Source organism: Erythrolamprus reginae, chromosome 2 (genome assembly GCF_031021105.1).
Source record: "Erythrolamprus reginae isolate rEryReg1 chromosome 2, rEryReg1.hap1, whole genome shotgun sequence".
Taxonomy (NCBI): Eukaryota; Metazoa; Chordata; class Lepidosauria; order Squamata; family Dipsadidae; genus Erythrolamprus; species Erythrolamprus reginae.
The window spans coordinates 99,194,135-99,431,036 of record NC_091951.1 but is presented as its reverse complement, the minus strand read 5'-3'; the positions used below and the strand labels follow the sequence as shown (position 1 = coordinate 99,431,036).

General features: G+C 43.8%; 3 protein-coding genes across 11 annotated transcripts; 2 read left to right on the top strand and 1 right to left on the bottom strand.

Annotated features, from left to right (window-relative positions):
• The first annotated feature begins 15,563 nt into the window (after positions 1-15,563).
• On the top strand, positions 15,564-109,876 carry PDLIM7 (PDZ and LIM domain 7). Of its 4 annotated transcripts, XR_011557991.1 has the most exons (12): positions 15,564-15,745; positions 25,387-25,493; positions 63,249-63,400; positions 77,793-77,823; positions 80,290-80,462; positions 102,151-102,209; positions 103,508-103,748; positions 104,267-104,447; positions 106,006-106,126; positions 107,369-107,484; positions 108,519-108,917; positions 108,970-109,876. XR_011557991.1 is itself a non-coding variant. In XM_070738828.1 (11 exons), the coding sequence occupies exons 2-11, from the start codon at positions 25,389-25,391 to the stop codon at positions 108,603-108,605; spliced, it is 1,266 nt and encodes a 421-aa protein (XP_070594929.1). In that variant the 5' UTR covers positions 15,599-15,745; positions 25,387-25,388; the 3' UTR covers positions 108,606-109,876. The 4 variants fall into 4 exon arrangements, 2 of the variants coding, with proteins under 2 accessions (XP_070594930.1, XP_070594929.1); XM_070738828.1 differs by having other exon boundaries at positions 15,599-15,745; positions 108,519-109,876; XR_011557992.1 differs by lacking the exon at positions 80,290-80,462 and having other exon boundaries at positions 15,654-15,745; positions 102,155-102,209.
• Positions 109,877-113,204: 3,328 nt separating this feature from the next.
• On the top strand, positions 113,205-177,023 carry DBN1 (drebrin 1). Of its 4 annotated transcripts, XM_070738820.1 has the most exons (14): positions 113,205-113,557; positions 146,760-146,815; positions 147,961-148,073; positions 151,684-151,758; positions 153,300-153,446; positions 156,266-156,343; positions 158,845-158,996; positions 164,899-164,962; positions 165,211-165,270; positions 165,812-165,923; positions 170,631-170,765; positions 170,924-171,666; positions 174,292-174,394; positions 176,024-177,023. In XM_070738820.1, exons 1-14 carry the CDS (start codon positions 113,472-113,474, stop codon positions 176,092-176,094), a joined length of 1,995 nt encoding a protein of 664 aa, XP_070594921.1. In that variant the 5' UTR covers positions 113,205-113,471; the 3' UTR covers positions 176,095-177,023. The 4 variants fall into 4 exon arrangements, with proteins under 4 accessions (XP_070594921.1, XP_070594922.1, XP_070594923.1 ...); XM_070738821.1 differs by lacking the exon at positions 165,211-165,270; XM_070738822.1 differs by lacking the exon at positions 170,631-170,765.
• Positions 177,024-177,573: 550 nt separating this feature from the next.
• PRR7 (proline rich 7, synaptic) lies at positions 177,574-190,274 on the bottom strand. Of its 3 annotated transcripts, none has more exons than XM_070738825.1 (3): positions 189,682-190,274; positions 178,852-179,868; positions 177,574-178,304 (listed from the first exon to the last, which is right to left on the bottom strand). In XM_070738825.1, the coding sequence occupies exons 2-3, from the start codon at positions 179,183-179,185 to the stop codon at positions 177,916-177,918; spliced, it is 723 nt and encodes a 240-aa protein (XP_070594926.1). In that variant the 5' UTR covers positions 179,186-179,868; positions 189,682-190,274; the 3' UTR covers positions 177,574-177,915. The 3 variants fall into 3 exon arrangements, with proteins under 3 accessions (XP_070594926.1, XP_070594927.1, XP_070594928.1); XM_070738826.1 differs by having other exon boundaries at positions 189,639-190,195; XM_070738827.1 differs by lacking the exon at positions 189,682-190,274 and having other exon boundaries at positions 178,852-180,045.
• Between the last annotated feature and the right edge of the window lie 46,628 nt (positions 190,275-236,902).

Sequence of the window (236,902 nt, the reverse complement as noted above, 5' to 3'; positions counted from 1 at the left end):
AGTTTGACACCCCGGCTATAGAGTGTTAGAACGCAGACAATAGAATCTGCATATGAAGCTGTTTCCCTTCTGTTGTTCCTTAATTACTGGAATGGCATTTACTCTGAAAATTGAGCTTCAGACATTTTAAGGCAAGAGTATTATGCATTAGGGAAAACCAAAGCAATAGCTGCAGCTACATCATTCAGGTGTGCAATTTAATTTCATATGCGACTTAAAGCTACCATGCGATTTGCTTGGTAGCTTTTCACGATTTCTGAGATAACGTGATACATGGAAATTATACAAATGCCCTTGACCTGCTCTAAATAATTGCAATTTAATTAGTGTATTAAGTCATTAATATAACCACTGCAAATAATTATACGTAATAAACAAAAGCAAGGCAAAATTGCCAAACAATCCCAGCAGTAATTATCAAGATTAACAGTTGCATCTAGAAAGCTTAATGGCAATAGTAATAACAAGGTCTCTAAACCAACTTTCTCCTTATATAAAATTTTTATTGAAAGTTTTAACAGCAGTAATAATAACTAATGCAAACTAAAATAGAACAGAGTATATGAAAAGGAAAGAAAATTAAAAGAAAAAGCTAAAAGTAGAAGAAAAAAATTAGGGGGAAAAAGCTTCTAATATTCTTCATAGAAATTTAAGTACAATTATACTTTGACTCCTGTTTTTAAATCGCAACCTTCTTTCTATAATCCTGTCTAATCATCAAAGCGTAAATCACTTTCATTTTTATTCAAAAAGTCCATAAGAAGTTACCAGTCATTAATAAATGTAAATATTGTCTTTTCTGTAATGGAAGAAATCAGTTTATCCCTCCCAGCAAGTTCTGTCCATTTCACCAATCATTCCTCCATGGTGGATAATGCCAAATCTTGCCATCTTTGTGCATATTTATCATATATTGAAATAATCTTCCATCTAAACCAGTTTTCTCCACATGCCTAGGAGAGAAAAACATCCAAGAATGGAGAACTCTAAGAGAAATGGTATTTATGAATTTGATTTTGAAATTGAAATTCAAAATATGAATGTATTTCTTTCTTTTATCTTTGGATGAAAACATCCCAATTTTTTATATTTAGAAAAATAATAGTTTTACAGTGTCCTTTAATTAATTAGTTGGAAAGCTAGCACTTCACTTTGACAGTACAAAAGATCAGATAGAGAAGAGGCAACTATTGTGAAGCATTGGGAGAGAGATGCCATATAGATGTTTGGTTCTGTGAAAAGCACTAAATAAGACCATCAGTCTTACACCTAAAAGAAATCTTGGCTTTTAGATTTATGAATTTGCCGTTTTTTCTTAATGGAACTCTAATGGAGAGTCTAGTGGTTAAGGCCCCAAGTTGCCAGAGACCATAAGCCAACTGGGTGACTTTGGGCCTGTCACTATCAACCCAACTCATTTCAGAGATTTGTTATGGGGGAGAGGAGGAAGGTGTGTTGAATATGTTTACTGCCTTGAATTATTTATAAGAATAATAAAGGCAGAATGCAAATAAATAAATATCCATCAACCTGAGCCTAGTAAATATAGCCAAAAGAAAGGATTTGAGCCTATGAATTAGATACAGTGGTTCTCAACCTTTCTAATACCATGACCCTTTAATATAGTTCTTCATCTTGTGGTGACCCCCAACCATAAGTCTAGTGCCAATTCTCCCAACAGAGCTTTAAACTGATTGGCAGGAAGGTCAGAGGGACATCCTCACTATAAATGCCTGATTGGTCGAATTGTAAAAATATATTCCAAGGCATCAGAATGGAAGCTTTAGTTCCTAACACCATGGGAAAATTGTATTTTTCCATGGTCCTAGGCGACCCCTGTGAAACAGTCCGACCCTCAAAAGGGCCCTGACCCCCAGGTTGAGAAACACTGATATTAGAGCATCAACTCCAATTAAAACCATAGTTTAATTAACAGACCACAGGGAGTTTATTGCAGCATAAACTTAGAGTGCATTCTGATATGCAAACCATACACGGTTTATGTGCTAACCACAGAAATATAAAATACTGTAAGTGTTGCCACAGTGGGTCAAAGCCACAAATCCACAGAACGGCAGTATCTCACACTTTCTACGCATACCCACACACACACATATATATATAGACACACACACACAAATACATGGATATGTGTGTATATGTATAGACCTGTATAGACAAATATTAATATTACAATACAGTATGCTCCGATTTGTTTTGGATCGTTTCAAAAGAAAGAGTACAAAAATAAACGCCAGAGCTGTAGTGCTTTGAAAAATAGACCAGTCTTAAAATATAGGCCATCTGTCAGCTCTGTTTAGAAAAATGAGGGAGGTTCTCTCCCCCCCCTCCCAAAAGAGCTCAGTTTACAGGCTGCAGCAAACGCATGGAGTGGATAGAAGGAAGATTTCCTGTTGCCACCATCTGAAGACAATAATGCAGCCACTTCCTGCTTTGCTTGACTAAGCAAATCCAGATGTGCTCCCTGAATAGAAGAAGCAGGCAAACTTGCTGTAAACAACTCCAGGCCTCAGTAAGAGAAGGACGAAGGGCCCTTCTCTGCCTGCCAGTGCAGTAGCTTAAATGATAGCTCAGGAATCAGTCACAAATCAATAAATCAGGAGGGGTAAGGCTGTGAGTCAGCACAATTTATTCCTCCATTATTTCAAATGAGCAGGATAAAGGGAGAGCCCAGGTGCATCAGCCTCCGTAGGCTTAGAGCTAACATTTCTGTTCGGCCAACACAAATTTATATTAGGATGGTTTCCATTTGGCTGGATCTAACACATAAGAACTGTAGTATCCTGGCTGCTGCACTATCAGCTTTATCCAGCAGAGGGGGTGAGCTGATCACCTCATTCAGTTAGTAATTCTGTACTGTAAGGCAGTGTTTCCCAACCTTGGCAACTTGAAGATATCTGGACTCCAACTCCCAGAATTCCCTAGCCAGCAAATGCTGGCTGGAGAATTCTGGGAGTTGAAGTCCAAATACCTTCAAGTTGCCAAGGTTGGGAAACATTGCTGTAAGGCTACACCATCCTCAAATATTCCCATTTACTGTAAACTCAGAATGGCCAGAATAACAGAGTTAGAAGGGATCTTGGAGCTCTTCAGTTCCAGACAAGTGGCTCTTTTTAAAAGCCTCCACCCACAATGCCTGAAGGCAATCCATTAATTCACCGGTTGTTTCCACTGTTATGAAATTTCTCATTAACTCTTGGTTGTTTCTCTCCTTGATTTATTAATTAATTAGATTTCTATGCCGCTCTATTCCCCAGACTCAGGGCGGTTTATTATTTATTAATTAGATTTTCATCCATTGCTTCTTGTCCTGCTTTCCAGTGCTTTGGAGAATAGCTTGCCTCCCTCTTCCTTGTGGCAGCCTCTGACATATTTGAACACTGCTATCATGTCTCCCCTGGTCCTTCTTTTCATCACTAGACTAGTCAAATCCAAATCCTCCAATTGTTCTTCATACGTTTAGCCTCCAGCCCCCTAATAATTTTTGTTGCTCTTTTCTGCAGTTTTTCCAGAGTCTCTGCATGTTTTTATAATACGGTGATCAAAACTGCGTGCAGTATGCCAAGTGTGATCTTACTAAGGCTTTATAATACTATTATTTCACATGATCTTGATTCTGTCCCCCTATTAATGCAATCTAGGAGTGTATTGGCTTTTTTGGCTTCTGCTAAATTTGTATTTGTATTTATTAGATTTGTATGCCGCCCCTCTCCGTAGACTCGGGGTGGCTCACAACAGTGATAAAAACGGTACATAGTGACAAATCTAATAATTAAAATCTAAAACAGCAATTATACATATAAAAAATCTAAAAAAAAACCCCAGTAAATAAAAACATACATACAGTCATGTTGTGCACAGAAACTACGTAGGCAAGGGGAAGATGTCTCAGTTCCCCCAAGCTTGACGACAAAGATGGGTTTTGAGGAGTTTACAAAAGGCAAGGAGGGTGGGGGCAATCCTAATCTCTGGGGGAGCTGATTCCAGAGGGTCGGGGCTGCCACAGAGAAGGCTCTCCCCCTGGGTCCCGCCAGACGGCATTGTTTAGTTGACTTGAACCCCAACATCCCTCTCACTTCTCTTAGGGTTCACCCAATCTGCACATGTACATTTGGGTTTTATTGCCTAAGGGTAAAATCTTACTTTTCTCTACATTTTGTTAGATAGGACCCATCTGGATCTTGAGCCAGGACAAAGCTTGCTAGTAATTTAACAACTTAAGTGCCAGAATGTAGCCAGCGATGATTCCGCATCCATTAACGTTGGGGATACTGGAGTGAATACCAGGGAATATATATGTCTGGCTAGGGTTAATGAGAATTATTGCCCAACATCTGTAGGATCATGTATATAGTACGCTTCCCCCTTCTGCACCAATTGCTTGAGTGCAATTTAAGAAGGATGTAACAGAAATGAAACCAGCCAATATCTTAAAAATGAGTTGTTACTGGCATCTGAGTTGCTGAAGAACATTGTAAAGTTATTTCCACTTCAGAGCTCCAGTTTCTTTTATTTTTACTGACTCTTCTAGAAGACTACGAACAGAGGATAATTAAGCTTAAAATGGTGGATATTAAAGGAATTGGCTTCAGGATTGTGTTAGACCACCCAGTTTCTTTAGTTATTGTAAACTTTGCTTCTCCTTTCCCAACTCTGTAGCTTTTCAGTTTTGGTTTTGCATTCTTTCGTGGCCTTTTCCTCCCCTGGAAGCAGTTTTATAATCATTCTGAATTCAGATCTTAATGTTGGGCAGGTACATAGCTGCAACTGAATAAATTGTGAGTACATATACAGACTTCAGAATCACCTTTTAATAAGCCCACACTGGGAGAAAGGAGGCTGCACCTTTTTGATGCTAGACGCTAGTTTTCTCCCTCTCTCTCAAGGGCAATTACCTAACATTTTCCCTACAGGTACAACAGTAAATGAGTTAAAGATACTGTACTACACATGTAGTCATTATGTTCTCTTAGTCTATTAAGGTTAATGGAGGACTATAAAGGACTATACCTATGGATGTCAACAGATTCAAACTTAATATTAACCGCTCCAAACTTGACTGTAAAAAATATGACTTTAACAACCGAGTTGTCGAAGCGTGGAACTCATTACCGGACTCAATAGTGTCAACTCCCAACCCCCAACACTTCTCCCTTAGACTCTCCACGATTGACCTCTCCAGGTTCCTAAGACGCCAGTAAGGGGCGTATATAAGTGCACTGATGTGCCTATCGTCCCCTGTCCAATTGTCTTTCCTTATCTCATATGTCATATATATTCTCTCCTTATCTATCTATCTATCTATCTATCTATCTATCTATCTATCTATCTATCTATCTATCTATCTATCTATCTATCTATATCTATATATATCTATATATCTATATCTATATCTATATATCTATACCTATCTATATCTATATCTATATCTATCTATATCTATATCTATCTATATCTATCTATCTATCTATCTATCTATCTATCTATCTATCTATCTATCTATCTATCTATATATATAATATATATATATATTCTCTCCTTATCTCTTATATCATATATATCCTTTCCCTCCCATCCACTTCTCTTCTTTTTTACTTTCTATCTTCATATATATTACTTAATGTCTATTCTCTTCCATATGTATTGTATATTGGACAAAGAATAAATAATAAATAATAATAATTTCATAATTAGAACAGTATAACAGCATGGATTCATGCATAGCTCTAAATCATAGTTTGCTTAATCATGTTTCATTCAACATACTGCCATAAATTAGTGTAAATGTCCAGTAATTAGTTTTACTGAACATGCTATAAACTTAATACAGGTGGTCCTCAAGTTATGGCCACAACTGAGCCCAACATTTAGGTTGCTAAGTGAAACATTTGTTAAGTGAGTGTTGTCGCGTTTTATGACTTTTCTTGCCACAGTTGTTAAGTGAATCACTGCATTTGTTAAGTTAGTAGCACAGTTGTTAAGCGAGTCTGGATCCCCCGTTGACTTTGCTCGAGATCACAAAAGGGGACTCTGCAACCGTCTTAAATACAAGCCAGTTGCTAAGCAACTGAATTTTGATCATGTGATCATTGAGATGTTGCTATGGTCATAAGTGCGAAAAAGTCGTCACTTATTTTCAGAGCTGTTGTTTTTGAATGGTCACTAAATGAACTGTTGTAAGTTGAGGACTTCCTGTACTTTAGTATCTAGCAGAGACAGATGTCCTTTCAAACCATGTTAAGGAATTACAGTACAGTATATACTGCTCAAAAAAATAAAGGGAACACATATAACACATCCTAGATCTGAATGAATGAAATATTCTCATTGAATACTTTGTTCTGTAGAAAGTTGAATGTTCACAACAGCCTGTGAAATTGATTGTCAATCAGTGTTGCTTCCTAAGTGGACAGTTTCATTTCACAAAAGTTTGATTTACTTGGAGTTACATTGTGTTGTTTAAGTGTTCCCTTTATTTTTTTGAGCAGTGTATGAAGAATCATTTCATCATCCCTGGATTTCATCAAACATCAGCAGTGGAAAGAATCCATCTGGAAGTGAGGGCCATTCTGTCTGACCCTAGCACCCCCTCCCATTCACCATCACGTCTGCTGTGTTTGACTCTCCAATTCCTGGCAAATGACAAATATCTTTTGATAGGTAGACTGAATGTTATCTTCTGTCCTTTGAAGCTAATAGTCAAACAGCTTGAATGCCAGCGAAGAATGCCAGATATCTGGGATAGTTTGCAGAGAGTAGAACTTTTGATATTTTTTTTTAAATCAAAGCAGTTTACTTGACACATGGGAATCGAACTAGTTAGGAAGGACTGTTGCAAAAGTGCAGTATATAGTGTGCAGGGTTGCCACAAATTGTACAGTGAATGCAAGAATACAGGGAGGAGCTAAACAGATGTCAGCACAATTTTATTGTTGCTGTAAAACCAATGGCTTCTTGATAAATGAAGCCATTCCTTTCCAATGAAGACAATGGAAAAAATACTATAATTCCCTTTATAATTTAGAAGCCCATGTTCTCCATCCATACTGGCTAGCCTCTGACTTCTGTTGTGAAAGTAGACCTTATTTGACTAGTTTAGGTATAAATATTTTAATTTCCTACATTTCATTTCAATCCCTACATTTTTATTTTCAGGAAAAGCACCCAGTTAAACTGAGCTATAAGCATTACTACTTCTCTTCTGCTTTTTAACATACGCACGAGCCTAATTTAGCAGCTCTATTCTTTTCAAAATGTACTTCATTAAAACAAAAGTGCTACTGTTTAAAGAAAATTATATTCTATGAAGATTGTACATGCTCAAAAAGAGAGGATTCCAGCAGGTTTATGAGAAACCAGTCCTTTGCAAATAAATAAACAAAACAATCGAGAGAACATCCTTAAAAACATAACCAAATGGGGATTGAGCTTATTAAACTACAGTATTATATAATGCAGAGAGACTATTAGACTAGAAACTGGTGCATTTGAGCTATTGGCCAATATCTGAATTCTACATTTCCTTCTTTCTGCATGTAGACTTGCAAAAACAGCCTGACGCTGAGCCTTTCCTTTGTGGTAGCACTGAGATTTACTTTTAAAACCATCAATTTTCACATAATTCTACTATAAAAATAAATTGCCCATCATAATAGGTCTCACAAGTCACTAATTTACTATTACAGTGGACATGCAGGTCCAATTAATTTGATATTTACCCTGTGGTAAGATGGGCTACCAATAAATAAATACACTGCTCAAAAAATAAAGCGAACGCTCAAATAACACATCCTAGATCTGAATGAATGAAATATTCTCATTGAATACTTTGTTCTTTACAAAGTTGAATGTGCACAACAGCATGTGAAATTGATTGTCAATCAGTGTTGCTTCCTAAGTGGACGGTTTGATTTCACAGAAGTTTGATTTACTTGGAGTTATATTGTGTTGTTTAAGTGTTCCCTTTATTTTTTTGAGCAGTGGAAATATATATATGTATGTAGATTGTTCTGAGTTCGGGTTTTGCCCTGTGTAATATTTTGCATGTCTATGCGACGTTTTGGTGAAATCACATTCACCATCATCAGGCTGAAGTTCCAAGCTTCGTGTTGTTGTAAAATGGAATGTTTGCAACTGTCATTTCTTCCTAGTGTATAGTGTGGGGGTGGAGATTTGGTTTGAATGTAGCAAATAGATTGGGTGATTATGTTTTAGTGATCTGATTGGTTGGTGTAATCATAATTATTAGAAGGATTGACATGGTGATAATTATGATTACACCAACCAATCAGATCACTAAAACATAATCACCCAATCTATTTGCTACATTCAAACCAAATCTATAAATATATATATAATGATGGTCTTGGTATTTTTTTATTTATTTTATTTATTTATTATTTAGATTTGTATGCCGCCCCTCTCCGCAGACTCGGGGCGGCTCACAGCAGGTATATTCGGGTTTCTTCCCATGTAGGATTTGGAAATTTCTGGCGACGTTTCGACGAGGTCCCACTCATCATCTTCAGGCTGGTGTTTCTGTCCTTGTTCTAAGGCGAACACTTTGAGACCTGAGCTGCCTTCCTTCTATAAATACTGGTGGCTGGGTGTGGTTTGATGGCTCAGCAATTGCCTGCTGTGTAGAAACTTCCTGGTGAGTCAGTGGGGTAACATCTGGGGTCGTTGATGTAGCTGAAGTATGCTGATTAGTTAATGGTTGTTGATTAGGCGTGATATCCTGAGTAGTTGGAGCTTGCAGGCTACTTGATTGTTTTGCAATGTGTGTTCTGAGTCTAGTTTCAGTTTTTATGGCTGGGTTACTTTTGAGGGCTGGTTTCCAGATGTCTGGTAGGCGGGAGGTATCATCCCGCTTGTTCATATTTTGGGGATGTTTTTCTATCTCGATGGCTTCCATGATTATTCTTTTGTTGTAGTGTTCTGTTTTGGAAATTAATTTAGTACTGTCAAAATCAATTTCATGTCCTGTAGTTTTGAAGTGTTGGAAAAGGGAGGAGGTTTTTTCTTTTTTCCTTAATGTATTCTTATGTTCTGCAACACGTGCATTTATTCTCATAAGAATACATACATACATACATACATACATACATACATATACATACATACATACAAACATACATATATACATGTATTTGATTAATAAATATTTATAGGAGCAGCATTCAGGATTTCAGAGCTTGAAATCTAGTATGGTGGAAGCTGGAGTGTCCCTTACACATCTCCTTTAGAAAGAAAACCTGGCCTGTTTTGAACAGACCTGAAAAGGGGTTTCCACACTTTTGTTCTTTTGGCAAGATGAGTGCTCTCTTTGGCAGTTGGGAGAATGGAAAGCTCATTGCTAGACGTTTGACAGAAATATTAAATTAATAATAAATCAAGATTTAGACCACTTAGAATTGGATTCAATTGTTAACTCCTCTGTCTTATTAGCCAAGTTTACACATTGCACTATAAACTAGTTAGTCAAATTCACGCAGCATGCAACTAGGTTTGCTTGCTTCAGATTGTATGACCCTTGCTATTCTGCTGTATTGTACAAACCCAGATAATTGTGGTTAATCCAGTAAACCCAAACTGTATAACATGAGTCACAGAATACTAAATCAGAAACCATGATTTATAATACCTAACAGCTAAATTACACATTGTATTAAGGCAAAATGGAAAAAAATCACAGTGTGACTTAACCATGCTATGCAGATCAGGATAATGATTTACTTTGGAACAGACTAAACTGCTTCACAAGGCTTGGGGGAGGATATCATTGGAAGAAAAAATATATCACAATCCCTTTAGAAGAATGGTAGGATTAAAAAATGAATAAATTTAGCAGTTCACTCCCACACATTTGGCAGCATTCCCCGCTTGAAAAATCAAAGATAAACACGGTTCTCAGGCATCTTGGTCTTGCCTTTTTGTGTTTGTTTAGTTAGACTGAAGCAAATGCCATGCGATCATAGATTTTTACCTACTACAAAAACCTATGGATATTTAATAAAGGCAGCATTAGACAATATTTTGGAGATCTTCCTTGGAAGGAACAAGCTTCTCAACAAACAATGTTATTGTTTACAAGAAAAGAAATCTGAGCTTTGTCATCTTCTAACATGACAGTTCATTCTGGGAATTGTGAATCACAGCAATTTGCCTTAAATAGAAAAGAAAGCAACTGGAGATTTATTTGCCTTATTCAGTGGTGCAGTTCTATTGGCCCAGTAATTTTTCCTGGCTCTGCACTGGCCTTTAACTCCTCTGTAAGGTGTCCTCTGATGAGCTTCATATAATATTGATGGAAGTGGTATGGATATAAACCCATATGTATTGATTCCATAGGCAGGACTATAGATAATGTTATATGATTTATAGTTTTATACACTACTTTCAAGTTTTTGCTATTTTATTTGGACAGTTACATCTCTAAAGTACTTTTTCCCCATAATCTTTCAAGATTTGCGAAAATAAGAAATGAAATACTGTACTATAAAGTGTTCTGCCGGGCTCTCTGGTAGGAGCCTCCTGAAAATTCAAGGGTACAAATTGCAGACACACACACATTTGAAAATTCAAAACAATGTTCTTTATCACAAAATTCAAAATAAATTAAGCACTCTTTTTGTATTGCAAAGAGCACTCGTCCCAAAACAACTGGGTAGTCTGTACAATTTCCCTTAAGCAGTCATTAAGTACTTAGCTAGCAGCTGTGAAGAAACTTTACACCCTTCTTCTTCCAACAAAGTGAGACACACACACACACACACACACACATTACTCTGCTTTGGTTTCAAAGGCGTGAAAAATCAACAAAGTCCAGAAAACAGCAACACACGATTCCTGAAGAACTGCGATCAGATACTCTTTCACAATGGCCAAACCCACATGCTGCTATTTATAGCAGCAGCCCTAATTACTGGAGCCCCACCCAACCACAGGTGGCCTCATTTTCTCTTGTAATAATCCTTCAGTTGTTGTCTCCTATGCATCACATGCATGGATGTGTCATTAATTCTTGTTCAGAATCCAAGGATGATACAGATGATTGATCTCCTCCTGGGTGGTCTGCCAAACTCCCCTCTTCCCTGTCACTCATGCTTCCTTGGTCAGAGGAGGCTTCATTGGCAGATTCCGGGAGCAAAACAGGCCTGCGGCATGTGGATGTCTCCCCCACATCCACCTGCACATTCCTTGGGGCAGGAGCTGGGCCAGAGCTAACCACAACATCAAGGAATCTTCAAAGATTTTCCTCAGAAAACCACACCTAAGGTCACCTTTACAGACATAATAGCCTAATCCTTTTACAGAAAAGTATAATCATTTTCTTGTACTTTTAGGTACCAGTATTATTCATCTTGGGAGAAAATTTTGAGAGGGTAATTGAAAATGGCTGCAGAAGGTCCTTAATTTATTGTGTGAACAGGAGTAAGTGGAAGAAATAATTATGGGCACACAAATTGAACACTGCAAATAAATGAAAATATGGAATCTCTAATGAACTACTTTTTCTCTTCAAAAAAAGGACTATGGCAAATTGTCTGGGGCCTAGGAATTATAAACATTGAAAACTAAACCCCAGAATCACTAGAACCTGTAGCCAAAGCAACAGACACAGAAAAGGCAGTTATTCCTCATGTGACCAAAATTTGTGCCATGGTCCATCAAATGATTCCCAAAATTGGAATAGTGCCAACTAGTTACATAGTTCCTGAGCTATGAGTTGGATCTTACCAACATGCTCTTCCTGCTAATGTTTTGTTTGCTTTGTTACATTCTTACTTTACTTTGGTCAATGATCATAACAAAGATATAATTTGGAAACAAAGCAGTATATAGCTTCAACAAGTTAAAACACAAAAGATCCACCCTCATCACAATTGTCTGAATATAACTGTTGTGGCTCCTGGAAGAAGCTCAGGCATTATAATTTTCAGAGGTGTTGAAAATTCATTAGAAAGCTTTGGAGTCCTTCCAAACTGAGTGTCTCTACTGCTAATAACAATTTTGAGATTACTATCCAGGGGTTTTGTCTTTCCTAAGTTTTCTTTGGTAAGAAAAAAATGCGAAGAAAACTCTGGGAAGAATGGGTGGGTTGCAAAAATGATATTTCCATCCCTCTCAGTAAATTCAGCGCAATTAGGGTAATTGGCCAATAAAAAGCTCATTTGTTAATACCTCTACTTTCTGTATGGAAATTCCTGCCTTAGAGCCTTGAGAAGTTACACAAAATTGAATCCCACTTGTAAAGAATAGATGTACGATACCCTTTATAAAACCAACACCAGCTTAATTGTTGTCTACTTCATCATACTCAGGCAGAGAGAACAGTCTTGCTTTTTGGACAAAGCTAAATTCCTGTGCGAACTGCAAAAAGTTCCTCAGAGGTTTTATCCCAAAAATGGTGATGTATCATATCAGTTTTTGCTCACGCAAGGAACTAGTCCAGTCTTGCTCATTGTTTTCAACATGGAAATGTCCCTTAAATTGCACCACTTAGAAGTAATTGCCTTACATGCTATAAACCTGAGCTGGCTTTGTGCATGTACAACTCTGTCAGAGCCATTGTGTACGCTTTTTCTGTACACAAAAGCCCATACATTTAGGGGAGACAGCTTACTCCACCTAATTATGAACCTTTTTAAATTTGACACAGGGTCAACAGATAAAAAATAGTTTAGTTGGCACCTTTATCAACCTTGATAACAATTAGATCCATTTTTATGATGCGGAACAGTGCACACGTAGGAAATAAAGAATCAAATAGGAAAAAGGGATTTCACCATATTCAGGAGAGGTTGAGAGTTTGGCCTGATCGGAAATGGCCAACAATGGCTTTGCAGAAGGCTGTGTTCTCATTGCTGGGAGTCCCTTTAGAAGAGGATTCTGTTGTGTGCCTGATTTTGTGCAGTGAAATACCCTGGCATCTATTATTTGCCTCCTCTGGGGAAAGTACTGCAAACAGAAGGGTCATTACTTTATATGGCATGTTTCCTGACTTTGGAATGCTCTGCTGTACCATGGTCTTAATTCCATCTGGGCCACTTCCAGGGTGCCCCCACCATCCGATTAAGCTCTTCTGCCCAGGGAAGGAATAAGATGGACTGTGGAAATGACCCTCCCCCCTATTTCAAATCCTTCCCCCCTTGAGTATTACTGTACAATTTCGTCTTTTTCAAAAAACAGAAAGCTTATACAGATGGCTTAAGTCAGCTAATGCAGAAATTTTCACTCCTCAGTTGTGTGAAGCAACAAGTATCCCCTGAGCACATGTAAAGTTCATGTTTCCCTCCAGAAAGAGCCCCCCCCCACATTTCCAGGTGTTAAAGCAGCTCTCTATTTTCCTGTGTTCAAATACAGTTTAATTTGCTTTAAACTGTTTTAAGGGGTTTAATATTACATTGCATGTGTTATTTTTTCATTGTGAGCCACCCAGAGTCCTTTGGGAGTTGGGAGGCATATCCGAAAAAATAAATAAATAAAGCTGCTGATACAGTTCTACAGAGGAATCATTGAGTCTGTCATCTGCACCCCTATAACTTTCTGATTCGGTTCTGCAACACAACAAAACCGACAGTCTTCAAAGGATAATCAGAACTGCAGAAAAAACAATTCCGGCCAACCTGCCTTCCCTTGAGGACCTATATACTGCACAAGTCAAAAAGAGGGCAATGAAAATATTTACTGACCCCTCGCATCCTGGACATAAACTGTTTCAACTCCTACCCTGAAAATATCACTACAGAGCACTACCGTGTTTCCCCGATAGTAAGACCCCCCCGATTGTAAGACATATGGGGGGTTTCAGGGGGGTTGGCTAATATAAGCCATACCCCGAAAGTAAGACATATGTCTTACTTTCAGGGAAACACGGGGGTATTGCCGGGGGGGAGCCTGATGACCAGCGCCGTCCTTCGCCTCGCATTTCCGGGTTGGCGAGCCTGGATTGTTTTTCCTGCGAGCGAGAATTCTCCATCTTCCGCTGAAGGGGTTGTGGCGTTTCGGACCAGCGCCATCCTTCGCTTTGCCAAGCCGAGGAAGAGGCGGTGGCGGCGAGGCGAAGGACGGCGCTCCCCTCCGCTCGGCTCGCTTCGGACCAGCGCCGTCAAAGCGAAGGACGGATAAATGCCTCCCGGGCGGATAAATGCCTCCCGGGCGCTCCGCATCCACTTGCGCTTCTCCTTCTTCCCTCTCGCCTCGCCGAGTCAGGCGCAGAAGGCTTAGCGGGGCTCCCCGGGCAAAGGCCGGGGCGCGGTGGCGGGCAAGGCGCGTAAAAAAACCCCGGGCAAGAAGAGCCCTCCGTGAACGGCTACCTTCACCCTGTCAATTTGGTGAGTGGAGGCGGGAAATGGCGGGGGGGGGTGTCTGAAAGGACACGCACGCCGCGATGCTCGCACCTGGCTCCACGCCTTCCCGGCGCCCGTAGTTCCCTTCACTTCCTTTGCCTCGCATCCCCCCCGCCCCCCCAATCGTCCGGCCTGTAAAGCGGTACGGGGCTGGGGGTGGGTGGACGCTTAACGCCGCCCGCCCGGAGGAGAAGAGGCCTCGCCCGGGCCAAAGCCCGAAGACGAGCCGGCCCCGGTGCCCAGGACAATATAAGACATACCCCCAAAGTAAGACACAGTGGGGCTTTTGGAGGTAAAAAGATAGTAAGACACTGCCTTACTATCGGGGAAACACGGTAGACACAAGAACAGTTTTTTTCCTAACGCCATCACTCTGCTAAACAAATAATTCCCTCACCACTGTCAAACTATTCACTAAGGCTGCGCTACTATTACTACTAGTTTTTTCTCATCATTGCTATCACCCATTTCCTCCCACTTATGACTATGATGACTGTAACTTGTTACTTGTATCCTTAAACTTTTTATTAATATTGTTTCTTCATTGCTTATTTGACTCCTATGACAATCACCTCATGATTCTTGACAAAGGAGGACCTGGATTGTGGGGGCAATATGCTGGCTCTGTTAAAATATGCTATTGCTAACATGTTGTAAGCCACCCTGAGTCTAAGGAGAAGGGTGGCATAAAAAAAATCGAATTCAATCAATCAATCAATCAATCAATCAATCAATCAATCAATCAATGAATGTATCTTTTCTTTTATGTGCACTGAGAGCATAGGCACCAAAGACAAATTCCTTGTGTGTCCAATCACACTTGGCCAATAAATAATTCTATTCTATTCTATTCTATTCTAATAATACACAAACAAATAAACAAACCCTAAGCATCCCAACAACTTGGAAAGGGAGCAGCCACAACGGGCTCTTTTCTTGACAAGAAAAGTTTTCAAGACCCGGCTTAGGGCAGCCCAATGTCAAAAAGGGGCGCGTCCCTCCTCCCCACCAAACGGGATCGCCTTTCTTGCTTATCCGGTCCCATAGTCGCCAAGTCTTGGAAGTCCCCCGCGGCCGCGCCCTCCCCGGCGACATCACCCCCAGCGGCGACTCCAGGGGGAGCCTTCGGGCCGAGGAGGCGCTGGCTCCCCCCCCCGCCGCGCATGCGCCCTCCTTCCCCAAAGACGCTTTGCTGAAACGCGGCGAGAGGCGGGGCTCTTCTTATCCCGGCCGGAGAGGAGCGCGAGGTATATGTATATATAAAGGCTCGCTCGCGTCTGCGCGGCGGCGGCGAGCGCGCCGGAGCGTGTGGTGGGTGAACCCCCTCCGTGTGTGAGGCCAGGCGGGAGAGTGCCGCGCGCGGGCCCTGCAAGGTAGGTAGCCCCGTTGAACGGGGGAGGGAAGGCGGTACATTTTGGCCTTTTCTCGCGGGGGGGGGGAGGAAAGAGACCCGCCGCTGAACTAAGTGCCTAGGCGTGACTTGTGTATCTCCGTCGTAAGTCCGTGGCGGTGTAAAGCGACCGTCCTTGAGCAAAACGGCGGTGGGTCCTGGGCTTTCTCGCGCCTCCTTTCCCCACCCCGCGTGTCCCGGAGGTGGAAAGAGCCGGGACGCCGAGTAACGCCCCGCCAGCCCCGTTTCTCTCTTAGCCGCCGAGGGCCGGAGCTGATTGCAAAGCGCGCGTAAAGCCTCCAGGTTGCTGCGACGACTCCGTCCGGGGGTGGGTTGTGGTGTGTGGGGTTTTGTTTTTTGCGCGGCCCGTGTGGCGCCTGCAGCGACGGGCAGGAGCCTTTTTAAAGCTCCTTGGATGTTACCGGCTTTCCCCGGCTTCCTGTGTCAGATCGGAACGCCCCGTTTTCTGGGGAGTCGAACGGACTGCCGACAACGGAAAGCTCTTCCTCTCAACGGGGGCTTGTGGGGTTTCCGCTGCGGCCGAAGGAGAAAAGTGGGATCGGGCTTTTCACATTGAACGTTAACCGTCCCTGGATTTTGCTATTCCGGTCTGTTTGGACTGCATCCCTCGCCCCAGCGAAAGATACCATTGGGTGTGGATGATGGGAGTTTAGTTACCCATTTTGCATCCGGGCTGTCCCAAGGTGGGGAAATCTCTGTGCAGTAGTATCCTGTCACAGGTTGCCTCCTATAGCAAATGGACTTTTCAGTGTTATCATTTATAGATAGCTGCCCGAGTCTTTGGAGAGGGGCGGCATACAAGTCTAATAAATTATTATTATTTTATTATTATTTTTATTATCATTATCATTATCATCATCATCAATAATAATTATATGGTATTTTCGAGCTCAACTTAATATGGTAGTATATTTATTAATTTATATGCTGGCCAACTCCCAAAGGATTCAATGATCAACTGCTCAGAAAAGTAAAGGGAACACTCAAATAACACATCCTAGATCTGAATGAATGAAATATTCTGATTGAATATTTCATTTGCACAACTATTCCATTTGCAGAACAGCATGTGAAATTGGTTGTCAATCAGTGTTGCTTCCTAAGTGGACAGTTTGATTTCACAGAAGTTTGATTTACTCGGAGTTATATTGTGTTGCTTAAGCAGTCCCTTTATTTTTTTGAGCAGCATATTTAGGAGAACCCAGGTGAGCTGTGAATAGTGTGGCTTTTTTGTAGTGGGTCTGAGACTGGGTGGCTATTAAGATGGTGAAGCATTGCACTTCTCTGACATTTTAACTCTGGGACTTTAAAAAATAAAACCTGATTGTGAATAGATTTGGAAGGGATCTTGTGATGTGGAGCTTCCTCCATACAAACATGTGGAGGGGGCTCTATTACAAGACAGTTATAGAGACTTACTGTCTTGTTTTCAAAACTGTCTTGAAAACAAGACAGTGGGAGAGAGAATCCTAGTTGTTCTTTAATGGAGTTTTAGAAACATTTGCCCAGGATGGAGAAAACGGGATTCTTAAAAAAATGATATTTTGTTCTTATTTAGTGGAGTTCTTGTTGGATAGCTTAAAGAAAATATTCTGTTCAATGAAACAACGAAGCTCAGATGTTATCATATCATATATGTGTGTTTCTTACTCTCTGACATCAGCTTGTGATGTGAAGGGATGTCCCACCAAAAGAAAGTTTAGTTCCTATGTGTCAAAATTACTTAATTTTAAGGAAAGGATGGTTGATCAGGACTATTGCGCAAGTCATTTATCTCAAACAGCAAGAATAGTGAGGAAAAAGATACCCAAAGGGGGATGGGGTTGGGATTAATACTCCCTGGCTATTGCTCATCTACTTTTTTTCCAATTTGGGAGAATTGCCAGCTGAATCCACATAACGAATAAACTCTTTCTGGAGAAGAAGTGCAGGGTGAAAGAAGGAGAAATCCTTGTCATTCTCCATGTCTTCCATTGCCCTCCATTCCAAAGTGACCTAACTCTGAAAAGTTGAAAGTCCTGAGTTTGCCAGCATTAGGGATTTTAAACATGCGGTCTCCTGGGACAGAACTTGCCCCCTTGAAGTTGAGAGATTTATGTGCGAAACAAACAAAAATCCATTGGGTCACTCTCAGCTAGGCAATGAAATAAGATATGTTTTCATTTCCCAAGTGAAGGGTGAAAGTAGGAAGGGATATTTCTTTTCTACTTCTAAACGTTTTATTACAATGGAGTGTTTTTATATTAAACTTTGCAAGGGGTATTTATTAAAAACTAAAATTCAATAGACTTTTCCTAGAGTGCTGGTAAATATCTGGAAAAGTATCTGCCTTTTTTTTTACAAGCACACGACTGCAGCATTGCTGAGTGATTTTACTTTCAAAACAATACAGTAGTGCTTGAGTAATTTTATCATTCTCTTCTGCTTCAAGGCATAGAAACATAGAAACATAGAAGACTGATGGCAGAAAAAGACCTCATGGTCCATCTAGTCTGCCCTTCTACTAGTGTATTTCCTGTATTTTATCTTAGGGTGGATATATGTTTATCCCAGGCATGTTTAAATTCAGTTACTGTGGATTTACCAACCACGTCTGCTGGAAGTTTGTTCCAAGGATCTACTACTCTTTCAGTAAAATAATATTTTCTCATGTTGCTTTTGATCTTTCCCCCAACTAACTTCAGATTGGCAGAAGCCTCTCCTTATTCCCTGCTTTTTAGTTAATGCCTGTCTGTGGTTTGATTTGCTTTCCAGTTTTAGATTTGTATTCTGCTTTAGGATCCTTTGATCTATTAAGGGTTCTAATGGGGATCGAGAAGGGGAAGCGAAGCAAGTGATGTAATGTGCGACTGACCTCATGAAATGAACTCTCTGACTTATTTATGTACTATATGTCTGATGGGACAGAGTTTATCTCATGATGTTGGTATGTGTGTTACCATTTCCTTGTCAGAGTGGTTACCCGTAGATGCTATGCTAATGGTCAACTTCCTTGGTGGAGCTCGTGGTGCTCTTTCAGCGTGGTTGTTTGCTTTTAGATGTTTTATTACCTAACTAGGTAACATCATCAATGCAAGTCATATTTGGGCAATGAAATATTTGTTCAATGAAACAACCAAGCTCAGAGACCACTAAAAATTCCACAGTCCAGTCCACAGTAACCAGATATTTTCTTATATTGGAAAATCCTTCATGCCTGTCAGTTACTCTGCTTTGCCCGACTTTAAGTTTTCGAAAGATTCTAGATTTAAATCTGCACAGGAATGGGCAACCTTTCGATGGCTTAGGACATTTGGGAAGGTTATAGGGGGACACAGCTTGAAGTTCAGTCCTGACTGGTTGAAGATTGACCGGGTCTTCCATCCCCCTGAGGTCAGTAAAATGAGGATCCAGATTGTTGGGAGCAAAACGCTGACATTGTGAACTTCTCAGTGAATTCTGTAAAGCAGTGTTTCCCAACCTTGGTAACTTGAAGATATTTGGACTTCAACTCCCAGAATTCCCCAGCCAGCGAATGCTGGCTGGGGAATTCTGGGAGTTGAAGTCCAGATATCTTCAAGTTACCAAGGTTGGGAAACACTGCTGTAAAACACTATGGAGCACTATTGCTGTTCAGCCATAGTGAAGTAGTGTACCAGCATGTATTATGGCCATCCATTCCAAGTGGCTGACAATATCAAGATATATAATTAAAATTAAACGTATCTATTGTAAGCCACTGTGACGCCAAAATGTTAACCTGTGTCAAAATAATATCGCAGACAAAATTCTGTGCTTGCATCATGAGGTCTTGTGAGGTGTATCAATCGTATAATTTGCATGATGATACGACACCTCTCTCACAATTTGTTCTCCCATAGATTCTTGTGTCTATAGCACGTCCATAATTGCTTTAGCATTACTGTATTTTTGCTTACTAAAGACCACATAGATAGAAAATAAAAATGGTGGCTGGTTACAGCCCCTTCTTCTTTATAATAAGTAGCTCAAAAAAAAGGTCAAAAATAAATTGGTTTGTGGGAAGCATCCATTTGAGGATGAGATTGTGGAAGTAAAATTGTCACTTTACTTTTTGATAAATGAATTGTTTTATGGTTGGATATGCATATCAGGGCAGCCATCTTGGGAAAACACTAGTAACGTACACAAAATTTCAAATGTGCCTATCAGCTCCTAAGAAATTGTTAAGACTGCTTGAATATAATTTCTTCATTTCAACCTTAATGCTAATCTAATTACTTCACACCTTCCTCCCAGCTAGGATGGATACCTATGCCTGTTTAGAATAACACAATGAAGTGATTTCTGATTTATGTAAACAAATACATTTGTTATTCTTAAAAAATGCCAGAGTGCTTTAAGGGAAGGCGGGTTTGTGATTCCTATCTCCTTTTCAGCAGGCAAATCCTAGTAGTGACTGTTGGTGTGTGTAGGTATGTTACCCTATCCAACTGACACATTGCCTTCGGTCACTGCCGAGAAAATCATAGAGATTATGGTAATATGGCAGAAATTTGACTATGAAAACCTGTCTCTGCAGACTAGTGTTCCCCCGCATTTAGAGAGAGTGTTTCTTTTTTCTGAAGATTCACCTTGCTAACATGTTGTAAGCCGCCCTGAGTCTAAGGAGAAGGGTGGCATAAAAATCAATCAATCAAACAAACAAATAAACAAACAAACTACAAAAGCAAACAATACTCCTTTAAAAAAACTACCAACTCAGACAAACAAGCTATCAATAAACAAAATATGAGAATATGAAATATTCCCTTCCCCTAGGCTTATAAGATTTATGTATGGTATGACTGTATGTATGACTGATCTCTTAAATTGGGTTTTTTAGTTTTTTTAATATTAGATTTGTTTACGTTGTCTTTTTATTGTTGTTAGCCGCCCCGAGTCTGCGGAGAGGGGTGGCATACAAATCTAATAAATAAACTAATAAATAAATAATAATAATAAAAGTCCAATCAAGGAACCACCAAGTCCACTCCCACAAACAGTGACAGGACAAGCCCCTAGCATATAAAATTAGAGCAAACCCCACTCCCTTATTTGAACTGATGATGTTACTTAGTTGGCAATGAAACATCTGCAAGAAAACAGTCAAATTCAGAGAGCACCAAGGACCCAATACCTAAAAAGGGCTAGTTTGTATACTTCAGTGTTTCGCAACTTTAAGGTAGCTGGATTTCCACGCCCAGGCAACATACTGTCTGGGGAATTCTGGGACTTGAAGTCCAGACATCTTAAAGCTGCCAAGGTTGAGCAACGCAGACGTAGCCTGAGACTGCAAATGCTGAGTAACACAGGATGCTACCACTCTTCACCCTGGTCCTCTTGGCTGTGGATGCTCTGGTGAGTCTGAGGATGCTGTAGAAACCTTCCACCAGGCAGTGAAATAGCTGATGAGTGAGCTCTTGTTCTGAGGCATAAGGCATTCCTCCTGCTCGCCCAGGCATGTTTTGCCGACTCAGGTTTGGGAGGAGGTGGGAGAAACGTAGGCTCTCAGATTCTTCCAGCAAAGGGTGTTTCCTCTGCGATTCCCAAGGAGAGAAGGCATTACGTTCTTGGAAATGTTCCAAGCTGAAGCACCCCAAGGCTGCAAAGGGAAGGATGGTTCAAGATTGAATGCTGCTGCCACTAGAGGTTTTTTTTTCTCAGGGAGTGGTGGGTGGGGGGTCAGTATACTGCCCCCCTCCGAAATTTGTCTTCACCATATGCTGCCTGCATTAAAAGAAAGAAAATGTTTTGAGTGGTAAGGAGTACATTTTTCATTTTTCCTTCTGATTTGTCCCGACTTCTGTTAGATCAAGTAAGAATGAAGTTGACACTTGGAAGCGTTCCCAGTGAGTGCTCGCGATGAGCAAGCCTTGGAACATGACAGTAATGCTTGCCTTATATAGACAACGCACCGCCTGTGGGAAACGGAGGAGGCGAAGGAAGGGCTTTTGTGTGCAGAGGAAACCTTTCCTGCTTACTGTACAGGGAGGGGATTTTAATCATCTTATATTGTAAGGCAGGGGTAGGGAACGTTGGCTCTTCTATGACTTGTGGACTTCAACTCCCAGAATTCCTGAGCCAATCATGCTAGCTCAGGAATTCTGGGAGTTGAAGTCCACAAGTCACAGAAGAGCCAACGTTCCCTACCCCTGTTGTAAGGAGATAGGGGACAGCCATGTCTGAGAGAAGATGTCTCTTCCTCAACATCTAGGAATTGCCAATTGCTGACTTTATTTGCCACCCAGCAGCTTGCTAAATTGAGGAATCTGTGGTCCTCCAGTCATCATTTGAACAAAAGCTCTTAGCATTACCATGCTACATAGGGGTACAGGGGTTCAGGAGTGTCTGGAACTTCCCAACTCTGGCCAGTTGTCTTACCCATAGCAGGAGAACACTCCCCCCCCCCCCTGTTTCCTATCTTGCTAGAATAGTATTTGTATCAGGTATTTCCTTTCCAGTTATAGAACATAAGAAGAGCCATGCTGAATCACGCCAAAGCCCATCGAGTCCAGCATTCTGTGTCACACGGTGGTCCACCAATTGTCCATGGGGATCTTGAGCAGAAAGAGAAGGCGGGACCCTCCCTTTCCCTTGACCTCCAACAAATGGGACCCAAAGGAATCCTGCCTGCCTCAACCAACACAGAGGCGGCACATGGACATCCGTTTCAATAACCACTTGGCATCCATGAATCTGTCTAATCCTGCCTTGAAGCTATCCAGGTTGACAGCTGTCACAACCTCTTCTGGAAGTGAATTCCATAAACCAACGACCCTCTGGTTGAAGAAATATTTCCCTTGATTTGTCCTCACTTTCTTACCTATGAGCTTTAGGGAGGGCCCCCTTGTCCTAGTATTGTGTGATGGAGAAAAGAATTTTTCTCTATCCACCTTTTCTATCACATGCAGGATTTTATACACTTCGATCAAGTCACCCCTTAAAAGCCGTCTTTCAAGGCTGAAGAGACCAAGGCGTTGCAACCTGGTTTCATAGGAGTGCAGAACGTGATTAAGGACGGTTTTTGGATCTTAGTACTAGTTTGTATCAATTGGAATAGAGCTGGAAGAGACTTAGGAGGCCTTCTAGTCCAACCTCCTGGCTCAGGTGGGAGACCCTATACCTGTGAGAGTGAACTTATGGCATGCGGGCCACCAGTGGCACGCCAGCCGTTGCTCTAGCTCAGCTCCAGTGCTTGATTTTGGGTTTGCACAGAGGCTCTGGGAGGGCCTTTTTGGCTCCTAGGAGGCCTCTGGGGGGGCCACGGAGGCTGTTTTCACTCTCCCCAGGCTCCAGGGAAGCCTATGAAGCTGAGGAGGGTGAAAAACAGTCCTAATGGGCCCACTGTAAGTCAGGAAATGTACCATATCTTAGTGTTTCCCAACCTTGGCAACTTGAAGATATCTGGACTTCAACTCCCAGAATTCCCCAGCCAGCCTTCGCTGGCTGGGGAATTCTGGGAGTTAAAATCCAAATATCTTCAAGTTGCCTAGGTTGGGAAACACTGCCATATCTGACTTCTTGGTTGGGGGTGGGGGCAGAGAAGGCCATTTTTGCCCTCCCCAGGGGCCTACAGGGCCCCTCTGAAGTCGGGAACTGGGGAGGTTTGGATGCATGAACAGGAGGTGTTGTGGGCACAGGTGCAGAGGGCAGGGCATGTGGGGGGCATTGGATTATGGGTGTGGGCATGCTTTTGGCACTCGAGAAAAAGTTTGCCATGACTGCCCTATACAATTTCAAGGCAAGGAGGGTGGGGGCAGTAAGAATCTCTAGGGGGAGCTGATTCCAGAGCCCCCCCCCCCCCCGAGAAGGCTCTTCCCCTAGGCCATGCCAATTGACATTGTCTAGTTGACGGGACCTGGAGAAGGCTGACTCTGGGACCTAACCGGTCGCTGGGATTCATGTGGCAGAAGGCGGTCCCACAAGTAATCTGGCCTAATACCATGTAGGGCTTTATAGGTCATTACCAACACTTTGCATTGCATTTGGAAACCAATCGGCAGCCAATGTAGTCCGCGGAGTGCTGGAGAAACATGGGCATGACGAGGAAGGCCCATGAGCGCTTGCGTGGCTGCATTTTGCACAATTTGTAGTTTCCAAACGTTTTTCAAAGGTAGCCCTATGTAGAGAGCATTGCAATAGTCCAATATCCAGGTGATAAAGGCATGAGTGACTGCAGGTAGAGACTCCCTGTCCCAAAAGGGCTGCAACTGGTGCACCGGGTGAACCTGGGCAAACACCCCCCCTCACCACAGCCAAAAGATGATGTTCTAAAGTCAGCTGTGGATTGAGGAGGACACCCAAGTTGTGAACCCTCTCTGAGGGGGCCAAAAGTCACCCCCCCCTCCGAGTGATGGATGGACAGATGGAATTGTCCTTGGGAGGCAGAACCCACAGCCACTCCTTCTTGTTGGGGTTGAACTTGAGCCTGTTGACACCCATCCAGACCGTAACAGCCTCCAGACACTGGCACATTACTTCCACTGCATATTTATTGAAAATTTCAGTAGATCTTAGATCATTCACCCTGATTGGGCCCCATTACAAAGGAATAGTGTTGTTTGTTTATTTATTTATTTATTTATTAGATTTGTATGCCGCCCCTCTTTGTAGAGAAAGTTGGAGAAAATAGATTTTTTCCCTCTATTTTTCTATCCTAAAATTGCTATGTATGTGGAAAGTATCATTCCACATACTAAGTTGACTTTGAGACAGGTTAAGACAGGTTGAAATAGTTTGGTCATCATCAGTACTCTTTTGAACTATATACTTATCTCATAGAAGTGGTGGGTGAGGAACAAAAATGGATTTTCTGTAGCTTTCTGATTTCTAAAAGTCTTGCCTTTTCACATGTTGAAGCAATCATTTATGGCCCCAATCCCTGAATGAATTGAAGACATGATGTCACTTGGAATTATGAAGTTGCATAGATATAGTTCTAATGAAATATGATAATCATGTATATAATCACCTGAATGCATGTATGAGAAGTCCTTGAATATATTTATTGCAATGTTGTTGTTTTGTTTTTTATTGTTTTCCTTCTCTGTTTAATTAAATAAATGCATGTGAACCTGCTTTTAAAAAAGAAAAAAAAGTCTAGTCTCCCATTTATTCTTGTCCAGGAGTAAATTTAGTACCTAGGTATGTAGAAGTCTTGTTTATACAACTGCTCTGGGTACTCAATAAAACCTGGGCAAAATTGATGGGGATTATAAAACAAGCACATCAAAACACAATGTAAATTGGCCCCAAATATCTGAACCTCCGATGCATCAAGGCTATTGGAAATACAACTCGATAGAAAAGTACCTTGACTCCTGTTAACAGGCTTCCAATATGTTTTTGGATGAACAAAGCTTGGGGGCGTTTTCTGTAAAGAAGTGGGTGGGGAGTGAATCTAGCTCTGCAGCAAATGGAAGAAGTTTAATAGTGCAGCAATTGGGCAATGCTGTTTGCATAAAATAGCAAAATTCTAAGATCTTGCTCTGCAACATGCCATCATTCGCTCACCTTTTGGCACCACCCCTCTCCTGCAGGCCTGATGTTTCTTGTTTCTAATGTTTTGGGTAACTATTAAGTTAGTATTTTCTAACCCCTTAGAAATGAGTGACATGGACTCATACAAGGTTCTTCTGGATGGACCAGCACCATGGGGGTTCAGGCTGCAAGGTGGCAAGGACTTCAATATGCCACTCTCCATTTCCAGGGTAAGTAGCATCATGTAAAGCCATGGTTCTCAATCTGGAGGTCTTTGCGTTGATGTAACTTCTTATAGTAAGATGGAGAGGAAGAATTTTTATTTAGATTTTTAAGAATTGACAATGTTGTATAAAATTAATAGAAATTTTTAGATGAGGAGAGATAAGAGCCTCCATTGAGTGAGTAATAAGAAAAGTTTATATATGATTGCTTTTAAGCATTGTTGTTGTGTTTATAACTATATATTGTTTTATTTTATGGTGGAGAAAATAAAATTTTATACCCGGAACATGGGGGTTGGGACCCCTTTGGGGGTCAAACAACCATTTCATGGGGGTCACCTAAGACCACGGAAAAAGACAAATTTCCCATGGGGTTAGGAACTAAAGCTTCTATTCTGGCGCTTTGGAACATAATATTACAATCCGACCAATCAGATGTTTACAGTGGGGGTGTCCCTCTGACCTTCTTACCAATCAGCTTAAAGCTCTGTTGGGAGAATTGACGCTAGACTTATGGTTGGGGGTCACCGCAACACAAGGAAATTGTATTAAGGGGTCAGGCATTAGAAAGGTTGAGAACCACTGATAAAGCCTTGTTAACGGAACTTCCTTCATTTCTCTCTCTCTCTCTCTCTGCCATGCACACTAGAGGATATTGAGACATTGCGATTGCTGCGTTACTTCATTTTGGTTGCAAACATTTAAGCTGAAATGTTCACAGCAAGTTGTGGGCTTGTGTTTTGTTGGCCAAGCCGAGCAAGGCCCTTCCCTCAGGAAACTGCCAGTTTGGATTGCTCCCATGATGTAATGAGAAGGAACTCAGCGTTTAGGCTGTTACTTGATACCAGGGTCTTGGAACTCCCCCACACTATTTTTGAGTCTGTGGCAGTAGCTCTTGCCATGTGGCCAGGTGGAGATAGCAGTACAGGAAGGGATTGTGGTAATATGAATACACACATGCCTGCGGTTCCAAATGTGTTGGCAAGATGTGTAATTTAGTTGATCCAGAGGGCAGCAGTTTCGGTTTGACACATTACTGGCAGCTGATATTTGTTGGTACCTAATCAATCTTGTTTCTTTCCAGCTGTTGGGTTTGGGCTTTTTTTAGGTCCTCTTTTGCAAATTCAGGACTTCCCACTTAGGCAAAATAAGACTGAGTTTCGTAGCAGGATAAGAATAAGATGCACAGATCTTTTTGGAGATTACTCACTCTGAGCTCAGTCTCTGCATCTCCAAAGTGAAATATATCAGAGCCGCCTTCACTTTCCCTGTTCATTTTCTTTTTTGACACATTCTACAAGAAAGCTTAGAGATTAACTCTCCTGCAAGAGAGTCTGTGGGCAGAAAAGCCACAAGGCAGTACAAATAAGGTCTTACTAACCTGGCACCCTCCGGCGTTTATTTTATTGGTTATTTATACTAATCCTTTCTGTTTATATAAGCTCCCAAGCAGATAGACTGGGACTGGTATTACCGATCATCATGGAAACATTTCTGAGCTGCAAGTGGAATTTGAGATTGCAAAGAACCATGTTTTGGAATTGTTCAATTCAAATACCGATACAGCTGTAATTCGGCAAAACAGCTTTAAGCTATATATTTTTATTTATTTATTAATCAAATTTGTATGCCGCCCCTCTGTGCAGACTTGGGGCGGCTAACAACTAATAAAACAATATAAACAAATCTGATATTTAAGTTAATTTTAAAAAGAAACCCCAATTTAAGAGACCAATCATACATACTAGCATACCATGCATAAATTCTATAAGCCTAGGGGGAGGGGGAAATGTCAATTCCCCCATGCCTGACGACAGAGGTGGGTTTTAAGGAGCTTACGAAAGGCAAGGAGGGTGGGGGCAAATCTGATATCTGGGGGAAGTTGGTTCCAGAGGGCCACAGAGAAGGCCCTTCCCCTGGGTCCCGCCAAATGACATTGTTTAGTCGACGGGACCTGGAGAAGGCCAAATCTATGGGAACTAACTGGTCGCTGGGATTCGTGCGGCAGAAGGTGGTCCCGGAGATATTCTAGTCCGATGCCATGAAGGGCTTTATAGTTAATAACCAACACTTTGAATTGTGACCGGAAACCAATTGGCAACCAATGCAGACTGCGGAGTGTTGCTGTGACATGGGCATATTTAGGAAGGCCCATGATAGCTCTTGCAGCTGCATTCTGCACGATCTGAAGTTTCCAAACACTTTTTAAATGCCTCAGCTTCTCAAGCCTAATGCAGGAATCACAATTGTCTCTTTATAAGGCAATAGTGGATGCATGAAGGGCCAGATTGGTATTGGGACGCTGAGTTCTAATCCTGCCTTAGACATAAAGCCAGTGGGGTAACTTTGGGCAAATCAGTGTCTTTGTTTACTGAGAAGAGAGCAAAGATGAGCCATTCATGATATATTTAGAAACATAGAAACATAGAAACATAGAAGACTGACGGCAGAAAAAGACCCCATGGTCCATCTAGTCTGCCCTTTTACTATTTCCTGTATTTTATCTTACAATGGATATATGTTTATCCCAGGCATGTTTAAATTCGGTTACTGTGGATTTACCAACCACGTCTGCTGGAAGTTTGTTCCAAGGATCTACTACTCTTTCAGTAAAATAATATTTTCTCATGTTGCCTTTGATCTTTCCCCCAACTAACTTCAGATTGTGTCCCCTTGTTCTTGTGTTCACTTTCCTGTTAAAAACACTTCCCTCCTGAACCCTATTTAACCCTTTAACATATTTAAATGTTTCGATCATGTCCCCCCTTTTCCTTCTGTCTTCCAGACTATACAGATTGAGTTCATTAAGTCTTTCCTGATACGTTTTATACTTAAGACCTTCCACCATTCTTGTAGCCCGTCTTTGGACCCGTTCAATTTTGTCAATATCTTTTTGTAGGTGAGGTCTCCAGAACTGAACACAGTATTCCAAATGTGGTCTCACCAGCGCTCTATATAAGGGGATCACAATCTCCCTCTTCCTGCTTGTTATGCCTCTAGCTATGCAGCCAAGCATCCTGCTTGCCTTTCCTACCGCCCGACCACACTGCTCACCCATTTTGAGACTGTCAGAAATCACTACCCCTAAATCCTTCTCTTCTGAAGTTTTTGCTATCACAGAACTGCCAATGCAATACTCAGATTTAGGATTCCTTTTCCCCAAGTGCATTATTTTACATTTGGAAACATTAAACTGCAGTTTCCATTGCTTTGACCATTTATCTAGTAACGCTAAATCATTTACCATATTACAGACCCCTCCAGGAATATCAACCCTATTGCACACTTTAGAGTCATCAGCAAATAGGTAAACCTTCCCTACCAAACCTTCTCCTATGTCACTCACAAACATATTAAAAAGAATAGGACCCAGAACAGACCCTTGTGGCACACCGCTTGTAACCTGTCTCTGCTCAGAATACTCGCCATTAACAATAACTCTCTGATGTCTATGCTTCAGCCAGCTTGAAATCCACTGAACTATCCAGGGATTAATTCCAATCTTCACTAATTTATCTATCAGCTCTTTATGTGGAACCGTATCAAAGGCTTTGCTGAAGTCCAGATAGGCAATATCCACGGCACCACCTTGATCCAACACCTTTGTGACATAGTCAAAGAACTCAATGAGATTAGTCTGACACGATTTGCCTTCAGTAAAGCCATGCTGATTTGGGTCCAATAAGTTATTGTTTTTTAGATGCTGATTTATCCTCTTTTTGAGTAGCGTCTCCATCATTTTAACTACAACTGATGTCAAGCTAACTGGCCTGTAGTTACCAGCTTCTTCTCTACTGCCCTTCTTGTGGATAGGCACAACACTGGCCATTCTCCAATCCTCAGGAACATCTCCTGTTAACAGGGATTGGTTAAACAAATCAGTCAGGGGGGTAGCAATGACAGATCTGAGTTCTTTAAGAACTCTGGGGTGGATGCCAATTTTACTAAGAAAATTTATCTGTGTACTTAACAATAGCATTTAGACTTCTATGCCTCTTCATAATGCTTTTACAGCCTTCTAAGTGTTTACAGAATCAGCATATGCCCCCCAACAATCTGGGTCCTCACTTTACCCACCTCGGAAGGATGGAAGATCTGAGTCAATCTTGAGTCAGTGGTGAGATCTGAACTGCTGAACTACAGCTAGCAGTTAGCTGAAGCAGCCTGCAGTGCTGCACTCTAACCACTGCTCCACCCTGGCTCTGTACTTTCTCGGACTGACATCGTCCCCCCACCCCTAAAATAACAAAGTGCCACGAAACCTGCCTTATTGCTAAGATTAATAAACAACCACCCCCTAGGATCCACAGGCCTTTTCTCAGTATTTTCCTATTGTTCATTATTAAGTGCACCTTGGGCATTCTTTCTGGGCTTGGAGGGCCATGGTAGCTGTCGCCCAGCGTGGATCATTCTTGACCTGAAAGTGCCTCTCGGGGTTGATTTGGCTGCTTACAAAGCTGTCACTGGATGGCTTGCAGACAATTCCCCTCCTCTCCTTTGAATTGCCTTATAAGCCTAGGAATGCTGAATGCAGCCACTGCTGACGCCTGCAGCCCTTTGGCAAAGCAGAAGGTTTCTTTATGAGCTAGAAGCCCTCAGGGCTGGAGAAGGGCACCACTAAGTCTCCCAGAGCTAGGCACCACCTCCCCGTGCAAACCCGCTCTTAAACTCTGTTTTTGTACCTCTTGCCTGCCCTCCGGAGCCCCACTCTCTTTCTGGGGTAGTCCTGTTTTTACTCTTCCGCTTGGCTTATTCCTGCAAAAAGTGTTGTTCTAGCCCATCTCGAGGGAATGAAGCTCTGCTTTCCTGCTAAGGAGGGTTTTCTGCTTGGATAAAAGGGAGTGGGAATAGCTCTCTCCTTTTGGAAAAAGGTTTCTCTTGGCTCACCGCCATCTCTTAACAAAGCCCCAGCCTAGACAGAGTAGAGCCTTTTTGTGGCGAGACCCCAGTTAGTGCCTCCCACAAACATACCAGACAAGAATTGCAGCCCCCACTCTTTGGCCCTAGCATGCCACAACGGCCCATCCCTTTCGCAAGCAGGGTGGGCCCTTCCTTAGTGGTCAGGCCTTGGGGAAACGTTCCTTCCTACGCTGTTGTGGCTCGCGGCATTTGCCAGCAGGCATCACGGCTAAGAATAGCCTTCCTTCCTTCCTTCCTTCCTTCCTTCCTTCCTTCCTTCCTTCCTTCCTTCCTTCCTTCCTTCCTTCCTTCCTTCCTTCCTTCCACCCACCCTTCCTTCCACCCCCCTCCCTCCCCCCTTCTTTCTTCCTCCCTCCCTCCTTCCTCCCTCCCTTCTTCCTCCCTCCCTCCCTTCCTTCCACCCTCCCTCCCTCCTCCCTCCCTCCTCCCTCCCTCCCTTCTTCCTTCCTTCCTTCCTCCCTCCCTCCCTTCTTCCTCCCTCCCTCCCTTCTTCCTCCCTCCCTCCCTCCCTCCCTCCCTTCCTTCCTTCCTCAAGGGCAGATGGCTACCACTGACCTGTACTCTGGCAGAGCTATACTGTCTATTTTGGCAAGCTTCAGGGGGAAATATGGTACAAAGATTCGTTGCTGATTCTGGCACTATTAACGTATTTCCACTAGTGTTGCCTCACTTTACTTTTGTCCTTCCAAAAATGATGTGCTCATTTTTCAATACTTCCTCTTTTTAAAAAAATGTTAATTTCCTTTTCTGCTTAATAAATACAGGGAAATTTGTGCAACTACCGGAAGGAGGTGGGCAGATATGTCCATTGTGACGTATCAGGAATGATTAAGCTAGGATTTGTTTCTGTTAAAAATTAATAAGGTGTTTGGGTGAAAAAATGCCGAAAGATGACCTTTCAGTCAAGCTGGATACCCTATGACTACATGGACCAGGTTGAGGAAAGGGGCAGTGGAGCTGTTCAAAGATTAGAGGGGAAACTTGTTGCTTTCAAAAGAAAACTGAATTGCCGGTGTGATCTTAGTGAGGAGTTTGATTGTAGTTCAGTAAAACCTTTGTTCCATAAAATTCGGAAAGTATGTGTTCTGTCTGGGTTCCCCCAGACGCCAACACCAACTAAAAAGAGTATCCAGACACGCTGGTAAAAAGCAAAGTCATTTTATATCTTTGAAAACAAACACAGATAACAAAAACTGTTCTTACAAACTGGAATGCTGTGAAGCTTCACAGAAGAGTCACGACGGCCAGACAATACAACAGGCTTCTTGCTGGCACACACACCACTGTAGATAATAAAACCCACGCCTCCCCCAAGTTTTCAGCCTTCGAGGCCACAAGCCAGAATCAGAGACGCCAAGGATCGAAGCAAGGTCACAGGACTCCCAAAAGATAACTCTCCACAATACAGGAAGGGCGGGCCTGCCTTTTCAACCTTTCCGAGGAGAACCACACCCAAACCCAGCTGTTGCCTATTAGGAATGGAAATACCTGGCTAATTGTCCCCTTCTTTGTGCAGCCCTTCTCTGCCTCATATCTATGATGGCTTGTGCGTTCTCATCTAATGACTCCAGGCTACTCGCTGGGGAGAGCTCCCCCCCGGGGGTCTCAGGCTGTTCCCCCTCCTCCTCGTCCTGACATTCCTCCTCCCCGTCTGCCTGGTCCTCCTCCTCCTCCTGTTCCTTGTCCTCCCCCTCTGAGCATGGAGCTGGCAGAGTTCCAGCCGTTCCCTGAGGAGCCTCAGACTGAATCACAAAAAGTATGTGAGAAGGATTTTGTGAGACTAAGGACAAAATAACATGCTCCCTTACCACTATTCTATCACTTTTGTGATATAATTTGTTTTAAAGGGTCATGTCCTCCATGTTAATTGTCCCTATATCATTACAATTTTAGTATATCTGCTCCTGAAGCAAGCACACTACAGCTTTACCTCTTGATTAGAGATGCCTGAAAAATATATCTTTAACCAGCTTCTGGGGCTAAAACAGTTTTAAAACCCCTGATCTTAATAGCTGTAGTATACCCGAACTATGATAACATTTAAAACATAGGGCAGAGGACAATGTAAAAACCTCTGGGTACAAAATGCAGAAACTTCTGGCATGGGAAATAAATAGTGGAATACAAATAGATATTGCATTTGCATCTCCCATTCAAATACTAGTAAAAGATTTGTGACATATTGAAGATATCCGTGGTCACATGTGCAGGAATGCCTGATTGCCATATTTAGAATTTTCAGTAGACGTGGTCACTTACAAGTTTCTAGAGTCTAAATCTAGAGAATAGCAGCTTTATTATTGTAAAATGAAGCAGAATGGCAACATCTAAATTGTATATTATATAGATGGCAGATGGGGAAATATCTGTAACCTAAAGATGGCTATTCCAGGATGTGGTTCATATATTGTTCGGCTTGATGGATGTCATTCTTTTCGTTTGGAAGAAATGAGATTTAGCTTTCCTGAATTCTGAGCATTCTTCTAATCTAAGAACCAAATTGTGAAGAGGAATTGACACTTTGTAGCTTCATACCACTGTTTATGATTTTATTCCCCCTGTAACATTTTAGAAATATTGTAGCTTCTTTTTGTTTCTGGTTTGCTTTTTTTACAAATGCTAGTTTGGTAGACACAATGTTGTTCCTATGGCTCACAGGATATGGGAATTTGGGAGAGGAATTAAAGATGGAAATGTACAGAAAACTGTTCTATCAGGAGCCCTCTTTTGGGACTGCTCTCTAAGCTTATGGTTTCTGTAGTGCTTCTTGGGCAGCATGTCCTATTCCAAGACCAGATGTTCATTCAGGGTTAGATTTTTTCCAGATTGAATAGGTGTTTCCAATCAGTATAAAGTGGGGAAGGATTGTGCATACCTTTCACATGTTTTTGTCCTTTGCACTCTGAAGAATGATCCTTGAAGATCAGAAAGATGGTTCAAGTTTAATGTGGGAATAATTATCTTTCAAATAAGCCATATCCAGTTCTTAGTACTGTATTTACCCAGAATAGAATAGAATAGAATAGAATAGAATAGAATGGCAGTCAGTTACTACTGTCTGAAAATGAAGTGAGTTCCCAGAAGACTGTTTTCCCTTTCGGAATCCTGCTTCTAAGGAATTCTTGGCTCAGGACGACAGAAATGGATTTCTAGAGCCCATCTGTTCTGAGATGGCTTTGTGGAAGAGCAGAGCCTTTACTAACGCATTATGCTTGGGGAACTTCCTTCCCCTTAGTTCTTAGTTCCCCCTGTCCTGTCCATTAAGTGGTTAATGGCACCAGGATGAGAAAGAGTAGATTAATTAAGGCCACTGTGTCAGGGTGGGTAAAAATTGTTGATTTAAAAAAAAATAAATTAAAAACCAGATTTTTAAATTTTAAATTGGGTTTTTAAACTTAAATCAGATTTTTTTTTTAAAAAAATCACATTTGTTCTAATAAAATCCTTTTGAAATAAGAATCTAAAGATAGTTTCCTATTCTACGGAGAGGGGCGACCTACAAATCTAATAAATAATAATAATAATAATAATAATTTAAGATACATTAATAATTTAGTTTATTCAGCATGAAATGGAGCTTGGTTATGTAGCATGAAGCTGTGTATTCTGCAATATTGGGACTGTCAGTGAGTCAACGGTGGGTCAGAGGTGCTGTGGAGGATAGGGATGACAGTTGCTCTTTAAAAACTATGGTTTAAATTGAGTTGATTTAAATGATAACCTTTTTACTAGTGAATTAAATCATGATTTAAATCTACTTGGTTTAAATCAAATCCACCTGTGGCAGTATAGCTAGTATCTTGAATATCAATGCATCCAAAAGCAGAAGCAGTTCTCTAATATTTTAGTGAGTGATTTTGCAAAGATGAATGTGGGTCTTTCTTGGAAGAGATAGTTATGTGCATCTCCACCCAATTGTGCTATGTGCGTGGGCTTCTTTTCCACAAATATTGGTAAAAGTAATAGAGAAAGAAGTGAGAGGTGGTGGGACATGCTATTGGAGCAGGCATTCTGTTTCAAATATTATGAGTGGATTTGTATTACCACATTTTTCAGAGTAATAAGACGCACCTTAGTTTTTGGGGAGGAAGACAGGGAAAATAATCTGCCTACCAGGTATTCATCTGGCTAGCGTCCTTAGCCTGGTCAGCTTCAGCACATTATTCTATCCCCTGGTTAGGGCTTAAAAAGAAAAATTTCATTTGGAGAGAGTAACAATGAAAGAGCTTGCAAGCTGGTAAGAGCTGGGAATATCGTTAGGCCTTGTTAGGGCTAGAAAGAAACATTGGGAGCAAGTAGTAGAGGAATGAAAAAAAAGTCTTTGCAGACTTAGGGATTGGAAAACATTCTTCACAGAGAGTAACTGTGGTAACACTGCAAGCTAAGAGCTGGGAAGATCATTAGAACCTAGTTAGAGCTGGAAAAAAAAAGCTTTGTAAAAAGCTACATTCAGAGTATAAAACCCAAATTTTCAGCCTTTTTTTAAGGAAGGAAAAATGTGTATCTTATACTCAGAAAAATACGGTATGTAAGCCACTTCGGCTAACTTTTTGTGTAGGCTCCTAAGTAGGGATGGGTTCTATTTACCTTTCCCACTGGTTCACATCACGACTGAAGTGCATGTTTTGTGCAAACGTCATTTCCCAGAAATGATGCTCTGCGCATGCGCAGAAGCAAAAAAGCAAGATGGCACTGCTGAGAGAACCAGCTCGGGAGCGTGGCAGGCCTGCGTTGCTTCCGGTTCCAGCAACCAAGGCCAAGTTACTAACGGTTCTATAGAACCAGTCCAAACTGGGAGGAAACCACCTCTTCTCCCAAGTATAGACCAGTTTGACTGAAATTAAGTTTTACATTATACTTTAGCTAAATTCATCCTTTCTACGTGAATTATGTGGTGTCTGATGGGAACTAGAACTGGGTGGTTTGTTCTCTTAACTTGTTCTTTACTTCTAACTCAGACAAAGTCATGTAACTGAATCAGCCCCAGGTCTGGTGTTTAGATAGGAGTGAGGAGGAATACACAATGAATTTTTTTTAAAAGAAAAACTTTCCTGTTGTAATACACAAGGTTTCTTCTGTGACTCTCTGACATTTAGACAATTGTAGACTAGTTTGTAAACCTCTTGACCTGTCAAAAGCCTATTAGAGAATAATACTGGTTTGTATTCCTTTAGCTTTGATTTATAAGCAAACTACAATGCTCAGAGCATGATATCTTTACATTTAAAAAAAATAAATCAGTAATTAAACTATAAAACCTTAAAACAGTAAACAAACATAACTTTTAAAATTTAGTTACATTTTACTTGAAAACTACCAATATATACATGGGGATGCTGCCTCTGATCAGTTTCATACTGGTTTATGTGGTTATATGCAACAACACCTTAGAAATATAGGCTAGTTTTATTTCTTATTCTGTCTCAAAGTGCCTTTTGAGGCCTGTAATTATATGATGATTTAAGTTTGGGCTTCCTCGTTGCTCCCTTCTTGTTTAAAAACTGGGTTCCATGTCCTAAGAATCAAATGGTTCTATTACCTATAGATCATCTAATGTCTTTCTGGATGTCATAACAAGATCAACTGATCTTGATTGCCAGATCAGATCTATTCCCATTAATACTATCCTTAGCTACTGCAGTTATCAAGGAAGAAATAGAGAAACCTACAGCAGCTATATGACTTGCCATAGAGCCTTCTATAAATACAGAACAAAGGCATTCACTCATTCATCCATTCATTCATTGGGGGGGGGGGGGACAAAAGTCTCTTAAAAGGATGAAAAGAAAAGACATGATTGACCAATATAGAGGGAGCTGTTATTTGTTGGATAGATTTCTCTACAGTTTGGCTGAGCATTCAGAGATGCCCTTTTATTCTAGATAGTAGAACACCGAATAATCAAGACGTCTTCTAGCTCATTTTGTCTATGTGGTTAGAACATCCTACTGAACTTGAAAGATGGAAGAAACTATCTCCCAGGAATATAGAGTTTATCATCTGTCTGGTTTCTGCACTGTGGGGTAGATACTAAATAAACATTAACTAGTTGTAGTACAGCAGAATCTATTCATGGAATGTATGACTGTTCTGTGCTACCTGCTTGCTTTAGGTCATTATGAGCTTGCAACTTTTGCATAGTTTCAAGTGTGCAAGTAGAAAGATGTGTGAGTCACTCACCGGGCAAGTAAATGAAATATTTTGGTTTCTTTATTGCAGCAAGGTGTCAGAGTGGTCTTGCAACTCATGTACAGCAGGGGAAGGCCAAGATTTTTATGTTTGCTCTGATATTTCTAGCTTGGTACAACTTGCCAAGGAGTATGAAGCTGGAGGAATTCCATTCCTCAAGTTCCTGACTCTGTTCATCATACCCAGCGGTCTGCTTTTTCTTGTGCCTCTCGCCTAGCAGGGAAAATGTGCTGTAGTAAGGTTATTTGAAGAATCACCTAAACCATGGTGATATTGCATGGGGCATAGATGTCAGATCCCTGCCCTTCCAGGAGAATGAGGGAATGACCGATGACAGGAAAAAAGCAGATGGAATGATTTATGCCCATCTTGTTCAGCTGTCCCAAAGCTGAGTTCTGAAAACCAGGGAGGACTGCTGAGGTCAGATGGAAAAACAGGACAAAAATACACCCCTTGCTGTTAAATAAGACTGGAGCAAGGTGGGCATTTTCCAATGAAGTTCATTGGCCAGATGGAAGAGGTGTCTCCCCCAGGTGCTGTACCCAGCCTTATATGGGACATTTTCCCAGTTTGTCTGGTTAGCTTGGTAGCTGGGTGCAGAAGTGCTGTTTATGAGGGTGGGGTTTCTGAAAACCCTGGTTAGATACATAAAAAACTTGTTGAAGTTTGATTCTACCAGAACTGTACAGGGGAAAGTTTGCAAGCTTAGAGTTTGGTTCTATTAAGCAGAGATAATCTATTCCAGGGTTGGATATCTAGGTTTGAAATCCATGTCAGATGCTGTGAACTCTCTAAGTCAGTGATTTTCAACCTTTTTTGAGCTGCGGCACATTTTTTACATATACAAAATTATGGGGCACATTGAGCGGGGGGAGGGGAGAGGGGGAGCTAAAAAAAGTTTGGATAAAAAAATTCTCTCTCTCTCTCTCTTCCTCCTATTCGCTCTATTTCTCTTCCTCTTTCTCTTCCTTCCTTCCTCTCAATCTCCATCCCTCTTTCTTTCTCTCTTCCTTCCTCTCTTTTTTGCTCTTTCTATCTCTCCCTCCTTCCCTGCCTCTCTTTCTCTCTCTCTCTCTTTCTTTCTTTCTCTCTTTCTCTCTCTTGCTGAGCTTCGCGGCACACCTGACCAAGCCTCGTGGCACACTTGTTGAAAAACACTGCTCCAAGTCATAAAAGTGACATGTAAATGTAATGGGGGGGGGTGGATCAGTTTTTTGATCAAGATGAAAGAGAGACAGAACATGAGGTGCTGAAAGACAATAGAGCAGTGGTTCTCAACCTGGTGGCCCGGACCCCTTTGGGGGTCCAATGATCGTTTCACAGGGTTCGCCTAACACCATGGGAAAAGACAAATTTTCTCATGGTGTTAGGAACTAAAGCTTCTATTCTGGCACCTTGGAAAATATTTTTACAATCTGACCAATCAGGCGTTTACAGTGAAAGTATCTCTTTGACCCTCCAGCCAATCAGCTTAAAGCTTTGTTGGGACAATTGGTGCTAGACTTATGGTTGGGGGTCGCCACAACATGAGGAATTGTATTAAGGGATTGCAGCATTAGATGAGACCACTGCAGTAGAATCACCCTCTGCCTATCAGCTTTCTGCCAGATATTTTTGTTGTCATCGAGGGCCTGGTTCCTCTTCCCCAAACTTCCCATCTATATCATTTTGATTACTGAATATATAATTTTGGGCCAGATTGAACTTGATGGATGATTCTGTTCAGTTGAGGAAGACTGGCCTACTTTCCCAAATGCATGTCCAACAAGTACACACGCACACACAAGCATGTTAAACTGGAAAAGGCTCCAGTAGTAATATTCCTGGAATGCTTGTGAATGCCTATATCTGTAAAATGCAAATGCCAGTGCCTGAAAGCAGCGCTAAATAAGAGCAGTAAAGATTTAATATAAATTAATTTATTTGATTTATAAGCCGCCCTTCTCTGAGCTTCAATACACGTGTGCAATTCTTAAAAAGCAAATGTATCATATTAACCGTCCCTGCTTAAACTTTAGTAATAGGAGGATAGCAGAGGGCTCCACATCAGTTCATCAGGAGAGCTAAATATTTGAATGCCGAGCCAGTTTTAGTGTCTTGGCTCTTGTTTCAAGGCCAGTTGCAGCAAGCAGGCGTGGGACCCCCCAATGGGAAGGTCATCCCTGTTTGGGAAGGTCAAGGATCGAAGAAGCCTGAAATGCAGAAAGTTGCCAAAGGAAAGGCCAGAGGGTGGAGAGGGAAGGAAGGAAGCCGAAAGCCAGGTGTTGTCTGATGCAGCTGGCTTTAGGACCAGAATCTCAACCTAGGCAGGAAACAGGGAAGTTCTGGCTTATAAAAAGAACATGACCTGCCTGCTTGCTCTGGAGTGGAGATTGTGGGGCCTCAACGATGATGTATGCCTGGGAATAGACTGCCTGTCCATAGGGCAGACCCTGGAGCCTTGAACTTCCTGCCCAGCCTGATTGAGTATACAGCCAAGAGAGGGCAGTTCGTAGACTTATTTGGTCTGTAAAGAAGGAAGGAAGTGGGGAGGAGGGAGGGAATTCAACTGTGCCAGAAAATGGAAGGTTAGTGCGTTCTTGATAAGCTCTGGTTGCCTGGCTTCAGGTCTTTGATGATCATGGTTCTTGCTTTGAGCACTGCAGGCTCTTTCTTTGCCCTTTAACACCTGGGGTAGTGGGCCTATACACCCTCCATGTCCTTTGAATAGAAATAGAAATAGAATAGAAATAGAATAGAAATAGAATAGAAATAGAATAGAAATAGAATAGAAATAGAATAGAAATAGAATAGAAATAGAATAGAAATAGAATAGAAATAGAATAGAAATAGAATAGAAATAGAATAGAAATAGAATAGAAATAGAATAGAAATAGAATAGAAATAGAATAGAAATAGAATAGAAATAGAATAGAAATAGAATAGAAATAGAATAGAAATAGAATAGAAATAGAATAGAAATAGAATAGAAATAGAATAGAAATAGAATAGAAATAGAATAGAAATAGAATAGAAATAGAATAGAAATAGAATAGAAATAGAATAGAAATAGAATAGAAATAGAATAGAAATAGAATAGAAATAGAATAGAAATAGAATAGAAATAGAATAGAAATAGAATAGAAATAGAATAGAAATAGAATAGAAATAGAATAGAAATAGAATAGAAATAGAATAGAAATAGAATAGAAATAGAATAGAAATAGAATAGAAATAGAATAGAAATAGAATAGAAATAGAATAGAAATAGAATAGAAATAGAATAGAAATAGAATAGAAATAGAATAGAAATAGAATAGAAATAGAATAGAAATAGAATAGAAATAGAATAGAAATAGAATAGAAATAGAATAGAAATAGAATAGAAATAGAATAGAAATAGAATAGAAATAGAATAGAAATAGAATAGAAATAGAATAGAAATAGAATAGAAATAGAATAGAAATAGAATAGAAATAGAATAGAAATAGAATAGAAATAGAATAGAAATAGAATAGAAATAGAATAGAAATAGAATAGAAATAGAATAGAAATAGAATAGAAATAGAATAGAAATAGAATAGAAATAGAATAGAAATAGAATAGAAATAGAATAGAAATAGAATAGAAATAGAATAGAAATAGAATAGAAATAGAATAGAAATAGAATAGAAATAGAATAGAAATAGAATAGAAATAGAATAGAAATAGAATAGAAATAGAATAGAAATAGAATAGAAATAGAATAGAAATAGAATAGAAATAGAATAGAAATAGAATAGAAATAGAATAGAAATAGAATAGAAATAGAATAGAAATAGAATAGAAATAGAATAGAAATAGAATAGAAATAGAATAGAAATAGAATAGAAATAGAATAGAAATAGAATAGAAATAGAATAGAAATAGAATAGAAATAGAATAGAAATAGAATAGAAATAGAATAGAAATAGAATAGAAATAGAATAGAAATAGAATAGAAATAGAATAGAAATAGAATAGAAATAGAATAGAAATAGAATAGAAATAGAATAGAAATAGAATAGAAATAGAATAGAAATAGAATAGAAATAGAATAGAAATAGAATAGAAATAGAATAGAAATAGAATAGAAATAGAATAGAAATAGAATAGAAATAGAATAGAAATAGAATAGAAATAGAATAGAAATAGAATAGAAATAGAATAGAAATAGAATAGAAATAGAATAGAAATAGAATAGAAATAGAATAGAAATAGAATAGAAATAGAATAGAAATAGAATAGAAATAGAATAGAAATAGAATAGAAATAGAATAGAAATAGAATAGAAATAGAATAGAAATAGAATAGAAATAGAATAGAAATAGAATAGAAATAGAATAGAAATAGAATAGAAATAGAATAGAAATAGAATAGAAATAGAATAGAAATAGAATAGAAATAGAATAGAAATAGAATAGAAATAGAATAGAAATAGAATAGAAATAGAATAGAAATAGAATAGAAATAGAATAGAAATAGAATAGAAATAGAATAGAAATAGAATAGAAATAGAATAGAAATAGAATAGAAATAGAATAGAAATAGAATAGAAATAGAATAGAAATAGAATAGAAATAGAATAGAAATAGAATAGAAATAGAATAGAAATAGAATAGAAATAGAATAGAAATAGAATAGAAATAGAATAGAAATAGAATAGAAATAGAATAGAAATAGAATAGAAATAGAATAGAAATAGAATAGAAATAGAATAGAAATAGAATAGAAATAGAATAGAAATAGAATAGAAATAGAATAGAAATAGAATAGAAATAGAATAGAAATAGAATAGAAATAGAATAGAAATAGAATAGAAATAGAATAGAAATAGAATAGAAATAGAATAGAAATAGAATAGAAATAGAATAGAAATAGAATAGAAATAGAATAGAAATAGAATAGAAATAGAATAGAAATAGAATAGAAATAGAATAGAAATAGAATAGAAATAGAATAGAAATAGAATAGAAATAGAATAGAAATAGAATAGAAATAGAATAGAAATAGAATAGAAATAGAATAGAAATAGAATAGAAATAGAATAGAAATAGAATAGAAATAGAATAGAAATAGAATAGAAATAGAATAGAAATAGAATAGAAATAGAATAGAAATAGAATAGAAATAGAATAGAAATAGAATAGAAATAGAATAGAAATAGAATAGAAATAGAATAGAAATAGAATAGAAATAGAATAGAAATAGAATAGAAATAGAATAGAAATAGAATAGAAATAGAATAGAAATAGAATAGAAATAGAATAGAAATAGAATAGAAATAGAATAGAAATAGAATAGAAATAGAATAGAAATAGAATAGAAATAGAATAGAAATAGAATAGAAATAGAATAGAAATAGAATAGAAATAGAATAGAAATAGAATAGAAATAGAATAGAAATAGAATAGAAATAGAATAGAAATAGAATAGAAATAGAATAGAAATAGAATAGAATAGAAGAAATAGAATAGAAGAAATAGAATAGAAGAAATAGAATAGTAGAAATAGAATAGAAGAAATAGAATAGAAGAAATAGAATAGAAGAAATAGAATAGAAGAAATAGAATAGAAGAAATAGAATAGAAATAGAATAGAAGAAATAGAATAGAAATAGAATAGAAATAGAATAGAAATAGAATAGAAATAGAATAGAAATAGAATAGAAATAGAATAGAAATAGAATAGAAATAGAATAGAAATAGAATAGAAATAGAATAGAAATAGAATAGAAATAGAATAGAAATAGAATAGAAATAGAATAGAAATAGAATAGAAATAGAATAGAAATAGAATAGAAATAGAATAGAAATAGAATAGAAATAGAATAGAAATAGAATAGAAATAGAATAGAAATAGAATAGAATAGAAGAAATAGAATAGAAGAAATAGAATAGAAGAAATAGAATAGTAGAAATAGAATAGAAGAAATAGAATAGAAGAAATAGAATAGAAGAAATAGAATAGAAGAAATAGAATAGAAGAAATAGAATAGAAATAGAATAGAAGAAATAGAATAGAAATAGAATAGAAATAGAATAGAAATAGAATAGAAATAGAATAGAAATAGAATAGAAATAGAATAGAAATAGAATAGAAATAGAATAGAAATAGAATAGAAATAGAATAGAAATAGAATAGAAATAGAATAGAAATAGAATACTTTATTGGCCACGTGTGATTGGACACACAAGGAATTTGTCTTTGGTACCTATGTTCTCAGTGTACATAAAAGAAAATATACATTTGTCAAAAATCATGAGGTACTGCACTTAATGATTGTCATAGGGGTCAAATTAGCAGTGAGGAAACAATCAATATTAATAAAAATCTTAAGGATACAAGCAACAAGTTACAGTCATACAGTCCTAAGTGGGAGGAAAAGGATTACAGGAATGATGAAAAAAAAACTAGTAGTAGTGCAGACTTAGTAAATAGTTTGACGAGAGAATTATTTGTTTAGCAGAGTGATGGCGTTCAGGAAAAAACTGTTCTTGGATCTAGGTGTCTTGGTGTGCAGTTCTCTGTAATGATGTTTTGAGGGTAGGAGTTGAAACAGTTTTATGTCCAGGATGTGAGGGGTCAGTAAATGTTTTCACGTCCCTCTTTTTGACTTGTGCAGTATACAGGTCCTCAATGGAAGGCAGGTTGGCATCAATTGTTTTTTCTTTAAAAAAAATCCTTTGTTAAAGGTTTTTTTTCACTGTGCATATTATGCTGTATAGTACTATACTGAGAGTGGGGGTCCATTGTTATTTTTCAAAGCTCATTTTCTCTTCTTTTCTAGGAAGCCATTTGCATTCTTCATCCTGAAGAATGAATTGGTTGTTTTAATGTCTAAACTATCTTATGACTGAAGACTTCCCTCATAAGGCCTAGAAAAAGGCTGTATTATGTTCATATTAGTCACATTAGGCCAAAGGATACGTTCCAAAATGATGGTCCATGTTGTGGCTTGAGCTTCTCAGTATTGCAGAAACCGTTATGGGTCTCATAGAAGTAGCACTTAGACTTATATACCGCTTCATAGTGCTTTACAGCCCTCCCTAAGCGGTTTACAGAGTCAGCATATTGCCCCCAACAATCTGACTCCTCATTTTACTGATCTTGGAAGGATGGAAGGCAGAGTCAACCTTGAGCTGGTGAGAATCAAACTGCTGAACTGCTGGCAGCTTGCAGTCAACAGACGTAGCCTGCAGTACTACATTCTAATCACTGTGCCACCACAGTTCTCGTCCAATATTGCTCACATGTAAAAGGATTAAGTTGATCTGATTTGATTATCCCATTCCTCAAAAGCCCACAAGTTTCACTTTTCTCCTATTCTTTTCCTCTCCATGTCTGCCGCACTAAGTACACCAGACAAAGAGGCTTCTCCTCATCGCCCTGCGGAGAGGGGCGGCATACAAATCCAATAAATAATAATAATAATAATAGATCTTATAGGTCTCCATCAAGGTTGCCTTCCTTACTCTTTGCTTCTCCGTGTTTTCTGAATACAGTATTAATACTTATGACATTGTTTCTTCGAAGTTTACCGATATATGGCTTTATAGAGCATTCTTTCCTAGTATATCTCTTAAAAATTAAAACATTTTTAAGAGAAGATTAAACTGCCACTTGACTGGTGTACTATAGGGTTCCTGCTTGGGCAGGGGGTTGAACTTGATGGCCTTCATGGTCCCTTTCAACTCTAACAATAAATAAATAAAAAACAAACAAACAAACAAATAAATAAATAAATAAATGGCATTCTGTGGGTTGTGTTGGTTTTCCAACATTTGTAGAATTTGTCTCAAAACTCCTGGAGTTGTTCAAACATACAGTATCTATTTCTATGTTGGAAAAGGCTGGTGTGGAATAACTCTTGGAACATAAAACTTTGGTTCAGCCTCTTCTGGTCTTGCTTCTCATATTATGGAAATTTATAGCAGTGTATATTTCTTGCAGTAGTTTTCCTCTTTTGAAAATATGAATGGATGAAGCACCTGTTTACCTGGAGAAAAGGTTTAGCTGTGAAGGAGGACTTCACTGAGAAATATCAGGACTTAATTCCTTTATAGCTCTCTACCTAAGAGGTCTGTAAAGGGTGTGCATAAGCAGTACCATCCCTGTCCTAATGTCCCCATGTATTCATAAACATGTTTATACATTCATGTATTCACAATCATGTTCATACTTTCTCTGTAATCTTATATATGCTTTAATAATAATAATAATAATAATAATAATAATAATAATAATAGTAATAATAATAATAATAATAATAATAATAATACTACATTCTCACTTTTCCAGCCCTACTATAGCATTCTATCCATGGTATTGTTTGCAAGTCTCTTAGGGTTTGTTGTTACACTGTTAAGTGTGATATTTGCAAGCCCAAGGACAGTTTGAATCTGCGTCAAGAAAGCAGGGCTTTACTGCTGGGCTTCCACAGAGATTTGTCAGCAAGCACTCGGTCCTTTTATGTTCATGTCGAACTGGACTTACTCGAATACTTAATTTTTTTCCCAAGTACTAGGAAATCTCCATTCCAAAACTGCAGGACTCACTAGCATCTCTAAAATGCATATTTTATCCTATTTTTTCTGCTGTTCCAAACTTTTATTTTTGAAAGGAACAGTTTTGTGGAGGTAAAGAAAAACAAATCTGTGAGGGAGATAGGAAGCCCAATGGTTGGTTGGACTCCTTATTTCTGTGTTCGTACCAGGTGACTGTAGTAGTTATTGAGCCCCATCTAGAAGAGTTGCTGAGCAACTTTGATTCTTTAGAGTAACTATCCATGGAAATATTTATGATGGCATTAAACTTTCTGGGATATATCTGGGATATATGAGGCAAAGCAAGCTTCTTCCAGAAAAAGCTGTACCAGAATTTGTGTGAAGGAGATTGGGGAATAGCTTGCGAGGAAAGTCCATTTGTATTCATATTATCACAATCCATCTTTTCCTATAATCTCTATTGCTGTAGCCTGAGCTGAATGCAGGAACTGTTACTGGCTTGAACCCCAGGAGAATGGACGTTTGCATTCTTTTCAATCCATCCAGCAGTGGATGCTCTTAGCACTAATATGAATAGAGCACCCGCCTCCCCAAATGCACATCATGTATTCTGTTTCTAGATGACCCTCCCCCTAGTCTTGCTTTAAAGGTGTATGGGGGACCCTTCTTCTTCCTCGTGGAAAGCTATGGAAGAAGGAAGAGTATGAGTAACTTTTATGTGCCAACTGATGTACTCCTTTCCAATTTTATTGGTATCAGGGAGGTGGGCCTCAGCACTTACAAGGTCATGTTGATTCTAGGACTATTTTGGGGAACTACGTGATTTCCAGACAAAGCCTCCTTGCTATAGACCAGGGGTAGGAAAAGTTGGTTCCTCTATGACTTGTGGACTTCAACTCCCACAATTCCTGAGCCAATGATGCTAGCTCAGGAATTCTGGGAGTTGAAGTCCACATGTCATAGAAGAGCCAACTTGGCCTACCCCTGCTATAGACCAAGGGTGGGGAACAATGACCCTTTTATGATTCATGGGCTCAGTTGGCTCAGGAATTCTGGGAGTTGAAGTCCACGACTCATTAAAGGGGCCATCGTTCCCCACCTTTGCTGTAGACATATAGACACTGGAAACAAGGAGTTTCCAATGAAACTCTTTTCCTACAGTCTGTGCAGATGACTGTATCTATGTTCTCCAGCTAGGCTTCCCGCTTATCACTGATATATATTCCATTGGCGACTGTCACGTCTCAGACCTAGCAAAGTGGTACAAGGGCAGTCCTCCTTTCCTCTGCTTTGGCTGCTGCTTGGGGCCCCTGTAGCAAGGCAGCTCTAATGGTTAATGGTTCCCAACCCCCAGGGTAGGTATTGCATTGCTGCTGATGAGCTAATGTCTCTGTTTGCTGACAGAGGGAGATAAATTAGTTGCTGGGAGAGGTGAGCCCCGTGGAGAGGTGGGCTGATTGCATCCCCCCTCCTGTTTCACAGAGCAGATGTAAAAGCTTTAGGAATTCTTGTGGCTTGGTAGCTCTGAGAAGCATGAGTGTGCGACCACATGGATTGTGTTACGAGAAAGGTGTTGATTCACTCCAGTGCCCGGTTCTCTCCACAGGTCTGGTGATGGTTTGAAGGGTGCTGGGAGTCCATCACCCCCTCCTTTTCTGAATGAATCAGGCTGGAAGAACAGTTCAGTGGGTTCAGTGGGTTCCTCCAAATTGCACACTAGTTTTGTACGCATGAGAACTTCCTTTGTAGGGTATAGAATGGGATTTGGGTAAGAGTGGAGGACACAAAGAAGTATTTATTTATTTATTTATTCATTTGTCCAATACACAATACATATGGAAGAGAATAGACATGAAGTAATATATATAAAGATAATATGTAAAAATAGAGGAGAAGATATATGAAAGGAAGAAAATATATATGATATATGAGATAAAGGAAAGACAATTGGACAGGGGACGAAAGGCACACCGGTGCACTTATCTACGCCCCTTAACTTATGAAGTTAATCAACTCACTGCATGTCTGAATTGGCCCATGAGGAAGAACTAAGGAAAAAAATTCCTGACAGTTAAACAAATAATCAGTGGAACAGCTTGCCTTCAGAAGCTGTGAATGCTCCAACACTGGAAGTTTTAAAGATGTTGGAAAATCATTTGTCTGGAGTGTAGGGTTTCCTGCCTTAAGCAGGGGGTTGAACTAGAACAGTGTTTCCCAACCTTGGCCACTTGAAGATATTTGGACTTCAACTCCTGAACTTCCTGGCTGGGGAATTCTGGGAGTTGAAGTCTCCAGATACCTTCAAGTGGCCAAGGTTGGGAAACACTGGACTAGAAGACCTCCAAGGTCCCTTCCAACTCTGTTATTCCTCCTTTTCAGTTCCATAAAAAAGAAGACGTGCCTTTTATATTTTTTAAGAGGTATGTATATTTGTGTGAGGTGTTGGCAGGAAACTATGAGTTCCAGCACTGGAAAAAGTTAGCATGCACCACACTTGGACAACCTTGTTCCCTCCATGTACAGTATGCTAAACTTTATTTCCATAATTCCTAGCCATGTTTCCTGGGAATTATTGGTGTCTGGCAATCTGGAAAGCATTTGGAAGGAAAGCTGGTGCCATAAAAGATAAAAAGTCAGTTTTCATGACTGAGAGTTGCTCACAAATAGCAATGCTCGGGAGCTCCTACAATATATTCCATACAATACCCACAGTAATTTGGGTCAGCTTCCTTGAGGGAAATGTAAACATCCCAGAGCCTGTTTGGTGTAGAAGTGAAGGTGCTGGCGAGGAACCTCGAGACTGTGGATTCTAGTCCATCTTTAGACATGAAAGCTGGCTGGGTGACTTTGGACCAATCTCTTTCTCTCTCACCTCACCTATTCTGAGGAGATGACAGTTACCTAACTAGAGGGACTGAAGTTATTTTAGAAATTTTTAAAAGAGAATGTCAGCCAACATAAAGTAGGAGGCATTTAGATTTGCGTACCAGGTTATCCAACCCAAGTGTGAATTTCCCTTTCAAAGATAACCGTTAAGTATCTTTGAACTTTGAACAGAAGATGTTTGTTTTAAAACAATAGAAAACCAAACTCCTAGAAAGACCTATTATTAGCCCTTCAGACTAGAGTCACCCTTCAAAGAGCTTATATCAAACAAATACAAATTACATGTCAGAAAATTAAAATATATTCCCAGCCTCTTTGGGGTTGTCTGAAAAATAAAAGGCTTCTGAGCCTACAGAGAAATGTCATCCAAACTAAACTATATTTTTTTTAAAAATCTAGAAATTGTCTTCTGAATATTTTGCCAGTAGATGCATCTGATTCTCCTCGGATGATTTGCAGTTATATAAATTATAGTCTTTTACGTTCTTGGCTTGAATTTTCAGAAATACCAGGTTATAACTGTTTCTAAAGTGAAAAAAAAAATCATTTCCCTACCAGTCTCTCTGCTCTGTGAAGCAAATTAAAATATTTACCCGATCTGCAAAGTCTTTTATGCTTTAAGGCTGTAAATATTTGAACCGACCTTGATATATTTCTGAAAGTTCCTGTTTAGTAGCTAATCCACAATTGCCCTATTGTGAGGAAGAATGGCGATTACTCAGAGGTTAGTTATCAGGTTAGTTATCATTCGCACCAACAATCTTCCCCATTAGTCATTAAATGCTGCTTATCTTCCCCATTCCTCACCCCCTTTTCTTTCTCAATAAGGCACAACATTTTTTTTCTTCTTAAACTGTGTTAGGTTAGTCCATTTAGAAACCTATTGCATCATGATATTTGAAATACTTAGTGCAGCAAGAACTTTGGTAAACTAGAGCTTGCTTCCCTAGATTCACAGATACCACAATCCAGTACAGACATGCAATCTGGATTTAAATGATGGTCAAACTGCAGAATTATACCACTTGCATAACTGCAGTAGACCGCCAATAGCTCTATGTTAAAACTATCTTGGGGATGCAATTTGGTGTGATTTCTTTTGCAAAAATAAAATAAAATAAAATCCAAATTTGTCATGAAAAAGGATCGTTCTGAAGGCATGTGGCTTACAGTATCTCAAATTTTAAAACTTTATGCATTTTAAGAAAGTCATTAAAATAACAGTGATGGGAGTGTGTGGCCATTCACAAATATCCTATTAGACAGAAGAAAAGGCGAGTGATTTCTCCAAACACCTGGGTGAAAGGTGTAAGTAGAATAGCATACACACACACAAAACCCTCTCATTCCTCGTATTTTTTATTTTTTAAATTTTTATTTATTAGATTTGTATGCCGCCCCTCTCCGTAGACGTAGGAGGAGGATGTTATTGTGTTATATCTCCAATTTTTGCTTTGGCAGGCAACCATTCCATAAACAAGTATTTCTCCCAGTCCCTTCAAATTAATTCATTATTCTGCTTTTTAAACTCCTATGAACATGAACTGCTCCACTCCCAAAGCACTCCCAAAACACATCCCATCCTGTGGTGCACGAGAACTGTGCTGAAGACACAATGCCTATGGTTTTGCCTTCTTGGCACACACAGATCTGCTTGTGCAGACCTGGATACACCACCAAATGGTGTGTTTCCTTCCCACAAGTTGTAATATTTAGACCATGTTATGAACAATATCAGAGGAGGGACTGGTCAAAATCAGTTGGAAGGCAAATAAGAGTAGGAGAATGTTATTGTGTTTTCCGGAAGTGCCACATTTGCTGTGGTCAGAAGTGTGCCATTTGCCTAATTCAGGAGGCTGTGGCAATACTCAGAAAGCAGAGGGAAAAGTATTCCAAATCCTTATGTGACCATTTAGGGTGGATGTACAGTATCCTACTTGCTCTCTTGACACGATCAAAACTGTAGTTGTTGGTACAGGGTTGCCAGTTTTTTTCCTGCTAATTTTCAAATCTTAAAACAACTTTTGTAAACGGACGTTTTGTAATCACAGGAATGTTTACTTATTACAATACGTGTGCACATGCTTTATTTCTGCTTTTTTTTAGTTTTAAGATGTTTTGACGGGGAAGGAAAAATGAACCAGCAAACAAGCCAGTTCTAATTTTGTATGTTTTCATTTGGGCTTCCAGATTTACACAGAGGACTCCAATCTTGCAGGAAAAGAGGAAAGAGATTTTATTCTTCTGTTAGAGCTTTAAACTGCAGATCCTGCAAGCAATATTGCTCTTCAGAGCATCGTGTGAAGGCCACACTTTAAATTGCTTACAATAATGTGACTTAGGTGTACATATATATGATTATTGTTTGCATTGCTAAGAAGGTAATGTGTAAATGCATTTAATTAAGGCAGAAAGAATAAAGAGGAGGAGGAGCCAGTCAGAGAATGGAAGAAATATTTTTATTTTTTTCTCCTCCTGTTTTCAAATAACCTTTAATGTACCAATGTTTTTTTAAAAAAAAAATCAGTATCCTTTGTGGAATTTAGACTCTCATATTCCAGTGTTCAGAAGGTGAGGAGTTTTGTCAGCTTGTTCAGATAGTTTTAATTGGGCTGTCCTCAAAGGACCGTTTGTGTATGTGAGCACACAACTGCTAAATTTGGGGATGATGCAAATAGAAGCAACGGGAACATGAAGCCAAATATTTTACAGGGAGGCGTGTTGCTAGTTGGCAAAGACTTTCTGACTTACCTGGCTTTAACAGCTGAATGTCACAAATAACAGCAGGTGCACCATCTCTGCCACTTGGCTGACAATTGACATGCTCCAGTTCAAAGGCGCTAAGGAGAGCCCTTTGGATCAGCAGCTGGCACCTACTCAGCTCTGCTGAGGTTGTTCTGTCTCATTTGCTGCATTCATTAGCAAGTCTAAACTCTCCCACAGGCCTTGAGGTCTTCCGAAGAATGTGCTTTATTGCTCAAGCACTGTGCATTGGTTGCTCAATTTAAAAAAAAAAAATTATTTTGCAATGGTTCTGCTAGATAACCTGACTACTGCAAAGGGTGATGGAGAACCTGCTGCAGTTGCCAGCAATCATTGGAGGCATTTCTGCAGATTTCAGCTTTCCAAATGTAAAATAATGCACTTGGGGAAAAGGAATCCTCAATCTGAGTATTGCTTTGGCAGTTCTGTGTTAGCAAAAACTTCAGAAGAGAAGGATTTAGGGGTAGTGATTTCTGACCGTCTCAAAATGGGTGAGCAGTGTGGTCGGGTGGTAGGAAAAGCAAGTAGGATGCTTGGCTGCATAGCTAGAGGTATAACAAGCAGGAAGAGGGAGATTGTGATCCCCTTATATAGAGCGCTGGTGAGACCACATTTGGAATACTGTGTTCAGTTCTGGAGACCTCACCTACAAAAAGATATTGACAAAATTGAATGGGCCCAAAGACGGGCTACAAGAATGGTGGAAGGTCTTAAGCATAAAACGTATCAGGAAAGACTTTTAATGTGTATAGTCTGGAGGACAGAAGGAAAAGGGGGGACATGATCAAAACATTTAAATATGTTAAAGGGTTAAATAAGGTCCAGGAGGGAAGTGTTTTTAATAGGAAAGTGAACACAAGAACAAGGGGACACAATCTGAAGTTAGTTGGGGGAAAGAAAGATCAAAAGCAACATGAGAAAATATTATTTTACTGAAAGAGTAGTAGATCCTTGGAACAAACTTCCAGCAGACGTGGTTGGTAAATCAGCAGTAACTGAATTTAAACATGCCTGGGATAAATATATATCCATTGTAAGATAAAATACAGGAAATAGTATAAGGGCAGACTAGATGGACCATGAGGTCTTTTTCTGCCATCAGTCTTCTATGTTTCTATGTTTCTATGATGCAGGAGTTAAAAATATGGCAGCTACCAAAATCTCTACATCTGTACAGATGTTACAGTGGTAGTAGTCTGGCTCCCCCAGTTTACCTCTTTTAGCTCTCATCTCGTACAGATTCATTTTTAATCCATCAGTATGCTGCTTTGGTTGCTTACAGTGTGTTTCCCTTTGAAAATAAGACTCCGTATTATATTTTTTGAACCCTGAGATAAGCCTTTGGCCTTATTGCTATGCACTCAAAAGCCCAGTTGGGCTTATTATTAGGGGATGTCTTATTTGGGGGAAAACAGGGTATATTGACTTTTTTGGTCTTTATAAATAACAGCTTGATAACAAAGTGTAAAACTTCCCTGAAAAAAATCTACAAAAACTAATGTGATGAAACCATGACTACAACTCCCACTTATGGTATAGATTAAGATATGATGTGAATAGTGTTTTTCCTTTTCTTATTCTTTTCCGCTCTTCTTTTTTCTTTCCTTTTCTCTTTTATTCTTTCTTTCTTTTTTTTTCTTTCCTTCTTGGGCTTTTAAAGAGACGTAAATTTGGATATTCTCCGTACTGAAGGAGCGGGTCCAGCAGTCACATGGGTTGCTCATGTCCAATCCGGTGGAACTGAGCCTAGTGTTAAAAAAGCTTGCTGGATCCGCCCCTTCCCCAGAATTCGCTCAGTTCTCGCATCCAGCGGAGTATATGTGAATAGCTCGTTCATCACTAACACCTTCCCTTCGATTCTATCCTTCCAAACAGTAAGAAATCCTTTCTATTGAATTTCGAGACTTGCTAATTAACGCCAGCCATCGGCGGCTCGGCTTTTCTCTCAGGGGAGAAAAGCTCTCCCCTGAGAGAGAGAGCTTTTCTCCTCTCGCCGCTGGCTATTCCTGCTGCCGTTTTGGGTTATTTACAATCCTTCGGCCTGGAGGTCATTAGGCAAGTCTATTTATTATCTTTTAAGGGCTTTACCTCCCGCGGTGTGAGACGCTTCCCTCTCAGTCTCCTGGACTTAGCCGGCCGTTTCTTTTAAAACTTTTACGGAACGGTTTTGTTTTTGGCGCGAAGGCCTTCGCGCCCTGTAATTTAGTACCTCGTGTTGGCCTCCTGCCGGCCGTTGGTGCTTCAGTCCACCGCCCGGATCTTTGGAGTGGGCTTTGAGACGCTCAGGCTTAATTCTCCACCGGCCAGTCCTCCAACCAGGGTGCCTTGGTTACTTTAATTGAAGTTTAGGGAGGCTGGCCACGCTGTATTTGGGAACACGAACTCTGGGTTTGCCCAGATTGCTCTCAAGTCGCAGCAGCTCCGAGGCCTAGGAGCAAGATCCCACTCCTCTTGGGAAAGCTTGGAATTCTTCTCCCCCTTATAAATCAGATTTCTTTTGGCTCTAGCCTTGTCTTCTGTAAATTGTCAGACTATGGCTTCCTTTCCCAAGAGAGGCACCACTCAGGGTCCCAGAGAGGCCAGGCCTACAGGTGATGAGATAACCAGTATCCCCCAGGCCTCAGCCCCCTCTTCTGCCATAGCCCGTCCCTTGACCAGAACCACCAAGGCTGAGAAGAGAAGGGACCAAGCCCTACAAAAAATTCATGATAAATCTGCTAAACGCTTGAAAGTGCAGGCCCAAGTGCTCAGCAGTCTTGACCCCCCAGAGGCTCCTATCCTGCCTCTCTCTGGTGTCACTGTGTTGTCTCTGGATGAGCCAAACCTAGACAGACCCCAACCTAATCTATGGGGCTTAGGTCCAGAGGAACCAGATATCGTTGAAGAATCTTCCCAGCCAGGATCCTCTCAGGCCATCAGAGATTCTTCTGTCACTCCTGCTGATATTTCTAGCCTCCCTCCAGAGTTCCAATCCATTTTCTCTGTGTTGTCCAAAGCCATTGATGCCAAGCTCTCTGCCATCAATGTGCCCTCTTTACCTCTTCCTCCTCCTCGTCCCCTCCGTCCCTTGAATTCTCCTTCAACAGTCAGAGCTCCTATTCAGGAAGAATCAGATTCTTCTCAGGATGATTATGATCAGGATATGGAAGAGGATGAGGATCCATGTCAAGGCCTCTCGGACGATGAGGAATCCCAAATCAAGGTTCCTTCTCCAGTTACTATTTTTCCCTCTCAATTGTTCAAATCTCTCCTTCTCAAGGCTAGAGTTTCCACAGGGCTAGCGGCACAAGAGAAGCAGGCCACTACCTCCACTGACCCTCCGGAGGAGAACTTACCCTACTTCACAGAGGAACAAGAGGATAACGAGGTAATCCCTATGCCAAAATTGTTTAAAGATGCTTTGCTTAAACAGTGGGAGTTTCCAGCATCAGGGCTTAACCCCACCACCAAAGACAAAAGATTGTATAAATTATCCCCCTCTTATGAGGATCTCTTATCCTGCCCTAAGCCTGATGAACCGGTAAAAACCCTACACTCTGCGGCTGCAGTTCCAGGCGAAGCAGAAGAGGTTCTTCGTCCAGAGGACAAGAGGATTGAACAGATGCTCAAGAGAGGGTTCACCGCAGATTCCTGGGCTATTAAAAGCTCCGCATCTGCTTCCTTTTTTTCTAGAGCCATGCTCCTATGGCTTCGTCAACTTCAACAACATATTCCTCCCGATGACTTAAGAGGTCAACAGGACTTCAACAAGGTATTTGCGGCCGCCCAATACGTGGCTGATGCCACACTGCAATCCACCAGATTCGCAGCCAAGTCCATTGCGGCCTCCACAACGGCCAGAAGACTCCTATGGCTTCGCCCATGGCAGGCAGGAGTACGTCAGAAGTGGCAGTTAGCCTTAGGTCCATTAAAACGCGACCTCCTATTTGGAGATCTCCTAGACCCACTCCTAACTGAAACCACGGACAAGAAAAAAGTATTGGGCCCGACTACCAAAAAGACCACCAAAACGCAGTCCTTTCGTCGTCCGGGGCGCCAACAAGATCAGGCGCCCACTTACCAGAGGAATCCAGGTCAGTACTCCCCTCGTTTTCGTTCCCAAGGTAGGAACCCCAGGGGTAAGGGATACCGCTACCAGAGAGGAGCGTCCTCTAACAGGGCTTCTAAAAAGCCCAGATGGTAATTCCCCTTCGGTCCCCATAGGGGGGCGCCTGGCCTACTTCTCCTCTAGCTGGCGCCAATCTTCCAAGGACCCCTGGGTCATTGATACAGTTCAAAAAGGTCTCCTTTTAGAGTTTATTTCTCCCCCCCCCAAACGTTTTATTTCCTGCCCTTCTCCCAGTTCTCCCTCTGCTCATTCCCGGATGGAGGAAGCCATCTCCCATTTATTATCCATTAGAGCCATCCAGCCGGTCCCCTCCGGTCAGAGAGGCCGGGGTTTTTACTCCATCCTCTTTATGGTCCCTAAGACCTCCGGAGGTTGGAGAGCTATCTTGGACCTCAAAAGGCTGAATTTATTCATCAAATACAGAAAGTTCAAGATGCATTCCCTTTCATCTATTTTAGCAGCTATTCATCCGGGGGACTTCATGGCTTCCTTAGACCTCACTGAGGCCTACCTCCATATCCCCATTGCCAAATGCCACAGAAAATTCTTACGTTTCTCTTTCCAGGGCAGACATTTCCAGTATAGGGCTATGCCATTTGGTCTCTCCTCGGCCCCTAGAGTCTTCACAAAGCTTTTGGGGTCCTTGGCGGCCTATATCCGGGCCAAGCCCATCCACATTTTATGTTATTTAGATGACATTTTAGTTCATGGAAATTCTCTAGAGGAAGTAAAGGTAAACCTTTCTGTCACCATGTCAGTTTTACAGACCCATGGCTTTTCTATTAACTTTGATAAAAGCCACCTTCAGCCTTCTACTTCCATATTGCATCTGGGATCTATCATTAATTCAGAATCATCCCAAGTTTTCCTTTCTCCTGAGAGGAAACATAATATAGGGGAGTTGATTTCTCACATTTTACCCCTGCAATCAGTCTCCATAGTCACCTTGTCCTCCCTTCTGGGTAAAATGGTGTCGTGCATAGGCATCATTCCCTGGGCTCGTCTCCATGCCAGGGAACTACAGTGGCTTCTATTACCCTTTCAGAGATCGGGGCTCAGCAACTCAAGTCGTCGCATTGCCATTCCATCGATGGTTCGCAGATCTCTCAGGTGGTGGATGTCTCCGGCCATGGACAAAGGATCCCCTTTCAGGTCCCCGGACCAATTCGTCATTACCACAGATGCCAGTCTATCAGGATGGGGCGCCCATGCCCAGGGGATGATAGCCCAGGGCACGTGGTCACCGGAGGAAGCTTCCAGGCCAATCAATTGGCTAGAGTTAAGAGCCGTCTCCCTGGCTCTAAAACAGTTCAAGCCTCGCATCCCCAACCGGCACATTCTCATACTCACCGACAACATAGCCACAAAAAGCCACATCTGCAGACAGGGGGGCACGAGATCCAAGGCTCTCATGAGGGAGGCCCTCAAGTTAGGCCTTTGGGCAGAAAAACACCTTCAGTCGCTCCTAGCCGATCACATCTCGGGGAGCCTCAACGTCCAGGCGGATTGGCTCTCTCGAGCAACGATAGATCCAGGAGAGTGGAATCTACATCAAGACCTGTTCCATCAAATCAGCCTCAGATTCGGCCTTCCAGTGCTGGATCTCTTTGCGACCGAAGCGAATGCCCAACTCCCTCGATTCTTCTCCAGGTTCCCATCCCCGGGAGCAGAAGCAACCAATGCCCTCAGGAGCCCCTGGCCCCCAGGACTCCTGTATGCATTCCCTCCAATTCCAATTCTCCCGGACGTGATTCACAAGGTCCTCACCGAGAGGGCCCGAGTAATCCTAATCGCCCCTCATTGGCCCCGCCGGCCCTGGTTCGCGGATCTCCAACAGCTGTCCGTCCAGGACCCCTGGCGACTCCCCGTTTCGGGGGATATGCTACGGCAGGGGGCCTCATTCCATCCAGACCCGGAGTGGTTCCACCTCACCGCCTGGCTGTTATCAGGAGAGACTTAGAACTGCATGGCCACGACCCCGACACAGTGGAGGTCATCTTAAAGGCCAGAAGAGGTTCGACCAATCGAATCTACGACCATACATGGTCCAAGTTTCACCAGTGGTGTCTACAGGAGGGTCTCTCTCCCCTGTGCATTCCCATACACAGGATCATTTCCTTCCTTATGCAAGGTTTCCATCAAGGCCTTTCCACCAGTACTCTCCGTCGTCATCTGGCGGCCATTTCATCTGTCCTAGCAGGGCCCCGCAGACAGCCTCTCCGTTCCTTTCCAGAAGTTCAGGAATTCCTCAAGGGTATAGCCAACCTCAGACCTTCTAAGGTCCACAGATATCCATCCTGGGATTTGCCACGGGTTCTCCATTCCCTCACGCAGGCACCCTACGAACCCCTAAAATCTGCGTCCCTCAGGTACCTATCCTTTAAGGTAGCATTCCTGGTGGCAATTACCTCTGCCCGACGCATTTCGGAGTTGGCTGCCCTTTCAATCAGGCAGGACCTCTGCCAATTTCATCAGGACAAGGTAGTCTTACGACTGGACCCCACCTTCTTACCCAAGGTCAGTTCCATGTTCCACAGAACCCAGGATATTGTCTTACCTTCCTTCTGCCTCCAACGGGACCATCCCTTGGCAATTAAATGGCACACCCTGGACCTCATTAGAGCGCTGAGGATCTATATCCAACGCACAGGACCCTTTCGGAGGTCGGAAGCACTTTTTATAGCCTATCACCCCAGAGTCATGGGTGCCAAAGTGTCTTCAACAGTGATAGGCCGTTGGATCAGAGGGACTATCTCTAAGGCCTACGAGTCGGCCTCCCTCTCAGTTCCAAAGAACATCACAGCGCATTCCACCAGGAGCGCAGCCACCTCGGCCGCTTGGGCGACTCAAGCCCCGTTGGAGGAGGTCTGCAAAGCAGCCACTTGGGCCTCGCCAAATTCCTTCATCAGGCACTACAAGATTGACTCTTACGCCTCAGCGGACGCTGCCTTCGGCAGAAGGGTACTCCAATCCATTATCTCTCACGATAGCAATCTAATCCCACCCTAGGGACCATCTATTGGGTATGTCCCATGTGACTGCTGGACCCGCTCCTTCAGTACGGAGAATAGGCGTTGATTGCTTACCTGAACGCCTCTTCTCGTACGGTGAGCGGGTACAGCAGTCACTTCCCGCCCTTGTATGTGTCTTCTATACCTTTCTATAACCTTTCTTTCCTCTAACAATGAGAGTTGAACACTAAAGAGCTTCACATCTGAGCCTAGTCTACGGATTCGCGAATTCTGGGGAAGGGGCGGATCCAGCAAGCTTTTTTAACACTAGGCTCAGTTCCACCGGATTGGACATGAGCAACCCATGTGACTGCTGTACCCGCTCACCGTACGAGAAGAGGCGTTCAGGTAAGCAATCAACGCCTATTTTCTATTGTTAAGGGCAGTTATGATAAAATGAGGGTTTAAAAAAAAAAAGTAGGAATGTGTTTTCTAAGAACGCTAGAAAGGGACTGAAACACGGTGGCATCGTTAGGAAAAACAGCAAATAGCCAAGAGAAATTTAGATAGTTATAGCACTTTAAATATAAATGGAAGCGAAGAACGTTATCTAAAATGATAGCATTTGGAAAGGAGGTAACACAGGATGAATGATATATACCAGAAATAATTGGATAAATAATTATAAAAATTTTATTAATTTGACTAAGAAATTGGCATTTGATATATTGTATTATATTTTAATTTGAGGTATGTAAATTGGAATCTCTGGAAGGTGTGAAAAACAATTAAAAATTTATACACCCCCCATCCCCCCCCAAAAAAGTTACACATTACACATTAATGTAACGCTGCAACCTCCCTTTCTCTTTTTATCCTGGCCTAAGGTCCAGAATCATTTTCTTCTTAGGATTGTTAGTAAGTATAGTACTATAGTTAGAACTCTCTCTTCGTTGTGGACAAAGCCAGCTTGCTTTTCCTATGCCCACTAGGCATGCCAGGGTAACATACCAGTAGTAGAGGCTTGCCACAGACTCGCCAGTGTACAATTTAGCTTAAGATCCAGTTAAAAATACTTTCCTAAAAATAAAAGAAACGGGCAAAGGGAGAAAAAGAAAGAATAGAGGAAAATAAAGCGGTAAGATGTTTGTTATCCTTTACTAAGTCGCTTGGAAACGAAGCTGCATAATTGCACATTTGGCCGAAAAAGGTTTAGTATGGAACGTACTCAGATATCAAAGAATGGAGTGCCGAAAGAAAAGGAAATTTATTCCGTATTTATTATGATTAGGCAGGATAGACCAACACCCTCTTGAATAAGCTGCAGGCAGGAAGGCAATCTTCACACCCTTTACAGCTTAGAATATTGTGGTAGGAAGATTTTAATGGGAAAAAGAAGAAGATTGCTTTCTGAGCTGCCTGAATCCTCAAAGGCATCAAAGGATTTATTAGATTCCATGTCTGAAACTGTTTTTATTTCAATGCCTTGAGCAGAATGAGACTAGCTATGAGGACTGTATTGTTTGTGTGTTTGTTTTTATTGTTATTTTTTTAGTAAAAGAAAAAATACTAGGCAAAAATACTAGTCAAAGACATTATAAAGTCCTCGGAGAGGGGTGGCATATAAATCCAATGAATGAATGAATGAATGAAACATGATGGACAATACTTTTAGTCCAATTACACTTATTTTTCCTCAGCATGGACACATCCGCTACAATATATAGAGATAGCTCAATCGGGCACTAGCAGTACTGTACTATAATACAGTGGTACCTCTACTTAAGAATGCCTCTACTTAAGAACTTTTCTAGATAAGAACCAGGTGTTCAAGATTTTTTTGCTGAGCCCGGCAAAAATTTGAGAGAGGTACAAAGGCCTGGAGAGTTTCCCGCCATTCCCCCTGGGTTTCTCTCTCTGGCGCAGTGCATGTGAGGCAGCCTCGCGCCGGGTGTATAGAAGGCGTATGCTCCTCCTCGCCGCCTCAGAGTCCCTCTTTTTTTAAAAAGCCTTAAAGTTTTGGATTTTTTTTGATTCCCCTCACCTCACCTTCTTCCTTCAGCAGCGACTGTCTTCCTCCTCTTCTTCCTCCTCCCACCAAAATTCCAAGCTTTTATTTCTTTCCTAATGGGTTTGAATGCATTATTTGCTTTTACATTGATTCCTATGGGAAAAATTGTTTCTACTTAAGAACGTTTCTACTTAAGAACCTGGTCACGGAAGTTCTTAAGTAGAGGTACCACTGTATTTACGTCTACAAAATAACAGCGTTGGAAGGAACTTTGGGTGTTTCTAGTCCAATCCCCTGCTTGAGGAGGTGACCATATACCTGCACCTCTACTTACACCTTTAGGAGTAGGACATCCGTATTCCTTCCCTTCACTGACCCCCTCTTCTCTGTGACAGACCTTCAAATGCTAGAAGACTGCTATTATGACATCCCTACTCTTTCCTTTCATTAGACTAGACTAGGGGTCTCCAAAGTTTTCAGTTCAAGGGCCACATTGGGCTTTTTGCAAAAGTTCAACTGTTGGGGGAGGTGGGGAAAATCAATTTTACAAATGAATGAATAAAATTTAATTGAATAAATGTGTTTTATTTTGCTCAATATAATAACCCCCCCCCCCCTTCTTCCATCAGAGAAATGCATGGAATCCTACCTTTCTTTCCAAACAGAGGAGAATACTGCCTTGCTTTCTCTCCTTGTGCTGTTTGGGAAAGATCAGAGCAGAGCACCTGGGTGGAGGCGAGTGGGCCAGAAGGAGCCTTCTGGAACAGGGGTCTCCAACCTTGGCAACTTTAAGACTTGTGGACTTCAACTCCCACGAGTTCCTCAGCCAGCAAAGAATTCTGGGAGTTGAAGTCCACAAGTATTAAAGTTGCCAAGGTTTAGAGAACCTTGTTCTGGAGGACCGGATGTAGCCTGCAGGCCGTACATTGGAGACCTCTGGAAGAACCTTACCAGTTTCCACAACCGTTCATCATATGGTTTAGCCTTTGGTCCCCATCTTGGTTGCTCTTCTCCGTACTGTTTCTAGAGTCTCGACATCTTTTTTGTATCGTGGTGACCACGTGTGGTCTTCCCAGTGCAGTATAAAACACATTTGAAAGTTTTGGAGACATAACTTGATGATATCGGACTATTTGAGTTGTAAAACTAATTGAGTTGTATGATTTATGTATGGTCTATTTGGGTTGTATGTATGATAGTTTTTTACTGTAAGGGTTTTAAATACTGTTTTTAATATTGGATTTGTACTCTGTATATTGTCTGTTGTGAGTCGCTCTGAGTCTTCGGAGAGGGGCAGCATACAAATCTAATAAATAATAATAAAAAAATATTTGCTTTTTTGGTATTAGGGGTTTGCCTTTTTGCTGAAAGATAGCATCAATCCGGCTTGCTTGTAAACATTGAAGGAATAGCTCTAGACTAGAGTTTAATGAGCAGGAAGAGAGGGCCAATAGCAGAAGCATCTCTGGTTTAGCACATTACAAAATCACCTGTTTATTGAAACTTTGAAAGGATCTGCTTCAAAATAGAAATCAGACTTTTGACAATAAAGGAAATGGGTGTTCTGTGCATATTTTGCTTGACCACTCTGGGATTGAGAAGACTGTGAGAAATATGACATAACAACAACAACAACAACAATAATAGAGTTGGAAGGGACCTTGGAGGTCTTCTAGTCCAACCCCCTGCTTAGGCAGGAAAATCCTACACTACTTCAGACAAATGGTTATCCAACATCTGCTTAAAAACTTCCATTGTTGGGGCATTCATAACTTCTGGAGGCAAGCTGTTCCACTGGTCAACCATTCTGACTGTCAGGGAATTTCTCCTTAGTTCTAAGTTACTTCTCTCCTTGTTTAGTTTCCACCCAATGCTTCTTGTTCTACCCTCAGGTGCTCTGGAGAATAGCTTGACTCCTTCTTCTCTGTGGCAACCCCTGAGATACTGGAAGACTGCTATCATGTCTCCCCTGGTCTTTCTTTTCATCAAACTAGCCATGCCCAGTTCCTGCGACTGTTCTTCATATGTTTTAGCCTCCAATCCCCTAATCACCTTTGTCACTCTTTTTTGCACTTTTTCTAGATATCCTTTTTGCATTGTGGCGACCAAAACCGAATGCAGTATTCCTAGTGTGTCCTTACCAAGGCCTTATAAAGTAGCATTAACACTTCACGTGATCTTAGCAGAGTGGACACCATTTGTCCCTTCACTTGCTATAGGACACTGCTTTCACGCGCTATTCTCTTTTAAGAAACTTCTTTGGGAATAAATAATTTTAATCTGCATGTTATTTAGCAAGAAAAGTATAAGGTCACAATTCAAAGTGTTGGTTATGACCTATAAAACCCTTCATGGCAACGGGCTAGGATATCTGTGAGACCGCCTTTTGCCACACGAATCCCAGCGGCCGGTTAGGTCCCACAGAGTTGGCCTTCTCCGGGTCCCGTCGATTAAACAATGTAGTCTGGTGGGACCCAGGGGAAGAGCCTTCTCTGTGGCAGCCCTGACCCTCTGGAACCAGCTCCCCCCAGAGATTAGGACTGCCCCCACCCTCCTTGCCTTTCGTAAACTCCTTAAAACCCACCTCTGCCGTCAGGCATGGGGGAACTGAGACATCTCCCCCTTGCCCATGTAGTTTTTGTGTATGATATGATTATGTGTATGTTTTTATATATTGGGGTTTTTTAGACTTTTTAATGTAAAATTGTTATTTTTAGATTTTAAATATTAGATTTGTTACCATGTATTGTTTTTTATCACTGTTGTTAGCCGCCCCCGAGTCTACGGAGAGGGGCGGCATACAAATCTAATTAATAATAATAATAATAACAACAACAACAACAACAAGAAGAATATCTCCGAGACCGCCTACTGCCGCACGAATCCCAGCGACCGATTAGGTCCCACAGAGTGGGCCTTCTCCGGGTCCCGTCAACTAAACAATGTCGGTTGGCGGGCCCCAGGGGAAGAGCCTTCTCTGTGGCGGCACCGGCCCTATGGAACCAACTCCCCCTGGAGATTAGGATTGCCCCTACTCTTCCTGCCTTCCGTAAACTCCTTAAAACCCACCTTTGTCGTCAGGCATGGGGGAATTGAAACATCTCCCCCTGGGCATGTTTAATTTATATATGGTATGCGTGTGTGTATGTCTGTTAGTATATGGGGTCTTTTAAATCTTTAAACATTTTAAAAACTGTTGGATTATTTATAATTTGTTGTTACATGTTGTGAGCCGCCCCGAGTCTTCGGAGAGGGGCGGCATACAAATCGAATAAATAATAATAATAATAATAATAACAATGGCATAGAGAAAAACAAGAGCTGTGACCACTTCCATTTCTCCCTTGTTTATTAGCATTGGAAAGATTTTTGTGATAGGTGCCCTTAATGATGTCTTCATGTTGGGAATAACTTTTTCTTTCCTCACAGCTCACCCCCGGGGGCAAGGCAGCCCAGGCAGGGGTTGGAGTTGGGGACTGGGTGCTCAGCATTGACGGAGAGAGTACTAGCACCATGACCCACATTGAAGCCCAGAACAAGATCCGTGCCTGTGGAGACAAACTCTCCCTCAGCTTAAGCAAGTAAGTAGCTCTTACGCTGAGGCTGCGGTTTTTTCCTTTTAGGAACATAATGTACATGTTGGAATAATGATGGCTTGGTTTCATCCAGAGGTTTATATCATTCTGACTCAGTTCTTTGGGATAGCAGCTGCTTGCCAAGTTCCATTTTGGTATTTAATAAAACAAACAGCCACCTGCCTGAATTTTACATCCTGAAGGTAAAGGCTCTGGAGTCACACCAAACTGATAGGAAATATAAGCTGCAGGTTCTCCCACCGTTTCCTGTAAGCTGCGCACGCGCGCGCGCACTCCAAAATACCCCCGCGCGCACCTTTTTCCTCGGGCGCGCAGTCCCCATCCCCCTGCCAGCCCGCGGGGGTGGGCAGGGGTGGTGGGCGGGGAGGCGCGGGCAGTAGAAGGGAGCCGCGGCCACACCTGCCTCTCCATGGTGCCTCCGGCCCCCTCGTGCTCCTGGCCTCTCGGCCCTGCCCCCCACCCGCCCCGCCTCTCTTTCTCCTCCGCTGCAAGAGAGGGGGGAGGGGCAGGCGTTCTCTGGAGGTTGGCGCGCGCGCGGGCTGGCGCGCGCTCTTCCCATCTCCCTGCCTGCGCGCCCGCCCGGAACATTCAAAGTAAGAGTGAAGGGTTTTCTTATTTTGAATGTTCCGGGCGGGTGGGCTGGCAGGGAGATTTGGGGAGCGCGCGCCGGCTGCCCCCCGAACACCTGGCCGCCCGCCCACCCGCCCGCCCGCCGCCCGCTCCGCCTCTCTTTCTCCTCCACTGCAACATGGCGCCCGGCCACGCTCCTCCTCCCGGGAGCCCAGCTGAAAACAAAACGGCTCCAAAAGTCGGCTGGGCTCCCGGGAGGCGGAGCTTGGCCACGCGCCGTGTCTTCGCCTCTGCGCGCGGCCACCGCCCGGCCGAAAACAAAACGGCTCCAAAAGTCGGCCAGGCTCCCGGGAGGCGGTGCGCGGCTACTTCCTCTTCGCTGCAGAGCCGCATGGAGGCGAAGACACGACGCCCGGCCGACTTTTGGAGCTGTTTTGTTTTCGGCCGGGCGGAGGCGGCGCGCGGAGGCAAAGACACGGTGCCCGGCCACGCTCCGCCTCCCGGGAGCCCAGCTGAAAACAAAACGGCTCCAAAAGTCGGCTGGGCTCCCGGGAGGCGGAGCTTGGCCACGCGCCGTGTCTTCGCCTCCGCGCGCCGCCTCCGCCCGGCCGAAAACAAAACGGCTCCAAAAGTCGGCCGGGCTCCCGGGAGGCGGTGCGCGACTGCTTCCTCTTCACTGCACAGCCGCCGGGCAGAGGCGAAGACAACGGCGCCCTCCACTCTCTCTCCATCTCTCTCTCTCTCTCTTTTTCTCTCTGTTGCCGGCGTGGTGAACGAGAGAGAAAGAGAGAGAGAAAGGAGGGGAGAGAGAATGAGAAAGAAAGCGAGAAAGCAAGCAAGAGAGAAAGACAGGGAAAGAAAGCAAGAGAGAGAGAAAGAGAGGGGGGAAGGAGGGGGAGGGAAAGACATAGAGGGAGGGAAGGAGGGAGAGAGAAAGAACAAAAAAGAGAGGAAGGAAGGAAGAGAGAAAGGAAGAGGGATGGAGAGAGAGGGAATGAAAGATGAAGGAAGGGAGAGAGAAAGGGGGAGGGAGAGATAGAAAGGAGGGAGAAGGGGGTAGTTAGGGAGAGGGAAAAGGAAGGGCTTGGAGAAAGGGGGAAAGAAAGATAGAAAGGAAAGAGGGAGGGAGAGATAGAAAGGAAAGGGAGGGAAAGATAGAAAGGAAAGAGGGAGGGAGAGATAGAAAGGATAGAATTATGGATGCAAGAACTTGCTCGTGTGATAGCGCACGCCCACACTTACTTACTTACTTACTTACTTACTTACTTACTTACTTACTTACTTACTTTATTTATTTATTCTTATATGCCGCCCAGTGCCAAAGGGACTGCCGCTCAGACACTATACTTTTCCGCTCACCCTGAAAAAAAATTAGAGGGAACACTGGGTTCTCCCCACTCCACATAGGGCATACCAACCATCACATTCCCTGTTTAAAAGCTTAAACCAAAGTATTAAGCAGCGTAGAAAGTTTTAGGTTGTAGCACCTGGATTTTTAAACTAGGACTCCAGTTGTTCCTGAAATAAAGGTTCACAAGATCTAAGTATTGCCCACAAGATCATATGCTGAAACGTCCTGCCTGTCGGCGACTACTTCAGCTTCAACCACAACAACACAAGAGCACACAACAGATTTAAACTTAATATTAACCGCTGCAAACTTGACTGTAAAAAATATGACTTCAGTAACCGAGTTGTCGAAGTGTGGAACTCATTACTGTACTCCATAGTGTCATCCCCAAACCCCCAACACTTTACCCTTGGATTATCCACAGTTGACCTATCCAGATTCCTAAGAGGTCAGTAAGGGGCGAGTACAAGTGCACTAGAGTGCCTTCCGTCCCCTGTCCTATTGCTCTCCTATATCTCCTATACCAGAGGTCTCCAAACTTGGCCACTTTAAGAGTTGTATTTGATTTCACTGTGGGAAGTTCGGGGAGGTTGGGGGGGGGAAAGAGATTAGTGTAATTGTTATGGGGGAAAACTTTTATACATATCTTTTTGACTTATTTTATGTTTCTTATATAACCTTGAGTGGTCGTGGTTTGTAATATGAGAAATAATGTTTGAAAAGTTTCCCATTATTTCAGTTTGTATAACTTTGATAAAAACTAATAAAACTTTAAAAAAAAAAAAGAGTTGTGGACTTCAAGTTCCAGAATTCTCCAGCCAGCTTTGCTCCCAGAATTCTGGGAGTTGAAGTCCACAACTCTTAAAGTGGCCAAGTTTGGGGACCCTTGTCCTATACCTTTCTTCTATTCCTATATCTCTTCTTCTATTCTTTCATTGATATGTTCTATTCCTATAACTTCTCTTCTATTCTTTCTTAGATATATTTTACTATGAGTATCTCCTCTATAACCTTCATCATGTATTTTACTATGTGTATACCCACTAAAATCCTCATTGTGTATTGGACAAAATCAATAAAATCAATCAATCAATAAATAAATAAGGATTAACAGGAGAGAAATCTATCTATCTGGCCGCTTAAGTTAATCTGTGTATTGCATTTTACCCTTTTAAGCCCCTGAGAATCTGAATGATAAAACAATGTACAAATTTAATATTAATAACAATAATAGCCCAAACAAAGTGGCTGCTCAGTATCCAGAATTGTTAAGCGTACTATTGAGTTTCTAGACAGCTTCCTGCATAACCACTGTGCCTCTGATTCCAGATGTGCATTTTCTCCTTCAGAAAAGGGCTTAGACTGTCTTGCAATAGCGTGACTTCACATGGATTTCGGCCAATGTCTCCAAGCTGATTTCAGTCTACACAAAAGGGATTCCTAGGTGAAAACAGGTGTGGATTTAAAATAATAAACAATTAACAGGCAAGGTGGTGCTGGTTGGTATTTCCTGAAAGTTAAGAGGCAGAGAAAATGCCTGCCAAAACTGCCTTGCTTGTTAATTGTTTATTATTTCAGTTCCACGCCTGTGAAACAGATAGCATGAAAAACGTTATAGCCTAAAATTAATGTGGATTGGCCAAAGCATGGCAAATAAAATTATTTTTGGATGAACAGTGTTTGTTGTTGGATTTCCTTATAAGGAAAGCTTGGAAGCTGCAATTGGTACAGAATGTAGTTAGTAGGATTGTCCTGTTATTTGCTATGAATTCTAAAACCCTGAACAGTCAAACATTCACAATTGTGGTTTTCTCTATGATAGGTGCTGGAAATTCTGTTCTTATCACTGACGGACTTCTTAAATGTGATGCCAAAATTATGAAATGCTATAAGGAAAGCAGTTTAGCTGTCTTTAGTAGAGTGACTTTTACAGTTTAATTTTTCTTCTGTTTTATAACATAAATTTGATTGAAGTTTATGTTAATATAAAATACAAGTGAAAATTAAGACAATAGGGAAAGTGGGGAAGGGAGAAGAAAAAGTGGAAAAAGTGAGAGAAAGAAAGAAAGAAAGAAAAACTTTTTGGGTTCATTTAAGATACAATGTAAAGTTACAATCTCAGCTTTTTACTTTTATATAATTAGTAATTAGTAAGTATCAATTCTATAACAATAAACTAATCTAAGCATCAAAACTTTCCTCCCGTTTTGAGCACAAAATCCAGAAGTGGTCTCCAGGTAGAAACAAAATTGGAAACATTTCCCCCCTTAAGTAGGACAGTTAATTTTGCTATCTATGCCACTTCCATCACTTTGTCTATCTATTCTTTTATTGTGGAAATTGACATATGTTTCTATTTTTTGCATATATTATAAAATTCTAGCTGCAATCAACATATATAACAACAAAGCTCTTTTTTTCAAGATCTTTATCCAATAATCCTAAAAGAAATCTTTTGAATTAAAACATATAAACATGGCCTCAAAATTAATTTTTGCTATCTTAATTCTGCAATTCTGCAATTGATTCTCTTACCAATTGGTGTGATATTTGCTTGTTGTTGTGATTTTCTCCTGCATAAAAATCTAGATAACATAGAATTAATAAAATATGCACTATATGTTTATGCCATAGTACATTATGTGTTCTTGATAAAAACCATTTTTGTCATCTGGAAAAAGGAAGAGGATAACACAAACTCAAACAATCCTTAATTGCAATACAAAAATGGCAATAACTTTGGGGTGGGGTGGAGGGACAATAAAAATTTTATTCCATGTTAAAATTTAAGGGACAATTGACATTAAATGTTTTACAGATGGTTTATTATTCCATCAATAATTTTCAAGTTGGATAAATCAATGTTGGAAATATCACAACAAAAAAGAACATTTTATCACATGTGGTGGTTAGGCCAAAAACTCAAATGTATTGGAAAGCAATACATCAAAACATTCTAAAAATCCTAAAAATAAAACTTAAACTGAAACCACAAACATTTTTATTGGGTACAATCCCAGAAAAAAAAAATAAACAAAAATCTTACAATTTGCTAAGATATGTGCTGACTGCAGCAAGAACAAATTTGGCACAACATTAGAAAAGGGGGCCTTTGCTGACGGTATCAGATTGGGAGGCCATAATTGGAGAATGTGCAGCAATGGCAAAATTGACAATGGATATTCATAATGGAAGTCTGACCAAATGTATACAGTAATGACTTCCATATATACTGCGCGTTACATAGCAGGGCAAATTTAGACATTTGGAATATGGTTTTTAGGAAGGAGGTTATGAGATTAATGAAAAAAACATACATGAAAGAATTGGATCTAGGTACTAGCAAAAGCCTTATATATTTAATGTAAAGCATGTATATTGTATCTAGGTTGCGGTCAGTAGTTGGGAAAATATCTGAAAAGAGAGTGGAGAATATATTATTAGAAAGTTAACCATAATGCTTTTCATGTTTTATTCAAGTAAAATCATTGTTCTCCATAGAGGTTGGAGCTACAATCCAGGCATGGGTTGTCCTCATACATTCATCCAATAGGACTGAGTCTTTCAAGCTGTTTAGCCCAGCCACTGTGCAAGGATTCCCAACTTTATTCAGTCCTCAGACAAGGACCGACATGTGGTGCTAGCTCTACTGTCCATAGATACAGTGGAACCTCGACATACGAGCAGCTCTACTTACGAGCTACTCGAGATAAGAGCTGGGAGGGGAGCGACATTTTTGTTCGCCTCCTGAGCTCACATTCAGGATACGAGCGCCAAGGAGCTGTCTCCTGAAGCCGAACGCTAACTTCCGCGTTCGGCTTCAGGAGACAGCTCCTTGGCGCTCGTATCCCGCGTGTTTTAAAAGGTTGCAGCCGGCCTGGGGGGCTCGGGGGGGTGCTGGCAAGCCCCCCAGGCCGGCTGCAACCTTTTAAAACACGCGCGCCGCTTCGCAGCTGTCTCCTGAAGCCAAACGCTAACTTCCGCGTTCGGTTTCAGGAGACAGCTGCGAAGCGGCGCGGGTGTTTTAAAACATCGCAGCCAGCCTGGGGGGTTTGGGGGCTTCCCCTCGAGCCCCCCAGGCCGGCTGCCACGTTTTAAAACACGTGCGCCGCTTCGCAGCTGTCTCCTGAAGCCGAACGCGGAAGTTAGCGTTCGGCTTCAGGAGACAGCTGCAAAGCGGCGCGCGTGTGGGGGGGTCCGCGCACATCGAAGAGGCACCTCTCGCCTTCTGCCGCTGGCCGCCCGCCGTGCCGCTTTCCTTCTTCCCGTCGCGCCTTCCAAAGCAGCGCTGGGCGAAAGAGAGAGGGCGGCCAGCGGCAGAAGGCGAGAGATGCCTCTTTGTGCGCTGGATCTCGGGGGCGAGCTTGCCACCAGGCTCGGCTGGGGGGGGCTTGGCTTCTGCTGGGGGGGGCGGCGGCCGGGTCTGGCTCCCGCCGAGCGGGGGCGGGAGGAAGCAGCGCCGCACCGGACCCCTCAGGCCGCTCCGCCCGGGTCGAGCCCCATCCCGGGCGGAGCGGCCTGAGGGGTCCGATGTGGCACTGCCTCCTCCCGCGCCCCGCCCCTGCTCAGGAAGAAGGGAAGAAGGAAAGCGGCACGGGGGCTTGGCTTCTGCTGGGGGGGGGGGGCGGCGGCGGCCGGGTCCGGCTCACGCTGAGCGGGGGCAGGAGGAGGCAGCACCGCACCGGACCCCTCAGGCCGCTCCGCCCGGGTCGAGCCCCATCCCGGGCGGAGCGGTCTGAGGAGTCCGGTGTGGCGCTGCCTCCTCCCGCGCCCCGCCCCTGCTCGGGAAGAAGGAAAGCGGCACGGGGGCTTGGCTTCTGCTGGGGGGGGCGGCGGCGGCCGGGTCCGGCTCCCGCCGAGCGGGGGCGGGAGGAGGCAGCGCCGCACCGGACCCTTCAGGCCGCTCCGCCCGGGTCGAGCCCCATCCCGGGCGGAGCGGCCTGAGGGGTCCGGTGCGGCGCTGCCTCCTCCCGCGCCCCGCCCCCGCTCGGGAAGAAGGGAAGAAGGAAAGTGGCACGGGGGCTTGGCTTCTGCTGGGGGGGGGGGCGGCGGCGGCGGGCCGGGTCCGGCTCCCGCCGAGCGGGGGTGGGAGGAGGCAGCGCCGCACCGGACCCCTCAGGCCGCTCTGCCCGGGTCGAGCCCCATCCCGGGCGGAGCGGCCTGAGGGGTCCGGTGCGGCGCTGCCTCCTCCCGCGCCCCGCCCCCGCTCGGGAAGAAGGGAAGAAGGAAAGCGGCACGGGGGCTTGGCTTCTGCTGGGGGTGGGGGGGTCCGCGCACATCGAAGAGGCACCTCTCGCCTTCTGCTGCTGGCCGCCCGCCCGCCGTGCCGCTTTCCTTCTTCCCGTCGCGCCTTCCAAAGCAGCGCTGGGCAAAAGAGAGCGGGCGGCCAGCGGCAGAAGGCGAGAGATGCCTCTTTGTACGCTCGATCTCGGGGGTTGGGGGTGAGCTTGCCACCAGGCTTGGCTGGGGGGGGGCTTGGCTTCTGCTGGGGGGGCGGCGGCCGGGTCCGGCTCCTGCCGCTGATGCGCCCCTCTGACGGTGTTCGGCGGCTTCCCTTTCCCCCAGCGCTGCTTTGGAAGGCGCAACGGGAAGAAGGAAAGCGGCACGGGGGCTTGGCTTCTGCTGGGGGGGGGGCGGTGGCCAGGGGCGGGAGGAGGCAGCGCCGCACCGGACCCCTCAGGCCGCTCCGCTTGGAAGCTGGGAGGGGGGCGGAATATGGGAGGAGAGAGGCAGCCTCCACGCTTTCCTTTCGGAGGAAGAGCTAAGTGGCCAAAGACGTTCCGCCGCCCCCCGCCCCCCCCGCTTCCAAGCCGCATTCGCCTTCCTCAGCCTCCGCCCGGCTGTCATTTTGTAGAGAAGCGGGAAGCGGAGGAAGAGCTGGATGCTGGCGGCGGCGGAGGAAGGCGCCACACGATTTAGCGGCGAAGTAGTTAGGAAGGTGCTACTTCTCCCCCCCAGCCAAACCCCCAAAGCATGTTTGCTCCCACGGGGAAGGGAAAAGGCGGCGGCTTAAGCCCTTCCCTGTGCTTCGGAAGCCGCTGACGCGCCCCTCTGACGGCGTTCGGTGGCTTCCGAAGCACAGGGAAGGGCAGTGAAAAGGCGCGATGCTTTTCCGGGCAGCCGGCTTGCTGGCCGGAGAAGCGAGCGATCCGGGAGTCCAGGAGGGGGAGAGAAAGAGAAAGAGAGAGGGGGGAGAGAGAGAAAGAGAGGGATAGAAAGAGAGAGAGAGTGAGAGATGCTCAGTGAGCCTTTCTTTGAAGTTGCCTTTCTTTCTTTCTTTCTTTCTTTCTTTCTTTCTTGCTCTTTTTCTTTCTCTCTTTTACCTTCCTCTATTTCTTCTTTTCTTTCTCCTTCCCACCTTCTTCCCTCCCTCCCTCCCTTCACTCATTCCTCTCTTACTCTCCCCTTTCATAAGTTTCCTTGCTTCCTTCCTCTGTTCCTGTCCCTTCCCCCTTTCTTTCTTTCTTTCTTTCTTTTTCTTTCTTTCTTTCTTTCTTGCTCTTTTTCTTTCTCTCTTTTACCTTCCTCTATTTCTTCTTTTCTTTCTCCTTCCCACCTTCTTCCCTCCCTCCCTCCCTTCACTCATTCCTCTCTTACTCTCCCCTTTCATAAGTTTCCTTGCTTCCTTCCTCTGTTCCTGTCCCTTCCCCCTTTCTTTCTTTCTTTCTTGCTTTCTTTCTTGCTTTCTTGCTCTTTTTCTTTCTCTCTTTTACCTTCCCTTTCTCTATTTCTTCTTTTCTTTCTCCTTCCCACATTCTTCCCTCCCTCCCTCCCTTCACTCATTCCTCTCTTACTCTCCCCTTTCATAAGTTTCCTTGCTTCCTTCCTCCGTTCCTGTCCCTTCCCTCTTTCCTTCCTTCCTACCCTCCGTCCATTCATTCACCCATTCATTATTCATTTATATGTACATGTACATTTCTTCATTAAAAACATGTCTTTCTGCATAATTTAGACTAACTTTGTGAGTTTTTTGAGGGCTGGAACCAATTAAAATTATTTACATTAATTCCTGTGGGGAAAAGTCGTTCGAGATAAGAGCTGCTCGACTTAAGAGCCCAGGTCCGGAACGAATTAAACTCGTATTTCGAGGTACCACTGTAATTTGTTTAGATCCATCATGTCTCTTTTAAAACAACTGACTGAGAGTTTCCCAGCTGATCACCTTTCCATTGGGATCACTGAATCACTAGCAGCTCAGAGCTCCTGCTCGAGCCAACTGTAAGCCGATTTTGCCTCCTTGCCTGTGGGCGGCCTCTTTCAAGCCAATATGGCTTTTGCCTCCTGAGCTGCCGCTAGAGCTTTCACGCTCCACCTTCCAGCTGATTTATTGTAACAGGCTTATCAGTGGGGCTTCGTGCCTTCCATACCCGGAGGCAGACAGTGTGGCTGGAGTGTGGCTCCCTATTCCCATAACGGAGTGTGTGAGCAGCATTATTTGCAGGACTGGGCAAAAAGTGACCATTGCCCAGCCTAAGACAGCCATGGTCTTTAGAAGACCACTCAGCCACTGGGGCCTCATGCTCCACCCATGCATCGGCCGGGGAGCAGGTAGAACCCTTAATTAGGCTGGAGTTGGACATCGCTCCTTTGCCTTGCTCCCAGGCAGTGTGACACCATTTTGATTGACTGCCTTGCTGTGTTTCCTGCCTTGTGCAGAATGCTTGATTGACTGCCAGTCACCTGCCTAGCAGTGTATTTTACCGCCTGAAGGGTCCCAGCTTCTGGGTGCCTTGCTTGACTGCCGCTGTTGCCTAACTTTAATATCACCGTTCTGTACGGTTTGCTCTGGATTGCAGAATGCTGTTTCTAGTAGGGGCAGGAGACACCCAGCACCATTTTGAGAGCTCTCCCATCAGCTACCAATTAGAAGGAGGAACCAGGTGCCATTTTGTTTGCTGCTGTTACTGACTGTGGGGCACTTAGTGTCTTCTGGCTGCCATTTTGTACTGCCCTCATGGCAATAGGACATTCCTTTCCCTGGGATCCATTCTTGCTGGCAGATCCACTCAGAGCCTGATTCTTCAATCACTTTCTCTTGCTACCTGAACCTAGGATCTAATTCACAGGCAGATGGTGCTTGGCCTTGACTCCATTCAAGGGTCAACACTTCTTTGCAGAGTCCTTGGATCCAATCCTCATAAAATCCAGGGACAAAAGGAAGATTTTGCCCTCATTCTCCAGCAGGGGGTGCTTCTGTTATTTATTTGTTTATTTGTTTGTTTGATTTTTATGCCACCCTTCTCCTTAGACTCATGGCGGCTTACAACATGTTAGCAATAGCACTTACCAACACCTGTGCTTTCAGGGTTTTCTCCCAGACCTCAATGTCAATATGGGGGCAGGCAGTGCCAAGGCCCAGACAGATCAGGTAGGGGAAGACCATTCAAGCGGCCATTTTGTGGTGGTGGCGGCGGCGGCGGCGCACCATAGATATTCCAAATGAGACTCCATCTGATCCTCCCATCAGGAGAAGTCTGGCCCTATACACTGAGAGATGGGAGGAGATTACATCAGATGTGTGGATCTGGGAGACCATTCGATCTCTATAGAGTTCCTTTCCACACCCACACCCCCGAGGATTTTTATTCATTGCCCTGGTCAAATAACACCGCCAAGCGGACCCTCATGAATTTGGCCATTCAACACCTTCTATAAATTCAAGCCATCCTGAGGGTACCTGAAAGTCAACAAGGGCAGGGGTTCTACTTCATTCTACTTCAAAATCTTTGAGAGGGTGGAGTGATACTCTGGATCTCAAACACCTCAACTGTCTTATTCTCTACAGGCAGTTTAAAATGCTCTCATTGGCAACAATCCTTGGTAGCGTCAGAAGAGGAGATTTCATTGCCTCGATCAACCTCACGGAAGCATCGACAATACCTCAGATTTGTTATGCAAGTGTGCACTATCAATATACTTTTCTTCTGTTTGGTCTGTCCTCAGCTCCACGGGTCTTTACCAGGGTCCTATCAGTTGTGGCAGCCCACCTCAGGGATATTCCTCTGCTCATCCAGTGCTACCTGGACGACATATTAATTCAGGCTCCGTCCAGACACCAAGTGGTGCAGGACGTCCAGGTAACCATTTCCACCTTACAATGCCACGAGTTTTCCATAAATTTGGAAAAAAGCCATCTCTCCCCTGTTACTAGTTTGACCCATCGAGGGGCCATTGGAGTGTAGAGTGTGTCTTTCCCAGGAGCCTCAGGATAATATCAAAATTCTGATCTCTGTAATTAGGGTTCAACATAGAGTTCCCCTGATCTCACTTTCTACGCTCCTGGGGAAAATGATCTCGTGTATATCAATCACTCCTTGGGCATGCCTACATTCCAGAGACTTCAATGGTTTATTTTCCTATTTCAGAGGTCAGAATGAGCTTCTTCAGTGGTGAGGGTTTTCCTCCCACCAGAGGCCAGGAGACTGGGTCTATGGGCAGAATGTCATCTGCTGTCCATCTTGGCTGCACATATCTCTGGGGAATCCAATGTTCAAGCAGATTAGCTCAGTAGGTCAGTAATAGACTATACAGAGTGGCCCCTGAATCCAGCCATCATCATAATAATAATAATAATAATAATAATAATAATAATAATAATAATAATAAATTAGATATGTATGCCGTCCCTCTCCGAAGACTCGGGGCGGCTCACAACAACGATAAAAACAATATTATAATGGCACAAATCTAATATTAAAAAACTAAAAAATGGATCTGACAAGTTGTTTCAGTCTTCCACAGGTCAACCTGTTTGCTATCCTGGAAAATGCTCAGCTGCTGAGATTCTTTTCAAGGTACAAGACCCAGGGTGTGGAGGGGACAGACACCCTTCATTGCAAATGGCTTCCTGGCCTCCTGTGTGCCTTTCCACCCCTCCCTCTACTGTCCAAAGTCATCAACAAGATCTTGGAGAAGAGAGTGGAAGTCTCCTCCTGGCCCCTCATTGGCCCATGAAAACCTGATTTGCGGACCTGATGTCCTTGTCAATATCACAGTCCTGGCAGATACCTCTCAATGAGTCTGCGCTCAGCCAGGGATACTGGTACGCCATCTGACCATTTGGTACTTGAGTGGTATGCTCCGAGACGCCAGCACATTTCCACAAGAGCCATCAAGACCATCCAGGCCTCCAGAAGGCTCTCTACATAATGCATCTATTCCTCTACTTGGAAGTCTTTCTGTATGTGGTGTGCGACAAAGGACTATTCACCTATACAATTGACCATTGGCAATATCATTGATTTTCTGCTAGAGGGCCTGGATAAGGGTCTATTCCCTAATAACACCCAGAGGCAGGTATCGGCCTTATCCTCCATGTTATCCTGTGGCTCCCTGGAGTCATTGTCTCAACACCCCACAGTGAGAAGATTTATCCATGGGGCCACTTATCTGTGCCCACCAGTCATCTACTCAAACTAAGATCTGTCCAGGATCCTTAATTCCCTAACGGCAACATCCTATAAGCCCTTACGTGAGACTTTGCTATGTCACTTCCCCTGCAAGGTACCCTTCCTGGTGGACATAATCTCCAATAGGAGGATTTCAGAACTTGTAGCACTCTTAGTTAGAAAGGACTTTGCGTCTTTCACCTAGACAATGTGGTGCTTTGCTTGGATCCTTCCTTCCTCCCGAAGATTAACACCTGGTTCCTTCGCACCCAGGAGGTCATCCTTCTGAATTTTTGACCTACCCCATCCCATCCACTCGAAGAAAAATGGCACATGTTGGACATCTGCAGGGCCCTGTGAATTTATATTCAATTGACTGCTCCGATCCACAAAATGGAGTCTTTCTTTGTTTCTTTCTTGCTACCCAAGTGGGCCACAAACGAACTCCCTCTATAATTGAGCCTTGGATGTGGGGCACCATTGCAACGGTGTATGATTTAATGTCTATTCCATGTCTCCCTCGGCATATTTCACACACAGCTCTGCTATGACAGAGGCCTGGGCGACTCAAGCCTCCGTCAAGGAGATCTGTAAGCGCCCACTTGGGCTTTACCATCGCCTTTCATCCGTCATTAATTTCATTTAATTTTTAATTTATTAGATTTGTATGCCGCCCCTCTCCAGAGCCTTGGAGCGGCTCACAACAATCACAACTATATATGAATCCAATATTTAAAAAGAAAACAGAAAACATTGAAAAGATTGACGGTATTGCCTCGGCGGATGTGACCGTTGGTCACAGAGTGCTTCAGAGGGTGCACTCTGTGTAAAGTCAACAGAATCAGGACCAGCCCCCCCCCTCGGACCCACGGCTTTGATATGTCCCATGTCTGGATGCTAGCTCCACCCTCTATGGAGAAGGGGCATTGGTTTTATCTGATAGGCTCCTTCGCGTAGGGTGGAGATAGCATCTAGCTCCACCCATTTTGTTGTTGGTCCTGGTCCTGGATCATAACTATTCACATGAACTGAATTTTTTTCATATCACCGTACGGGGAGTAAGTAACAACGATCAGCCGCACCACAGGTTGAGTCTGTCTTGTGTCTTCATAAAGCTGGGGATCCTGGCACAGTGGCAGGGCTAAACAGCTTAAAAGACTCAGTCCTATTAGATGAACAGCCAAGGACAACCCATGTCTGGATGCTATCTCCACCCTACGAGAAGAACTGTATCAGGTGTATCAAGCCCCTTTCTTGTGTGTTAGTCAATTATCACTATCCAGTGTAGTCTTCTTTTTAGAAAATCCTGTTTGTCGTGATTCTGTCAGACAGCAAAAGCACAGGGAAGCACATATACTTGATATATTTTACTTTCATCCCTCCCCCTGTTATTTTCAGTCTGCAAAAGCATTTTAACCTGTACAGTCCAGTCCTTGTTTAGCAAACGGGGACCAGTCACTTCGTTGTTAAACAGAGCAGTTGCTAAGTGAAACCACTGATGTGCTTACAGTGTTACTTTGCTGTGAGGGTCATAAATGATAATTGCTTGCAAATTGCTTTTCAACACCAGTAACTGAATGGTCGCTATCCGAGGCAGTCATTAAACGAGGACTATAGTGTCTCGGCTCCTGTTTTGGCAGTATGGAAATACAGATTATGCCAAATGCCCGAGGATATTTTTTACAAGAGAGTGATCTGAACTGATGAAATCATTTTTGTAAAAAAAGAGAGTAGATTAGAATGCAAAGGAGAAATGTTATTTCTTCACTGCAGGAATTTCCAGACAGTCTGGGGCAACCCCCCTCCCCCCCAAATGCACTCATTGAATTGTCTAAATTCTCATGACTGTTCTCTCCCAAAGCTTCCTTTCCAGAGGCCTTACTGTGTGAAAGGAGCTGGGTTGCCTATATTGATTTGCTTTACTTCTCCATGGTTACAGATGGTTGGAGCTACATAGCTCTCTTGCAGCAGAGGGGCTGACTTGCAAAAAGCTTTAATTGTAAATTGTGTAGCTGAATTCAGTGTCTTAGGACAGTGCCTCTGTTAACAATTGGTTTTTCTCTTCCAGAGTCCAGAATCTCCTAGGCAGACCTCAGAAGGTGCGTGTACAGCTGTTTCTCTCTCTCTCTCTCTCTCTTTGTGCCTCTCATGTCTCTTCGGGAAACTGAAATAAGGTTGAAGGTGATCTCCTAGCCCAGGAGCCCCCAAACTTGCCAACTTTAAGACTTGTGGACTTCAACTCCCAGAATTCTCCAGCCAGCTATTTTATGTCTTAAAGTTGCCAAGTTTGAAGACCTCTGCCCTAGCCAATCTTACATTTCACGAAGAAAACTGCAATGTATAAATACATAATGTATTTCAAAAGCAGGATAATAAATGGCCATTTATAGCTTGGGTAGAAATGTGAAAAAACATTCCATGCTTTTGAAAGCTCTGACCATCAAATGTTTTGTAACCAAGCCAGGCAGACCCTGCCCAGATAGTTATTTTAATACCCCAAAGAATAGCAGATATAGGGGACTTGAGCTTTTAAGGTATGCAGTGAGCCTTTTTAAAACCTGAAATGGACATCCATGCTGAGTCTCTGAATAATTCCAGTTGGAACTTCTCAGCAATCAGTTAGAAACGCTTTATTTATTTTTTTGCATCTGATTTTGGTAAGCTACCCAGAGTTGTTCTATGGGGGGAAATGAGTGGTTGCTAAATATGATACAGATGGGCCCTCGGCTTATGAGGCCAATAATTCCATTGCTTAAGCGAGGCAAGTTGTTAAGTGATTCCCCCCGTTTTATGGCTTTTTTTTGCCACAGTTGTTAAGCGCATCACTGTAGTTGCCTAGTGCAGTGTTTCCCAACCTTGGCAACTTGAAGATATTTGGACTTCAACTCCCAGAATTCCCCAGCCAGCATTCGCTGGCTGGGGAATTCTGGGAGTTGAAGTCCAAATATCTTCAAGTTGCCAAGGTTGGGAAACACTGGCCTAGTGAATCATTCAGCCATTAAGAAAATTTGGCATTCGCTGGCTGGGGAATTCTGGGAGTTGAAGTCCAAATATCTTCAAGTTGCCAAGGTTGGGAAACACTGGCCTAGTGAATCATTCAGCCATTAAGAAAATTTGGCATTCGCTGGCTGGGGAATTCTGGGAGTTGAAGTCCAAATATCTTCAAGTTGCCAAGGTTGGGAAACACTGGCCTAGTGAATCATTCAGCCATTAAGAAAATTTGGCATTCGCTGGCTGGGGAATTCTGGGAGTTGAAGTCCAAATATCTTCAAGTTGCCAAGGTTGGGAAACACTGGCCTAGTGAATCATTCAGCCATTAAGAAAATTTGGCATTCGCTGGCTGGGGAATTCTGGGAGTTGAAGTCCAAATATCTTCAAGTTGCCAAGGTTGGGAAACACTGGCCTAGTGAATCATTCAGCCATTAAGAAAATTTGGCATTCGCTGGCTGGGGAATTCTGGGAGTTGAAGTCCAAATATCTTCAAGTTGCCAAGGTTGGGAAACACTGGCCTAGTGAATCATTCAGCCATTAAGAAAATTTGGCTTCCCCCACTGATGTCGCTGGCCTAAAGCCCACTGAGAAGGTTAGAAATGGTGGTCACGTGACTCCAGGGGAGTGCCAACTGTCATAAATATCTGCCAGTTGCCAAGCATTCAAATTCTGATCATGTGACCCTGGGGATGCTACAACAGTTCCAAGTGTGGAAAACTGGTTATAAGTCCCTTTCAAAATGGTGCTGTAACTTTGAATAACCACTCAATGAATGGTTGTATGTCGAGGGCTACCAGTATATAAATAAATCAATTTAAATTCTCCTCTCCTTATATTTTGTCTTAGAATTAATGAGGTGTTTTAATCTGATATAAATGTGATGCTCTAATACAATTTTAAAAAATTGTGGAATGCAGAACCTTTTTTTTTTCTTCCCCAAATTTCTGACTTACTGCTCACTGTTAGCTTTTTAAAAAAAATTAATTATACTTCAGAACTTTCTAGAAGTCAGAAATTGGATGTGGGCATTACCTTGGTGTAGCTGTGTGCAGTTCCCAAAGACAAACGGGGATATAAACACGGAGCTACAAGCAGGGCCATGCTGATTCCTGAATTGGGCCTTTGCTTCACCCAGGAGAGAGGCATATGGTCAGATCCTGCCTTTTCCAAAGGTCTTGGGAAGGGCTGCCCTTTGAAGTTCCCCATTCATTTTTTTTGGGGGGGGGGGTCCATTGGCGCAACAGGGAAATGAGATGAGGGTAGATAAAGATACACGCATGGTTTGTTTTTGCTCCTTAAAACTTCAGCATGTGCCCGTCTCCTGTTTCCGCTGTTTGGATGGAAGGCAATGGATTACCTTGCACGCCCTCTGGGCATAGACAGATGCGAGACAGAGATGGACCACTGGCTTTATGTTACAGCTGCCCTGTGACAGCTTGTATTTATTGCCTTGGTGCTCAAAGAAGAGTCCTGAATGGCCTGGGACACTGTGGCCTCTGCCTGACCATTGGGGGGGCTCTTGCATGCTGCCTGCCATGCCAGCTTGGGCATTGTTGTTTTGTCTTTTTGTCTAGGATGCACTCCCTTCTTCTCAGCTCCCCAAATACAACTTCACCCCCAGTTCTGCCCTCAACAAGACAGCCCGGCCCTTTGGAGTTAACCCTGCTCCAAACTCTGACCCTGGGCGGGTGACGAAACCCGTGCGATATGTTCCCCCTGCATCCGTCTGCACCACACAGCACAATGGGTATGTTGCTGTGCTTCTGGCCCTCTGGGTGGGGAGGGACGGGATCGGGGGGGGGGGGGTAGGTGGGTTTGAAGGTAGTGATGCAACTGTGAAACTCTGCACACTGGGCCCCCCTCTATCACACCTGTGCATGTAAACTTGTGCATGCGTGGCTTTCCACCGAGGGCACCTGGTGGGTAAGAATGTCCCTCCTCCTCATTGGAAAAAAAAAGAAGTAAACCTCTGATGTTGCAGTGACCTCTTATGGCTGGAAATGATATTGCAATTCCTAAAACCGTCCCCCAATTTAATGATGTTCCATTCAGTGCAGAATGTCAGACTGGCAGCCCTGTAAATTGTGTTTTAAAGGATAACATCTCACTTTTTAAAACTTGAGTCTTCTTACATGTTCTGGACACAGGGTGTCCAGCAAACCTAGAAAACAGGGAAATCAGCGGTTCGGGAAATATCAGGGAATTATCAGGGAATTTGTGAACAAAATGGAATAAATGAGGGGGGAAAACCAAACTATTAAAATGTTTAAAAGTCAGGAAAAAATCATGTAAAAAACCCCCCACAGATCGTGCTGCCTGGCAGAGTCAAGCAAAAATGAGCACAACTGTGGCAACAACTTGCTTCCTCAGCTACCAATATTTCTCCATGGCTTAGCCGTTTGGTATGATGTCATCTACTAGCATAACTTAACTAGATCACAAGTTACAGGGAAATGTTAGGGAAATATCAGGGAATTTCAAAATGCTTTCCCCCTGGACACCCTATGCACAACCTGATAGAAGAAGTTGGAAGTATAATGCAATGTCCTGGGGAGAACGTTCTATTGTACCTATAATTCTTGTAATGGTAGCATATTATAGCAAGTCAGATGTATCTACACATTCTTTATTGTCTGCTTATGAGTTATATATTTTACCTTTATAAAATAGAGTAAATGTATTTTCTGGATGTCTTTGAAATTCGCTACCCTCACACACATTCCCTGGTTGCAGGGTAAATATTTCTTAATCTGAAAGACAGGCTCAGAGAAATACAGATGCTGAAATACAGTGACTAAAGCTGCACATTTCACAGAAGACACCGAGAAATGGGCTTGAGATGCCAAGATTTTTCTGATGAATGAAGGACAAAAAATACTATTCTTTTAAACAGAGATTTCTAATTTATGAGAAAGAAATGTTAAAATGAAAAAATATACCTTACAAAGGAAATACACATAAAACACAAGGTTTATATATTGTTAAACTAGTACGAGGGTTGCCCAGAATCTAATGCACCACTTTTTTTTTCGTCAACATTTATTTATTGAACACAATGAAACTTACACACAAGAAAGAATGATGTTTCTTCTACACTCCCTATTTTTCCATCTAATCTCTGTCCTGTTCTATGGCCTTCCTCCAGAGAGGCACAAGGGTGTGTATGCCCTGTCGGTACCACTCCTTGTTCTGGTCACGAAGCCTTTTCTACACTGTGCGAATCGCCTCTTCGTCATCTCAAAATGTTTTCCACGACTAACCGTATTTCTGTTGACTGCAGATTCCCCATAAACTTTACACAAACGTTTGAATGGTCCCAACAGTTTCTTCTTTGCAGTGAGAAATTCAATGAAAACACGCTGCTTGTAACGTACATCACTTACAGACGCCATTTCAAAACACTGCTGCAGCTATGCTGTCTGAAGAAATGCAAAATTTACACACCCACTCCTGACAACTCAAATAATGTATATCTAAGGTTTCTCATTTGTACCATTACTGTAGGCTGAGAAAAAAAATGGTGCATTTCTTTCTGGGCGACCCTCGTAGTTCTATCTTTACTTCAGAGAGGAGAAATGGGTATTTAAAAAAAAATCCTTTGAGCTGTTGCCTTTTTTATTTTTTACTTTCCCTTCTGTGGAACTTTTTGGTTCTTCTCCTTGTTATCTTTGCAAGTTTTGACCAGAGCAGGTTCACGATACTAGAAAAAGAAGCTGTTCAGTTAATGCAGAAAAACGAAGCCCAAAGGGTGCAACTGATGGGAAGGATGCCGGACGGATGGGGATTAATTCAGTAAAATTAATAAGCTTCAGAAAAGGAAGAGGGGAAAAGAATATGTTTGGAATCAGCCACATTGCCCTGCTTTTTCTGCCAGGATGAGCTACTCGTGTGTGGAAGACGGCCCTGAGTGCTTAACTGCATGCAAGTTGTTGTCAGTCTTTGTTCAGATGTTGCTGAAAATAATGATGCTTTAAGTGAGCTCCTCTAACTTGGTGAATTCAACTAGTTTTTTATTTATTTAAGCTAATAAGTAATAGTCGTGGAATAGCGAGAATAGCAATATATCACTTCACAATGCAGTACAGTGTTCCCTCGATTTTCGCAGGTTCGAACTTTGCCAAAAGTCTATACCACGGTTTTTCAAAAATATTAATTAAAAAATACTTTGCGGTTTCCCCCCCTATACCACGGTTTTCCCCACCCAATGATGTCATATGTCATCGCCAAACTTTTGTCTGCCTTTAATAAATATTTTTTTAATAAACTTTAAACATGGTGAGTAATAATCTAAATGGTTGCTAAGGGAATGGGAAATTGCAATTTAGGGGTTTAAAGTGTTAAGGGAAGGCTTGTGATACTGTTTATAGCCAAAAATAGTGTATTTACTTCCGCATCTCTACTTTGTGGAAATTCGACTTTCGCGGGTGGTCTCGGAACGCATCCCCCGCAAAAATCGAGGGAACACTGTATATACTTAAGCTGTTTCAGCATAACTTCATTTCGTTAGCAAGGAATAGCTTTTTGTGCAGCAATTTCTAGCGCAGAAGGAGTTGTGAAGACTCACCGTGAACTGATCACATCTTTCTATGTAGTTTACAGCAAAGGGCTCCTGTAAAGTTTCTGACACTTGCATGTAAATATAACTACTGAGGAGCGTTCTTTGGCATCAAAATGGTGGGTGTGAGTAGGTGATCACAGCCTTTCTCCTTTTTACCTGCCTTCAGTGCATGTTCAAAAAGGGGCTGGGCGTCAGTCATCTGGTGGTGCCTGCCATTCTGCTGCTTTGACTCCCGGGTGGATTCATCTCTGATTGGCAGCCACCTGTCTCTTACCCAAAGAGAAATTGGGGAGCAGCATTGTTTTCCTTGCCTTTGATTCTAACCTGTCTGCCTTTCCTGTCTTTTTTTCTCTTTCCCTCTTTTTCTCTCCTGCAGGCACAGAATTCCGACAAGTTAGTAAGCTTTTGGTCTTCTCTGTAGCCTTTTTTTGCTAATTTGCATGATGTTTTCCATTTCGGGTTTCTCATTTCCCATCTCACCCCACTTTGGGGGCACATGGTTATGATAGGAGTGGGAAATTCTCCTTTCCTAAAGAAATCTTGAGGTTTTTTTTATATGGGGTGATGACGACAATGCAGAGTTTTTATCTAAACAAGAAAAGCAAAAATAATTTCCATTTTCTTGACCAAATCCTCTTCTGACATACTGGGATCCCTTTGAAGTCCCATTTTTCTGAAAATAAGTGGAGGTGAAAATACCTCTTTATATGGCAAGAAGCCACAGAAGTTACCCTAAGGTCAAGATTGCCAAAAATATTTGATTTCTAAAAGAGGATTCTGGTGCCTCTGCCTGCGGCTGGGACAGCAGTCTGGTGCAGCTCTTCCTAGTCTACATTCATCTATAACTGTGACTGCCTGACCTAGATAAGGGTGAGGAATTGGTGCTAAATTTGGCAGGGTACTTGTGGCATCTCTCCTCCCCAGTGAAGCTGCAGATATCTCCGGGGACCTTAACTGCTCCTCTATAAGCAGCAGAGATGTAAATGTCCTTGCTATGTTTGGGAGGGAATAATATTTCTTACCTGACTGGTACTTTGCTTTCTCTTATATCCTTTGCTGCTCCCGTCCTCAGGGTGACCGTTCACCCACCTGAGGTGAAAGCTGCGTCCCCAAATCACCCCCCACCTGATTATGGAGATTACTACCTGGAGGACCAGTAAGACTTGGGAACAGGGTCCGGGGTTAGGAGGGCAATGTCAGTAATGTTTGTATTGCATGTAGATGTTCTTATTATTTTTAAAAAAAATTGTTTTGTCAAGTACGTATTGGTGGTATACAATGATATAATATTTACATATACATGATACTAGTAAAAGAGAAACATTAGGACCGGGTACGAAAGGCACTCTGGTGCACTTCTTGCCTCATAACTTGCAAATGTTCCTCTCAAAAGTTATGGGGAACGGTCTCTGAGACACCCATGGCTACAATTCAGTTAAAAAGGCAATTAAAAAAACCTCACCTCACATTAAGGGCATATATTAGAGCTTCACCTGGTAAACTAGGCCACTGTATGACACGGAAGTTCAGGATTTGAGGCCTGTCTCTCACAAAGTCCAACATTAGTCCAGCTAGCCCTCTGACTGCCTAATATAACAGCACTGGAGTAGTCTGTTAACACACTCAGTGTTTTGTTAACTCAGAATCAACACCCCATCCCATGAAGCAGTTCATATTTAACTCCTGATTACAGTTTAACTGTTGGTTGTTCCAGTCCTTGGGAGGGAGGGGGAAAAAATCCAGTTTTTCCCTCTTAAGGTGATTTCCTTTGTGGGATCAGACATTTCCAGGTAGGCCTCTCTTAGGCCATTCTTTAGGCGAGGACTGAAGAGTTCTTGCTTTCTTTGATGATACAGTTTTCTCTGATGCTTTGCATGTCCTTGGGTTTGTAGTCCCCCTCAGCCAGGCCCTAAAGGCTGTGAAGCAGAGGTCTTCAAGCTTGGCAACTTTAAGACTTGTGGACTTCAACTCCCAGAATTCTCCAGCCAGCTGGAGAATTCTGGGAGTTGAAGTCCACAAATCTTAAAGTTGCCAAGCTTGGGGACTCTTGCTGTGAAGCATCCTCCCTTCCTCTCGCCAGCCAGAATGCAATTTACAATTGCAAATGGCTTTCGTTGTGTTTATAATGGACAACCAGAAGGTTTTCGGTTGTATTCATGAGAGGAAGCACGAGTCTTTTTGTAGCCCTTCCGTAGAGTGGGGTTGCTAGGACACACACTCAGATACCTCACCCCCACCCCCACTCCAAATAGTCTTTCTTTGCTTCTCAGGATTTGTGAAGGAATTGCTTACAATCTGCTGGCTGTTCTGTCACACATTTTCAAACCCTTGGATTTCCATGCGTTGTTTGGCTTGAGAAAAAAAATAAGGTCTGAATGTTGCTGATGGACAAAACAAAATGAGATGCAACTCACAAAAAGAGCCATATGGGCAGACACCCTTATGTTTCAAGCAGCCACAGAAAGGGCTGAAGGCTGCTTTGGAGAAGACCTTGAACCAGATCCCTTCCCGGTTATCCCTTATATTCCCTAATCCAGTAGTTCTCAATCTTTCTAATACTGCAACCCCTTAATACAGTTCCTCATGTTGTGGTGACCCCCAACCATAAGACTAGCGCCAATCCTCCCAAAAGAGCTTTAAGCTGATTGGCAAGAAGGTCAGAGGAACACCCCCCACTGTAAATGTCTGATTGGTCGGATTGTAATATTATGTTCCAAGGCGCCAGAATAGAAGCTTTAGTTCCTAACCCCATGGGAAATTTGTCTTTTCCCATGGTCTTAGGCGACCCCTATGAAATGGTCGTTCCACCCCCCAAAGGGGTCCCCACCCCAGGTTGAGAATCACTGCATCAGATCTTTCATATTTGGTAGCAGTACAATCCTCCACTATTGGAGGTGAGAAAATGGCCGCAGCTTTACATCAGAGATGATAGGCCCAAGGCTTTCTGGCTGTGTTGTCTGTGGCTCCTCAGACGCCGTCTATATTCAGCTCTTCGAAAACTAATTTGTCACTGATGCCAACCTAGCCCTCCCCAGCCAGATGTTCAGCCCCCTGATTAGTCCCCCGACAGAAAAGCTCCCCTTCTGCTTGAAAGGAAGTGCAGATAGGAAAGATGGCTTCCTGTTTCCTCCCAGAGTCTGGTCGGCCTAGTCTCCCTTCCTCTCAGCAAGTAGAATCAGGGGGGTGGGGGTGGGGGGAGATATTAAGCAGCCTTCATAGCCTTCACCCTCCAGATCTGTTAAGATTGTGACTCTCAGGACTGTCAGCCGCCTGCAGTTCCAGCTGATGTATTTCTTTAAGCTGCAGAAAATTAACCAATGTAGACAAGGGACTGATGGGGTGAGCTTCAGGATCTCACTATTACTGCTGAAGGACAGGTTATTTATCCGGCCATTGAGAGCGGCCATGTCTTGATTCATTGCTGTGTATATGTGTGTGTGCTTTTGGGTGCAATGCCTGCCTGTCAACAGCTGTTTTCAGTGCAGTTCTGGCTGAGTGCCCTGGTCTGTTTGTAGGCACTCTCTGCGGCTGGTGAGCCTGCCGGCTTTCTTCCCCAGCGACGCCAGTAAAAAGAGACTTATTGAAGACACAGAGGACTGGCGACCACGGACTGGGACTACTCAGTCTCCTTCCTTCCGCGTCCTGGCCCATCTCACAGGCACAGAATTCAGTAAGTGCCTCTTCGGTGGGGACTGTGTGAGGGGCATGGCAAGCCTTATTTTCCCATCCCTCTTGAGTGGCTGATTCCCGCTAGAGACTATGGGGAAATCGCAAGCTTTTGGTATCTGCCACTTCAGGAAACAGGTGCAGTGGTGCCTGAGATTTGATGACAGCTCTGGTCCTTCTCTTACTCTCCATGGTCAGAGTCAAGTGCTTGCATTGTTCTGATTCTCCCCCTCCCCCTCCCCCTCCTCTTTCTTTTCCTCCACTTCCTCCTCCTCTTCCTCCTCTTCCTTTTCCTCCCCTTCCTTTTCCTCCCCCTCCCCACTCCTCCTGGTATTCCTGGGGATGCCCCCTTGGCCTTGTGCAATCTGTCTGGGGATGCAGCTAAATGCTCTGCGGTCATCTCCTTCTGCTTCGCTCATTCCAATTGCTGTGCCTGGGCCTCCCCTCTCTCGGGGAATAGCCTTCATTAATTCTTGCTTTTTTCTTTCCATCTACCAACCTGATTGGTCCAAAATCTGATCCTCTCTCTTTCTCCTTTCCTTCTGCTGCTGCCAGTGCGAGACCCAGATGAGGAGCATCTTAATGCGGCCAGGTAAGGAGGGACTTGGATTTCTTAGAGTTAGAGAGAGGATTTCTCTAACTTGAGTTCCTCAAGTGCTGGGATGCCAGCTGAGATGAGCTTAGGGTTTCAGACTTAGCTTATAGAGATATCTTTTCTCTCTTATTTCAGATAGCTTGTACGATACATCAGTAGAATATAATAGAATAGAGTAGAGTAGAATAGAATAGAATATTTTATTGGCCAAATTGAATAGAATATTTTATTGGCCAAATAGATTGAACACACACAAAATTTGTCTTGATCCATATGCTCTGAGGGTACATAAAAGAAAGGATATGTTCATCAAGATGTCTTCTATGTTTCTAAGAATCGTAAGGAATAACACAATGATAGTCCAGGTACAAATGAGCAATCTAATCACATTAGGAACCAGTCAATATAAATTGCAAGGATATAAGCAACAATGTTAACAGTCATACAGTCATTAATGGGAGGAGATGGGTGATGGGAATGATGAGAAGATTAATAGTAGTGCAGATTTAGTAAATAGCTTGACAGTGTTGAGGAAATTTAGCAGAGTGATGGTATTAGGGGAAAAACTAGTAAAACATGGTTTATCAAGCCAGTTTTCTGGGTTCATGTGGGACACTAGATCCCAAACTTAAATTGTTGGCTAGGTTGAGGTGTTGTATGAACACACTTGCTTCATGGCCTTATCTTCTGCTGGTGGGAAAGAGAGAGGGGGAGGAAGAGAGAAGTCCTTATCCCCCCTTGAGGGCCGGGTGCTATTAAAACAGGCTGGGCATTGGGTGAAGTGTCTTCTGCCTGTGCTCTGTCTCTCTTTCCTGTCCGCTCCCTTCCCCTAACATTACTGCTTCCTCTCCACTGTATGCCTTCCTTTTCCTTTCCTTTTTTCTAGAGAAAAGTTTGTCCAGGAACTCCGGAGCCCCCGTTACACTCACCTGCGTGACTGGCACCACCAGCGATCAGCTACCTCTCTGAACGTGCTCTCCTAGGAGGTGTAGACTGATCCTGTCTTGCTCTCCTGACCCCGCCCTTCTGTTGATTGTATGCAGTGCAGATGTTATGTAGGGAGGGCACACTTCTATCTGTTTCCTTCTGGTTGTTGAGTGTAACTTGAAAATAGGAAGCCCCCACAACTCCTGGAATGTAATGATTGATCTGTGCTGGAGAATTACTTAGTTAGGAACTAGAAATAAGCAGGAGACTTGTTTTTATGGACTCACACTTTGAACCCTGTGCCAATTCCTGTCCTCTACGGAAAGAAACTTTATCACTGGAGAGGAGGATTAGTTTCCTCACCTTAAAGAAAGGATCTGGAAGAAGAAAGCTACCTCCAATGAATTGGGAATTGTTTCCTGCATAAAGAAACAGCCCATATACTCATATGCAGCTGGCATATTCTACCATATTCTGGATTTCTCAGACTGGCCTTGCTTTTATCAATTGTCAAGAGTTTTTTCTCTCGGATAAGCATTACAGGAAATATATGGCATCATTAGCCATTGGTTTTGATTGGGTTCTATTGATGACATTTATAAACTAGCCTTCTACCAAGGAATGTAAGATCTGCCTTTTCCTCACAACGCAGTCAGGTGTAGGAACAATGACTGTCCCAAGGAAACACAGCATCATTTGTCTAAGCATTGGGGTTTGAACCTTAGTCTCCAATGCCTCCACAGGTAATTCTCGGTTTAACCAATTCAGGAATCTCCTTGGGCGGCATAGGATCTTGGAACAGTGAGGGCTGTACCGTCTACCCTTTGCCCCTTTCTGATACAGCTCCTCAACACTGGACTGGAAATGAAGAACCACTCTTCTCCAGATAACCCCCTTTGGCCTCTCCATAACTGGTCTTCCCTCCAGCCTTCCACTTTGCCCCAGCTATCCTCTTCCTCTCCTTACTCCCTTGACTACCAGCGTTGGTTTGTTGTTTGCTACCTTCAGGGAAGAACAGGTATTCCTCTCTGGGTGGGCTGATGAGACCTTGAGAGATGGCAAAACTCTCTTGCTGCCCATAATTTGATTGGGGATGTCTACTTGGCACTTGATCTATACCAAGGCGCCTTAATTTGCAAAAGACAACCATGTTTGAGAATAGAGGCGCTCTCGCTGGGATCAGAGCAGACTCGGGAAGGGGGGTGAATTGTTCTGTATCTCTTTCTGCATCTAGAACGCCCTTTTCCCTCCTGGAGAGTGCATTGCATGCTCCTCTGTTGGCTGCCACTCTGCCGTTGGGAGAGTTTTGTCAATGTTTGGTCTACTTGCACGGTGCAGAATTCAAGTATTATCTCTTACAGTGCTGTAGCCGCCCACTCTTGAGTGCCTGAAATGTAATTAAGACTTTGCAGTCTTACGTGGAGACTCACTTACTACTTTCCATTTTGTAGTAAAAAAAATAAATGCTTCTATTCTCCTATCTGGCTTCTGCCTATTTATTATTGTACAGGCGAACTGAAACTGGAGATGCTGACTCACTGGTGAAGTAAGGCAAGCTGTGGGTGAGGAATTGTTCTTCACTGGAGTCTCAGCCAATGTGTCATCTGAAAGGTCACTTAGGATGCAGTTGGGAAAGCAGCCTCTGTTCACTTGTAAGCTTGGAGTTTTCTTACTTTTTGGTGCTGGCTGACATCTTACCTCCATGCCCTGAGGGTTAAGTCTGGAAGAACTAGAGCAGGGATGTCCAAACTTGGTGATTTTAAAACTTGTGAACCAACTCCCAGCAGAAGTCCATGAGTTTTAAAGTTGCCAAGTTTGAAGACTCTGAACTAGAGGATTGATGGCCTCTCTGGCAATTGGCAGCCACAGGCTTATCCCAAACACTCCCTGCTCCTGTGTGTACAGATTGGCCTATATTGAATATTGATTTTCCTCACAATGGTTGGGCTGCGATCCTGATGGTAGAAGGCATAGATATCTCTTTGTTTTGATCAGTTCATTTCCTGGTCCATTTGAGATTGTCCTGCCACTGAGGACTTTTGCAGACTATGTTACTTATTAGAATGGTCTGTCCATGGAAGGTTTCTCTGAGAAAATTCTCTGCACCTGATAGGCAGTTTCATTTATTGCCAGGTTGACCTCTGGCATCAGGAGGGTGATTCAGGCTCCTTGACAAGATTGCATTCACTACTCCTAGAGTACATCTTGGATTATTGAGTGTCCCTGGGGGAGATGAAGCAGAAAATGTGGCACTTGGAGCATTGGTGGGGAAAAACAAGGACTCAACCTGAGTATGGGTGGGAGCTCAAACTCAAACCTTTATCATGGCAGTAAAAAAGTACAGTTCTCCAATGTCGCATGTTTGTCTGTTTGTTTATATCTCACCTTTATTATTTTTACAAATCATTCATGGTGGTGAACAGGTGTATCTTCCTCTTCCTGTTTTCTCACGACCACAAGCCTGTTGGGTGAGCTGGGTTAAGGAGAGTGAATGACTTGCCTAAGGCAGCATTCGCTGGCTGGGGAATTCTGGGAGTTGAAGTCCAAATATCTTCAAGTTGCCAAGGTTGGGAAACACTGGCCTAAGGCACCCAGCTGGCTTTCATGGCTAAGAGAAGGAGTGTCTAGAACTCACAATCTCTGCTTTTTAGCCTGATACTTTAATTATTAGACCAACCTGGCATTGGTGGACTGTTGATTATCGGCATCATTTGCTATGTCTGGGGCTTTCTTGGGGAGCATGAGTAGGTGTAGTTGCCTCCTGGCCATTGTAGTTGTTTCATACCGCATTTTCTGATATACTTAGAGATGCTGAAGTTTTGACTCTTTGTGGTTGATGTCCAATAAGGTGACTCGGGTGATATCACATTATCCTTTTGGCCTGTAGACTCTGATAATGTAGCCTCTTGATACACTGTGGCTATCCCCATGCCCTCACTTGCTTTGCAAGGTATGGGTGGGGGCATAACTAGCTGGATTTGGAAGGTGACAATGGCAGCAATTTTGAAGGAGGCTTTGGTGGAGCTTCCCCTTAATAGATTCTCTCTGCATCTGGTTATTTTTGACAGCTATCTGACACCTCTTTTTAGGGAACGTTTTTGAGTGGGTGGGTTGAGAACAGTTCTTACACAATCGAAAACAAACAATTTGATGCCACATTTGGCTGTTATCAAAACATGAATCAAATGGAAACTTCCCATTCCATCCAAAAGAGAGCCACTTGCAGGCATGTACAGTGAGCAGGTAGGAGAGAGGTACAAGAATTTAAATATTGGTTGGATTGCATATAGAAATTGAATTGAACCACCCAGCAATTCCAGGAATTCTTTTGTAATGGCTTCTTAGACTTTCCGCAGTCTCATGTTCTTGTACCTTTGGGTACTTGTTTATCTGTTCTAGTCCAGCTCACTGGGAAGACGTTTGTCAAGGATTCCAGTCTAGAAGAAGCAGATTATTTGAATATATTTCAGTTAAAGTTCAGTTTTGAGCATAGGACAGAGATGGAGTTGGCCACTCAAACTGATGATTTTATTGAGATTTGCACAGAAGTAGTGCAGAAGTAAACATATATCCATCCTAAGATAAAATACAGGAAATGGTATAAGGGCAGACTAGATGGACCATGAGGTCTTTTTCTGCCATCTTCTAGGTTTCTATCCTTCAAAAAGCACGTGGTGGCAGAGTGGCTATGTTGCTGAGCTTGTTGATCATAAGGTTGGCAGTTCAGCGATTTGAATTCATAGCACCATATAACGGATTGAGCTCCCATTACTTGTCCCAGCTTCTGCCAACCTAGCAGTTCGAAAGCATGTAAAAATGCAAGTAGAAAAATAGGGACCACCTTTGGTGGGAAGGTAACAGTGCTCCATGTGCCTTCAACGTTTAGTCATAGAAACATAGAAACATAGAAGACTGACGGCAGAAAAAGACCTCATGATCCATCTAGTCTACCCTTATACTATTTTCTTTATTCTATCTTAGGATGGATATATGTTTATCCCAGGCATGTTTAAATTCAGTTACTGTGGATTTATCCACCACGTCTGCTGGAAGTTTGTTCCAAGGATCCACTACTCTTTCAGTAAAATAATATTTTCTCACATTGCTTTTGATCTTTCCTCCAACTAACTTCAGATTGTGTCCCCTTGTTCTTGTATTCACTTTCCTATTAAAAACACTTCCCTCCTGAACCTTATTTAACCCTTTAACATATTTAAATGTTTTGATCATGTGCCCCCTTTTCCTTCTGTCCTCCAGACTAGACAGATTGAGTTCATGAAGTCTTTCCTGATACGTTTTATGCTTAAGACCTTCCACCATTCTTGTAGCCCGTCTTTGGACCCGTTCAATTTTGTCAATATCTTTTTGTAGGTGAGGTCTCCAGAACTGAACACAGTATTCCTAATGTGGTCTCGCCAGCGCTCTATATAAGGGGATCACAATCTCCCTCTTCCTGCTTGTTATATCTCTAGCTATGCAGCCAAGCATCCTACTTGCTTTCCCTACCACCTGACTGCACTGTTCACCCATTTTGAGACTGTCAGAGACTGTCATGCTGGCCACATGACCACAGAGACCTTTTCGGACAGCGCTGGCTCTTTGGCTTAGAAACGGACATGAGCACCGCCTCCTAGACCCAGAAACGACTAGTGTGGGGGAGAACCCTTACCTTTGCTTTAGTGCATCCTTCATGATCCTCTTAGACTTTTCTGTGGCTTTCAGGACCATTAATTATGGGGAGTTAGAAGCGCTCTGTAGAGAGTGATACTATTTCTTCCTGAGTTCCAATTGGTTGACATTAAAAGAACAGTTTGGGTCAATATTCATTCCTTTATAGGGTGGCACAAAGTTTGGTCTTCTCTAGTCTGATATTTAGCATCTACATAAAGCTGCTGGATAAAGTAACTTGGAATCCTCCTGGACTCATGGCTGCTGCTGGAGATGGGCAGATGGGAGATGGGCTTTTGTCTAGCTTCCTTTCATATGCCAATCACAACTCTAGCTAGAGTGTGGCCATAATGGACACGCAGGCCCTAGTTAGTGCTTGTTTGGAATACTCCAATTTGACCCACGTGGATTGCTTTTGTGGGCCATTCAGTAACTGCAGTTGGTTTGGAACACATCGGTCCATTTGCTATCTGCCATTATTATTGTTTTGCCATGAGCATATTATACCTGTATGGTGAGGGCAGGATTAACTGCTGGTTTTAATCTATATTGGAAAATACTTAATGTTTGGCACCTGGGTATCTTGCAAAACTATTTTCTCCAACTAGAATTGACTCATCTGATAACATCTATCCTGGAGAAATATGTTGACGGCATCCCATATATGTGAGGTGAAGTCCAAGAGACACTTCTTAGTAATTGTGCAAATGATCTGGACTATTTTAGGTTAATGCTGTCTGTGGTAGCCTTCCATAAGTTAATGAAAGTAGAGTTTTTCTACACTGTTTTCCTCATTCTCTCTCTCTCCCTCTCTCCCTCCCACCCTCCCTGTCTGTCTGTCTGTCTGTCTGTCTGTCTGTCTATCTATCTATCATCCATCTATCTATCTATCTATCTATCTATCTATCTATCTATCTATCTATCTATCTATCTCTATCTCTCTCATAGCTGTGAGTCTTTGGAAATTATGGCTCTCTCTCTGTGGCAGTGTGTGTGTGAATGAGCATGTTTGTGTACATATTTTTACACACATACACACCCTGTTTCCTCCAAAATAAGACATCCCCTGATAATAAGCCCAATTGTGCTTTTGAGTGCATGGCAATAAGGCAACGAGCTTATTTCAGGATTCAAAAAAAATATAAGAAAGGGTCTTATTTTCTGGGAAATGTGGTATGTGTGTATGTATGTGTGTGTGGATAGATGGATGGATGGGCGGACGGACAGACAGGCAGACAGAGACTGACCGACTGACTGACAATTTTGCTGATAAAGAATCCAATAAGTAACATCTGCTTCTTAAAATCCACCTCTGTCGTCAGGCATGGGGGACCTGAGATATTCTTTCCCCCTAGGCCTTACAATTTACGCATGGTATGTTTGTATGTATGTTTGATTTTATAATAAGGGGTTTCTTAGTTGTTTAGTATTGGATTGTTACATGCTGTTTTTTATCACTGTTGTTAGCCGCTCCGAGTCTGCGGAGAGGGGCGGCATACAAATCCAATCAATCAATCAATCAATCAATCAATCAATAAATAAAGCCTCATACATATACAGTGGTACCTCGAGATACGAGTTTAATTCGTTCCGGACCTGGGCTCTTAAGTCGAGCAGCTCTTATCTCGAACGACTTTTCCCCATAGGAATTAATGTAAATAATTTTAATTGGTTCCAGCCCTCAAAAAACTCACAAAGTTAGTCTAAATTATGCAGAAAGACATGTTTTTAATGAAGAAATGTACATGTACATATAAATGAATAATGAAGTTTCTTTCACTTAACTTGTAAACTTTCTTAAACTTTTAAATTTACATATGTTCAACTTCTCTGCCACCCAATCCTGTAGGACAGAGGTCCCCAACCCTTTTTGCACCAGGGACCGGCTTTAAGCGATCAAGAGAGGAAATGGTGAATGAATGGACGGAGGGTGGGAAGGAAGGAAGGAAAGAGGGAAGGGACAGGAACAGAGGAAGGAAGCAAGGAAACTTATGAAAGGGGAGAGTAAGAGAGGAATGAGTGAAGGGAGGGAGGGAGGGAAGAAGGTGGGAAGGAGAAAGAAAAGAAGAAATAGAGGAAGGGAAGGTAAAAGAGAGAAAGAAAAAGAGCAAGAAAGAAAGCTGCAAGCACCCCCCCGAGCCCCCCAGGCCGGCTGCAACCTTTTAAAACACGCGCGTCGCTTCGCAGCTGTCTCCTGAAGCCGAACGCGGAAGTTAGTGTTTGGCTTCAGGAGACAGCTCCTTGGCGCTTGTATCTCGAATTTGGGCTTGTAAGTAGAACAAAAATATCTCTCCCCTCCCAGCTCTTATCTCGAGTTGCTCTTAAGTAGAGCAGCTCTTATGTCGGGGTTCCACTGTATATGAATGAAGATATGTATGAAGCTATACACACACACATATACACTGCTCAAAATAAATAAATAAAGGGGACACTTAAACAACACAATATAACTCCAAGTAAATCAAACTTGTGAAAACAAACTGTCCACTTAGGAAGCAACACTGATTGACAATCAATTTCACATGCTGTTGTGCATGTTCAGCTTTGTACAGAACAAAGTATTCAATCTTCTATGTTTCTAATGGGAATATTTCATTCATTTAGATCTAGGATGTGTTATTGAGTGTTCCCTTTATTTTGTTGAGCAGTATATAAACACATACTGTACGTACGTACCTAAAAGAAATCAGTATTTTCAGGTGTTGTTTCATCTAGGCACATCTGGGAGCAGAAGCCTATCAGCAATCCGGAGCTTCCTTTTCCTTTCCCTCAATGCACCATTTTCTAGGATGACATTATTAAGTGTTGAATAAGAAACGGGATGGTGGCTGCGCCTTCTGTTCTTGTCATGGGGCATAGATACAAAAAAATACCCTTGAGGCAAATTGCTGTATGAGTGGACCAGAGGTGAAAATGCACAGGGACAAAGTCCCTTGGTCGAGAGCAGATCGGGCCACTGCACGGCCTCTGTAATGTGCCAGAATTTCCATTGTTCTCTTCAGCCTGGGAGGATGTGGTGCGGATCTTGCTGAGCCGTGCCACTTTTCACTGCAGGTGGGGGATCTTAAGTGTGAGGAACAATCTGTGTTAAAAGCGAGAGGGAGAGAGTTAAAAAAACAACCCTCCTCTGATTTCTGCCTGGTGATACAAATATGTGATATTCCCCAAACATGACAGTCTCTGATGTGAAGAAACGTTGCTTGTGTGTTTTAAAGAGATGTGTGATCATTTTCGGATCTACAGTCTACTTGCACTCAGGATCTACAGGATCTACAGGATCTACTTGCACTCAGATCTACAGGATCTACTTGCACTCAGAATGGGAGAGTTTAGATAAAAGTAAATACCACAGTTGTTTTATTTTATTTTTTTATTTTTATTTTATTTTAATTTTATTCATTTGTCCAATACACAAATACATAGAAAGAAAAAAAGACATGTGGTAATATATACAGTATAAGGGTAAAAGTGAACTTAGAGGAGAGGATATATGAAAGGAGGAGAATATATATGATAGATGAAAGAAAGGAAAGACAATTGGACAGGGGACGAAAGGCACACTAGTGCACTTATGTACGCCCCTTACTAGCCTCTTAGGAACCTGGAGAGGTCAATCGTGGAGAGTCTAAGGGAGAAGTGTTGGGGGTTAGGGGTTGACACAATTGTTCTTGCATGAGATTTGGGGGGGGATGTGCTTGCACCCTGAGGGGGTGGTTCTTGTTATTTTTCAGCTCACCCCAACTAGGTACAGGGGGTGAACAGAAAAATGGAAACACTTGACTTTTTGGCATCATAATGTTTGAACATGTTCAAATCAATCAAAACTTGACATATTTTAATATTGTTGTTTTTTAATTCTGTTATTTGATATGTTTTTTAAACTACCTTTTTTTAAACAGAAATTTAGGAAAATTGGTTGTAACCTTCTAGAAATGGCAGACCTCTCAGGCTTTCAAAGAGGCCAAATGGTTGGTGCTCAAATAGCAGGCGCTAGTGTAACAGAAAGTGCCTGAATGTTTGGCATTTCAAGAGGTAATGTCTCAAAAGTAATGACTGCTTTTGAAAGAGAAATGAAAACGTCCTCAGCCAGTCTGGTTGAAAATCGAAGTTGTCTGAGAGAGACCGTCGGACTCTAAAGCAAATTATTAGAGCGGATCCCAAGACCGCAGCTCCTAAAATCACTGCAGAGCGCAATACACACGTACAGAACCCAGTTTCCACAAAAACTGTTCAAAGGGAGCTTCACAAATCTGGATTCCACGGAAGAGCTGCAAGGTGTTTCCATTTTTTTGTCCACCCCTGTATCTAAAAAGGGGGAAAGAAAGTGGGTGAACCTCCTGGCAATGTCTGTGCTTTATTCTCCCTTTCTTGGGGTTGCTCAGGGGTGTCCCCTGCTTCTTTGCTTCATCTGACAAGTTCCATACATTTCTTCAGTTCTTCCATCTTTCTGTTTTCGGGGAGCTTCTGCTCCAGCACAGGCCTTTCTTCTCCTGGCCGGCAGCATTTTCTGCTGAAGTGCAGGTAGCATCTTGCTCTCTTCTTCCTGGGAAAAGCCTGCTCCAGGGCTGAGGTGGTTCCCTCTGCGATTCATCACACAAACTAAACTGCCATTTCATTTCACCTCTTCCCTGCCCTACAGCTCCCTGCGGTAGTATCTGGCCTTGAAATGTCCCTCTGAGCTCTGCACTGATAATTTATTTCTACTCGACGATCTATGGATAAGCCGGTTGTCCTTTTGCAGGCACGAGGCCTGAACATGGGGTTGGGGGGGGGAATCTAGAGTGGTCCTATGTACCCTGTTGGTTTGGGATAGACGCACTATATGTTCCCATTGAAACACCCCTGGCAGTGTTCCCTCTAATTTTTGGGGGGAGTGGGCGGGAAAATATAGTGTCTGAGCGGCAGTCCCTTCGGGACTGGGTGGCACAGAAATAATAAACAAACAAACAAACAAACAAACAAACAAACAAACAAACAAACAAACAAATAAAAAACCCACCCTGTTTTGCCTGAGAGAATTTCAAGATAAAATACTGTACTGTGTGTCTATAACAGTGAGCTCATAATAGGGCAACTCTATCAATATCAAAATGCCACTTAAATAGTTGAGCTAGTTTCAAACTAGATTTTGATTTTCTTTCTCTCTTCCTTACTCCCATTCTTTTTCTTTCTCTTTTCCTTCCTCTCTTTTTTCTATCTGTTTCTCTCTCTTCCTCTCTTCCTCTCTCTCTCTTTCCCTCTCGGCTTCTGGGCAGGTTTGGAAAACTCTGAGTTGATGATGATCTTTAAGTGAGCGATTGCTCACTGCTCAGCTTAGAGGGAACTATGACCCCTGATTAGAGTTGTAGGTGAAAACAACATGAAGATAGCATTGGTACCACATCATTCCTCACCCCATCCTTCCACGATACTTTACTGGGTATCACAAGAAGCATGTAAAAGCCAGGGTGACGCAGTGGTTAGAGTGCAGCACTGCAGGCTACTTCAGCTATTCAATAAAATTGAATAAATAAATAAATAATAACTGCTAGCTGTAGTTCAGCAGTTCAAATCTTACCACTGGCTCAAGGTTGGCTGAGCCTTCCATCCTTCCAAGGTGGATAAAATGAGGACCCAGATTGTTGGGGCCAATATGCTGATTCTGCAAACTGCTTAGAGAGGGCTGTAAAAGCACCATGAAGCGGTATACAAGTCTAAATGTTATTGCTATATGTTCCCATTGAAACACCTCTGACTAGAGTTGTATGTAAAAACAGCATGAAGCTAGCATTGGTACCCAAGTGTTCACCACATTCCCCACCCCATCCTTACGTGATACTTTATCGGGTATCACAAAAAGTCATCAGATAGATGAGGGTAGAAGGAGCTGGATTTCACTAATTTTCTTTAAATGTTAAGAATTTACTTCAGCATCATGAACTCAATCTGTATAGTCTGGAGGACAGAAGGGAAAGGGGGGACATGATCGAAACATTTAAATATGTTAAAGGGTTAAATAAGGTCCAGGAGGGAAGTGTTTTTAATAGGAAAGTGAACACAAGAACAAGGGGACACAATCTGAAGTTAGTTGGGGGAAAGATCAAAAGAATGTGAGAAAATATTATTTTACTGAAAGAGTAGTAGATCCTTGGAACAAACTTCCAGCAGACGTGGTTGGTAAATCCACAGTAACTGAATTTAAACATGCCTGGGATAAACATATATCCATCCTAAGATAAAAATACAGGAAATAGTATAAGGGCAGACTAGATGGACCATGAGGTCCTTTTCTGCCGTCAGTCTTCTATGTTTCTATGTTTCTATCATTCCAGTAGGATTCAGAAAAGGTGCCGTGTTCTGGGGAATACTTTCAAACAAAGTTTGGTTTTTTACCAAAAAGAAAAAGAAAGTTGCCTCCTGACAGCTATGCCAGACGTACGTTGCCAACTCCAAAACAGTTCTGGCCCTGTAACCCCTTTGTACTGGGCGACGTTTTTGTGCCTTGTTTTGATCAGGATCTTCAATTCTGCTAACTCTCCTGTGTGGGAAAGTCCTACTGCTTCCTGCAGGGAGCCTTAGCAAGAGGCTGTTCTTCTACAACATTAATACCAGGCATTGTTTCTATACCATTGTTCAATGACTCGGGAACTGCCCCAACAATTATTATCTTAACAACGGGCCCCAACAGAACAACTATTTAAGAGACTTTTCCTTTGTGTGCATGCAGACAGACACCTCCTCCTGCAGCCTTTGACTCAGTCTTGACTGGAGCCTGGAGAAGAGTTGTTTCCTTTGTCTCTTTTTAGAAAAGGAAACCATATACGGTAGAGCAGCGATGGCGAACCCTCTTTGGTTCACCTGCCAAAAAGGTGTGTGTGCATGTATTAGCACGTGCCCATACCCATTCCCTCCTCCCCACATATGCACACACCACGCTTCTCTTGCACATGCATACAATACCACCCCATCTCTGCACATGCGCAGAGGCCTCACTGAAGCCTGGGACAGTGAAAAAATGACCAAACCGGAAGTTGGGAAAAACAGACTTCTGGTTTGCCCATTGGATGGATTTTCGTACTCCGGGGTTTCAGGGAAGCCTCTGGAGCAGACCTGGGCAAGGGGTGGCCCATGGGCCACATCTGGCCCACCCGCTATCTGTGACCGGTCTGCCCGCTATTTGTGACCAGTTTCCTGGAGGAGGAAGCCATGAAGTGGGAGGTGGGGGAGCAAGCACCTCGAATGAACAGGACAAAAAAGCACCCACCAACAAGGCTCTCTTAGAGCCCCACCGTCGCGGGACAAATCGGGGTTGCCCTTTTTAGTCCCGTTTTGCCACAGGAAAGCAACAATCCCTCCTTCCTCACGGCTCTCTCCTCTCTGCGATGCCGGACAAAAGGCAGCGGGTTGAGAGGGGGGCAGTTGTTGAGGCTCAGGGCAGCAGCTGCCCAACCGTGGCGGGAACAGGCTGGGCAGCTGAGATGGGGGGGGGGGACAACAGCCCAGGGGATAAGACACAGAGGGGAGGAAGGTGGGTGGGCGGCCACCCTGAGTCTTCGGAGAGGGGTGGCATACAAATCTAATAAATTATTATTATTATTGTATTATTATTATCATTATTATTATCATTATTATTATTATTATCATTAATGCCATATTGGGTTTTATTGTGCCATAAGTTTATTTATTTATTTATTGGATTTGTATGCCACCCCTCTCCGCAGACTCGGGGTGGCTAACAACAGTAATAAAAACAGCATGTAACAATCCAATACTAAAACAACTAAAAAACCCCTTATTATAAAACCAAACATACATACAGACATAACATGCATAAAATTTTAAATGCCTAGGGGGAAAGAATATCTCAGTTCCCCCATGCCTGGTGGCAGAGGTGGGTTTTAAGAAGCTTATGAAAGGCAAGGAGGGTGGGGGCAATTCTAATCTCTGGGGGGAGTTGGTTCCAGAGGGACAGGGCCGCCACAGAGAAGGCTGTTCCCCTGCGTCCCGCCAAACGATATTGTTTAGTTGACGGGGCCCGGAGAAGGCCCACTCTGTGGGACCTAACTGGTCGCTGGGATTCATGCAGCAGAAGGCGGTCCCTGAGATAATAGTGAGTGTTATTGTGATAATGCGGGGGGTGGGGCCAGACAGGAGTGGGGGGGTGGGCTGCTGGGGAGGGGCAGCGCGAGTGAGGACGTGAAGGGAGGAGGGGGAGGAGAGCGGAGGGGCCAATAAGGAACAGGGGGGAGGTTTGCGCTCTTTCTGTGTGTATTGGGGGGGGAGGGGTAATTTGGGAGAAAGAAAACAAGGAAGAGGGCAGAACTGAGTTAATTATATCAGTCCGGCCCTCTGAAACCATCCCAATTTCTCATGCAGCCCCATGGTAAAATGTATTGCCCACCCCTGCTCTGGAGGGTGAAACGGCCTTCCACAAGGCCGGAAATCAGCTGTCTAGCGCGCACATGCCCGCTGGATCTGACATAGGGCAACGCCTCTGATATGGCTCCGCGTGCCACAGGTTCACCCTCCCTGCTGTAGAGGAATGAATGTTCTTCCTTCTGAGTGTGTGGTGGAGACAACAATCCCCGTCCATAGCGCTCTCTACAGTAGTTCTTTACGCCTTCTTTTCAGGCTAATTAAATTGGACTTTTCTTCCTTTTTCTTTTCTGTGGAGGGCAAAAGTGGGATGCCACCTGTCCACGTAAGATGGAAGGATACTTACCTCCTCAGGCAGCTTTGGACTTATCTGGGCTCAAAACTGACACTTCCTGCTTACTTCCATGGGACACCACCCCTTCCTTGAACTCTACTGCAGGTTGGGGGACCAAACTAGCCAATAGGGGTCACTGCTACACAGAGAACTCGGCCTAGGCTCTCCTTGTCCTGGTTTTAACTCCTGCCTGGGGAGGAGGAAATTGTCCCCCACCCGAATTTAGGTGGGGTTCTCTCCTCTGTTAAATGCATTGTGAAGGGCCAACCTCTGTGCTTGGGTTATAAGGCAAAAGAGGCCAGGTTATTTGGAACTAATTGATTATTTTGTAGCCAGGTCTCCATACCAGATCCGCCTTCTGCACCAGCCTTGACAGTGGAGCCTGGATATGGTAAGCAGGCTAGGGAGAAAGGCAGCTGGAGTGGTTGGGGGCGAGCGCGCGCGCGGGCGGGGGGGGGGGGAAACCTCAAAGGAGCGTCTCTTTCTTGATGGTGGAAGCGGCTGCAGCTTTCAACTCTATAAAACAGTTGAGCTGATTTTAAATTGTCCTTTGTGCGTGCATAGATTAGAAGCAGATTTATTATTTCCCTAAAGAAAAACGGGAGGGTATAAGACTCTGGTTCCCAACATGGGGCCTACGCCCCACACGGGGAGGGGGGAAATTGATTTTTTAATGGAGGCAATTGCAGCCTTGTTTAAACCAAGTTGGTGGCCTTTTAGGCTTCTTCTGCACGTGTAGAGTTCACTTTTTGAATAGTATTATATGTCATTGGGGGGGGGGTCATCAAGATTTTAGAGATGCTTGGGTGGGGTATGGCCAAAAAAAGATTGGGAACCACTGGTATAAGGTACAGTGGTACCTCTACTTATGAACTTAATTTGTTCTGTGACCAGGTTCTTAAGTAGAAAAGTTTGTAAGAAGAAGCAATTTTCCCCATAGGGATCAATGCAAAAACAAATAATGCGTGCAATTCGGGAAACCATAGGGATGGTGGAGGCTCTGTTTCCTCCCAAGAGATTCCTAGAGAGGCCCCACAGAGGCTTCTCCCTGCCTTTTCCGGCCCTCTTTCCTCCCAGGAGATTCCTAGAGAAGCCCCACAGAGGCTTCTCCCCACCTTTTCCGGCCCTGTTTCTCCCCAGGAGATTCTTAGAGAGGCCCCATGGAGGCTTCTCCCTGCCTTTTCCGGCCCTGTTTCCTTCCAGGAGATTCTTAGAGAGGCCCCATGGAGGCTTCTCCCTGCCTTTTCCGGCCCTGTTTCCTTCCAGGAGATTCCTAGAGAGGCCCCACGGAGGCTTCTCCCTGCCTTTTCCGGCCCTGTTTCCTTCCAGGAGATTCTTAGAGAGGCCCCATGGAGGCTTCTCACTGACTTTTCCGGCCCTGTTTCCTTCCAGGAGATTCCTAGAGAGGCCCCATGGAGGCTTCTCACTGACTTTTCCGGTTACAGTTTCAGAGGCTCGGGTTTGTAAGTGGAAAATGGTTCTTGAGAAGAGGCAAAAAAATCTTGAACATCCGGTTCTTATCTAGAAAAGTACTTTGTAAGTTTGTAAGTAGAGGCGTACTTAGGTAGAGGTACCACTGTATTCCCAATGACCGACACAGGGAATCGGCGCATGAGCCTTGCAAGTTTTGGATTGCCCAAGCACCCCATTAAATGTGCCGTTCCAGATACCTTGTGTCATTTCCGCCAGGTTCTACTGCGCCAAAGCCTGCACCTGTCACGGGCCCGTCCAGTCGCCCACCTTGGGCTGTGGATCCTTCCTTTGCTGAGCGATACGCGCCCGATAAAACCAGCACTGTGCTGAGCACCCACAGCCAGCCGGCCACCCCAACGCCTGTGCAGAACCGCAACTCTATTGTCCAGGCCGCACAGCAAGCTCCGGAGAGTGCCAGCAAAACGCCCGTCTGCTATCAGTGCAACAAAATCATCAGGTGAGACGCAGAGGTTTTCCACCTGGGGTGGGGAGCTCGTTGTGGCCTCCCTCTGCTGCTCTATTAACAGCTCCAGCCACCCAGCCAACATGGCCAGCAGGTAGAAATGCTGCCGGTTGTACTTTAGCCAGTGTTTCCCAACCTTGGCCACTTGAAGATATCTGGACTTCAATTCCCAGAATTCCCCAGCCAGCATTTGCTGGCTGGGGAATTCTGGGAGTTGAAGTCCAAATATCTTCAAGTAGCTAAGGTTGGGAAACACTGCTTTAGCAACATCTAGTGGGGCCCTGCTATTCCCCTCTTTTTTCCCTCATTACTTGATTGAGGAAATAAATGTACCGATTGCCTTTGCTAATAAGGATTGAAATACGTGCGAAGTGAACGGGAGTCTCGGAAGTGCGGGTTTTTTGGCTTCCTGCAATGTGAGTAATGCAGGCCTGTGGGAGAGCGCCTGCCTTTCCAGCGGAAGAGAGTTGCTGCCAATCCACCACTCACCCGTTCTCTTTGCTTTCCAACAGGGGGCGCTACCTGATGGCTCTGGGACGCTACTACCACCCAGAAGAGTTCACCTGCTCACAGTGCAGGAAGGTGCTTGACGAGGGGGGCTTTTTTGAAGAGAAGGGCTCCATCTTTTGCCCCAAGTGCTACGACATGCGTTACGCCCCCAATTGCGCCAAGTGCAAGAAGAAGATTACAGGGGTGAGTCCAGGTGAAACGTGGCCTTCGGGGTAGCAGGTTACAGCCTCAGGTATGCCCGAAGTGAGGACCATTCGGGAAAGCCTGGTTGACTCTTAACCCTTTAGAGTGACTAACCCCTCCTTCCAGTTTTTTAGTCAGTCTGACTAAGCCAATGGGAGCTGAAGTCCAGAAATAGCACTAGTGCTTAGACTTATATACCGCTTCACAGTGCTTTACAGCCCTAAGCGGTTTACAGAGTCAGCATATCGCCCCCAACAATCGGGGTTCTCGTTTTACCCACCTCAGAAGGATAGGAAGGCTGAGTCAACCTTTAGCCTGGTGAGATTTGAACTGGTGAAGAAAGAGCTACGGGGTGGGTGGGGCGTCACAATTCTCAACCTTTCTAATGCCGCAACCCCTTAATACAGTTCCTCATCTTGTGGTGACCCCCAGCTATAAGTTTAGCGCCAATTCTTCCAACAGATCTTTAAGCTGATTGGCAAGAGGTCAGAGGGACACCCCCCTGTAAACACCTGATTGGTTGGATTGTAAAAATATGTTCCGAGATGCCAGAATAGAAGCTTTAGTTGCTAACACCATTGGAAATTTGTCTTTTCCCAATTGTCTTAGGTGACCCCTGTGAAATGGTCGTTCGACCCCCAAAGGGGTCCCGACCCCAAGGTTGAGAACCACTGCCTTAATACATGTTCCTCATGTTGTGACTCCCAACCATAAGTCTAGGGCCAATTCTCCCAACAGAGCTTTAAGCTGATTGGCAGGAAGGCTAGAGGGACACCCCCACTGTAAATGCCTTATTGGTTGGATTGTAAATATATACAGCTGAAAAAAAATAAAGGGAACACTTAAACTTCATAATATAACTCCAAGTAAATCAAACATCTATGAAATCAAACTGCCCACTTAGGAAGCAACACTGATTGACAATCAATTTCATTTTGTTATCAGCACATTCAACTTTGTACGGGACAAAGTATTCAATGAGAATATTTCATTCATTCAGATCGAGGATATGTGATTTGAGTGTTCCCTTTATTTTTTTGGGGGGAGGGGGGCAGTGTATATTCCAAGTCGCCAGAATAGAAGCTTTAGTTCCTAACACCATGGGAAATTTGTCTTTTCCCAATTGTCTTAGGCGACCCTTGTGAAACGGTCGTTCGACACACACACACATACACACACCGCCACAGGGGTCCCGATCCATAGGTTGAAAACCACTTAGGAGATAGTAACGTGCTTGTTTCTTCAAGGGCCTCATTCAGGCCTGGAATAGAAGTGGGTGCTGACGTGTTGAAGATGAAGAGCTCTATGCTGGAACTTCCTGGAGCCTCTTTCTCCAGGGCCTGTTTATCAGTCTCCTGCCTTCTCCAGCCACTTCCTTCTCCCTTGATTCCTAATGGGAGCACATGCTGGCCCAGGCTTATCAAGATGAGGGCTGTACAGCATGTTCGATGCTAAGTGCTCCATAAAGCTCTGCCCCCCCCTCCGTAATTATCTCGTGGTATTGGCCAAGAAAGTGCCTCCATTCAGTGGAGTGACTCACATTCCTGTATCGCCTTAGGAAATTATGCATGCTCTGAAGATGACCTGGCACGTCCAGTGCTTTGTCTGTGCTGCCTGCAGAACCCCCATCCGCAACCGTGCTTTCTACATAGAAGAGGGGCAGCCCTACTGCGAGAGAGGTACTGCATGCCCAGTAATTGAGGGAGGGGGGGGGGCTCTGTGTTTCAAGCTTTCCGAAAGCCTTGAGTTGCCATTCCAGCCTGATGAGATGGAATGGGTCCTGATTGGTCCTGGTGGCATCAGAATTCCTTCTACCAAAAAGGGAAAGTCTTGCCCGAAACATATATCCATGCAATGTAGCATTGATTAGCCCTGGATTTTCTATCCTGGGCAGCAGGAAGAAGTTGCAAAATAAAACACTTGCCGTGCAATTCTCTTCTGTTCCTGGTTTGATCACCTTTTGTTGATGGTTGCTGGGCAGTTCTAGTTCTGCTAGGTTACTATGGAGATGATAGATTAGTACCTGCATCACATAAAATGCCAACAAGCATGCTGGGAATTGTTGTTTTTCCCCCCCATTCCTTTCATTCTGGGTCTGAACAATACGGCTCTGGAATATTCCATTAGGAAATGGTGTGGGGGGGGGAGGGGGAGGGATGTGATTTCACTAATGAAATAGTCACTCCTTCCATCCCCATTCCCCGCTATTGGATGCTGTGAATAAATTTGGTATTCTCCCAGATGAACAAGCAGCTGCCTTTCATCAGAAAAAGGGTGGGGACGCTGCCCAGGATTCCTAACAGCATGTGTAGCCTTGCTGGACTTGAGTGTGAGGATTGTCGGCCATCTCTAGCCCAACAGGCAACACAGTTGTGTTAGACTATAGAAGCTTAGCTTATAACAGCAGAGAGATGGAGCTGTTGTTGGGGGGGGGGGAGGTAAAGTCAGGAGGAAACCCAGAGTAGTCATAGCAGATTTGTAGATGCAACTAAAAGATGTTAAATAGAGCTGGTGGTGTAGTTGAAAAGCTCAGGTAGTGTAAAGTTAACCTTGAACAAAACCAGAGGAACTGTCAATTATTTTTAGGAGTTGCCATATTAATAACAAATTAGAAAGGCAACGGCAGAAGACCCTGTGATGAATTTTTAGATTCTCCCTTGGGCTGAGAAGGACTCCAATCAGGAACCATGCAGAGTTTTGATACTCAGCATTCCTCGAGCAAAATAAAACTAGAGTATATGGATGTTTGGGGGCCTCTCTAGATGCTTTGGGGGCCTGACCTTCCCACCAGTCTTCTGCTCCATAGGAAATGCAAAGCCCTTTTCCCACCCAGCGTAGGTACAATACAGTATTATGTTTGAGAATGCTGGCTCAGGAATAATGTCGTTTTCCTGTCCTCCTGTCTCTCCCCTTTGTGCAAGATTATGACAAGATGTTTGGAACTAAGTGCCGTGGCTGTGATTTCAAAATAGACGCTGGTGACCGTTTCCTTGAGGCCCTGGGCTTCAGCTGGCACGACACTTGCTTTGTGTGTGCGGTAAGACAGTCTCTCTCCTCTTCCCCTCTCTCAAGTTTTAACTACCGTATTTTTCGGAGCATAAGACACACTGGAGTATAAGATGCACCTTAGTTTGGGGGGAGGAAAATAGGTGAAAAAAATCTACCTACTTTAATCTGGTCAGCTTCCGCACATTATTTTATCCCCTTGTTAGGGCTGGGAAAAAAAACTTTTTCAGAGGGAGCGGCAATGAAAACATGCCTTCAAAGACTTGGGGGATGGAAAAAAACCTTATTTGGAGGAGTAGGAATGAAAAAACCCTGCAAGCCTGAAAGACTGTTAGTATCACGTCAAGGCTGAAAAAACCTCTTTTGGAGGGAGTAGCAAAGAAAAAGGAAGAGCCGGGGAAGATAGTTAGAGCTAAAAAAAGCTTCTAAAAGCTACATTCCAAGTACAGTATAAGATGCACCTAAATTTTCAGCCTTTTGGGGGGAGGGGTGTCTTATACTCTGAAAAATACTGTAATCTCATTCTACTATCTTCTGCTGCACTTCAGGGAAATGTGTTATAAAATAAGTGCAGGCTATTCTTCCCAGCCAGGGGCAGGACTGGCTGGCATAAGTTGTGCTTCCTTCTTCCTGTGCACTGAGGTTGGAGCTACTCAGTGGTGCCTACGCAGGCCCTTTTCTCCTTGCTTTGTAACTAGCAACGCGAAGGTCTCCTGCTGATGAAACAGAGCGGAGAGCCAATGAGATGTAGGATCAGCAGAGAGACCCTTTCAAAGATTTCCACAGCCATGGGGAATCACTGGAATGGCGTAAACCCCAGTCTTCCATTTTAACCAAGCCTACCTTGCAGGGTTGATGTTGCAGAGCTCCTGGAGGAAATGGAGGCATAACAGTTATAATTAACGTTGGGGGGGGGGCAACTGCCCTATGTGTTAATGGTAGCAGGAGGCAGGAGCTGTCAGGCTGATCCCCTCCTTCTATTATCTATCCAGGCCTTTATTATCACGGGAGGGGAAGGGTGAAGTGGCGTGAATCTCATGGAGAGTGTCTTTCTCCCCCCCACAGATCTGCCAGATGAATTTGGAAGGAAAAACATTCTACTCCAAAAAGGACAAGCCGCTGTGTAAGAGCCACGCTTTCTCCCACGTGTGAGGGCGAGGAGACCTTAAGTGCCCAAGCTGCTGCCTGCCCAAACTCTGCACCCCCTCTTTCCTGTCCTGAGAAACCCCCCTCCCCCGCCCCAGACCAGATGTCTCACTTGACCATTTTTTCCCCATGGAGGGAAAGGATAAAACGCTCAGGGTCCTTTTAGGGAGGTTTACAACTGTTGTGTTTTTAAAAAATATAAACTGGTGTTCTGCCTGTGCATTTGGCCTTTTGTCTCTTGCAGACTTCATCCCACTTGTGGTTGAAATTGCTAGATGTTTGGGGAGTGGAAGTCCAGGACTTCTAGAGCAGTGTTTCGCAACCTTGGCAACTTGAAGATATCTGGACTTCAACTCCCAGAATTCCCCAGCCAGCGTTCGCTGGCTGGGGAATTCTGGGAGTTGAAGTCCAAATATCTTCAAGTTGCCAAGGTTGGGAAACACTGTTCTAGAGGACACCAGCTTAAGGAAAGATACTGTAGAGTTCTGTGCCAATTTCAGCCAAAGAAAGAAAGTCTCACGAAGTTTCTCCCTAGTAAAGGATCCCAAACGATGGCACGCTTGAAAGGAAGCATCAGCTGGCCTTCCCCCTGAAGTCATTAACTCAGTGAAAACTTGCTATTGATGCCCCAGGGAAAAGTGAGGGAAGGCAGCTTTCTTCCCCAGAGTTCACTAGCATTACTTTCTGTCCCCTTTGCAATGTAATTACCAACAATCCTCTGCTCCCTCTTCCTTCTCTGACAAAGCATTTGCAAAGGGCTTCTATAATCTGGTTGGCTCTGCCTTTTACTCATTCACGTATATTTCCAGCTATGTTGCTCAATAAAATTCCTTTCTCCAACCCCCCCCCCTGCAAACCCTAAATCTCTTTTCCTCCTAACCATTTGCTAGTAAGAAAAAGATGAGACCCCCTATGACAGAAAGTGAGTGGCTTATCTAAAGGATGGTGGTGTAAGTTTCCACAGTCCAAGAAAAAAGCTTACTTCAAAGTACCCATACAAGAAAGTACAGTTTCAAGATCCTACTTCTTCACACCAGCAAAAACTGCTTCTCCATCATGAGATGAACTTGGGACTACTCTATACCTAGGACCACAACTTTATATATACTGTAGCACACAGCTTCTGAAGTCAGTTGATGGTCCCAAAGCATCCCTACCAAAGAACTAATTTGTTTTTTTTTGCTCTAAATGTATTTTTCAGAACTGCGCTGTTCAGCTAGGAGTCTGTGATTCCTTGCCACCTTTGATGCTCTAATAAAATATGTCTTTTAATTCTTCATCTTTGTGGGCTCTGATTGTTTAGGAGTTCCTAATGTTTGGAACATTGGAAGTACAGAAAGGAGATGCAAATAATGGACATTCAAAGCACATTGCTATTACTTTCTTTCTGTTCCTTGTCCTCTAATTGTACTTAGAGGAAATTTCAAGAGAAAGTAACTATGATTGCTACAATTCAAAACTGCACGTGCACCAAGACAAATTCCTTGTGTGTCCAATCACACTTGGCCAATAAAATTCCTATTCTATTCTATATTCTATTCACATATTTTATTTTGAAAAGCAGCAACTAGCAAACATCTTTTCATGGAATAAAGATGCTTTAGGTCAGAAACTGCTGGGAATAATTCCCTTATTATAAGGAAATTGCCTAATCTGGAACAAGGTGGACATCGTAAGTAGACAGTTTGTTTCTCTTCTGGTAATAGTTCAGTGAAATATAAGCAATCTTGGAGAGTGAGGAATACACACACACACAGGCAAGTCCACCCAGTTTAGTGCAATGGCTGTCCACACGTTCATTAAAAAAATGAGAGAAGAACCACAGTGGAATCAAAAGAAGGAAGCTACTAGAGTTGCTTGGTCAAAGTTTATGATGGATTCCTAGGAACCTGGCACCTGCTGAGATATCATATGCTTCATATACTTGATTTGGAGATGAGGAAAGCTGCTCTTTTTACACTGTTCCCCCACCATAAATTCTATTTACAAATTAATTTATCCTTTTTAATGAATCATTGCATTATGCTTAATAATCTGGAGAAGTGTTCTGTGCACTTCCTTGTTTAAGATATATACCCTTTCCCCACCAAAATAAGATAATAAGCCCAATCAGACTTTTGAGTACATGGCAATAAGGCCAAGCACTTATTTCAGGATTCAAAAAAAATATAATGGTATGTTTGTTTGTGTGTGTGTATGTTTTCTTTTAATAAGGGTTTTTTAGTGATTTTTAAATTATTAGATTTGTTGTACATTGTTTTATTATTGCTGTGAGCTGCCCCAAGTCTACGGAGAGGGGCGGCATACAAGTCTGATTATTGATCCTAATTTTTATGAAAGATTTATTGTAATGAGGCAACTTTTCAATGGAGCACATTTTCTAGGGAAGCAAAGCCTCATCTAAAGCACACATCAAATCAATGCCTTGAGGTCATTGTTTCAAGGAAAGTTGATCTATACGTAGACTGTAAGATAGACGATAACAAGAGCTTAGCACACATGGAAACACTGTTAAATTCATTTCATTCATAATTGTTGCTAAGGCCACCTCAAATAGAATTTGACTCCTGGGGATGATATGGATATATTTTTGGAGCAGCAATGTAGTTGTTTGCCATTACCATCTCCGAGGATATTTTTTCCACTTCCATGATATTTCATGCAGTTTCCTTCCCCTCTGTCCTTTTAGACCAACCTTTACTCTTAGGATTTTTGCTTTATAAATATTTCGGAATATGGTAGTTCGGCATAGCCTGGTTCTGGAGGATTTTGTACTTCACTCCTCCACTCGAAACAGAATACCCTACGAAAGCAGACTATCAATCCTAGGTCTAGAAAGCTTAGAACTACGTTGCCTAAAACACGGTCTAAGTATTGCCCACAAGATCATATGCTGCAACGTTCTACCTGTCAATGACTACTTCAGCTTCAATCGCAACAACACAAGAGCACACAACAGATTCAAACTTAATATTAACCGCTCCAAACTTGACTGTAAAAAATATGACTTCAGCAATCGAGTTGTCGAAGCGTGGAACTCATTACCGGACTCAATAGTGTCAATCCCTAACCCCCAACAATTTTCCCTTAGACTATCCACGATTGACCTCTCCAGGTTCCTTAGAGGTCAGTAAGGGGCGTGCATAAGTGCACCAGTGTGCCTTCCGTCCCATGTCCAATTGTCTCTCCTTATCTCATTTATCTTCCTTTCAAATATGTTCACCTATACTTTTATATCTTTTCTTCTATTTTCTTTATTTATATTACTAAATATCTATTCTCTTCAATGTGTATTATGTATTGGACAAAAAAAAAAATAAATTGGTGGGGGTGGGTGGGAGACATTTGCTTGTTTTGGAAAGCGCAAATGTAACAAATGGGAATGTGAAGCCAGGGGCAATTAGTCTCCCCCTACTCTTCACCTTGTCCAGGTCATCATTACAGCTGCTCCCTTTGATTGCATTGCCACTAGAAACCACTTGGGCTTTAGCTGAAGAAGCCAGGTGACTAGAAGAGAAACGCAGGGCCCAGGGAGAGCAAGCCTCTCACTTGATGGATTTTGCAAGGTGCCTTGACAGCCCAGCTGCCACCCACTCATTATGGGAACGAGCCTTTGTCTGACTTCGCAGTCCCAGAAAATGACCTGGAGAAGCTAAACAGGAGGCAGACATCTTTCAAACAGGCAGACATCTAATGCCTATGAGAAGTGCTGAAGAGTGACGGTAGGGGGTCAGCATCCTGCACTTTTCCAAACGCAGCAAGCAGTGATCAACTTAAAAAAAAAATACAGGAGGGATGTGTGTCATTTGGAGAGGGGGGAAAAAAACCAAACAACCCCACAGCTGCTGTAGTCTGTACTGATTCAATTGTTCTGGTGTAAATCATCAGGGCTGAGGATGGCTTTCCCTGCTTAAATCTTTTCCCAGCCTGATGGTATCCAGATGTGCTGGATATGATTACCACCAATCCACACAGCCATCAACCCGGGGATGGCCTTTGCAACGGGGAAACAACACCCCAAGAAGGTGCAAGATGGGGGAAGTTTCCAGTTTTTTCCCCTTAAAGCAGGGGTCTTCAACATTAGCAACTTCATGCTTGGAGGACTTCAATTCCCAGAATTCCCCAGCCAGCATTGCTGGCTGGGGAATTCTGGGAGTGGAAGTCCTCCAGGCTTAAAGTTGCCAAGGTTGGAGACCTCTGCCTTAAAGGAGTAAAGGGAGGCATCCAGAACTAAACTATAAAAAGTTTATACTGTACTCTCCTGCGATCTGGGACCAGAAGATGCCCTTTGGAAGAGAGTCCCTCAGTCAAGTTCCTTTCTGGCCGGTCCCTGTGAGACGGATCACAACCATAAACTTGTTTTTATACACAACGGCCTATCGGTGCTCGTGCAGAGTGTGAGGGAAGTTCACCCCGAGGATGTCGCCGTGTACACAGTTCCCGAGAGGCTGCGGAGAGAAGGAACAACAGATGCTCTGTGGGGATGGCCCATCTCCTACGCCCACAACTTAACACCTGAGGGGAGGGCGGGTTCTTTTTTCTCTCGTGCCGGCCGGGCTCTTTCGCCGAAGGGCTTTTAAGGGGCTGCAAGATGGCTGATCCCGCGCACCCACGTGTGGAGAAACCGGGAGGCTGAGGAGAGACGGGGCAGGGGTGGGAGGGGAGGGGTGGGGGAGCCCGTGCTGCCGGCGCTAGGACCCAGCGCGCCCGCGCAGGCGGAGCCTCCTCTCCTCGCCCGCCCGGCTCTCCTCTCGGCTGCTGCAGTGTCTCCGAGGCGAGCAGGCGAGGCGGCCTGTCTTCATCCGAGCGCGGCTCCCGGTACTGCTCTCTCTCCCCGCTCCCGACAGCAGCATCCTTCCGTCGCCGCCGGCCATGGCTGGCGTGAGCTTCAGCGCCAACCGCCTGGAGCTGCTGGCCTCGTATCAGGAGGTGATCGGAGAAGACAGCCCCACGGACTGGTAAGACACCCCCCCCTGTCCACCCGCCCACCCACTCAAGGCGACCCAAGCTCTTTGTCCCCTCGGTGGGGAGGGGGCGGTGGCTCCAAGCCGCTTTGTACAGGGGGGCGTGGGCGGTGTCTGCCTTTGCCTGCCCGCCTCGCTTTTTCTTCTCTGGGAAAAGGCTCGCCCGCTCCTTCACACCCCCACCCCCCTTGAAAAATGCTCCCCGTTTAGCCGCGGAGGATGAGCAGGCAGGGGGAATTCCGCGCCTCCCACCGGCAAGATGCTCCTTGAACGGGGGGACGAACGGGCGGAGGGAGAAGAAGCCATTAGCAAACCCCCCGAGTGGTGCATTGGCAACGCCGCTTGCCGTTTGGGGCGAGGTGGGGCGACGGCTCCTTTTTTTTTTTCTGTGTGGGATTGAAAGGAGGGCGCCGGCTGAAGATGCTCCGACGGGTCTTTTGTGGTGAAAAAGGCGGCGCCCTCTTTAAGGCGAGGGGGACTGGCAGCCCGGGAAGCCCTCGCGTGGGATTTTCAGGCTGGAAGGCGCGTTCCCCCCCCTCCCTGGCACTTTGTCTCGGGCGGGGGCGGATCCCCTTCGCTCCTTCCACCTGCTCTGCTGCCTGGAGCGGAGCCGTCGTGAGCCTGGCGGCCGTAGCCCCGCACGAGGCAGCCCCAGGCCGTCATCTTGGAAGGCTGCCCCCTGCTGCGGTCATCCTAGAGCCCTTTCGTGGCCTTGCCTGCCTCTCTTTTCTTTCCCCGGGTTGGGGTTTTTTTTGGGGGGGTGGGGGCGAAAGTTCTCCGATAGGGACCCGCTACACAAAGGAAGGTGGGGCCGGGCAAGGAGAGAGGCGGGGGTCTGAAAGCTTGAGGGGAGGGACTGGTAGACGGGGAGGGGGGGAGGAGGAGGGGGAGGAGGATCTGTGAGAGGAGTAAAAGGGAGGCATCCAGAACTAGGTATCTCAATTCAAGAAATGCAAACTCGGGCGGCCTTTCTTCCTAGCTACTGAGGCCTGAGGTCGGCAGGAAGAGGGGATTTTCTGTGTTTGAGGCCTTTTCTTCTCTGGGGCTGAGGAAGCCTAGATACCAGTCTCTGTAGCCCTGGTGTACCATTCAAAGGCCTTCGGAGGAGGGGAGAGGCGTTGGTCAAGAGCCTTGAGGCTAGTCCTTCCCAGAGCAACCTTGGTTTGAAGGCTGCTTGTGGAAACCACCTCCTTACAAAGAGACAACACAATTGGTGTCTGCTCCTTTTTATTTTTGCAGTCCCCTCCCCCCCCAGGATGGAGGTTTTGATAAGGAGACTTGCTTATTGGCATTTCTGGCTAATAGGCATTCACAGCTCTGAAGCAGAAGGGATCTTCCCTTTGTATCTCAGGAATGGTTTTCAGAAATTTAAAGCAATGTGTTTCAGAGGCCACTGAAGATTATTCCCAGGCAGTTTAAGTACATGTACTTTATAAGGTGCAGACTTGACGGGAGAAGTTCAGATAGTCCCATAAATCAAGGTGGCAATACTGCATTTAGCTTGAAATTATAGAAGAGTTAATCTGGTATCTATTATACAGGTTTTTTTAAAAGGAGGGGGGAATCTGCGGAGAGGGGCAGCATACAAATCTAATAAATAATAATAATAATAATAATAATAATAATAATAATAATAAATAATTATTTTTTAGTGTTTAAAGCAATGGTGGCCTATATCCTCTATGGATGTTTTGAGTAGGTCTCTCTTTTTCAGCATCAGTTCCCTATTGGTAAAATCCAGCATTTACTCTTTACTCTTTTATTTAGATAAGTAAATTAAGGAACAATAGAAAGCATGTTTTACTACACATGTGTGGCATATGTGACTGCTGATGACAGGATTCCATCCACTGTAGGCTTCATATTTTCTAAGACACCTCTGGAGTTATTATTTTAAAAAATATTTACGTAATCATGCATTTGTCTTCATAGTAGCTTTTCCCATCTGGATGCCTTCCAGATGTACTTCTTACTCCCATGCAGCTGGGTGATAGTTGAGAAAAGATAGAAAAGCACTTATTTAGAATTTAAATGTAAGTGATTATTCTAACATTCCTCTGAGGCTTTATTTACCTTGCATATTGACCCTCACATTTTCAATGTTTGTTTTGTTTTAATGCAGGGTTTCCCCCTTTCTGAAAACAGTTTCTTGGATCTCCTGAGCCTGCTACATCTCTCCCCCTCTATCTGCCAGGAAGATTCTTCCCCCTGTTATTGTTGGGGTTCCTTTCCCCACTACTCAGGTTGCTTGGAAGTTCTTGTGAACCCATAAAGTATAATTTTAGCAAAAGTGCCATGAATCCTTTGATAAAAAGTAAAATCTCCCAAGTTGAGCTTGACCCCTAATGATTTTACAGATACCTCCATACAGTTTTTAAAGCAACAGCAATGTAGTTTGCCATTGGCTTCTTCCTGGGTGGTTTATAACTTCCCACTTTAGCCTCCAGCTCTCATAACCCCAGATAGTTTTCTATCCAAACTCTAACTTGTCCTTACCTATGCTTGGTTTCCAAACCTAGAGAGAGAGAAAAGAGAGAGAGAGAGAGAGAAAAGAGAGAGAGAGAGAGAGAGACAATGAGGTGTCACCAACAATTTTTATTTCCTCTTTCCAAAGACATGTGCCATAAAGATTCCATAAAGATGGAGTCTTTTATTTTCTTTGGTCTTCTTGGCAGGATGTGACTCCTGGTTCAGAAGCTGAAAAGTTCTGTGCTTTGAACTTGATCCGCCCCTACTCATCTACTACAATGTCTTTGAAGCTGCCCATATCATCAGCACATCGATTGCAGAAGGGACAGCTAGTTCTTGTCCTCTCCTGCTGAGCCATGCGTTTCATACTCATTTCTGGAGAGGAAGATGGTGGACATGGTTTTCCTGGGGATATTAAAAGCCTTCATCTATGCTTTGCTTCCCCCCCCCATCAATTAGTTTTCTTCCCCTTTTAGTGCTCCTATTTTCCTCCCTACCATATGCACACACACACACACCATGTGCTTCATAGGGGGAGGTCTTCCTTCTTTGAAGCTCACTCTTCTTCTCTTTCCTCCACAGCAGAAGGTCTCCAGCTGTTCTTTTGCCTACTTCCTTCTCTTCCAAGTGCTCAGAGACCCTCCTCCCTGGCTCCAACTTGGAAGCTAGGGCCTCATGGACTGCTTAGCCGGAGACGCTGCCTATAAATCATTGTACATCCACTTGCTAACAATAAAGAGGCAGCTGGAAGGAGCATATATATAGTACCAGTAGGGTTTGTGGTAGGAAGTGGAGAAACAACAATGGGAAATGATCACAGCATTGTATGAAAGAAATTCTAGGCTCAGAAAATCATGAATTTGAAACAGGAGGAAAGGTTTGGTGCAAAATGAGTCAAAAGCAACCAAAACCTATATAATATATCAAATACAATCATTCCTTTGTTCTGTTCCCACTATCAGAAATTAAGTTGTCAGCTTTTTAGGATAGTGGCCTGTCATTTCCTCTTCCCACATACTGTAAAATTGTGAAATTAATACTGCCTAAGTAGCAATACTAATTGGGAGAGTTAAGAGAAGGTGCAAATCACATTCATGGGATCTACCATGAAAAAGCCATATCTTTGGGAGAGCGGGCTATTTGGGGTGGGTAAGGGTCAGGTAATAATGATGAACTGCTGTCCACAACTTAGGGCAGTGTTTCCCAACCTTGGCAACTTGAAGATATCTGGACTTCAACTCCCAGAATTGAAGTCCAGATATCTTCAAGTTGCCAAGGTTGGGAAACATTGACTTAGGGAGCAGGTAAAGGGATCAACATGGAAGAAAATCCCTTGAATTAAAGATTGGGGTCATACCTAAAGCATGCATTTTTTATTAAATTAGGCAGAGTGCTGCAACAATATTCATGGATTTTCTCCTAAAACCCCTCCTCTGAAAAGAGAGCACAGAATACACCCATAATAGACGTAGTGCTGCTATGTTTTTAAAGACAGGCTCATGTGATTTTGATCTCTCCAGAAAATAGTGTGGTTGGATTTCCTAGGGAGAAGTCCATCTTGAAGTCAGTCAGATTAGGTGGCTTGGCAGTTAGTTTACTGGCTTTTGTGACAGGACATCCTTAAGCTCTTTCTCAAGCTTCTTGAACTTAGAGAGACTCCTGGCTCTTTATAATCAGCAGACAGGCAAATACTGTAGTGCATGTTAAATCAGAATTTAAAATCCTGTCGTGACATTAATTCTGCCCTGTAATTTAGTTTTTGAAGATGGCATTAGCTATCAAATAAACCCCTCCCCGAGCTTTCGAAGATGCTTTCAATTATTATACCAGTGCTCTGTTGAGTTGGTCAGAATTTAATTAAAATATATTTGCTGCTAACCAGCCTCTCTCCTCCACTCCCATTGATCCAGCTACCACCCTCCTTTTTAAAGCTCCAGTAAGAATATTAAGATCTTTTGTTAATTTGCTGTTGGATACTGGAGTTATATCCTTGCAATTTTTTCAAAATTTTATTACCATTTGTATTTGCGCTGTTGTACTAGAGGTCTTTTTTCAGCTCTAGGCCATTTCTTCCTTTTTAAAAAAAATATATATATTATTGGTTTTTTCAAAGTAACAAACACAACAAACAAAACATATAACATTTAATGGAGCTCCAGTGGCTCCACTCAAAGAGCTTGGGGTAGCATTTTATACTCATTAACCACCATATGAATTAGCAAAACTGATCACCTGTATCAGTGGCAAATCTTAATTGTGCAGGGGATCTGAAGCTGGGAATCTCCTGCCTTAGTTCCATGCCCCATTTTTTGCCTCTCCTTTCTTTCTCCATTTGCCTTAGTTTTCCTCTCATGCTGCTCTCCTGGCCCTGAGATCTCTCTCCCCTGTTGGCTGGCCTTCCTTTGTCCTCTTGAAGCATTTTTATCCAGCTTGCTCTCCAAGGCTGCTGGGCGGGAACATCCCCCTTCTATCCAATGCTGCAATAGAAAGTCTTTCTCCTCTTGTGTGCAACATGCCGCTTCCTCCTCTAGCTTTTTAATGCCTTTCCCATTTGGAACCCAATGTTGGACTCTGCCCAGATTTTTGGGGCCGAGTCTCATCCGGTTCACTCTAGTAGTGACACAGAGAAGAAGGGATGCTAGCACGGAAGCTGAGAATAATGTGTAGAGAAAGATCCCCGTTGTATGGCAGCTGCAGAGATTTGGGGGTAGACAGTGGAGTTGAAGTATGATGGAATTATGGAGGCTGGGTTGGCTCTGATGAATCTGGTTGGGTAGAATTGGGAAGCCACGTGACTCAGCAACATTGGGTTTCTCTGCTGGGCTCTAAATGGGAAGAATTGAATTTCAGAAAAAACGAAGACCAAGATTTCCTTTGGTTTTGATCAAGTGTCCCCTTTAAAGAGGGAGGAAGATCACTGGAGCCTAAAGCTGGGGGGAGAGATATCTTCCACCTTTTTTTAAAAAGCCCAATTTCCCCCCATTATCCTGTGGTTTGAACTCATCGGGCCATTGCTGCTCCAGGGCACACTCAAGTGATGCACTGCTTTGCCCAAGGACCAAGAGAGCTTGCAAACCTCGAGTGCTTCGCAATGAATGAGCCAAAAGGCTGCAACACCCTCCACCCTAAAAGCAACATCTGGAGGTGGGACAAAAGAAACCCTACCCCAGCTTCTAAGAAAGGGGGCCAAGAAAAGTCTGCTGTCTGGATCTTATTCCCAAAAGATGCTGGGGAAGCCAGCTGGGGATGGTTGGGGTGGGGCTGAACAATAAGGTCTTTATGCAGCAAGCCTTAACCCTGGCTGGTGGGCAGCTGTCCATCCAGCAGGCCCCCATCCTGGAGCCATTCGAGTGTGATCATGGAAGGAGTGTTGGAGGGCTGGGCTGAGGGTGGAAGGCACCTGGCCACCTTCCCTTGTGGCTCAAGGTCATTTGGGTGACACAAGGCTCCTTATCTTGGGGTGGGGGTGGGTGTTAGGCTAAACCACTCCTATTCCCTGGCCGTGCTCGCTTCGTGGGCAATCAATTCAATGAGGGAGAATTACGGTTCCTGTCTGGGAAGCAGAAAAGTGCTGAAGGCGGCAGAAACTGCCTGCGGGGTGGAGAGCGAGGACGGACAAAGACTCTGCCTCTGCGCTGCTTTGGCGGGGCGTGGGGTGGGTCGGGGGTGGGGGAGAGATGCTGGGAAGGGAGCGGTCCTTCCCCCACCCGCCTGGCTGTGAGACCTTCGGCAAAAAATCGATCCCGCTGAGGCTCTCAGGAGGGCGGGGAACCCCTCGGGGCTGGGGTCAGAATGGATGCCCTCTGGGTGTCCAGCCGGGAGAATCGCACGTGGCCGCTTTGTACGTCAGAACCGAGAGGGCGCGACGCGGGGCGTGGGGAGGAGGTTCCGCAGCTGCCTTTTGCTCCCGAGGGTGGAGTTGGGTGTGTGAGAGAGAGGCGAGGGCGCTGAGGGGCGCCGCGCCGCCCCCTTAGAAAGCTCGCTTGAGGGAGCCGCTGGGCCAGGCTTTCTAGCAATGCCGAGCTCAGCCGCGACCTGTTGGTTGGCCTTTTCGCTTTTCTCCGAGCAGCGGTCCAGCTTAAAGCCACGCCCTCTTCAGGCTCGCCTTTCCCGACAATTGTGCCCCTCCCCCCCTAAAAAGGCGGCGTGGTGCTCCCCTCTTCCTCCTCCACGCCTGGGGTCTCGCCAACCCGCCCTTCCCCCCTTTGTGGAGACTGCTGGGGCCCATTACTCGAGCAGAAAGGAATTTGGTGCCGTTTTCCTCACGCCGGCGCCCTGGGGCTCGCGTGGTGCATTAGAAACACATGTGCCTGAACCCCCGGCTCCATAAGGCGACGGCCCGGGGTTGGGAGTGGAAGCTGTGCCTCTCCTGCAACCAGAAACCCCCGGGCCCTCTTTTCCCTCAGCTGGGAAGGCTCGATTTTAAGGCCAGCCTCTCTCTTTCTTGAGCCTAGCAACCAGCTGCTGATATATGTCGGAGCTGTGTCCCGGCTTTTTTTTTTTTTTAGGCGAGGAACACGGTGGGAAAACATGCAGGGGTAAAGGTTTTCTTTAATTATAGGGTTTAAATCCCCCCCAAAAAATCCGCTAGCAAGCACTCTGTCATTTTCAAAACAAAAGGAAAAAAAATCAGTTTTAAAAGCTTAAAACTTTTTAATAGCACAATGCATTAATAGGCTGGAGAAAGAGGAGCACATTTACCGACTTTACATTACAAGAGGAATGTTGCCAAAGCATTTCCCAGGGAAGTGCATTCCATAACCTGGGAGTAATGCAGAAGGGGGCTTAGTCTATCCTGTAGTGGAGAAAGGCTGGCCTCTGAGAAGGGGTTACATCAGTGTTTCCCAACCTTGGCAACTTGAAGAGATCTGGACTTCAACTCCCAGAATTCCCCAGCCAGCATTTGCTGGCTGGGGAATTCTGGGAGTTGAGGTCCAGATCTCTTCCAGTTGCCAAGGTTGGGAAACACTGCTAGACATTTTAAGGGCTGGACAAGTTCAGAAGTTCAGAAAGGGAGAAGCACTAATTTAGGTAATCACATCCTAAGCCCATTGGCAGGGTATTAAACCACGGGCTGCCAAAATCGGGACAGCTCTAGATGATAGCAGAGATGCAGAAAACTCTTTGCTGCTAACTTCTGATTGTCCTGATCTTTTATGAAAGGAAATGTGATTAAAAGTAAATACCAAACCCATCAATTTGTGTCCTAGAAACAATTAATGCAGATCTTTCAGATAGGCCCAGCCCTGCTGCCTTTCCCCCCCAGCTGCAACTGCTAGTCAGTTTAAGACTTGTTCCATATTAGAGTGATCCCATGTGACTGTAGATAATTGCAAACAATTCAGCTGGCTCAAAGATTTGCAGGTAGTCCTCCACTTACCATCACAATTGAGCCCAAAATTTATGTTGGTAAGCGAGAAATTTGCTAAGTGGGTTTTACCCCATTCTTACAACTTTTCTCACCAGGTTTATTCAGTGAATAAATTCAGATGTTAAATTAGCCGGGTTGATAAATGAATTTGGTTTCCCCATTGACTTTGCCTGTCAGAAGGTTGCAAGAGGGGATCACAAGTCCCAGCAACACTGAAGTCAGTTGTCAAGCATAGAAACAGAGAAACAGAGAAGTCTGACAGCAGAAAAAGACCTCATGGTCCATCTAGTCTGCCCTTATACTATTTCCTGTATTTTATCTTAGGATGGATATATGTTTATCCCAGGCATGTTTAAATTCAGTTACTGTGGATTTACCAACCACGTCTGCTGGAAGTTTGTTCCAAGGATCTACTACTCTTTCAGTAAAATATGAATGTAATTTGAATGTAAATCATATGACGAGCGATGGGCTACGAGCCGGAACGCTAAATTGTGCTCGCCGCGGCGGCTCGTAAGTTCTTGTGGGACCAGCGCGATTTTGCTCCTGCACCTGTGGAGGTAGCAAAATTGCACCCGTGTTTCGGTGAGGTTTTTACCTGCAGCTCCATGCGCAATTTTGCTACCTTCACAGGTACAGCCGCAAAATTGTGCTGGTCCCGCAAGAACTTACGAGCCGCGGCGGTGAGCGCAATTTAGCATTCCGGCTCGTAGCCCACCGCTGCATATGACCATAGGTCAAAAGTCTGAAAATTGATCATGCCACTTTTTTTTCAGTGTCCTTGTAACTTCCAATGCTCACTGTGAACCATTGTAAATTGAGGACTACCTGTATTGCAACTCGACTACTGTAACGCTCTCTACATGGGGCTACCTTTGAAAAGTGTTCAGGAACTTCAGATCGTGCAGAATGCAGCTGCAAGAGCAATCATGGGCTTTCCCAAATATGCCCATGTTACACCAACACTACGCAGTCTGCATTGGTTGCCGATCAGTTTCCGGTCACAATTCAAAGTGTTGGTTATGACCTATAAAGCCCTTCATGGCACCGGACCAGAATATCTCAGGGACCGCCTTCTGCTGCACGAATCCCAGCGACCAGTTAGGTCCCACAGAGTGGGTCTTCTCCGGGTCCTGTCAACCAAACAATATCGCTTGGCGGGACCCAGAGGAAGAGCCTTCTCTATGGTGGCCCTGGCCCTCTGGAACCAACTCCCCCCAGAGATTAGAATTGGCCCCACCCTCCTTGCCTTTTGAAAGCTGCTTAAAACCCACCTCTGCCACCAGGCATGGGGGAATTGAGATATTCTTTCCCCCTAGGCCTTTACAATTTTATGCATGGTATGTCTGTATGTATGTTTGGTTTTTATAATAATGGGTTTTTAACTGTTTTTAGTATTGGATTATTATTATATGCTGTTTTATTACTGTTGTTAGCAGCCCCGAGTCTGCGGAGAGGGGCGGCATATGAATCTAATAAATAAATAAATAAATTCATTGTGCAAGTCTGCTTCTCACCAAAGGTCCTGCCTGCAGTTCCAGTGAGAGGAAAGAACTCTTCTGATGGGATAGTTTCAGGTGTATTGCAACCATTTCTAAAACCTCAATAACCAAGTTTGATTTTCAAACATAGGAATAAGGCAAATGTGTGAATATATGAATTTGCACAGGGGATTAGCCACCCACATCTTAGTCTCCATCAGGGATGAAATGCTCCCTGTTCACTTGTGCCTATTGGTCGTCGGAGAGCCAGTCGCGAAAGGAGTGGGAGGCTCCGCCCACCCACTGGCATTTGGGTTCTTTTACCCTCTGCAAATGCACAAAGTATTCTGTGCATGCGCAGAGGGTAAAAACCCAAATGGGGTTGTCTGGGTGGGTGGGCACAGCCTCACTCTCCCTTCGCGACCGGCTCTCCAATGACCGATAGGCACAAGTGAACTGGTATCATTTCACCCCTGGTCTCCATGGTGTGATGAGGATTCAATGATATGCAAAGATAGAAAACTGGGACTTGGGTAAAACTTGGTTAATTTAGCTGTTTAAGTATAACTTGCAAACAAAGCCTGTGTGTAAATTACTTGTATGCATACACGTTGTACAGTGTTCCCTCGATTTTCGCGGGTTCCAACTTCGTGAAATGTCTATACCACGGTTTTTCAAAAATATTAATTAAAAAAATACTTTGCGGGTTTTATTTACTTCTGCATTTCTACTTTGCGGAAATTCGACTTTCGCAGGTGGTCTTGGAACGCATCCCCCGTGAAAATCGACAGAACACTGTATATGGATATAATATTACTATTGCACATTGTGGTACGTGACATAGGATATGGTCAAACTTCACCATTTGTTTTACAGAGATGTTAAAAATCAAAAGCACAGAAGACCAAGGCTGAAACCTTTCCACCTCCTGGAATAACCTAGTTTGCACTAGCTTTGCTCCCTTTCCCATAGTCCCCATGCAAAATGTAGGCTCAGGGCCTTGTAATTATTCTCCAACCAGGAAATGTGACCCACTCTTACCTTATAGGACACAGTGAGGGGAAAGCAGTTGTCTGTGTGTCAAAATGACAGCCCGACAGCAACTGGCTAAGAGACAAAGAGCAGAGCAGCTGGCAGTGAGAAGTTGTGCATGATATCTCCACCCAGAGCACTGCCTGCTGTTGAAGCCAGGAGATGTGATACAGCTGGGAGAATCAGGGTGAGACTCTACTTAGCTGAAAGTAGCAGCAGCTGCTGCATTTCCATTCCCACCCGTGGGGAACAATTATATTTCAGGGTTAAGTTGCATGCAGCTCTTGCCAGCAGCTTAATTGCTGAATTCAGGAGCATTGGGAGGGCATTGCTCCTTATGACAGGCTGTGCCCCTTTCTGTCCAAATACCCATGGAAATTTTCTATCCAGCACTTATCGGCTAGCTGAGTGTCAAATTAGTAGTGGATGGAGGTTACTGTAATTAGTGACACACTGTTTGAACTAAAGGCAGTGTGGGTGCCTCGGTTGGTGCCAAGCTGGGCTTCTCTGCCCAGTGACCTGGGAGAAGGGCACAGAGCAATTTTGGACTTAGAAATAACAAAGATCCTGTACTGGTAGCTCCCCCATTCAATCAGGAGTACAGTAAGGTAGCAATAAAGTTCTTCTGATGAGGTGCCTGCCTTCTGTCTTGAAATTAGGGCTCCGTTTTTTACCAAATCCAGCACTATACTGTGTAATGTGACGTGATTAGAAAGTGTGGTACCAGGTTCAGAAAGAGGCAGGCTGAAATCTTGGCTTGACTCTGTTGCCAGGTGACCTTGAGTTGGTCTCCAGTTTTCTAAGCAATCTGATAGTAGTGTTGTGAGAATAAAAACAAGAAGATAAATCTCTGCTCTTAAAATTTTTATTAACTCAGCCTATTAACTGATTTTGGATTCAGTAATGAATAGATGAAACCTCTCTTGGTCCTGGACATCCATTTTTTTTACAGACAGGGTATTTTGTTCCACCTGTTTTGAAAATGATATTTCTTCTTGATGGAAACAACTCAAATCATCTATGACCAAACTCCTCTCAAGATCATACTTGGCACAGACTTGTTGTAAATGGTGTGTTTGGGGCACTTTCTTGGTCTGCAACAGAAGCCATGAATTCTCAAAACAGACCTTAAATTGGAAAGGGAGCTGGTAGAAGAAATATATAGCTGCTATATCTTGATAATTGAAGACACTGTTACTGAAGAAAACTAAAGCAGTTGTATGAAACAATAAATAACTTTAATAATCGCACTGAACACAGCTCATATGGAATGACAGAATCTGGCATGGCTCTGGCAGGCTGTCAGGAGGAATTTTTCTAGTCCCCCAAACAGCTGTAAACTAAACTGCTTTGGTGGCAGGATCTCGCTACTGCTGCTTAGAGGTGAGCAATCTAACTCTTAATGGACCTTTGCCATATTTGCACTATTACAGCAAAACCTGTCCCGGTTCCAGAAAATCTGTGTATGTGTACATACGAAAGACAGGGGAAAAAATAGAAGAGAAGGGGATGCCAGTCCTAAGAAGTGACACCTTGTGAAATTAATCATTCCACTTCAATCCTTTGTTTTCAATGTTTCAGGCATAGTGGAAATAATATTTTTCGAAGTACAGATAGTCCTTGACTTATGACACAATTGAGCCCAAAATTTCTGTTATTAAGACATTTGTTAAGTGAGTTTTGCCCCATTTTTTATAACCTTTCTTACCACTGCTGTAAAGAGAACCACTGCAGTTAAACCAGTAACACTAATTTAAGCAAAACAGAAATAAATCTGGCTTTCCCATTGACTTTGCTGGTCAGAAGGTTATTAAAGGTGATTTACATGGCCGCAGGACCTTGCAACCATCATAGATATGATCTAAAATTTGATCATGTTACCATAGGGATGCTGCAATGCTCATAAGTGTGAAAAATTGTCATAAATCACTTTTTTCAATTCCGCTGTACTGTAACTTGATCACTAAACAAAAGGTTATAAACTGAGGACTACCTGAATTAATAAGGGAAAGGGGACAAAGCAACTTGTAGGTAAAATGAGCATGAGCTATTTCTAAGGTAGACTGCAGTAGGCTAAAGCAGATGTCTTCTTGACAAATGTCTTCTTGACAAATGTATCTATTCTTTTATGTACACTGAGAACATCTGCACCAAGACAAATTCCTTGTGTGTCCAATCACATTTGGCCAATAAAGAATTCTATTCTATTCTATTCTGTTCTGTTCTGTTCCGTTCCATTCCATTTTCAGACAAAATCTGGTACTAGAAAGGATGAGATCTGCCTTTTGTCCTCTTCTTTCCAAATATTGAATGAAGATGAAAATAGCTAATCATAGGTGTGGTCCCATTTCTGAGGAATTGCATTATTAATCCTTCTAGGAAATATAAGTGACTAAATCCTGTGACTTATACTCTCAATTTTCAGCCCACATTAAGGATAAACCGCAGGAGGAATTAACTTTGTCTTTGAATATGTATTTCTCTACTAGCAGGAAAGAATCCTAGAGAGTTGAACCCAGTCACTGGACCAATGGATAAGGCGTTGAGGCTAAGAATTACATAGTGTAGAGCTAGATGTATCTTGAGGAGCGTGACAGAGTAATCTGTGGGAGAACCAGGGGTAATAAATGATCCCTTTGATATTATTGTGGGCACCTTTATAAACTCATCAGCATAATATGTTTTATGCAGGGAAATCCCCCTCAATTCCTTGCAGTAAAATAAGTGGGTTGAAATCTTGGAAACTATGATTTACTTTTTCGCTCAGCAAGAGGTGTATTTATCTCTTCACAGCCTCATTTTGGTGTTCACTGCCTGTATGAATCCCACAAGGTCCTGGAAGCCCCAAGTCCCCTTGTTATGTGATGTGGTTGTGCTCCCAGCTGCCCTGCTCTGCTGTCCACAGACAGCTGCTTCTTGGTTTCAAGCAGTACCATGTAATTTGATGCTTTTGAGGGAAATGCGAATGACATACATTAGTTCTGCCTCATTGATACCTTGCTACTAACTTCCAAATCTATGAAGGCATTCCAATCTCATAGGTTTGGTTTTGGGGGTATTCGTTACATGCCTCTAGGAAATAAAACAGGCAGGCTGAGGTTAGGATTTCTTGGTAGTACATGGGCAGAGAGGACGTTAGAATGGAAAGAAGGCATCCAGGCATTGAGTTAGACATTATTGAGCTAGTACCGTGTTGAATCTTCAGCAGCCTGGATTTCTGGGCTAAAACTGCACTAGGGCTGTATATGCAAAGATCTAATAGGGAACTTACAGCCTGGTACCTTTCCTCAGCTCTGTCGCATGGTCCCAGAAGCCAAGCATGTATTTGATCTTCCAGGTTCCAGAGTTGACAAACTTATCAAGCTTATCATAGCTTTTTAAATTAGAATCTTTTCATTTTTTCTCAACCTTTCTAATGCCGCAACCCCTCAGTACAGTTTGTCATGTTGTGGTGACTCCCAACCATAAGTCTAGCTCCAATTCTCCCAACAGAGCTTTAAGCTGATTGGCAGGAAGGTCAGAGGGATACCACCACTGTAAACGCCTGATTGGTCGGATTGTAAAAATATGTCCCAAGGCACCAGAATAGAACCTTTACTTCCTAACACCATGGGAAATTTGTCTTTTCCCATGGTCTTAGGCGACCCTTGTGAAACGGTCATTCGACCCCCAAAGGGGTCCCGACCCCCAGGTTGAGAATCACTGTTCTACGTGCACCCAAGGGCACAAATCCATTGTGTGGACCAATTAATTCAATTCAATTCAATTCAATTTATTAGATTTGTATGCCGCCCCTCTCTGAAGACTCAGGGCGGCTCACAACAATAATAAAAACAATATTCCAGTGAAAACAAATCTAATATTAAAATTAAGGTATTTCTTTCTCTTGCTCTCGGGATCTAGAGGGTCTTTCTTCCCCCCAACAAATTTTCTGCACCCATATTCAATATTGAACTAACACAGGATTTGGGTTTCCCATTCAGAATCCCTCTCGTGTATTCTGCCCTCTGTGTCTAGCTGTCTATGGTGTGGCAGTAGCTTTGGAGAAGGCTTTCCATGATTTTCCTGAATCTTGGTGGCTTAACACAGTGTTTCCCAACCTTGGCAACTTGAAGATATTTGGACTTCAACTCCCAGAATTCCCCAGCCAGCATTTGCTGGCTGGGGAATTCTGGGAGTTGAAGTCCAAATATCTTCAAGTTGCCAAGGTTGGGAAATACTGGCTTAGCAGAAGCAAATTAGGTGCAGGGTGATTAGAAAGTGAAAGTGGATCTGGCGACTTCAGTCCCTATCCTAGCACTGCTGGCCTAACATTTCTCTTTCAGTCCATTGCTATTTCTACTTAACACAATGGTGATACTTTATAATGCCTATCTTTGCCACTGCAATACTACCTTTAGCTTTCTTCAGAAAACCTCGAATCTTCAGAGGTGTGGCTGGGTTTGTCACCATGTTAGTTCAAAACCTGAAGCGAAACGTTTGCTCTATTTTTGTGCTCCAGGGCCACCGCCACCTATTCAGAAATGCTTAATCAACACATTTCATTATGTAGCGAGGGAACTGATGCTGCAGTCTGGTGAGTGCATTTACCAGGGATAGGAAACAAAATTGAGGACAATCCCCTTGACACATTTCTACATAATGGGAACTTCTGCTTATTTCCATATGGAGAAAAAAGAAACTAACAATGCTTTGCGGCAGGGTTTCCCAACCTTGGCAACTTTAAGATGAGTGAACTCCCAGAATTCCTCAGCCAGCCATGAGAACCTGCATAATTAAGCTGGGGAATTCTGGGAATTGAAATCTACCTGACTTCAAGGTGGCCAGGTTAAGAAACACTGTTTTACGCCATGTAAATCTGTGTTTCCCCCCTCAATTTATTCATTGCAATATTTATTAGCCATTGTTTGTCCCATGCAGAGGTCTCTAAGCAGTAGGCCAACATAATTCTTTACATAGGACAATGTCTATCGGAATGGCAGAGCTATGAAACCGAAAGGCAGCTTCAGAGTTGCATTGCTACAACTGAAAATGGATCATACCCTGATTTTGTTTCTTCTGATAGTGCAGGGGTAGGCAACGTTGGCTTTTCCATGACCTGTGGACTTCAATTCCCAGAATTCCTGAGCTAGCACGATTGGCTCAGGAATTCTGGGAGATGAAGTCCACAAGTCATAGAAGAGCCAACTTTGCCTACCCCCGTGATAGTGGAATGTGTAGCAGTCCCCTAATTCAAAGAAGATACAAGCAGCTACCTTGTTTAGCAGGAAACATCAGATAACATGGTATCCAACATTTTGAGCCACATAAATAAGAACAAGACCTCTAACAGAAGTGGGAAGCCAGCCAGAAGCTAAGCATATGGGTAATATAATTTTATTATTACTATTTATTAGATTTGTATGCTGCCCCTCTCCGAACTCGGGGCAGCTCACAGCATATAATATAGCAATAAATACAAAGACAAATCTAATTAATTAAAAACTACATAAACTAAAAACCCGATATTTTAAAAATCAATGGAACAAGTTCAAATCACAGCCATACATCACATTTATTGGCCAGGGGGCCAAGATCTAATTACCCCAAGCCTGGTGACATAAGTGAGTCTTAAGACTCTTACGAAAGGCGAAGAGGGTGGGGTCAGTGCGAATCTCCAGGGGGAGCTGATTCCAGAGGGCCGCCCCCACCCACAGAGAAGGCTCTTCCCCTAGGCCCCCGCCAAATGACATTGTCTGGTTTTCGTTTTGTTTTTAAATATATTTTTATTGGTTTTGCACATAAAGTTACATAAAACAAACGTAAAACGGTGCACAGTGCATGTGCCCATCACCCGACTGACAATCCCACCACCACCACCACCAATTGCGGGGGGTTCTAATATTTAATAGTTTATGTTTTTTTTAAATTTCCTTAGTTCTACTTTGCATTTGTTATTATTAAAAGAGTGATTGGAGTTTATTTTTTTACACTTTCGTCACAGATTCTACTCAGCATATAACCTTTCACCTTATTCCATCGTGCCATCAGCTTCTCCAATTTATTTTCATCAAAGTTGTTTAATCTTATTTCCATGATTTCAAAATGAATGTGATCCACCATGTACCAGCACCAGTTCTGTAATGTCCATTTTATAGACTCTTTCCAACCCAATACCACTACCGCTTGAGCGCTTTCCAGTGCTGCAGTTTTTATTTCTTTAAAATCTCTTAGTTCTCTTTGTTTATTTAATATCGCTATTTCTTTTGTAATTATCCAGTTAATATTTAGCATTTTATTTATTTCGTTCTGCACTTCCTTCCAAAATTTCTGAAGTTCAACACACTCCCAGAACATATGCATGAAAATTCCTTTCTTTTGGCAACCATGCCAACAGTTGCCTTTCCCTTTCCCCTGGAAGTGTGCAAGTGACATTGTCTGGTTGATGGTTCTGCTGTATGAATCCCAGCGACTGGTTAGGTCCCACAGAGTCAGCCTTCTCCAGGTCCCGTCGACATTGTCTGGTTGACGGGACCTGGAGAAGGCCGACTCTGTGGGACCCACCCAGTCGCTGGGATTCATACAGCAGAACCATATGTATGGTTTACAAAATTGAAAACTAGGAAGGAATCTAAATGGCAACATTTTCTTCCAATGGTGGTTTCCTAATATTCTTTTCAAGGGAGGCCATGAATACAGTTGCTGTATTGGAAATGTGAAGCACCTGTACCTGGAACCTTTTCGGCCCATTCAGTCGATGCATGAAATAGCATGCTTCATTCACACAAATGTTAAAGGGTGCCCTTGCCATGTGTATAGCAAGAGGCTTCCTGGGTTTCTTTGACACAGAAAATGTGGCTGGTCAGAGGAAACGTGCCACATTACAGCAATGTTCCCAAGACACAGAATTTATGCAAACATTGCGAGGACAGCTCTCCAGTGATGTTTGTGTCTTCTCACCATGGTCCCATGCACATATGTTCATGGTTTTGTTTCCCTAAGGTGTAGTGAGCAGCTGCCTTTTTATTGCAAGCGCAGATGCAACCAGCCTGGTGTGAAGTATTTGCACAAGCCAAGGGGGTTCCTGGAAGCATCAGGAACCTTAAAATATATTCAAAAACTGCAGCTTCCTGGTGCTTTTCCTTCCTTGTCTCAGCTGGTGGACCTAGAGCATGCTTTCTTTCACTGTGTCCACCCCTTTGTGACGGCACTCATTTGAATTGGGGTGTTCCAGTATTTAAGTCATGATCTGAACGACTGGGTTTTCACTCGGGGAGACCACATTTTCCACCACTACTTTGAGCTTAAGGATATAAAATGGTCACATCCGCTTTGAAAAATGACTCCCCACTTCAGAACTTTAAAAACTTCATTTCACCAGGGTAGAAATTCCTGTGTTCAGGTACGATGAGCAAAAAAGCTTGTGGAAGAAGGATGAAAGACCAGTAGAGACTGCAAAGGGTGGACCACAGCTTCAAATTGCTACTTTTTCTAAGCTGAGTACTAATTTGCAGAGCATTTCTGCCTCAGTACAATAATGTACATCCTCATTGACATTAAATGAAAAAGGAGGAGGTAAACTTGTTTATCACTATCATAGAAACGAGTCTCCAAACTCTGGAAGACCTACCCTGAAGATATCCCTCAAGACTCCCATGTTAAAAAGTATAACATGGATAATGTGTAAAATGGACTCCTGATGAAATTCTGAGAAGAGTAGCTCACTGAATATGCACTTCTGAGGTCTGTTGGCCAAATGAATCCTCAAAGCCATAAACCCAAGCATCCCAGCAGTGATGGGCTACCAAAATGTTTACTACCACACTGTGGGCGTGGCTTATGCATTTTGTTTCAATATCTTTCAGAGCAAATTGGGTGCTCTGGGATAGAGCTCCAAATTTTGCTATCGGAACTGCGTCCCTGACCGTTCCCGTAGGAGCCCATCGCTGCATCCCAGAAAGATCCTATTGTTAGTAGTATGAAATGCCCCTGAGAAATACAGCAGGGACAATATGGATGCCCTCTCCATGTCTAATTCATGATTTAGCTCATTCACCAATGAGCTCAATGTTGTTATGGCCCCCAAGCTGAAAAATAAACTAGAATGAGGAGTGAATCTGTGTTAAACTTCAACAGGTGAGCCTAAAAGAGAAGTCTAATAATTCCAACATCTGTGGAAAAGCAAATTCTGCTAAGCATATTCTTTCCAAGAAATTCTTGATTCTTGCTGATACTGTTTTTCTTCAGAGAGCAAAGAAAGGATCAATAAGACTTGATACTAATCAGTATAAACTTTGTCAAAGATGTGGACATAGCAAGAAGATTGGGAGAATTGCTGTATCTCATTTGGGGGGAAACTGAAATTAAGTGCGGCTGAACGCATACTTTAATGTTCAAGAAAGTGGTTTGCAATAAAAGCAGAGCAATATAACTAGGATTCCAAGGCAAGATAAACTGATGGGATGAAGAGTTCAAAATGGGTGGAAGTTCTTAAAAAAACAATTGTCGGTTGAGATGGGGAGTGCTTCAGGAGGCTACCAGAAAGAACAGGACAAATGGACAGCATTGAAGTTAAAATCTGATAGAAATAGAGTCAGAAAATATTGGTTTGTACTGAATGTTTAAATCAGAGGTCTTCAAACTTGGCAACTTTAATACTTGTGGACTTCAACTCCCAGAATTCTCCAGCATACTCATTTTGGGGTCAGGTGATTTCCTTAGCATATGTAGAAATTCTATAACATGCCTTGTAAAGCATTTGACAGAATATCCCATGATACTATCATTAGCAAGCTTGACATGGCAATTAGGCAATTAGTATATATACCTCAAAAACCCACCAGATTTAGAAGACAACAGAGATGATCCAGGAACTAGAAAGTCCTATGAAGAGTGGCTGAAGGACTGAGGAGTATTTAACTGTGACATGAAAAGACTGCTAGCACTCTTGAAACATCTAAAAGGATATCATGCAGCAGAACATTTAAAGAAGTTGCCAGAGATGCTGGAGATATAATATTTAATTGAAGTTAAAGGACAGCAAATTGACTGGATGTCAGGAAAAAGTGAACATAAAAGTAGTTTGACATTGGAATACAATTAGATTAGATTAGATTAGATTTATTGGGTTTATATGCCGCCCCTCTCCGAAAACTCGGGGTGGCTCACAACAAGATAAAAACAATACATAATAACAAATCCAATACCCACCAATCCAATTACAATTTTAAGCTAAAAATTCATAAAAACAACCCCAGAATATTAAAATACGCATACAATCAATCTAACACCAAAACAACATGGGCAAGGGGGAGATGTTTCAGTTCCCCCATGCCTGACAGCAGAGGTGGGTTTTAAGGAGTTTGCGAAAGGCAAGGAGGGTTGGGGCAATCCTAATCTCAGGGGGGAGCTGGTTCCAGAGGGTCGGAGCCGCCACAGAGAAGGCTCTTCCCCTGGGTCCCGCCAGACGACGTTGTTTAGTCGACGGGACCCGGAGAAGGCCAACTCTGTGGGACCGAACCGGTCGCTGGGATTCGTGTGGCAGAAGGTGGTCCCGGAGATATTCTGGTCCGGTGCCATGAAGGGCTTTATAGGTCATAACCAACACTTTGAATTGTGACCGGAAACTGATCGGCAACCAATGCAGACTGCGTAGTGTTGGAGTGACATGGGCATACTTGGAGAAGCCCATAATTGCTCTCGCAGCTGCATTCTGCACGATCTGAAGTTTCCGATAACAGAGATGTGGCACTTCTCCCTTTGTTGGGATACTTTCAATCTGGATTCCTCCATGAAGTAAAAGGCTTGGTTCTGTTTCTCAAATGGATCCTTCCAACTCTTCGAATCTGTGAGGATCAGTGGTAGTTACCAAGCCCATGTTTATCAAACTATTGCTGGGTGGGGTGGGGAAATGTAATGCTTTCTGTTTATGCCAATTTTTTTATTACAGATACTTTGGGAATGCAGAGGTAGTTGTTTTTCTTCTAGCTGGCTGATCTCTCTCTCTTTCTCCATTGACTTGCAAGTAAAATGGGCTGTGTACAACTGGCTTGCATCAAATCTTCAGTTTTCAAGAAGAATTTATTATAAATCATATTCTAGAAATGTTCCTACTCCCCCTTGGATATAAGGCCAAGATGGGGCCAAAAGCTCTGTTTCTTGGCCTAAAATTGTTCTATGATGCTGCTTCTTAGAAGTGCTGAAGCTTCCGTACCCTAAATTGTCACAGGCCGTGCTGTTGCTTTCATAACAAGGAAGTGTTTGGAATAAAGCATGCACATTACACAATTTACATACTTTTATTTGGCTTGGCTTTGTTCCTGTAATTAGCAGTTAACAAAAAACCCAAAAAAACAAAATTATAGGTTTGCAAAAGAATTATATGTTAGCAAAAAGAGATAAAGAGGTGGGCAGGTAGAAGAGGGCGGAGGACTGAGAGAGGAAGCCAGATTTTCAGCAGGTTAAGACGGGATCACAGCTAAAAGGCAGATACGGATGCTAGTTTTGGATATTAAAAATCTGTCTGGCTGCAAGAGTTCTACATTGTTCCAGTGAAAAACAAAAAGCATTGGCCCTTAGGAAGCCAATTCCATTCCAGGTGTAATTCAGTTCTTTTTTTTATTTCATAGAATTCATGAATGCTCGTGTCCATGGGTTCATCCACCTTAGTGTGCAGTACTGCCAAATCATTGAAGGCTTCAAGCAGAGTCTAGATACCCTACTAATATAAAGGCGCAGAGGGTCAGCACTTAGGGAAGGGAGAACCATTCAGAAACTCAGCCCTGCTTTCATTAAATCCATGCTAAGACCATAAATTGATTGCTTCATCTGACATATTACATAACTGACCTTGGACATACAGATATATGAATGGTGAAGAGTAAACCTAAGCATTATAAAATAGTAGAGTTGGAAGGGACCTTGGGGATTGTCTAGTTGAACCCATTGCTCCAGCATGAAACTCTATACCATTTCAGATGAATGGTTGTCCAAGCTTTTCTTAAAAACCTCCAGTGTTGAAGCATTCACAATTTCTGGATTAATTGTTCCACTGATTAATTGTTCTCATTGTTAGGAAATTTCTCCTTAGTTCTGGGTTGCTTCTCTTTTGGATTAGTTTCCACCCATTGCTTCTTGTTCTACCTTCAGGTGCTTTGGATAATAGCTTGATTCCCTCTTCTTTGTGGCATCCCCTGAGATACTGGAACACTGCTATCATGTCTCTTCTAGTCCTTCTTTTTATTAAACTGGACATACCCAATTGCTGCAGCTGTTCTTCATATGTTTTAGCCTCCAGTCCCTTAATCATCTTTGTTGCTCTTCTCCGCACTCTCAACATCTTTTTTTTATATTGTGGCGACTAAAACTGGATGCGGTGTATTCCAAGTGTGGTCTTACCAAGGCATTATAAAATTGTATTATAAAGTAGTATAATTCCAAGTTGGATTTCAGGAGTCAAGAAAGCATGAGCTGCGTGTGTCACTCCCCAGGATTCCAAGATTATAGTGCTGAAATTTAGCAATGGTTTTTTTGTGTGTGGTTAAAAATGTGAATAAGGAGCAATAGGAGCAGGAAGCTCCTGGGAAGCTTTCTTATCCCCATCCCCACCCACTAAAGATCCCAAATTAGCCTGATGAATGGCAGTTTTATGCTCTCTCAGGAGGAAGAGATTTAAGATAAAAAGAAGTTTGGTTCCAAGAGGACCCCAGCTCCTATTCCCATCCTTTAAAAAAAAAGAAGAAAGTTGACAAAATTGAACGGGTCCAAAGACGGGCTACAAGAATGGTGGAAGGTCTTAAGCATAAAACGTATCAGGAAAGACTTAATGAACTCAATCTGTATAGTCTGGAGGACAGAAGGAAAAGGGGGGACAGGGTCGAAACATTTAAATATGTTAAAGGGTTAAATAAGGTTCAGGAGGGAAGTGTTTTTAATAGGAAAGTGAACACAAGAACAAGGGGACACAATCTGAAGTTAATTGGGGGAAAGATCAAAGGCAACATGAGAAAATATTATTTTACTGAAAGAGTAGTAGATCCTTGGAACAAACTTCCAGCAGACGTGGTTGGTAAATCCACAGTAACTGAATTTAAACATGCCTGGGATAAACATATATCCATTGTAAGATAAAATACAGGAAATAGTATAAGGGCAGGCTAGATGGACCATGAGGTCTTTTTCTGCCGTCAGTCTTCTATGTTTGTATGTTTGTATGTTTCTAAGTTTATTTTTTTATTTTATTTTATTTATTTATTAGATTTGTATGCCGCCCCTCTCCGTAGACTCGGGGCGGCTCACAACAACAATAGAAAACAGTTCATAACAAATCTAATAATTTTAACGATTAAAAAAGAAAACATTAAAATCCCCGTTATTAAAACATACATACATACACACAGACATACCATACTTAAATTGTATAGGCCCGGGGGAGATGATTCAATTCCCCATGCCTGACGGTTCAAAAGGTTTCAGCCCCACTGAAATCCCCAGATATCTTTCAGAAGAGAGAAAACCTGAACTACCATCTATGACCCTTTATAGACCCTTTTTACTCTTTCTTTTAGGCCTGAACATTTAAAATAATGCCTAGAGCAGAAAAAAGCAGGCTGGATTTGTGCTTCTCTCTTCCATTACAGAAATTAAGACATCCGCTGGTGCAAGAGTGGAAATGTCGTAATATCTATAACATGTCCTGTGCCAAGAAAAAAAGATTAAGATGCCTCTCTCTAAAAAGAACAGGAGAAAGATTTAGCTGAGAGCGGGCCAGTTAACTAGCCATGGTTTTTTATTGCCCCTTAATTCTAAGGATGACTATGTGTTAAGGTTGTTTTTCCTTACCCAGCTCTTAAGTTGGCACCTAGGAGAATATAATTCTCTACATATTATTTTAGCCATAGGTCTTTTAAAGCTCTAAAGTGAGTGCAAAATACTTGTTGGATTTTAAGTGAGCAAGACTAGGTCCAGATTGCTGGCCCACTGTGATTTTCATTGACCCATCCTATCTCAACACAATGTAGTTTTGACTGGGTGTTATAATGCTAATATGAAAAAGCTCCAGGCATACAATCTTGAGATATTTACCCAAAGATCAGGAATGGGACTTTACTTAATGGATGAAAGAATCCACAATATCCAAGGGAAAATCATTTGTTTCCCTTGACCAATTCACTATTTACCAATTCTAAAGATAAGAATCTCCAAACATTCTGCTATGTTTTACCGATCACTCGATTGTTTAAATTAGTCCTACGGTGCAGATTTCTATTATTAAGATAATAATCCCCACTAAAACTAGGTGTCCCAGGAGTTTTTATATTAAAATAAAGCAGCCATACCCCAGTCTGGTGCCCTCTCAATGTGAGTCACAGCAAGCACCTTCCTCCGCCTTTATTCTTTTTGAACATGGCTTACAAGGGGTTAATTGAAATCTTAAGACTTCCAAGGACATACAGTGATACCTCATCTTACGAACTTATTTGGTTCTGGGAGGAGGTTTGTAAGGTGAAACGTTTGTAAGACGAAACAATGTTTCCCATAGGAATCAATGGAAAAGCGATTAATGCGTGCAAGCCCAAAACTCACCCCTTTTGCCAGCCGAAGCACCCATTTTTGTGCTGCTGGGATTCCCCTGAGGCTCCCCTCTATGGGAAACCCCACCTCCGGACTTCCGTGTTTTTGTGATGCTGCAGGGGAATCCCAGCAGTGCAAAAACGAGTGCTTTGCTGGCAAAGGAAGTCCGGAGGTGGGGTTTCCCGGCGAGGGGAGCCTCAGCGAAATTGCAGCATCGCAAAAACATGGAAATGCTCGAAACCCTACCTCTGGATTTCTGTGTTTTTGTGATACTGCGATTTCACTGAGGCTCCCCTCGCTGGGAAACCCCACCTTCGGACTTCCGTTGCCAGCGAAGCGCCCATTTTTGCACTGCTGGGATTCCCCTGCAGCATCGCAAAAACCCGGAAGTCGGGAGGTGGTGTTTCCCATGGAGGGGAGCCTCAGGGGAATCCCAGCAGCACAAAAACAGGTGCTTTGCTGGCAACAGAAGTCCGGAGGCAGGGCATCCCAGTGGTGTTGGCTTGGGTTTCTAAGGTGAAAATAGTTTGGAAGAAGAGGCAAAAAAATCTTAAACCCCGGGTTTGTATCTCAAAAAGTTTGTATGACGAGAGGTTTGTAAGACGAGATATCACTGTACTTCCTTCCCCCTTTCATCTCTTTAAATCACTGGGAATCTCCCCACTCCCTCTCTGCCAAAACATGTGTTGGATTCTCCCATTTGTAGAATGCAACATGGTGGACTGCTCAAGCTGATGAAAGCATGCACTCCCATAGTAGGGCAATACTCGAAGAGTGGCAGATTAGGGAAGGTTAGTGATAAACTATAGCTGTAAGCCTTTGAACTTTATAACTCTACTTACTGAGCCCTGCTTAACTGACAGTATCATCTCTTTGTCTTTCTTGCTTTTCTTCTTCTCCTGCTTGAAGGGAAAAAATCCTCTGATAAACTGAACGCAATGCCCTGTTTAACATCACACTCAGATATTTTGAGTGTCACTCCAGGATGTTTGGATAAAAATATGCTATTCTATGAACCAACAGGCTGCCAGCTTTCTGCTGATAGAAATGCTTTCAGTATAGAGATGGCCTGTCAAATTATTTGCTGTATAGAAGGCAGAGAGATAGCAATAAAACAACGTAAATAATTCCAGGAAACATTGATGGCTTTGCATGATTGAAACCGCTGCAGGCATATGTAGCTTCTCGGTATAGATGCTTTTAGCACATGTCAAATTCCATAAACAGCCATCACGGATGGAGACAGATGACTTTTAAACAAGGTTAACTACCTTTTAAATATACATTTGGACTCTTAAAATAACAGGTTTCTTGGGTAAGGTCAGCACAGAAATGACCAATCAATTCGGGTTCCTCAAATTTAGGTCATAGCAAATCTTCCTGAGCATTACTTGGGAAATAAATTGCTAACCCCATTGTTACTATGGCAAAAGAGAAATAAGCCAGCGGGCATCCTCAGAGCCTGCATAGAGCCTGCTGCAGCAGTAGGAAAACAGGGGTACAAAACAAGGGGTACAGATAATGCACTGTGTCCCTCTTATAACAAATAGGAAATTGTTCATTGATCAACCACATTTTCCCAAAGGTGTCACGTGCAATCTGACATCTTTAGCAAACTGATTGATAACTGCTGGCAAATATTAGTGGAGTTTCAGGGCAGAGTTTCAGAAAAAATCTCAGCGTAAGCCAGAGGTACCCAAACTTGGCAACTTTTAAGACTTGTGGGCTTCAACTCCACAACTCCATAGTTGGCTGGAGAATTCTGGGAGTTGAAACCCACAAGTCTTAAAAAGTTGCCAAGTTTTAAGACCTCTGGTGTAAGTGGTGATGGTGGTGGGTAAATATTTATCCATATCTCTCTGCTGCTATCTAATGATCAGCCAATTTTTTTCCTGATCAAATATTGCAGTCCTTTTTGATTTATTATGTGCCATCAAGTTGGTGTCAGCTTTTAATGATCATCTATATCAGGATTGTCAAACTCGCACCATGACAGCATCTCTCTCTCTCTCTCTCTCTCTCTCTCTCTCACACACACACACACACACACATATAGATATATGTATATATCCATAATGATATATCCCTAACCTTCACCTTCAGGTGTTCCAGTGGTTCACCTATCACTACTAGACCACCACAATAACAGTTGGAAGGGACCTTAGAGGTCCTCTATTCCAAACCCCTGCTCACACCAGTGATGGTGAATCATGTCCAACCCGGCCCTGGAACCTCAAAGACCAGCTGGCTGGTGCACATAGATTGGTTCTCTCCTTGATTAGTTCCCACCCATTACATCCTGTCCTACTTTGGAGGATAGGTTGATAACCCTCCTTCTTTGGGGGGTTCTGGCAGCCCCTCAGGTATTGGAACACTGCTGTCATGTGACCTTCCCTAGCCCAGGGCTAGGCAAAGTTGGCTCTTCTATGACACATGGACTTCAATTCCCAGAATTCCTGAGCCAATCATGCCGGCTTAGGAATTCTGGGAGTTGAAGTCCACAAGTCATAGAAGAGACAACTTTGCCTACCCCTGCCCTAGCCCTTCTTTTCATTAAACTGGACATACCCAATTCTTACAACTGACCTTCCTATGTTTTAACCTCGAGTCCCCTAATCATCTTTGTTGCTATCTTGCTGCCGATCATTTTCGATCTGCTCTTTCTTTCCGGCTTTCTCCCCTGAACTAATTCATTGCGTAATGTGTCCGAAATAGGGGAATTTGAATCTTGCAAAATTCCCTGTTCCGATAGCGAAGGAAAATGGACACATTGCCGAAAAGTCGGTTGTATGAATCTAATGTGTTTTTTTTTTAATGAAGTCCATGCTAAGTTCTTTAAATCCCACCAGGACTTTGCAGCAAAGAAATGGAGAGCAGATGGAATGTAGTCTGTGCAGTAGGAAAAAGAAGGGGGAAAAAAATTAGCAATTCAGCAAACGGAGCACATGATATCCAGAGAGGGACCTTACCCAGTAAACTCCCACTTTGGCCATTAAATACACAGAAGCGAAAGTGCCTCTCAATTTGTAATGCCGTGGTGGCTGTGCACATGGCAGCAACCGCACACGGCCAACTGCCTCTCACCCCCCCCCTCCACTCCCCTCTAAATCACCTTGTTCTCATCATATGAACTGTCTCCTGCTGGATGGCAGCGTGGTTGCCATGGTGACAGAGAGATGCTGGTTGCCTTGATAAGCTGAGATTTAAGTCTCTCCGCCCACGCAGCCTGGACCAATTCTCTTCTGCTCCTTCCTCCTCCCCTCGCAGGAGGCCTTCAGATACGAGGTGGTGGAGAGAACGGAGCCCTCTGCGCCTAGGAGGGCGTGCAAAAGCATTTGGACTGGATTCCTGCTGGAGGAACTGGCAATGGTGGGCAAATAGGCTTCTCTCGGCAGATATGGGAAGAAGTGGGGGAAAGGGCGGTATCTTAGAGACTGTCTCCATGGATGCCCCCTTCGCACAAACCACGATAGCTCATTAATATGCAGCTGCTGTTTTAATTTCACCACGCTCCCTCCCTCCCTCCCTCCTCCTCCTTCTCCTGCACTTAATGGGCCCGCCCTGCACTGCCAGAACTATGTGGGTCTTTAAGACCAGGTGGGGCGAGAGCATTATTGCCATACGGTTACTAGTTCTTGATTTGCTGTTTCAGTGGAAATCTTCTCGGTGGCTTCACAACGACCTTGCAAATGACTTATGTTGTCAATTTACACGTAGAAGGGTAAAAAAAAGAAGAAAGAATTGGGTTAGGGGTCTTGCTTTTGGGGGCCCTGATTGAATCCTATGCTTTTTAACCACAGTGCACTACAGTTTCTCTCAGTAGCTTTGCTGCTCCAGGTTGATAGGAACTGCAGTTCCGCTCCCGTGGAAGGTGCTATCATTTGGCATCTTTGCCCTGTCATATTGCAGTTGGAATTGGACGTGGGCAAACGAGTCACCTGACTGATTGTCTCAATCGATCAGTCAATCCATCCATCAATCAATCAGTCAGTCACGGCAATGATTCCGAATCTTCACTCTGCCAGGCCAACTTCTCCAAAGTAAAGAATATGCTCTGGAAAATTTCTGAGATGAGCTAAGTTCTAAAATAAGAAATGATCATTGCTCCCTTTTAACACAATTTTGCGATGATCGTTATTTTGCAGGAACTGTTAGGAAGGTAACTCTCTGTCGAGGCTGAGCAGTCGACACCTTGCTGTGCAGCCAATTATTAATCTGTCAATCTATCCAGGATCCCTGAAATATTTTGACAATACAATTAAAGATACCACGAATAAGAGATCGCCTCATTTAGTCCGAGCCTGCCTAGACAATGCTGTCCCCATGATGGAGAACCAGATGCTTAGGGGAATTTACTGATACATGTTATTGCATTTTGCTTTTTCGTGATGGGGAAAACACCAAGAAGCTTGAGTGTGGGAGGTGCATAAGATAAGCATGGCACAAAAATCTCTTGTCGTTTCTCCTGTATCTAGTAGTTGCTTCCAGTAACAGAGCCATCATGACTAGAAGGTGTTGATAGCTTTAGGTGTCTTGTCTTAAAACCCTTCAAGTAGATAACCACCAGATTTAGCCGAGAGAGAATACATCTGGTAGATGGAAGTTCTCCCGAGTTATTTTGAAACCAAGCTGCATAGGGTTTTATAAGCTAAAACCAGCTGTAATTAGAAACAAATCGATAGGCAGTTCAAGCCCTGTGTTAGTGGGTGTCACGTAGCTATGGCGATACTCGCTTGCCAGCAAGTACAGCATTGCATTTTGCTACAAACACAGTTTCTGAGTGATTCTCAAAGGCAGCCCCATGCGGTAGCCCAGTTGTGGTAATAAGGGCACAAGTCACTGTTGCTGAGACTTCCCACTCCTTGTAGGGTACAACTGGCACAAAACTGATGATACCTTCTACCTATCCATCTAGTAGATTGTGAATTTAGAACAACCCTTTCAAAATTGCACCTGAAGCTGTTAGAAAGCTCTTCTGACTAAACAGTAGCTCAGTTTTGCTGGGTTTTAACTTCAGGTTGTTGGGTTCCTGGACCTCCAATCAGAAGTTGAGATATACAGGTGAAAAGGTGGAAATTGTAGACTAAAAAGCCATTTAAATAATCTAAGGTGTTTATTAACTGATACAGCATTATCTTCTCTATAACTTTCCTCAAAAAAGGAAGGTTGAAGACCAGGCAATAGTTGTCCGAAAGAGCTGGGATGAAGGAAGCCTCTTGAAAAGACAGTGTACCGCTGCCTCCTTCAAGATGGCTGACATCGCCCCCTCCCTCAGACTCTGATTATTTCTTGGTCCCAGTTGGTGTGTATCTCACACCACACATAGAATTAAGCAAACTGAAGGAGCTAAGAGAAGCATGGATCAAATCTCACAGACAGCTTGTTAGACATTATCCCAGCCATCTTTTCTGTCTTTGTTCATGGAAAATCCAGACTTCAATTAATGTGGTTTTTATATTAATGGGTTTTTAATTGTTTTTAGTATTGGATTATTATTGTACGCTGTCTTATTATTGTTGTTAGCCGCCCTGAGTCTCCGGAGAGGGGCAGCATACAAATCCAATAAATAAATAAATAAAATAAATTATTAAAATGTTGGACTAACAAGTCATAGAAGCCAGGTGGCAGCTCTTCCTGCTCATCCCTCCCCTGGCAAGAATTCATGAACTGAGAGAGGCAATGGTAACAAGGTCAGCCAATGAAAAGACATAGCAACTAAGTCAGCCAATGGGAGCTAGCCACATCTGAGTCTGTGCAGAGAATTGAAACTGAACTGAAGCTTAAAGGCTGGGTCCACACTTTGTAGTCTCTCACTCTGAATTCTGTTGAAATGAAACTTAACTGTTCTCTGCTGTCTGTAACTGCTTGAAGAAGAACTCTGCTTATGGCATTACTATGTTTATAAAGAAGTTAATGAATCTAGCTGAGTCAATCATCTGTGTGTCCTTTTGGTTTTGATTTTGCATCAAACTTTATCTAAAGCAGTGATTCTCAACCTGGGGGTCGGGACCTCTTTTGGGGGGGTCAAATGACCATTTCCCAGGGGTCACCTAAGACCATGGGAAAAGACAAATTTCCCATGGTGTTAAGGAGCTAAAACTTCTATTCTGGCGCCTTGGAAAATATTTTTACAATCCGACCAATCCGGCGTTTACAGTGGGGGTGTCCCTCTGACCTTTCTACCAATCAGAGTAAAGCTCTGTTGGAAGTATTGGTGCTAGATTTATGTTTGGGGGTCACCACAAGATGAGGAACTGTATTAAGGGTTGCAGCATTAGAGAGATTGAGAACCACTGATATTAAGCGAGATTAGCAGCACAGGATTGATGCTTTCTTGCTCTTACTGCTAATGTGTAGGCTTGAACATAAGCTCATGCCCCTACGCAGTCGGATGCACATTTCATTTCCCTCCACCAGCATTCCAGGCATAGTTACTGCTGCTTCATCTCCTAGATTTTTCAAAGAGTTCCCTGGAATTGGCTAATGGGAAGGGGCCACGGGAACAAACATATTAAGTATTAAAGGTGTCTCCTGAATCCAAATGTCTATGGGGTACTCTAAATCACTAAGAAGATTCCCAAGTGTTGGTTATGACCTATAAAGCCCTTCATGGCATCGGACCAGAATATATCCGGGACCGCCTTCTGCCGCACGAATCCCAGCAACCGGTTAGGTCCCACAGAGTTGGCCTTCTCCGGGTCCCGTCGACTAAACAATGTCGGTTGGCGTGGCTCAGGGGAAGAGCCTTCTCTGTGGTGGCCCCGACTCTCTGGAACCAGCTCTCCCTGGAGATTAGAACTGCCCCCACCCTCCTTGCCTTCTGTAAACTCCTTAAAACTCACCTCTGCCATCAGGCATGGAGGAATTGAGGCTCCCTTCCCCCGGGCCTATACAATTTATGTATGGTATGTCTGTGTGTATGTCTGGTTTAATAATGAGGTTTTTAAATGTTTTTTAAATTTATTAGATTTTTTGTGAATTGTTCTATTGTAAGTTGTGAGCCGCCCCGAGTCTACGGAGAGTGGCAGCATACAAATCTAATTAAATAAATAAATAAATAAATAAATAAATAAAATAAATACTCTCTAGAATCCATCCGAATCCATTAATCAGCTGAGACAGACCTGCTTTTCGGAGGTCCTGACTAATCATTAATCTTACCTGGACCAGAGAGTTATTTAATTATATATGAAAAAACTTCAGTCAAATGCCCACTACCTCATTAACTGTTTTGAGAAAACAACCCAGGTATATGAACTGATTTATGTGGGATATCTATGATTTTCCTGGAACTTCTGAGCTTTCTCTGAAGCTCCTCTCAAGATGTGACAATTTCCAAACTAGTCTTAATAGGTAGGTTTAAAAAAAGCATCCTATTCATCAGCACAGCAGTCAGAACAGGGCCCCCAATCCATCTCTGTTGCCCAATCATACACATAGGCAGGCATGGCCTGTTTCCCTAGAACTAAAACTTTGGCCACAGACAAATGATGTCTCATAATCATCCCAGCCCCACCCAGTCCTGGAGTTGGTTGCTGAAATATTCATAATTAAGGGTATTTAGGGGGAATTTCAGGATGATATCAGTGCTCTTCCCCCACAAGATTTGGATAATGCATGCCAGATGCACTTGGATATCCAGTATCAAAGTGTGGATGAACATGGTTAAATTACAAGTAGATTTGGCATCCACCATTAGTAGCTCAAGGGCGAGATCATCAACAGTTTTCCTTCTTAGATTTTGGATTGAGGGGTTTGGGCTAGAAGTGGGGAGCAGCACCAATTTTTTGGCCCTCCTTCTCCTACAGTAACTTGCCTATTTCTTCACACTGTGTCTCCTTCAATCCATTTCTTCTTCTTTTTATATTTAGTATATTTCCCCAATAAGTATTGTTTTGTGCATGATTCTTCTTAATACAATTTGCATGATTTACTTTCTGATTTCATTTTCCCCAAAATTCACTTTTTACAATCTTCTCCCCATAAATCCAAAATCCAGACTGATGAAACAGATACTAATTCATCAAAACATACATCATAATACAGTAGAATCTCTGGTCATGAACGCTTCTGACTACAACCAAATCGAGTTCCGACCAAAAAATCCACATTTTTCCTCCATGGCCAATTTCCCCTTCCAAACCATTTTTTTTTTGTAAGCACCAAATTTCCAAAATTAGATTCGGGTCACAATTAAATTGGGTTGCAACCAAAGTTATGGAACAAATTGTGGCGGTGACCAGAGGTTCTACTGTACTTTTAATAATTCTATTGTAAAAAAACACCAGCTGTTTGGGAAGTGAAATTCTGCACAGAAAGCACTATATTTTAAATGTCTTTCTTCAAGGCCGGTATGACATGTATTCTGTGCAGAGGGCATGCAAATTAATTGAGCATCACACAATTCAACTTTATGAGCTACAGCTTTCACTTTTGAGAAAGCAAAAGGATCCCAAATGTGCTTTAGTCCTTGTGAAGGGTGAGGCTCACTCCTATCTAGAGAAATCCCTGTTGCAAGTAATTAAGATAAAGCCATGCACTGTTTTTGGGACTGTTTTCGTATGGCCCCCGCCCTCCTTGCCTTCCATAAGGAGAACAAATAATCAACGTGCGCAAAACTACTGTAATATTTCTCCAACACTCTGTGGTCTGCATTGGTTGCCGATCAATTTCCGGACCCAATTCAAAGTGTTGGTTATGACCTATAAAGCCCTACATGGCATGGGACCAGAATAGCTCCGAGACCGCCCTCTGCCACATGAATCCCAGCAACTGGTCAGGTCCCACAGAGTCAGCCTCCTCCATGTTCCATCAACCAGACAGTGTTGTTTGGCGGGGCCCAGGGGGAGAGCCTTCTCTGTGGGGGGCCCGGCCCTCTGGAACCAGCTCTCCCCGGAGATTTGTACGGCCCTCACCCTCGTTGCCTTCCATAAGAGGCTTGGGGCCATTAGATTTTTGCTCCCTGCCCAGTGAATGTGTTGAGAGAATGTGGAGTGAATGGAATGACTGTTTTTTAAGGGGTTTTTTGGTGGTGGTGGTGGTGGGGTTAGATTTTAATTTAGTTAATTGGATTAAAATACTTTGTATTGTATATTTTATAAATTGTGAGCCGTTCCGAGTCCTCGGAGAGGGGCGGCATAGAAATCCAATAAATTAATAAATAAATATTGTCTTTTTTCTTAGTAGTGGCTCCGGTTTTCCTTTGTGTGGGTTGGGGAGAGCAGGAGTAGTCAGACTTCTGTATTGTTGCTTTCCCGTTCCAACGTGTTTGCATTACTTTCTTTTATTCCAGGGCTTTGTATACCTATGAAGATGACTCTGATAATCTGAAGCTGGCAGCCTCAGGAAGTGAGTATTGGAATCAAACTCTACTTCGTCTATAGCAGTGATTTTCAACCTTTTTTGAGCCACGGCATATTTTTTACATTTACAAAATCCTGGGGCACACCAACCAAAATGACACTCTAACACAATACATATTATACATATAGTTAATAATATAGTTTCTAAATGTGTTTATACTCACTTAGTGTGAAACCTAGGCCTGTTTCGATGAACACAAAAGGGATCTCCTGGCAGGAATGGTAGAAATACACACACAAAGCTCTTCCTCAACAGTTCTCAGTCTCTGTTTTTAGTTTTTATCGCAGTCAAACTTGAAAAGCTCAGCTCACATAGATATGTGGTTGAAAACGGGAGCAATATCAAAATAGCTTTGTTGGCCAGAATGGGGAACTCCTTGGCACAGATAACCAAAAACTGTCCAAAGGAAGATCCGCAAACTTTAGCTTTAAACCATGATAACCAGCTGAGGCTGAGGCTTCATCTAGTGGTGGCAACATTTACCTCCAGTCCTGACCAGGATTAGAAATCGGGACCATGGGGAGGAGTAGCAGCTTCAACTACTCGCCGTGGCCACACAATGACAAGTGCACGGCAGCCTGAGCGGGAGACCTTCCTGGGTGTGGATGACAGGCGGCCTGCTATTGGTTCATCGCTAGTGGTCAGAATGAATCCTAGAAGGTGATTGGTCAGTGAGCGTTCCCTGTGCCTCCACTCTTCCTGTTGCTGATAGCTGGAGGGATTGTGAGGGGAATGTTTATGTTTGGATGGAGGTGGCTGACGGCGGGCTGGATAAATGGCCTCCACAAGCCGTATCCGGCACACGGGCCGTAGTTTGGGGACCCATGTTTAATTTCCCCATGGCACACCTGACCATGTCTCATGGCACACTGGTTGAAAAACACTGGTCTATATCCCAAGTTGCTTTTGTCTCCACAAACGGATATCTGCTCCTCTCTTTCACAGAGCATAGTTGCATGGACTGAGGGGTGCGGGGTTGAATTTGGGAGTGAGTCGCTCCTGACCTGTGACAGGGATCTCCCCAGATGGCTGAGAAAACAGGTTTCATTTTATAAAGTGTATCGCAAGCTGAAAAGCAGAAGGCTCCGACTCTTGCTTCATCCCATGAGTGTGTTGCTTTCTCTCCCCAGCTGGTGGCCTGCAAGAGCTGTCTAGCCATTTTGAGAACCAGAAGGTGATGTACGGATTCTGCAGTGTCAAAGATCCCCAGGCCACCCTGCCTAAATATGTCCTCGTTAATTGGGTAAGGCCTAAAAAAAACCACCCTCTCTGGGGAATCGCTCACTCTCGTTTCCTGATGGTTCATTTATATGCATGATATAAAATTGACTAACCTAGAAGAACAAATGAGGCTGTATTTAAAATGCATACTAACCAGATCTTCTCCTTTCTCCCTCCCTTCACCCTCATTTGATTGAGTAGTCCTATCTGGATTGATACTCGAGTGCCCTGATCCTTGCTCTCTCAATAGCTTTGTTTAACATAATTTGTAAACACAGTCGCATATCTGGTTTGGGTAGAATAGTGTGCGTGCACACATTCTTTCAAGGGGCTGGGAGAAAGAGGCTAACCCCTATTCAAACATGAGCTTGATCTGAATGAAGCAGTTATGTGTTTCCCCCATGGTTAAATAATAATGGACAAGGACACAACCATTTTAAGCTCCACACACTGTGTTTTTGGTTTTGAATGGACTTAGCTATCTTTCAAGAATTAGGCAGGGGAACATCTAAGTCTCCGAGTCCTCGGAGAGGGGCGGCATACAAATCCAAGTAAATCTTAAATCTTAAAATCTAAGTGACAATTTCCTTGTCATAATACAGTGTTCCCTCGACTTTCGCGGGGGATGCGTTCCGAGACCCCCCGCGAAAGTCGAATTTCTGCGAAGTAGAGATGCAGAATTAAATACACTATTTTTGGCTATGAACAGTATCACAAACCTTCCCTTAACACTTTAAATTACAATTTCCCATTCCCTTAGCAACTATTTAGATTATTACTCACTGTGTTTATTTATTAAACTTTATTTAAAAAAATATTTATTAAAGGCAGACGAAAGTTTGGCGATGACATATGACGTCATCGGGCGGGAAAAACCGTGGTACATTATAGGGAAAAAACCGTCGAAGTATTTTTTTAATTAATATTTTTGAAAAACCGTGTTATAGACTTTTCGCGAAGTTCAAACCTGCGAAAATTGAGGGAACACTGTATTACATTTTTCCTCCACCCCCCTTCCTGTTCTTACACCAAAAGGAGTCCTTTTGGGATCTGAGCATAACAGCTTCAAGGGTTAGGTACAATTTAGGTAGAAAGTGGTCCTCTAATTCAGTGTTTCCCAACCTTGGCAACTTGAAGATATTTGGACTTCAACTCCCAGAATTCCCCAGCCAGCAAATGCTGGCTGGGGAATTCTGGGAGTTGAAGTCCAGATTTGCCAAGGTTGGGAAACACTGCTCTAATTATCATGAAATTGATCCTCATGATGAAGGTTGGTGTCTCTCCCAACTTTTGGACCAGTCATACACGACAATTTTTCAACACAAGGTTGATTTCTTTGTCAGAACATCCGTGCTTTCTCCTATTCAAGAAAACACCAAGATGGCTCTAAGGAATATAACGAAGGAAAAGCTGGTACTCTTAGCAGACATATTGCTGGCTTCCATTGACCACAGTAGATTGCACAGTATTGCCCTCTAACGGAATCACTGTGGTAAGAAACAGCGCAGGTTTATACTGCTTGCCTCACTATCCAGAAACCGCCCATTCTCACATTACCATACTACCTTTCCTTCCTTCATCACTCCCTCGTTTTTAACCTACATTTTCAGCACTTAACTCAGACCTTGACTAATGGAAATGTTTAAATACAATGTTCTTCAGGGAGAAAATATCTTGCAGGTTTTTTTTAAGGAAGTGAAGTAGGAATAATATTGGCAATTAAAAAGAAGGCGGTGCTCTTTTCCAGTTATTCAAGAGAGACCCACGGATCCTGAATAGCAGTTTCCTGCTGCTGTGTCCACACACTCAAGGATTATTACCTCCCCCAGATTATTGCCCTCCAGATGTGTTGTGGATTATAACTATAATTACCACCAACCAAAATAGCTAGAGCTGTGTGCTGCTTGGAAACGATGGGAGTTACATGGAATGAATTGGAGGATGCCAGGGTAGAGAAAACTGTTTGAGGACATATACTTAAAGGATGTCCCTTGTTGTTTTGCAGTGATTGAGATGGCAAAGAAACAACTGAGTGTATTTGTGAAGTGAAATCATTTTCTGTTGGGCTGCCTGGGTGTGTGTGTGTGTGATGGCATTTTCTTGGATATCACATGCTTGTGTCCTGCTGAGCAGCAGGCCTTCCTATAAATGCCTTGCTTTTTGATGAAGAGCAGCTACTGAGCTGCAAATTGTTAATCTTAATTTAGAAAGTGAAAAGGAGATGGACAACATGCCCTAGGAAGAGCTTTGTCCACTCCTTCACCATAAGAGGATCCAATATAAAGCAACAGAAGCCATGTTGACTCTAAATTCTAGCTTCCTTTTTCCAGATGTTGTTGCTATGAGAGTCCCCATGGAGATCCACCCCCTATTTGTGCTGGAATTTCAAAAGTGGAAGACTCTAACACAAGACGGCTCTCGTGATAGTCATGGGGGCTGGAGCAGGGAGGGGGGGTGGCCACAGAACAGAGATTGTTCTTCCCAATTCCCCTCACTTCTCTGTTTATCCTTGAAATCTAGGTGGGCAAACATTCACACAATGCTTTCGATTGCAGCCATCCATTTTTCATTCCCCCCCCTAAGAATTTCTCTAGACTTTGTCTATGGAAGATTTTCAGTCATCCAGGTTAAGGTTCTCCCCAGAAGTGCTTTTTCAAAAGGCAACTGGACTTAGGGTTTTTTTAAAGATGTTTTCATTTCTCATGCAAAAAGCTTCTGTTAGAACCAGAGAAGCTTTTTAATGAGAAGCGAAAAGGTGTTTCAGGAAAACAAAGCCCAGTTGCCTTTTGAAAAAGCACCTTCGGGATTCTTCGTGACCTGGACATATCCTTAGAAAGTATGCATGATGCTTTGCTTTGCTTCTCATTTAATGAAAATTATATTTACTAAAGATCAGGGCAATAGGATCACATCAAATGAGGGGAACACCCTGGCATCCATAGGATTTAAGAGAAGTCAGAAGGAAAGAGGCATTGTCTTCTGCCGCACGAATCCCAGCGACCCATTAGGTCCCACAGAGTTGGCCTTCTCCGGGTCCCATTGACCAAACAATGTCGGTTGGCGGGACCCAGGGGAAGAGCCTTCTCTGTGGCAGCCCCGACCCTCTGGAACCAGCTCCCCCCTGAGATTAGAACTGCCCTCACCCTCCTTGCCTTTCGTAAACTCCTTAAAACCCACCTCTGCTGTCAGGCATGGGGGAATTGAGACATCTCCCCCGGGCCTATACAATTCATGTATAGTATGTTTGTGTGTATGTCTGCCTTAACAACGGGGTTTTTAAAAATGTTTTTAAATTATTAGATTTCTCTTGAATTGTTGTTGTGAGCAGCCCCGAGTCTACAGAGAGGGGCGGCATACAAATCTAATAAATAAATAAATTGCTTTTCTACATTGCTAGCAGAACTATATGTTTTTGTCTAAGTATCACATCCCTTGTTGCTGATATGTCTGGAATGCCTTTCATTTCTGAAACCTACAAAACTCTACTTCTGGTCTGACGCCATCTTTGTTTCTGTTAATCTTTCTGGAGACCCTTTGGGTGCATGAGGGGTATACCTGCTACTTTTCAGTGTACTGAATGGCATTTCTTAACATTTATCTTTCCTATCATCCTCCCCTTTCATTCTTGGCAGGTTGGAGAGGATGTAGCTGATGCTCGCAAGTGTGCCTGTGCTAGCCACGTGGCCAAAATTGCAGAGTTCTTCCAGGTAGGTGAGACGTTATGTGAATGCAACATGCGGGTGGAAATGACAGGCAGAGCAGGTTAATGGTCAAGATATTCTGTCGGGCTCTCTGGTAGAATCCTCCCAAAAATTCACAGGTACAAATTTCAGACACACACACGTTTGAAAATTCAAAACAATGTTCTTTATAATGAAAATTCACTTAAACCAAGCCCTCTTTTGGTATAGCAAAGAGCACTCGTCTCCAAACAAACCGGTAATTTGTACAAGTCCCTTATCAGTTCTGTGATACTTAGCTTGCAGCTGTGAGGCAATTCACAGTCCTTCTTCTTTCACAAAGTGAAACACACTTTGCTCTGGTTTAGTTTCAAAGCAGGGAAAAATCAGCACACAAAAGGTCAAAGTCAGCAAGGCAGTCACGAAACACAACGATCAGATAATCCTCCACAATGGCCAAACCCACAGGCTGCTATTTATAGCAGCCTCACTAATTACCACAGCCCCACCCAACCACAGATGGCCTCATTTTCTTCGATAATAATCTCTCAGTTGTTGTTGCCTATGTATCGCTCTCCGCATGCGTGGCTGTATCATTAACTCTTGTTCTGAATCCAAGGAGGAGCTAGATAATTGATCTCCTTCTGAGCTGTCTACCACACTCTCCTCCTCCCTGTCACTCATGTCTTCTTGGTCAGAGGAGCCTTCATCATCAGATTCCACCGGGGGGGGGGGGGGCAAAACAGGCCTGCAGCATGTGGATGTCTCCCCCACATCCACAGTCCTTGGGGCAGGAGCAGGGCCAGAGCTAACCACAACACAAGAGTTGGACCCAGACAGGGGAGAGCCACATGGAGGATATTAGTCTGGTCACTCTCGCTGTCTCTCTCTCTCAGCTCAGTCTATCTCACCGTATTGTTGCTATGATAATAAAATTAGGAGATAATCTTCTATAAGCTGCTCTGAGTTCTTAGAGGAAAGATGGGATATAAACAGAATAAATCAATAATTAAACTTCTGTTGTATCCAAAATGTTCAGATAACAGCAGTTTTAAATACAGTGTAATGATATTTGGGCTCCATGAAAGCAGGATATTTTATAAAGGAGAGGGCAGGGCATCCGATTGCTCTTGAAACACATGTAACTTCTATCTTAACTTCAGCCTTTAAAAATGTCTTTCAACACTTGTCTCTCATGGAGCAGGTTGTTGGTTGTAGAGAAAAGATAGTGATACAAGCAGAATGCAGGAAAATAAGAATGACAGGAAGGGGGAAAAAAGAGGGAAGTTAAAGAAGGAAAGGTATGGTCCCAACCACAGTTTATTTCAATCCTACCAATCATGAATACTCCCAACGGATAACGCTTAGGTAATATATAAGTAATAATAAGATTAAGAAGGATAAGTAATAAATAATAATTTAAAGATGATCTTCCTCTAAAATGTGTTGATAATGAACTATTTGAAAATGAGCCCAGTTCCATGTGGTGAGTCTGGGTTCTCTACGTTTTGTCTCAGAAAAACGGATCCTGAAATACTTTTGTGTGATTTTAATGCCTCCTCTGACAGGGTGTGGATGTAATTGTCAATGCTAGCAGTGTGGAAGACATAGACCCGGGAGCTATTGGTCAGCGACTCTCCAATGGCTTGGCACGCATTGCCAGCCCAGTGCTGCACCGCCTTCGCCTGCGCGAGGATGAGAATGCCCAGCCTGTGGTAAGGCTTCTCCTACACTTTTCACTCAGCCAACTTCATGTTAGTTTTTCCTTTCCTTTCCTTTCCTTCCTTTCCTTTCCTTTCCTTTTGCTGTTGGGATCGGAACAGAAACAACAGGATCCCAACTTATTTCTGGGTCTCAAGGGCAGAACACTTCATTTTTAAGAGTGACAGTACAGAAGAGCAACAGTTCTTGGGGTTTGTTGTTATACGTTCCTTCAGAGCAGTGTTTCTCAATTATTTTTTTGTTACATCCCCCTCCCAGGAAGAAATAAACATTTTCTGTGCCCCTGACTCTCCGATCTGGGCTGCAATAGAACTTTAGTTATTTCACTTAATTATTATTAATTATTATTATTAATTATTTTACTTATTGTAAGCTGCAAGCAAAGTATTGGCTGGGGAAGGCTGCTCTACCCACTTACCTGGGAGTAAGTCACACTGAACTCAGTGGAGCCTGTTTTCGGTTAGGCGGGCACAGGCTACCATGATAGGGCCCTCTTGACATGGGGCCAGGCCAGTGTCTTTAATTGGGTCGCTGGCCTGGCCCGTAAATGACACCTCTGCTGGGCACTCGCAGCGAATGGTGTGGAAGGAGTCTTTAGGATGCCGTTGGAAGTTTTCACCCAGCTGCAGACGATGCTCCTCCATGTCCAGCAGCAGGTTTGCCATGCCATTCATGGCTACCACGGCACCCGCTGGGAACAAGAACCCACGCAGCTGCCCCACCTCACCTGGTCTTTTTTTCTTCCGGGCTTGGAGCAGCGTGCAACTGGGAAAACACTCCCTGTCCAAGGGAATCGATCAAGAGGGACAACTCATGTTCCCTGAGGTCACACATGCCCCCTGATACTGCTCCACGTCCCCTCGGGAGGGTGCCCCACTATTTGAGAAGCACCACTTCAGAGGAAGTTATATATTTGGGGAAATGTCTAGCCAGTTATTCCCATGCCATTATGATCGGGCCAGAATACTTACGGGACCCCTTCTGCCGTATGAATCCCAGCGGCTGGTTAGGTCCCACAGATTTGGCCTTCTCCAGGTCCCGGCAACTAGACAATGTCATTTGGTGGGGCCTAGCGGAAGAGCCTTCTCTGTGGGGGCCATGGCCCTCTGGTATCAGCTCCCCCAGAGATTCGCACTGCCTCCACCCTCCTTGCCTTCCGCAAGAGTCTGAAGACTCATTTATTTCGCAGGCCTGGGGCAACTAGATTTATTTATTAATTAATTAGATTTGTATGCCACCCCTCTCCGTAGACTCGGGGCGGCTAACAACAATAATAAAAACAGCATATAACAAATCTAATATTTAAAATAACTAAAAACCCTTATTAAAAACCAAACAAGCATACACACAAACATACCATGTATAAATTGTATAGGCCTAGTGGGAAAGGATATCTCAGTTCCCCCATGCCTGATGACAGAGGTGGGTTTTAAGGAGCTTATGAAAGGCGAGGAGGGGGGGGGCAATTCTGATCTCTGGGGGGAGTTGGTTCCAGAGGGCCGAGGCCACCACAGAGGAGGCTTTTCCCCTGGGTCCCGTCAATCGACATTGTTTTGTCGACGGGACCTGGAAAAGGCCAACTCTGTGGGACCTAACTGGTCGCTGGGATTCGTGCTAGACCCCCTGACCAATAAATGTGATGTATTGTTGTGGTTGAATTGATTTTAATATACAGTGGTACCTCGGTTCTCAAACGCCTCGGTTTTCATACATTTCGGATTTCAAACAAAATTTTCTGCAAAAATTTGCTTCGGTATCCAAACAAAACTTCGGATACTGAACAGAAAATTTTGTTTACTATCCGAAATGTAAGATCTGAGGGGACGAGGTCAGAGGGAATGGGAGTTGGAATCCCGACACACCCCTCCTGGCCGCCCTCTTAACAGCCTCCCAGTCTCAACCTTGTAACTGCTCCAAGCTGCAGGAAGGGTAGGGCTGGCTGCAATACCGGCAGCTTCGGGGGGCTCCTTTCCTCAGCGGTTCAGTTCGGTACCTCCAGGCAGCTGCACCAACTTTTTCCTTCCCGGCAGCGGCGGCTCTGGCGGCTTCCCTACGAGGAGGAGCAGCGTCAGGAACGTCATGTGATGAAGGTAAGCCGCCGGAGCCGTCGCTGCCGGGAAGGAAAAAGTTGGTGCAGCTGCCTGGAGGTACCGAACTGAACCGCTGAGGAAAGGAGCCCCCCAAAACCGCCGGTATTGCAGCCAGCCCTACCCTTCCTGCAGCTTGGAGCAGTTACAAGGTAGAGACTGGGAGGCTGTTAAGAGGGCGGCCAGGAGGGGCGTGTCGGGATTCCGACTCCCATTCCCTCTCACCCCGTCCCCTCAGATCCTTATCCCATAGGAAATAGAGGAAATACTGTAGATTTAATTGGTTCCCAGCAAGTCAATGGGCTGGGAACCAATTAAATCCATTTCCATTATTTCCTATGGGATAAATTAATTCGGTTCTCAACCAAATCGGTTCTCAACCACACTTCTGGAACGGATTGTGGTCGAGAACCGAGGTACCACTGTACTAGGTTTTTAGCTTTGTAGCTTTTTAACAAATTAGATTTGTTTTGTATGCACTGTTTTATATTGTATCCTGTGAGCTGCCCTGAGTCTTCGGAGAGGGGTGGCATACAAATCTAATAAATTAATAATTAAAATAAATAAATAAATCTTGCACAGTGGAAGAAATTATTCCATTTGGGTGACACACACTCTGGTAAGAAGAGAGGGTTCCTTTTTAAGGGGGGGGGGGAGACAGCAAAGCCAGACTACAAACACACCATGTCCCAATGAGCCTCCTCTGACCGATTTCTGGATCCTAGGGCACGGTCTATCAGAAGACGGATGCAGCTGTGGAGATGAAACGTCTCAACCGGGAACAGTTCTGGGAGCAGGCTAAGGTGGGTCATTCTTCTTCTACATCAGGGGCATCAAACTCAATTTCACTCAATTTCATTTCAGGACTAGGTTTGACCTCAGGGAGGTGTGTGTGTGTGGGTGTGTGTGTTGCCAACTGGATGAGGGTGGGCATGGCCAACTCCCCAAATTGCCGTTTCCCCTTCACATTGGGTAGACCAGGCTGAAGCCACACTGCCCGATGTTTCCCCTTTGCATTGGGTAGACTGGGCCGAAGCGACGCAGGGCGGCCCCTTACATTTTCCAGGCTGGCCCTGTGGGTTGGATCTGACCACATTGTGGGCCACATCTGGCCCATGGGCCTTCTGTTTGACACCCCTGTTTTACATAGCTGAGGCTGAGACCAGTGATGGGCTGCTGTCCCCCATCGGGGGGGGGGGGCACAGTGGTGGTAGTAAGTTTATACACTATTTATTGAATAGTTTCTTTTATTGTCCTTCTTTCTCTAGTACCATAGTATGATCCTTAATTACTTTTAAAATAAGAAAAAAATTAAATAGTATGTTTTTACCCATAAATGCTTTAATCGTTTTAATCATTATCTAAAACTGAACTTTTATAGCAATTAAAGAAAATTGAGCTACGTGCCTAATCTGTTATCATACTGAACCTTGTGGGTTCAGTACAAAACCTTAAAATGTGGCTGTGCTCCTCAACAAATAGTGCTGTCTATCATTTGACTTTTTTGTGGCTATTCAAATAATGTGACTTAATCAAATGAAAAGAGTCCAAGCACCTATTTGAAAACTTATCTTGGTCGGTAAGCCACTCCAACCCAGTCACATGACCTTTAAGCCACCCCAGATCACATGATTGTCAAGCCACTCTCACCTGGTCACATGGCTGGCAAGCCACTCCCACCCAGACACATAATCTTTAAGCCACCCCTGATCACATGATTGTCAAGCCACTCTCACCCAGTCACATGACCTTTAAGCCACCCCTGATCACATGATTGTCAAGCCACTCTCACTTGGTCACATGGCTGGCAAGCCACTCCCACCCAGACACATGATCTTTAAGCCACCCCTGATCACATGATTGTCAAGCCACTCCCGCCTGGTCACATGGCTGGCAAGCCACTGCCACCCAGTCACATGACCTTTAAGCCACCCCCGATCACATGATTGTCAAGCCACTCTCACCTGGTCACATGGCTGGCAAGCCACTCCCACCCAGACACATGATCTTTAAGCCACCCCTGATCACATGATTGTCAAGCCACTCCCGCCTGGTCACATGGCTGGCAAGCCACTCCCACCCAGACACATGACCTTTAAGCCACCCCTGATCACATGATTGTCAAGCCACTCTCACCCAGTCACATGACCTTTAAGCCACCCCTGATCACATGATTGTCAAGCCACTCTCACCTGGTCACATGGCTGGCAAGCCACTCCCACCCAGACACATGATCTTTAAGCCACCCCTGATCACATGATTGTCAAGCCACTCCCGCCTGGTCACATGGCTGGCAAGCCACTCCCACCCAGACACATGATCTTTAAGCCACCCCTGATCACATGATTGTCAAGCCACTCTCACCCAGTCACATGACCTTTAAGCCACCCCTGATCACATGATTGTCAAGCCACTCTCACCTGGTCACATGGCTGGCAAGCCACTCCCACCCAGACACATGATCTTTAAGCCACCCCTGATCACATGATTGTCAAGCCACTCCCGCCTGGTCACATGGCTGGCAAGCCACTGCCACCCAGTCACATGACCTTTAAGCCACCCCCGATCACATGATTGTCAGGCCACTCTCACCCAGTCACATGACCTTTAAGCCACCCCTGATCACATGATTGTCAAGCCACTGCCACCCAGTCACATGACCTTTAAGCCACCCCCGATCACATGATTGTCAGGCCACTCTCACCCAGTCACATGACCTTTAAGCCACCCCCGATCACATGATTGTCAAGCCACTCTCACCCAGTCACATGACCTTTAAGCCACCCCCGATCACATGATTGTCAGGCCACTCTCACCCAGTCACATGACCTTTAAGCCACCCCTGATCACATGATTGTCAAGCCACTCTCACCTGGTCACATGGCTGGCAAGCCACTCCCACCCAGACACATGATCTTTAAGCCACCCCTGATCACATGATTGTCAAGCCACTCCCGCCTGGTCACATGGCTAGCAAGCCACTGCCACCCAGTCACATGACCTTTAAGCCACCCCTGATCACATGATTGTCAAGCCACTCTCACCTGGTCACATGGCTGGCAAGCCACTCCCACCCAGTCACATGACCATCAAGCCACACCCACAAAATAAGCCACGCCCACCATGTGGCAGTAAAAAAATTGGTAGCCCTTCACTGGTTGAGACGCACATATTTTGTGGGTGCCAATAGGCCCAGCGACCTGCCCAAACAGCCCTGGCTTCCTTTGATCCCCTCTTCTGTGCGATGGGGGGGGCATGTCATGAGTAGAGTCGGCCTTGACCGTCCCTGTTTCCTCCTTTGCAGAAAGAGGAAGAGCTACGCAAAGAAGAAGAGCGGAAGAAAGCCCTGGACGAGCGGCTGCGTTTTGAGCAAGAGCGCATGGAGCAGGAGAGGCAGGAGCAAGAGGAGCGTGAGAAGCGCTACCGGGAGCGTGAAGAGCAGATCGAGGAGCATAGGCAAGGGAGGGACTAGGAGGCGGAGGAGGAGGGCAGGGCTGCCGATAGTAGTAGTAGTGAGTGGGAGAAGCAATAGCCAGATCTATGGCGCTCTCCAACTGAGACAGAAGCTGCTTCCTCCCACAGACAGTGGCATTTAGAAGCAGCTGTAATTTTGTCCATTATTCTTTGACGTGTTAGGTTTAGAATTTTATATACACCTGTTATTATTATTATTATACATATATATATATTGCCTATCGTAGTTATGTTTTCTCACGGTCTGACTGATTTTCTTTGAGAAGCGATTGCTGGTCTCCGAGGGTGAAGTTATAGTCCTGCGTCATTGATGTTATGTAGAAATGCAAGGATGTTTCTTTGACACATTTTCATATTAGAAGTAAAAAAATTGTCTTGTCTCATTGCTTGCCCGGTTGCTTTTCCTTCTGTTTGGCTTGTCCTCGGTGTGTCCAAGTTGTGTCTCAATGTTCTGCCTGCATTGCCCTAATTTGAATGAATCCGCTACAGCTAGATACGTACATGGGGAAAGGCCGTACAGGAATTCATGGGTACAGACTAGGTTTCGCCCACGGAAAGCCCCAGGTTCAAGTGCTGCTGCCCATCAAAAAGGGGTTTAAATAGCTTACAAGACCTTGTTTCATTCCCTAACTCAGTGTTTCCCAACCTTGGCAACTTGAAGATATTTGGACTTCAACCCCCAGAATTCCCCAGCCAGCGAATGCTGGCTGGGGAATTCTGGGAGTTGAAGTCCAGATACCTTCAAGTTGCCAGGGTTGGGAAGCACTGCCCTAACTGATTCCCTTTCTGCTGCGTGTGCATTGAATTGTTGAGTATGCTATAACTTATTTGATTTATAATAATAATAATAATAATTAAAAGAAACATTTCAAGGAATTTATTCTCCCAGCCTGCCTCTGGGTTGATTAGTGATTGGTTTTAGAAAGTGGGGATTTCAGTCTCCTCAATACATACTTTTTTCAAACTGCGCTTTATGGCACTTTTTGATCTCTTGTCCAGCAGTCACATTGTTCCCAAAGGGTCTGCTGAGGGACCGCCTCCTCTATTGATAGACAAGGGGCCTCCATGAGTGACATTCTCAGTGGGAGGCAATATGTCACGGAATGGTCTCACCCTGAAACTACATGTGGCCCCAACTCTTCTTATAGTTCATTAACAAGTTAAAGTAATATTACTCAAACTGATTTTGGACCTTACTTGATTTGGGTTCCTGTGAGTATATGGTTTTTAATTGCCTTGTGTGTTTATATACTATTGCTTTTGTTTTGCCATTCCCTGCTCAAGGTCCATTAGGATTGGGGCAGGCTAAAATATAGATAGATAGACAATGACAGAGACAGATAAAATGCTACTTATACAGTAGTTTGTGGTAACTCTGCAGGGTTATCCTAGCAGTCGGGTTTGATTTTTCCACTTGTTACAAAACTATGTGTGGTCCCATTCCTTTCATATGCTTAAATGGGCCTGTTGGGAGAATATGGTTTGTTGCAAGAAAAATCTGTGGTTAATTGACCCCAGTTAACTAAACCCTAAGAGATTCCATTCAGCTCAAAATGTAACCCCATATGGACCCATTACACTAAGTTAGTCAGCTGTGTTCGAAGATAATCAAAACCCTATCAATTGTGTGTTGGGGGAAAAAATTGCTGCAGAGAAAGAATGGCTACAAAAACATGGAAGTTCTCATTTTGTAGCTGCCTTGGTTGGGACCTGTTCACGGTTAAGATAGTGACCAAGTAACTTTGCAACCAATCTTCACATTTATGGTCTTCACAGATCTACAGAGCAAAGGAAAGCTATGGTAAGATTGTAAGCATAGTCATGGCTTTACGTAGTGACCACTTCACTAATGACTGAGTTGCCAGTTTCAGGTCACTAAATGAGGATTAACTGCACAGAACTCACTGCTAAACCCTACGGCCAGAAAACGTACCTTCCCAACAGTGTTGGGCTACTAGACTCGATTCACACAGGTTGCTAAATAACTGGTCAATGGGGAAGAGGCTAATGATCTCAGGAAGTATCGCTAGTTTTCTTCTTGAGTTTTCTTTCTCAGCCTTGGCAACTTTAAGATGGATGGACCAATTCTTTCAAAGAATTGTGGCTGGGGAATTCTGGAACTTGAAATCCACATTTTTAAAAAATTGCTAAGATAGCAATACCACTTCACAGTGCTTTTACAGCACTCTTTAAGTGGCTTACAGACTCAGCATATTGCCCCCTCTCCCAGCGATCTGGATTCTCATTTTACTGACCTCGAAAGGATGGAAGTCTCAGTTGACTTTGAGCCTGGTGAGGATTGAACACCTGGCAGTGAGCAGAGTTAGCCAGCAATACTGCATTCTAACCACTGCGACACCACGGAGCATGGTGATTGTGAAACATTGTTCCAGTTAAGATACCTAGTTAAGGCATGACTTAACAAAATTAAATTTGAATTTTTTATAAAGCTGGCTGAGCTAATTGGGTTGGGGGAGTGGTTCTATCATTTGGCTTATTCTTCATATGAGAAATGTCTTTATTATTATTGTAGCAATCATTATTTACAAAAATGAATCATGCAGTGCTTCTATTTGCCTTTGATCCCTATGTTTAAGGTAGCATCTCTGTTAACAAATGAAAGAGAAGGGATGTTAAAAAGAGACCATTTTTGCGTTCTCTGCTTAATTTTGCAGTGGGAGGCAGGCCACAGGATCACTCTACCAAAAAATCCTATAAGGGTTTGTGGTTTTGAATTTAGTTATATAAGGAACACTACACATTCCATAACTTCCCAGAATCAAAAAGCATTTTTGCCACTCTTTAGAAACTCTTTATCGATATGCAAAAATGCCATTTCTAATCACTCAATGTCAAGAAACTGCAAACTTCAGCTCTTCAAAGTAGATGTGCTTATGCTCAGTGAAAACTTAAAGTATCAGCAGCAAATAAGTTTTATGTTCCTATGGGTGAGAGTCAAGGAATTTTAATGAAGGTAGCTTGACCTCAACCTAGATCTATATTCCAGGGAATTTAATGAATGAATGAATTTAAATTAAGTTATTACATTTATAAGCCCCCCAACTCCTTTTGGACTCTGGATGGCAAACAAGCAATGTAAACAATATAAAACAAGCAATATGGATAGCATAAAACAATATAGCGATATAAAAATCCCACAACATTAATTCAGTAAACACATTCACTCCTTTTGGCCGGAGCTGAGTGGCATAGCTCAATGATCTTCATACAGGTATTGGACTTAGAAGCATTGCTCAACCATCTGAAGTTAGAACAGCACAGAAAATGTGACTTGCAATCCTCGCACTTATAACAATTGCACCATTGCCATGGTCACTGACGGCAATGTCCCACGGTCATGTGATCACCGTTTGGGACCTTTGCAGTTGACTTGCAACAAGCAAAATTTGATTTGATTTGATTTGATTTATTAGATTTGTATGCCGCCCCTCTCCGCAGACTCGGGGCAGCTCACAACAACAACAAAAACAATATATATTAACAAATCTAATAATTAAAAAATCTAAGATAACAATTACACATTTAAAATCTAAAAGCAAGAAACCCCAATATAACAAACATATATACAGTCATATCATGTACTAGAACTACATAGGCAGGGGGAGATGTCTTAGTTCCCCCACGCTTGACGACATAGGTCATAACCAACACTTTGAATTGTGACCCGAAACTGATCGGCAACCAATGCAGACTGCGGAGTGTTGGTGTTACATGGGCATTTTTGGGAAAGCCCATGATTGCTCTCACAGCTGCATTTTGCATGATCTGAAGTTTCCGAACATTTTTCAAAGGTAGCCCCATGTAGAGAGCATTACAGTAGTTGAGCCTCGAGGTGATGAGGGCATGAGTGACTGTGAGCAGTGACTCCCGGTCCAAATAGGGCCGCAACTGGTGCACCAGGCGAACCTGGGCAAACGCCCCCCTCACCACAGCTGAAAGATGTTTCTCTAATGTGAGCTGTGGATCGAGGAGGACACCCAAGTTGCGGACCCTCTCTGAGGGGGTCAATAATTCCCCCCCCCAGGGTGATGGACGGACAGATGGAATTGTCCTTGGGAGGCAAAACCACAGCCACTCCGTCTTATCAGGGTTGAGTTTGAGTCTGTTGACACCTATCCAGGCCCCAACAGCCTCCAGACACCGGCACATCACTTCCACCGCTTCATTGACTGGACATGGGGTGGAGATGTAAAGCTGGGTATCATCAGCGTACTGATGATATCTCACCCCATGCCCTTGGATGATCTCGCCCAGCGGTTTCCATTAGGGAAGCCAGAAATCCATTAGGGAAGCCAGATTAGCTTAACAACTGCATGATTCACTTAACGACTACAGTGATTTGCCTAGCAACTGTGACAAAAGTTGTAAAATCAAGTACAATTCACCTATGAAATGCCTTGTTTAGCAATAGAAATTCTGGTCCCGATTGCAATTGTAATTCAAGAAATACCTGTAGCATAATATACACTGCTCAAAAAAATCAAGGGAACACTTAAACAACACAATATACTGTAACTCCAAGTAAATCAAACTCCTAGGAAATCAAACTGTCCACTTAGGAAGCAACACTGATTGACCATCAATTTCACATGCTGTCGTGCACATTCAACTTTGTACAGAACAAAGTATTCAATGAGAATATTTCATTCATTCAGATCTAGGATGTGTCATTTGAGTGTTCCCTTGATTTTTTTGAGCAGCATAGATTAATGATATCTAAGAGACATGGTGGTGCAGTGGTTAGAATGCAGTATTGCAGGCTAATTCTGCCGAACTGCCAGAAGTTTGATCCTGACTGGCTCAAAGTTGACCATCCTTCTAAGGTCAGTAAAATGTTGAGGGCTCTGTAAACTGTTTACCGAGGGCTGTAAAGCACTGTGAAACGGTATATAAGTCTAAGTGCTATTACTATTGCTATATCTGAAGGCTTAGGAAGAATTAAATTTTTTAAAAATAATACTTATATTTGCATGAAATAGTGAAGATTGGCTAACTTTCAAATAGGCATTAGGATACAAAATCAAACAATAAATATGAAACATAGTTGCTTTTCAGAAAAAAATAATAGCCTGAATTATAAAATGTAATAATATGCACAGAAACAACATTCAGACGAACATCCATTTTAAAAGAAGGTATTAAGGTAAGTTGAGAATTGAAATATGATGTCCTTGCAAAACATTTTTTTTCCAGAACTAGAATATAATATGTTTTTTTTTTGCTTTGGATCCTTCAAGGTAAAATGGATGTTAGCAATCCACAGGTTAAAAGGATGTTTTTAATTTCTATGTTCTGAATAAGCTCTGTATAATTTTCTGCTGAATTCTGGCAGGAACTTAAAAAACATTTTTATAAACCAGGTTTTCTCAATTTCCACAAATTTGGGAGGGGAAAAAATGTGCTGGAAATGTCTCCATCCGCTTTGGTGATAACATCATCATTAGCATCACCATTGCTCCCCCCTTTAATTCACTTAAATGATGACATTTGTGCCTCCTCCCTCAGCTGCAGAGAGTTATTGCCAGAAAACAGAGATTGAAAGCCAGTTTTAGAATGGACATCCCACTTTCAGGAATGAAAGGTATAAGACAAATGAAACATTTGGACCTGTTAATGAACACTGAAAGAAGACGCAAATAACAGGTTTGATTAAAAATCAATCAATCAATCCCAGAGCGTGAAATTTATTTATTAAATTTATTTATTTATTATATTTGTATGCCGCCCCTCTCCGTGGCCCTCTGGATGGAGGAGAATACTGAGTTGTGGACACCAATGTTAGGAAACGGCAGAAGTAGTCTGTCAACTCTGCCTAGGATTCTTGAGTCGGTGTCGCAAACGCCCATCTCTCCTTTACCACTAGGCGAAAGCAGCAGAGCCTGGAAGCAGAAGAGGCCAAGCAGCGATTGAAGGACCAGTCCATCTTTGTAAGTGAAGCTGGGGGGGAAGGTTGCCCAGTCGCGCAGCCAGCTTCCCCCGGGATCTTGGCAGGAGGAAGAACGGTGCGCTAAGGCCGGCTGGGCACTTTGGGGGGAACGGATTCTGCAGCCAGGGAGAGGGCGTTGCTTCCCAGGGGGGCTCTCCCTTGCTCCAGCTTCACGCTAGGTCAGGGCCTACGTAGGGCTTCCCGGTGTGGTTGAGGTGCCCTGGGGCTGACGCTGACCTCTCTCCCTAGGGGGAGCAGGAGGACGATGAAGACAGGCAGCAGCCCAAAAAGTCTGAGTCGGAGGTGGAGGTGAGTGCGGCCCCGGGGCACAGCATGCATTGTCTAGGCAAAAAAAACAAAAAACACCCCACAACACCTCCCCTTGCACCCTACTTAGGGCACTGCTGCATGAGGTTGTGGCATTGTGTGCAAAGTTTCAGCAGGGAAAGGTAGGCCTCAGTTTGGTGGCTGTGGTTCTAGTTGGAGTGGTGTGTCGGTGAATGGAGTCTGTGCTTAAGCAGTAGGGTCGGGCCTAAGTTTTATCTTGGGGGGGGGGAAGCGACCTGTGTGTGTTTGTGTGTATGTGCGTGCTTTGTATTCATCTCGCTGGAAGCCAGTTTGTCGTGCCGTTCCTCTTGATGTCACTCTGTGCCATTGTTCCTGCTGGAGGGGGCATGGGGCGGGAGGCGTATCCGTGGCACGCATCGACTACTTTTGTCGCTCTTGACCTGCATGGAAAGGGACGGGGCAGAGCGTTCGGTCTGTATTTCAGGCAGCGGGTACCGGAAGGGCTGTGCCGTGCTTTGACCCTTGTCTCTCTCTCCCCTTTCCCCCCCTCGCTTCCTGGCAGGAGGCAGCCGCCATCATTGCTCAGCGGCCTGACAACCCCCGGGAGTTCTTCCGGCAGCAAGAACGAGTGGCTTCAGCCACCACTGAGACGCCCTCGCCCTTCAACAGAACAGGTAGGCGGCTTGCAAGCGTTCTCCTGCTCTGGGGAGAGAAAGCAAAAATAAATAAAATGCAACTGTGGCTTTTAAGGGACATGACAACCGTGGGAACGTGGCAATGAGGGTTTGGGGGGTTCATAACACTTAGGTGGCCTTTGCATTGGAAAGTGAGAAAATTGCACTTGGATGTTCTAAAGCAGTGTTTCCCAACCTTGGCAATTTGAAGATATCTGGACTTCAACTCCCAGAATTCCCCAGCCAGCATTCGCTGGCTGGGGAATTCTGGGAGTTGAAGTCCAAATATCTTCAAGTTGCCAAGGTTGGGAAACACTGTTCTAAAGCACATGGAATATGCAGAGACCCTGGCAACTTCTGCCACTGAGAGAAAAAGGCAGGCTGGCTGCACCTTAAACCAGCCAACAAAGCCAACTTTTAAAAAAGTATCGGGGTATTAGCTGCTCTGAGTCCATTTCGGAATGAGCGGCATATAAGTACAATAAATAAATAAATCTTATAACACAAATAGAAGGACACCATTCCGTTTAACATTATAAACAGGGTTTGGAACTCACACTCACAGAATATGATTGAATCCAGTTTATTCTCTAGAATTTGATACGCATGTGCATTCATTTTGAAATTTGGGGTGTGTACATGCATAGGCCTCTGTTCCTAACCGAAGCAACCCCAGAATGACAAAATATGTGTTTGACATCACAATACGTCACTATATTGCACCAAGTGTACAAGTGGATAGTACAGAAAGGATGACGAGGGATGGAAAGCGTTGCTTTATTTATTCTTATATTTAAATACTGCTCCTATCACCAGGTAATAGATACCCTGTTTTCCTCAAAATAAGACATCCCCTGATAATAAGCCCAATTGGGCTTTTGAATGAATGGCACTTATTTCAGGCTTCAAAAAATAAATAGGGTTTTATTTTCAGGGAAACATGGTAAGATCAAATAAAATCTTAAGTTCATATCACCATCTTTGTGCAATGAAAATCAAACTGTTTAGCAATCTATTCAAAAGGCACTTTAGTTTTACTTTATTATCATTGCACCTCATACAACAAAATTAAATGCCTTTTCCAATGTACATTATACATAAAAAATAAAACAAATGCACACATTGTTCACATTCTATACCATTGAATAGAAAATATTGCATTAATATTGCAATATATTGTAGAAGTCAATATAGTTACTGCTATGGCATAGAAGCAGTTTTTCAGCCTATTCGTCCCTGTTTTAATTGTCCTGTACCACCTGCCAGATGGTAACAGTTTAAAAAAAAAAAAAGGCTGCCCAGGATGAAATGGATCTTTAAGAATATTTGAATTTTCTTAAGGCAGAGCTATAAAGCTTTTTCAAGGAGAGGAGAGTGTTGAGTCCTCGCACATACGATTGCACCGGCTTCTGCTTGAGCCTGATTGGCTCTGACGCAAGCAGCTGGCAAGTGGGAAAACAAAGCCTATTGCTATTGGCTCAGAGTTTGACAGCTCCACTGTAAAAGGAGCTGTCAAACTGCTCGTTCTCTGTTCTGTTCCATTGGTGCTGAAATAAAAAATGCTGTTACAGTTTAATCCTGAATCTGTTTCCGTTACTGTCAGCTGCTCCTTGCCCATTTAATAGAGAGGGCAACCAATGATCCTCTGGGCAATGACATTAGCCCTCTGGAGCGCTGCCCTATCTGCCACTGTGCATTTGGCAAACCATACACAGGTGCAGGAAGTTAAAATACTCTCTATGGTGCAGTGGTAGAAATTCACGGGCAGTTTTTCATTCATTTGTTGTTTCCTGAGAAGTCTCTTAAGTTTCAAATGACCAAATAAAATGATCTTTGTCGCTTCCTGGAGACCGTAGTGGGGCCATCTTGGCTTCTGGGAAAATCAGTTTTTCACAATGTGATGGGGGGTGGCAGTGGGATTTGTGCGAAGGCTGTGATTGGATAAGAAGTTCAGGGCCAGCAGAGTGTATCTCTTCCACAAGCAATCTAGATCTGCTGCTTAGGACTCGGCTGCAGTCTTTGAAAGGAGGAGCTAAAGTAAAGGTTTTTTTTTTTAAAAAAAAGATGATCTGGGATGGCCAATAGCCTTAATGCCTGTTACAATCTCCTGAGCTGCTTCTGCAAGACGTAGGAGGCAGGCAGCTCAGGGCAGCCATTGTTAGTCTATGCTGCACCTCTACTGTGACTTATTCTGTCTCCTTTTGGGTTGACTCCAAGAGCGAGCCAACCACTTGGGTCCCTACCTGCAGTAAGCTGTACTTTCTGAAATCTTCTGCATTATGCCTTATGTTTTGGACCTCCATATTGTCTATTTGGTTGGCTCTTTGGGGACTCAGATATAGTTACTTCAAGTACAGATTCATTTCCCGTCATTATTGACATCTCCTGCCTCTTGGGTCTCTCTTTTCTTCCCTCAACCTTCCTGCATAGCTGCTCAAACCCTCCACGCTGATCTGTCTTGGCCCTCCCCTTCCCCAGTCCTGGCTTCCCATTTCCTCCTACACGGCCCCTGGCAGTGTCCTCTCCTTCTGTTTGGCATCTCAGGGACTTGCCTTCTTTCCCTGCTATCTGGCCCCGGACTTGAGTATGGACCGCCCAGTGGCAGGGGAAGCGGGATGGGTAACGGAGCGGGCTGCTGGAGGGAAGACTGACTGTTCTCTTCTGCTCTCTTTTTCTCCGTCCGTCTGTCTGTCTTTCTCTCAGCAGGTCGTCTGCACTGTCCTTTCATAAAGACACCTGACAGTGGGCCGCCTTCTTCTTCCTCTTCCTCTTCCTCCCCTCCACGGACTCCCTTCCCTTATATCACTTGCCACCGCACACCAAACCTCTCTTCCTTCTTCCCATGTAGGTAGCCAGGGCCTGGCTGGGCTTTGGGAAGTTGGCTTGCAGAGGTGGCTCCTCAAGGGGCTTTGCTCAGGGGTGGAACGCTCCCGGTTCGCTTGTGCTTGTCGGTCTTTGGAGAGCCAATCGTGAAAGGAGCGTGAGGCTCCGCCCACCTGCCCAGATGCCGCCATTTGGGTTCTTTCACCCTCTACGGAGGCACATTATGCTTTATGCATGTGCAGAAGGTTGAAGAACCAAATGGCAGCACCTGGGCAGGTGGGCGGAGCCTCACACTCCCTTCGCGACTGACAGACACAAGCGAACCCGGAGCATTTCACCCCTGGCTTTGATATACCCCAGAGGCTCTTTCTCTCTCTCTCTCTCTCTCTTTTTGCCATGTCCCATCTCATCTCACCTCTGAAAGCAGGAACTATCCCTCACAGAGACCGGCTCACGAAAGCCTTACCTAAAGTATGAAACCAAATATTTAAAAACCCGGATGTGATTAAAAACAGCAAGACAATCTCGTGGAAACCCAAACTGTAAAAATGGAGATGCCTTGACAGAAGTCAGAGAGAGGCTCTCCAGAACAGCTTGGCATTTTAAAAGCTTCTAAAATGAACGGGGGGGGGGGGAGGGAAGAGGTGGTACCCTGGTCCAAACCAGTTCCATAGCCTCACGCTGCCACAGAAAAAGCAGCGCCTCCTCGCTTCAGATGAAAGCGCCGGGGCTGGGGAGAGGGAGGCCTTGAATGAGGTTTCCACAGTAACAATCCTCCATTCATTGGTCCGCCCTCCCCCCATTAATCTCGGCACATGGGTTGCTCCAGGAACACTCCTACGTCCAACCATTGGCTCCCAGGCCAAAGTACAAACACCACCACCTGGGGCAACCACCGTTTTATCCCAATTTCAATTGCTGGAAGCTAAAGCACCCGCATGAGAAAACCCACAGCATTTAAACATAGCAGGCCTGTTTCTGGGGTGGAGAGAAGGAGGAGGCTCCCTGCCTAGATTGTGTTGGTGGGGAAAAGCCAAGGGTGGCAGTGTTGGCTTAATCTGCTGCTTGGGAAACAATGAGAATCTGGCACAACTCTCTTACCCTACGGCTTGCTTCTTCCGAAGACAGTTAACAGAGGGGTGTGGATACAGCCTGTCATTTTAAAATGTCACTTGGCAGCAGGAAAACTGCAGCCTTACATTTCCCTTGAGTCAGGCCCTTCTCTGTTGTTCTGTGGGGCTCCCGAGTTTGCTTTCTGTCCTCTGACCCCATCAAAGGCAGGCAATGCAGGGAGTGGGGTGGGTGGGTGTTTCACTGCTCCACACTCCAGCATGTTTGTCCAATGGAAAGGGAGGATTTATTGATTGGTTTATTTTATTTATTCAATTTTTAATGCCGCCCTTCTCCTTAGACTCAGGGCGGCTTACAACCTTTAAGCAGTAGCACTTTTTAACAGAGCCAGCATATTGCCCCCACAATCCGGGTCCTCATTTTACCCACCTCGGAAGGATGGAAGGCTGAGTCAATCTTGAGCCGGTGATGAGATTTGAACCGCTGACCTGCAGATCTAGCAGTCAGCTTTAGTGGCCTGCAGTACTGCACTCTACCCACTGCGCCACCTCGGCTCTTATGAATGGATGGCCTTGCGCCGCAACTTGGAGGAAGAGAAAGAGAGATTTCTGGGTTTCTATTCTCGGCTACGAAATCATGTAATTTTTTAAATTTATTTTGGAGATGCTGTTAGAACCTGTTACTCTTTTGGTTTCAAGTGAAGGTGCCACATCTTTTCTGTAGGCACTTGGGGGGGTGCCCTGTGCCTCAGGGACTTGTGGCTTTTTTGCCTTGTCCGCTCCCTCTTGAGTGCCCTGTGTGGCTCGTTCACAGGCAGCCAGACGGAAACACACAGAAAGGCCTCTGCCTCTGCTAGTAGCCCCTGTGACTCCAGCACAGCTTCCACGCCAGTGGCTGAGCAGATTGAGCGCGCCCTGGATGAGGTGACGCAACAGGATGCTCTCAAAGGTAGGCGCTGCTCCCGTCTCCGAAGTCAGTGTTGTCTCTGTTCCCAGACGAATTAGCAGGGCGTTGGTGATCTTTGCTCTCTTTCCAATGCGCAGAGGACCCAGCCCCGTGCCACCCTCCAAACACTCTCCCCCCCTCTTGCTTCCCCCCTCTTGCAGACTCCCCCAGCCCCGGCAGTGAAGAGACAGGCATGGCGTCGGCTATGAAGTGGGCTCCCCCCAGTGAAGAACAACCAGTGGAGAAAGCGGAAGAGCCTCCTGGGGCTACAGCCTGGCAAGGCCCCGACTGGACAGAACCACAGCCGAGTGGGACTGACCTTGTCGAAGACATGGCACTCCCAGAGAGCAAAGAAGAGCCTCCGTTCCCAGTAGCCCCGCCTGCCAAAGAGGAGCCCCAGTTCCCCGCAGCCCCACTCTCGGTGCAGAGCGAGGATGCTTTGGATCTGGGGGAGGCCTTTGGCTTTTCACAACCGCCTGTGCCCCCCTCTGAGAACATTCTCGACCTGTGGCAGAACGACAGCGCCGTGGCGGAACCCACCCCTCCCGATGCCTGGGAGCTCCAGCAGGGTGGGCCTCCCACTCCGGCCCCGTGGGATCTTCGCGATGGGCCTGCCATGCCTGCCCCCATGCTGGTTGAGGTGGATGTCCCTCCAGGGGCACCGGAGCCCCCGTCTTCTGCAGTCCTCCCCGAAGACAACCTCTTGAACTTCAACGACTTGCCTGAGCCCCCAGCAACTTTCTGTGACGCGGATCAGGACGAAGAGCCGGCCAGCATTATCGCTGTCGAAGGGCTGCATCAGATGACGCTCAGCTACCAGCATGCCCTCCAGGAAGCCTCTGGGGTGCACCAGGAGCCCCAGTTGCTCACCAACGGGGAGACTGCCCAAAAGGAAAGCACGCAGGTAAGGCCGACAAGGCTTCAAAAACAATGTTGCAATCCCTATGGCTGGCCATCGGAAGCAGAACAAAGTGAGGCTACTATAGCGTGACGGCTTCCCATGGCGCACTTTCACAGACCGCATTCGCACCAGACTTAGCTGAAACAAGTTTGAGTGGCTTGTGGTTGAGAGCATGGTGATAACCCAGATGTTATTTTAACTTAGAAACATAGACGGCAGAAAAAGACCTCATGGTCCATCTAGTCTGCCCTTATACTATTTCCTGTATTTTATCTTAGGATGGATCTATGTCCCAGGCACGTTTAAATTCAGTTACTGTGGATTTACCAACCACGTCTGCTGGACGTTTGTTCCAAGCATCTACTACTCTTTCAGTAACATAATATTTTCTCACATTGCCTCTGATCTTTTTCCCCAACTAACCTCAGATTGTGTCCCCTTGTTCAGTGATTTTCAACCTTTTTTGAGCCGCGGCACATTTTTTACATTTACAAAATCCTGGGGCACACCACCAACCAAAATGACACAAAATGACACCCTAAGACACTCTCCTCTCTTTTTCCATCCCTGTCTCCTCCCCACCCTTGTGTGTGTGTGTGTGTGTGTATACACACTCTTGAACCATTTCCAAAAACAGGTGAGGGCTGGGGGTTTTTCTCTCTTATTCTTTGGGTGCTTTTTATCATATGCTTTAAATCAGGAGTCACTTCTCTCTCTCTTTTATTTCTCTCTCTTTCCTCTCATTCTCTGTCTCAATCATTTTCTCATTTCTCTTTTTTCCTTCCCCTTTTTGCTCATTTCTCTCTTGCTCTCTCTCCCTTCCTCTCCTTTACTCTCTCTCTCTCTCTTGCCTTCTTTCTCTCTCACGCTTGCTTTCTCTCTTGCTTTCTCTCTCTCACTCTCTTTCTCTCTTTCTCTCTCTCTTGCTTGCTTTCTTTCTCTCTCTTTCTTTCTTGCTCTCTTTCTCACTCTCACTCTCTCAGCAAAAAGTTGCGAGACCGGAACCTGAGCTTCCTTCTTCACGGCACACCTGATCATGTCTCGCGGCACACTAGTGTGCCACCGCACACTGGTTGAAAAACACTGCCCTTGTTCTTGTGTTCACTTTCCTATTATAAACACTTCCCCCCTGAACCTTATTGAACCTTTTAACATATTTAAATGTTTCAATCATGTCCCCCCTTTCCCTTCTGTCCTCCAGACTATACAGATTAAGTTCATTAAGTCTTTCCTGATAAGTTTTATGCTTAAGACCTTCCACCATTTTTGTAGTCCGTCTTTGGACCCGTTCAATTTTATCAAAATCTTTTTGTAAGTGAGGTCTCCAGAAATGAACACAGTATTCCAAATGTGGTCTCACCAGCGCTCTATACAGCGGGATCACAATCTCCCTCTTCCTGCTTGTTATACCTCTAGCTATGCAGCCAAGCATTCTACTTGCTTTCCCTACCGCCTGACTGCACTGTTCACCCATTTTGAGACTGTCAGAAATCACTACCCCTAAACCCTTCTCTTCTGAAGTTTTTGCTAACACAGAACTGCCAATACAATACTCAGATTGAGGATTCCTTTTCCCCAAGTGCATTATTTTACATTTGGAAATATTAAACTTAATATTAAATATCTCCGAGACCGCCTCCTGCCGCACGAATCCCAGCGACCGATTAGGTCCCACAGAGTGGGCCTTCTCCGGGTTCCGTCAACTAAACAATGTCGGTTGGCGGGCCCCAGGGGAAGAGCCTTCTCTGTGGCGGCACCGGCCCTCTGGAACCAACTCCCCCCGGAGATTAGGACTGCCCCTGCTCTTCCTGCCTTCCGTAAACTCCTTAAAACCCACCTTTGCCGTCAGGCATGGGGGAACTGAAACATCTCCCCCTGGGCACGTTTAATTTATGCATGGTATGTCTGTGTGTGTGTCTGTTAGCATATGGAGTTTTTAATATTTAAACATTTTAAACTTGTCTGATTACCCATGATTTGTTTCTACATGTTGTGAGCCGCCCCGAGTCTTCGGAGAGGGGCGGCATACAAATCTAAGTAATAAATAATAAATAAAATAAATAAATAAACTGCAGTTTCCATTGCTTTGACCAATTATCTAGTAAAGCTAAATCATTTGCCATATTACAGATGCCTCCATGAATATCAACCCTATTTAACTTATTGGATGAATCAGGACATCATATTATGCCAGGGTCTGATTGAAGCATAGAATGATATACAAAGAAACTTAGTGGATTTTGTTAGTTTAGATTTAAATTTAGCATTTTCTCTGAATACTTGAAGTATTTGCTTACCTTGCTACTGGAGAAGTGCTATATAGAGTTTCTTTTCCTGCAAATAAATGAATGAAAAGACGGATAAATTCCTATGCAGTCTTAAATAGTGTTTGTTCCATTCATGCAGATTAATTAATCGTTTGTGTGGGGGGGTTTAACAACGTTTTTGTACAATGAGAGTTGTGAAAAGATGGTCCTTCCCCTGCGTGTGAATGAATAGCAACCTTTTGTGCAAGTTGTAATGAGGTGGAGTAGGCAAGCACAGATGATGGTTATTCTGTATTTTCATAAATTGGGAATAGACACTGTGAACGTCTTTCAATGCAACAATTTGATTTTTCTCTTCCAGACCAGTGAGGGCTATTTTAGCCAATCACAAGATGAAGATTTTAACCAATCAGAAGAACTCTCTGCTAAAGCTCCTCCTCCAGTGTTCTACAATAAGCCCCCAGGTAGGCTCTCAGATTTATAGGGGGTCTTGGAGAAATCCATGCCATAACAAAAAACAAGAAATTAATTTAAAAGGCAGTAATATCAAATTCTGCATTTGATGGGGGGGGGGGAGGTTGAAATATAAACACTGGCAGACCTTGCTTGGCAGTGATGCCTGTGAAACGAATGTGGGTGTCCTTTTCAAGCACAAGTTAAGCATGAACCACCAGCATGAAAAATTGGAAGTTTTAAACAAGAGATTAGACAACCATTTGTCTGAATTGGTGTAGGGTTTCCTGCCTGAATGGGGGGTTGGACTAGAAGACCTCCAAGGTCCCTTCCAGCTATCCTGAGGTGAATTGACGGGAAGAACATAGAATCTAAGTTGCTGTTTTTTCAAACTTGCCGATCTTAAAGATGTTTGGATTTCAAATCCCAGAATTGCCCAGGCAGCGTGAGGTAAATTTACAAGGTTGAGCATAGAGAGAAGGAAGAATTCCTGACTATAGGAGCTGTCAGCAAGTGGAATAGGCCGCAACCTAATTGATGAGTTCTCTCTTGGCTGAGGTGGAGGTCAGTTCCCAAATATGCACCAGTTTATCCAGTTTGAACCACATAACCTCTGTGGTCCTTTACAGCTCTGCGATTCTAAGAGCGGCTAATTGTGAGGGCAGTACAGTGGTACATCTACCTAAAACGCCTCTACTTACAAACTTTTCTAGGTAAGAACCGGGTGTTCAAGATTTTTTTTGCCTCTTCTCAAGAACCATTTTCCACTTACAAACCTGAGCCTCCGAAACTATAACCGGAAAAGGCAAGGAGAAGCCTCTGCGGGGCCTCTCTAGGAATCTCCTGGGAGGAAACAGGGCCGGAAAAAGTGGGGAGAAGCCTCCGTGGGGCCTCTCTAGGAATCTCCTGGGAGGAAACAGGGCCGGAAAAAGTGGGGAGAAGCCTCCGTGGGGCCTCTCTAGGAATCTCCTGGGAGGAAACAGGGCCGGAAAAAGTGGGGAGAAGCCTCCGTGGGGCCTCTCTAGGAATCTCATGGGAGGAAACAGGGCCGGAAAAAGTGGGGAGGAGCCTCCGTGGGGCCTCTCTAGGAATCTCCTGAGAGGAAACAGGGCCTCCACCCTCCCTATGGTTTCCCCAATCGCATGCATTATTTGCTTTTACATTGATTCCTATGGGAAAAATTGCTTCTTCTTACAAACATTTCTACTTATGAACCAGGTCACAGAACAAATTAAGTTCATAGGTAGAGGTACCACTGTATAAGCGTTGCATGGTCACATTGTTCTAATAGACAGGGAACATCTGAATGGTTAGGCCAGACATGAAAATAGGATTTCATGTGACTGGGGAATGCCATCCTATCATGTGGATCACGGTTACTTCATCCAAGTGTGACCACCGCTGTCCTTCAGGCTTCCCCAGCAACCGAGGGAACGGAGAGGTGGATCTCCATTTGTGGTCCGCTCAGTCAGACCTTCCTAATGACTGAACACGCTCTAACCTTCTGTCGAGGTGTGAAATGGGCTCCCCTCGGGATTCCTGAAATAGAAGCATTAGTGGATTTCCGTGGAGAAGGCAAACAACCAGGCCTGCCTGGAGCTAATCTTTTCCTCTTCTTCTTCTTCTTCCTTTTCCCTCAGAGATTGACATCACCTGTTGGGATGCTGACCCAGTGCCAGAAGAAGAGGAGAGCTTTGGGGGCAGCGTTTAAGGCTGACTCTCGGGCCAAACTCCTCAACCCTGCACCTAGCAAGCCCGGTGTCTGCAAGCCTGGAGCAGCCGCAGTGAGGGCCTGGTGCCCCCTTGCTCCATATTGTAGCCCTGCGGTCCATGGCCTCAGATTGTACCTCGGCCAGATAGAAAAAAATCTGGGAGGGGGAATAACTTTTTCCAGTGCGCGCTCTTTCTTTCTCTCTCTCTTTTCTCTCTCTTTTCTCTCTCTTTTTCTAATGGTGTCAAATAGGAAATGTGTAAATCTGCCTGGTCCCCTCTTTGTTGGTAGCTTCCCTGCAGACCCCTTTCCTGTTGCCTTTGCCCACGTGGGGTTTTTTCAGATCCTTCCTGTCCCAACGCCATTTATGCCATTTGGGTTGATCTCTTGGGATGGGTGTGTGTGCTGCTCTTGGGGGAGGGTGGGAGGGCCTTTCCTCCACTCAGGCTCTGCCGAGAGCTTTGAGTTATTTTGCACGGATTTTAAAATAAAAATAAAAAATAAATTATGGCAATAAAATGGCCCTGTGTGGGCAAGGCGCCGGCTTCCATCTCTTCCCTCTCTCCGCTTGGCCCCCAGGGAAGCAGAAGCCCTCGTCCATTCCGGGGTTCCAAGCAAACGTTAGCAGCAAGAGACGCTCTTCCCCTCCCAGCTCAGCTCAGCTCCGTGGCCCTCTGGTCGGAGACCGAGCCTGTCCCGGACCCTTCTCCTCAGGTCTTTCTTTGCCCTGAGCGCCTGGGACAAGGGGACCCTCTGGATGGGCACCCTTCTCCTCTCTCTTCCTTCTTTCTTCCTCCTCGTCCATTCCATGCTTCGTTTTCCTTTCCCTCCCGTACGGTAATTGTTATTTTTTTTTTTGGAAAGCACAAATTCTGTAACAGCAATGTGCTTATGTATGTTAATAAATAAATTGATTCCAAAGCAGGGCATCTGGCTTTGAAATCCAGGATGACTTTATTGAAAGGGGGGGCAGAATGTGGGGGCCGGGGGCGGGGGAAATGCTGAAGATTTGTAGGAGCCCCCCCCTAAGGAGTCTGGCTGAGTTCTACAGAAAACCATGGAGGGCAGAGGCCTATTGTGTTTTTATTTCCTGTGGCGGTCGTTTTCTCCGCTACCATAAATGGTTAGAAATGTACTTTTATATAAAGAGTGTTGGGGAGGGAGGATTGTGCAATTTTTAAAATTCATGCGGCAAGGAGGCATTTGTGTGTGGCAAGAGCACAGAGGAATGGTGGTAAACATCTGTCCAGTGATTGACATTGCGTGAACACACCACTAGATGGAGCTGGTGATAAAGGAATGCTGTCCCGGAACAGGCCGTCTACCACTGAACAGAGCGCGGGATAGTGCCTAGTCTTTGGGGTGGGAGGCAAGGGCTGGCTTCCCTTTGAAGCCACTGTTAACATGTGGGTTGCTTTAAAGGGGGAAAAAACCCACATCCGCCTTTGTTGTGCACAGACTCAAGCAGCCAGTACCAGGTTTGTAATAAATCAGGTTCCACAAACTTTATTGTTGTCAAAATGTAACAAACAAAAGATCGTTTTTAACAAAGTTTTAGGCCAAGCCAGAGGCCCCCCTTACAGTCAGCACCAACAGAGCCAGTAGTGGGCCCAGAGAAAGGGAAGTGGGTGAGATGGGGAGACCAGCCCCAATCCCGCCCTTGGCCAAAGAGGTCAGTTGCAACGTGGATCTTTGCGCTGTGAACACTGTGGCCCAGACCGTGTCTGGAAGGCTTGGGCTACGGCTCCCACAGGCCAAGGGAACAGACTGCTCAGATCCAGGCAGCAACCCAGAGTCCCACGTAGGTCGCAACGTGGCACACTACACTGCCGTAGTCCTGCCAAATAAAGGCATTGAGACGGGCAGATGCCAGGGCCCGGGCTCATAGCTGTCTCTGGTGCTGAGTTCAGAGTCCGTCCAGCTTGGGAAGATACGTTGTGAGTGCTCCGACTCCAAGTAGAGGCTGGTGCAGGTGGGGCCCTGCCCGGCCGAGCTTGGCAGGTGGAGGGCTGAGCCGTAGCCCCGATCCAGGAAAAGGGGCTTGTAGCTGGGCGGCTGCTCCTGCTTCTCTGGCTGCTCGTGGCTCAGGAAAGGGGCGTTGATCTTGCGGTATAAGCCACGAGTGTCTGTCAAGACTTCGCTGTAGGGTGGTGGTGGCTCAGCCATCAGCACTGCTTCCTCGTAGCACGGAGGCTTCGATGGGTCTGGCTCTGCAAGCAAAAGGATCACAGCCCTTGAGTGGAAGCAACAGTTGCATTGGTAACAACATTACCATCGTGCCCACTGACTGAGATTCCCGTCATAAGCTCTCTATATATAGCAATAGTGGATGAAGTGGGAACAATGGTGGAAGATCCCCCCCCCCTTTTATAGCAAGATCCTCTTATATCTGAGGCACTGGGGGAAGGGGAGAATTAGGAACTTCCTATCCACCTTCCCTGTTCAAGAAGCATCTTCACACATGGGGCATTGTGAGACTGATTTAACCCTTTGAACCACCCGAGAGTCCCTCCCATTCCACAAGAAAAGACCTGAAAATTAGGTGGACTACAGAACACTTTGAAGACTTACACCTCTCAACTGCAAAAAGACAAACTTGGCTAACTTACAGGTTTTAAGCCAGTAGCATAAAACCCATATTGCACCGACTGATGGATTACATGCCTTCAAGTCAGTGTTGGCTCTTTCTGGCCTCCCTCCTTTTCACCCCTTAAGAAGCAGCCACAGGTCATCCCAAGGGCATCTTCTGGCTCTTACCATGCCTACAGCTCCAAGGCCTCGGGGGTGGGAGGTGGTGAGGGTGGTGGGGCTCAATGCGGAGTCGGTGGGGCACGGGAATGCCCGGTGGGCTTCTGATGTAACCTCCCCCATAGGCAGGGCCCCCATAGGCAGGGCCCCCGTAGCCCTCATAATGCAAGGGCTCCATTTCCAATGTGCGCAGGTGCTGCTCCCGCAATCGCTCCTCCTGCCGCCGTTTCATGCGTCGTCGCAGGTAACTGCAGAAGCAACATAGCAGCACAATGAGCCCCCAGATAAGCCAGAAGCCAGCGAAGCATGTGAGGAAGGTGTAGGTGCCGTGGGACATCACCATCTTTACTCCGGGAATTAGGAATGAGGGCCTCAGAGATGTCTCTTGACAGGCTCTGAATATAAAGTCCTTCTTAGCTACAGCTTGGAGGGGAACGAAAGATCCCACTTTTCTCAGTTCTCTTCCGGAAAGAGGCAAGGAAAGGCTTACTTCTGCGGGCGAAATTGTCCCTGCCTTTCTTGCAACCTATTCATGCCGATTGGGCCATAAGTGTTTCTCAGTCTCCCTGGGCGGCACTCTGGCACAAATCGGAAATCCAGGTGCTCCTGTTGGTGCCACTTCAGTCTGGGACAGCACTGGCAGGAGCTGATGGTGTCCGAGGAGGGCTGCCACTTTCAGTCACACAGTCTTCTGTAAGCCCTCGGCAGTTGTGGCCATGGAAATGGTTCGCCAGATGAAAAGACCAAACTCTTGAGCCTTTCACGAAGAAGAAGAAGAAGGTGAAGGAGAAGAAGAAGAAGAAGAAGTAGCAGTAGTAGGAGTTCTTGCCCCTAAAGGAGCCTGATGGAAGAAAGGAGAATGCTGGGAAAGTTCACGGACACGACCCTTGCTCTTTTCTTCAACCGCCCAAGTTCTTGGATACTTAGGCTGGCATGACCAGTAACACCAGCACCCAGCCCAACGTCTTCCCATTGCTAGGTTAGGGCTTTGGGGAACCAATGGCAGTGCTGACAGGAACGCTTTCTCTGCAAACAGAAAGACAATGCTGGTCAGTGTAAGAGGGACATGCAAATTTTACACTCCCAGAACCTCTATTAGATTTGCTACTGGTACCACTTTCCTAGTAAGTTCACAGAAGGAAACACAACCTCTTCCCCAAAACAAGAATATATTACATCAGGGACCACATTATGCAGTTACTACCGTGTTTCCCCGAAAGTAAGACAGTGTCTTACTTTCTTTTTACCCCCAAAAGCCCAACTACGTCTTCCTTTCGGGGTATGTCTTACATTGGAAAAAAATTGAAAGGGTCGCGTTCCCGAAGGCATCTCCCCAGAGTCCAGAAGGGCAGCCGCGGGACAGGAGCCTCGTGAGCCCTTTTCCAAGTTCAACCTCAGGGCTCCAAGCAGCGTGCACGCGTGGAGCCGCAGATGCGTGTCGGGGAAGCGTGTGTCTGGAGGGGAGGAGCCGCTCTGCGCAGTTGGGCAGCCCCACCTGCCTGCCGGAGAGGAGGGGGGCGAAGGAGGGCGCAGCTCCGGCCGCTCGCCTCGGAGCCGGTCGGCCTCACTGGCCGCTTGCAGCCGAGCCTCGGCAGGACTCGGTTGCTGGGACGAGCGCCTTCGCTGCAAGCCACCGCCCGCTCGGCTCGCTTCGGACCAGTGCCGTCCTTCGCTTTGCCAAGCCGGGGAAGAGGCGGTGGCGCCACGGCGAGGTGAAGGCGAGGGGCGCGTGGGGAGCTTGGAAGCGACATCATCGGGCTCCCCCCCCCCGGCAATACCCCCGTGTTTCCCCGAAAGTAAGACATATGTCTTACTTTCGGGGTACGGCTTATATTAGCCGACCCCCCTGAAACCCCCGATACGTCTTACAATCGGGGGTGTCTTATCGGGGAAACAGGGTATATACTTGATTCTGGATTATTGTAATGTGTAGAATTATCTGCTGCACTATCATTTACAGCATACTGTATCATTTACAGCAGTGTTTTTCAACTAGTGTGCCGCGAGACGGCTCGCCCCCCCGCTATTGCCCGCCGCCGCCGCCGCCGCTATTGGCACCCTCCCGCGGGAGGCCGGCAAAGGTTGCTTTGAAAGTCGGCCCCCTCGCGTCCATGGAAAGCTGCGCGTGTGTGTGCGCGCGAACCCCAAAATACCCCCGCGTGCACCCTTTTTCACGGCCGCGCGGAGGGCGGGGAGGCGCCGGCAGCAGAAGGGAAGGGAGCTGCGGCCGCCCCTGCCTCCCCACGGTGCCTCCAGCCCCCTCAGCCTTTCGGCGCTGCCCCCCGCCCGCCCCCTCTCCTCCTCCGCTGTCTCCTGCCTTTCGGCGTGGCTCCTCCCGCACCCAGAACGCACGCCCTGCCCATCTCACCTTTGCCGAGAGCACTTTCGTCCCGAGCTCTCAGCAAGGGGGTTGCAGGAGAGACGGGGCAGGCGTTCTCTCAGCGGAGGCCAGCGAAGGTGATATTCAATGTCAGGGGCGCGCGGGCGGTTGCGCGCGCTCCCTACCCCCCTGCTAGCCACTCGGAATATTCAAAATAAGAAAAACCTTCGCCGGTGAAGGCTTTTCTTATTTTGAATATTCCGAGCGGCTAGCAGGGGGGTAGGGAGCGCGCGCAACCGCCCGCGCGCCCCCGACATTGAATATCACCTTCGCCAGCCTCCGCTGAGAAGAACAGAGAGAGAACGAGAGTGAGTGAGAGCAACAGACAGCAAGATAGAGAGAAAGTGAGAAAGAGAGAGAGAGAAAGGGGGAAGAGAAAGAGATAGCAAGAGAGAGAACAAGAGAGAGAAAGAGTGTGAGAAAGAAAACAAGAGAGAGAAAGCAAGAGAGAGAGAGAGAAAACAAGACAGAGAAAGTGAGAAAAAGAGAGAAAGAGGGAGGGAGAGAAAGAGAGAGAGAGAAAGAACAAGAGAGAGAAAGAAAATAAGAGAGAAAAAGAGATAGCAAGAGAGAGAGAAAGCAAGAGACAGATAGGGAGAGGAAAGGGGAGAGAGAAATGAGAACAAAAAGGGGAGAAAAAAGGAGAAGTGATTGAGGCAGAGAATGAGAGGAGAGAGAAACAAAAGAGAGAGAGGGGGGTGATTCTTGAAGCATATGGTAAAAAGCACCCAAATAATAAGAAACGCCCCCCAGCCCACACCTGTTTTTGAAAAGAATAAAAGAGAAAAAAACCCCAGCCCTCAACTGGTTTTGGAAATGGTTCCAGTGTGTATACACACACACACACATAAGGGGGGGAGAGAGACAGGGATGGAAAAAGAGGAGAAGTGAGAGGAAAAAGGAATGAGGGAAAAAGGGAGGAAGAGAGAGAAATGACAAACATGAGAGAGAAAAGGGGGAAAGACAGGAGAAGTACCCAGAAATGAGATATAAATTTGAGTAGGGATGATTGATGATTGACTGTATTTATAAGGGGATGTTACATGGGATTGTATATACGAGGGGGTTATGTATGTATTTATGTATGTATGTATGTATGTATGTATGTATGTATGTATGTATTTATTTATTTATTTATTTATTTGATTTGTGTCATTTTGGTTGGTGGTGTGCCCCAGGATTTTGTAAATGTAAAAAATGTGCCGCGGCTCAAAAAAGGTTGAAAATCACTGATTTACAGCATACAGCATTGTGTGAACCCAACCACTACAGCTTATTCAATCGATAAGTTAGTTCAGTCACTGTCTTCCCCCCTAAAGCAGTCCCAGGAAGTTAAGTTATCTTTGCTCAAATCCGCAATCCAAATTCTACACTGCCACTATATACCCATCATCCTCTGTGTTCACACAAGCGCCTTGGATAGCTTGTGGTCCTCCACCCAGGTCCCACTACTAAAACTAATTCCACCAAATGATGAGTATCAGGGAGAATGTGAGTTAAACTCTCTGGCATGCAAGGACCCAGTTTGAGAAAAGGGGCTTCAGAAAATTATGAAACGTCTACGGGCAAAACTCGAGCACCAAAATGTTGCCTCACCTCTCCTGATGGCATTGGCAGACAGCTCCTCTGCTCACCAACAACCTTCTACCCACACACTTCACAGCTTCACCCTCAAAGCCGGGCTGCCACATGGTATGTAAGCCTAAATTGCCAAGATTTATTCAGTGTACTATTCCTACACCCAAGTGGGAATATTAGTGCTATTTGTGGCTTGGTAACAAAGGCGTTAAAGAGGATTTGGACACTTTCATCAGGAAGAACCCCCACAATTGTTAACATTGCCATTCAGCTCGTGTTCTTTTTCTTCTTGTACCGAGTTGCTCAGAACCAAGCTCTTTATACTTCCAGCCAAATATACATAGTTTAAAGGATATTTTGGAAAAAGACATCCTGAGCCCATATTTCAGAAGCACATGTGAAATACGAATAGATTTTTCTAGCATTTGTTCAGAAGGCAACTACTGGTTTTTCATGGTCTCATGAAAAGTGGGCTACCCCAAACCTTGGTCTAATGTGGGATGAATGGTATGACAGTTAAGTGAACACATACAGTAGGTGTCCTGAAAACCATACTCAAAGGATGCTTGTTAACAGTTTTGCATCAACAGGGGAAAAGTATCAAGTGGAGAGCCACAAGGGTTAATCTCTTCAACATTTTTCTTCACTACTTGGATGAGGTAAAGGAAATGCTTATTAAATTTACAGGGAAATAAATCAGAAGGGGAAACAAAAATCCTAGAATCTTTACTGTAGGATAGAGAAAGTCAAATAGGCTGGAAAATGAAAGAATGGCATTTAATGAAGACAAATGAAATGTTACCTACTTAGGAAGTAGGAAGTGTAGAATGGCCAATTCCTAACTTGGCAATAGTCCCTGTGAAAAAAATACTTTAGAGTAATAATTGACTAAGAGTCAATTCTTAAGAGTATTCTTTAAAAAGTGTAGCAGGAGGCAAATGAAGTTTTAGGCTACAAAAACAGATGAATAGTTTCCATATTTTAAGAAGTAATAATTCCACTTCATTCTGCATTTATCAAATCCTATCTCAAGTAATTAAATAACTTGTGTTTGGGGCATCACATTTTAAGAATTCAGACAAAGTAGAACAGGTTTAGGAAAAGGCAATAAAGATGCAAATGGGAGCAGAAATGATGGCCTATAAAGAGACAGAAGGAACTGAGTCTTGAGAGGAGAAGGCGGGAAGTGGGTTATCGTAGCAATCTTCAAATATCTGAAAGAAAAATCACACGGAGGTTCAGAACCTATTCATTATAGCTCCAGAGTGGAGTACTTGGCATAAAGAATTAGGATAAAAGAAGACATATTCCAATTGAACGTTAGGGCAAACTTCCAAGCAGTAAGAACAGTTCAATAGTGAAATTAGTTACCAAGGGATCTTAAGCAAAAGGAGCTTAAGCAATAATGTATGGGAGTGCTTTAATTGGGACTCTTGCATTGAGCAAACAGCTGGACTTTATGATCTAAATGGACCCTTTCAACTCTGGTTTTAGTTTTACAATTCCTCGGGCACAGGTTTCTTCATTGTTTTCCTAAATGCAGGGGTGGGTTCCTCCCAGTTCACCCAAACTGGTAGCAACATGTTGGTAACATCACAATGATGTCAAGGATCTGGTTCGGTCAGTGCAAATTTGTGGGCGCCGCCATCTTTATTTTATTTTTCTTCCAAGCATGTGCAGAAGCTGAGTTTCCAATACTATGCATGCAGTTGCTATCTTGGTTTTTTGTTTTTTTGTTTTTTTTTGGGGGGGGGGGGCTCCCTAAAATTTTTGGTACTGTCCATGCACGTGCCAAATGCATGCATGCACACAAGTTGTGCCCACATGGCGTGGGAGAAGCAAACCGGTAGCAAGGTAAGTTAGAATCCACCCCTGCCTAACTGGCACCCTCTAGATCAGTGTTTCCCAACCTTGGCAACTTGAAGATATTTGGACTTAAACTCCCAGAATTCTTCAACTCCCTCAATTCTGGGACTTGAAATCCAAATATTTTCAAGTTGCCAAGGTTGGGAAACACTGCTCTAGATCAAGGATCCCCAAACTTGGCAACTTTAATACTTGTGGACTTCAACTCCCAGAATTCTCCCAGAAGTCCATTAGTTGCCAAGTGTGAAGACCTCTGCCTAGATGTATTTATACTACAAGTGACAGAATATATTTCAATGTCTTGCATTTCCTACAAAATTAGGGTGGTTATCTCATCTTAGCACTGTATTTATTACATGGCTTAATAATACAAACCAATAGCACAATTAAGTGCATAAATTTAAAAAATACCCTTATATGAAAGCTGTTTATATAATAACTTTTGACAGCGTAATAAAACCTAAGCCAATCAAGAATCAATAATACCTTTAATCAACTTCAATTACAAAAAAACAATTAAAGCCTTTGCAGAATTCTACTTGTGTGAAAACCTCCTTCATATTAACATCCACTCTACCTCTGCTGTAGTTCACAGCCCACCTGTGGGCGGGGCTAGAAACAAATGCAAGTGAAGCTCTGACTCCAAGGCCTTGGAACTAGACAGAAGGATAAAATTTGAAAAGTGCCCAAAGATTGGGCAAGTTAATCCAAGATCTCATGCAATCTTTAGGCCACAGCTTCCCTAGTTGAGTGAGACAATCCAACAAATTCTAAAAATAGACCCAAGTAGGTTTTCTACGTGATAAGCTATAAAAACTCAAAAAGATTCTGAATGTCAATTCATCCAAATTTTTCTATCTACAAAAGTCAAAAGGATGACTATAGAAAATCCATAAGCAAAATTGAATGCAAGATTGCATCTGTACCTACAATGCGTCCTTGGCATATTGGGAGAAAAAAGTCTAGCTTCTTTTGCCTCTTTAATCAGTTTTACGTGGAAACATTAAAAAAATAAATCATATCAAAAGAGAACTATTCCCTTACCCCCAATTTTTATTGCCACTGAGGTTAAAGTACTGTATCCCCATATCTTCAGACCTCAAACTAATCCATAAAATAGAAAATGTGAACTGGCTTCAGTCTTGTGTTAAGTCTCCAGTATTTCATCTTTGCTAATGTCTCCATGGCTGACAAACACAATTTTAAATTGCTAAATCAAGATTGCAAAAATTATTACATTTAAAATTACAGTACAGTTTGTGATGAGTGACATTATTCAAGAACAGCTTCACTAATTTGGACCTCTCCAAATGTATTGGGATAGCATCTTTTAAAATTCTTATCACAGAACAGCTTCTTTCCCAGCACATTCTTAAATGTCAACATTTCCTGGACTTAAACAATATCTTATATCGTTTGGAATTCTATATTCTGCTAACTTTGTGATTCTCCAGTGTGTTATTTTCATTTTTAAAAATACACTGGAGCAAAGTTTTAAGCTTCCATCTGAAGCAGAGTGAATTATGATTTTACTTGCCTTCAGCAAAGGTTATTACCCAATAACATTTATCTAGTCAAGACAGCAAATAAAATTGGATAGATTGGTAGAGAACAGATGGACAAACATTCCTGTTTGATACAGCATATATGCAGCAAATTGAAAATTTAGATTTTCTTTGTCAAAAACTCTGAATTGTGGAAATAAGCCTTTTGCTTCACTCTTTGCTTATATCTTACGTAAATCTTGGTTTGACATATTGCTCTGGTTACCATGGTTTGGGGAGAAAGTATAGAGTTTCAATCACATCCTAAGTACAGAATGTCAAGAACTGAAACAAAGACAAATGTTAATATCAGAAAAAAACTTATTTCTTGTGATCATATTCGATCCTTATAAAAAGCTAAAGATAATATAGTATAAGACTGCTCTGAATATTGTCCTCTAGTGTATTGGGACAGGACAATTCCAATTAAAATAGACTATAAAAAGATAAAATATACAGACACAGATAGGGGAGAAAATATTATGTGATGGTATCATATAATGTCATCATAGGCATTATAATTGGAAAGAACAAAATGACAAATTGGAACAACTCCAGAGGAGGCCAGAGATCTGAAAACAAGGCCCAATGGGGAACAGTTAAATTAATGGGCTATGTTTAGCCTGCAGAAGAAGAGACAAGTGTGAGGAGATATAGCAACAATACATAACTACCTGAAGAATGTCATAGTTGAAAGACTGCACTTATTGTCTAATGCTCCAGAGGACAGAACCAATGGGTTAAAACTATTGGGAGCCATATCAAGCTAGATATCAGGAAGAATTGTGTATATGAGCTGTCAATGAGTGGAACAGGCTGCCAAATGAACTGTTGAAATATCCTTCATGGAAGGTTTGGAAATACATGCTGAATGGTCATGTATCCCCATAGATCTTGCATTCAAAAGGGCATTGTTTTTTCATTGGACTTTGTAGTATCTTCCATACAAAAATTGCAATTAGAGATGCCATAAGACATTGGTCACTGTAGGATAAAAGATTTGATGCATTTTTAGTGGAGCCAGGATTATGGGCTAATAATTCTATGAGTGCATAGCAAGGCAGTTGCGCATGATGTCATGAGCATGAAAGCTTTTCCAAAACAATGCCAGCAGTTGCTTTTCTATTTTATTGAGTTTGGGAATTCAGGAAAGTAGCAGAAATATTGTTGCCAACAGAAAAGGCTAGAAAAGCTAAATTTAACTGATCTCTTCTATACAGTAATACATATTATGTGCACTTTAATTCTTCGTGCATATGGGGGTCTATTATGAATGTTCTGTGTTGTGTGAGAAAAAGAGACTGTTCTAACAGGGATTGTGCGAAACTAAGAATTCAGTACCTCTCTTGTACCTACTCCCAAATACAGGGGATGCCTGTATTGGGCGCTGCAGATTCCAGCACCAAATCATGACCATAAATGTCAATGCCTTAGCTACGTTTTGGCAGAGATTCTTCCTCAGCATGAATCTGGCCTAATGCAAGACTGGTATCAATGGGAAGCAATAGAAAACGGCTGTGGCTGGCAGGGGAGTTGAAAGCAATGCATCAAAAGACTGACCTACCTGAAAAGCTATGCCTCAAAGCACAGATGGCTTAGTGAGAGATAAGACCCTCATCAATCCAGCCGGAACAGAGGCCTCTGACCTACAGCTGGAACTTCTGGTGGCTCTTGATAAGGGAACTTCCTTTCTTCTCTTTTGTGAGGCCCAAATCGTGCGCCTGGCTCAGCTCTTTAACTTCTGATACAGGGTCAGACTGAATGCTGGTTTTCAGATAAAGTATCTTGCAGCTCATTTCTGGGCTGCCTTAATGCAGCTATCTTGAATCCTCAATCCCTGCTCCAGATTCTTTCTTGTGGCTTATTCTCACCTTGTTTATCTAAGCCTGTCATTCTAACCGTCCTTGTGTACCAGCAAGGAAATGAGACGTTTTCCTGGATTTGGGAGTCGGGGAGTAAAGGATAGATGTGTGGGCGTCTAGACAGAACAGAATGGGGACTAGTCACCCCTCAGTCTTATCTCAGAGACTAGGAGAGAATAATTTAAATCATCCCTTCTAAAACCTGCAACGGCAGTGAAATTGTTGCCTTGGATTTGGCAAGGATTCAGACTCCAGGTAGAAACTCAGCAGAAAGATGCTGTTTTTCCAACCTTGCCACTATTGCATGCACATACATTGAAGTCTCCTTTACGTCAGGCTTGGTTCTGGGTGGCTTCAAGGAGACAACCATGCAGGCATCCCACACAGGACTGATTTAAGAACTAAGGCATGCTGCCCGAGAAGTCAGGGAAGCTCAGAACCAGCCCCTTGAAAGGATTCTCCGGGAACACTTGCTGCCACAAAGGAAAGGAGCCAAGCCTCATTCCTGTATCCACTGTTCCCTCAATTATGCAGCCCTGGGAGGGTGAAGGGTGTTTGCACACAGAGCTGGCTCCAGGTGTATGCTTTCCATACACCTGGAGCCAGCCCAGAACAAATGGCTCACAACAAAAACTAAACCTGGAATGGCAGGTTGAGCAGAAAAGATTACACGTTATTAAGAGGAATTATTGTATACTTTGCATACTGTATATTCTATATACCGTATATACAGAAATGTGTCTTGGAGAAAGAAGCGTGAGAGGTTGAGAGAGGCCAGGCACCTGAATAAGGTTCATTTCTCCTAGTTTTTTTAAAAAAGAAGATACAATGGGAATTCTCCTCTCTCCCATCCTCAATCATTTTTTTGCTATGAACTTTGAGCCTCTCCCCAACACAACCATTTGGACACTCGAGGCTGGAGAAGATACAGCTAGGAAAACCTCTTGGCCTCCATTCGGAGAAGGCAACTGCTGGATGTACGGAGGAGGAAACCCCCACCACCATCTCCCACCTGCATTTCCAACCCTCCTCAGGGGTTCAGTCTACCGTTGGGCCGGTGTCACCCACGCTTTCCAGTCGTCCCCCCCCCCCCCACTTAGCTTCCCGAGACACAACCACCCAAGATTTCTTGCGCCCCGAAGAAGCCACATTTGCGCGTATACCCCCCCCCCCACAAACACACAGAAAACACGAACACACGCGAGCAACGCAGAGCCGAAGCGCGCGCTCCCTCATGCGAGCGAGAACGCGCCAAGCTTTCTCTCAGCTGCCTCCCCCCCCCCCCAGTTGAGTTCCTCCCCCATATATTGCCAGTTGCCACCTGGCAAGTCCATTGCCAGCTACGGGGAGACCACAATCCCCAGGCTGCGCCAAGCTCCCGGAGGCTGCCCCGAACCTTCCCAAGCCCAGAGGACGGTCCGAATCGCCCGGCTCCTTTGGCAGGAGAAAAAAGGCTCTTAACGGCTGGTTGTTAAGGGGCACCGGCACGTGGAGAGCGGGGAGGGGGGGCAGAAGAGGGAGCAGGGGCGCAGGGCGCAGACCCCCCCCCCCTCGCGCTTCCCCCACCTTTCCCGTGACGGAACAAGGTCGTTCTCCTCCTCCTCCTCACCGTTTCTTCTTCCAGCGTCGAAATCAGGGACCGCTCGCAGGAGCCCCATATCTGGACGGCGGCAAAGGAGCCATCCCTCCACCACTACCCCACCCACCCCCAGGCTTCAGTCCAGCGCGGCGGGCGCGCAATCTCTAGCAAGAGATCAGGCGGCGTGGGGGGCCGGTCTCGCCTTGCCCATGGCCCGCCGCCGCCGCAGCCCTCCACGCGGGCGGTGCCGGCTTCTTTCTTTCTCTCTCTCTCTTTGTCCTCTGCGCGGCGAGCGCTCCCGCGCCTCTCTCTTTTCTTTCTTTCTCTGGCTCCTGCCTAGCTCGCTCCCTGCCAGCCCCGCCCAGTGGCTCCACCCTCGGCCGCCGTCGCCGCTGCCGCCGCCGCCAGTTTCCAGTCAGTCAGTTCCTGCCCAGTTCGGGGGGCTTGGCGGGGCTTTCCTGAGAGAGATTCCCGCGCGGCCCCCCACCCGCGCCCGTTGAGAGCGCGGCGGGCGAGGCGTCAAACCCAGCCAGCCACCCGGCAGCCGCCCCAGCAGCCCTCGCCGCCACGGGGCGATCCCGGGCGGGGAGACGACCCCGGGAGGCTCTTGAGCGGAGCTTCCTGCCGAAATTCCCTTGGCTCCCTTAGTATCGTTTCCCGCCACCACCACCACCCGATCCGGATGGGCCTCTTGTTTAGTCAACGTCACGAATGCGGCCTCCCTTGACACCGGGTAGCACGCCAGGGCGGCAGTGGGGAAAGAGTGGGGGGGGGGGGCGTCACAAGCAGGAAAGGCCTGCGAAGATCATCCGCGAGGCTCGGTTTTTCAGCCCCCACAGAGAAATCCGTGCTTACTTTGCTTTCCCTCCCCCCGCTTCCCGAGCCAAGAATAGTGCCTGGAATGGAGGTCTTGATTCATAGCCGCCTTCTCGCCCACCCCGCAGCTCCGCCGCCCCTACACACAGACGCAGAATGAGAGCTATTCCTAGAATCTTGTGTCGCTAAATAGATGGAAGCCGGAGCACTGGAGCTGTGGGGAAGCCCTTCCACCTGAACGGGCATGGTCTACGGATAAGCATTGCTGCCAGGCATACAGGCTGATGAGGGTGAACTCTGAGGGAGGAAAATGTTCCTGCAGTAGTTGTATCTATTGTTGAGATCCTCTTAAGGAAACCAAGATAGCCCCATGCGTGCAAGATAATCTCTTACCTGTGCTAAAACACAATCACAGGACAAAAAAAGCCACCTACATGCTCACCTGCCCAAGCTGTTCCAATAAAGTCCATGTCTGATTACTGACCACACAGCACTGACCAGGACAGAGATTATTTTCCAGGAGAAAAAAAAGATACAAGGAGAACTGAAACTCTATGGGCACATGGCATTTTGTATTTTGTAATTAAATATTTTATGGCTGCTTTTGTTATTTGAAAAGCATTCTGCAACTACCTTTGCGCTATTTCCTTAAGAACCATGAAAGGTGTGGTGGTCTTTGTCTCCTTAAAAGAGTGTTCAGATCAGCCCTACCCACTAAAACTAGTAGAGCTATATTATGCATTCCTTCCCTTTACCAGTTTTTCTTTCAGTGAATCCCAGTGCAAAAGTTGCCTATCAGACAGAATGGTTTTTGCAATGGAGCCTCTCTGAAAATGGAAGAACAGCCCTTAGTCTGGCTTTCCCTTCCAACAAATAAGATGTCTCTGCTCCCCCTGCCTTAGTATGGGCCACAATTTGGCCTTTACCCAAGGGTATAAGGTGGAAACAGACAGACTGAAGAGTAAGTACAGGCAGTCCTTGTTTAGTGGCTATTCAGTTATGATGGTGATGAAAAAGCAAATTTATGGCCAATCCTCACATTTCCAACCTTCACCAGTTTGTAAAATAAAAGAAAGCTGTAGTTTGTTTAATAAGTAAATAAGGATTAACCTGTAAATGCTTGGTAGCTGCTGCCTGCAGTTCATGGGCATTGTAATGAACATACTTAGAAGGCCCCAATGTATGTAAGAGAGGATGTGTTGGCCCTCAAAAGAACTCCTTCCTTGGGTGAGCCCATTATGAGGCCCTGAGGAATTGGCCACTCTGTGTCTTTGTGGCAGGGTAGAGGGAGGAGCCTGTGGCTTCCTGCCCCCCATCTATATATTCTCAGCCGCCATTCCTGACTGCCGAGAAGGAAGCCCCCTTCTCTGGAATGACAGTGCTGCCTGCAGGCCTCTCTGTGCTGCTGCCATGGCAACAGAGCCCAGAGAAACACACAAAACCACCCCTCAGCCGTTGCTATTGAAAAGTGTCGTGCTTGCTTGGCAAAGCTTTGGAAAGCAAAGCTATCATGGGCCTGTCAAGGAGATTTAAGGGGGCAGATTATTTTACATCTTAGCACAAGGCAGAATACGAAACAAAAGCATTGGGGGAGGGTGGGGGGCTGATTTAGCATTACCTAAAGGAAAGGACGGTGAAGGCCCACAATCAGCTTGAAGGAGTAACAACCGCTGGAAGGCCAAAAGCAGCCAGTCTGGCTGCTTCCCTGATTCCCTATCATAGTAAATAGTCAGTTGTGAGAGCTGACCAATATCTTCATGAGTGTGGATGATACACATTGCCCCAAACTACTACACATCTAGGCAAAAGCTACACCAGTGTGTTAGCTTGAGGGTCCTGGATTCCACCACCACCCCTCCAGGAGAAATGGAGATCAAGGGCCTGATTGCTCCATCACCAGAGATCTGTCACTCTGTTGGCATTCTCTGATAGTGGGACCTTCTCATATTGATACAACAACTAAAGTCCCAAACTGCAACCCTGCCCAATGGTCTTCCTACCCTCCGGTCTCCCTCTTCGTGCTTGCTGCATCCTCTTTTGGTTGACCCTGGCCTGGCTGCTGCCCCGTGCAATATCCCTCTTGTTCCTCATGGGTTCGTGACAGGGCTGTTTCCTGACTGGCTTTTTAAAAAAAATATCATTAAGAGTTTCCACTTTTTGTGGTGGGAAGGTAGAGGTCAGCCAATGAGTGGTGCTGCCAACGAACGTTTTGTGAAGCACAGATCTAGCTGATTCTTTATGAATCTCTGGGGATGACTTTCACTGCCAAATTCAGGCTTCCCAACAACCCTGCAACATATGCTTATGCATAAATGTGGGGAGCTAAATGAAAGGCGGCACACAATCTCGTTCTGTGCCTTCTGATTCATTGGATAACAGTGCTGACCTATGCCACCTTTGTCATAGGCTCCTTTCGTTGAATGGGCTGCCTAAGAATCTCAAAGAACCTCATGCGGCATGGGACAGAGCATACAGTTCCTTGTTGTGAGTCAGCTCCTTTGTGTTGTGGGTATTGGCCTCTGTGGAATGTGACCCAGAATAGCGCTTCCTCTGTGTGGGTAGGAACTGGGACTTACTCAGCATTAACCACAAAACCTTATTTTATTACTGGAATAGCCACTTGCGGATTCCCATTTTTAAGCAAAAGTGGCTTACTCCTAGCTTATTTTTGTTTTTATTTATATCACTTGGGTACACTTCAGAAATGCTTACGCCATCCGGTAACACAAAGCAGCCCTGGGTAACAAAAATATGTATGGTAAGTTCTCTACAGCAGTGTTTCCCAACCTTGGCAACTTGAAGATATCTGGACTTCAACTCCCAGAATTCCCCAGCCAGCATTTGCTGGCTGGGGAATTCTGGGAGTTGAAGTCCAAATATCTTCAAGTTGCCAAGGTTGGGAAACACTGCTCTATAGTATCAATGGAGAGGGGGGAGCATCACATCATCCTTCGAGAGATTTTCTCTGGGTCCAACGTATTCTACTGCCCAGATGATGCGGGGGCAGAAATCTCCTGTGATCCTTGAAGCACTTGTACCTTTGTATGCCGTTGCTAGTTTTGTATGAGCAGCAGAGCTGATGGTACTTTGAATGGGAGGCCACCTGGACCGGATTACGATAAAAAATAAAAAACAGGCCTGCATTTCTGTCTTGCTTCTGCTGAATGGATAGGGCAGTGATGGCGAACCTTTTTTTGCTCAGGTGCCAAAAGGGCAAACGTGTGGGCCTACACCCATAATGCAACGCCCTTTCCCCATGCATGCATGAATAACCCTCCCATGCATGCATGCATTCACTCCTCATTGAAGCCCCCCGGAGGCTATGGATGGAGAAAAAGAGGCCCAACGGGCCTACCAGAAGTTCATTTCTAAACTTTTGATAGGCCCATTCTTCCGTTTTTCTCCTTCCTCTGACTTCAGGAGGCTTTCCTGATGCCTGGAGAAGGTGAAAATAGCCTCCCCTTACTCTCCAGCAGGCCGAAAATCAGCTGGACAGCATGAATATGTGCTGGAGTTGACATAGGGCAACATGTCACATACCCTCAGATGGGCATGCTACCTCTGGCACCCATGCCATAGGTTTGCCATCACAGGGATAGGGGAAGGAAAAATTGGACCAAGACGCAAGGATGAATCTAGATTTTTCTCAAGTGGACTGCAGGGCCAATGGAATGAATGGGACAAGTCTTAAGTTCTGTTGATTCAGTTGGTCTAACCCTGTGTTTCCCAACCTTGGCAACTTGAAGTCCAAATATCTTTAAGTTGCCAAGGTTAGGAAACACTGGTATAACCTAAGCATAATTTAAACCTGGGCCCAGCCACAATACGACACCATTTCCCATTTTGAAATGGCCTTGTGGAGCTTTGTTTAGCACTGCAGCACTTGTGACTGCAACTTTCTCCTGCTTTTAAAATTAAAAAAAATCAAGTTTGCTGCTGGAGACGGCTTAACTGCGTAAACCAAGGCTAGAACTGAGAAAGGGGAGGGAGCTTCCAAGGGGGGAAAAAAGTGCTGCTATCAGCCATGTGTGCTATGCAGGATGAAAAGTGTATCCTAGCAACAGCCGAGAGCATCGCTTGCCCGGCAAAGGAACCTCCTACAGCTCGTCCCAGGAAAGCAACACATCAGGTTGTTGCAGGGACACAAGGGTAGGACAGCCAAAGTCCAAACAGAAGTCAGAGGGAAGAGAACATCATTTGAGATACCATTAAATGAAGATTATTTCCAGCATTGCAGCATAGTTGACAATAACACAGGGTACAGTCGCAGAATCGGCACATCTTCATTTTAATCTTTTGAATCGTGACTTCGGTACTTGACCTCATTCCATGCATGACAATAGAGAAAGTGACTGTTCGGCAATCTGTTCGCAAAAGGGCTGTGGTGGATTGAACCTGTTATAGGTTGCCTAGCCAAGGGCCGGAGGGTAACATTCTCCAAGTGGAAGGAAGGGTGGCTCTCCACGGGCACCCTTTGAAGTTAAGGGAGGGGCTCTTACTCGGGGTCAATTTTTTCCCTACTGTTTCTGTGGGCATGGCTTGGTGGGCATGGCAGGGGAAGGATACTGCAAAATCCCCATTCCCAACCCAGTCTGGGACCAGCCAGAAGTGGTATTTGCCGGTTCTGCAAACTACTCAAAATCGCTGCTACTGTTTCTTCAGAACCTGTCAGAACCTGCTGAATTTAACTCCTGGCTCTCACTTTGTTAACAATCCTCCACCCTCCTGATCCTGAGGCGGGGCAGCATTCTCCCCATCGTGTTTATGGAAAATCTCAATGGCTCTAAAAATATAGCAGAACACTTTTGACACATTTGGCATAATCATTCTGGAAGCAGCTTGCTTCAAACTCAATTGTCCAGCATCCTGTTCACTTCGTTGATGTACCTTCCCAGGAATAGAAAGCGTTTTGGAGAGTACAACATCCATATTGTTTCAGTGATGAGCAACACTATCAATCAAAAGGAGCCCCCCCCCTTCTTCTTCAACCCACAGTATGCACGTAGGGTAATATATTACATGCATACCCACTGATGAACACTTGTTTCTTTTTTTTCCATTCCCTTTGGCTTAAGTCCCTTCTACTCTGTGAGTGTAGAAATCTGGACATTCCCAGAGCTACCATTGTTACTATTTCACACTGTAACCGAGTATATTCATATACTGATTATTGCTCATGGTCTGTATCGGTCAGGGGCCCCCAACCTTTACCAGGGACCAGTTCCCTGGAGAGAGGTTTCCCCCCTCTTAGGTATGGGAGAATTGGGTAATACAGTGTTCCCTCGATTTTCGCGGGGATGCGTTCCGAGATCGCCTGCGAAAGTCGAATTTCCGCGAAGTAGAGATGCGGAAGTAAATACACTATTTTTGGCTATGGACAGTATCACAAGCCTTCCCTTAACACTTTAAAACCCCTAAATTACAATTTCCCATTCCCTTAGCAACCATTTAGATTATTGTTCAACATGTTTATTTATTTAAGTTTTTTAAAAAAATATTTATTAAAGGCAGACGAAAGTTTGGCGATGACATATGACATCATCAGGCAGGGGAAACTGTGGTATAGGGAAAAAACCCACGAAGTATTTTTTTAATTAATATTTTCGAAAAACCGTGGTATAGACTTTTCGCGAAGTTCGAACCCGCGAAAATCGAGGGAACACTGTATCTACAATGACAAGTCAAGGGCCCAGCCATGTTGAAAGAAGAAAAATCAAATTAAAAAGAAACAGAAAATGGAGATGAGGCCATTGATTGCAAGTTCACTCATGTCAGCCAATTAAGCCAAGCACCAATTTTCAAGAAATGGGAAATATTACATAAGAAGAGCCATGCTGAATCAGGCCAAAGCCCATCGAGTCCAGCATTCTGTGTCCCACAGTGGCCCTCCAGTTGTACATGGGGATCTTGAGCAGAAAGAGAAGGCAAGACCCTTCCTTTCCCTTGTAATTACTTGTTACACGTTTAGAACTACAGACCAATAACAAATATGATCATATATTGATATCATATACTGCATGTCCAACAGATACATGTCGATAAAGTTAAGAGAGAATTATTTATTTGGATAACGCTATTTCCATTCTAATTATTTTCCTCAGTTGGCATTAACTAAATTAGAGACTATTTCTTTTAGAATTATAAGTAAGTAGCTATTTAGAATCTGTTGAATTGTTTGCAGATTCCTTGCTGGATAGGTACACTTGATTAGCCATCTTCTCTATTTTGTCTCAATGTCCTTTGAAATCTTCTGAGCAGGTATTGCTTTGAGTGTCACTGTGCTTTTCAAGCTGAGAAAGAAGATACGGAAAACCATTTTCCATGGTGATGACCGTTGCTATAAAAACCCATTTGGCCAGTTCACTAAGTTAATGCAAACTGTTTACCAGGAAGGCATTTAGATGACTGGCTCACTGCAATGCTGCAGGAATTTTTACCACCCATAGGCTTTCTGATCCTACCACTCCTTCACTGAGAATTGTTTGTAATTTATAACTTGGCCTCTATTAGTTGCCACAACAGCCCTTCGACTGAGACATGAGATTATATTTGACTGAGAAAGAATGGCCAATTAGAGTATCCTTAACAACAGGAATAGAAGTGAGTGAATAAGAGAATTGGGGAAGGGGGATTCAAGATACGTGGGGCATGCTGTGCTTTTTTTTTTTGCTTGATGTCCTTGTCTCAAACACATCTATCTATCTATCTATCTATCTATCTATCTATCTATCTATCATCTATCTATCTATCTATCTATCTATCTATCTATCTATCTATCTATCTATCTATCTATCTATCTATCTGTTGTGATTCCGTCTGAGGCCCCTCAGGGAACGGCTGATCCTCTGCCGGCTTCCTGCTCAGAGGGGGAGGATGAGGAACAGGAGGTTCAGGCAGACGGGGAGGAGGAATCTCAGGCTGAGGGAGAGGGAGGACAGCCAGAGTCTCCCGAGAGGGAGCTCTCCTCAGCAAGCAGCCTGGATTCCTTAGATGAAAATGCACAAGCAATAATCGATCTCCGGCAGAGAAGAGCAACACAACGAAGGGGACAATTAGCCAGGTACTTTCAGCACTAAAGAGGCAACAGCTGGGTTTGGGTGTGGTGCTCTCTGGAAAGGCTGAAAAGGCAGACCCACCCTTCCTGGCTTGTGGAGTATTATCTTTGGGAGTCCTGGGACCTGGCTGTGATCTTTGGCGTCTTGGAATTCTGGTTTGTGACTTTGAATACTGAAACCTTGGGGGGAAAAGGTGTGGGTCTTATTCTCTACAGTGGTGGGTGTGCCAGCAAGAAGTCTGCTGTATTGTCTGGCCATCAGGACTCTGCTGTGAAGTCTCATAGCCTGCCTGTTGGGAAGAACAGGTTTTTCTCTGTGTTTATTTTTCAAACTATAAAGTGCTTTTGCTTTTACCAGCGTGTCTCGCTGCTTTTTCCAGTTGGTGTTGAAGTCTGGGGGCACCCAGACAGAACACTATCTATCTATCTATCTATCTATCTATCTATCTATCTATCTATCTATCTATCTATCTATCTATCTATTTGACTTATATGCGGCCCCTCTCCATGGACTTGGGGTGGCTCACAACACTTCGATAAAAAGATACAGTATAAAACACTTCTAAACCATTTAATAGAATAATTACTTTCAAAAATTGTCTTAAAACTAATTTAAAAAACGAACGATCACATCCATACTGTCACAATCAATACATTTATTGGGCAGAGGCTGGGGTCTAGTGACCCCAGGCCTGCCGACATAGGTGCGTTTTCAAGTTCTTACAAAAGGCAAGGAGGGTAGGGGCAGTGTGAATCTCTGGGGGGAGTTAATTCCAGAGGGCGGGCCCCCCCACAGAGAAGGCTCTTTCCTAGGACCTGCCAAATGACATTGTCTAGTTGACAGGACTTGGAGAAGGCCAACTCTGTGGGACCTGACCAGACACTGTGATCCGTGAGGCTGTACCATGTTAAGGATAAGCCAAATGGTACCATACTATATTTTGAAGGTACAAGTGCCTAGGTCAGTGAGGCTAACCTTTTTCTGATGGAGTGCCCAAAGCACGCATGTGCAAGTGAACTTGCACGCCCGAACCCACAACATGCAATGCACCTCCTGTGCATGGGTGTATGACCCCCCCACATGTGCCCCCATGCATGTGCGTTCCCCCCATACACGGCCCCTGCACATGCAAACACAACCCCCTACATGCACCGTTTGCCCCCCTGGCACACTCATGGCAGAGACCCAAAAACCAGCTGGCCGGTGGGAGGCACGTGTACAGGGGTGGGCTGCTGCCCGAATGGGAGGGGGGAAGAACACAGTGAGGTAGTGAAAATGGAGCTCCACCCCAGAGCACCAAAATTTGCACTGAAAGATGTTGAAAGAAAATGCAGGGCGTCCCGCATAAGCCACACCCAGTGTGGTAGTAAAATATTTTGGTAGCCCTTCACTGCACGCGCGCATGAGCAGTGGAGCTGGATTAAGGCAACAGCTTGCATGCCATCAAGGCCTCCCCAGATATGCCCATGTCTCATCAACACTCCACGGCCTGCACTGGCTGCCAATCAATTTCCGGTCACAATTCAAAATGTTGGTTATAACCTATAAAGCCCTACATGGCATCGGACCAGAATACGTCCGGGACCGTCTTCTGCCGCACGAATCCCAGCGGCTGATTAGGTCCCACAGAGTTGGCCTTCTCTGGGTCCCATCAACTAAACAATGTCTGGTGGGACCAAGGGGAAGAGCCTTCTCTGTGGCGGCCCCGGCCCTCTGGAACCAACTCCCCCCAGAGATTAGGACTGCCCCCACCCTCCTCACCTTTTGTAATTCATTAAAAACTAATGTTTGCCACCAGGCATGGGGAAATTGACATTCCCCCTCCCCCAATTGTCAAGGTTGGTGTATGGTTTGATTGGATTGTGTGATTATTTTATTATAAGGGTTTTTAATTGTACTTTTTTAAAATCAGACTTGTACACTGTTTATGTTGCTGTGAGCTGCCCCGAGTCTTCGGAAAGGGGCGGCATACAAATCTAATAAATTATTATTATTATTATTATTATCATTATCATCATCATCATCATCATCATAATCAGAGACAGGGGTGGGCAGCAGGCAGGATGGGGTGGAACGCAGTTCCACTGGCGGAAATGAAGATGCGTGTGCAGCTCCAGCTGATTGGTGGCTGTCACTTCCTGGATTACTGGTCTTGGCCAGACTCTCCTTTTTTTCCCCTTCTGCTGCATCTGTGCTCCTTGCTTTTTTCCTCTTTCCTCCTTCCTGGCCTTGGATGAGCTTCCTTCTCTCCTGCTAGGCTCCCTCCAGCCTCACACGGCCACCTCCCGCCTGAGGTGCAAGCAGAAGGTGTGGGTGGAAGCAGCGCTGGCAGCATTTATGCTTCTGGCAGCACCCGTTCGCTTAGCTATCCAGCCTGAGGTGGAGGGCGTCACCCAGGAAGGAGAGCGCAGGAAACGTGAAGCAAATTGTCACCCCAGCAAGCGACACTGGTAAGGTTGTAAGTCGAGGTTCTAACAGTTCACTTGAACGATTATTCACTCCCATCTGATCACATGGCCGGCAAGCCACTCCTACCCAGTCACATGACCACTAAGCCACACCCACAAAATAAGCCACACCCAGAGTGTGGCAGTAAAAATTTTGGCTGCCCATTACTGATCAGAGGACAGTGTGCACCACCACTGGCTCGCCATCACAGTCCTAGGTTAAGTTCTTAATATGCTCCCATGTGAAAATAAAGTGCACGGAGGGTAGATTAAATATGTAGAGGCCTCTTGCCCAGTCAGTGCTAATGTATAATTTCAAGTAGCTGGATTTCTGACAGATAAAACAGCTTCCTATGTTGAATCTCCCCAGATATGGGATGCATCACCGTCACGGCAAGTGGCATTCGGAGAAAGATTTGGTAAAGAGTCAGGAGCGGTGAAATTAACAGAGCCATTTTGTCTTGATTAGTAGTTGCAGACAGACAGCTCCTCCCTCCCTCCTTCCCAAGCCTGGCAAGCCGAGGGTTCAAAGCTGAACTCTGGAGTCAGCTCTCCACTGCCGTTGGTTATGCCAATGCTCCATGGTAGAGATTATCCAATGGATTTTTTTTTTTACCTAAAATGCCCCCTTTTCCTGCTACTGAAAAAAAATCCTCCCACCTCTGCCTGTTTCTATAGCAACAGTTCCCAAGATAACAAACTGCACTTACCAGACTCCTGAAAAGAAGTGCAATTTTTTTTTTAAAATTTAAAAAAAGTGGCCTGGAGGATGTAACCCACAAGCTCCAGATCATCCCCTGGAAGGCAAAAGGCCAGAGAAGCACAATGAATCTTTATCTCAGCCAACTGTTTGCACTGAGCCTTGGAATGCCCAAGCCACATAGTCTCAGTTTAATGTAATACCTCTACATGGTCAAGGGTCAACCACAAATTGATAGAATCTTTTACTAATGAAGTTTAGCAAAGACAGGTCCATGATATTTGGTCCCCCATTTTCCTTTTGGTTTTTGGAGGGGTAGCTTTGGGAAGATTACACTTTCTTTTTTCTTTCTTTCTTTCTTTCTTTCTTTCTTTCTTTCTTTCTTTCTTTCTTTCTTTCCTTCCTTCTGCCTGATGGTAGATAATAGAGTTGCTGCAGTGAGACAGGCAGATATATAAATCAAATAGTTATTCTGTAAAACATTTTTTTAAAAAATTATGCCAGTGCAATCTTAGAGGGCCTGGAGGGATGCTGAAAGTGGGGATGGCATATAATGGATTTAATGGATCCATTCTCAAAGGACCTTGAGGGCAGGCTCTGCCATAAAGGAAAAGCAGGAACAAGTGGATTTCTGAGCCAGTTCTAAGATACATTTCTAAGTCCAGTTGTGTCCAAGGGGGTTGAAGTTATAGCTCCCAGTAATCACAACAGTCTCTTGACTGAACCCTGAGCGGGGGTGGCAAAGCACTGCAGGCTACTTCAGCTAACTGCTAGCTGCAGTTCAGCAGTTCAAATCTCACCACCAGCTCAAAGTTGACTCAGCCTTCCATCCTTCCGAAGTCGATAAAATGAGGACCCAGGTTGTTGGGGATAATATGCTGATTCTGTAAAAAGCAGTTTACCGAGGGCTGTAAAAGAGAGGACTGTAAAAGTATTATGAACCAGTAGATAAGCCTAAATCCCTGCTTCCCAATGGAGCCTACACCCCACAGGGAGACCATTTCATTTTTAATGGGGGCAATTGGGGCGGTGTTTAAACCTAGTTAAGGGCCTTTTAGGCTTCCTCCACGTGAGTAGTTAGTTTTTTGAATAATACGAGTCTACGGAGAGGGGCGGCATACAAATCTAATAAATAAACAAATAAATAAATAAATACGAATTATATGTCATGGGGGGTGGGGGCCTCAGGATTCACTGAAAGAGTAGTAGATCCTTGGAACAAACTTCCAGCAGACATGGTTGGTAAATCCACAGTAACTGAATTTAAACATGCCTGGGATAAACATATATCCATTGTAAGATAAAATACAGGAAATAGTATAAGCGCAGACTAGATGGACCATGAGGTCTTTTTCTGCCGTCAGTCTTCTATGTTTCTATTTTAGAGATGCATAGGTGGGGCATGGACAAAAAATGGTAGGGAACCACTGGTCTAAATGCTATGCTATTTTGGGGCTATCTTTACTTGGTCTGTCTCCTGAACAATTGTCAATGAAAAACTTCTAGCTTGCTTAAAAGTATGGCTAAAGTCTATCCTACCTAAGGTCAAAGCAGCAACCTTTTGAAGCTCCCAATATGTCCCTTTTACAGCTCCTCAAATTCTTGCAGTTTGACCCCAGGGCTTGGCCCTGAAAGAGAGCTCAGTCAAAGCTCAGGTGTTTTAAGCAAAGCACGTTTTGAGTGGAAACAGCTATAAACTCTGAATGTCTTCTCTTGGAAGGTAAAGCAGCCAAAAAAAGAAAGACTTTGCTTTGCCACTTCTCCGTTACTAAGCAAGGATGTCAATCTGGTCCTCATCCCCCCCCCCCAATCATCACTTCTTTCTTTCTTTTTTTCCCCAACCGCAGGTGGCAGATCTGAAGTCAGTATAAATGAATCCAGAATTCAGCAGACTGCCTTCCACCCCACGTAACCCGTTCTCGGTTGGAGAGGCGGAGCTGTGACTTGCAGGGGGGGGGGGGGGGGAGCCGAGTTGCTAAGCGCTGCACCGGAGATGATGATGGGGGTGGAGGCGATGACTGTCGTCCCGTAGCCCCAAATTCACCCTGCCTTCCCTCCCGGGCAATGCCCACCTCGAGGCCCAACGGCCTAGGGCGCGCGTGCGCCTTTACGCGCGTGCCGGTAACCAAAACTAGACGCCGAGCCGCCCGAGAAACAATGCAAACTTTTCAAAGACAGGAAGCCAGGCCGAAGCCAAGGTTACGAAATACGTCGTTAAGCACAAGGCCGTTTCAAAAACAATGGAACAAACGGCCCTTTTGCGAGAGGTTGGGCAATTCTCTCCTTTGGGGTATTTCCACGCAGGCCAAGGTGGGGCCGGTTTCTGCCAAGGCACCTCGGTCGGAAGCGGCAGGTTTTGCAACCTCAAAAGTTGGGGAGGGGGGCGGGATTAGTCGGATCTGGAGTAGCCTTTCCCGAAATTCCTGAACCAAATCCTGGAACGTGGAAAAAAGATTAATTCTGCGATCCGACCCTTGCGCTTTCTAACCTGTTTGGCTCTTGCGCGCTCTTGTATCTCTCCGCCCTTTCCTTTGGGTAAGTTAGCTTGTTCCAAAGGAAAAGAGAGCGCGAGTTAGTGGGAGAGGAGGAAGAGGAAGAGGAAGCTCGGCTGGAAGGCTTAGGTTTCCTCGCCAGCACGTCGAGCGAAGCGAATTGTCCGGAGGCGCGAACCGCTTCGGTTTTATTTCACCCCAGCACCGCCTGGTGGAAATGCTACGAGTCGCATAAGAGCAACAAGGGATGAGCTGAAAACTCTCCGGATCCTGGACGAGAAGCCTCGGGCTGATCCGATCCCGGTTCACTCCAGACGCTCCTGGGACTCCACCCGACAAAGCCACAGCCCTTCCTCCAACACAACCCCGGTTCCAATCGCAACGGCCAACTCCTTCGCGTTACAAAAATTTGGTGTTGGAGAGGGACAAAAAATTAGGGAATCCCGCGCCCCAATCCAGGAGCACCGCCTGCTACCTTTTCCAGGTTCAATCCACCTTGCTGCCTACAGGCTCATCATCCTTTCGGAAATGTGGTTGGGGAAAAGAAAAAAGCAACAAGGAAGGTTCGGGATTTTAAAGCCTCTTCCTGGCATGGAGCAACCACAAAGGAATGAATTCTCCTTTCCCTGGCCCCCGTCTGCCCAGAGTAGGGCAGTCTCTCATGATGACTTTTAATGGCCCATGGTTTCTCGCCTTTCTAAACCTCTGGAGTGATACAGATAAAACCACTCTAAAAATATGTTTAAAAAATAAAATAAAATAAAAAGCAAAACAGTTTGGTTCTGCAACCCAATGAGACAGACACAGACTTCAGAGGATAATTAGAACTGCAGAAAAAACAATTACTGTCAACCTGCCTTCCACTGAGGACCTGTAAACTGCACGAGCCAAAAAGAGGGCGGAGAAAATATTTACAGACACCTTGCATCCTGGACACAAAGTGTTTCAACTCCTACCCTCAAAACAATGCTATAGAGCACTGCACATCAAGACAAGTAGACACAAGAGTAATTTCCCCCCAAACGCCATCACTCTGCTAAACAAATAATTCCCTCAACACTGTCAAACTATTTCCTAAGTTTGCAGTACTATTAATCTTCTCAACGTTCCCATCACCCGTCTCCTCCTACCAAAGACTGTGAACTTTGTTGCTTGTATGCTTACAATTTACATTGACAGGTTCCTAATATAATTTTATTGCTTATTTTTACCCTGACTATCATTAAGTGCTGTACCTTATGATTCTTGACAAATCTTTCTTTTATGTACACTGAGAGCATCTGCACCAATACCAATTCCTTGCGTGTCCAATCACACTTGGCCAATAAAATTCTATTCTGTTCCGTTCTGTTCTATTCTATTCTTCTAGACACAACCAGGAGATAGGAGCAACTGGCATTAGACAACGTCAACTTTGTGTTGTCACCATCTTGGCTGCCTTTCAAAATGAAGCTGTGGATCTGATCTGATTGATGTCTGCCGGGAGAAGGTTGATCCTTAGGGCAGGGGCATCACCAAAAACCATCATCCCCAGACCTCACCTGTGTGAAAGTTCCTTTTTGAGATGAATAAACAGGACATGGTGGCTTTACCTGGATGACTGGTTTCTTTGAGCACCCCTCTTCTCCAAGCACTTGCTGCTCTTACTACCTGGAAAGACACAATTCTGGAAGAGACAGACAACGTGGACTAAACTAAACAATGTTATTTGGCGGGCCCCAGGGGAAGAGCCTTCTCTGTGGTGGCCCCGGCCCTCTGGAACCAACTCCCCCCAGAGATTAGAACTGCCCCCACCCTCCCTGTCTTTTGTAAACTACTCAAGACTCATTTACACCGCCAGGCATGGGGGAGTTGAGATAGCTCTTTCCCCTAGGCCATTACAAGTTATGCATGGTATGTTTGTGTGTATGTTTGGTTTTATAATAGGGGTTTTTAGTTGTTTTTATTATTGGATTGTAAATGTTGTGTTTATTATTGTTGTTAGCCGCCCCGAGTCTGCGGAGAGGGGCAGCATACAAATACAATAAATAATAATAATAATAATAATAATAATAATAATAATAATTATTATTATTATTATTAGGGTTTGTTTGTTTTTCCCCCTGTTCCTAGATGCCACCCTGTGACCTCCAGTTTTGGTAAATTAATTTGAATGACTCCACACATCCCCAGAATAAAAAACATGTTTGGACATGCACTTATCAATGCAGGGTGCAAGTGTAAAACGAGAGAGGTGCTGAATTTCTCTCTCTCTGTAGCTGTGGCAAGCCCAGTAGGCAGAATCTTTGCACAGTGTGTGCTATCGCATGAATTTGTTTTGCATTACAAACACTGCCTTATTAGTGGAGCATGTGGAGATTTTAAAATTGAGGAGCATTTTAGATGTTTGATCCAGGGGTGAAATCCAGCAGGTTCTGACAGGCTCGGGAGAAACGGTAATGGAAATTTTAAGCAGTTCGGGGAACCAAGTAGTGGGCATTTTGAGTTGTTCAGAGAACTGGCAAATGCCACCTCTGGCTGGCCCCAAAGTTGGGTGGTGTTGTGGTTCCGTCTGAGGCCCCTCAGGGAACGGCTGATCTTCTGTCGGTTTCCAGCTCAGAGGGAGAGGCTGAGGAACAGGAGGTGCAGACAGACGAGGAGGAGGAATCCCAGGCTGAAGAAGAGGGAGGACAGCCAGAGTTCCACCAGGGGGAGCTCTCCCCAGCAAGCAGCCTGGATTCCTTAGAGGAAAATGCACAAGCCATAATTGATCTGCCACAAAGAAGAGCTACTCAGAGAAGGACTCAATTGGCTAAGTACTTTCAGCATTAAAGAGGCAACAGCTGGGTTTGGGTGTGGTGCTCTTGGGAAAGGCTAAAAGGCAGACCCACCCTTCCTGGCTTGTGGAGTTTTATCTTTGAGAGTCGTGGGACCTGGCTGTGAACTTTGGCGTCTTGGAATCCTGGTTTGTGCCTTTGACTATTGAAACCTTGGGGTGGGTGTGCCAGCAAGAAGCTTGCTGTATTGTCTGGACATCAGGACTCTGCTGTAACGTATTGTAGCCTGTCTGTTGGGAAGAACAGGTTTTCCTCTGTGTTTATTTTTTCCAGCTATAAAATACTTTTGGCTTTTACCAGAGTGTCTGGCTGTTTTTTCCAGTTGGTGTTGAGGTCTGGGGGAACCCAGACAGAACAGGTGGGAATGGGGATTTTGCAGTATCCTTCCCCTGCCATGCCCACCAAGTCCAAGCCATGCACTTAGTAGTAAGAAAAAATTGGATTTCACCACTGGCTGGATCTGAATCCCAGAAAAAAATGAACCATCATTTAAGCAACATATATTAAAGGAAATTATGTAAATATATTAAAGTTTTAAGGAGAAAGAGTCTCCACCCCTTTCAACTGAAATTGGATGCAAAGGTTAATGTGGCATACATAGAACCATCACGTTCCTTGATGAGTTCAGAAAAGAAGTTAAAAAAAAAGCAAGCCAAAGAAACTAAAGGCATGAGGTATGAAGAAGAGGGATATATAAATCAAGCTTATGCTAACACCTCCCTTGCTTTCACCCAATCAATTACGCCACTTCATAAGTTGTGCTTTGTTTTTTCTTGCCTCTCTCTTTTTCAAGCTGTCATCAACTCAAGAGAACCACCGATTTCTTCTTCCTCTTGATGTGTGTTTAGCCTTCTTTCATATACTATTTGTTCTGAAACTCAGTTCTTGTTTATTTTTTCTATATGGCCAAACCATCTCAACTTATTTCTTTCCTACTAGTCGCTCAAGTGTTTGTATTCAGCCTTTATTCCTCCCCCATGTCCATTCTTATTTTATCAGGCACACTTCTTTAAATACACAATTTCTGCTGCGTTAAACTTTCATGTTTCTTCTGATCTACCTATCTCTCACATCTAACAAAAAGTAGGCAGAATCACACTGTCATGTACAGCTCCTTTGATTTTTCTCCAACAAACATTCATTCCTTGCCACAGACCACAAACTCTTCACTCCTTTCTGTCACCATTTTTGCAACTCTTAAAGGCTGCTGTACTCAATTTGAAATCATTTATTCTTATTCGTTTATAAAGATTTTGACCTTGCCTCAATCAAATTAGTTCTAAGTGGCATACATTCAACACTATACACAAGAACGTAAAATAATATAATCATAAGAAGCATGATAGTTAAAGGAGTACCTATCCAGAGGCAGTGTTCTCTCTAAATTATTTTTGGGGTGGGCGGAAAAGTATAGTGTCTGAGCGGCAGTCCCTTCGGGACTGGGCGACACAGAAATAATAATAAAATTTCCCTCTCGGCTTCTGGGCAGGTTTGGAAAACTCTGAGTTGATGATGATTTTTAAGTGAGCGATTGCTCACCTGCTCAGCTTAGAGGGAACTATGTCCAGAGGTCTTCAAACTTGGCAACTTTAAGACTTATGGACTCCAATTCCCAGAAGTCTCCAGCCAGTTATGCTGGGAATTGAATTCTGGGAATTGAAATCCACAAGTCTTAAAGTTGCCAAGTTTGGGGATCCCTGAGTCCTATACCTACATCATTTATGGCACAGTATCTCATTTGGGCAGTGAAACGGCCCCATTTAGTTTCTGAAAGTCTTTTGGAAAAACCAGGAAGCCAAGTTTCTAGTTCATCTTAAACAGGAATCCAGGGTTACAACACAAAATTATCTGCGTGCAAATGTACATATGTGTTAATGCTTCTAATGTATCTCTTAACGGTAGCAAGCACTCCTTATACAATTATCTATAATTATATTAGACAGCCAGGTAATGTCACAAATCCCTGCCCTATTTTATGCTCAGCATTGAACCAATTGCTAAGCATTACATTTATTTTTATATATGCTGAACTTCCATCATATATTGCTCTTATCATACTCACCAACCCATCTTCAGCACCATATTCCCATAAAACATTTCATAACACAAACCTCTTCACTTTATCATGTCTTCTATAAACAGCAAACACCATTAACTTTATTTCTCACAGTCATACATTTGGCAAAGATCTGCTGAAAACTAATACTTGGCACATTCTTCATATTTTTGCCCAACAAATTATTTTCTTCATGCTGCAGAAAAATCTCCGGGAGTCCTAATTTCCATTTTTGTTTTGCTACAGTTACACTTATAAAGGGGTTAATGCTGGAATAACCAAAGGCCTCCCTCTTTGAGATATCCATGCTAACTGGCCCGTCTTACTGTATCTTCAGTGGTTTTTGTACTGAAACTGATACTGTTAACAAAAATACTTGTTTCTTGGTTATATCTCTCTTTCTGCTTTTGCCTGCCTTTTGTCTCATTTGATCAGCTCACTTACTAATGTTTAAGAAATAAACATCAAGCTACACTCACTAACTGAGTAGTGTTTCTGCTTGTACTAGAATGGATATAGGGATTGTAGATTGCATTCTTCCCGTTGACAGACAGTGTCAAGGGTAGGTTCTTCCCGGATTGGACCGGTTTGCCTGAACCAGTAGTGACCCTCTGGTGATGTCACAATGACTTCACTGACCCGGTTCAGTCGGTGCTGGTCCGTGAGGGCCGCCATCTTTTTATTTTTATTTTTTTTATTTGAGGTTTTTTTCTTCTGACCATGCACAGAAGCCGAGTTTCTGGCCCTGCGCATGCGGTCGCCCTCTTTTAAAAGAAAAATCAGATTTTTCAGCATTGTGCATGCACACGTGTGTGAAGCGCATGCACAGCCATTAGGCACGCCCACGCGGTGTGGGAGGAAGCTAACTGGCAGTGATGTAAGTTAGAACCAGTAGTGGGCTGCTCCATGAATGGACCGGTGCGCAGTCCCAGTTGGAAAAATTGGGATGTGCATGCAGCTGCACATCCCAATGCATGCATGTGCATCCTCCTCACGCGAGATTCAGCTTCCATGCATACACCGGATGTGAAGTCTCCCATGAGGAAGCTCGCATGAGTGAGATTTCAGTGATTTTCACTGATTTTTTGCTCCTGTGCATGTGCCAACACGCATCCGACCGCCTCCCTTGCACGGGCAGGCGCCACCTGCTGGGAGGGCACCGGTAGTGCTGGCAACGGGCAGCCCTTCACTGGTTAGGACCCACCCCTGAATAGTGTGGCAGTCTTCACTCCTACATCGAGTGAGGTGTGCACACACATCTATATTGTAACACTTCTCTCATTGCACCATCAACACCTGGAGTGCTATCGGTTTCAATCATTCTCGCCACAATTTGGGCTTCCTGTTTTCATTGTTTTCTTACACACTGATCATCAGAGCACTTCTTTCCATTCTACTTTTTGACATATTGCAATAATTCCCCTATAAAATCTCTAAAGTACTCCCTGCAGCATTTCCTCACCTCGATGTCACTGTAAATCATTCCATTACTTCTGTTTTTAATTCTGTTCCCTGTTGGAAGCAAAGTCTGGAAGCTGTAAAAGTGAGTCAAGAGGGTTGAAAAATGTTTTCTTTCCATCAAAATAATCCGGCATTGTTTCCACCTCCGTTTCTTGCTCTTTTTTCTGACTATATTCTATGCAGCTATCTTTTTCTGCCCAAGAACATTGTACCATATTCCTCTATCATTCTTCTTTTTTGCTGAAACTTTTTTCTAATGCAATTTTTCCCTCATCCTCAATATTTTTCTTCAGAATTCCATCAAGCTTCATTTATCATATCTCAACTATCAGTTCACATGCTTCTGTAGTGCAGTCCATAACATATATTTTTCACTCTGTTCTAAGCACTATCCACACATTGTTTCCTCATATTCACTTTCCACTGAGTATGTTGGAAGATTAAAATACCATCAAATCCTTTTTTGTAAGGTGTTGTACTTCTTGCAGTCATTCTACTTTTTCTACTTTTTCTCTCTTTATTCCTTTCTTTCATTCTTATTTCTCCCCCTCTCAAGATCCATCCTTGATGTACTGAGAAAAAAAGTCTGTCTCATATTTGGAAGCTCTTGTCACCCTTCATTAATTTTCTTAGTCTTTTATCATGACAACAAAAATGCCATGTTTTTATTCATTCCTTTGTAAAATGTACATAGGAACAGATTTATAATTAAACCATGTTTATGAAACAGATGGACCCCTTTCTAAGCAGCTATAAACCAAGTGTCACCATTCTCAATCATTCTTGAATCTCCAACTGGCACAATAATTTTTTTATTCTCTTTTCTCATTACTATCTAGAGCTGTGGTGGCACAGTGGTTAAATGCAGTATTACAAGCTAACTCTGCCGACTGCCAGCACTTTGATCTGTCTGGCTCAAGGTTGACTCAGTCTTTCGTCCCTCCGAGGTGGATAAAATGAGGAGCCAGATTGTTGGGGGCAATATGCTGACTCTGTAAACCACTTACAGAGGTCTGGAACGGTATGTCAAAATTATATTGTTCTTGCTATAATTTCCCCCATCATTTCATTATTACCAGTCATTGGGAGATAAAATGCAAGTATCACCAACCTATGAATTCCTACTTTCCAATTAATCCATCATAACAATCTAGATATCACTAGTTGATACCTCTTGATATCCAGTTTAGTTCTTCCATTCATAATGAAATCCATCTTTTGTTTACTCCACTCCACAAGTGTAGACCATTTTCATTTGTATTTTTTAAATAATTTCCCTTTCTCTTGTTTATTACACCTATCAGATTATCATTCTGATTCAAGCAGGGAGGAATTCCCTAATGGAAAGGGTAGTTTAGCTGGCGAACCAGTTATCCAGACAGGTGCTTGGATGCCCTTCAAGAGTGTGATAGATCTGAAGTTCTTTGTAGTAATTTGTACTAATATTTAAATCAACAATAGATACTTTAATAGTAGCTTTTTCTAGATTCTATCATACATAAGGGTATTAGTCATATCTAATTTCTGAACCTAGCACTTTGGGGTTTTTCCTTCGATAATATAATTCACATTGTGATACTTCTAGATCGGGGGGGGGGGGATGATGGCCCTTTTATGACTTGTGGAATTTAATTTCCAGAATTCCTGAGCAATTTTGGGGCCATCATTCCCCACCTAGATGAAGATTTGCTTTATGTGGCATGATTTGCCCATTCTTGTAGTCTTAAAAGCTGCATGCTCCCCTAAGAAAAACCTCATGATTCAGAATAGCTGATCGGTGGTTTCATTAGTAAATTCAGCGCATGTTGTGTATGAATGTATATAGTTACCCAGGAGAGGAAGAGAGACATATTTGGTTAGTAAGTTGGCTGGGTAGCCAACAATCTTTTTCCCCCTAAAGATGCAACATGAAAGGTTTGTTAAGGAAAAATGATTCAAAGAGCAAAGGTGCTGTTGTGTCCAAAACCTGGCTCAGGTAAATCAACCAAATCTCTTTGAATAAAAGACATAATTTTATCAAGCATGCAAACAATATAGTGTACATTAGCAGCTTGTTCAGGTTTGCCCTGAACAAAGGCCGAGCCAGAGCTTATCTTACCCTTGGCATGCTACATTGCAAAGGTAAGAGAAAGACAAAGGCAAACACAATGGCCATTGCCACATGCCTTTGGAATGTTTTTCATAAACCTACCTGGGTGGTGTTTTTATAATTTATCCCTTTTTATTGAGTTTGCATGTAGCCATACTATTTCTGATTTGTGGTCAATAAATATGAACAATTTGGATTTCTGGGCCACAGGTTCCTGATTGATTCTTCTCCTGGCATCAATCATAGTCAAGTCAGTTTGCTGTGAATGTTTTTTCCCCCAACGGCACTTTACATGTATTGGGGAAGGGGGAGCATCTCGTAGATTTGGTAGTGAACGCAACTCATATATATCTGGGGAGAAACATTTGCCACCACAGTGCATTATCTATTAATCGGGGTGGAGGTGGGCAGGAGGAATAAAAGACTGAGAACAACCCTCCCTTGTTACACAATCAAACTCTGAATTTATTTATTTATTTATTTATTGATTGATTGATTGATTGATTGATTGATTGGATTTGTATGCCGCCCCTCTCCGTGGAATTCCAAAGCAGTGTTGGGTTCCTAGGAACTAGGCACTAGGCCAGGAATAGGCAAAATTGGCTCTTCTATGACAGGTGGACTTCAACTCCCAGAATTCCTCAGCTAGCATGATTGGCTCAGGAATTCTGGGAATTGAAGTCCACATGTCATAGAAGAGCCAACTTTGCCTGCTTCTGCACTAGGCGACTCCATTCCAGTAACAACCGCCAGATTGCACAATTTGCCTGCGACCACTCATGTGCCAGCCCGTTGGGCAGTACCATCTTTTTTTCTGGATTTTGCTTTTTGCACAGGTGCAAAAGAAAAATCTTGTGAGGAGACACTCGTGTGCATGTGATTTTGGTGATTTTTTTGCTTTCTGCACATGCGCAAAAGCAAAATTTTGTGAGGAGACACTTGTGCATGTGTGATTTTGGTGATTTTTCTGCTTCCACACATGCACAGAAGCAAAATAATGACCAAAATTGCATGCGCAAGAGCATCTCCTCATGAGATTTTGGGATGTTTTTGCTTCCTGTGCATGTGCGGAAGCAAAATCGTACAAGGAATGCAAGACGGGCATGTCTGAATCAGGATGTGCACACAAGCACACCAGCATGCGGGTAAGTGCAACCTGCTAGTTTGAAAATATTGTCACAGTTCTGGTGGTAAAATGTACTCCAAACCTAGTCTTTAACTACGAAAAAGATCCTAAGCAACACTGCAAAAGTTAAGTTCATTAAGCGAACAGGATTCCAACCAGGCCTCAAAACCGTGGCTTTGTTTGTAGACTTAATTGTAGCATATGCCACAATTTGGAAGAACGAGTTGTTATACGAACTGTGCCATATTACCCCCCTTCAAAAATATCTGCCAACTAATTAATAACATGCTGAGTGATAGGTCCTTTTAGATAATAATGGGTGACAGCAAAAATAAGGTCAGAAGATTAGACAACGGCCTCCCACAAGGCTCTGTAATGACACCCACGCGATTCAATTTATACATATTAGATATGCCAACGATTGTCAGATATTCAGGGACTGTCTGTGGAGCCAGAGGCATCCTAGTATGCATTGCTGTAGTTTTAGTGATTCCGTATAATGTATTATTAGTTATTGTTATTTTGATATCTATAAACTGTACAGATTCCACTAGGATTGAGGCAATGGGCAAATTAATAAATAAATAATGTTTAAAGAGGAGCCAGCCCATATTTAGTAATAATGGATTCTTTCAACTCCAAAGATTCCATCATTGGCTACAGTCTACACAGGTACTTCGTGTACTTGCTTGTTGGGGGAAAAAATTGTTCCAGGATAATGAATCAGCCCATACAGTAGTGCAATTCACTCTTACCAATAATAGCGATAAAGTGCAATGCTGACAAAACATAATATTATTTATTATTTATTTATTATTTGTACTTATAGGCCGCCTAATTCCTTTTGGACTCTGGGCGCTGTACAACATAAGAAATATAAAATCAATATAAAACAGTACAAACCTGTTAAAATACATTTATCCTTAAATGGCCGGATATAGTGATGTCAAACTATCTTTGGCCCCAGGCCTGCCGGCAAAGCCAGGTTTTAACGGTCTCACAGAAGGCCAGTAGGGTGGGGGCAACACGACCCTCGAGGGGCAGCTAGTTCCAGAGGGCCAGAGCTGCCGCAGAGAAGGCCCTCTCCTGCGGTCCCACCAACCAATACTGTCTGCCCGACACAGAAAAGGCCAATGCTGTGGGTTCTTATTGGTTGCTGGGAGCTATGTGGCAGGAGGCGGTCCCGAAGATACAGTGGTACCTCTACCTAAGAACACCTCTACTTAATGAACTTTTCTAGATAAGAACCGGGTGTTCACGATTATTTGATCTCTTCTCAAGAACCATTTTCTACTTACAAACCTGAGCCTCCAAAACTATAACCAGAAAAGGTGGGGGAAAGCCTCCATGGGGCCTCTCTAGGAATCTCCTGGGAGAAAACAGGGCTGGAAAAGGCGGGGATAAGCTTCTGTGGGGCCTCTCTAGGAATCACGTGGGAGGAAACAGGGCCAGAAAAGGTGGGGGAAAGCCTCTGTGGGGCCTCTCTAGGAATCTCCCGGGAGGAAACAGGGCCTCTCCCCTCCCTGTGGTTTCCCCAATCGCACACATAATTTGCTTTTACATTGATTCCTATGAGAAAAATTGCTTCTTCTTACAAATTTTTCTACTTAAGAACCTGTTCATGGAACGAATTAAGTTCGTAAGTTGAGGCACCACTGTAGTCTGGCTCTAAGCCATATAGGACTTTATAGGTGATAACCAACACCTATATAATAGGCCCTGACTGTCTTAGCATAACAGCAATTCCTACATTAAATCAAGTCAATTTTGAAGAGTTTAACTTTTAGCAAATGCTTTTTTTAAAAAAAATATCATAGGAGGAAGGGAAAGTATTTTGGTCAATTAGTAAAAAGCAGTTAGTTAGATATTTTCTTGATGTATGTAGTCTGCACAATAAAAATCAATATATGCCTACCACATAGAATGTTTTAAGTTAAATATAGTAGAAGAGTTGTATGTCGGATGTGAGCCAATGTGGATAGAGGGTAATGGCTTGGACAAGGGCCGGATAAACCCAGTTCAAGTCTAACCACAAGCATAGTAACTGACTAGGTAACTTGGGCCAGTCTCTGCCAGTTTAACCTGTTAAATCACTGCACAGGAGACTTCTGGGGTTCAACAGGTTTATTCCATAAGATATAATAGAGTGAACAGCTCTCTTCAACAATCACCTCCCAACAAGGGCAACGGCTAATCCGTTGCCCTATTTATATTATTTCTTTTGCGCGGGAATATTTCTGACAACCGTTTATTTTTGCCGGCATTCTCAACTCAAGCCGCGTCTTAACCAATCAGTGAATTTTACCTTTATTTCTTTTTTCGGACATAACATAACCCACCTGAGAAGTTTCTTGTTGTGTAGATAAAATAAATGGAGTTCCTCTTATAAGCTGCGTCATGCCCTTCAAGGAAAGCTATGATAGAAATCCATCAAATAATTAAAAATAAATAGTGTTTTAAACAGAGTCAGCATGGCCACATGAGGTATTAGAAATAAAGTATAGAAATGAATTCCCTTTGACAGCAGGGGGTATATTACATTTCTTTGAAGTCGCTTTCAGTTCAAAACATTTTATGAAGCTATTTCTTGGGAACTGCTGAGCGTAATATTTTTCGACTCTGGCAATTCCTAATTATCTCTTAGTTTCATTCTAAATGCGGGCATTGGAGTAACAAATGGCGGGTTGAGGGCTAAGAAACAGATGCTCAATTAAAATAATGAGAGATCGTACGAGAATGATCTTTACATTGGGTCACAAAAGATCAAATTTGCAGGCTGTGATACAGCCATGAACCCAGGAGAAATGCTTTCCCCTCCATCTCTGAGGCATCAGCTGTTAACAACCTGGATAACAATAACCCTGAAAATATTGTGAAGGGAGCTACCTTTTACTGGTGCAAAATATGGCAATAAAGATCACGGGAAACATGAGAAGGACCCTGCTGGATCAGAATCCTTTAGATTAGATTAGATTATTGTTAGATTTGGAAGGGACCTTGTAGGTCATCTAGTCCAACCCCCACCCCACCCTGTTCTAGCACGAGTCCCTACAGCATTTTGGACAAATGGCAGTCCAATCTCTCCTTCAAAGTCTCCAACCCAGTGTTGGAGCCTTAGTTCAGTGTTCTGGGTCACCCAGTCTACCAGATGCCTTCTGGAAGCCATCTAGGAATGAAGAGATGTTGTTACTTTATCATAAATAGTATTTAAATATTTCTTTTTAAAATGTGGAACTGAATACTATGATCAGGGTAAATAATAGCTAGCCCATATGTACCTTTGCTTTAATTGGTATTATTATTATTATTATTATTATTATTATTATTATTATTATTATCATCATCATTGATTCATTGATTCATTGATTCATTGATTCATTGATTCATTCATTCATTCATTCATTCATTGATTTATTTTATTTTATTTATTGGATTTGTATGCCGCCCCTCTCCGCAGACTTGGGGCGGCTAACAACAATGATAAAAAACAACATGTAACAATCCAATTTAATAAAACAACTAAAAACCCTTATTATAAAAACCAAACATATACACAAACATACCATACATAACTTGTAATGGCCTAGGGCAGGGGTAGGGAACGTTGGCTCTTCTGTGACTTGTGGACTTCAACTCCCAGAATTCCTGAGCTAGCATGATTGGCTCAGGAATTCTGGGAGTTGAAGTCCACAAGTCATAGAAGAGCCAACGTTCCCTACCCCTGGCCTAGGGGAAGGAATATCCTAACTCCCCCATGCCTGGCGACAAAGGTGGGTCTTGAGTAATTTGCGAAAGACAAGGAGGGTGGGGGAGAGAAGGCTCTTCCCCTGGGGCCCGCCAAACGACATTGTTTGATCGACGGGACCCGGAGAAGGCCAACTCTGTGGGACCTTATCGGCCGCTGGGATTTGTGCGGCCGTTAAGGTCCCATGAATTTATTTATTAGATTTGTATGCCGCCCTTCTCCGAAGACTCGGGTTGGCTCACAAAATACAAAAAAAAGCATGACTACAAATCTAATTGATTAAAATTACTATTAAAATCCCATATATATTAAAATCAGTCAGCCAACTCATTCACAATCACACATTACATCTCATAGACAGGGAACGGGGGCTTGATCTAATTACCCCATGCCTGGCGACATAGATGAGTTTTCAGAGTCTTGCAGAAGGCGAGGAGGGTGGGGGCAGTGCGAATCTCTGGAAGGAGCTGATTCCAGAGGGCTGGGGCCATCACAGAGAAGGCTCTTCCCCTGGGCCCCGCCAGATGACATTGTCTGGCTGACGGGACCCGGAGAAGGCCAACTCTGTGGGAACTAACCAGTCGCTGGGATTCATGCGGCAAAAGGCGGTCCCCTAAGTAATCTGGTCCAATGCCATGTAGGGCTTTATAGGTCATCACCAACACTTTGAATTGTGTCCGGAAACCAGTCATCAACCAATGTTGGAGAAACATGTGTATATGCTAGGGGTATAGCTAGGGGTATAACAAGCAGGAAGAGGGAGATTGTGATCCCCTTATATAGAGCGCTGGTGAGACCACATTTGGAGTACTGTGTTCAGTTCTGGAGACCTCACCTACAAAAAGATATTGACAAAATTGAACGGGTCCAAAGACGGGCTACAAGAATGGTGGAAGGTCTTAAGTATAAAACGTATCAGGAAAGACTGAATGAACTCAATCTGTATAGTCTGGAGGACAGAAGGAAAAGGGGGGACATGATCGAAACATTTAAATATGTTAAAGGGTTAAATAGGGTTCAGGAGGGAAGTGTTTTTAACAGGAAAGTGAACACAAGAACAAGGGGACACAATCTGAAGTTAGTTGGGGGAAAGATCAAAGGCAACATGAGAAAATATTATTTTACTGAAAGAGTAGTAGATCCTTGGAACAAACTTCCAGCAGACGTGGTTGGGAAATCCACAGTAACTGAATTTAAACATGCCTGGGATAAACATATATCCATCCTAAGATAAAATACAGGAAATAGTAAAAGGGCAGACTAGATGGACCAAGAGGTCTTTTTCTGCCGTCAGTCTTCTATGTTTCTATGTTTCTATATCTGGGAAGACCCATGACTGCTCGCCCGGCTGCATTCTGCACGATTTGAAATACTGTATCCAGGCTAAATGTCTCCTATACAGTATATGTGTATGCTTGCATGTACACAGGTATGTAAATACGTAATTGGGGTGCTTTTATTACGCAGCTTCAGTCCAGGGAATCTAAGTGACATAACAAAACCATAGTTCGTGAGACTGATGTTCTCTCTGCTGTCAAGCCTTATAGAGACAGGTTCAATTGGTGGGCTACAGAACATTAAGCAGGATTATCTAAAAGAGTTCTGCTTTCCCATGCACGTACTGAGCAACAGATTGTCCTTAAGTTTCTCAATAATATCTCAAACACATCTCAAATAAATAGATACCGTGTCAGCTCCGAGCCTAACTGCACTGCTGTCCCTTCCTTTTCAAGCTCTTGTCTTATCAACTTCTCTTCAAGCTTAGCCAATCCTTGGAAGCATAAAGCAATAAACCTGCTTGACTTTAAAAGTTTGTTGATAGTTAGTTTCAGTACGTGCTTTCCAATATTTACTGTTTAACCTTGGTATGTTGATCTTGTCTCCTGTTTCAGGAACCTCTGTACTAAATGCAACATGCTACTTCACTTATACATATTTATACAATAACATGTTTACTGTTTAACAATATACCGAGGGATTAAGGACTCGCTTTTCTTCACATTCAGTCAGCATGTGCTGTAAAACTCCTCAGGTTCAAAAGGGAAAAAAGTATTTTGGAGCATGTCTATGGAGATTCTCAGTCATCCAGGTCATGGTTGATCCAAAGGTACTTTTACAAGAGGCAACTGAACTTTCTGATTTTTCTTTGAAAACGTTCTTTAGAGTGGAAGAAGCATCTTGGCTGAGAAGTGAAACATCTTCAAAGAAAAACCAGAAAGTCCAGTTGCCTCTTGAAAATGCACGTTTGGGATATTTTGGAGCATGTGTTGAGTCTCTTGGACTATCTATTGACAATTTTAAAAATCAAATATGAGACATTGCAGCTGGAGATTGATATGATGCCAGGGAAAGAGGCAATTGTATGAAAAATTGCACTCATTTGCAAGTATCACTTGAGTTCATGAGCAGAACACAGGTTACTGAAGTTTCTTCTTTCAGTTTTCATTAGATCTTAATAAATGTTTAATATAAAGGTGGAATAAATAAGGACATAGCTTTTTCTCACTCCTTTACCAGCTTAGAACCAATCTCCTAGCTGTGTTCCATCTACACTGTAGCTTTCTGTCCTGTGTATACATTTCATAGGGCAACAGGATGTATTTTGGAATTCCAGTTTTCCTAAGGACGTTACACACCTTGACATGGCCAACAATCTTTCTATAATCAATGAAGTACATATTGACATTTTGGGGGTATTTTTTGGCCTTCTGAATTATCCAGTGTGCATCAGTGTGGTCTCTTGTTTCTTAGCTTTTTAAAAACCAGCTTGAACATCTGGCGTTGCTCATTCCATGTAGGGCTTTAATTTGCATTGTTAGATTGTAAGCATTATTTTGCTGGTAAGTAAAAATAAGGATATTGTGTTATAGTTTAGGCATTCTCTTAAGTCACCTTTCTTTGGTATTTGTATCTAAACAGATTTATGTATCCATTTACTATTTTTATTAAAAAAACGGGTCTACCCATGTCAAATACATGGCTTTGGGTGGCTAACAATTACAAAAACAAAATAAAAACAATTATAAAAAGTAATAAATAAGATATTCCAGCAACAATTAGCACAACCATATTATAGACTCCAGCTTACCCCCAGGGCCACAAATTGATCAGCAAAACCAGATCTTGGCCACTCTTTTCTCCACACGTGCTGGCACAGTTTGGTTAGAACTTTTGCTGATTCCTCCATTGTGCTTGCCAAACTTCTGAAGATCTTCCATCAATTCCTGTAATCTATTAATTTGGCAATGTCTTTCTTGGCTTTGGCTTTTTTCTCTCTTCTTAGCCACTTCCACCATCTGTTCTGACATACAGTTTGCTTTCTTCTGTTTCTTTGGCAGTCTCTTTTGACATTCATCTTGAACAACTTTGATTTAATTCCACAATTTTTCTGGTTCTCTGTCAATGAAATTCAGAATTTCTAAGTAATTCCTTGTGTTCTCCTTGAAAATGGGGAGTATGGACTTCCGGTGGTGATGTCATGTTGTAGTGGCTGGAACGAGCAGGGCTCTGCTTGACCCGACCATTTTTTTTGGTATTTTGGAAGCCCCCAGGGCCAAATTGGATCCTGGAAGGAATGAGGAAAAGAGGGGTTCTCCTGGTGGTTTTGTGAGGAGAAGTGCGGCTCCTGTGGGACTTGAGGAACTCTCATAAACAACAAGAAGAAACTCAGCCTCTATGGCCGTTATGGAGGTGTGAGGTCCTGAACTCTCAGCTATGGAAGAGAAAAGTCCCAGATAATTCTATATTAGTTAAAAAAATTATGGACTGTGCTGAAGCAGATATGATGATGCATAAAATAAATAATAAAGAAGACTCCGAATATTATAAGACTTGGAACAACTTTTACAAATGGTTAGAAACAAGAAAAAAAATAAAATTGAGATATTTATATGAAATAGATAATATAAATACAAAAAGGAATAAATTTATATAATTATTAAATCTTTTGAGACAAATTATGAATGACTTGAGATACTAGAAATGTATTACTATACCTATGATTGATTGTAAGCAGTTGAAAGCAGAACAAAATAGCAAATTAAGTGAATAACCGAAGCCAGTTTTTTCATATTACCGTCTGTATTAGCCGTGGAATATATTCATTATAAGATGTGTTTGATGGATATGTACCAAATGATCAACTAATCGATATATCATTTTTTGTTTTGTTGTTTGTTTTGTTTTGTTCATATGCATGTTGCATTTTCAATGTATTTTTTATGTTTTGTTTTCAATGTAAACAACTCAATAAAAATTATTTTTAAAAAAGTAAGAGAAAAGTGACAAGCAGCTTGAGAAATCGGAGAAATTGGGAGATAAGAGGAATAAGAGAAATAAGGAAAACTCTCTGAGATCGTGGACTTTTAACAATTGATTAGCAGTGCAGTAAGTCTCCAAGGAGAAACAGAAAGTGGCAAACCAGCGGTAGGAGCCGCTTTGGTAATGTTAAAGATGAAAATTACCCAATATATTTGAAGAAATGGCACATGAACTGATTTTAAAAGATGCATGGAGAATATTATACCCTGAGAAAAGACAATATACTTTTTATTCACACCCGCATAATTCATGGTCCCAAATCGACATGGCCTAGATGAATCCAGACCTGATTAATAATATAGAAGACATAGAGATACAGTGATACCTTGTCTTACAAACTTAATTGGTTCCGGGACGAGGTTCTTAAGGTGAAAAGTTTGTAAGACGAAACAATGTTTCCCATAGGAACCAATGGAAAAGTGATTAATGAGTGCAAGCCCAAAATTCACCCCTTTTGCCATCCGAAGCGCATTTTTGTGCTGCTGAGATTCTCCTGAGGCTCCCCTCGATGTGAAACCCCACCTCCGGACTTCCATTGCCAGCGAAGTGCCCATTTTTGCGCTGCTGGGATTCCCCTGCAGCATCACAAAAACACAGAAGTCCGGAGGTGGGGTTTCCCATGGAGGGGTGCCTCAGGGAAATCCCAGCAGCACAAAAACGGGTGCTTCGCTGGCAACGGAAGTTCGGAGGTGGGGCATCCCAGCGGCGGCGGTGGGTTTGTAAGGTGAAAATAGTTTGTAAGAAGAGGCAAAAAAATCTTAAACCCTGGGTTTGTATCTCGAAAAGTTTGTATGACGAGGCGTTTGTAAGACGAGGTATCACGGTACTACCAAATACATGGGCAGACCACAACACATTGGCTATAAAATGGAAAGGGCAGAAGAAAAAAGGACGATGGACATTAAATCAAAGAATCATAAAAATAAAGTTTGTTTATACAAATGATGGAAAAGAAACTGTGCAATGTCTTCAAAGAAAATTAAAAAAAGAACAGCCAACTTAATAAAATCTTCGGGACACTACCAAGGTATATATGAGGAGGGATATCAATAGCATATAGTAAAAAAAAAAAAGAAGTGGGAAAAATAAAAACAACTGCAAGACAAACTCAAAGAAATAGAAAAGGCATTACAAAAAGAACCTGGATTAGTTCTTTTGTTTCTGCTTGACTTGCACATGAATCTGTTCCAATGTCCTGGCCATGCCTTTGCTGTTATAACTGAGCTATTCTACTATCCTTTTGTATCAATAATTTGATTTCTCTGCACTCTTGTTTGTGGAAAGCTATGTATGTAATTGTGATTTTGCTTGTGGAAGACAGTATCAGCAATGACAGCACCATCGGGTTGGCAGGAATTGATAAGTCACTCTCTTATCTCATTTCTGTTTTGTGGGTCATATAATCAAGCCATGTTTTCCTCGGTATTTCTAATATTGGCATTCCAGTATCCAGACACAAGCAGTGCATCTTTTTGGCACATTCTTTCAACGTCATATTGAACTTGGCTATATAACTTCTCAATTTCATCTTCTGCATCAGTGGTTGGAGCATAAACCGCCATATTAAAGGCTGTACATGAAGTCTAGTTGATATTATAAAATCATTGCTTACATTGTAATCAAGGACTGTCTTTCCTATATGCTTTCTGATTATAAGACAATGCCATTCTTTCATTTCTTTTCTTTTTAATGTTATGAGTGATAAAAACAGTACGATGTTTTGACTGAAAATATCCAATCCCATCCATCTCAATTTTTCTGACTCCTAAAATGTCAACCTCTAGTCGTTTCATTTCATCTTTCATCGTGCTGAGCCTTTCCATGTTCAGGCTTCTTACTTCCCACATTCTCACCCTAATTGCAGCTTTGGATTTTCTTTTCCTGCATGGCAACATCAACAATCATCCATCAAAAAGACTTTACCCTTGGCAGGTCATAAACATTCCATTTGCTCTGCAAAAGATTCCCAGCTCTTACTCAATAGTATATTGAATACCCACCTGACCCGAGGGGAACAATCATCCAACACAAGATCACTAGTGATTATTTATTTAATATAATAAATAATACCATTAGTTTATTTATATTTTCCATCCATGTGCTTTCTTGGTAAAATATAAAAGCTGTTTTCGCTCTCCCCGGGCATTGAATTATGGGTGTGGCCACTCGCACATGCGCGATACCACGCACACACACTCTTTCAGTACCTGAAGAAGAAAAGGTTCATCCTCACTGCTTTAGGGACAACAATAAAGACATAGTTTCATATTGCATGACGGAAGTTTATTTATATATTTATTTGATTTCTATAGCCGTCCATCTCGGCAAAAGACTCTGGGTGGCTATAGAAATAAAATAATTAACTTTATGGCGGCTTTAACAGTAAACAACTTCCCCCATCCCCCAGAGGCCTTCTGGAGGCCAGAAACGGCCTGTTTCCAAACTTTTGGTGGGCCCAGTAGGCTTGTTTTCCACCATCCCCAGGCTCAAAAGGCTTCCCTGGTGCCAAAGAAAGGTAGATGCCCTCCCCCATCCCCCTGGAAGCTCTCTGGAAGCCAAAAACGCCCTTATAGAGCCCCTGCGTGAGCCAAAAGTCAATTAGCCAGCACACACATGAACGTTGGAGCTGAGCTAGGGCAACAATTGTGTCAACCCCTAACCCCCAACATTTCTCCCCTAGACTCTCCACGATTGACCTCTCCAGGTTCCTAAGAGGCCAGTAAGGGGCGTACATAAGTGCACCGGTGTGCCTTTCGTCCCCTATCCAATTGTCTTTCCTTTCTTTCACCCATCTTATATATTCTCTTCCTTTCATATATCCTCTCCTCTAAGTTCACTTTTACCCTTATATATATTACTACATGTCTATTTTTCTTCCTATGTAATTGTGTATTGGACAAAGGAATAAACAAACAAACAAACAAACAAACAAACAGCTTGCGTGCCTGCAGATATGGCTCCGCGTGCCACCTGTGGCACCCATGCCACAGGTTTGCCATCACTGCCCTAAAGTTATCATCCACCTCCAGGATTTCCCTACATTGTTGCAGCCAAATTTAGATGCCTGCTTGCTTTAGGTGGGCAGCTAAGGTGAACTTCAGCGCCTTGGGGGGGCAGTTGAGAATACACCCCTTTGACATCTGCTCCTGCTGTTCTTTGCTCATCTCTCCCAGGTCACCTGCCACAATGAGACAGCAGCATAGCAGGGCTTTTGCAGTGAGAGGGGCTATTCTCTTTGTTACATGAATTGGTATAAAGACATTAACAGATGCCTTAACCTTCTGTGTCCTCCTGAAGGGGCTGTTTCAAGAGGCAACTGGATGACTGACAATATCTTTGCCCTCCTCTCAGTCCTGCTCTCAGTAGTTGGCTTCACATTATTTTTTGGCTTTCTTCCCTCCACCTCCCGGGGATTCAGTTTAAAGCTCTCCAGAGAAGGCTTGCAAGGTGATTTCCAGACAAGTTCTTCCTACCTCTCATGCAATAAGGCATAGCCTATTTTTTTTTGCCAGGAGTCCCATCAGATAGTCCCATCTGCTTGGCCAACTACCCACTTTCAGTACTGTTTTTTTATGGACTATGTTGTTTGATAAGAAAAAAAGTGAAGAAAAGGTCACTTGTGCCTGCAGGATCTCCATCCTCTTACTCACTGCTCCACAGTCCTTTGCAATGTCTTCAAGACTAAATCATTTATTCCCGGGTGGATCTGTTGAAAAGGAGATTGATCAGTGGGCTTGAATTGTCTCAGATCCAGACCTAGAATGAGCTTCTCTTGAAGGGCTTTCTAGCCAACAGTTTGCTGCTGTTGTTTGCATAGTTATCTATCCCGGAGTTTGTATCTTATGTTTTTTGATTATTGTATTTTATGATTGAGACCATAATTTATCACTCGTTGCTTGTATGTACACTGAAAGATTATGCACCGGAGACAAATTCCTTGTGTGTCCAGTCACACTTGGCCAATACAAAAATTCTATTCTATACTGTATCTCCTAAGATTCCATCGAATTTTGTGGGTTCACACCAGTGTGAGATTGCTCCATTAATTGCTCCTCAAGGGCATAGTTCTGCAATGTCGTTTTAACTCACCCCAGACCACCACAAAGTAGCCTACCCTCATGTTCCCTTGCTCTGCTCCAAATAATGTTCTTCCAGCACAATCATGTCATGCCAAGCATTCTGGACGGGATGAAGTGTTCCAAAGTGAATCTGCTTTGCTCTTTTCGGCCATCCGAGGCTATTATGGGTGGATTCCTACTTTAGTTTCTGGCCACCGATTTTCATTTACCTCTTGGCAGCAAGAGAGTCAGGGCTAATTCCTCAAGATCAAAATCCATTGCTTCCACTTCTCTTGACAACCCTCAGTGGCTGGAGAAGCATGGGGAGATGGAAGGAGATGGGTCTCTTAGATGCCAGTTCTTCCAAACATTGAAGCCACAGCAGCATCCTAGACAAATGTATCCAGGTGGTCCTCCACGTACGATCACAATTGAGTCCAGTGTTGATTGAAAAATTTGTTGAAAACTTTATTTTGCCCCATTTTACGACTTTTCTTTCCACATTGGTTAAGCGAATCATTGCAATTGTTCAATGCAATTGTTCATTGTTCTATGTTGATTAAGGCAGGCAGGATTCCCTTGGGTCCCATTTGTTGGGGGTCAAGGGAAAGGGAGGGTTTTGCCTTCTCTTTCTGCTCAAGATCCCCATGTACATTTGGTGAGCCACTGTATGACACAGAATGATGGACTCGATGGGCTTTGGCCCGATTCAGCATGGCCCTTCTTATGTTCTTATGTTCTTAATTGTTAAATTAGTAACCCAGTGTCAGCACCCCAAATGGCATCTGAGAAATAAATCAAGTTCCAGTCCAATTCTGCCACTCAAGGTTCCATTTATTAACAGAGCCATTATACTAACTTCTAACTTCTAACTTCTTCCCATTACCCCACCCAGGTTCATCCCACATCCCCACACCCACAAGTTCATCACGAGAACCAGTCCGAGTGCAGGGATCACACCAACTCCCTCTTTTCTTCAGTTGATGCAGAACAAAAGATGACCTTGGCAATAATAATAATAATAATAATAATAATAATAATAATAATAATAATAATAATTTGTATTATTTTGTATTTGTATGCCACCCCTCTCCGAAGACTTGGGGTGGCTCACAACCATGGTAAACAATATATAACAAATCCAATAATTAAAAACTTAGTCTAAAAACCCTTATCATTAAAATAATCATACAAAAGGAATTTGTTGAAAGGAATCATAAGAAAGGAATTTGTTGTGGCTAGTAACTTTTCCTCTCACTCACTAACGCTCCCAATTCCCCTAATGCTGTACTACTGTGACAGGCCCAAGTCTCTAACTCCACACGATGGCTTGGGCCTGACACCCGGTTGTTAAGTGAATCCGGTTTCCCCATTGACTTTGCTTGTCAGAAGGTTGCGAGAGGCCATCGCAAGACCCAGGAGCACTGCAAACCGTCATAAATGTGAGTCTGCGTACGAATTGTAAATCACGCAGCCACGGGGATGTGCAAGGGTCGTAAACGTGAAGAATGGTCACGACAAGTCACTTTTTTCAGTGCCCTTGTAACTTTGAACGGTCAGTAAGTGACCCATTGGAAGTCGAGGACTATCTCTACAGTCGTCCCTTGCAGCTTTGGCACTGCAGAATCTAAATCCCAGGGAATGGGCAGCTTCACTGTAGGACTGCCGACTGAACAACTGTCATTTTGGCACCCTTGCAATGAAGCCCCTGGCACGTCGCTGAGGCAGGCTGTCAGGCAGGAATTGCATCTTGTTGTAGCCCCACGGTGAAGCCAAACTTTCCTGAGAGACTGCCAGCTGCCGAGTTGCGTCCACCCCCTCCCCCTGTGGGAACAGAAGTCGGGGTTAGCAACTCTTCAGCTGTTAGTTCTGTGGCAGGAAGTGGCGCTTTTAGATACAGGCCTCAAACGCCTGCTTCCCTTTCCCCTCAACTTTGCCAGCCATCCGCGGGTGTCAAGAAAAGAGGAGTGGGAGAAGACTAGGAGAATGGCTTCCTCTGCTTTCATTTTTTTAATCTCCTGGGGTGATTGCTCCAGAGTAGTGTTTCCCAACCTTGGCAACTGGAAGATATCTGGACTTCAACACCCAGAATTCCCATCTTCGGCTCCTCGCTGCTGCCGCGCTGCAAGTGAGCGGCAAGCGAGCGGCAAGCGAGCAGCCGGGCGGGCGGGCGAACGGGCAAGCGGCAAGCGATCTTGGGGTTTCCCCTTTGCCTGGGCGGCGGGAAGACCCAGGGAAGGTTCCTTCGGCCGCCCAACAGCTGATCTGCTCCGCAGCGCGGCAGCAGCGAGGAGCCGAAGATGGGGTTTCCCCGTTGCCTGGGCAACGGGGAAACCCCATCTTCGGCTCCTCGCTGCTGCTGCGCTGCGGAGCAGATCAGCTGTTGGGCGGCCGAAGGAACCTTCCCTGGGTCTTCCCCGGGTCTTCCCCGCCGCCCACACGCAAACTCCACCATCTGCGCATGTGCGGCCATGGAAAAAGGGGCGCGCATGCGCAGATGGTGTTTTTACTTCCGCACCACTACATCCCGAAATATCGATTATCGCGAGGGGTCTTGGAACGGAACCCTCGCGATAATCGGGGGATCACTGTATACGTGATATTAGTAAAAGAGAAACATTAGGACAGGGGATGGTAGGCACACTGGTGCACTTATGCCCGCCCTTTACTGACCTCTTAGGAATTGGGAGAGGTCAACGGTGGATAGTGTTAAGTCAGGACACACGAGACTGTTGATGTTCTTAAGTGCTTTATTAGTAACAGGGAACTGAGATAGGAACATACACCAACTATGCTAAATCCCAACAAAGGCAACGACTAGTTGCGGCAGATTTTTGGCTTGTCGCGTGGGAACCAATCAAAATAATTCTTTCATTTAAACCAAGAACATGATAGTCTAAGCCGGGTAATGTTTTGGGGGTTAGGTGATGATACTACAGAGTTGGGTGGTGAGTTCCATGCATCGACTACTCGGTTACTAAAGTCATATTTCCTGCAGTTGAGTTTGGTGCGGCTTACTTTAAGTTTGTATCTGTTATGTGCTCGTGTGTTGTTGTGGTTGAAGCTGAAGTAGTTGTTGGCAGGAAGGACATTTTAGCAGATGAAATTATGGCTTATGCTTAGCCCATAAAATTATTTTATTATTTCATCTGTCTGGCTTTTATCCATCTTCTCACGAATTGTTCTTCCTTCCTCTACCACTTCCTAAGCACCTCTTGTATCCGATTCAAAAATTCCTCCCAAATCCTGGAAGTTATGTTATTTGGTATCTAGCCTCTTCACTTTCTCTTCCAAGAAAGCTCTCTATTTTGGGGAAAGAAAACAGAGCAAATCCCTGTAGGTTACGAGAGCTGCCCTACGCATCTTCTTGATCATCTGATGAACAATCAAGAACAATAATAAAACATTCCCTTCTCTCTCTATTTTTTTTTCTTTTTGTTTATTCAGTGAGATTGCTCTCTGGGCAGCCATGTTCCTTATAGAGTATGTACCCTGACGATGGCTCAACCAGATCGATAGCAAGCAATGCTCTAATTACACCCAATGGACAATCAGCAGCACTCAGAAAGAGCCAGTATCAACCAGACAGTAGCCTCTTTCTCTCCTTGGCTCTTCTCTTGGTATCTTCTCTCGCTCTCTCTTTTCTCTTCCTCTGCTAAATCTTACTTGGTCAATCATTGAGCTTCGAATGCTTTAAAATTTATATCGACTCCTTGGCCAAAAACAGACTTATGTTTAAACAACCTATTTGAAACAGACCTTTTCCTAAGCAGATTATTCACTCGTCACCATTCCTGTTCAGTCCTGGAGCTCAGAATGACACCATTGTGTTTTCTCAACTCCCCCCCCCATCTTTTTCTCACCTGTCCACTCGTGTCACTGACCAGTGTATTAATTAAGAATATGTCCATAATTTTCCCTGCACTCATTTCTGAGTCTCCCATTATCACCAGTCACTGGAGTGTAGCCTGCAATTACCATCCTTTCCTATTTTATACTTTCTCGCATATATTTTAGCCCTCTCATTCAAAACACTCTATTACAGTGATGGCAAACCTTTTTCCCCTCAAGTGCCGAAAGAGCATGGGTGCGCACTATCAGGCATGCACAAGTGCCCACACCCATAATTCAAAGCCTGGGGAAGGAGAAAAACAACTTGCCCTACCCCCTGAAGGCCCTCTGGAGGCTGAACACAACCTGTTTCCCAACTTCTTGTGGGTTCAGTAGACTCGTGTTTTGCCCTCCCCAGGCTCCAAAGGCTTCCCGGGAGGATATCCTCTCCATCCCCACCGAGGCTCTCTGGAAGCCAAAAACACCCTCACAGAACCTGTGTGCAAGCCAAAAATCAGCTGGCCAGCACACACATGCACGTTGGAGCCGAGCTAGGGCAACGGCTTGTGTGCCAGCAGATATGGCTCCTATTTTGACCACTTGTTGTCTGTTAGATAGGAAAGCTGATAACCAATTGTGTAGCAGTCCAGAGATGCCGTAGGATTTGAGTTTCAGAAGAAGTTTGTCGTGGACAACTGAGTCAAAAGCTTTGCAAAAGTCGATATAGATTGCATCAGTTGGATTACCTTGGTTAAGCTGAGTGGTCCAAATGTTTTTACAGTGTAAGAGTTGTAGATTACAGGATAACTTTTTCTGAACCCAAATTGTTTATTGGATTCATGTTGGCAGAGGCCCCAAACTAACCCTAACCCTCCTCAGAATCTGTCATTAACAAACCTGGACCACTCACAACACCAGTCAAGTGGCATAAAATGATTAAAATGGAGCTGAGTAGGTCTGACCGAATAAACTGTTGCTTCTCTCTCATCAGTTCAGAACTACATTTAGCGTACTGACAATAGTTTTCAAGATACTCACACGGGGTGGGCTTCGCCATTTTAGCAAGAGGTTCCCTGCCCAGTTGCTGGGTGTGTGTGGCTATGATGAGCATGAAATACTGTAGTTGGCCTCCTGCACTATTGGGAAGGGGGGCATTTTTCCCTCCCTGGGCTCGGAGGTTTTGGGGGTTCTCTGAACTGCAGAGAATCTTAGCTAGAGGTTCTCCCAAACCCCTGGGAACACCCAGCAGCTCACATCTGAACCTATTTTCTGTCAACAACCAAAATATTCTATTAACTTAATAATTAATATGTGTAAGAAACAGAATTTAATTATGTACAATAAGAATAGAATGAGTACAGTCATAAAGGAAAAAAAACTATCTGGAGTTGAATCCGACTCTTATTTACTTCAAGAAAGGGGCCAGGTAGTTTTCTTGATAATAATGCAAAGATGATTTGTCATTGCCTTCTCAGCTTACTAGTCAGAAATACAGTGGTATCTTTACCTACGAACCCCCTCTACTTACAAAATTTTCTAGATAAGAACCGGGTTATATTTTTTTTTGCCTCTTCTCAAGAACCTTTTTCCACTTACAAACCCGAGCCCCGGAAACAGTAACTGGAAAAGGCAGGGAGAAGCCTCTGTGGGGCCTCTCTAGGAATCTCCTGGGAGGAAACAGGGCCGGAAAAGATGGGGAGAAGCCTCCATGGGGCCTCTCTAGGAATCTCCTGGGAGGAAACAAGGCCGGAAAAGGAATGGAGAAGCCTCCGTGGGGCCTCTCTAGGAATCTCCTGGGGAAAAACAGGGCCGGAAAAGGCTGGGAGAAGGAATGGAGAAGCCTCCATGGGGCCTCTCTAGGAATCTCCTGAGAGGAAAAGGGCCTCCACCCTCCCTGTGGTTTCCCCAATGGCACACATTATTTGCTTTTACATTGATTTCTGTGGGAAAAGTTGCTTCCTCTTACAAACTTTTCTATTTAAGAACCTGGTCAAAGAACGAATTAAGCTCTTAAGGAGAGGTACCACTGTACAGCCCTCTGATTTCCTGATTACCATCCAAACTTTAATAAGCTCCATTCTACTTAATTTTTTTAAGAGATCAAAAAAGTTAAGCTAGATAATGCCATGTGTTATGCTATTAGGGAGAATGCAGAAGTGTTCATTGGCCAAGGTCAGATTATAGCTTTGGTTTTATGTAAAACACCAAAATATTATAGCTGAAGTGGGCAGGAAACAGACTGGGAATTATTATTTGCTGTAGCTCAACCAGTGTTGTTTACATGATAATTGTTTAACAACCAAAAAACCCCCAAAAAACCATTGCTTTTGTCTTCAGCAAAATGGGACTGCTGAAATGGAAAACACTTGGTCTAATTAGGAATGGACTTGATTTAAAGGACTCTGGAATTAGGTAAGTTTAATTCCAAGAATAGGTTGTTCCAGATGTATTCAGTTGATGAAATTTTGGTTTGTATTAAAAAAAAGAACATCTAATACATCTGAAGTCTTTCCAAGACTGCTGTTTTTCCAACAGCAACCCAAGATTGTTTTATAAACAACAGTAAAACTAAGGCTATTAAAAGTGGATTTATACCTAACATATAGGACGTGGCTAATTCCAGTAAAACGAATAAGCAAGCTTTTTTGTCTTCAGTTAACCTTATTTCATAGCTAAAATGAAAGTATGGCGTTCAAAGAAATAGAATTGCATTAGAAACTCTGAAGTTGTCCCAAAGTGGTGTTATTGGGCTTTCTTAGGTTGTTTTTTTTGGAAATGTTTCGCTTCTGATCTAAGAAATTTCTTCAATTCTGGGTCAACCATGGCCTGGATTTCTATAGAGAATCTCCACAGACAAACTCTGATTTGAAGAATGATGTATGATTGCTAGTACACTTAAACCTATAAATAATTTAGGGGAGAGATGCCATTACAACAAATAATTACTTTTTAAATCTTTCACAAATCATGCTTGCAACTGTTCAGCTTATGAATGGATCCATAACAGGATCTTTGAATGAGTTCCTTTTATGTTCATGGAATTTTGCTCAAAGGAAGATAGAGTGGAGAGGATAGAAGAAAACGGTTTGAGAAACAATCACTCTTGGAGAAAATAGAGAATAGATTGCTCTAACTTGTTTCTGCAGATATATTTGTTTTATACATTATAGTGCATATCGTCACAGTTTTAGAATTTGCACCTGCTCATTGTTGCTATGTAGACACAAAAACACAGGAATTAGACAACAATTGTCAGAAAAAGAGTAAAGATTCCATAAAAAGTGCTGATACCCAGGATAAAGCAAGTTGTTATTACAAAGGAGAATCTAAAGATAGATGTAATTTTAAACAACAGCAGGGAAAGCAAACATAGACAGCTACAAATTAGGTTAAAAAGACAGAAGAAAAAGAATTTAAACCCTCAAAAAGGAGAGAGAGAGAGGGAGAGAGAGAGAGAGACTATTCGAATGAAATCAGAGTTTTAGCAATCATGCAGGGAAAGAGAGAGAAATTAGCACAAAATGTAAAACTGTTCCTAATGTTAGAGCATCTGGCTTCTACTATATCTTGGCAAGGCACAAGCCTGAAAACAGATATAAGGGAAAGACAGATCTCCAGCATATTAACTATGGTTCTAATCTTAAATTAAATCAAATAAAAACCAAATACCCAGTTGATAGTCTAATTGGAGGGTCTGTCTGGTTAGAGGCTCTATAGCAGTGATGGCAAACTATGGCACGGCTGCCAAAGGTGGCACATAGAGCCATATCTGCTGGCACGCAAGCCATTGCCCTAGCTCAGCTCCAACGTGCATGTGTGTGCTGGCGAGCTGATTTTTGGCTCCTACAGAGGCTCTGGGAGGGCATTTTTGCGCCTCCTAAGGGGATGGGGGAGGGTGTTTTTGCCCTCCCCTGGCTCCAGGGAAGCCTTTGGAGCCTGGAGAGGGTGAAATACAAGACTACTGGGCCCACCTGAAGTTGGAAAACAGGCCATTTCTGGTCTCCAGAGGCCTGCGGGGGTAGGGGAAGCTGTTTTTGCCCTCCTCGGGCATTGAATTATGAGTGTGGGCACTCGCGCGTGCTCATAGCACACGCAAATGCTTTTTTGGGCACCCAAGGAGAAAAAAGGTTCACCATCACTGCTCTTTAGGCTGTTGGTACAACATACATACTGTCACAGGAACATCCACAGGGGTGTGGTTTAAAAAAACAAGACTAGTTAGACTAATAAACATGCAATGCTTTCATTAACTATTGTGGGTGCCACCTTGATATTTCTCAGCATCATTTGTGCACAGCTCTGGACTCCAGATTGGAAGCTATTCTTAAAAAAAGAAATGGAAGTAAAAGCTGAGGGACCCCCGAGGAAGCATTGCCACTCAGAGCAGACAATCCTGGTTAATGAATTCTTTGGAATCAGCCAAGACCTTGTTCTCAAGAAGAACCCTCCGACTTCAGGTTATTCCCCAATTGCCAGATTTGATAAAAACTTTATTTTTTCAGCTTGTATTGGAAAGTGCACATGAGTGCCTTCCGACCCCTGTCCTATTGTCTCTCCTATATCCCATATATCTTCTCTTCTATCCCTCTATCTTTCTTCTATTCTCCCATTGATTATTTTATCCTATACTCTCTCTTCTATTCTTTTTCTAATTCTATTTCCTCGAAGGTGTCCTCTATTACCTTCATTGTGTATTATTGTATTGGACAAAATAAATAAATAAATAAATAAAAGTAGAATACAAAACTGGTATTAGAATAAAGCTGCTCTGCCTTTGCTTTTTACTCTTTAGACCTATGGTCAAATAAATCTTTTACTTTGGAATCATCTATAGTCTTGATGGGACATTGTTTAAAATATAAAACAGTTACAGAAAGTAATTGATGCGCCCAGATTTAGTTAAATAGAAAGATGAAATTTCCTTCTTAGCAACATATAGTAGTTTTATTAAATCAAGTAATCCCACACTTGAGAAACTGTTTCGGTCACTGATGTCTTTACAATATGTACATTTAAGAAATCTTGTCACATTTTACAAAAATTCAAAAACGACCACAGTTTAAATGATAAAATTATAGACAACATTACTAATTGTGCAATACACAGAAATGTAAATACTGGGATTCCCTGTAATAGATCTGCAACCTTGTCCCCATAACATCTATGCAAGCATGGTTGCAGCATACTTTTCTATTTTTAACCTTACTTTCTGATTTAAGATATTGCTTGAGGCTTAGTCATTTAAATCCATACAGAATATTCTCAACCATTTTCTTAAAAAAACAAAAAAACACCCGATTTCAGACGGTCAGAATGAATTTTGAAAGGATCAAATTAAGGGAAAGCGTAAAAGAAAGACAAAATGTGTACACACTCAGGACCTCTACGCTTGAGGAGGTCGTACGATATTCTGCTAGAAATTCCAAGGGAAAAATTAAGACGGTAGATATACAGTCTCAGAGGCAACAAGAAGTAGAGAGGGCAAAAGGCAGTAACCAAAGCAGCCAGACACACAAGTAAGGTGTGCGGGGTGGCTGCGTTTATAACTGAAAGGCAGGATGGTTGATGTTCACATTCTTAAGAGTGCATCGGCAGGAGATTGTTCAGCACCTATGGACGTATTCATGCCATCTCCTTCTGTACCACAGCAATGACGAGTCAGTACTTTAACAATTAACACAGTAATTGTTGCCAGTACAATGCCCTAGTGGCTTGAGGTACCACAAGTGAACGATAAAATGGAGTTACCTGTCCCAAAACAAGGCAGCTGCACAAGGATAGCATGAGGCTGGAAATTACTGCGGGGCAGGGGTCGGCAACCTTAAGCACTCAAAAAATCACAAACATCCTAAACGGAAGCCCCCCCCCCCATTTAATTCTAGAGCCGACCAGAAGTCTGGTTTCCCCACAATAGAGTCTCCTGCTCGTGTGGCATCGTTTTTCCTCTACCAGTTCTAACCAAAAGCTTTATCAGTTGTGAAGCTGACTGGAAAACCCACCCCTTGCCATAGAGCAGTGATGGCGAACCTATGGTGCGGGGGCCACAGGTGGCATGCGGAGCCATATCCATACCAGGGGAAGAGCCTTCTCTGTGGCGGAACCAACTCCCCCCAGAGATTAGGATTGCCCCCACCCTCCTTGCATTTCGCAAATTCCCCAAAACTCACCTTTGTCGTCAGGCATGGGGGAATTGATTCCCCTGAGCCGTCTCTGATTTACGTATGGTCTGTATGAGATGTATGATTGTTTTTATATTAAGGGTTTTTAAATTGTTTTTAACTATTGGATTTGTATTGTTTTGTTGTTGTAAGCCGCTCCGAGTCTTCGGAGAGGGGCGGCATACAAATCTAATAAATAATAATAATAATAATATCTGCTGGCACGCGAGTTGTTGCCCACAATTGCTCCAATTGTGCATGTGTGAGCCGGCCAGCTGATTTTTGGCTCGCACAGAGGCTCTGGGAGAGCATTTTTGGCTTCCAGAGAGCCTCTGGGGGGATGGGGGAAGACATTTTTACCCTCCCCTGGCTCCAGGGATGACATTGGAGCCTGGGGAGGGCGAAACATGAGCCTACTGGGCCCACCAGAAGTTGGGAAACAGGCCGTTTCCGACCTCCAGAGGGCCTCCCGAGGGGGGGTGGGGAGGGCAGGGGGGAAGCTGTATTTGCTCTCCCCAGGCATTGAATTATGGGTGTGGACACTCGCACATGCATGATAATGCACGCACATGCTCTTTCTGCACCCGAGGAAATAAAGGTTCGCCATCACTGCCATAGAGTTTCCTCCTGGCACGCCCTGCTTCCCCCCTGCCAACCTGAAGCTCCTCTCAAAATTGTGCTGCCGACTGGTGACAGGGATCCGCAGCAGAGGGATGAAGGAGCCACATGCGGCTCCAGAGCCATAGGTTGCTGACCCCTGAAGCGGGGAGACAGAAGATTTGCAGTCTGGACAGGGGCCAAGGAAAAGACTAGAAGCTTTTTAATCCCAGCATTAAGCAGGATTGAAAGAGACCTGCTCGGGAGCACATCATGAAGGCACAAGGGCTGTACTGGGTGGGCCCAGGGCTCCAAGTCATGGAAGACCACACACGAGAGATTCCATATAGGACTTTGGGTAAGTTGAAAGAGCTCTAGGGATCTCTTGTTTTTACTGTGCTCTTGGCCAAAGGACAAGTTAATTGGTCCTCCAAAAGTGCATTTCTCCTCCTGCGTGACAGAGGGAGGGCTTGTGCATTTAATCAACTGCAAGCCTAACAGCAGCTTGGGAACTGCAAGTCCAAATGAGGAAGTTGCACAAGCAAACATGATTAACTGCTGTCTCAGCAATGTTGTGCTCAAAATTTAAAACTTCTAACTGCTTTTCCAAGGCAGATGAAGATGTCAAAAGATCTGATCTCAAGCCTCCCACTTCAACTTAGTTTGGCTCTCTGCTCAAGAGCCTCTAGGCCAGTGATGGCGAACCTATGGCACGGATGCCACAGGTGGCACGCGGAGCCATATCTGCTGGCATGGGAGTCACTGTCCTAGCTCAGCTCCAATGTGCATGTGTGTGCCGGCCAGCTGATCTTTGGCTTGCACAGAGGCTCTGGGATTTTTGGTTCACCCAGAGGTGCTTTTGGCTTCCAGAGACCCAGCCGGGGGATGGGGGAGGGTGTTTTTACCCTCCTCCGGCTTCATGGAAGCCTATGGAGCCTGGGAAGGGTAAAACATGAGCCTACTGGGCCCACCAGAAGTTGGGAAACAGGCCATGTCCAGCCTCCAGACAGCCTCCGGAGGGTGGGGGGAGATGTTTTTGCCCTCTCCAAGCATTGAATTATGGGTGTGGGCATTCGGGCATGTGCTATAGCGCACATGCATGCTCTTTTGGCACCCGAGGGGAGAAAGGTTCGCCATCACTGCTCTATGCTAAGGAATATGTATTTGCTTTCACGAGTACATTTGGCCATTTGCAAATCGACCAGGACTAAAGTTAATGGAATCAGGAGCCAATATGCTAAAAGAAAGAGAAGGAGAAAGAAGAAGAAAAAGGACTTATCTTCAATGAAGGCTGGGAAGAGCAGATATAAACACTTTTCTCACTCTATTCAGGTATATCAATTCTTATTGGAGTCCCAGAACAGAAATAAAGCCAGAAACCAGTGTGATTCCACTAGCAATGGAACTGTTTTTGATATTCTAGACCAGTGGTTCTCAACCTGGGGGTAGGGACCCCTTTGGGGGTCGAACAAACATTTCACAGG

Bases quoted from the DNA above. Each gene is read 5' to 3' on its own strand.
- PRR7 (XM_070738825.1), bottom strand. From the start codon at position 179,185: ATGGTGATGTCCCACGGCACCTACACCTTCCTCACATGCTTCGCTGGC. The intron at 178,305-178,851 runs GTAAGAGCCAGA...TTTTGCTTGCAG, and splicing joins GCCTTGGAGCTGTAGGCATG to AGCCAGACCCATCGAAGCCT.
- PDLIM7 (XM_070738828.1), top strand. From the start codon at position 25,389: ATGAGTGACATGGACTCATACAAGGTTCTTCTGGATGGACCAGCACCA. The intron at 25,494-63,248 runs GTAAGTAGCATC...CTTTCCTCACAG, and splicing joins TGCCACTCTCCATTTCCAGG to CTCACCCCCGGGGGCAAGGC. The intron at 80,463-102,150 runs GTATGTTGCTGT...ATTATTTTGTAG, and splicing joins TGCACCACACAGCACAATGG to CCAGGTCTCCATACCAGATC.
- DBN1 (XM_070738820.1), top strand. From the start codon at position 113,472: ATGGCTGGCGTGAGCTTCAGCGCCAACCGCCTGGAGCTGCTGGCCTCG. The intron at 158,997-164,898 runs GCAAGGGAGGGA...CTTTACCACTAG, and splicing joins GAGCAGATCGAGGAGCATAG to GCGAAAGCAGCAGAGCCTGG. The intron at 174,395-176,023 runs GTAGGCTCTCAG...CTTTTCCCTCAG, and splicing joins GTTCTACAATAAGCCCCCAG to AGATTGACATCACCTGTTGG.